The 257,627-nt window shown below is 41.9% G+C and overlaps 10 protein-coding genes across 15 annotated transcripts in view; 6 read left to right on the forward strand and 4 right to left on the reverse strand.

Annotated features, from left to right (window-relative positions):
• Window positions 1–8,185, forward strand: part of PPP1CC (protein phosphatase 1 catalytic subunit gamma) — a 20,696-nt gene extending 12,511 nt beyond the window's left edge. The window contains exons 4-8 of the mRNA XM_081288020.1: window positions 3,777–3,881; window positions 5,336–5,559; window positions 5,768–5,902; window positions 6,822–6,882; window positions 7,792–8,185. Of these exons, the coding sequence (XP_081144146.1) occupies window positions 3,777–3,881; window positions 5,336–5,559; window positions 5,768–5,902; window positions 6,822–6,882; window positions 7,792–7,862 (596 nt within the window). The 3' untranslated portion in view covers window positions 7,863–8,185. The remainder of the gene's footprint in view (window positions 1–3,776; window positions 3,882–5,335; window positions 5,560–5,767; window positions 5,903–6,821; window positions 6,883–7,791) is intronic.
• Window positions 8,186–38,224: 30,039 nt separating this feature from the next.
• Window positions 38,225–65,894, forward strand: HVCN1 (hydrogen voltage gated channel 1). The gene is made up of 8 exons (XM_081287916.1): window positions 38,225–38,361; window positions 38,702–38,780; window positions 42,779–42,818; window positions 56,377–56,655; window positions 60,760–60,864; window positions 63,495–63,726; window positions 65,330–65,442; window positions 65,758–65,894. The coding sequence occupies exons 3-8, from the start codon at window positions 42,798–42,800 to the stop codon at window positions 65,821–65,823; spliced, it is 816 nt and encodes a 271-aa protein (XP_081144042.1). The 5' UTR covers window positions 38,225–38,361; window positions 38,702–38,780; window positions 42,779–42,797; the 3' UTR covers window positions 65,824–65,894.
• A 201-nt stretch (window positions 65,895–66,095) lies between these two features.
• TCTN1 (tectonic family member 1) lies at window positions 66,096–94,203 on the reverse strand. Of its 3 annotated transcripts, none has more exons than XM_081287911.1 (15): window positions 93,869–94,203; window positions 89,892–90,012; window positions 85,508–85,638; window positions 83,873–84,024; window positions 81,846–81,945; window positions 80,095–80,204; window positions 78,354–78,374; window positions 74,132–74,266; window positions 73,511–73,636; window positions 73,075–73,160; window positions 72,343–72,483; window positions 70,697–70,859; window positions 67,784–67,909; window positions 66,970–67,114; window positions 66,096–66,179 (listed from the first exon to the last, which is right to left on the reverse strand). In XM_081287911.1, exons 1-14 carry the CDS (start codon window positions 94,128–94,130, stop codon window positions 66,971–66,973), a joined length of 1,818 nt encoding a protein of 605 aa, XP_081144037.1. In that variant the 5' UTR covers window positions 94,131–94,203; the 3' UTR covers window positions 66,096–66,179; window position 66,970. The 3 variants fall into 3 exon arrangements, with proteins under 3 accessions (XP_081144037.1, XP_081144036.1, XP_081144038.1); XM_081287910.1 differs by lacking the exon at window positions 66,096–66,179 and adding an exon at window positions 66,216–66,355; XM_081287912.1 differs by lacking the exons at window positions 66,096–66,179; window positions 85,508–85,638 and having other exon boundaries at window positions 66,969–67,114; window positions 93,869–94,001.
• Window positions 94,204–113,509: 19,306 nt separating this feature from the next.
• Window positions 113,510–158,563, forward strand: PPTC7 (protein phosphatase targeting COQ7). 3 transcript variants are annotated; one of them, XM_081283019.1, is made up of 7 exons: window positions 115,477–115,614; window positions 128,806–129,078; window positions 139,989–140,168; window positions 147,869–148,067; window positions 151,735–151,858; window positions 153,384–153,513; window positions 154,784–158,563. In XM_081283019.1, exons 2-7 carry the CDS (start codon window positions 129,012–129,014, stop codon window positions 154,840–154,842), a joined length of 759 nt encoding a protein of 252 aa, XP_081139145.1. In that variant the 5' UTR covers window positions 115,477–115,614; window positions 128,806–129,011; the 3' UTR covers window positions 154,843–158,563. The 3 variants fall into 3 exon arrangements, with proteins under 3 accessions (XP_081139144.1, XP_081139146.1, XP_081139145.1); XM_081283018.1 differs by lacking the exon at window positions 128,806–129,078 and having other exon boundaries at window positions 113,510–115,614; XM_081283020.1 differs by lacking the exons at window positions 128,806–129,078; window positions 139,989–140,168 and having other exon boundaries at window positions 113,527–115,614.
• On the reverse strand, window positions 141,555–142,727 carry LOC308645811 (high mobility group protein B1-like). Its single transcript, XM_081288213.1, has one exon. It carries the CDS (start codon window positions 142,589–142,591, stop codon window positions 141,953–141,955), a length of 639 nt encoding a protein of 212 aa, XP_081144339.1. The 5' UTR covers window positions 142,592–142,727; the 3' UTR covers window positions 141,555–141,952.
• Window positions 158,564–160,275: 1,712 nt separating the features above from the next.
• Window positions 160,276–190,939, reverse strand: RAD9B (RAD9 checkpoint clamp component B). The gene is made up of 11 exons (XM_081285406.1): window positions 190,788–190,939; window positions 187,336–187,406; window positions 185,520–185,669; window positions 185,194–185,308; window positions 179,027–179,126; window positions 175,570–175,676; window positions 168,722–168,828; window positions 168,567–168,631; window positions 167,824–167,946; window positions 165,794–166,037; window positions 160,276–160,486 (listed from the first exon to the last, which is right to left on the reverse strand). The coding sequence occupies exons 1-11, from the start codon at window positions 190,822–190,824 to the stop codon at window positions 160,349–160,351; spliced, it is 1,257 nt and encodes a 418-aa protein (XP_081141532.1). The 5' UTR covers window positions 190,825–190,939; the 3' UTR covers window positions 160,276–160,348.
• Window positions 190,940–193,377: 2,438 nt separating this feature from the next.
• Window positions 193,378–199,927, forward strand: VPS29 (VPS29 retromer complex component). The gene is given in 5 exon segments (XM_081285407.1): window positions 193,378–193,450; window positions 193,453–193,469; window positions 196,532–196,723; window positions 198,810–199,045; window positions 199,438–199,927. Coding segments are annotated over 5 exon segments (621 nt in total). The 5' UTR covers window positions 193,378–193,392; the 3' UTR covers window positions 199,556–199,927.
• Window positions 199,928–201,234: 1,307 nt separating this feature from the next.
• Window positions 201,235–214,295, reverse strand: FAM216A (family with sequence similarity 216 member A). 2 transcript variants are annotated; one of them, XM_081285887.1, is made up of 7 exons: window positions 214,166–214,295; window positions 212,759–212,790; window positions 206,276–206,397; window positions 204,135–204,264; window positions 203,880–204,057; window positions 203,235–203,317; window positions 201,235–201,620 (listed from the first exon to the last, which is right to left on the reverse strand). In XM_081285887.1, the coding sequence occupies exons 1-7, from the start codon at window positions 214,255–214,257 to the stop codon at window positions 201,502–201,504; spliced, it is 756 nt and encodes a 251-aa protein (XP_081142013.1). In that variant the 5' UTR covers window positions 214,258–214,295; the 3' UTR covers window positions 201,235–201,501. The 2 variants fall into 2 exon arrangements, with proteins under 2 accessions (XP_081142013.1, XP_081142012.1); XM_081285886.1 differs by having other exon boundaries at window positions 212,753–212,790.
• A 525-nt stretch (window positions 214,296–214,820) lies between these two features.
• GPN3 (GPN-loop GTPase 3) lies at window positions 214,821–226,602 on the forward strand. The gene is made up of 8 exons (XM_081285885.1): window positions 214,821–215,018; window positions 217,124–217,232; window positions 220,176–220,343; window positions 221,893–222,017; window positions 223,758–223,873; window positions 224,025–224,121; window positions 224,641–224,769; window positions 225,511–226,602. The coding sequence occupies exons 1-8, from the start codon at window positions 214,971–214,973 to the stop codon at window positions 225,571–225,573; spliced, it is 855 nt and encodes a 284-aa protein (XP_081142011.1). The 5' UTR covers window positions 214,821–214,970; the 3' UTR covers window positions 225,574–226,602.
• A 3,234-nt stretch (window positions 226,603–229,836) lies between these two features.
• On the forward strand, window positions 229,837–243,342 carry ARPC3 (actin related protein 2/3 complex subunit 3). Its single transcript, XM_081285888.1, has 7 exons — window positions 229,837–229,975; window positions 232,646–232,745; window positions 237,291–237,367; window positions 239,453–239,521; window positions 240,673–240,799; window positions 242,223–242,317; window positions 243,035–243,342. Exons 1-7 carry the CDS (start codon window positions 229,970–229,972, stop codon window positions 243,095–243,097), a joined length of 537 nt encoding a protein of 178 aa, XP_081142014.1. The 5' UTR covers window positions 229,837–229,969; the 3' UTR covers window positions 243,098–243,342.
• Window positions 243,343–257,627: the final 14,285 nt, after the last annotated feature.

Genomic DNA, 257,627 nt, shown 5'->3' on the forward strand with positions numbered 1-257,627 from the left:
ACTTGTTTTTATCATAGTTTTTTTCCTTTTTTAGGGTAGAAAAATGATGTTGCTAATGTAGTATAATTCTTTCAGACTGGATTCTTTTTTTTTTTTTTTTTTAAGAATTTTTTAATATTTATTTTTCAGTTTTTGACGGACACAACATCTTTGTATGTGGTGCTGAGGATTGAACCCGGGCCGCACGCATGCCAGGCGAGGGCACTACCGCTTGAGCCACATCCCCAGCCCATCTTTTATATTTTTATACTGAATTTTATGTTAGATTCTTTTATGAAGAGATGATCAGATTATGAATTTATGGTCACGGTAGCGGTTTCTTTAATATAATTGTTATAAGGGCTGGGAATGTAGCTCAGTGATAGGAGTACTTGCCTAGCATGTGTGAGGCCCTGGGTTTGATCCCTAATAGCAAAGGGGGGGGGATAATTTTTGTGAATATAGTAGTCTCCATACGATTCTGAGAACCTGTCTAAATAGATAGTTTCTGTAACAACCATATTGAAATATGATTTCATTCCATGAACTATATCTAGACAGATGTGTTTTGCCATTCTCTTCTTGAAGTGAGTTGACAGTTGTGCAGCTGTCACTGAAACTACTCGTTTCCTTTGTGTGTCTAGATTTGCCTTTTTCTAGAGAATATTTCGTGTAAGTGGAATCTTGCAGTATATAAATTAATTTGCAAAATTTGTGTTGTAGTTGTCTTTTTACTGGCACATCTATACTTAGGAAAGATGGCATTTGCTTTCCTTAAAAAAATACTAAAATAAGAAAGCAAAATACTTTAAAATGGTTTTTAAATTTTTTATAATATTTTACATGATCAGTTTTGTGATCTATTCTGGATGGTTTATTTGATGCACTTTGAGCTGATTATTGACAGAAATGAGATTCTTTTTTTCTTAATTTTTTTTGTAATTGTAGATGGACAGAACACTTTTATATTATTTGTTTATTTTTATGTGGTACTAAGGATTAAACCCAGTGCCTCACACATTGCTAGGCAAGTGCTCTGCCATTGAATTTCAGCCTCAGCCCCAGAAATGAGATTCTTAAAGCCTTGTAAATCATCAGTTGAGTAGAGGGGTTTTAAGCAAACAAAATGTCAAAAAGTTTGAATCATTGCCTCTACTGCCCTTTTTTGCTCATTTCTGCCAGGAGAGGGCTCAGGTTGATAGTGAGGGGTGATTAAGGAATCCCAACACTTGATAATGTAATCATGGGATCAGTGAAAGGTCATCATCCTGACCCTCCCGGCCCTGGCAGTCATGACCTGTAGTCTCAGAACATGTTTTCCCATCTCAGTCATAGGAGGGCTACTGAGCTGGCCCATTTGTTAGATGTGCTCCCATAGAGAGGGTACACTTGTAGGACTGGTGCTTCTATAGCCACCTTTTCACACTGGGGTGATTGCTTAGTCCATGATCCTTGAGATCCAGCTTGTAAGATGAGGTGGGAAGGATCATCAAATAGAAAAGTCTGTAGGTTCTTGACTGCCAGTAGTGAGGAAGATATTTGATGTTAACAGTGACTATTCCAAAGAATTACTAATAGAGCAGTTTACTCTGCTTAGGTAGTGAAGGTGAGAGACAAGGATTTTTATCACTGTTAACTCAGCAAGTACTTTGATAATTTTGTTGATAAAGTTTCGATCCAGATGGTTTCTTTGTAGTAAAATATGTCCTAATGTGATGATAGGCTGCATCGGTTTAGGTTTCTATTTGATGCAGTGGTCTTCAGAAACTGATTGAGAAAATCATGTTGGTAGATTTTGACTCCTGTTCCGTCTTCCAGACACATCTGTAGACCTTAGGCCCAAGCTCCCCTCTCCTGGCAGGCATATATTCACCATCCAGCCCACTTGTGGGCATAAAAGTGGCCTTGACACAAGTAATTTCTATTGGATAGCTTACAGATACTTTTTTTAAAAATTGATAATTTTAATAAAATGAAAAGTTTTATTCAAATGTAGGTTTTTTAGAAACCATTGCTTGAAATGATGATTTCACAGACATACTACTTTTTTTTTTCCTTTCATGATGCTGGGAAAGCTGAAGTATCTTTTGTTTGGTCAAACGGTAATGTTTATTGGTCTTTTTCTGATACCAGAGCTGTCTCCCTACAGTAACAGGAGACTATTACAGCTTTTGGCTCAGAACTTAGGATCTGGAGGCTTGAAGGTGTCTTAGCAATTACATGGGCTACATCTTCTTGGAGTCATATGGTCTTAGTGGTCTTAGGGTGGTCTCAGGGAGGAAGTGCAGAAAAGAGAAAGCAGTGATCCTGGAGCTGGAGATGCTTGAAGGTAATAAAGGAAGAAAACAGATTGTTTAAAATAGAGGAGCCGACAAAGACAGCAAAGAAATCGGCAAGAGAAGTTGGAGTGTGTTGAGCAAAGCTGTCTCTGAGACGGAAGAGGATTAGTCAGTGGTGGCAAATGCAGCATATAGGAAAGGGAAGAGCTCCAGGGAAGCTAGTGTGTAATTGTTCGGAGACAGGCTTCAGTGGAAAATGGAGATAGAACCACATGGCTTTATAAATCGGGGGTAAGACAGTCTGGCCTCTGTTTTTATTTTTTAGTTATCCTCGCTATCGGAAATTGGATTGACTATGCACAGATTCCCCTTCAGACTTTTGTAGGGAGAAATTTAAGCTTTCAGAACCCTCTAGTAAAGGAAGATACAAAACAGGCAATTAGTAGTCCCAAAGGGCAAACCTTGGTCAGAGTTCTCTCCAGTTATCAAGGAGCCAGGAATGGTTAAAAGAGATAGCCAGGGTTCCTCTGTGGAGGCAGAAGTGACTGATTTGTTGGGTTTGCATTGCATTTCAAGCCCTTGAAATGCTACTTGATTTGTAGTAGTTGAGGTTGAATGGTGTGGTTCAAGAAATCTCTTGCTTGGGCCGATTAGGATACACTAAACCTTTAGATGTCCCTCTGTTCCCCAGGATAGGGAAGGAAAAGAGACTTGAGGACAAACTGTTAGTTTAGGAGTAACTAAAATTGTTGTGTATGGTAGGGCACAGGAGGTAAAGGCACCCCAACATTGGTACATCTGAGGTCTGTGACTAAGTCTTGAACTCAACATTAATTTTCAAGTGCTTAACGGCATACTTCTGTCAGTCCCACTCTGAGTCCAGAATGTGTGGAATACCATGTTCTGATGAGGGATCACCACCATCCTGTAACCTCGATTCTCTGGGGAGCATTCTGAGTTTGGATAATGTTAGGAATAGGTGCTCTGAAGTACCTACATCTGTTTTCTCCTATAATCATTGTGTCTCCTGCTACAGTAGGGGTTGAGTTACCTGCTCTCCGTAGGTTTTCATGGGAAAGTCAGTGTTAGCTCTCAGGTTTCCTCCACGGGAGACACTGGTGATGCATAAAAAAGATGTCCATGAATGCCTATAGGAATAGGATCCACCTTGTAGGTTGAGATTGGGCAAAACAGACTAGATCTCAAACAGAATTGATACTACCAAATAATTGTTGGGATTTGATGGTAATCCTTAATCATTATTCTCTGGAATTCTGATTTCACATTAATATAAAATTTTAAAATATTTTATGAAAATGAGAATCATTGCTTACAGCTCAGAGATCTCCCTGTCATGGACCTGTATATTCAATCCTCCTAAGGCCCCTCCGGGAGATTTTTAATAAAAGCATAGTTTTGCTTGTTTAAAAGATAATCAAAACTTTTCTTTGAGGGAAACTATTCTGAGAGAATGAAACCAGAAAACGGCAATCTCTTCAACCATCTAAATTTTCACAGGTAAAAGAAGATACAACATTAAACTATGGAAAACTTTCACAGACTGTTTTAACTGTTTACCGATAGCAGCCATCGTGGATGAGAAAATATTCTGCTGTCATGGAGGTATGTGGGCTGGTTTTCATTCCAAATAGATTTTGATCCCTTCTAAAAGGTGAACTCTGATGTCACGGGTTGTCGTTGCATTGACTTCTTATGTTACATGCCTATTTTGTTGCAACCAGAATCATTAAAGCAATTGATTTTGTTACAAGGAATTCTAGACTTCAACAGTTGAATTTGAAAATAGTAGGTCAGAATGTATTTTTAAGCATAAAATGAATGACAGTTGATTTGTTGACCCATAGATCCTCTGTAATGCTGAAAATGTGAATAAATTTCTCTTGATCTGTTTTTGATCCTCCCTGAACCTTTTCTTGGTTACCTCCCCAAATCCCTGCACTTTGGGCATTGGGAATTGAATTCAGGGGAGCTTTGCCATTGAGCTAGAGACAGGTTCTCACTAAATTGCTGAGGCTGGCTTCAAACTTAAGACCCTCCTGCCTCTGCCTTCAGTGTAGTTGGGAATTCAGTTGTGTACCACCACACTCAGCTCTGGCTTGAATTCTAAAAGCCGTTTTGCTTTGCTTGGTGTTTATGCTATGTATGGTGTAATTCAAGTAGTAATTGCAAAGAGGATTTCTTTTTGTGTATGATCAGAAATTAAGCAGCCATCAAAGGGTCAACATAACACTTTAATTGAGGTATGATCTCTGCCCTCCCATACTTAAACAGAGGTGGGTCAAGTTGGACGTGAGATTTTGAACTCGGATGAGAACAGACTACATCTTAGCAGTCCTAATATATATTACTGTCTTTGGACAGCAGATATCCTAAAGCTGCCTTTCACCTGAATGCCTGCATCTTCTGTGCCCAGTCATTATTAGTGATTGTAACATCTAGTATACACATCACTCTGTATTTTCATCGCTTAACAGGGGAGGCACACAGAGCAATAGTTTTAAAAATCACTGAACTCTTTGGGGGGTTGAGGGGCATATCAGGGATCAAACTCAGGGGCACTTGACCACGGAGCCACATCCCAGTCCAATTTTTTTGTATTTTGTTTAGAGACAGGGTCTCACTGAGTTGCTTAGTGCCTTGCTATTGCCGAGGCTGGCTTTGAACTCGTGATCCTCCTGCCTCAGCCTCCTGAGCTGCTTGGATTACAGGTGTGTGCCACCATTCCTGGCAAAGTCATTGGGTTTTAATTTTTACAAGGTTGTTTATGTTGAGTTATACTGTGTACTGTTGAAATACAGTATGCCCTCCAGATTAGGGCATACAGTAAATTCCAGCACATATTCAGATTACTTTTTGGTGCTAGGGATCAAACCCAGGGCCTCATACAGGCTAGGCAAGCTAGAGTAATTGTCTTGATCAAATCTGAATAAATAGAACATAGCCGTAGATTTAGTTTAAACTTCAGTGTCAGAGTTATTGAGTGTATAGACCAATTGAACTGAAGTGGTAACATCAAAAACAGTTCTGCTATTTTTTTCTTCTTCCTCATTTAATAGGTTTATCACCAGATCTTCAATCTATGGAGCAGATTCGGCGAATTATGCGACCAACTGATGTACCAGATCAAGGTCTTCTTTGTGATCTTTTGTGGTCTGACCCCGATAAAGATGTCTTAGGCTGGGGTGAAAATGACAGAGGAGTGTCCTTCACATTTGGTGCAGAAGTGGTTGCAAAATTTCTCCATAAGCATGATTTGGATCTTATTTGTAGAGCCCATCAGGTATTGATTTTGAATTTTACATGTACACTTAAGCGCATGTGTGTGAGCACAGATTCTCCTTGTTGATTTTGGTGGGTAGGTATTGCTTATTTATACAAAGTGTTTCTGGAAACAACCTACAGAATATCAGGCTCAGTGGGAAACTGAAGAGTGGTTTTACTCACTTAAAATTTGCATCTACTTACACTGAAAAAATTTTCTCTCCAAGGTGGTTGAAGATGGATATGAATTTTTTGCAAAGAGGCAGTTGGTCACTCTGTTTTCTGCACCCAATTATTGTGGAGAGTTTGACAATGCAGGTGCCATGATGAGTGTGGATGAAACACTAATGTGTTCCTTTCAGGTAGAGTATGTTTTCAACATTATTCCCTTTATCTGTATGAATTATACTGACTTAAGAAAAAAATAATTGCTGCTTTCTTCCTATTGCTCATTCACTTTGAGGAGGCTAGATTTTTATTCTCCCATAACCAGGGTCTGTCCTAGTTGAGTAATATGTGGATCCCTTTTAAAGGGAAAAGAAGTGTCATGGAACTTTTCCCCTAGTTTTGGATTTAACTGTTTGTATTGTTCTTACCAATAGGTAGAAATAATTCAGTGTTAGCTCCTTACACCTTTTAAATGGATCTGAAACCATATCACCAGTGTAATGTTAGGCTAAAACTAAGTCTCCATTTGGTGTGAAAATAGGAGTAACTGCGGTGTGCCTGGGTAATTACTTAGTTCAACCCACTTTTCTCTCATCTAATTTCTACTGCACCTTTGTTGAAGTATTGTCCCATCATTTGGCCTTCACTCAGCACAAAAGCATTATTTACATGTGAGCGTCTGCCTCAGTCTTTTTCTCAATTGCTTATTATGATAAATATGGCCAACTTAAGTTGACACAGTCAGAAACATAGCCACCAAAATCTTGTGGCAGTAGCCTGTTAAATGAATTAAAACAATTCTTTTACCACTTTGCAGAGGGAACTTGGAGCTCCCAGAGATTGTGCAAGGATCTCAGGGGTTTGAGAATTTGTGTCGGTAGTGGTAGCTAGAGGCACTGCAGACTTAGAATTGTGTTTGTTCATCATGCGTTTGTAAGCCATCTTGGTTTGTGCTAATACATGAGTGAGGGTTTCCAAGTTGTTGGGCCAGGTTTAAACATCCAGAAACCTTTTTGAGCAAAAGATTTGAATGAGGTTTTTAAGCTTATGAAGATTTTATGTTGAGTATATTTCTTAAAATACATTGTATTTTTTTTTTTTAAATCTCTTTAGATTTTAAAGCCTGCAGAGAAAAAGAAGCCGAATGCCACAAGACCCGTAACACCTCCAAGGGGTATGATCACAAAGCAAGCAAAGAAATAGATGTCATTTTGACACTGCCTAGTTGGGACTTGTAACATAGAGTATATAACCTTCATTTTTAAAGCTGTAACGTGTACTGGTCAGCCTGCTCAGATAGATCTGTGTTTGTGGGGGCCCCTCTTTCCATTTTTGAGTTAATGAATGGCATTTGCTGGTTATAACAGCAAATGAAAGACACTCCACTCCCAAGAAAAGGTGTTTAGGTTTTTTTTTTTTTTAAATATTCCTTTTGCAAACAACTTTAATGATGGTGTTAAAGCTGTACACCCCAGGACAGTTATCCTGTCTAGGGGTAAGTGTACAATTGATCTTTTTAAAATTCAGTATAACCCATGAATAATGTAAATGCTCATTTTCCTTAGGATATAAAGAGAGCCCCAGGGTGCTCTGAATCTGTACATGTTATTGTCATAAAATGCATACTGTTGATACAAACCACTGTGAACATTTTTTTATTTTAAAATTTTGTTTCAAAGGGATTGCTTTTTCCTCTCATTGTCTTATCATGTACAAACTAGTTTTTATAGCTATCAACAGTAGGAGTAACTATCTCAACCTTGCCAGCATCACTGGTATGATGTATATTTAATTAAAGCACACTTCCCCTACCGTATACTTAAAATGATGATTAAAGCCATTCTTTTAAATGTTTGTGACTCTTTCCTAAAGCCAAAGTTTCTGTTCGAAAATGTATTGACACGCCCGTAAAAACAGGGTGGCATGGTTGTGCACGCCTGCTGCCTCCTCGGGGATTCAAAAACAGGTTTTTGATTTTGAATAGCAATTAGTAATATAGTGCTGTTTAAGCTATTAATGATTAAAGTTAATAACATTTTGTACAATTTCCATATAGTCTATTCATTAAGTAATCTTTTTACAGTTGGATCAGGCCTGAACCCGTCCATTCAGAAAGCTTCAAATTATAGAAACAATACTGTTCTATACGAGTGACCGATTATGCTTTCTTTGGCCTACATTCTTTATTCTGCGGTGAAGTTGAGGCTTATAAGTCAAAACAAAGGAACTAACTTGCTATCCACCAGTTTATACAGAACTCACAGTATCTATGACTTTTTTAAACTAAGATCTGTTAAAAAGAAATCTGTTTCAACAGATGACCGTGTACAATACCATGTGGTGAAAATGAATTCAGACTTATTAAATGATGAACTTGTTAAATCTTCTCAGTGTCTATTTATCAGCACAGTACACACAGAAAACTGTTGATGGCATATTGAATAGATTTTAATGAATAAATTGCTCTGGAAACCACACTTTTCATCTTGGATTGTCTTCCTTCACATAGTCTGTTTTCCAAAGGTGGGTTGCGATGTAGTTGCTGTGTGTTTTGAGTACTAATCTGGATAGAACTGCATTTCTGTAAGTAATGAGGCAGAGCTGTCCTGCACTACTGTTTGGGGAGGTGAGACTTAGTAGTTTTCTTATTGTTTGTGTTCACTTGAACATAACAGGTACACTTAAAAGCTGCTTTATTATTCTACACAGTTCCTTGGTCTCTTACCCTCTGTAACTCCTGTGGAACACAATATGGTGCCAAATGTTTTTGTTTGCAGTGCTGGGGATTGAACCAGGGTATGCTATCACTAAGCCACATCCCCAGTCCTTTTTATTTTGAGATACGGTCTCCCGATGCCCGGGCTGGCCTCAAATTTGGAATCCCTTGCCTAGCCTCCCAGGTTACTGGGATTACAGGTGTGCACCACGGTGCCTGACTACATTGTTTCTTTCTTGCATGTGTGTTGAATGTATATCAGTTTCTCACACAGACTCTGAAAGTAGGTAAAAGCAAGTCACCTGAAAAGAACTTTTTTTTAATATTTATTTTTTAGGACTTTTTAAAAATGTGGTGAAGGTTGATCCCAGGCCTTGTGCTGGTTAGATAAGCCCTCTATCACTGAGCTATATCCCTAGACCGGCCTAAAAAGCACTTCTGTGACAAACCATTTCACCTGTGAAATGGAGAGAAGACATCTGGCAAGGACCTGCTGGAGTGACAGTGGCACAAAGAGAGAGGAACACATGTGCACTGGGGTCTGGCCTTCCTGCTCCACATTCTGTGACAAATGCAAAATTGTATTATTGTGCCTCATGTAATAATCCCAGCCCTCTGACAGAAGAGTTTGTCAGACCAGGTCCACACATTTTTAAACTGTTTTGAACATTAAGAATTATTAACTGTAGGGTTTCAAAAGGCCATAGGTTGTAAAGTGGAGCCACCCTGCACCAACCCTGGAGTGGTGTCTAATTTAAAATTACTTCAAAGAATATAGGCATGTAGAATTGGTTAAGCAAAGGGTAAAACAGTCTTTTGTTTTTAAGACATAAGATCCGTAGGAGAGGCTGGCCTTGGTGGTGCATGCCTGTAATCCTAGCCAGCTTGGGAGGCCGAGGCAGGAGGATCATGAATTCAAAGCCAGGCTCATCAACTTAGCAAGGCTGTAAGTAACTCAGCAAGATCCTGTCTCTAAATAAAACAAAAAAAGACTGGGGACATGGCTCAGCAGTTAAGCACCCTGGGATTAATCCCTAGTACAAAAAAAAAAAAAAATCAGGAAAAGCTTAAATAATTTTGAATAACTATATGATGAGTTATCAGTGTCCACAAATCTTTCGTGTCCCCTTTATCTGCCTTTTTAACCTAGGGTTTAGACTTACCACCTCCTGAGTATGTTCTAGCTGAAGGAGTGACTTGAATACTGAGCCACAGCGTCCCTGGCTATAGGACAGGTAGCAGCAGCTGCCTCCTTTTGAGGCTCTTGAATGAAGCGGTGTGATGTGCTTAGAGGACTTGACTCAGGTTCCCAAGCCATGCTTTCTGAGAAACCTCAGTTCATGTGTTTGAATATCTCAGCTGAGTTCTGAGTGGCACCTGCCTTGCTTTTGAAGTGATACTGAGCCACGGGTAGCTAAGCATTTCTGAGCACTGCCTATATACAGAGCACCTTTGTAGGCTTCCAGCAGATAAAAATAACTGGGTACCATGAAGTTGTAGTTATTGATGTGACATTTTAACTTCTAGTTTTAAGTAGTTTTTTAAAGTATTCTGGGTCTCAAGATGATAACACTATTGTAGTACATACAAAAAGGTGACACTGTCCTGATGTAGCTAAATATTCCGAGTGATATAGTCCACAGACTAGTCCTACTCAGATATAGCTATAGTGAGCGGCACAGGTATTTTTCTCAAGCACCTTAAATAAGACTCGAGACTTGTCACAGAATGTACAGTAGTGGGATGTGAAATATAGGAACAGATTATTGAATGCTGAACCAGGAAAAAAGTACGGGCTTTATACTGACGGAAGTGAACCCCATGCTTCCCAGTGTGGGCTGGGTGGGGGTTTGAAAGGGAACTTGCTTGCTGGGAAGTGATAAGATCTACTTGCCATTAGGGCAAGGCAAACGTCAGGGTCCCCAAGACCGCCAAAGAACCACTGCAGGGACATGCTGCATGAGGAATGTTAGGATTGTTTGGGGGCAGTTTGCAGGGGAAGCATATCCCAGAGACAAGGGTGTCAATCCAGGTATATGGATTTAGTAGGAGAAATGTCTCGCTTGTGTTTGGGGTGTTCAAGACATTTTCTTGTCTCAAGTAGCAGCTTATTCAACCTTTAAGACTGGCTAACTTGAATCTCCAGGGATGGTTTTGAAGAAAAATATCATTTTATTTCTAAAAATCAGACGCAAGTGTTAAGTACACATCAGCCTAGACAATGCCCCAGGCTTTGGTCTCCTCACCTATAAAATAGGGACAACTAGAACACTTACCTGATAGGGCTGTGAGGATTAGCTCACAGGACATACAGCCTGGCCTGTTATACCTTCTAAGCATCCAGTGAACCTCAGCAAGTATGAGACTCCAGAAGATGAGAACCAATGGCAACCCAAAGGAACTGGAAGTTACATTAGGAAAACATCTTTGCTGACATGTGAGCCTCAGAGGAGTAAAAAGGAAGACAGACTGTGAAGGCCTTCAACCTCAGCCCAGTACGGAAATGAAAGCAACTGAAAAGTCCCAGCCTCCTTGATTTAGTGTTTGATTAGTGACTGATCACAGAGGCTACTGAGATCCACCTGATCAGCAAGACAGCTTTGGTAGCTCAAGTGTGGCATTTGGATTTATTACAGATATCAATAATTTCAAGTACAGGTGAGCATTTTAGGTGTTTTGTCAGTTAAATGAACTGTAAGTATGTTGCAGTCCAATAAAGCATTAGTTAATTTTGTAATCAAAAAGCTGAATCTAAAAGTTTTTATAATAAAATTGGGAAATAGAATATTAGCTAAACTCAGGAAAAACTTTATACTCTAGAGCTAAGAAAAATGCCTAAGAATTTAAGGATGCAAGGAATACAAAATACTGAAAATGAATCTGGCAACAATTTTTTAAAAATATTTTTTAGTTCTCAGTGGGCTTTTTTATTTTATTTTATTTATTTATATGTGGTGCTGAGAATCAAACTCGGCCTCACACATGCTAGGCAAGTGCTCTGCCACTGAGCCACAACTGCAGCCCATGTGGCAACAATTTTTAAGTGCTTCTGGAAACAGCTTCTTGAGGCACTGCACAAAACTTTCAAGTCTAGGGCTTGAAAACAAGTCATTTATCTTTGTTGATGGAACATTCAATTTGGTAGCACCAGTCAGAAAAACATGTTCTTCTGTCACCTTCAGGTAAAAACATCTATGTAGATTCAATGTGGAGATACCACAAGAGTTAGTGAATGAAGCCTCTGAGGATCAGGAAGTTATCATTTTCCTTTGGAAAATTCTAACCATTCTAATAGTTAAGTTGTAACCCAAATTTGGGGGCTAGAATTTTCAAATTCGTTCCTATATTCCAACCAACCAGTTGTCGGTGAAATTCAGCTGTGTCCAGATACTAATTTCAGCCCTCATTTAACCAAGATGTGTATGGTGTGCCATTTCAGAACACATTCCTTTGTCTTTTAGCTGCCTAATTAGCACAGTTGCAAGTACCGTGTCTCCCAGCAAGGACCCACCCACGTGCCAGTTGTTCAGGGCTGGCGAACAAGAGAACAGTGAACCAGTCATTATGTTCTTGGATAGACTGGCTGCTCGACCTTTCCAGCAACACTGGCAAGTTAGGTGGGTGTAGGAAAGAGCGCCAGGGGGACCAGAGACGTTCTTGCTGAGGTTGGCCTAAGTTAATTTGCCTCAGATGAGCTCATACCGCTTATCACTAGCTCCTCCACTGTCTCTGAGCCTTCAGGTTAATGAGTTGATGGAGATGGGAAACTCCCCCAGCCAGGAGGGATCACTGCTGTGTAAGTGGGAAGAAGCCCAGACAGAGCGCTGAGCAGGAGGCTGGCTTCAGCTCAGCTTGGCGTATGTGGGCTTCAGGCCATCTCTCACTGTTTGTCATATGGCCTTGAGGTATCTCTTCTCAATCCCAAAATTTGCTGCAGTGCAAATAGCTTGTTGGGTGCACATTTGGGTCACCGTGAGTGGTACATTTTAAAGTCCATAATCTCCCTCAAATCAGTATTACTTAATTCATAACCATCACCTCTGTTTTTGCATTTATAGAATGAAAGCATTGAGAACAGTTATCTGCCTTCTCTTCCCAACTCCACAAAGATGAGATTGCTCTAAATTCTGTTCACACTTTTTTCCAGGTGGAGTCCTTCAAACAGACCTGTATTCAGAGGCCCTGTGTATACAATGAATAAAGATCAGGCAGCTCTGTTTAGAAGCAGGGGCCGGGGGCTCATCCCCCAACAGCTTCCACCCCACTAGCTGAAACTTCTATTACTCCAAGAGGGATGGGGCTGCCACTCATTTGCCTGTGTTTGTACCAGAGCTGGTCAGATGTCAGTTCAGTTTTCTCACGGAGCCCTCCCACCTCGGGGATGCATTGCCCAAGACTGAAGGAGCTCAAGAACTCAGTCACCTTCAGAGCTGCTGAGCTGCTGTTCGTTTCTTGGCATCGTATTAGGTGACTCAGCTTAGGAAAGCCTTCTGCAAATTTGACAAGGCACCCTTCAGGAGGTCAGGGCTTTTCATGAAGGGGCTTCCAGTGTGCCCTACCTTTTGGCTGTGTGTAATTATATTTTAATATGTGTGTGTATATATATGATATTTTATGTGCTATATATTTTATGTACTGTATTTTTTGTGTCTTTTAAAAAGTACTTTATGCAAAAGAATAAAACACCCACATACCCACTACCTGGGTTATGAAATGGAATATTACTGGTATCTCAGGATGCACTCTTTATACCTCCCAAATTACATCCTTACCCTCTCCATTCAAAGCTCACCACTGCCTTGAATTTTATGTTATTTTCTTTATTTTGTGTGTTTATCCCCAAACAGTGTATTGTTAAATATTGTCAGGTTTTTGGCCTTATAGGAAGAGAACTACACTGTATTATTCTGTGAATGCTTTTCCTTCAACATTTATCTTTTAGAGACCCATGTTGCCTTGCTCAATTCCCATTTTATGGTTTTTTTTTTTTTTTTTTTTTTTTTTTATTTCTAAGCATGGTGGCACATCCCTGTAATCCCAGTGACTTGGGAGGTTGAGGCAGGAGGATTGGAAAGTCCAGCCTCAGCAACTTGCCAAGATTCTGTCCCAAAATAAAAAGGGGTGTTGGAGATGTAGCTCTGTGTTAAAATACCCCTTGGTTCAATTCCCAGTACAAAAAGAAAGGGTTTTTTTTGTTGTTGTTGTTTTTTAAGAAGCATTCAGAATGTCAACAAAACAACTGCAAGGTCTTTTTTCTTTTTATTTTTTTTCAGTTGAGTCACAGTTTTAACAGAAAGATTATTATATAGAAGCTGCATCAGAGATAACTTTAAATTCTCAGGCCGTTTATACCCCACACTGAGCTGGGCAAGTTTAAATGGCTATTGAAGTTATCACCAGAACAAGGCAATTGAAAGACTCATGTCTTAACATGTGCTAACTATACAAGAAAGACACTTTTCAAGACCAACCTTACACATCCTTGCATTGCAATATTTTTGTTGAAAAGGAGTGAACAGTGTACAGGAGCTTCATAGACGAGGGGGGGGGCTGCTCTGGAAGCAAACTGAACTTCTTGGCCACCTTCTGTGGTGGTCTTCCTCTCTTCTTCCAGCATCTGGCTCCCTGCAGCCCAGGTGTTGGGGTGGCCCCTCCATTCAGCAGCCTTGCCCTGGGCAGCAGCATCATCCACACCTTTCCTGGTTTCTCTGCAGCTCCAGTCCCAGCGAGAAAGCTGAGATATCTCCGTTAATTTTAGGGCGAAACTCAGAACAAAATGTGGAAAAGGCCATAGGAGGTCTCTGGGTGCACTGGGTCCTCATCTGTTTTCCCTGCAGGAGGGATCTAGGTTTTCATTCTCTGCCACAGGCCTGACCGCCTTTCGTGACTTCTCATTTTCCTTTCTCTTTAGCAGACGTGGTCTTCCTCCTCACCAAGCGCTTCCTAGAAGAAACTCTTGAGGGTTTGATAGAAGCCTGGGGTGCCTCCAGCCCTCCTGGCAGATGTGCCCAGGACACACTCATGACTCACCCTCGTGGGCAGTTTGCCCTCTGGGAGGCAGCGGGACCCGGCCCTCCTCTCCCTGCTGGCCCAGGCTCTCCATGCCATGGTTTTGAGGAGTGGGGAGAAGTCCCCCTTTCTTGCTTTTCTTTCCCCCTCCACTTCTCTCTAGTTTGAAGTTACATTCTTTACCATTTTCCTTTCTGTGGTCACCCAGCCATTTTAGAAGTCACCTTGGCTCTTCCCATTTGCTGTCCTTGTTCTTAACAGAGGTACATTAGACCTTGTTCTGTCTTCCATTTTGCTTTAACCGCTCATTGTCTTCTGTCTGTAGATCTTGATAATCTCTACCACTCTGTCTTCTGCTGAATTTTTTCTCTTCAGCTCTGCTTAATCTATCTAATCCATCTACTGAATTTTTATTTCAAGTTCTCTTTTTTTTTCTTTTGTAGAATCTCCTTGGCCATTTTTTTATTGTCTGTTTTTCCCTGTTGGTTTTTCCAAAACTTACATCTTATTTCTGTAAATATAATCATGGTTATGTTATATTTTGATTATTCCAGTATATAAAGTCTTTGTCATTTTTATCGTTTGTTGTTACTAATAATTATCAGTTTCTGTGTCTCTCCGCCCCTCCCCCACCCCCAACCAGGGATTGCCACATCCCCAGACCTTTTTATGTTTTATTTGAGACAGGTTCTTGATTGCTTAGGGCCTCACTAAATTGTTGAGGCTGACCTTGAACTTGTGATCCTGCCTAAGCCTTCCAAGCCACTGGGATTACAGGTGTTTTCCACCACACCCAGCCTGTGTGTTGATTTTTGACAGGGTAGACATTTTCTTCTCATCTGTGGAGAGTCTCTTGTCACTGGGTTGAAGTTGAAGCTGATCTTTCACCTTAAACAGTGGTGAAATCCGATGGAGAGCTCTCCAGGGTTCTGTGGAAGCTCAGGGGAAGGCTGTGCTCACCCACCTCCCAAGGCCTAAGTCCTGTTTCCACATGGGGAATCAGTCTGCTAACCTCTTAGGCAGCCTGTGGCTTATTTTTTTAGAACATGTTTTTTTATTTCACTCAGCATTTTAGTTGTTTAAACCAGGAGGGTCTCCTCAGGGTCTTTCTCCTTACTTTGTTGTTCCAGGTCTCTGAACTCATTTCTGTTTCTGTCATTTATCTAATTAAGTCCTTGGCATTGTAATTGTTGTTTTATGAATTCAAATAGACTTCCACTTAAGCCCAGAGACTTCAGGTGTCAGTCAGATGTCTCTTTGATAGTTCCATCCTTTGATCCAGAATCCCACTTCAAATGGGAATTATCTTTTACTTTATATTTAAATTGTTTCAAGTTGCCACCTGCAAATTTTTTTAAAGTCCAAGTTTGATGTAGAAAATAGTTTTCTGGGTAGCAATATTACAACTATCACTTTAAAGACCCCTGTTGATTAGCTGTCCTGTTTTCTCCTCCAGAAGTTCTTTATGCCACTTGATTCCACACAGGAAAGGCAGAGCTTCTGTAGTAGGACTGCTTGAGGCCAAGGAAACTGAGCTGCAGAACCCAGCAGTAGAGGCTCCTGATTTCACGGCCCAGCCCCTAGGCTTGTTGACTGGAGTCTGTGAGCTTGCTGAGATTCTAGTAGTCTATTGCCTGTGAGGACATGGTGACTCTCTCTTAGAAGAAGATTCATAACTTCATCATAATTCGAGGAGGTAATTGCATAATTAGAGGAGGTAAATAGTGGTTCAGATGAGTGAGAGAGACTGGATCCTATCTCAAATTTCATGGCCATTCTTGTCATTACTACTTTAATTCTAGAGAAGGTTTCTCAAATAGATAAATTCTCAGGCCTAGAATTTAATTATTTTTTAGTTTAATGGGTTTTTAAAATTTTTTTTTAGTTGTAGATGGACACAATATTTTATTTATTTATTTTTACATGGTGCTGAGCATCGAACCCAACTACCGAGCCACAACCCCAGCCCTAGTTTAGTGTTTTAAATGGTATTTATGCATGCTTGTAGTAATTATCGCGTGGTTTCTTTGCCTAGAGAAAGGAAGATCCCATTCATAATAACGGTAGTGTTTATACTGTACACATGTGTTCACTTGGATGAATAAAGGAACAGTGGAAGCATGTATCTTCAGCCATAAGGGACTTTGAGTTGTTACAGTTTCTAAACAGTATAAATGAGTGAGAGTCCGTTTAAGCTTTCTGTTCCTTTAGGAGCCATTTGTTGTAAAGAAGTAGGAAAACTACTTTCAAATTACAAGGTTTTCTGCATACTGCTCTGCTCAGGATAGCTCTAACAGAAGTAAGCAGAGTGCCCATTTCTGTAAGGAGTTCGTGGATATCGGTGGCCTTGAGCTACACCAGCCCCCAAGTCTGTAGAAGTCCCCATGGGCAGCATCTTGAAGCTGATCTCCCAAGAGGCCATTCAGGGCAGTGGCCAAGGCCTAGGCTTTGTAACCCACGGCCTAGATGCCCCTTCTGGTTGTGTGGCTGGAGACAAGTGATAAAACTTCCCTGTGCTCAGAGTTGCTGTTGGTTAGAACAAGGTGGGTACCACTGTATCACTGGTTGCTCTTAGATGAAACAAGTTAGCGGAAAGAACTGAGACCCAGATCCCAGATAGCTGTGCAGGAAATTCTAAGCTTTACTGTTAAGTATGTTTTTTTTTATCACTTAGTCCAAGAAGCATTGATAAGAGTTGAAGTAAAGGGCTGGGGATGTATCTCACTCTAGAGCACTTGCCTAGCAGGTGCAAGACTGTGTGTGATCTCAAACCCCAAGAGAAACAAAACAAAAACAAAAATCCATCCCCCTGTCTTCATGGAGTTAGAGAATCAGTTTGCAAGAAGCACTGTTGAGAAATTTTATTCTATAGAGATGCACAAACTTCCAGAAGTGTTAACCAGGAAACCAAAGGAAAAGTAATTTCACACAGAAGTTTCAACAAATCAGTTACAAAGCAATTGATTCTTTTTTCAATATTTTTTTTATCGTTTCAATCAATTTTTTGAATAGTGCAGTTCATGTGAACATCATGCTTGTGAGGCAGAGGGTGTGTGGGAAATCTCTCCTGCTCAGTTTTGCTGTAACCCGAAACTACTCTTGAAAAAAAGTCTTTTCAAAACAATCAAAACACTCAAAAATGTGAAAGTAAATCTCCCTTCACCCCTGACCTCCCAGCCACTCTCCCCAGGTGAGGCTGGCCCAGGTTTTCGAGGGCTGTGTTGCAGGGCCAACATGTATCTTCCTCCATCTTCCTTTTTTTTTTTTTTTTTTTTTTTTTTAAGCTGGTGGTAAGAAAGCATTAACAGTTTCACTGTTTGCTGTTATCTTGTAGACATCCCATATCAACACACTGTAGACTGCCTAAAACTCAGCCAGGAATCTAGTATTCCATAAACCTTGTTAAAAGAACATTCTACCCTCCTTTGTTGGAAAAGAGAAGTGTGAGACTAGGAGCACAATAGAAAAATAGCAGGTGGGAAAGCCCTGTGGCTGACAGTGTTTACTGCCTTAAATGGGCAGATCCCAGCCGGCCCAGCCTCCTGCCTCAACGCTCACAGGTGGAGACCAGCTGCCTGGGGCCAAGAAGGAGCCCCACAGCCCCCAGCCACCAGAAGGTACAGCCACCAGAATGTACAGCACAGGCCTGGGCCTGCAGGTGCTGCTGTTCACCCACAGTGACCGTTATTGGCTACTAACCCTGTGTCCAGGCACCCAAGAAGCTTGTTCTGGCTTTTTAATTGTTTTTCTACAGTAGATAATGTTCACACATGTGGTTACATATTTTTCACCTGAAGATTTAAGAGGACATGCAGTGAAAGACCCCATAAGCCCATTTTCCTCCCCAGAGATGGCAACTTGCGGGTTCTGTGTATTTATAAGGATAAATGTTGATCCCTTTTTCCTTACACATGAATTTTTTATAATTTCTATATTTGATTTAGTTAAGTATATTAACTTGTATTGAATAATAAATCTTGAAGATCATTCTGTATTACAGGTTCATACCGCTGCTGTATTTTTTTAAAGCCGGCACAGCATTCCTTTGGCTTTTTTTTTTTAATATTTTTTAGTTGTAGTTGACACAATATGTTTATTTTTTTTAATTATTTATATGTGGTGCTGAGGATCGAACCCAGGGCCTTGCACGTGCTAGGCGAGCACGCCACCGCTGAGCCACAACCCCAGCCCGCCTTTGGCTTTTTTTCGGCAGGGGGCTGGTGCTGGGGATGAGCCCTGAGGTACTTAAACTGAGCTACATCCCCAGCCCTTTTTATTTTTTATTTTAAGATAGGGCCTCACTAAGTTGCTGAGGCTGGGCTGGAACTTGCGACCCTCCTGCCTCAGCCTCCCGATCCCCTGGAATTCCAGGTTGCACCAGTGTGCCTGACTCACAGTATTCCTCTGTATGATTTTGTTACCAGACCCCAGTCTTGCTGCTCACCACACGATAGGCCAATTAAGCAACAGACAGTTGTTAAGGCCAGGAAGGTGCATAAAGCCAGCTGAAGAGGAAATGCAGGACTCCTGGCCAGAGTCTGTCTGTCGGAAACTAAATGGCTTATAGAGTTGGGCGAGGGCGTGTTCCCAGACTGGGTGCCCTCACACACTGGGCACCTTCTCACAGGTGGTGAAGGTGACCACAGACTGAGCACCCTCTCACAGCTGGTGACCGTGACCAGAGGTTTGTGGGCACCCTCTCACAGCCATTGTGCCTAAGGATGCATATCTGGGCCTAACCACCTAGTTGTGAGATACTTTTCAGTTTGCAAGTCTCAAGAACAAAGATAATTGTTCCGCAGCTCTCCTCGTTACCAAGGAGCCTGCACCTGTGCAGATCTCGACATTGCACAGTGGACAGGCTAGTGGAGGAGCTGCCCAGGCACTCATGCTGATGACCAAACTCAGAGTCATGAAAGAAAACATTTCACCTGATTATGGTGGAAGACAAGGGTCAGGTGAGTGTAAATGGGAGTCAGGCACGGGATCTGGTCTGTGGTCAGCTTTAGTTTTAAAATGCTGTAGTTGGTTTAACCAGCCTTCCGTGGATGGACTTGGATTGTTTGCCTTTGCTACTATAAATATGCCAGAATAAACCTCCTCACCCACACTTGGTGAATGTGTGTTCCGTTCAAGTGCTACTTCCTGGATATATTCCATGAAATTAAATTGCTGATCACAGTGGAAAGTCCACTTTTTAAAACTTTTCATTCTGGGGTGGGGGGGGGGAGACAAGAAGACAGAAGAGTCCTGAAGCCCTATAAACCTTCAGTTTACATCTCTTCAAGATGGTTTATTTTAAAACCATAAAGGGGAATAAAGGGAAGCGAGGGGGGATGGGAAAAGGAAAGACAGTAGAATGAATCGGATAGAACTTTCCTATGTTCATATATGAATACATGACCAGTGTAACTCCACATCATGCACAACCACAAGAAGGGGAAGTTGTACTCCATGTATGCGTAATATGTCAAAATACATTCTACTAGGTGACGGAGGGGAAAGGGGGGGACAAGGGGGTAGGAATGATGGTGGAATGAGACATCATTACCCTAAGTACATGTATAAGACATGAATGGTGTGAAAATACTTTGTGTACAATCAGTGTCCTGAAAAATTATGCTCTATATGTATAATATGAAATGAATTGCATTCTGCCATCATGTATAACAAATTAGAATAAATTAAAAAATAAAAATAAAAGCTTAAATCAAACATCTTAAAAATATTTGCATTGCAGGATAATTATTGTTTTTCATGTAATATATATGATTGTTTTGTTTATTCCTATAATTTAATTTAAAATAAGAAAATATAAAAGCATAAGATTAATTAGGAAGCAGTGATATTGGTTCTGTTGATATAAAGTAACTCTACATTTAATAGCAATGTCATGTTACATGTTAAAGAAAAAACCTCAGGGGCTGGGGTTGTGGCTCAGTGGTAGAACACTCGCCAAGCACATGCGGGGGCCTTGGGTTCGATCCTCAGCACCACATAAAAATAAATAAAAAGGATTGTGTCCAGCTACAACTAAAAAATTAATTAAAAATTTTTTAAACACCTCAGCTGGATTATATCATAAAACACCATTTAAAGTTATCATTGGCAGTTTATAGACACTTAATGCTTACATTTTTTTCTTTTTTTTAATTGTTGGTCGTTCAAAACATTACATAGTTCTTAATATATCATATTTCACAGTTTGATTCAAGTGGGTTATGAACTCCCATTTTTACCCCGTATACAGATTGCTGTATCACATCAGTTACACTTCCATTGATTTACATATTGCCATTCTAGTGTCTGATGTATTCTGCTGTCTATCCTATTCTCTACTATCCCCCCTCCCCTCCGCTCCCTTCCCCTCCCCATTTCTCTCTCTACCCCCTCTACTGTAAATCATTTCTTCCACTTGTATTATTCTTCTCTTACCCCTCATTTCCTCTTATATGTAATTTTGTAAAACCCTGAGGATCACCTTCCATTTCCATGCGATTTCCCTTCTCACTCCCTTTCCCTCCCACCTCTCATCCCTGTTTAATGTTAATCTTCTTCTCAAGCTCTTCATCCCTATCCTGTCCTTGGTTACTCCCCTTATATCAAAGCAGTCATTTGGCATTTGTTTTTTAAGGATTGGCTAGCTTCACTTAGCATAATCTGCTCTAATGCCATCCATTTCCCTCCAAATTCTATGATTTTGTCATTTTTTAATGCAGAGTAATACTCCATTGTGTATAAATGCCACATTTTTTTTTATCCATTCATCTATTGAAGGGCATCTAGGTTGGTTCCACAATCTTGCTATCGTGAATTGTGCTGCTATGAACATCGATGTAGCAGTGTCCCTGTAGCATGCTCTTATTAGGTCTTTAGGGAATAGACCAAGAAGGGGAATAGCTGGGTCAAATGGTGGTTCCATTCCCAGCTTTCCAAGAAATCTCCATACTGCTTTCCAAATTGGCTGCACCAATTTGCAGTCTCACCAACAATGAACAAGTGTACCCTTTTCCCCGCATCCTCTCCAGCACTTGTTGTTGGACTTCATAATGGCTGCCAATCTTACTGGAGTGAGATGGTATCTTAGGGTGGTTTTGATTTGAATTTCTCTGACTGCTAGCGATGGTGAGCATTTTTTCATGTACTTATTAATTGATTGTATGTCCTCCTTTGAGAAGTGTCTGTTCAGGTCCTTGGCCCATTTGTTGATTGGATTATTTGTTATCTTATTGTCTAATTTTTTGAGTTCTTTGTATACTCTGGATATTAGGGCTCTATCTGAAGTGTGTGGAGTAAAGATTTGTTCCCAGGATGTAGGGTCCCTGTTTACCTCTCTTATTGTTTCTTTTGCTGAGAAAAAACTTTTTAGTTTGAGTAAGTCCCATTTGTTGATTCTAGTTGTTAACTCTTGTGCTATGGGTGTCCTATTGAGGAATTTGGAGCCCGACCCCACAGTATGTAGATCATAGCCAACTTTTTCTTCTATCAGACGCCGTGTCTCTGATTTAATATCAAGCTCCTTGATCCATTTTGAGTTAACTTTTGTGCGTGGAGAGAAAGGGATTCAGTTTCATTTTGATGCAAATGGATTTCCAGTTTTCCCAGCACCATTTGTTGAAGATGCTATCCTTCCTCCATTGCATGCTTTTAGCCCCTTTATCAAATATAAGATAGTTGTAGTTTTGTGGATTGGTTACTGTGTCCTCTATTCTGTACCATTGGTCCACCCGCCTGTTTTGGTACCAGTACCATGCTGTTTTTGTTACTATTGCTCTGTAGTATAGTTTGAAGTCTGGTATCGCTATACCACCTGATTCACACTTCCTGCTTAGCATTGTTTTTGCTATTCTGGGTCTTTTATTATTCCATATGAATTTCATGATTGTTTTATCTATTTCTACAAGAAATGCTGTTGGGATTTTGATTGGCATTGCATTGAACTTATAGAGAACTTTTGGTAATATCGCCATTTTGATGATGTTAGTTCTGCCTATCCATGAACAGGGTATATTTTTCCATCTTCTAAGGTCTTCTTCTATATCTCTCTTTAGGGTTCTGTAGTTTTCATTATATAAGTCTTTAACCTCTTTTGTTAGGTTGATTCCCAAGTATTTTATTTTTGGGGGGGGATATTGTGAATGGAGTAGTTGTCCTCATTTCCGTTTCAGAGGATTTGTCGCTGATATACAGGAATGCATTTGATTTATGCGTGTTGATTTTATATCCTGCCACTTTGCTGAATTCATTTATTAGCTCTAATAGTTTCTTTGTAGACCCTTTTGGGTCTGCTAGGTATAGAATCATGTCATCTGCAAATAGTGATAATTTAAGCTCTTCTTTTCCTATTTTTATGCCTTTAATTTCTTTCGTCTGTCTAATTGCTCTGGCCAGTGTTTCGAGGACTATGTTGAACAGAAGTGGTGAGAGAGGGCATCCCTGTCTTGTACCAGATCTTAGAGGGAATGCCTTCAATTTTTCTCCATTCAGAATGATGCTGGCCTGTGGCTTATCATAGATTGCTTTTACAATGTTGAGGTATGATCCTGTTATCCCTAATTTTTCTAGAGTTTTGAACATAAAGGGATGCTGTACTTTGTCGAATGCTTTTTCTGCATCTATCGAGATGATCATATGGTTCTTATTTTTAAGTCTATTGATGTGGTGAATAACATTTATTGATTTCCGTATATTGAACCAGCCTTGCATCCCAGGGATGAATCCTACTTGATCATGGTGTATAATTTTTTTGATATGTTTTTGAATCCGATTCGCCAGAATTTTATTGAGGATTTTTGCATCTAGGTTCATTAGAGATATTGGTCTGTAGTTTTCTTTCTTTGAAGTGTCTTTGTCTGGTTTAGGCATCAGGGTGATGTTGGCCTCGTAGAATGTATTTGGAAGTTCTCCCTCTTTTTCTATTTCCTGAAATAGCTTGAAAAGTATTGGTGTTAGTTCCTCTTTAAAGGTTTTGTAAAACTCTGCTGTATACCCATCCGGTCCTGGGCTTTTCTTAGTTGGTAGCCTTTTGATGGTTTCTTCTATTTCCTCTATTGTTATTGGTCTGTTTAGGTTGTCTATATCCTCCTGACTCAATCTGGGCAGATCATATGACTTAAGAAATTTATCTATGCCTTCACTATCTTCTATTTTATTGGAGTATAAGGATTCAAAATAATTTCTGATTATCTTCTGTATTTCTGAAGTGTCTGTTGTGATATTGCCTTTTTCATCCCGTATGCTAGTAATTTGAATTCTCTCTCTTCTTCTCTTCGTTAGCATGGCTAAGGGTCTGTCGATTTTATTTATTTTTTCAAAGAACCAACTTTTAGTTTTGTCAATTTTTTCAATTGTTTCTTTTGTTTCAATTTCATTAATTTCAGCTCTGATTTTAATTATTTCTTGCCTTCTACTTCTTTTGCTGTTGTTTTGCTCTTCTTTTTCTAGGATTTTGAGATGAAGTATGAGATCATTTATTTGTTGGTTTTTTTCTTTTTTTAAGGAATGAACTCCAAGCAATGAATTTTCCTCTTAGAACTGCTTTCAATGTGTCCCATAGATTCCGATATGTTGTGTCTGTGTTTTCATTTAACTCTAAGAAGTTTTTAATTTCCTCCTTGATGTCTTCTAAAACCCATTGATCATTCAGTAACCTATTGTTCATTCTCCAAGTGATGCATGATTTTTCCTTCATTCTTTTTTTTTTTTTTAAGAGAGTGATAGTGGGAGAGAGAGAGAGAATTTTTTAATATTTATTTTTTTTTAGTTATCAGTGGACACAACATCGTTGTTTGTATGTGGTGCTGAGGATCGAGCCCGGGCTGCACGCATGCCAGGCGAGCGCGCTATCGCTCGAGCCACATCCCCAGCCCTTTTCCTTCATTCTTTTATCATTGATTTTCAGTTTCATTCCATTATGATCAGATAGGATGCATGGTATTATCTCTACTCCTTTATATTGTCTAAGAGTTGCCCTGTGACATAATATATGATCTATTTTGAGAAGGATCCATGTGCTGCTGAGAAAAAAGTGTAACTGCTTGATGTTGGGTGGTATATTCTATATATGTCAATTAAGTCTAGGTTGTTAATTGTGTTATTGAGTTCTATAGTTTCCTTATTTAACTTTTGTTTGGAAGATCTGTCCAGTGGTGAGAGAGGTGTGTTGAAGTCTCCCATGATTATTGTATGGTGGTCTATTAGACTCTTGAACTTGAGAAGAGTTTGCTTGACGAACATAGCTGCACCATTGTTTGGGGCATATATATTTATGATTGTTATGTCTTGTTGGTGTATGGTTCCCTTGAGCAGTATGCAGTGTCCCTCTTTATCCCTTTTGATTAACTTTGGCTTGAAATCTATTTTATTAGATATGAGTATGGACACTCCTGCTTGTTTCCACAGTCCATATGAGTGGTATGATTTTTCCCAACCTTTCACCTTCAGTCTATGTATATCTTTTCCTATCAAATGCGTCTCCTGTAGGCAGCATATTGTTGGGTCTTGTTTTGTGATCCATTCAACTAGCCTGTGTCTCTTAATTGGTGAGTTTAAGCCATTAACATTTAGGGTTATTATTGAGATATGGTTTGTTCTTCCAGCCATATTTGTTTATTAATGTTACTAAACCTGATTTGTTTTCCTCTTTGATTACTTTCCCCCCTTTATTGTCCTACCTCCCACTGTTGGTTTTCATTGTTATTTTCCATTTCCTCTTCCTGTAATGTTTTGCCAAGGATTTTTTGAAGAGATGGTTTTCTAGCTGTGAATTCTTTTAACTTTTGTTTATCGTGGAAGGTTTTAATTTCATCTTCCATCCTGAAGCTTAATTTCGCCGGATACATGATTCTTGGTTGGAACCCATTTTCTTTCAGTGTTTGAAATATGTGATTCCAGGATCTTCTAGCTTTCAGAGTCTGTGTTGAGAGATCAGCTGTTATCCTGATTGGTTTACCCCTAAATGTAATCTGCTTCCTTTCTCTTGTAGCTTTTAAAATTCTCTCCTTATTCTGTATGTTGGGCATCTTCATTATAATGTGTCTAGGTGTGGATCTCTTATGATTTTGCACATTCGGCATCCTGTAGGCTTCTAGGATTTGGGATTCTGTCTCATTCTTCAAGTCTGGGAAGTTTTCTCGTATTATTTCATTGAGTAGATTGTTTATTCCTTTGGTTTGGAGCTCTGTGCCTTCCTGTATCCCAATGACTCTTAAGTTTGGTCTTTTAATGTTATCCCATATTTCTTGGATGTTCTGCTCATGGTTTCTTAGCAGTCTTGCTGAGCTGTCTATGTTCTTTTCAAGTTGAAATACTTTGTCTTCATTGTCTGATGTTCTATCTTCTAAGTGATCTACTCTGCTGGTAGTATTCTCAATTGAGTTTTTAAGTTGGTTTATTGCTTCCTGCATTTCTAGGATTTCTATTTGTTTGTTTTTTATTACCTCTATCTCCCTGTGAAATTGGTCTTTTACTTCCTGGATTTGTTTATGTAGTTCCTTGTCAAAGTGATCTTTCTTTTTTTTTTTTTTAAGAGAGAGTGAGAGAGGAGAGAGAGAGAGAGAGAGAGAGAGAGAGAGAATTTTTAATATTTATTTTTTAGTTCTCGGCGGACACAACATCTTTGTTGGTATGTGGTGCTGAGGATCGAACCCGGGCCGCACGCATGCCAGGCGAGCGCGCTACCGCTTGAGCCACATCCCCAGCCCCGTCAAAGTGATCTTTCATTGTCTGATTTTGCTGTCTCATGTCTTCCTTGAGACTCTAGATCATCTGAAGCATGTATATCCTGAACTCTTTTTCTGACATTCCATCTGTTGCAGCTATTACGTCTTCTAAAGTTGAGTTGATCTGCATTGCTTGTGGTCCTTTCTTTCCTTGTCTTTTCATAGTGCTCGCGTTTCTTTCTGCTTGGTGAAACTGTTGTGTTTTTGAAATTTTCCCCCTATTTATTTATATTGCTCTTGTATAGTTGGAAAATCTCCCTTGCAGGGCGGGTAGTGGCTGTGCTCCTCCTCTAATTAGGGTGATCTGTCTACCACTCTGGTCGGTCGCAGGTCTGCCCACCCTGCGGGCGCGGGTGGCGGCTCTGCTCTGCCCGCACTCCAATTGGTGTGACGTGTCTACAACGCTGGCAGGCCTCTAGGCCTGTTCCACTGGTGGGTCGCAGGTCTGCCTACCTTGCGGGCTCGGGCGGCAGTTCTGCTCAGCCCCCACTCCCAATGGGGGTACCTGACTGCCTCTCCAACGGGTCGCTGGGCGCTGGGCCTTTTCCGGACATGGGCGGCGGCTCTGCTCCACCCCCCCGCTCCAACCAGTGTGACGTGACTGCCTCGGTGCTACGTGTCCACCACGCTGGCAGGCTACCGGGCCTGTCCTGCCAGTGGGACGCAGGTCTGCCTACCTTGCAGGCTCAGACAGCGGCTCTGCACAGCCCCTACTCCAAATGGGGTGACTTGGCTACCACGCCATCGGGTCGCTGGTCCTGTTCTTGGCGTGGGCGGCTACTCTCTTCGGCCCCAGCTGCAGTTGGGGTGTCGTGATACCATGCCGGCGGGTCACTTGGCCTGCTCTGGGAGCAGGCAGCAGCTCCACTCTGCCCCCCTGGCCCCCACAGCACCCAGCAGGACCCGGACCGAGAAGCAGTCACCGCAGGTTCCCCAACCCTGGGCCAAAGCAGCTTCGGGAGCCAGAACCCGGCCTCTCCGATCCCGGCTCATGCTCCGCTAGGAGCAGGCTCCAAGGAGCGACCCCCGCGGGTTCCCCTGCCCCAGGCCAAAGCAACTCCGGGAGCCAGAGCCCGGCCGCTCCAAGCTCTCCAAGCTTGGTGCACGCTCCGCTGGGAGCAGGCTCAAAGACGCAGTCTCTGTGGGCTCCCCAGCCCCGGGCCAAAACTGTTCCGGGAGTCAGAACCCAGCCGCCCCAAGCTCAGTGCACGCTCCACTTGGAGCTGGCCTCAACACGCAGTCTCCGCAGGTTCCCCAGCCCTGGGCCAAAGCAGCTGTGGGAACCAGAATCTGGCTGCTCAGAGCCTGGTGCACGCCTTGCCAGGAGCGAGCCCCCAGGAGTATTCTCCACTGGTTCTCCAGCCCCGAGTCTGAGCGATCTGTCTACGAGACGCAGGCAAATACCAGCCTGAAATCACCTGTTCCGTAGCTGAATGAGCTGAGATCAGTAGAAAACATGGATGATTACATCAGCTCTCCAAGATGGCAGCCGCTGTCCTCCTCCGTGGTCCGACCGGTGTGGAGAACCGAACTGGACCGCTTCTCTCCTCTGTCTCAAAGCCGGAACTCAGCACTAAGCACGGCCATTGCACCACTGGCAGGAGCCCCCAGAATCCGCATTGCTGCACCCCCCACTCCGGCACCTCGCCGCTTCCCAGCGCGCGCCGCAGACTCCAGCTGCGGGGCGCGACCCTCCGTGCGGAGAAATCGCCCCCGTCCGAGCCCCCACAGCCGAGCCTCGCGGGATGGAAATCCATCCACTAGATTCTGGAGCACCTCAATTTCACTGGAAATTACCAACAAGATAGCCTTCAGCTGTTTCACCTCGTCTTTCTCCCGCACAGTGACACGGCGCACTGGGGTGATGCACTCCCTTCGCCGCCATCTTCCGAGTCCTTACATTTTTTTTAAGAGAGAGAATTTTACTTTTTATTTTTCAGCAGACACAACATGTCCAGTTGTATGTGGTGCTAAGGATCGAACCCAGACTGCATGCACGCCAGGCGCACGCGCCACCGCTTGAGCCACATCCCCAGCCCCTAATGCTTACATTTGATGTACTATAAATACCTGGGTGCAAGATCACACATTTTATTTAATTGTTTTAGAATTTTCAATTATTTTTAATATATATTTTTAGTTGTAGTTGAACACAATAACTTTATTTCACTTATTTATTTTTATGTGGTGCTGAGGATGGAACCCAGTGCCTCACGCATGCCAGACCAGCGCGCTACCACTTGAGCCACATACCGAGCCCCAGAATTTTCAATTATTTAGAATCAAAATTCATGGTTAGGGCTGGGGATGTGGCTCAAGCGGTAGCGCGCTCGCCTGGCGTGCGTGTGGCCCGGGTTCGATCCTCAGCACCACATACAAACAAAGATGTTGTGTCCGCCGAGAACTAAGAAAAAATAAATAAATATTAAAATTCTCTCTATCTCTCTGTCCCCCTCTCTCTCACTCTCTCTTTAAAAAAAAAAAAAATTCATGGTTAATTCACCAGGAAAAAAAAATACATTCTACTGTCATGTATAACTAAAAAGAACAAATAATTTAAAAAACTAATACTCTCACATAATATCCACCCAGTGTTCAAATTTCCTAGGTGGTTTTATTTAAGTGCTTAAAAACAAAAAAAATTTGATCCAAAAGGATCCAAATAAAATCCATGCACTGCCTATGTCTGCACTCTGCAGATTCTCCTTCCTTTATGAGGAAACCTGATAATAGCGTTTGACACATTCTAGATGTTGCAGTCCCCTCTAAATGCTGTATTTTCTCTAAATCAGCAGTTAAATCTCTAGGTCTGATCAAAAAGGAGGGAAACAAAATCAACCCAAGGAAAATAGCAGGACCAATAGAACAGAGAAACAGAGTCCTGATCAGACCATACCTGTAGCTTACTTGCCACTAACCTAGTTAAGTAACAAAATTCCTTCATTACTTAGGTCAGTTTAAGTTGGGTTTTTTGATTCTGAGTTTGCAGCTGAAATGGGATGCTGGATTTTCTATCATCTTAGTTCAGCAAAAGGAAACAATGCAGCTTCTCAACAGAATGTCTTAAAACTGCTTCCAAATATCAACACCTGTGTCATCCAAGTACCGCATCTTGGTGTTCCTCCAGAAAAGCTTTCGAAAGTCACCTGTGTGCTCCGACCCAGCCCACAGTTGGCAGCAAACAGTGCCTGCGTATGAGAGGATCGTTCTAATGTGCATATTCCTCCCCCACCACCTTTTCCAGCAGCCAGAATTAAACCGCAGAGGAGAGACTCCTCTGTACCCTCCGCACAAGGATGGAAAGGGGCTCGGCACCTTCCAGGACACTGGCTCTGGTAATCCCTCCTGAGCACCATCGATGATAGCCTGCAGTGTGGCCAGTGCCCACTCAAGAACCCGGATGCCACTGACCAGGGCCCAAGGAAAACCCAGCAAGTGCTGACCAGGCCCACGTCCTATTGGTGCAAACCCTATTCCTTCCCTGATGCTGGCCCTCCTGACCCGCCTCCAGCCCCACTTACATATGTGCCAGGCACGTGCTGAGCCCTGTCCCAGCATTAGCTCCTCCAGGCTCCAGGCCCGAGGGGTACTCTCATCCCCATTTTACTGGTGAATGAGGAAACAGGCACAGATTGTGATTTCTCAAGCCAAGTGGTGCATTTTTAAAACAAAAATAAGCATGTTCGCTTGGCACATAGTACACACTAAGTGTTTCTCAAGTGAATGAATATTTTACTGGGGGTTGCAAAAAGCAGACACCTGGTCAGCGCCTTTCTTGATTCAGGGACTATTTTTTTTTAAATATTTATTTATTTATTAGTTATTGGCGGACACAACATCTTTGTTTGTATGTGGTGCTGGAGAATCGAACCCGGGCCGCACGCATGCCAGGCGAGCGAACTACCGCTTGAGCCACATCCCCAGCCCCAGGGACTATTTTTTTTTTTAATATTTATTTTTTAGTTGTAGTTGGACACAATATCTTTATTTAATTAATTCATTTATATGTGATGCTGAGGATCGAACCCAGGGCCTTGAACGTGCTAGGTGAGCGCTCTACTGCTGAGCCCCAGCCCCCCAGGGACTCTTTCTGTAGGAGCGACTCTGCACAGGCCTTGGAAGGCAAGGCAAGGGACTGAGCAGTCTAGTGAGGAGCCCAGCGGGCCTGAGGGGCGGCAAGGACAGGCCTCCACGCTGCTGTGGGAATTCCATCCCAGGAGCAAGGGGAAGCCACCGAAGGACGGTGAGATTTGGGGTTCAAGTAAAATTGTTTTATTCCTACCCTGGTGGGGAGGACAGAAAGGTCGTTATAACGCATAATTTTTTGAAGTCTGAGAAGCGTCTCAAAAAAGAGATGAGATTTATGAAAAACACCCTGAGCACTGTGAGGGGGAGAGGCCTGAGGAAGGAGGGAGTGGGAGCAGGGAGACCTTGCAAGGCAGACAGAGGAGGCAGGGATGGAACGACAACAGACTCCAGCATGGGGTGCTGGGGAGCCTGAGGAAGGCTAGAGACCCTTTGTCTAGTGTGAGTGACAGTCCACATGCCAGCAAGGTATGACACGGGGTGTCCTAGCAGGGGCCGAGGCATCGACAGAACTGGATTCCAACTCACCAGCAGTGTGGCCTCAGCTAAGGCAATGGCCGCCTAGCCTCCTGCTTTCTAGAAAGGGGAGACACTGGTGGAGAGGAAATGAAGGGCGTCTCCTCAGCATAGACACAGGCACCCCCACCACAAACACACACAAGGAAGAGCTCTGCGTGACTGCACTGAAAAGACCAAGTTGGTAGCAGGCTCTGGGTTGGATCCCAGGGCACATAGTTCCACTTTGATTCTCAAAGCGGGTGCCATGAGGATCCCCTGCATCAAAATGCAGAGTCCTGGTCCTGGCCACCAGAAGTTCTGACTTGGCCTTCGGGGCCCAGGGGTGTGGGTTTTCCTCAAGTTCACCATCAGAGTGCTGCAGCTGTGGGTGGTTGCAGGTATTGTTGCTCACACATGGGGAACACCACTCCCGGCCGGGCAGCTGTTATAAAACAGGGTACTCCCTGGCTGGCCTAGATGGTGACACAAACAGCCTCACAAACAGCCTGACATCTGTACAGTTGACAGAAACACCAGTCAATCAGCCAGAGCCAGGCTAGTCTGGGTGCAGTGGGATGTGGGGCCTGGGGAGCTCTTAAGGGTGTGGCCTCCGGTCTCCAGCTCTGCCCCTCTGTGTGGCCTGACTCCCAGGCCTTTGCCCACGGTGCTCCAGGGCCAGGCTGCTCCGCCTGTCTGGAGGCCATTCTGGAAACCCCCTGGCAGAGACGCTGACACGCATCTGCTGTCCTTTGTCTCTCTTCCTGGGACTGTTCCTGAAACACAGGTGCTGCCTCCAGGAGGAGGAAGGCCCCTGGGACTGGCCAAGCAGGGAGCTGGAGGGTATGAGGGTCCCCAGCATGTCCTGGACTTCATGCCTCCAACCTGTGACAGGAGAAATAACTGATGAAGCCACCGATGTTTTGTAAATTCTGCCTCCCATGAGAGGAGTGGCTGGTCCCTTCCTCCTGCCACCTCCCATTCGGGGCTGTTGTGCCCAGCTGGGCCTCTGAACTCCCGTGTGCTCACTAACGCAGGGACCTGGTCCCCTCTGCTCCCTCCCTCCCCTGGCTTGGGCACCTTGGCGCAGACAGCAGAGACCAGCTCAGGCTGGCTGCAGGATGGGGGCGGTGGGAAGGGAGTGAAGGCCACAGCAGGAGGGAAGGCGGGGACCCAGATGCCCCACCAGCCCAAGGCTGCTCCCCAAAGGAAGTGAGAAGTCCCGCTCCAAGCCCTGACTGGGAATGTCATCCTTTGACCCTGCTGGAGTCCAGTCCTGCTTGAGCAGAAGAGGTGACACATTGAGGAGCAGTTCCAGGAGACGGACCTAGAGGAGGTGAGCTGGTCTCCACGCAGAGTGAACTGGGCCCTGATCAGAGCCAACTCCAACAGCGTGCCCGTTTGGCTGGGGCCCACCCCTGACCCCAGGGAGGAGGAGCCGCATTCAAAACCTGAAGCCAGGAAGTGGCCACCAGACACTGTGAGCAGCTCCCAGGACCCAGGAGCCTCCACCTCAGCCCTGCTCTCCTTGGCAGAGGACACTTTCCAGAAGCCCAGCACCTGCCCTCAGGGCTCACTGGCCAAAGCAGAGGGTCACCAGTCCTCTCCTGAGACAGATGGTGGCCAGGGAGCAGGGGTGTCCCAGTTGGGTGTAGGCCTCACTCCTTGGGTGGAGAGAAGGTGGGCAGCCCCCAGGAGGCCAAGCCACACCCATAGAGAGCAGTTTCCACCGACGGCCAGCAGGTGGAACAAGGCACTGCTACTGATGCCCCCGGTGGCAGGTCCGTCCCTAAACCACGCCAGAGAACACTTCCAGAGCCCCTGCCCACCGCCAGGCCCTCAGAGACAGGAGGAGCCCAGGGAAGCAGAGAACTTGCCCCAAGGTGTTACCAGCGCTGCCCTGTACCTGCAGGATGGCTCCCCTCTAGCCCCAAACCCTCTTCTTCGCCTGTGGCTGAGTCCTGGGCTCCTATCTGTGCTCCAGAGCGGACCTCAGCCCAGCTTGGGTTTTCAAGAGCGGCTGTGCCCTGAGGATGCACATGAGATCAAACAGGACAGTCCCCAGCCAGCCCGCCAGGCCCCTCCGTTGCCATGGGTGACACCTCTGTGCAACCCGTGCCCTGCCTCTCCCAAGCCTCTCACCAGCCAGTGCACCCCCCACCCATCTGCTCTGCCTCCCAAAGCCATTGCTGTCCATGCCCCTCTTCCTTCCCTAGTCCCAAGACAAGGGCCAGTCATCAGCGTCAGCCACCGCCCTCCCATCCTGGCCATCCAAGTCCCACCTGGCCACCAGAGGTATCTTTTTAAGTCAGACTGTACCCGTGGGTGGAGGAGTAAGAAGATGGTTACCTGGGCAAAGGGATTCCATTCAGCCTCAAAGGGAAAGAAGCACAACCATGGGGCGACATGGACGGACCTCAGGGCTCAGGTCTCAGAGCTGAGCTTCTTCACAAAAGAAGCCAGATGCCAAGACCCCGTGTTGGGCAATGCCATGTCCAGAAGAGGCAAATCCACAGAGATAGAGAGAAGACTTGTGGGTGCTCCCGGCTGGAGAGAGGCAGGAATGAGGAGTAGCTGACTAATGGGCCCAGGGTTTCATTTTAAGATGAGAAAGTTTCAGACCTAGGTAGCAGTGAAGACTACCTAATGTTGTGAATGTACTAAATGCCACACATTGTCCACACTTCATTATGGTTAAAATGTTCATGTTATGTGTATTTTACTACACTTTAAAAAAAGCAGGCACAATCTGCATTTGGGGTAAAATTGGGGGTTCATAACACACTTGAATCTAATGTATGAAATATGATATGTCAAGAGCTTTGTAATGTTGTGAACAACCAATAAAAAAATTAAAAAAATAAAAAAAAATTTTAAAAAAGCAGGCACAATGGTGCACATCTGTAATCTCAGCAGCTCAGGAGGCTGAGACAACAGGGTTGAGAGTCCAAAGCCAACCTCAGCAGAAGTGAGGCACTAAGCAACTCAGTGAGACCCTGTTTCTAAATTTAAAAAATACAAAATAGGGCTCAGTGGTTGAGTGCCCCTGAATTCAACCCCCAGTACCCTATCCCTCTCCCCACAAAAATCAAATCTGTTTCTCTGCTGCTTAACTCTCCCCACCTGGCTTCTTGTACCCCCAATGGGCTCCAACCCCGCGGCCTCTGCCCTCCTCCAGGCCTCACTTCTCTCCTCTCTCCCTCAGTGCAGGATGTTCCTGAGGTTCTGGCCTCCTTTGGTCTCCTATTGGGTCTCTGTCCCACCTCAGGCCCTTTGCATGTGCTGTTCCCTCTGCTTAGAAGCTTGTCCTTCTTCATGGCCAGCTCTACTTCATCTTTCTTTTTTTTTTTTTTTAAAGAGAGAGTGAGAGAGGAGAGAGAGAGAGAGAGAGAGAGAGAGAGAGAATTTTTAATATTTATTTTTTAGTTCTCGGCGGACACAACATCTTTTGTTGGTATGTGGTGCTGAGGATCGAACCCGGGCCGCACGCATGCCAGGCGAGCACGCTACCGCTTGAGCCACATCCCCAGCCCCTCATCTTTCAATATCAGCTTAAATGTCACTTGCCTCCCCTGGCCTCCATGGCTCAAAGGGTCTGCATCTCTATCCCCACTTCTCTGCCAGCATCCCCTGGTCATTCCTTTATACTGTTCACTTTGTCACTGGGTCTTGGTACGCCTCCCTGTGGAGAGGGGTGGGGTGAGGCAGAGGGGACCTACCTGCCTGGTTCACCTCAGTGTTCTCTGAACCCAACTCCTAGCTGACTCTCAGAACCGATTTGCTACATTAGTGAGAAATCACTCACCAGCAAAGGAAGGGATGGAGGGAGGCAGGACTGAGATGTGGGCCTCTCTGATGCCAGTTGCTATGCTCTTTCTGAACAGTGAAGCCATTGGAACCGAGTTCCCCTTTTCTTTTTTTTTTTCCAGTTCTGGGGATCAAACCCGGGCTTCATGCATGCTAGGTAAGTGCTCTACCACTGAGCTACACCCCCAGCCCTAGCAACATACACTTTTAATAAAGCCACATTGTTGAAATAAGTCCCCAAGCCTCACATGGATGTCATCATGTGGCTGTCACTGCTGCAGATGAATCATATCTGCTGGGAGAGGAGCTTCTGGACCCAGACTACAGACGTAACTCTGGGAAACCCAAACAGAGCCCCTGCCCACCCCTGGCTGAAATCTCTTCTACTTCTCTCTCTTCCTTTCCGTTTTCTCATATTCTCCCAGAGCCAGGACCTGGCTTATGCCCTAGGAAGGGAAGTGGTCAACTGTGGAGGCTGAAAACTCTGCCCTGGAGTAACCAGAACCAGCAGAGGCAGCCCTCTCTCTTCCCCCTGCAGAATGTCGGAAGCAGACACTGCCTGGCCCAGCCCCAGCTGTTCTGGGAACACAAGCGTTACAGACCCCCCAGGAGTGGACTCAGATCTTCCCCGAAATGCTCCATGAACATCAAACGGTGGGACACCCAGAGAATCCTGAGTTGATGACTGACAAGCAAACTGGGCTCACTGCTAGGGGTGGGACAGGGACTCCCTTGTGCAGGGGGACTGGATGGCGTTGCCGAAAGCAGAATAGGTCCTTCTCTAAAGCAGTTCCTAATCTTTTTGTAACCTGGAGCCTTTGGCATCTGATGAAGCCTCTGAGCCTCTTCTCGAGTAATATTTTCCAATGTGGGGTAGTTAGCAAAGCAAAGTGACCTTGAAATGCAGTTTCAAATTAGTTTTAAAATTAGGATAAATACATGAAGTTCTTGGCTAATGCATTAGACTATTGAGATCAAGTAATATTTTGAGATACCTATAGTAACTATTATGATCTCAAAATCATCTGTTTGATACAAAGTATTGGTATTGCTAACACAACAGAGGTTTTGTTGCCGACATTCATAATTAAATAAAATGTCAAATTTCAATCACAGGTTAATGAAAATAAAGAGGTAATTTTTTTCCCACCCAAGTTCATGGGCTTTGGGACTCTTTCTATGGACCACAGGTTACTCTGCCCTAAGGATGGTTGGCCTCACTTCTCCAGCCAAAATGGTGCTCTGTGAGGATGGAGGCCATTCCTTCACCTGATATTAAGTATCCAGAAAGGCCCTGCTGCACAGTAGGCACAATAGTATGTAGGTCTCTTAGATTTTTCTGGAGATAAGTCTAGTGATTGTGAATGAGAGTTTCTTTTCAATCTTTGTACTTCTTTCTTGTCTTCTTGTGTTGGCTAGAATCTTCAGTACAGTGTTGAATTGTAGCAATAATTGTACATCTATCTTATGATGCTTAATACTCATTAATTTATGCAGTGGGAATGTAATGCAACTACTAAGTGCCAGATTCTGTGCTGAGAAAGATATAACACAGTTGAGATCTCTTCCTATCTCCTGAGAAGACAGGAAGATATCAGTGATAATAGCAATGTTAAGGACTAAATTCTTCAGAAATACTGAACTGCTCCATGGGACCCTATTTCCCCCCAAAATATGGAAATAGATGCCTACTGGAGGCCCCAGGGCATAGTTAAGTTTGGGAGCTGAAGGCCTTACCAGGAGCACCACAGTGTGGTACAGATGTGGGCACTGGGAAGGATACAAAAATGAGGCTTCCATGGGCAGGGGGTCGGCCAGAGGGTGGGGCCAGGGCCAGAGCTTGGCCTGTTGAGGCCACCACCTACTTGTGCTAAGCTTATAACTACCAACAGGACCCAAGAGGCCTGCACTTCGAGGAGGGATGGCTCCTCCCTCTCCCTCTTCCCTTCTCCACTGCAGGGAAGTTGGGGCAGAATATTCCCCACATCCTGTCCACTCTGTCCACGGGCCCTGGGGGGAAGGGCAGAGTTTTTGATTAAATATAAGAAGTTTAAAATGGACCAGACCCATGGCATGGGGACTGGAATGGGGCTGTCAGAATAACAAAGCATGAGAAGTCACCAGAAAAATGGTTTCAGGAAAGCCTGCTGCCCAGCGGCACTGGGGAGAGCAGAGGCAGTAAAGCCCCTGGAAACATCGCTAGGGAGGTGGACGAAGCCCCACAAAATACCCAGGTCCTACTCCCCAGGACCTGTGAGCATGTTGCCTTCCATGATTGAGGAGATCTTGCCCTTGTGAATAAGCTGAGAATCTTGAGATAGAAGATCCTGGATTGTGGCGGTGGGGCCAGTGAAAGGAAGGTGCTAGAGGTACCATCTCAAATACGGAAAAGGGAATGTTGGTAGTTCAAAGTCGAGTCACTTGAGAATCTGTGATTTGAAAAAGGGCCATTTGGCCCGCGTTTCCCTACATGCAGCAGCACATCATGAGATTCTTCTAGGAAGGATGTCCTTCACATGCCAAAGCAGGAAAAGAGACTTGGTCCTCAGAATCTGGTCATTAGAGCTACAACTGACCTGAATAAATAAGCTCTCTGAAGTAACCCCTATCTTCCAGAAGCTTCCACATCTCCTCTCCTCCCCATATCCCTGAGTGACGTCCCTAGAGTTTCATACCTAGTCCAGAGACTCACCTGATCTCTCTGTCACTCCTTCATTGTGACAGCATCATACTTTAGTCATTTCTTCTCACTTCACCCTCTTGGGAAGATCACCATGAATGTGTAAAACTAACATGACTCTCATGTTTTTCTCTTGTCACCCAGTTCTTGTATTAATTGGGTTCCCAGATCCAACCCAAAAGCCCACAAAGAACCAAGGAGGAAGTGGTGGTTCTCTCTCTCCCTACAGTAATCACAGGGTCCTTATGAGGGGGAGAAGGGACTCTGAGGTGGAAGCAGAGGTGGGGCTGAGTGGCCAGGAGACAAGGAACACAGGCACCTCTGAGCGGACCAAGGCAAGGAGCCGGCTGTCCCCAGAGCCTCCAGAGGGGACATGGCCTGCCAGCAAGTTGATTTTAGCCGTGTAAAGAGCCACTTCACAGTTCCAGCCTCGTGACTCTAAGAGAACACATTCTGGTGTTTTAGGCAGTGGATCTGTGGCTACATGTTACAGTAGCAACAGGAAACTCATACCAGCCCCAGGGGCTGCGCGGCACCCCCACAAGTAAACCAGAGCAGACAGAGGTGAGCAGATGGCCTCTGCGCCTGCGAGCCTGGGACCAGTGGCCTGTTGAAGACACGCTAACAGGACAAACCGAGGCACAGCCTCTGCGAGGGCCGCAAAGAGCCAGGCGGGCTCCTCTGACCCCCAGGCCTGGAGCAGGGCGCCCCTCCCCTCCTCCAGCCTCAGTCCCATCAGGGGAGCCCCCAGGGTTTCCAGGTTGGCCACCCCCTTAGGACACTCTGCCACCCTCCGCCCTCTGCCTGACAGACTGTGCTGGGGACGGCGGACGGGGCCACCCTAGGGAGTCGGGAGGCAGGGGTGGCGGGGAGGCTGCGGGGGGCCCGGCCTCGACCCTCCGAGGAGGAAGGAAGTGCGTCCCTCCCCCGCCCCTTCCCGGGCCGCGGATTCCCGTGATTCGCGACGGGCCGCCAGGCGGGACTTAGTCCGTCCGCAGGACGGGGGCGGGGCGGGCACGGGGACGCGCGCCGGCACCCGGCCAGAGCCCGGCGTCGGGACGGGGCGGGGCGGGGCGGGCCTGGAGGAAGGGGCGGCGGCGACGCGGGGCTGCCAGTCGCTGCGGTGGCCGCGGACGCGCGGTGAGTTCCCGGCCGGGGTCGCGCCCTCCTCCCCCATCCCGACCCCTCAGAGCAGCGGGGACCCTCGCACCCCGGGGCGCCCTCGCCGAGGGTACTCCGCCGGACCCGCCCCCAGCCGCGCCCGTGCTCGCTGCCCACGCGGGCGGAGGGACCCCGGGACCCCGCGTCGCCGGGTGCCAGGCTGCAGGGCAGCCCTCCCGCCGCGGCCTTGTCCCCCTGGGGTCCAGTGCCAAGAACTGTCCTTTCTCACCGCGCGCGACCCGGCCAGGTGCCATCACTTCATCACCCAGGGCTGCAACAGGTGGCGCAGCGCCCATCGCGGTCTCCCTCCCGCTTACAGGTGGAGACGCCGGGACTTAGAGAGGCCGCGCGGTACCTTGGGTCCTGAAGAAGGAGACAGAGCCTGAACTCACAGCCAGGTCTGTGTGGAGCCCCGTCCTTCCATCCCTCTGTCCTGCCCCAGCCCCTGCTGCCCAGGGGAACAGGGACAGGGAAGGCAGGCGGGGTGCCCCAGGAGGAGCCCAAAGTGAGCCCCCCAACCCGTCCCTGCAGAAGGAAGGCCCAGGGCAGCAGGTCCTTCACCTGGAAATTCCTTGGAACACCCACTCTTGGGTCAGGGGAGCTAAGGAACAATAATGGTGGGCTAGGGTTGGGGTGACCTCCAGGAGAGAGGGGGGGCTTTCCTCTCAGCCAGCCCCCTCCAGGAATGCTGGAGGTTCCTCTGCCAGGCCAGGGCAGGGGATCTTGCAGGCTTAGCCATGTGACTTTGTCGCTTTGTGTCTCAAGTTTCCTTATCTGCCCCCTGGGGTTCAGCCTGGCACCTACCTCACAGGATGCCGAGGAGATTAAGTGAGATGCCTGGTGTAAAGACTTAGCTCAGCTTCCTACCAAGCTGTGTCCCCTCCCTCCCATCCCACACCTCTAGAAGCGCTCCTCCTCCTGGGCCCCTCAAACCTCAGGCTGGTGGGACTCTAGATCTGCAGTATTTCCGGAGGTCCCCTACCAGGAACTTGAGTAAAACCAAGATCAGAGCCAGCAACTTCTCCCCTGCAAGTCCCCTGGGGGAAAGCTGATGAGGACAGGGTTTTGACAAGCTTTGGGCTAAGACTTGCATAATTCCAGGCTCCTCTGCGGCCTCCAGCCCTCCCCCACCACATTGCTGTCTAGCAAGGAGGAAGCCCAGAGAGCTCTTGCCACAGCCTAGCTGGCCCAGCTCGCCCTTGGTGCCTTGGTTCTCCATTCTCCACCCCACACCATCTCCCCCTAAGCATATCCAAGTCTGGCCTCTGTGTTCTCACTTTGATCCCCAAGTTCAGGCCAATGTCACTGTCACTGAGGGCCTCCCCTTGGCCTCCCTGCAGCATTCTTGATCCCAAACCCTCATCCACCTTCCATACTTGGGCCCCAAGTGATTATTCTTTTTCTTTCTTTTTTTTTTTTTTTTGAGGGGGGGAGGCATTGGGGATGAACCCAGGGCTGCTTAACCACTGAGCCACATCCCCAGCCCTTTTTATATTTAACTTTGAGACAGGGTGTCACTGAGTTGCTGAGGCTGGCTTTGAACTTGCATTCCTCCTGCTTCACTCTTGACTCATCTCCTGCCGCTGTCCTCCATCAGGAGTCTCCCCATTCTCCCAAGCTTCTTGCTCTCTCAAGGGGTGAGAGCGCAGGCTCTCCTTTCCCCAGGAACGCCTTACCCTGAAATCTCGAATGACTGGTCCCCTTGACATTCAGGAAACTGTAGATGTCACTTCCTCAGGAGTCTGACCACTCCACTTGCAGGAGCCTCCCTGGCACGCTGGCTGCTTTCTAGTGCGTGACCAGGTTTTTTCCTTCCCAGCACACAGCCGAGGGTGGCGGGGAGTGTGATCTCGCTTATGTATTTCTTTCCTTGGGTTTTTTTTTTTTTTTTTGTCTCCTGGGGCTGAAACATCAGCCTACCCTTGACCTGACCTCTTTTTCTTGCCTCTTCACCCAGCACAGTTCTTGGCATCTGGTAAAGGTTCAGATAATTTTGTACAATCGCCCGCAGAATGTAAAGCACCAGAGGCCTCCATTTCTCCCTTCTTGTTGCTCACCAGAGTTCTTTCTGCCTCTCTGCATAGACCTCAATATTGTCACTCTTCCCAGTAGCCCTCTGCCTTCCTCAGCTTTTCCCTGGGGGGGGGGGGCTGTTCTAGATTGTGCCCAGAATATCTAGTTTAGCTGTAAACATTGTTGTACATTTGTGTAAATATTGTCATTCCTGTCAGATGACTTCTTTGACATATAATTTCCAAAGTGAAGTGTTCAGGTCAGGGGTCTGATCACCTTGAAGGCAGCGGACCCTTGTTGCCAGATGCCCATTAGAGCAGTGATCCCCAGAAGTGTGCATAAGTTTCCCCACAGCCCTGTGAGCATCATGCTTTATCACTTTTATTTGTCTTGACTAGTTTAATGGGGGAGAGCCGGGGAGTTCTACATTTTTTGCTGCTTGAATGGGTGAAGCTGGGTGTTCGTGGGTGCCAGCTCTGCTTCCTGTCTTGTGAGGAAGGGACCCTCCAGAGCACCTTCGTCTTCCCTTCACCTTCATCTGTGTAAAGGAGCTGCTGGAGCCCATCTCATGCAGAAGGGGTGAGGGAGGCCCCGGGGTGCTGGGCCAGGGCTGTACTGAGCTAAACTCGCCGCCTGCAGACGCTGCTCTGTTAGCCAACCAGAAAGAAGCTCTCGACAGTCCTGTTGCACCCAGACTGTGGGAGAGGAGAGAAAGCTGGGGTTTGCTTTATTTTATTTTTTTTTTTGTATGTGAATTTTTTCCCCAAATGCTAATATTTTACTCTTTTAATTATAAAAATAACACAAAGCGTGTAGAATTACTTATTGGCACATTGAGGCAAGAAAAGACTGGGGAACAACCTAACTGTCCGTCACTCGTGGCCCACACAAGTCTCTGGAGGGGACTCCTATGTGGCCATTACAAGGAGTGCCCTTGACCCTCAGCGTGCTGGCGTGGGACCAGCCCCGAGGTGCTGTGCTAGTCTCCTTTTGCCATTGATCAAATGCCACAGACTTGGTGGCTTGACACAACCCACATTTGTACCTGTACAGTTCTGTGGGTCAGGAGTCTATGTTCAGTCTCAGTGAACCTGAGGGGGCGCTGCCGGGGCTGCCCTGCTTCCTCAGACTGGGGGCGGGGGACTCTGGTGGCCCATCCTACCAACTTCTAGAGGTGCCTGCAGCGGGCCCTTCCTCCGTCTTCAAAGCCAGCAGCTTAGGCACCTCCTGCTCTCTGTCTCCTCTGCTTCACATCCACCTCCACTTACAAAGACCCCCCCCCCCCGAGTTCAGTGGGTCCACTGGATAATCCCCCATCTCAGAATTCTTACAGTTCAGACTTTACAGAAGCAAAGAGGAGGACAGTCACTCAAGCCCAAGTCCAGGTTACTCCCTCTGCTCCCAAAGATGACCACTGTGAACACTCTCACTGCTTCCCTTACAGACTTAAAAAAAAAAAAGCTTTTAAAGCACGTTTGTGTTTTTTCTACGTAGATGGGGCCATCCTGACCCTGCCATGCTGTGACAGGATCTTCTTTCTCTTTTCTACATCTACACTTGCAGACTATGCACCCTCCCACTGCTCAGGTGCACAGCAGGCAACCACCCAGACCCCCTGTGGGCATGTGAGTCTTTTTCAGAGCCCTCCACTGCAAGGCAATGCCTGTCTTTGGAATTGGAATGAAATTTCCATAGCATTAAATGGACCAGGTTGAAGCTCCTAATTCAGTAGCATTGAGTGCATTTGCAATATCGTGCTGCCATCAAGCCATCCCATGGATCTAATTCCAGATCAGTCATCACCCTAAGAGGAGACCCTTTAAGCAGTCACTCCCTGCTCTTCCCTTCCCCTGGTCCCCAGCATCCACCAGTCTCCTTCCTGTCTCCATGGATCTGCCTATTCTGGCTGTTTCGTACAAGTGGGGATCACATGGTATGTGCATATTGTGTCCAGCCACCTTAGCATAGTGTTTTCAAGGTTCATCTGTGTCTTTGTAGGGATCAGTGCTTCATTTCTGTTTGTGGCTGCATAATATTCCATGGCATGGATATACCACATTCTGTTTATCCATACCCATCAATGGACATGGGTTGTTTCCACCTTTCAGAGATGGTGAATACTTCTACTACATATTGTTCACCATCTCCAAAATGTGGACCCAGTACTCCAACAGGTGTTTGTTGGAGTACTTGTTTTCAGTTCTTTTGGGGTGTGTATCCAGGGTACATGTCCTTCTACATACATTGTGAGCTTTATGCTATTTTCAAACTCTGTTGACACTAAGTTAACATAGACCTAATCTGTAAGGAGAGATTGCCAGGTGCATGCTGGGGCCACAGCAACAGAGTGACAGATCCAAACAAATATGTTTTTGTTTTCCAGATCCAGAGACCACAAGAAGATGGCCTCCAGTGACGTAAAGGTAAATTCCTGTTTTAACAACCCTGAGTCACAAAGCTTGGCCCTTCACCTCCTTATGCCTCAGTGTCCTCCTCTGGAAAATGACAGAAATATTAGTTCCCACCTTAGCCCCTGAAGGGCTATCAGGAGGATCAAGGAATCGGGGTCTGTAGACACCAGGGAGATGCTGAGTCTGTTGGGACTTTTCTTTAGCATCCCGTCATACAGGTCAGGATATTTGGGCACAGAGACCTAAAGCCACTTGCTCAGAATCACACAGCTGGGAAGTGGCAAATCGGGTTTCAACCCAGCCTGACTTCACAGCAAAGCTTGGCCTCCTGTCTGTGGCCATCCCAAGCAGGACTGAAAAATCCTGACCTTGACGTTGGGGTGTGGGTTGGTTGGGTTTGGGGTATATCAGTGGCAAAAGTTGCAAAGGGGGAAGGAAGTGTCGGCTTCCCCTTCCGGAGTTCCCCCCAAGGGCCTGGGGGCCGGCAGGGGCTGGCTGTGGAGGGGCGAGCTACAGGAGCCCAGGGTGGCAGGGGGCTGCCTGGGGCAGACCCAAGAAGCCACATGGGGGTCAGCAGGACACAGAGTGGTAGCAACCTGTGTGTCCTCACATGGGTGGCAGGTGGCCAAGTGGCTGTGAGAGTTAGGTGGTCCCCAAGTTCCAGGTAACAAAGTGTCGAAGAAAGGTGTGGAAACGGCGGTGACTTTTCTTTCGTTTGCAATTCTCCGTTAAGTTAAGTGAACCAAAAAGGTACAGGCAGCTGGGGCACCTGTGCTGGGGACTGGCTTAGCCCCCGCAGCTGTGCTGAGCAGAGGTGACAGTGTGTATCAAGATTGGTGAGGATGTTGGCGTTCAAGTGTGTCCATCCCATTAAGGGAAAGGAAACAATCCATCAAAAGGAAAAAGTCACTTGTGGCGCTATGTTCTTAGCGCGTCAGATGCCACTGACTGTACCTGCGCCGTTATTGCACATGCTGTGAAGGACAGGGGGTCCCCGGCAGGCCACGGGGGAGTGCCGGGGCCTGGCTTTGACCCCTAGCACCGCGGGGAAAATGCAAAACAGGCAAAGGCACATCCCGATCCCAGAGCTGTGAGAAAACATGGTCTTGGCGTTGCTGATAAAGGTGCTAAAAATGAGAAGCCGTCAGGATTCAGTAAGACCCTCTGACTCCTCAGGAAGTTTCTTGGCCATTGAAAAGGCCTGTCCCTGGTCTCCGGTCCTTGATTATAATTGTCAAAAATGCAAATCTGAGAGGAGGTGGTGGAGGAGATGGGGAGGTGACAAAGGTCTGGATTGTTGCTGTTCCCTTTTGTGGCCGTGCTTTTGCCCCAGCCCCACTAGACGGAGTGGAGTAGGGCAAAGTCTGTTCGCCAGGTAAAGCCGGGCAGGGGTCCCGAGGAGGCGGGCGTCTGAAGCTGGGCAGGTGCAGGGGTGGGGGCGCCTTGTCACAGGCCGTCACCAGGGCACGGCCCCTGCAGGGCAACGGGAGGCTGAACCAACAGGGGACACACCTTGGGGAGCTCCTGGGGGTCACCACACCAAGGCTGGCCCTGGACAACACGTCCAGGAGCTGGGAAGAGGGGTCAGGACCACCTGGGACAAACCCACCTCTTCCTGGCCAAAGATCAGGCTTGTGTTCGTGGTCCAGCTGGTCGGTCTCCTCGTGTTCTGAGAACCGGGGCTGAGAACTGGTTCTCCTGGTCTTTAAGAAGAAAACAGCCATTTTGTGGGAGAAAGCAGTGGGGTTTCCAGCCCCAGGCAGACCTGATTTGCAGTGGCTATGGACACTGTCCTCTTGTGGGGTCCCTCTCTGCCTCTCCCTGCCTCTCTGAGCCCCAGTTTTCCTCTTCTGTAAAGTGGGACAGTAGCTTGCAGAATTGTGGTGGAGGATTCATCAGCACTGGGGGTGGGGGCAGCTGGCTGCAGCATACAGGGCGTGGACATCGCAGGCTCCATGGTGAGTACAAGGGGCCCATCGGCCAGCCTGACTCCTCAGCGCAATGCAGGCAGTGGCATCCGCCCACCCCATCTGGGGAACCTGGGAATTAGGGTGCTCTGTCCCCGAGCTCTGTCCCCAACCCTTTGCATTTTTTGAGACAGTCCACCAAGTTGTCCCTACTTATAGAGGAGCAAACTGAGAACAGAGAGGCCAAGTGACTTGACCCACATCACACAGCCAGTGAGAGGCAGAGCTGAGGCTAACCTCAAACCTGTGATCCTCCTCCCTTAGCCTCCAAGTCACTGGGATTCCAGGAGTGTGCCACCCGGCTGCTGAGACGCCCTTGTAGCCCTTTAGCTCATTCTGGGTGCAGGCTGAGGGTGCAGCTGTGGGCTCTTTCCGGTGCAGGTTGTCTGCCTTGGCTGCACATTAGCAATCACCACACCAGGCCAAATAAAGCAGAACCTCTGAATCTGGAGGTTCATCAGGGCTTTTTAAAGTTTCTAGGTGATTCTAATGTGCATCTAAGGCCAAGAGCCACTGGTTGGGCAGGGCAGGGTCCCCTCTGTGGAATGTGGAGAAGGAAATGGGGGACCCTGAACTGCAGCCTCTGTCATTTCCATGGCTGAAGCAACTCTAAGACATTGTCCCTGGGGACTAAGCCATGCTGATGACAACTCTTATGTATTTATTTACGTACTGGAGGTTGAACCCTGGGGCACTATACTACTGAGCTACATCCCCAGCACCCCCTTAATGTATTTTTTTATTTTTAGACAGGGTCTTGATAAGTTGCTGAGGCTGGCCTCAAACTTGCAATCCTCCTGCCTCAGCCTCCTGAGTTGCTGGGATTCCAGGCCTGCACCACAGAGCCCAGCGCAACTCTTAATTTCTGGAAAATGTTTTTCCTCTGCATTTATGAAGCCAGCAGCACAACGTATGCCCTTATGGCTGTTGCTCCAGACGTTGGACCTTGGGACCCTCTCACTTCTCTGACTGTCATCTTCTCCCTCCTCCAGGGAAATAGGCAGGGCCTCTCCCCTCAGACTAGTGACCATCAAACTCATTGCTGGTCTTGAAATCCATTTAGTGGGCTGTCTTAGGGTATAGAACAGGATAAAGTGTGAAGTCTGGGTGTCCCACACGCAGTAACTGCAGAGTTGGCCGCAGACTGTGCGAGTCAGAGCGTGCCAGGAGGAAGGATATGAAGTCTGATGTCTTACTGAAGAGTACTGTCCCAAGCTCCCCACCCAACATGGGACTTCACCAGCTGGGAGCTGGCAGTGTTCACAAGGGTCACCCAAGAGGAAGGCATACGCTGGGCAGCCTGGGTTGGTGTCCTAGCTCTGCTTCTTATTGGCTGTGTGACCTGGGGCAAGTTGCTTACCTCTCTGTTCCCAGTTTGCTCATCTGTAAACAGAGACGATTTGGGACCCCCTCCCCCCACAGGGTTCCTGCCCTGTGCTATAAAGCACTCTGCACAGAGCTCCTACCACCGCAGGTGCTCTGGAGAGGGTTCCAGTGACCTGTGCCGTCCACTCCTGTAGCTATGGTCTCCCTGCGACCTTACAATCCTTGTGCCAGATTTGCTGCCAGGCCTGTTGGCTCGGGAAGGAAGCACAGGCTGGGGACCTGGGCCACCAGATGTGCTCCCAGTAGGGCCCCCTCCCACCTCACGGGCGTTGTTTTATGAACCTCGGACACACTTCCTCCCCACCCCAGAAAAGGAAAACCTTCTACGCTTATTTAAAGACTTCCCTGATCTTAAAAATAGGCATTCCTCAGAACAGAGCCTCCCAGGGGGCAGGTGAACTGCCCTCGAAGTCGCCATGCCTCCCCGCGTGAAAGATCTGCCCAGTGTTTCATCCCTCCATCCCGTGTGTGTCCCTGAGGCAGGAGCCCACCTGGCCTGGCAGTGATCAGTCAGGGACGGGGGTGACAGACTCAGTCACACAAATAGGTGGATGTGAACCTGCAGTTGGGGAGCCCTGGGCCAGTCCCATGAGCTGGGATGCTTGAGAGGGACCTGAAAGAGGGAAAGGAAGCGAGATGACAAGGCAAAGCAGGTTACATATTCCAGACAGCGGAACCTGCATGTGCAAAGGCCCTGCGACAGAGGTGGCAGAGGCAGGGCAGACCAAGAGTCAATTATTGCTGATATGCAGATCAGGGCCACAGTGACAGGCTCTGCCGGGCAGTTCCCTGGACTGCCTGGGAGTGGACCAGGAGGCAGCAGAACCAGGGACAAGTCCCATGGCCTGGGTGGCCACGTTGCAGGACCTCAGTGTCCCCATCTGCTAAGGACAGAAGACCACAGCTCGGGACCTTGATTCCTTCTCTTACAGTGACCATCATTCTTATTGCTTTTTTTTTTTTCTTTTCTAAATCCTTTTCTGCACATTTTCCCTCAGCAGAGTGTCTTGAAATAAAGCCAGTAGACTAGAGTTTATATGCTGGATTTATCATTTACTTATCATTTTTTGTTTTAAACAACTCTACACAAACAAGTTCTCAGCATAAGAAACTAAATCAATGAACATGCCTATATATAAACATATATTAGGTTGAACTTTATGAAATTTTCTTTCTTTTTTTAAACCACTGAGCTTCATCCTCAGCCCTTTTTATTTTTTATTTTGTAACAGGTCTCACTAAGTTACTTATGGCCTTGCTAAGTTGCTGAGCTGGCCTTGAACTTGTGACCCAGCCTCCTGAGTTGCTGGGGTTACAGGTGTGCCCCACCTCGTCCAGCTCACCATTTGATTCTTTAAAGGCTGGATCTTCCTCTCCAAATGACAATTCTTATGGTTAAAACTAACAGGAAAAAATACGGAAAGTTCCTCTTCACCCTGCATGCCAGCCCCACTTTCTTCCCCTCCCGGGAGAAACCATGTGATTTGGGAGGTTGATTTTTGTCAGTTCTCCCTTCAAGCACAGATTGGGGACTTTCAGCATGGCTCTGTCACTTGCCACCTTCTGCATGGCTGCACACACTGCTCTGCAGCACAGGTCTACCATGGTGTATTTAGCAACAGAGTTTTGGGTTGTTTCCAGTTTGGGGCTGACTTAGGGGGCTGTGGAGAGTGTCCATATGAAGGTGTGTCTGTTGTTAGGGTGAGTTTTGGTAGAAACCTGTCTGAGCCCAGTTCCCTCCTGCACTCCCATACCTGGCAGAGCAAAAGGGAAATTTTCTTTTTTCTTCCAATTGATTATATTCCCTGGTGCTTGGGAGGCTGAGGCAGGAGGATCACTTGAGCCCAGGAATTTGGAGCCAGACTGGTCCAGATTGCAAGACCGTGTGTCCTAGAAGAAGAGGAGAAGAAGGAAGAGGAGGAGGAGCAGAAGGAGGAAGATAAGGAAGACAAGGAGGAAGATGAGGAGGGGGAGGGGGAGGGGGAGGGAGAAAATGTCTGGTGGCCCTTCTACAAAGGGCCTACCTGTCAACGTGCCCCACAGGGGCTCCAGGAGTGCCCACTGCCCTGTCTTATCGCCAGCTGCTGGTGTGTGACACAGTGGGACTTGAGGCCAGCTTCTCTCCTCTCCGCGCCTGTTTTTCCTCCCATAGATGGAGAGGCTGTTCCCATCACTCCACCTGTTTCTACTGGTCATCAGAGGCGTCGAGTGAGAGCAGGGGGGTGGCCTGCAAGCTGGGCACAGAGGGAGCCCCTGCTGCCGCTACCAGCTGCAGAGATGCGCTGCATCTGCACAGCATTTTGGTGGCCTTTGGAGAAGCTTGATTCCTCCTTGGGGTCCAGGTGGGAGGTGGCCTGGGAGGATGAAAGGACAGAGCATGTGGTCCATAGACAGACTCTGTGATAGTGTCCTAGGATAGCTGTTCCCGCGTAGCACAGGCTCGCGACCGAGCACAACTCTGATTTGGTTCTAGAGGCCAGAAGTTCAGAATCGTGTTGGCAGGATCTCCTGTAGGCTCTGGGGGAGGATCTGTCCCAGGCCTCTCTCTAGCGTGGGTGGGGCCGACAGTCCTGGGTGTCACTGGCTCGTGGAGGCATCACCCCCGTCTCCTCCATCTTCACATCCTCGCCTCTCCTCCTAGGGACACGGGTCACTGGATTTAGATAGGCCCCTCCCTCACTCCAGGACGAGTGTATCAAGATCTTTAATTATACAGGTAAAGTCCCACATTCCAAATAAGGTCACATTCTGAGGGCACAGGAGTTTGGGGGACCACGGTTTAACCCGCCGCACCCTCTGAGCTGGGAGATCTGTGCTCTCTGGCTCCCGACTCCTGGGGCCCTGTGTCCCAGAACGTGGTCTCCAGGTCACAGCCCAGGGCAGGCACGGCTCTCCTGGTTTCTGGCAGTGTGTGATTTGGGTTGACTCACCTCTATCCATGAGACCCTAATGGTTTCCACCCATTGTTAGAGTTGAAACACAACAGCCAGGGGACAGGAGCAGCGCATGAGATAGAATAAACATCAGTGGCAGGGGCTCTGGCCGCTCTTGCCCTTGTTGGAGCCGGGGTGCAGGTGGTGGCCAGTTGGCAAATCAGGTTCCCAAGAACAGTTCTGGGCCGGAGCCGGGGAGATGGGGACCGAAAAGCTGTAGGCCCTGGGAATCGGGAGGTGACTGAATTTCTTAAAAAGTACCTTCTCTGTAGTCGTTGGAGGGCCCTGAAATAGGGACTTTCCCCTCCTGCAGACGGTGGCTTCAGGGCACTGGAGACCTTGCTCTGGCCCCTTCTGGGTCTTGCTCTTGCTTTCTCCCCTCAGGCCGTAGCTGTCCTGGAGCAGCACCTGTCCTGTGCCCTAGCCAACACGCTGGGCGGGGCAGCTCCTGTCACGGCCACGTGCTGAGAGTCCATGGATTAAATACCCATGGAGCCCTCCCAGTGATGGAGGGAGAAGGGTCCCTGCCCACCCCCTACCCCACCCCCAGCACCGTGGCCCAGCTCTCAGAGAGGTGATGGCCCCAGTGCAAGTAGATGGAGAAGGATCGCTGGAAGGCCTCCAGGGAGGCAGGACCTCTGCCCAAAACTCGAGGATGAGCTGGCAGAGGGCAGCGCAGACTATGGAGCAGGCTGGTGGGGTCCCAAGAACAGAGGGAGTAGGGGCACCTAGAACCTGAGGAGTCTGGAATAGCCGGGGTGTGGCAGCCGCAGAGAAGACAGGAAGATGAGGTCGGGAGGAGGCCCCACCTGGCAAGAGGCCACACTTGAAAAAAAAACCCACGCTTCATCCTGAGAGGGCCTTGCAGTGGGGGCAGCCTGACTGGGTTGCAGGAGGAGGCCTCTGGCCCTGCCAGGGAAGAGGCTGCTGTCGGGAGGGCGCCTGAGCTGGAGAGGAGGCAGGGGAGGCACGTGGCCTCCGGAGAGTGGAACCAAGGAGGCTCTAGTGAGGAAGGAGCCGAGGGACTCCTTCCTCATTGGAGGGACAGTGTGCAGATTTAGGGGAGAAATGAGTTCAGTTTGGGTCATGGCAAACAAAGGACCTCAGACAGCAGGTGGGTGAGCAGGCTCTGCAGACACTGGCAAAGGTGGAGAGGAGGGCGTTCCTTGTTAGGAGAGTCAGAGCCTGCACGCTAGGGGCTGCCCCTGCCAGGCACCGGGAAGGGCTCCTGTGTCTTGGTCCACCCCCTCCTATGGGTGCCCAGGGGCCAGCGTGGTGAAGCTGCAGGGGCCCACAGAAGCTCTGCGGTCAGCTCTGCCTTAGCCCTTTTCTGGAACTTTTCTGCTTCTGCCAGGACAGTCTTGACTTAAAACCAGAATTATTTTCTGCTCTGCTGGGCGCCACAAATATCTTCATCCCAAATTGCTAAAAGCTGCTTCTTTACTGGTCATGAGGTTTCCGAAAGAAAACTTTCCTGTGAAATAAAAATAATTGTGGTTTCTGTAGAGTACCCTGAGCGTCCACCATGCTGACAAGTGGCTGAGGCAGCCCTCGTCTGCCGGGTGGTGTGTTTCTGGAGGGAAATTATGACCTGGCAGGGGAGGCAGGGTATCCTTGGCTGACAGGTGTGCAGAGGTTTCTGCCATGAGTCAGATGTCACATGAGACTCAGGTGACACAGATCCCACCTTCATGGAGTTTAAATGCTAAGAGAGAAGAAATACATCAAGGGCGCACCAAACAATTTCCTGTCGGAAACCATGATAAGGGCTCTCAAGGAAAAGTCAAGTGTGTGCAGAGAGGTTATCAAACTGGGAGAGGATCTGTTTAGATCTCAGAGGTCAGGGAGGACCTCTCCGAAGAAGTGGTACTTCAGCCAAGGCGTTAAGCCTGAGTAAGAGTGAGCCAAGCTCGGAGTGGGGAGGAGAGCAGGCCAGGTTGAGTGAACAGCCTGTGTAAGGCTCAGTCGGGGGCAGCATGGAGCATTGGAGGGACAGATGGTGGCCAGTGTGGTTTGAGCACAGAGAGCAGGCTGTGGGGAAGGAGAAAGGCCAAGCCCTTGGGGCTGCGCATGTCACATGAGGCCTTGCGCTCTCATTGCAAGAGTAAAAGGCTATCACAGGGAGAAGCAGGTCAAGGGTGAGGATTCACAGAGCCCACTCAGGCTGATGGGCGGAGAGTGCCCTGGAGGAATCAGATCAGTCGGAGGCTGTGTGGCCTTCCTGGGCAATGGAGGTGAGAGCTCAGACTGGGTGGTGGCAGAGGAGGAAGTAAACTGTGGAGGTGAGGAGAGAGCTGTACACGGCCCCAGGATCGTGGCTGGGGAAAGAATCAGAAAGCGAGAGACTGCAGGAGCCCCTAGAAGTTCATTGGGGGCTCATCAGCATCCGGGGAAATCTCATGTCTGAGGTTCCCAAGGTGCCTGAAGAACGTCGGGGATGGGGCAGGGAGGCAGCCTGGAGCCCAGACTGGATTCCTGGGTGCAGAGTTTTGGAACAACCGCCGCTGCTCACCTCACCTACGGCCTCGCTGTCTTTTAGTGCCAGGACTTCCCCAGGGCACTTAACTAGAAACTGTAGGGTTCACAGGTTTGTGAAGGAAATGGCATTCTTTGACCAAAGTTAGAGCTTAGAAACGTATAAGGTCCCGTAGATCCTATGGTGGACCGGGGCCAGAGAGCTTGCCTCTCAGTCTCTCTCAAGTGTGATGCTGCCGATTAGCTGGCTATGAGCAAGCCCTGCTCCCCATCTCTGAAATGCCCCCATTTGTGAAAAACTGGGTGGGCCAGCCCAGGTCTTCTCTCTAAGCTGGTGAAACTTATCATGGAAAAATCCTTAAGTGTGCACCCAAGCTGGAGAGAGATTTTCATTTTACTTTGAAAAAAATATATTAAAAATACAAAAGAATGAAATATTGGCAAAGACTTATGTGGTCTTCAACCTTAATTGGAAGATGTTAATGTTTTGTCATATTTTAATCAAATCTCTGGATAATTCGAAAGGATATTTTCCAGGTAGAGTTCGATTACTTTTTGATTCTCACATTTTGACTGCTATAGCCTTTACCCTTCCCTGAGGAACCACGATAATGAATTTGGTGTCTCCTTCTAGTACATTCTTTTGTATGTTTTTCCTGCTTGCAGTTCATTGAGCTTCATTATATGTGTGTGTGTGTGTGTGTGTGTGTGTATGTATATATATATGTATTTTTTAAATCTAATCTGGACATTTAAAGCCATGATTTATTCAAAATTTTTTCTTCCTTAATCTCCCTACCATCTCCTTTCATTACAACAGACACCGACATGTTAGATCACTTGATAGTGTCCCTGAGTTTTTGTGGGGTTTTTTTGCTTTTAGCCATTTTTCTTTCCACTTAGTATTTTCTATTACCCTGTGCTTAAGTTTGCAGATCTTTTCTTCTGTAGTATCTTATCAGATGTTAGTCCATCTATTGATTCTTCATTTCATATATGTATTTTTTAGTTCCACAGTCACCATTTGAGTCTTTTTCATAGTTTCCTTTATTGAGATTCTTTGTTCCTTCATTAAACTTATGTTTTCCTTGAAATCTTTGAATATATTTGTCATGGTAGTCTTTGTTGGCCAGTTCCATTATATATATATATATCGATTTAAGTCTTTTATTAATTGATTTTTATACTGATTATGGACCACATTTTTCTGCTTCTTTATCTAATAGTTTTTTTGTTGTGTACTGGACAATATGTACTCTCTGTTGTCAAGTGCATGTTGTTGTCTTCCCTGACAGAGTATTGAGTTTTGTTCCACTAATTAGCTGGGGATCAGCTTAATCTTTTCAAAGCTTGTTTAAAGTTTTGTTGGGATGAGTGTAAGGTAGGTCTTACTGTAGACTTAAATTTGGCCTATTTCTATGGCCTGCTTTTCTGGAATTTCTACAAATGCTTAGGTGTTCAATAAAATCTACTTTGGGTATTGGAAACTCATACATCCCCCATCCAGCCCTGTGTTATCTATGGTAGTTGTTCAAGTTCACAACTCCCCAGAAGTTCCCTCCCCCCTGAAAGTAAGGTTTTTTCCTTGCTTCCTGGAGTCTGCTCCATACGTGTGAAGTTTAGGACTCAGCCGAAGTCCTTGGTGATCCTTCTCTGCCCAGCTTCCTTTCCTCTGGTACTCCCTGAAGGAGGGAGACTTAAGTCCTGAAATATAGTTTTTACTTCCACAGTCCAGAAGGTATCTCTACATATAAAGTCAGGGTGATGGGAGGGCTCAAATCATTTGATTCTCTACTCTCAGAGATAATGGTGATATTTTTTTTTTTTTGGTACTGGGATTGAACCCAGGGGTGCTCTACCACAGAACCACATCCCATCCCTTATTGTTTTTTTAAGACAGGGCCTCACTAAGTTTCTGAAGCTGGCCTCAAACTCTGGTCCTCCTGCCTCAGCCTCCCAAGTCTCTGGGATTACAGGTGTGCCCCACTGTGCCCAGCTAAATTTCATGTCTTATCTAGTTTTATATTTGTTTCTCTTACATGATTATGCTCATATTTTTACACATTCCAAAAGCAATATGTAGTCATAATATTTTCCATGAATTCCAAATTTTCACTTGAAAATTTCATATTATTCCACATCTTCATTCCACACTGGCCAGGGTTAAAGGTCTACCCACGTTCCTATATTCCTCCGTCCCTCAGATGAGTGTTTCTGGGTGTTAAGTGCAAAGCATTGTCCTTGGCACTGGGTGTGCAGTTGCACAAGAAAGAAAAAGTCCCTCTCTGTGGAGCCTGGAGTCTAGTGGGGGAGGCGGATAATGAGTGCACAGCAACATCCAACAGCAGAGTATAGGGAGGGGAAGTGAAGCAGAGGATGGAGATGGGTGGGACTGGGGAGTGACCGGGTCTCAGAAGAGGTGAGGTCTGAGCACATCTGCCCTCAGGAAGGGTGTGAGACAGGCAGATGTCCAGGAAGTGGGCCCAGTGCAGTGAAGGATCACCTGAGGGTGTTAGGTAGGGGCGGGACATGATCTCATTTAGGTCTTAGAAAGTTCTCTCTGGTTACTATAGAGAAGGGATGTTGAGAGGCTGCAGGAGGCCACTGCAGTAATGCAAGCAGCAGATTACAGGGAACATTTGGCTTGGGCCAGGGATGTCCTATTTGGAACACAGTTGAAAGGCAGAGCCAGCAGGACCCTATTGGGTGGGAGAAGAGTCAAGAACGATGCTCTGCGTTTTTGGCCTTAGGAAGTAGACAAATGAAATGTCATAAACTAAAATGGGGATAGTTTGGTGAAGAATGACTAACTCTGCTTTAGATGTGCTAACTGTGAAGCTGTCACGCAACTAAGGAAGATACTCTGCCTGCCGTTGGCTGGCGAGTCTGGAGTTCGGGTGGGAGATGGGACTGGAGGTGGAATTCAAGCATCATCCAGGTAGAGATGGTTTTTCAAGCCGTGGTGCCGGGTGAGACTTAAAAAGAGCTGTGGGCAGAGCCCAGGCCCCGGGAATTCCAGTACTTAAATATAAGGTCTTCCTTTAAAGGATCCTGCAAGAGAGACTGACACGAGGAGAACTAGGAGATTGTGGCACCCAGAGCCAGGGAAGGAGGGATCTACTGTTGAGGACGCTCAGTTCTTTCTTTTTGACTCCTCTATAGCATTCCATCACATGAATAATGAAGAGACATTTTTCTACCGCCCAGATTTATGGCAATGGATATTTGCAGTGAACGTTCTTGAACATGGTACCAACTTGAGCACATGTGGACAGGTTTCTCTTTGGACACTGGGAAGGGATGGAATCACTAGATGATTAAGATACAACTTAAGGGGCTGGGGCTGTAGCTCAGTGGTAAAATGCTTGCCTCACATGTGTGATCCTCAGAACCACATAAAAATAAATAAAGATACTATGTGTTCATCTACAACTAAATAAATATTTGAAAAAAAAAATTTTAAAGGTACAACTTAACTTGCCCAGACAATGCCAATTGCTTCCCCAAATGAAGCTACTGGTGTCCATTCCTAACTTTAGGGTTCAAGAGACCCTGCTGCTTCACACCATCCCCAGCACTGGATATTAGAGATTTTGAAGATTCTTGCTAATCTCAGGAGTGAAAATATGCGTAACTGTTGCTTCCTTTCACATTTTCCTAAGTACTAGTGAGGTTGAGCCTCACTGGGCCATTTGCATTTTCTCTTACCTGATCTGCCTGTTAATATCACTGCCCAGTCCTCTTCTTTTTGATTTATAAGATTTCTTCCTATATTCTGAACTCTAAATCTTTGAGTGTTAAGTATATTGCAAATATTTACTCTCGGTCTGTGGGAAGTCTTAATTTTGCAGGGATGTGTGTTTGTGTGTACACACGTGCATGTCATATGAAAGCTTTTGGTTTGGATGCAGTTGCATCTATTTTACATTTTGTGTGTTATGTATACAATCTTTTCCTATCCTGAGGCCATGAAGATACCTGCCTGTATTTGTCCTGATACCTTAAGTTTTGTTTTAACATATGCATGTTAATGTTAAGGCATCTGAAATTTATTCTGTGTGTGGCATGAGGTAGGGACTGGATTTTTTTCCCCCCCTAATGGTGAAGTCAGATGTCCTAACTTCTCTAATCTGTTCCTACTGGTATGGATTGCTAACACCTTACCTCCAAGTTCCCACAGGGACATGGGTCTCTTTGGACTCTCTTTCCCTGTTCTACTTGTCATATCACCTATTCTTGTACTCATACCTATGAGTGATATTACTTAGTAAAAATGTTGATCTCTGGTAGGATAAGATGGGTTAAGTAAAGGGATGGAATACCTGCTTTTCTTTGAAGTTCTCCCTCTTTAAACAACTGTCAGTGTAGTTAAAACAGCACTGGATGAAGTCCCTGTCCAGGACGGATCCGTGGCATGGAGGGCGAGTGTACCCCGACTTCTCTGTGAGACTCTGGGTATTTTACGGGTCGCCCTCATCTCCCCACACCCTGTGCTCACCTCCCGTGAGGTCTGAACTACAGGGCGGCTCTTCCGGGCCTGGGGCTGCTGTGGGTATTTTGTGACTGGGCCATAGTAGTAGTACCATTCTGCTGGTTCCTGCCGGCCTGACCGCAGGGACAGGTCTGGCGGGGTCTGGGGTTTCCTGTTGCCTCACCCTCACCGACACTGAGCCCCTGGATTCTAAAAATAAAAGCACCAGAAACCACTGAGACCTCGTGTAGCTGTGCTCAGGGTGCTCGGAGCGCTCGGGCCACCTGGGCCTGCTCCCCTCAGCCCTGCCTGAGCTCTGCCTTTGTCCCACCCTCCAGGTCGTCCCCCGCAGGGCCACACGCAGGACTCCTGCTGAGAGGATGAGCAAGTTCCTGAGGCATTTCACTGTGGTCGGGGACGACTACCACACCTGGAACATCAACTACAAGAAATGGGAGAACGAGGAGGAGGATGAGGAGGAGGAGCCGCCGCCCGTGCCAGCCTCAGGCGAGGAGGGTGGCACGGGGGATGCCGAGGCTGCGCCCAGGTCGGCGCCCAAGCCTGCCCGCGACTTCAGGAGCATATTGAGGAAGCTCTTCAGCTCCCACAGATTTCAGGTAGGAGGGGCAAAGGCCCAGAAGCCCCAGGCGGGGAAGGGCCTCCTGTGGAAGTCACCAGGCCTGCAGGGAGGGACCCACCTCTGCCACTCCACTGCTCCTTCACAGATGCCCACCACGTGCCAGGAGCCCCAGGCTCACTGGGGTGCCATGGGCCCATCCCATGTTGTCAGGGAGGAAATAATCCTCATCAGCAGCAGGTGAATGGATAAACAAAATGTGGTCTACCCTCTATCCGAACTACAGGCCGCAGTTGAGCTCTGGGCGGGAATGAGGCTCTAACTCATGACACAAGGACCATCCTTAAGGCCAGTGTTCCGGGCCACGAGGTGTACAAAGCCATTGATAGCAAGCATCCAGAACAGGCAGATCCAGGTAGACAGAAAGCAAGTTGGTAGTGCTCAGGTGAGGGGGCAGGAGAGGGGAGTGGCTGCTGGGTGACAGGGGCAATGGCGATATCAGGAGCTAGTGAGTGACCAGCTGCACCTTTGGGACATACCTAACTCTGCCAAGCTGCTCCAATTTAAAAATGACCACTATAGCAGTTTTTATACACACACACACACACACACACACTCAAACTCACACACAAACACACACACACACACACACACACACACACACACAGGAGTAAGACGGTAATCATTGGGGGCAGAAAAAAAATTCATCTGCGAATTCAGCAAACAGTCTGCCTGATCTTGAGCAAGGCCAAAAGGGGGCCCTGCCTCCTGGGGCTCGAGAACATCACCCTCAGCCTCTTCTTGTGAAGTGAGGCCAAGAGTGTCTGCCAGGCTTGAAACCATGGCTGCCCTCCCGATGGGACCATGTGGAGACAGGGAGGCCTGGGCCTCAAAGAAGAGCAGCGGGAACTGAGCTTTGTGGGGTCACAAGGACATTTTGATTTTGAAGGTCAAATGCAGGTTGAGTCTACTCAGCCCCAGAAACCCTACCCTCTGCTCTGAGGGGGGCAGGCTGGTGTCTGGAAGCACATTCTGAGTCCTGGGAGAATGTGGGGGTTCAGAGATGTCAAGGGAGTTCACAGCTCCTTGAAGGTCCAGGTCCCAAGGGAAGCATTTTAGGGATACTGTCGAAGACATCCTCCCTGGACCCTATCCCTCTGGAAGCAGAGAGGCAGGCAGCCCTGGCCTCTGCCATCACCCACCTGTTTTGGAGTAAAACAGAAACAAACGGCTTGGTCTTTATCTGATCCATTCTTGGGTGGCTCACAGAAGGGAAGCCACCCAGCGCCTGCTGCTCCTCAGCTCTGCTCTGTGGCTGTGACGGGAACAGAAACATGGTATTAACTTGTTGGGGTTGAAGTTCCAAACCCTCAATTTCAGGAGCTGAAGGAAGAAGCCAGCTTCCTTCCAGCTGCAAGGGGAGCCCTGGAGCCCTGGACCACCCCCTCAGGATGTTCCCTGCCTCCTGAATGGACCACTGGTCCACTCAGCCTGCTGGGGATCAGGACTAACACCCGGAGCCAGGACCTCCACAGACACTATTGGGGAAAAGCCAACTGATAACTGTCACAAAATAAGTCAAGATGTTTATTCAGTCATGTGACAGTTATTTAAAGAGCATCTACTGAATACAGCAGTGAACTTATCCCTGCCCTCACTGAAGAGGACCTGAGAGTCTGCAGATAGACAAGAATCACAGGGATAATAAGCCCAGGTAGAAGACCCCTGACAGGGGACAGAAGGGTCTCTGAGAAATCTTGGGAGGCCCAGGGCCTGATGGAGGACTGGAAATCAAAGGAGGTAACATGTCCCCCAACACTGGAGGGCTGAGCAGGAATGAGCCCTGTGGATGGAAGGGGGACGCATTCCAAGTACAGGGGCCGTTTTTGCCAAGGGCACAAGCAGGGAAAGAGCCAAGTGCCTTGGAGGGGTTGCCAGGAGGCCGTGACTCACGGTGGTGAGCAGCGACCCTGCAGCAGCAGAAGGGGCGTGGCAGGCAGAGGGTTCTCTACAGGGTTGGGGTGCAAACTCATCAGATGGGGAGAGGGGCTGTGGTGGGACAGGGTAGCCAGATGGAGTAGGGGACAGGAAATCAGGGGTGTTGCTCTCTGATGGTAGCATGCAAGAAGGTCCTGGAATCCCTTTCTTGGGTGGTTTGAGGTGGCCAAGGTGAGATGACAGCTACTGCTGTCCCTTCTCTCATGGGGTAGCTCACCTAGGAGAGAAGGTGGGTGGACCATGTCTCTGTGGAAGCCACCATGGGCGGTGCCCGGAGTGGGGAGCGTTGCTCTTACTCCTGCCTGTGGGCGGGAGAACTCTGCCCTGCACTCTCCTTTGTCCCACGCCACACTCCCCCGTCACCTGGGGGCAGAAGAGGTGGCCAACTCCACTTTCTCAGATTTGAAGCACCAGCTCATGGAGGCTCTACAGCACTGGAAGGTGCTGGTGTGGGGACCTGGGACAGCCACAGGCCTGGCCTGGCCCTGCAGGGGAGGGTTGGGGATTAAGGGCTTCTCCAGATTCTCTGCATTTTTCTCTGTGACGTGGCTTCTTCCAGACAGTGCTGCCTGGTGAGCGGCAGATTAAGGGTTCACAGGAGCCAGGATTGGGGTCCAGGCATTATGGTTTTTCTTGGTCTTGAATCTTTCTCTCACTTTTGTTTCTGCTTTTTATAAACTCAGGTGAGATTCATATGAAATCAATCATTTTGAAGTAATTCTGTGGTGTTTTTAGTATAGTCAGTGTTATGTAGCCCACCACTCTCTAGTTCCAGAATGTTCTTATCAACCCTCCAAAGAGACCCTGTTCTTATTGAACCATCACTTCCCAGTCTCCCCAAGGCCTATCTGCGCTGTCCCTCTGGACGAGCCTGTTTGGACACTGTGTGGAAGGAGGCATTCGATGCGTGGTCTCCCGTGTCTGGCCCCTTCACGTGGCATGATATAACATGCGGTCCTTCATTCCATTTTAGGGCTGAATACTGGATCTTAGGTCTAAATATCTGTGCCTGTTTTTTTTTTTTTTTTAAGACTATAAGAACTCTCAGATCCCGTTGGTTCTAAAATAAAACCAAAGATTAAAAAAAAAAAAAAGAAAGAAAAAAAAAAAAACCCGAGGCTTGAATCTTTACTAAGCTGCTGAATTTGGATGTGTGTGGAAACTTCCTTGCAGAGCCATTTGCCACATCATCAAGACATCATCAGACACTTTACTACAATAACCAACTACAGGTGGAAATGGCCAAAAAGTTAAACAGTCCCTTCTTCATAGGCCCCAACTTGTTGAATTTCAATGTGAAACTGCCAGTTTACAGCAGATTATGTTTTAGAGGTCAAAATCAACGGATCTAACAGCGTGAGAGGCAAGGCCTGAGTTCTGGAATTTCTGAGGAAAGAGGGGTATCACACGGGGTCCCTTGGGGCCCCCCCACTGCTGCCATTTCCACAGCCACCATGGACTGTCAGAACCCTGTCAATGTACTCCTGCCATTAGTGGCCTCACCAGCAGCATCCCCGCTGCCATCAATGAGACAACCCCTCACTCTGGCACCCACTGACCCTCTGTAGCAAGTCACAGAGCCCCACTCTGCCACTCAGCTCTTCCCAATTGTCCAGGAAACCCAGGCCTGCTCTCCGTCCCCGACAAGAAGGAGCTGGTTTCTGTGTACAGTGGCATCACTGTCACCTGAAGAGTCAGCAGCCCCTGGAGTCCCCCCTTCCAGATCCCAGAGCCCTGAGGCGGGATGTGTCAGATGACTTCTTCAGTATATGTTCTGTGCACCCTGTGGCGACAGCAATCCCCAGAAATAGAAAAATGTAACTTTTAAAAAACCTTTGCCATCTGGGAAGTGGAACTTGGTCTGAGCCAGCGCAGGGAAAAGGTGAAGGAGCAAGGAAGAGCCTGGTGTCGTTGAGGGGCAGGGAGTCAGCGGCAGAGAGAGGTTGGGGGGAGAGGTGGTGGGCAGGTGGCAGCTTGTGACCGTGGGGACCTGCCCCTGCAGGCTCCCTGCAGGAAGGTATTGGCAGTGGCTCTCCCTCCTCGGCACCTGTACCTGGTGGTCTCACTGATGTTTCCAGGCAGCTCCTAAGGGCGGGAGGAGGGCCCTGTTTCAGGCTCACACTTTCTGTCCCCCCACTGCCCGCAGGTCGTCATCATCTGCCTGGTCATTCTGGACGCTCTCCTGGTGCTCGCTGAGCTCATTCTGGACCTGAAGATCATCCAGCCTGACAAGAACAACTATGCGCCCCAGGTAGCTTGTCCCCGCTCTCTGGGGTGCTCCTGATGTGGGTCACTTCTGTTATCTGCACTGGGGGCAGAGGGGGCGGCTACCACCCCGCTTGGAGCCACAGGGCTTGCTGGGAAGTAGTTTGGGTGTTTTAGTCAATGGCTGGAGAAGAGGCCTGCCTTTCCGAATTTGAGAGAGAAGCATTTAGTACGAGGAGGAAGCTCATTTCACTGAAGCTCGCCAGAGCCAGTCACTGGTTGCAGGCCTATGTAATCAGGGACATGAGGCACATACGTTCCTCTCCCAGGGGCAGGAGTGTCGTTTTCGTCCTGTCTTCTGTTGGTGTTTTCCTGGTCCCTTCAGTGACATCCACTAAAGGCTGAGCCTGACCCAGATGTTCACCCAACAGGCAGTGAAAACACAGGAGGAAATCCAAGCCTCAGAGGCATCTCCCCATGTGCTTTGTGGGGAAAAAATGGAATCCCTATTAAGTGCCTATCTTTATAAATAGTAAAAGGGCAGAGGCAACCCCGTTCTGTTGTCACCTATGCCGGCCTGGTCTGCAAGGAAGGAGGAGTACCTTTTTTTTTTAATATTTATTTTTTGGTTTTAGGTGGAACAATATCTTTATTTAAAAAAAAATTTTAAATATTTATTTTTTAGTTTTAGGTGGATACAATATCTTCATTTTATTTTTATGTGGTGCTGAGGATCAAACCCAGTGCCTCACACGTGCTAAGCGAGCACTCTACCATTTGAGCCACAACCCTAGCCCCCACAATATCTTTTACTTTTATGTGGTGCTTAGGATCGAACCCAGTGCCTCACGCATGCCAGTCGAGCGCGCTACCACTGAGCCACATCCCCAGCCCGAGGAGTACCTTCTCTCACCCACTTTCTGGCTTTTGTTTTTGGGTTTTTTTGATTTTGTTTTTGTGCCAGGGATTGAAGTCAGGGGCATTGAACCACTGAGTCACATCCCAGCCTTTTAAAAAATATTTTATTTAGAGACAGAGTCTCTCTGAGTTGCCTAGCACCTCGCTTTTGCTGAGGCTGGCTTTGAACTGGAGATTCTCCTGCCTCAGCCTCCCAAGCTGATGGGATCACAAGCATGCATCACCTTGCCCAGTTCTCCCACTTTCTTAATAGAATCAATAACATATCTGCCATACTGTCTTTTCCCAAAACTTTTTAATTATGAAAAATGGCCAATACGCAATTTCCTTCATCAGTATACATCCACACGGGCACAGGTATTTCTGCCTGGCCATTTGAAAATAAGTCACAGATGTAGCGACACTTCCCCCTTGAACACTTTAGCAGTGTAGGAATAAGGTCTTTCACCTGCAGAACCGTCAGACCCGATTCAGTGGTCAGCAGATATATCATTACCACTTTGAATCTCCTCACTTGTCCCAAGATGTCCTCTGTAACACAGAGCCAGCACTCGGCCTTTTCCCCTCCTCATGATACCAAGTTTTTGAATTGTCCAGTCAGTTGTCCTGTAGGCTGTCAGAGGTTCTAGGTTAGTCTGGATAAATCTGGACAAAGAGACCCATTAGTTGGTTCCCAAGAAACAGAGGCTCCGTCAGCAAGTGTTCTCGTGGGACATGTTCTTTATATGGCGCCTTCAGGAGTGCCACATAAAGTTGGGTCTCCCACTCAGCGATACTCAGCTACATCTTTCAATTTAGGCAGCAAATGCTGTACCATACTACTGTCCAGGGACATGTGTCCCTTTGCAGTTATAAATAGCCTGCCTAGTGATACTTTGGTACGACACAAATGTCCCCTTCCCTAGAGGCATGATCCTTGCCTGAGCAGTGAACACTAAGGGGTACAGAATGTGATTTTCTGGTTCCTTCTCTACCCCACCCTTAGTAATGGCCACCCTTCCATAACCAGATGCTGTCTTTGAAGCCTGTGTGCCTGCCCCGCCGCGGACCTGAGATTTTTTTTTATTCGGTGTGTTAGTCAATCTCGGTCAGCCTTTCTGATGTTCAAATTGTCCCAAATTTGGCCACTGTGAGCCTCTTCAGGCTGACTACTATGTCCTTTTGACATGACGCCCTTAAGCCTGTGCATGTCCTTCCTGGCACACGGAGCCCAGCTCACTTACTATGTCCTCTGCTCCAGAGCCAGAGGTTGTTTCCCTAGTGAGGTGTTCATAACTGAGATCTGGGGACCCTCTTCACTTGCTCCCACCGTGGTGGTCTTTCCAGGTGGGCACATGTGGGTGGCTCTGCCCAGGCCCTAACAGTGGAGCAGGATGTCTATGGAGTGCCATGAGAACTTGCTGGGTGGTTCCAATGACGCTGACATTGTTCACAGACAAGGCAAAGATCGCAGCCACTGCTGTAAACACCCCATGACATGTCTTGGGCACACACAAGCTTTGCCCTGGGGTGTGTCCCTAGCGGTGGGGCTGCCAGGCTGCAGGGGCGGGGGAGGGGGGCGAGTGGACTCTGAATTCTGGCATTGCCCACCTGCCATGCCAGTGACCCTCAGCACAGCACCTGAGCTGGGAGTTCGGTATTTGTCAGCCCAGTGAATTCTCCCTCTGGTAACTAGCAGGGGTACTCAAGGTCAGTCTCAGTGACCTGCCCTGTGGCCAGTGGCACCATCTCCTGACTGTGGCTCTTCCTCCCCTCCAGGTGTTCCACTACATGAGCATCGCCATCTTGACCTTCTTTATGATGGAGATTTTCTTTAAAATCTTCGTCTTCCGCCTGGAATTCTTTCACCACAAGTTTGAGATCCTGGATGCTGTCGTGGTGGTGGTCTCCTTCATCCTCGACATAGTCCTCCTGTTCCGGGAGCATGAGTTTGAGGCTCTGGGCCTGTTGATCCTGCTCCGGCTATGGCGGGTGGCCCGGATCATCAATGGTAGGTACCCAGCACTCTTGGGTTGCAGAGGGCACAGGACAGAGGGTGCCAAGGCCAGCTGTTTAGTCACCCCAGGAGCCTGAGCTCACATACACATAGTCTCCATCACAGCCACTGCCTCCTCCCAGAAGTCCAGAAAAACATGGGGCAGGATGCGACTTGGCCACTGACTGCCACCTCAGAGGCCAGAGTGAGACCAGAACACCTGCTCTGGGAACCACCTCTCTCCTTCAGGCTGTTTTCATGATTATCAAAAGATATTGGGACTACAACTCAGTTGGCAGAGTGCTTGCCTCGCATGCACAAGGCCCTGGGTCCAATCCCCAGCACCACACACACAAAAAAGGTTCATGGATATCCATGGAACCGGGCATGATGGCACACACCTGTAATCCCAGCAGCTCAGGATGCTGAGGCAGGAGGAACATGAGTTCAAAGCCAGCCTCAGGAAAAGCGAGGTGTTAAGCAACTCAGTGAGACCCTGTCTCTAAATAAAATACAAACTAGGGCTGGGGATGTGGCTCAGTGGCCCCCAAGTTCAACGGTACCACCCCAAAAGATTGATTCATGGAAAGGGTTAGGCTAAGGCCCAGGGCATCTCGGTTCTAAACTGGGTGTCTCCTAAGAGGAGCCTACCCCAGCCAGGCCACCCAGGAGGCACCATCCAGCAGGGATGCAGGAATTGAGCTCTGAGGAGGTCACAGCATGTGGTAGCCTCTGAGTGGTGTTGATGACCCACCAGAGACCCAGAGACGGGCTCTGGGAGCTCAAGGAGCTGCTCTGTACCCATCTCGAGAAGAGCCCTCTCCCCGCACACCCCGTGCACAGGCGCTCCAGGCCAAGGGATTTTACGTGGAGAGTGACCACAGCTGGCCGGTTGCTTAATGGCCTGCCTGTGTACCTGCCACAGTGGTCACCTTCAGACCTTTTTAAAACAGTCTGCAGCAGAAGGCCTGATAAGCTTGGGTATAGGTCTACCTCGGAAGCCCTCCAGGTGTCCAGCCAGGGTTTGGAAATCCCTGAACGGATGGGCCGTGGTTCAGGGCGCTAAGGGAGGGACAGGCCCTCTGCGTGGAGCCGCTTCCCTTGGTGGCCTGGTGAGTCCTGTATGGCCACAGCCCCCCGAGCTCCAGCAGGACCTGCAGGGAAACTGGCTGCAGCAGATGTGGGCCGGGTGGGGGCGAATGGTCACCAGCAAGTGTAGATTTAGCGTTGAAAGCAAATCCCGGGAAGGACAGAGCCTGGATTCTGTTCAGGAGCAGAGTGGAGGCTCGGTCATCACTGCTTCTGCTGAGGGTTGACCATGAGTGTGGCCAGCCTAGGGCTCCTATGGCATGTCGGCACCCACTGCCATGGACCAGGGCCACTGTCCTGGACAGGTTCAAGGAGCTTCATGGTTATGGCTATTTTAAAAGAGCTCTCAGCCACATGAGCCAAGGAGACACCATACACCCAGAGGCTCCCAAGGGAACACCCGGCCCTCCTAGTTCGGAGGCCACTCTGTGATGACTGCCACTGTCATTCTTCCCAACTCTATACACGTAGAAATCACTTCCCCACCCCCCAGTGGTTAAACTAGAATCCTGTGACTCCCCATTTTCAGGGATAATCATCTCCGTCAAGACACGTTCAGAACGGCAGCTCTTAAGGTTAAAACAGATGAATATTCAGCTGGTCGCCAAAATCCAACACCTTGAATTTAGCTGCTCTGAGAAGGTAAGACCTGGGGACAACATCCACTTGCAGTTCCCACCTCGGCATGGTGCTTCTGCTCCTAGGGAGCCTGGGCCGGGGGCACCCTTCCCTCGCATGTTCCCATCCTTTCAGATTTGGCTCGGCCACCCCTGCCCTGAGCCACCCGCCTGCTGCTGCAGCTTGGGGACCCTCCTGACTCTGGCAGTCGCCTCAGTAGCCTGAATTCCACAAGGAGTGTAGCTTCCATTCGTATCTGTGTCCCTGGGCCTGGGGCTCACTGGCTCTTTCTGAGCCTCTGTAGGGATGTGACAAAGTCCCTGTCTGCTTTTGCAACAGGAACAAGAAATTGAAAGACTCAACAAGCTCCTGAGGCAGCACGGGCTTCTCGGCGAGGTGAATTAGACTCCCCCATCCCGGCCCCAGAGAGGACCCTGCCTCCCTGGGCTGGCCGTGCCCAAGAGTGACCACCTTGCCGGGTCACGTGGTGAGGGGGCTTGGGTCAGTGCCTCGCCCATGGGTCCCACCAGGGCTGTGTTGGACGCAACCACTGGAGGCCGTTCTTCCTTGGTATGATCCAAGAGCTGCCACCCTGCTGCGCACAGCAGCCGGATCAGACCGTTTCCTCATGTTGGACACTGCACTCTTGGCTTAAATATGACACACTGGATGATGACTAATTGTATATAAAATTTATTCCCATCTCATGTACAGTTTTCAAATTTCACGTGATTATACTGGGACTGGCACATCCTTTCACTCTGAAAGAAAAAGAAAAGCAGCCGCCTTAGCCTCCAGCCCATCCGAGAAAGGCCCTTTTATTCCCATGCCGTTCTAAAGTCTTCTGCTGTCACCACGGGGATGTCATTCCAGGTACCCAGGACCCTCCTCTGTGGTATCCAGCGTTCTGCCACCTGACAGCACCGTTCTCAATGACCTACAATTAACGTATAGAATAACCTCTCCCCTGAGCCGCCTCCCTGCCCTGCCCGCCCCAGGGCCTCCCACGCAGCCCACCAGCTGGAGAGCCAGCTCTGGCAGGGCCTGGTGCAGGGTGGCAATTAGACCCAAGGCTGCCCTGTAATTCACATGATCTCTTAAGAGTCCCTCGTGAGGCTCTGCACCCGACTTGCATGATTTTATACAGTATTTTGCTATTTTTGTACTTAGCTCAATAGGACTTGAAAGAAAACCTAAGCTAGAAACAATGAATATTTTAAAAATAACCCTCATTAAAGCAGGGCTGGATGAACTGGAGAGATCCCCAAGTGGGCTGCTGCAAGGGCTGTTTCTTCCACCGCCCCGGCCCCCAAGACCACTTCCATCTATGACCAACTCTAAATCCAAACCAAGCAGAATGAAACTTCCAGAAGGGGACAAGAAAGCTGGAGGCTGGCCCAGGGCAGCGAGTTGGTGCGGGGGCAACACCAAGGCGTGGGAGGCGTGAGGAAGTGGGATGCCTCTGAGGGACTTGCGGCCCCACGTGCACTTGTTCCAGAGGAGAAGACCTCAGACCGAGGTGGGGCTCGGTTTTCTCCAGGGACCACTTACGTCAAGCAAATGGGAAGAAGAAGTTAAAGGGCAGCCTGGCGTTGATGGCTGGCCGCGCTCTGAAGCCCGGCTCTGCAGGTGCAGACACAGCCGCAAAAGTAACCGCAGTGGAAATGAGAACCGTCCTTTCATTTCCGGCGCTGGTCTGTAATAAAGAGTCAGAAGCAAGACCCCCCTCCAGTGTGTGGCCAGGACAAAACGAGACCTCTTTCCTCCTCTTCCTCACGCCATGACTCCTGTCAGTTCATGAAGATGACAGGTTCACTGGGGTCCCTCGGCCACTGCCTCGGCTGACAGGCAGCATTTACCCCGGCTGTCCTCACCTGACACACCACCATCAACAATCCATTTTCATGAGGGTTTTAAAGATTAAATCTAGGGGCTGGGGTTGTGGCTCAAGTGGTAGCACACTCGCCTGGCATGCATGAGGCACTGGGTTCGATCCTCAGCACCACAGAAAAATATTGTGTTCACCTTAAAAATAATAATAATTATATATAAAATAGATTTAATCTTAACAAGACTGTTAATGTAAATAAAACCTTTGTCAGTGGGTTTCTCCCTCTAAGTAAATAACCACAGCAAAATTGTTTTAACAATCCAGATTGTTTAAAAGCTAATCTCTTTTTACCAACTAATAAATGTTACCTGTCATACTTGAGTTTTGTCTGGATTTGTCTTAAACTCTCTTCTGTTGTGTCCTGCTTTGCAGGGCTGGGCATCACAGCCAGGGCCTCCCGCAGGCTAGGCAAGGGCTCTACCACTGAGCTACACCCCAGACCCAACCTGCACCTTTAAACTCCATCAGGCCTACCTCAGGAAAGGAGGAGGAGATGAGATTTGCAGTTACGTTGACTATTCTGGCCTGTGGGTTCAGGAGGGACCCGTACTTAGTCCACTTCACCTCTATAACCAAAGCCACTGGAAGCTGGCAGGAATCCTGCAAAACATAGCTCCATTAATCAATCTGAATATTACACAACTCCAAGTCAAACTTAATCTGCAGTTCAGAGTTTTAATTACAAAATGTCCCACATATTACAAAATGTTCTGAACAAGAGAATGAATAGACTCTAGAACTTCAGATAAAAACAGCTTTGAAGAGCACATATTATTAAAGTACTCCATGCTCCAAAAATAGCGTAACACCTCGCATCACCTCTGCATCCCTGCTGGTTCTGGAGAGGCCAGCAGCGCTGGGAGTTGTGGCCATATTGCTCCTCAGTAGTGGGACATTCAGGGACTTAAGGGCATCTATATCTACCTCAGAATGTGGGAGAGAAACTAGCCAGAGGAGAGGAGGAAGGGGGAGACCATGAAGCTCCATTGCACAGCATGTTAAATGCACCTAGAGGCTACTTGGGAGACTATGGCAGGTGGATCAAGAGTTCAAGGCCAGCCTGGGCAACTTAGCGAAGGCCTGCCTCAAAATAAAAAGGGCTGGGAGAGCTAATAGGTACCAGGCCCTGGGGTTGACCCCAGAACAGGGGGTTGGGAAAGGAGAGGAAATGTGAGACTTATTCTTATTTACTTAACTCTATCATTAGCAATTAAGATGTGACATTGGGTACCCAGGCAGTGTGTGTTGTCAAAGATATTAGCAACACATGTTCTGCACTGAGAGCATGGGGGCCACAGTCCAGATGCCCTGGCTGCCTCTGCCCCAGGACCTTTGCTTGGTCAGCCCCAAGAGAAAAAGGGGCAAGTGGGCCTGCCAGACCTTTCTCCTGCCTTTAAAGTCTTTTCAGTTGGCAAATCTGATAACTATGGAAGCTGCCTGAGGGGTAGATGGGGATCCCACTGTTGTGCTATTTTCCTGTGTGTTGGAGATTTTTCCATGATAAAAACATATTTCTAACTGCATCTCTCAGGGCATGGAGAGCTACAAGCCTGCTGAATTTGGTACCTGCTGTAAGTCCTGAATGGAATTCCTTAGCTTGGAATTGTCTTTTAGAAACCCTGCCGTCCTCACTGACATTCTGCTCTGCGGAGATGCTGCAGCGGCCGCCACTGGTGTGAACCAAGCTTGGCAGGGACCCCAGCTCCTTCCACTTGTTTTCCTGCTTAGTTGGTACAAATGTGCCCCAGCCCAGCTGAAGGCTCAGGACCCACACAGCCCCAGGCAGGGCTGCTTCCCCACGCATGGCTGCCTCTGCTCCCAGCCAGGGTCTTCCCGCTGGAGGGGCAGTAATAACTGGGTGTCTAGACCCAGCACCAAGAAGCCAGGAGCGATTTGCAGGGTTCACTAGGCAGCTGAGCTTAGCCAAGGCTGAGCAGCTGAACAGCAGGCACGGAGTGATCCTGGGTCTCTGCTGAGGGAGGGCGGGGTCAGAGCTGTGAGTCTCCTCACCCCATTATGCCCATGCTATAAATATGCAAAGCGGATAATGAGAGGTCTGAAGAAAGCATGACAAGAAATAGCTGGGCAATTAGGGCAGAAGATGGGGAGCACGCCTCCATGACGCACGGCCCACACTTTGCTAAGACAAAAGAAAACAGTGGGTGGAAGAGTCACATGTGACCAGGAACCTATTTGTAGGATGTCAACTTCCATTAAACTCCTTGGGGAACTTTGGAATTGAAAGCACTCCTGTGGGCTGCCTCTATAAACCAGGGAACATGGATGGGACAGCTGTGAGGATGGAGGAAGGCTGAGACGGTCCCCATTCTGGGGAGGGCACGTGCAGTACCCACAATAATGGTACAGGTCAATCGTCCCTTATCTAAAATGCTTGGGACCCGAAGTGGGTTTTTTTGTTTTTTGTTTTTCAGATTTTGGTATATCTGCATGTGCCTGAGTGAGATTTCTTGGTGACAAGGCCCAAGCCCAAATGTGAACTTGTTTCATATACACATAGATAGACTGGAGCTGACTTCCCCCCCTCCCTCCTTCCCTACCTCCCTATCAGTACTTTGCTGGGTTGAACTCTACCCCTGGCCTACACCTCCTTTAAATTGCCTTTTACTTTAAGACAGGGACTCCATAAACTTCTGAGACTAGCCTAGAACTTGTTCTCCTCCTGTCTCCACCTCCCTAGTCACCGGGATCACAGGCATGTGTCACCATGTCTGGCAATTAGTGTGTAGGCTTTTGACTGTGACCATCACATGAGGCCAGGTGTGGAATTTGCCACTTGCATAGTAACGTTGGTATTCAAAATGTTTCAGATTTTGGAGCACTTAGAATTTCTGAGTTTGGGATCAGAGATGCTCCACCTGGAGTAATAAGATGGTGACTGTCAAGGTTTCAGTTTATATAGGGACACTAGGTACACTAGGTACCCTGCCAACGGCCTCATTTAACCCTCTCAACAACCCCATGAGGACTATACCATGATTCCCATCCCACAGAAGGGGAAATAGGCTCAAGCCCATGAAATTGCTGACTTATCATGACATTGCCAACAAGGGCCAAGCAGTATTCAAGATCCAGGCCAATCTGATAACAGAGCACCCCATCTTCTTCACAAGGATAGCCCCGGCTACCTGTCACCCCACCCAGAAGTAAAAGGGACTGCAAGGAGCTGGGGCTCAGTGGTAGAGTACTTTTCTAGCATGTGTGAGGCACTGGGTTCGATTCTCAGTACCACATACAAATAAATATATAAATATTTGTTTATATATTATATATATATATATATATATATATATATATATATATATATATATATTTTTTTTTTTTTATAAAAGGGACTACAAGCAGACAGACTTCAACTCCTCCCTTTACCTTCACGTTGGATGACAGGGTGGCGAAGTGGACGGGCACCCAGTCCAGCGCATCCTGGGCCTGGGAATTTCCAAATGGGGCCACATAATCTGGGAAGCCCTGGCCCTTCAGCAGGTCCTTGACCTTCCGTGCCACTAACCGACATGGGAGGGCGCTGGTCAGTCTTTGGGAAGGGAAGGAAAAAGAGGCAACAGTCATCCACCAATTTTTAAAAGCTTCACTTTTTTTTTCTTTATCACTTTTGTTTTCTGATTCAGGAGTTCCTCTTGTTTCTTTCTTTCTTTTTTTTTTTTTTTTTTTTTTTTTGTGTGTGTGTGTGGTGCTGGGGATTGAACCCAGGGCCTTGTGCATGCAAGGCAAGCGCTCTACCAACTGAGCTATATCCCCAGCCCCAAAAGCTTCAATGATACACATCCCTCTCCAGTTTATTTTCTCACTTCCCAGAGGGAGATAATTGGACAGAAGCCAAAGTGTCCCTAACTTTGCAGAATCCTGGCCATGGAGACACTCCAAAACCATGTTTCTCAAATTGTGTTACAATTCTCTGTATGGGAAGGGTGCTATGGCCAAAAGTTGAGGACACATTGCCTCCCTATGTTCCCCTGTCCCTTCTGAAGCACACTGGCATATGAAAGCCTCTGAGAAGTCCTATAGGAAAGAATCACAGTTTTAACTATATTATGGTATTTCCCAAACTTACTAAATCATAGACCTATGCCTTCGGACATCTTATAGAATAGTATTCCATGGACCCCCTTTGAGAAATCTAGTCTAAGGGGATCAGAACAATGTAAATGGTGAATGGGAGCCTATCCAGAATAATGACAAAATGACCCTGAGGAGATTCGGCAGGTGTGTGGGTGGTGGGGCAGGGGGCGAAGGGAAAAGAGCCAAGCCTCCTTCTTCCAGAGGGAGGATGCAATAAAAAAATTTAGAAAGCCCCCCCCCAAAAAAAATCAATAAATACATTATGTGCAGATTATTTAAAGATCTGGAGGTGGATTCCCAAAAACCCAGCTAGAAGGGTTGAACAGGATTGCATCTGGGATGGAGCAAATGAGGGTAGGAACTGCTGGTTTGGGGCTGGGGTTGCGGCTCAGTGGCCAAGTGCTTGCCTAGCACGTGTGAGGTACTGGGTTCGATTCTCAGCACCACATAGAAATAAACAAAATAAAGGTCTATTGACAACTAAAAAATATACATTAAAAAAAAGAACCGCTGGTTTTATAACAAGTTGTACAGAGCTGATTGACATTTCATATGATGTACATATATTTGATAATAAAAAGATAAATTAAAAAGAGATCACATTCAGCCTTCCTTTCACTGTTTTTCTTGTGCTGTACACACTAAAATTCAGAAACATGGGAAGGACTAACGAGAGAACATTTTTGCTCTGAACTCAGGTGCATCTGACCTTGAACATGAAACACACAAAACTTTGCAATTTTTAGTCTGCCATATTTGGTAAGAAAAATGGTTGTGATCATTTTGCTACTATTCATTAATAATGATAATAAACTATGGTGGCTTTCATATGCGCTCATCTGCTAAGGCAGAGGTATGCTTAAAATGGGGAAGAGTGGGAATGTTCTGTTTTCTGATCAACACAAACAAGTTCAAAGAGAAACAGGTCACTCTCTCACCGTAGCTTGCAGCCAGACTGCATGTTGTAGCCAAACAACACTGGGGTCCGGGTCCCTTCGACAGCTAAGCAGTCCTGCTCAGCCGAGCTGCGGAGGATCGTGAGTTGTCCATATCTATTTGTTGTCTGAATGATCCCGGACATTCACAGACAGTTAAGGGACAGTCGCCTGGTGCTAGAGCAGCCTGGTTTCCCGTCAGTCGGAAGATGGTGTCCCTGTGACAAGGGACATGAGAGAGTTTCCCAAACCCCCTTCTCTAAGCTGCGGGGATGTTGACAGTTATTTCCCAGGAAGGAGTGAAATAGTTATAACTGTGTTCCTCAGGAAAAATAAATCCTCAGAAACTGCCCTTCAAAATTAACTCCAAATTTTCAAAATCATTAAGCTTGTTTAGGAGCCTCTGTTTAAATGTAAAATTAAATGCATCCAAACATCAACTTTTCCATCTGAAGATTTCAGTTTCAAAACACCAGCACTTCTCCAAGCCCTGCTGTCTCCGCTCAGCCCCTCTGGCTGTACAGCCAGAAAGAGAGACAGAGAGTCAGACAGACTGACCGACCTACCGACCGAGAGACAGACAGACTGACAGACACACATGCACGCACACAGGGCTGTCCTGAGGAAGCTCTGGCCCTGCCAGGTCTCTCCTCCCACAGGACCTCAGCAGTAAAGAAGAGCATGGCCCAGGCATGTGGACAGGGACATCAACCCCCACAGGAGCAAAAAGGATATCCCTTCTGAGGCTGAAACCCAGCAGCTACCGGGAGCCCCACAACATAACCAGGGTTTCCACTGAGAGGAACCGGCTTTGTATCTTGCTGAAAGACAATGAAGAAATGCCCCCAGATGATCCTCATTTTAATAAGGAAACAACAGGGGGAAAATGAAATGCCTTTCATAATTGCCAACCAATTAAAGAATTTCTCCCCCTACTCAGAACTATAAATATATCTGCCGGGTGTGGGAGTGCACCAGGCTGCAAAAGAACAAGCTGAGGTATTCCTTACTGCAAGGACCCTGCTTGGCTGCATTACAAACCTCACAGGCCTCACACAGCCCTTCAGTGCAAACAGTCAGATGCAACAAGACTTCTAAATTGATTTTGTCTAAGCAGTTAGGATTTCTTAAGTTGGTACTTAAATACTTGAACAAAATTGGTCAAACTTACCTGAGTAAAGTGAATCTCAAACTTCTGCTGCAGGGGAATCACTGCACTGCTCACTGTCCCCAGAAGGAATGAGACAGCGGCTTTCATTATCTCACCTTTCTCTGTGTATGTGAGGCTGTACTTTACCTAAAACAGAAGGATACTCCAAATACACCTGTCTCCACTGCATCTCACTAACTATATCAATAACTCGCATATCCATAGGGAGAAAATCCTTTCCCATCTCTTGCAACTTTTCTGTTGTCCAACTGGATTACAGGAGGTGTTCCCTTGGTATCAGCCCCATGGATGGAGTCACCTGAGACTCTGCCTGACTTCTGTAAAAGATTCCAAGTCAGCTGGTCCAAGTAGATGGTACCAGATCACCTCTGCCGAGGAAACGCCACACCAAGGCAACAGCAGCAGCAGCGAAACTTTGATGATTCTTGCAAGTCGCTGGGTTTGTGTGACAAACACCCTCTGATACCAGCATAAAAGCAAACGGGAGGCCAAGCCAAGAAAAATACCAACACAGAGTGAGCGGCGCCCACTCTGGAGGAGTTCAGATGCCCTCTACCCAAGGCACTTGGCTGGAGCCTGCCACACACAAGCAGAGCTTGCCAGGCCACACTGGGCGCCTACCTCAAGAACAACGTGAATGCAGATCCTCTCCTGCCCAGAGCCCACGAGAGTCGGCCACAGCACGTCAGTGTGTTCCAGTTGGGTCAGTGTTTTATTTAGAGACTGGATGACAATGGATTGGATAGTGATAAAGACCTGCAAAGCAAAGAACTGGATTATCAGATATACTACACTCCATAACCAAGCGTTAAAATAACAACAACAAAATTGAAATGAACCTCTGAAGATCTAGACTGCCAAGTTGGAAGGCTTGCTACTGAATGATACGCACAGGATAATTCCTCACTTGCAAAAATACAGATATTCCCACATACAGACATGCATGTACACATTCATAAGGAAAACACTAGAGGAGGCTAGGATCCAAACTAGAAAAATTATTACCTCTGAAAACATGTTCACACAAAAACTCCTAAATCAATGTTCACAGCTGCCTGTTTATGACAGCTAAAAACTGAAAACAACCCAAATGAACTATCTAAGGAATATATAAATAAAATGTGGTCTTTCTGAGGAAATATTATTCATCCATAAAAATGGCATATACTATAATGATGATGAATACACGCTACAATACAGATAAATCTCAAAAACATGCTAAGAAGCCAGACAGCAAAGGCTACCCATATTATATGATTCCATTTATATGAAATGTCCAAACAGGCAAATCCATAAAGACAAAAAAGTAGAATGGTGGTTGCCAGGGCCAGGGGAGAGAATTGGGAAAGAAGGGAAGTGACTGCTAATGAGCACAGGGGGTTTCTTCTAGGGTGATGAATATATTCTAGAATTGGAAAATGGTAATGGTGGCATGACCTTGTGAATATCCTAAAAACCACTGAGCTGGGCTGGGGCTCAGTGGCAGAGCACTTACCTAGCATGTGTGAGGCACTGGGTTTGATCCTCAGCACCACATAAAAATAAATAAAGATACTGTGTCCATCTACAACCAAAAACAAATATTAAAAAAAAAACCACTGAACTGTACTTCAAAAATGGCAAGTTTGGGGTTTTAGTTCAGAGGTAGAGCATGTGGTGAGCAAGCACTGGGTCTGGGTTCGATCCCAGCATACACACAGACAGGTAAGTTTTATGGTATGTGAATGATGTCACATACACAATACATGACAACATCAGACACAAGTGCACACAAAGGCCTGCATCTCCCAAACCCAGCTCCTCCTGATGAATCCACACACGTGCACTTTCTACACACAGCCCCCAGATACACACCCATAAACCTCACAATTGCCCTGAACACACTCTTGACTCAAGTGATATACAGCTTTACACACACACACGGTGGTGATCTCTGGTAGATGGTGGGATCATGGATAAGGCAAAACAGACAAAAAAAAAAAAAAAACCTTTAAAACAACATCAAGAAGCCCTGGTGACTCTGATGCTATTAAAGAACACTTGTCATCTGTGGCCATCACTAGCAGAGTGACAAAGAGCAAGCAGTCCTCTAAAGACAGCTGGGGCTCTTTGCAAATCTGACACATGCTTTACATTTCAATTCTTGGAAACCACTATTTAGGAAAGAACCTGATATATCCAGTTGTTCAAATTGCTCTGAACTCTGCCCTCGATCATATGCCAACCTGTTCATAATTTTAAATTGGTAAGTACTTAAGCTGTCATTTTAGATAAACAAGCTCTCCTTATGTATCTGCTCCCATGACCAAGAAAACCTGCAACTGTCCTGGAGCAAAACCTCTCATATAAAAACATGCCACAGTTTACTCAAAAAAGTAAGCTGTTGTGTGACAAGAGTGGAAGAGAGACAAAACCAATCACCTCACAAGGACACTGCTGGGTTGAAGAGCCAGGTCAGGTGCCCTGGGTTAGGATTTACTAGCTCTTGTTTAAGTCATCAAAAAGACAACCCTAGATTCCTTCCTCTGAACATACAGGCTCCTGGCTCAGTGGAGACTGGACTCCAAGAAGCACGTGCCCAGCCACACACCAGCCTCTGATGGAGGGCCATTTGGGGCGAGCACCCAGCAGGCAACAAGTGAAGGCCCAGCTCAAAACTCAGGAGCTACACTCACCCATCAAAACCTCAGTGGAACAATCCCAAGGACAAACCAAAAGGCCTGGTCTAATCTCAGTGTCCCACTGGTCATATGCTATCCCCAGATTCCCCACAGCAAGGGCTGGGGCTCAGTGGCAGAGTGCTTGCCTAGCACATGGGTTCAATCCTCAGCCCCAGATAAAAATAAAATAAAGATACTGTGTCCACCTATAACTAAAAAATAAATATTAAAATAAATAAATAAATAAAATAAAGGCATTGCTAGGCATGGTGATACATGCTTGGCTTGTAATCCCAGCTGTTCAGGAGGCTGAGGCAGGAGGATCACAAGTTCAAAGCCAGCCTCAGCAACTTAGTGAGGTCCTAAGCAACTTAAGGAGACCCTGTCTCTAAATTAAAATATAAAAGGGACTGGGGATGTGGCTCAGTGGTTAAGCGCCCCTGAATTCAATCCCTGGTACAAAAAAAAAAAAAAAAAAAAGATTTTTAAAAAGGGTATTGTGTCCATCTACAACTTAAAAAAAAAAAAAAAAAAAAAAAAAACTGCACACACTAACATGAGAATTCAGGACCAAACTTCAGCCTTTCCTGGCTACGTCAGCAGATGGTGGCAAGAATTTGGGGAATAATAGCAGCTTCCCTTAAAGGGGAGACTGGCTCCAATATCTATGTTCCTGATCCACTGACACACCCCGAATGCTTTTTTTTTTCCCTTTAATGTAAATGAATCCTTACTATTGGTTTATATGACTGCCCTTCAGAGTACAAGTCTCGGTGTCACTCAGACCTGAGGCAGAAATTCTGATCTGTCTGCAGGACACTTAGGGAGTGTGTGGAGCTAGTGACGCAAAATCAGTGTCTCTGGCAAAGCGCAAGGTCTCTGGGACCAGGCAGCCTGGAATCCCATCCTAGCTCTCCCCCTTCCCAGCTCTGTGGCCTCAGCAAGCTAATTCTGTGACCCGTTTGCCACAAAGTGATAATAATAGGGCCTGCTTCCTGTGACAGCAGAGGCACCCAAGGACTTCAGACTTGTTCACACTCAGAATGCACTGGAACCCACTCGATGCTTCTCAGAAACACACTTTCCTCATGATGGCTCTCCCTGCAACTGAACCGCCCTCCCAGCCAGACAGTCATCACTTAGCCCAACCCACCAAGCATCCCGTACACATGGGCGCTGCCCTGAACTAAGGATTCAGCACACGAGAGGCAGAGACTGTTTGGAATGGCAGAATCAGAGCACTTTCCAGTGGCTGGAGCAATGGGCGAGCTCTCAACATGACTTTCAAACTAGGTTTTTTGGAAGATTCAAAGAGGAAGGGGGTTGGTTGAGCTTCTGGCGCCCACCATGCTCCCCCAGGAAGCCGCAGGGCTCCAGGTTCACTCGTGTTGCATATTTGGCAGGCCCGAGACTGCACCTGGAAAACAAGCTCCTCCAGGCCCACATACATAGTATGAAGTCCAAAGTCCAAGTCCAGAGCTATTTCCTTTCAAACGTGTCTGTGTCCAAAGACTTGACCAAATCAACTGCAGCCAGGACCAGCATCCTAGGTGCTACCTGTGTGCAGACGCTGCGCCCGCACCTTGCACACACAGGCCACTCAACACACAGTGCCAGGCTCCACCCTGATCGTCCACTTGACCCAGGAAGGCAGAGGTACATGGCAGACAAAAAAAAATAACCACCAAGGTGACTCTTGAACTGGCCACTTCCATAGGCTTTGGGAGGCTGTGACAAGCCACCATCTCAGGCCTCCTTGGGGACTGTGTTCACAGGTATGTCTGACCCAGGTGTATGCTAAACTGGGAGCCAGGTATTCCAGCTTCTACACTGGGAGCTGGCACCCTGAGCTCGCAGCTTCCCTGATGAGAGACCAAGACGACAGTAGGAGACCCTGAAAGGACGGAAGTCCACAGCACCCTGTCAGTCAAGTCCGCTCTGTTGTCTAAAGGGGAAAAAGTGAGAGGCTGGGTGAGCTCAGTGGTCGAGCACTTGCTAGCAGGTATGAGGCCTTGGGTTCCATCCTAGCACTGCAAAAACACAAACAGGGGCCGGGTTGTAGCTGAGTAGAAGAGCACTTGCCTCACATGCATGAGGTCCTGGGTTGGATCCTCAACCCACATAAAATAAATAAATAAAAGATATTGTGTCCATTTACAACTAAATAAATAAACAACTCTTACCTTTTTTCCTGAATTAGGCGCCTAGATAAAAAGAACACATAAAAATTTCATTAAGTACAACAAAGAGATGTAGTTTCATAGCTTTTTCAGACCTTGACTAAAGGCCATGTTCATCCTATTAAAGACTTTTACAGAGGACAACAGAATTTCTTGAATCAAGCTGTCCCATCTGCATGTCTGTATCTACACCACAGTGATCATACTTTCTGTGATCATCTCTGGCTGAAACATAACAGGCCAGCTCATGACTGCATCAGGGAGCCTCCAGGCCTCCGTATCATTCCTGCATCTTTCCATGTGGCCATAATACTGGGGAAGGCAGGCACAGCCCTGCCCTCCTGCTTACTCACTGCACAGGTTCTCACTGCAAGGAGACACGGCTCGCCCAGGAGATTTCCTCAGCCTCCCAGTCTTCCTGCAGCCCAGCCCCTGGTGTCAGCTCCTACCCTCAAGCATGGCTACAGCTCTCCTGCTGAAGGGCTCCACCTTCCTCCATTTCCTGTCACCCTCACTCCCAACCTCATCACCAGACAACCTTTTAGGCCACTGAGAGCTTTGGGGAGAGGGATGTTTGGGAGGCCTGTGCTGAGACAGACAGTACCTGGCCACTCAGGGACTACTGCCAACAACCCTGAGAAGTTAACTGGAAGAACTCAGGAACATGCAGGGATGGCTTACGAGAGAGAGGGAGAGAAAGAGGAGGGCAGAAGAAAGGTTAACCCTTTCACTGGCACACACCCATGATCCCAGAATCTCAGGAGGCTGAGGCAGGAGGATCACAAGTTCAAGGCCAGCCTTAGCAACTTAGTGAGGCTCTGTTCAAAACAAAAAATAAAAAGGACTGGGGATGTGGCTCAGTGGTAAAGTACTTCTGGGTTCAATCCCCAGTATCAAAAATATAAAATTAAATTTAAAAAGGGAAAGGAAGGGGTAAGCTTAACTTGAGTCTACAGCCCAGATGATTCCTGGGGCCATGGACCGCCCTCCCTCTGCTTTCCCCACAAAAAAAGGAAATTAGGAGGGGGCCCTTGGAAAAAAAATCATCTCAGTTTTTGTCACTGAAGAATGTCTCTCCTCTCACAAACCTCCCTCATCTGGCTCCCGTATTCAGTTCCAGTTCAGTCACTGCCACCAGAGAGAAGGGGGCCCTGGCCTTGTGACCGCTTCTCCCTGCTCCAACAATCCCACTTCCTGTCCTCTCCTGCCTATTTCATCTGCTATCCAGAAAGTGGATTCTCTCTTCTTTTTCCAGTCTGTTTATGAGAAAGAGAACGCTTTTGATGCTAATATGAGTATTTCTGTCACAGAAAAGATTTCGTTGGTTATCATCAAAATGAATGAAATCAAAATATGAGCTAACTATATATAAATAAAAAATTATTCAAAGGATTATTTCAATAATCATCTATGGGCTGGAGATGTGGCTCAAGTGGTAGCGCACTTGCCTGGCATGCATGCGGCCCGGGTTTCGATCCTCAGCACCACATACAAACAAAAATGTTGTGTCCGCCGAAAACTAAAAAAAAATAAAAATTCTCTCTCTCTCTCTCTCTCTCTCTCTCTCTCTCTCTCTCTCTCTCAAAAAAAAAAAAATCATCTATACCAGAGTACTGGAGAAGACAAATTTAAACTTCAGTGTGAATCATATATGGATATTATTCCGTACTTTTCATATTTTAAAAGGGTACAAAGAACAGAAAACATAACTAATAAGTTAGTTCCACTTCAAAATAATTCTTACCCTCAAAATTGTAGGGCTGCTATAACGAGCCATGCTAAGGGCTTCAATTTCTTCACACTGTTCTAAATCCATCCTTCTGGTGCATGTAACAGCCTGGTTCACCAGAAATGCTGGATGTCATAACATTCCCACGGGGAAAAAAAAGAGAAGAAAATTTCCAACTGAAGAAAACTATAATCTAGGTAAAACTGAAAAATAAGTTACAACACGGATATACACTATGTCTAAAATTGTGCTTAAAAATTAGTTTTCAACTAGGTAATGCATGCATGAAATTCAAAAGGCACAAAAAAAAAAAACTGAGTAGTCTTTCTCAAACTCCTGTCTTCCCACCATTCTTTTTCTCTAGAAGCAACCAGGATGAAGTTTCCGATATTTCTTCCTGGAAATGGTGTATGCAAACAAACAAACAAAAATATGTAGTTACAAACATTTTTAAAAATTATTTTTCCCCTTTTGGAAAAAAATAACACAATGGATATACCATCCTTCCCCTTGTTTTTTCCACTGGACGATGAATATATCTTGGAGGTCAGGCTGTCTCCGTACAGGAGGAGTTTCTTCCTCCTTTTATAATTAGCATCCTGTTACACAGGTGGCATAATTATTCCCTCAGCTCCCTACCACAGGACACTTTAAGCTGTCTCTGCTTTTGCCATCACCAACAACACTGCGATCTATTATTTTGCACGTGGTCCAGCATTTCTGCAGGATCAACTCCTGGGGGTTAACAGCTGGGTGAAGGACCAAACATTCCTTCATAATTTTAATATATAAGTTAAATTGACCTTCTCCGGGGGCAGTACCAGTTCATAGTGCCACCAGCTGTGTAGGTGAGTGCTAAGTTCCCCATGTCTTCAAATTTTTTGAGCCTTGTCAAACTGATAGGTGAAAATGGTGTCTGGTTTCAGTTGACACTGTTCTAGTGTGTCCTGTCTTCTCAACAGGATGCATTTCCCTGTCATCCTTTGCTTAGATGGCTCCACAGAGAGGCTGGCTGAAGCCTCAGAGCACCGTGGCTTCCACCCTCCACTACCTGGGGGCCAGTCAGCGGGTCTCTCGCGCTCCTGAAGGGAGAAGCAGGACTCACTGGGAAGCAAGCGGGCTCAGCTGCAGGCCAGCCTCTCTCCACCACCGCCTGAGAAGGCCCAAGCAAGTAACCCTCTGCCTCTCTGCTTCCTCGTCAAAAAATTGGACGTAATATAGAGATAGAATTATATTGTTACATCACATCATGTGCATGTATGAATATGTATCAAGGTCCATTATTATGAATAATTAGAATGCAATATAAAAAAAGGAGAAAGAATGGGGAAAAATAGAGAATGCTCTTTTTAAAAAATGAAAAAGAAAATTTAAAAATAAAAATTGGAGATATTAACCTGACCCCAAGGGATCGGTGAAGATTAAATGGGAAAACACATGCAATCGCTTAACACACAATGAGTGTTAATAAATGTTAGCTTTTGACAAGCTCTGGAACTTTCCAAAGCCTACCTGGAAGTGTCTGACAAGTGAGTGGGCTGCTTGCGGGTGGTGGGAGCTCATCTCATCAGACAAGGAACCAGGAGCAACCGTGCGGAGTAGAAAAGGCCTCCACGGCAGGAAATCAACTGCCCTTGCCGAGGTGCTCTCAGGCCTCTTCAGCCCACTCCGGTTGCAAGTATGAAGGCTGTTGTGTATGACTACCAGAAATGTAAACTAATAACTGTAAAGTCTCTGCAGAGAGAGAACAAGGGCCACCCTCTTACCTGCAGGGTTATCATCAGCGCACAGGGATGACATCAGTGGTGAAGGCAATCTCAAAAATGGAGCTGAAGAATCATTTGAAGTCCGCAGCTGAGCCCCATACTGTAAACACACAACCAAGATCACTCATGGCGCTCCTTCAGCACCCAGAGGGCACCTGCTAGGTGCCATTGGCATCGCAGGCGTCAGAGACACTGTGGCCAGCCCACAGGGAACTGACATCTAGCCGTCTCGCCCTCTTTTAAAGGATGTGTGCTTCTGGGCATGCGTGTCACTGTGCTTGGCTTCTGAATTTGGAATCCCTCTGGAAGGACCCAGGAGCTGATAGTGTTTGCCTCTGCAGGCAGAAGTTGGGCGGCTAGGCACAGGGGTGAGAATCATGTTCCACTACCATTAATTACTTAAACAGCAGTTGCAGTATATATTAAGTCATATAAAATTTTTTTCATAAACCAATTTTATGAAGAAATGCCTTATTTCCCTAAACCAAATACCCCATGAAATTCTTCCCCAACATTCAAAATTCAAATCTACAGCTACTGAGCATACAATTGTCTTAAATTTAAAATTTACCCAAATAAATTTAAAATTTACACAAATTACCTTGGTGCCAGGAACTATTGTAATCTTTTTGAATGATATACCTGTGCATCAATATTTAAAATTTCCATTTATTTTGACCTTAAGTCATTTATAGAAATATCTCCTAAGAATTTAATCAAACACACACATACACCCAGGAATGTTCATTGTGGACAATAATAGCAAAGATTGGAAACAAATGTCTGTTAAGAGTGGAATGGCTTGGGCTGCGGATGTGGCTCAGTGGTACAGCACTTGCCACTTGCCTAGCATGTGTGAGTCCAAGGGTTCAATCCCAATTCCACAAAAGAATGGAATAGCTCAAATATAGACACAGGAATCCTTTGTAAATGTTGCCCTAACACTAACTCACAATTACTTTCCTATGCCCAGGTTGTACACAGATAAATGAGACAATACCGCATTCCTCCCCGGCTGTTATGAGGTGATACCTAGAAAGCTCTGCACAGCCCAGCTGGTGGCGCACTACTGTAATCCCAGCAACTCTGAGGCAGGAGGATCCCGAGTTGAAGGCCAGTCTCAGCAACAGTGAGGCACTGAGCAACTCAGTGAGACCCTGACTCTAAATAAAATTCAAAAGAGGGCTGGGGATGTGAATCAGTGGCCGAGTGACCCTGGGTACCAAAAAAGTGACCCTAGTACCAAAAAAGACTTGTTACTTAAAAAAAGAATTTTCTAGAACAATGTAGGTAACTATAAATCTCACTTCTATATAATATTATGTATGTTTTTTAGATGGATTTAAAAATTAGGAAGAATACACACCAATGTTTTCACAGTGATTTTCAGCATGAATTGTTCTCCACTCCCAAGGCCTGACACATACTAAGCACATGCTATACCCCTGAGCTGTACCCCCCAATCCCAGCAGTGTGAATTTTAACAGAGACAAAGGGCATTTTGGTTTTTTACTTAGGTACCTCTATATTTCTAACTTTCAGAACCAGTACATATTAATTTTATACTTCCCTTTCAAAAAGATGCTTCTGAAAAAGTTTTTTCAATGTTAATAAATATCACATTTTAAAGGTTTACTATAAAATAGCACACAAACTCCTAAAGTCTACAAATTAAGTAAATACAATTTTGAGAATAGGGCCAGGCACCAACCAATCCACTCATGTCCCCAGCAGCAAGCCTCAAGCATTTTGCTGCCTCTTTTAAGGTTGAGAAAAACAAATTCTGCAGAGACAAAACACAAGCTTATCACAGAATCAACAACCTTAACTACCATATTCAGAATCTAAACATCCAATTTTAATTTTCATGATCTTTGACTTAGAGGCACAAACATTCATTTTTTTTCAGTCTATATTAATTCTTCTGTGTTCCAGAAAGTCAGTTTCGCTGGTGACATTAAAAATCAACTTACAAGGCCAGGGTATCTGAGACACAGTGAGCAGACTCAGTCAAGTTCTTGGCTCACCTCATATTTAGTAGAACTTGGAGCATCCAATTTGGTTGAAAAAGAAACATCTGATTCTGCATTCAATGTAAAACCAGTTGATGTTTTCATCAATCTGTCAAAATTGTTTTCATCAGGCACTTCTGGATTAATAAAGGATAATGCAGGTTTATCTGTTTAGAAAAAGTGTTTTAAATCAGCATAAATTATGTGTATATGACATCTTCAGTATTTTGGAAGTAGATTTTAGAAACATTAAGGCTGATGTGAAAAAGACACAGTGTCTTGTTACATATTCACTTCCTCCAGAATTCCCAGAGGCTTGTTAAAAAAGCAGGGTCCTGGGCTGGAGTTGTGGATCAGTGGTATTGTGCTCGCCTGGCATGTGTGAGGCCCTGAGTTTGATTCCCAGAACTACATATAAATAAATAAAGGTTCATTGACAAACTACTGTTTAAAAAAAAAAAAAGTAGTAGTAGTAGTAATGGTTTTGTATGCACACAGGTGAACAGCACAACCGAAGCCAAAAATATTCATCACTTTCTCCCCACTTTCAGCCCAGGGACTGCTGAGAGCCTGGGGGAAATATGCAGTGTACAGAACAAAAGGGAAAGAGGGGATGGCATATTTATTGGGCTCATGTTTTGGCAGAGAAAGTAACAGTCACTGGTCAGCAGTCAATTCAGATAACAAATTGCAGTACTTCCACCTATGTTTTCAGTCACAAGGGAACAAAACCAAAATATATACAAATACATTTCAAGAAGATGAAAAAGGATTTGGGGTGTAGCTCAGTGGTAGAGCACTTGCCTTGCACATGTGAGGCACTGGGTTCTATTCTCAGCACCACATAAAAATAAACCAATAAAAGAAAGGCATGCTGTCCATCTACAACTAAAAAAAAATTTTTTTCAGGAAAAAAGATGAGGAGGAGGTTTAACTGATAAAACCATAGATATGTCTCTGAACTGTGACTCTGATAACATTCACACTCACGTGTACTTTGGATAGAAACACTTACTTGAGCTAAATACTCAAATAAAAATAAAGATCCTGTTTTCATGCAAATGTACTTAACAAAAATAAGAAAGAGGAAATAGAAACCACAGGTAATGTTCAAAACTGAACCTGATTTTCAACCATTATGCCAGGAGGAAATATGCTGAAAAAGTCATGTGTGTATTATATAAATCTGGACTCCCACGCCTGTCTACATAACATAAACACCTTGAAATCAAGAGTGAGAATGGAAAAGACAGGTATATAAGCATGATCACTTTCTTTTTTTTTTTTTTAAAGAGAGAGAGAGAGAGAGAATTTCAATATTTATTTTTTGGTTTTTCAGTGGACACAACATCTTTGTTTGTATGTGGTGCTGAGGATCGAACCCGGGCCACACATATGCCAGGCGAGCGCGCTACCGCTTGAGCCATATCCCTAGCCCCAGCATGATCACTTTCAAAGAAAATGTTCAGGTCACAGGTCTATAAAATTACTTTCAGCTACTTGTAAAATGGCCTCAGAAAATATACTTTATACACATGGCCAAAACAGAATGATCACTTCAAATCTAACTGAATGAGATATTTTTCCATAAAATAACTTTAAAAGAAAAACTTTATAGTTTCACAAAATATATCAATGTCAAATACTTACAGTTTGTAATGTGAATGCAGAAAATAGATGGATTGATCTGGTCAATGAGTTTAAATACCCTTTCAGGTGGGTTTGCTTTAAAATTCAATGAATAGATGGCTGCTTTTTGAGTACAAAACTGGCTATCACCCCTGAAAATTAAAAAAATAATATATAAAATTTAAGGCATAAATATATGATCTTGGGAAGATGTTTTAAAGCCATCAGATGTTTGCTGGTTGGGGTGGCTCACACCTGTAATTCCAGCTACTCAGGAGGTTGAGGCAAGAGGACTTCAAGTTTAAGGTCAGCTTCAGTAATTTAGTGAGCTCCTGTCTCAAAATTTAAAAAAAGCTGGGACTGGGTAGGTGGCACATGCTTATAATCCCAGAGGCTCGGGAAGCTGAGGCAGGAGGATTGCAAGTTCATAATCAGCTTCAGCAATTTATCGAGGCCCTAAGCAACTTAGTGAGACCCTGTCTCAAAACATAAAAGGAGCTGGAGATGTGACTCAATGGTAGAGTGCAGTGCCCCTGGGTTCAATCTGCAGTACTATAACAAACAAACAATTTTCATTTTGGCAGAAAAAGTAACAGTCACTGGTCAGTAGTCAATTCAGATAACAAATTGCAGTACATCCACCTATATTTTCAGTCACAAGGGAACAAAACCAAAATATATACAAATACATTTCAAGAAGATGAAGAAGGGTTTGGGGTTCAGGAAGACATTTATAAAACCATGATGTTAGAATTGAATTTGAAACTTTCCTCTAGTGGAAAAATTAAGTCGGGTATAACAACCTTTAAGGAAATCTTGTCAAGTATGGATAACAGATCAGGGTATAATTTTAATGTTAACAAACCTTGCAAATTCTAAAAGCATAAATTATGTAAAATTTTGTAGAACTTCAAATTCTTTTTAAGTACCCAGATTGGATCCAAAATTACTTGTCTTCAGAGTAACGCTATCTTCAAAGGAATCATCTGAAAGGTTTAAGGCTTAGAAATTATGGTACAGTCAAGTCTTCTGTCAATCCCAACTTAGCAAGGCCCTAAGCAACTCAGCAAGACCCTGTCTCTAAATAAAACATACAAAAAGCTGGGGATGTGGCTCAGTGGTTGAGTGCCTCTGAGTTCAACCCCTAGTTGCCGCCCCCTCCAAAAAAAATTATAAACAATCCTCTACAGTTGGTTTAGGTTGTATCTAATTTTCCCCAATTACATATGAAGCTATAATGACATCCTTATACAAACATCTTCATAATGTTTCCAGTTATTTTCTTCGGCCATGTTCCTGGGAGTAGAACTGCCAAGTCAAAAGGAAGATTCATTATTCAAGGCTTCTGTGGCATTGCCAGGTTGCCCTCCAGAGAAGTAAAACATCCATCTTCATCAACACTGTCACAAGCATGCCTACTTTCCTGTGCCCCTGCCAACATTGAATATTATCATTCACTTTTTTTTTTTTTTGAAAGGTTTAAGGCTTAGAAATTATGGTACAGGGATTGAACTCAGGGGCACTCAACCACTAAGCCACTTCTCCAGTCCTATTTTGTATTTTCTTTAGCAACAGGTTCTTACCGAGTTGAACCTTGCTTTTGCTGAGGCTGGCTTTGAACTCGCAATCTTCCTTCTTCAGCCTCCAGAGCTCCTGGGATTACAGGCATGCGCCAACGCACCCAGCTATCATTTACTTTTTACAGGGCTTAAAGGACTGTTTTAGGAATCAGACCGGCAAAGGGAATGGGAAGCTAACTGAAGCACTACAGCATTCACCAAGTAGGGAACTGATGGTCTTTGGGAACCTGGTGTAGCATGGCTGGCTGGAGCAGAGGGTTGGAGATGCAGAATAGCCATAAACTGGACCTGGAAGAAGGTGGGGAAGAATGTGAGTCCAGGCTAAGTGGTCGATAGGTAACGAGAACGTCTGAAGTGTCTTTAGCAATGAATGAGGTGGGAGTTTCCCAAGGGGAAGTCAGTAGGAATGGGCAAACTACAACATCTTTGTAGAAAGCCCTCTCAGCCTAGTGTCTGAGCTGCCAGTCCTCTGAGTTCTCCCAGCATTCAGGAGCAGAAACTGCATGTACTCATTTGTCTCTCTCCCTCACTGGGATGTTCTCAGAGGCAGGATGAGGCTGAACTTATCTTTATATCCCTGGCGCTGGCACACAGGAGTGCTCCAGAAAGGCATGGTGAAGCCAAGAGAACTGGTGCACGCCTATAATCCCAGAGAGTCAGGAGGCTAAGGCAGGAGGATTCCATGTTCAAGGCAACTTAGCAAGGCCCTCAGCAATTTATCGAGACCCTGTCTCAAAAGAAAAAAATAAAAAAGGGCTGGGAGTGTAGGTCAGTGGTAAAGGGCCCCTGGGCTCAATCCCCAGTGATAAGGAATGAAAAGCTGCTTAGTGCACAGGGAAGTCCAGGCAGTGGCAGGGGTCCTCCAGGATACATTTAGGGGTGGCAGGGAGAAATCCATTCATCCAGTCCACCTTTTTTTTTTTTAATCAAACCTGGGCCTCGTGCATGCAGGCAAGTCAAGTATCAAGTATCCTACTAGTGAGTTGCACCCCAGCCCAGCCAACTCTTTTTCAATGAGGTCTGGTTATGTGGCAGAAGCAGGGCTGAGATTAAAAAAAAAAACAACAAAGATTTAAAAAAATATATATTCTTCTTGTGTTCATGAAACATTCATCCAATCAGCTTATGAATAAATTTACAAGTTATTAGATGACACATAGGATTTGTTGATAGTTTAGTAAATGTAAGTAAACTTTTTGAATTGAGACCTATATAACGAGAATGCTCAGTTAATTAGGAAGAGGACTTTTGATTTGGCTATTTATATTTAGGAGAAAATCACAAAACTTATAAAAAACGAGGTCCTTTCTCAAGGGTATTAGAGATTTAGTCTTGACTTCTATAATAGGGGTCTATAAAACACACCATTTTTTATCAATTTTACTAAGACATAGTCATGCCCATCCAATGACTTATCTTTGGCTGCTTTTGTGTAACAAAGGTAAAATATAGAAGATGTAACAGAGTCTTGGGAAGACTAAATTATTTATTATCTGGTCCTTTACAGAAAAAAAAATTGCTGACCCCTGTCCTAAATACTATAGTCTACATCTAAAATTGCCATATTAGCTAATAAAAAAATTTCATTTGAAAAAATGGTATCAACTTTCCTATACTTACAAAGCAGGAGAGCAGATGACTTTTTAAAATTTTTTTTAATTCTTTTTTTTTTTTGTAGATGGACACAATACCTTTATTTTATTTTGTTTTTATTTTTATGCTGGGGATCGAACCCAGTGCCTCACGCATGCTAGGTAAGTGTTCTACAATTGAGCCGCAACCCCAGCCTCCTTAGATGACTTTTAACAAGGACAACCAGGTATAGAGAAAAGTAATCAGACTACAACACCCATTCTCCAGTCTTTTTTTAAACAATATTAGAAATCTATTTGAGGGGCTGGGAATGTGGCTCAAGCGGTAGCGCGCTCGTCTGGCATGCGTGCGGCCCGGGTTCGATCCTCAGCACCACATACCAACAAAGATGTTGTGTCCGCCAAGAACTAAGAAATAAATATTAAAAATTCATTCTCTCTCTCTCTCTCTCTCTCTCCCCTCTCTCACTCTCTCTTTAAAAAAAAAAAAAAAGAAATCTATTTGATCTCCCACTGGATTGATAAAATGGTTTCTCATGGGAAAAAATCCATTGTATTTCCAAAAAGAATTCAAACTATCATGTATCAATTGTTACAAGTCACTATAAGGCTAAACTTAAATTAGCTCCCTCTAAATAGTAAATTGGTTCCATCTTGAATAAATATACCTTTTTGGAAATGCTATTTTTTTTTTCAAAAAGCTCTGAAATATGAGATTAAATCCTTTAGATGATTTCTTCACTTGTAATCTGCTGGGAATGTCATTTCCCATTGTTCTATACAATGTGAACTGTAGAATTCCTGGAAGATTTATATATCAGAAAAGTATAAACAAAGCACTTTTTGTTGCAAGTACTATGTCCACAACAAAAGAGGTAAAATTAAACTGCATCCTTCACGTAGGTATGCATGAGACATTCACTGTTAGGGAAATGGGACGTGATATCTGTTCACAACTGAAACTGAAATGTGACTCCATCTCTGAACACTGGGAGATTGCACTGTACTCTCCAGAAGCAACGTGAGCTCTCTTTGGCCTGCATTATCACCTGGCAGGATGCAAATGAGGGAAAGCTGCTGGTTTACATACTGCTTTGCACAGTCTCCCTTCTGTACAATGCAAAACACAGGAAATCAGGTTTGGGGTTTTTGGCCTGGGTGAGTTTTCACTTTCTTTCCCCACATTTTATTATCCTGCTCAAATTTTATCCAAACGAGGTGTCATCTACTTACATGACAACTGGAATTGAGCAGGCAGAAAAGACACTGAAATCCATGGAGCTGCAATCAGGATCACAACAGCAGTTGACATCACACTGTGCTGGGGACAAGTCACAGACACACAGAGCAGCAACTACAGAAAAAAAGGAGGGGTAGGATGCAGAGCATCACAATCAGCAGGCAGCGACTGCCCCCTGCCACCACAACGTGCCATAAATTAGTTACATACAAAAGTTCCATTTTGTTCTTCCTATTGCACTTCGGGGGGGCGGGGGGGGATTTGTGAAGTGGAAATTAGTCAGTTTGACGCCACATCAGAGATTTCCCCCAAATGGCTGATCTTTTGACTAGCTTGGAAAGTCTTGTTTGTGCTCTAGCTACAAGGACTCTGATTTGGCAAACTGAACATGAAACCCAGACACCTGCAGTTTTCAAAAATTTTCAAGTGATGTTGATAATTGACACAGGTTTAAGGACAGCACACCTAAGTTCTTTAACTGACCAAAAGGCCCACTGATTCAGTCAAAGATTCTCAAGCCCTTTCCTAGAGATGATGATTCAGAGAAAGGGCCTACTTAAGGCCTCTAGGAAAAGGAGGTGCAATCTTGTCTCTCTCCTCATATGTAACCTGCAGCTTTGAAGCTAAATGCATGTTTACAGGCTCTTGTCCAAAAGTTGGATGGGCTCAGGTGCTTAGACAAGTGTTAGGAATTGAGATAATAAATGGAGGAGGTTAGGAATCTCCCCATTCAGCAATTTTTAATTAATAATTCATGATTATCTGCATTTCTAATCACTACATTTTTAGATCCAATTTTAACAGATTATTTATGTGGATAAGAAAAAAAAAATCCAAACATCCTGAGAATTTGGGGCACTGAATCCTCAGTTATATTCTGTCTCAGTTTATCACAATTTAACTTCTCTACTAATTCATTCTCTTTTGAACTGGGAAAAATCCTCTTCAAGGAAATAGAGCATGAGAATAAAAACACGGAATTTTTGGTAGAGATTATTGCTGGGAAGGAAGAAATAAAAGGAATAAAATCGCTGGGTGCAATCACCATAATCCCAGTGGCTCAGAAGGCTGAGGCAGGAGGTTCATGAATTCAAAGCCAGCCTCAGTAATTTAACAAAACTCTGTCTCAGAATAAAATATAAGGGCTGGGGTTGTGGTTCAGTAGTAGAGTGCTTGCCTAGCACTCATGAGGCACTGAGTTCAATTCTCAGCACCACATAGAAAGAAAGAAAGAAAGAAAGAAAGAAAGAAAGAAAGAAAGAAAGAAAGAAAGAAAGGTATTGTCCATCAATGACTAAAAATATTTTAAAAATTAAAATATAAAAAGGGCTGTGGGGGCTGGGGATATGGCTCAAGTAGTAGCGCGTTCGCCTGGCATGCGTGAGGTACTGGGTTCGATCCTCAGCATCACATAAAGATACTGTGTCCACCTAAAGCTAAAAAATAAATATTAATTAAAAATAAGGACTGTGAATGTAACTCAGTGGTTAAGCACCCCTGGGTTCAATCCCCAGTACCACAAAAAAGAAGAATAACAACAGGACATATAATGTTTTGCTTCTTTTTCAGAAAAGGATCTCAACCCTAAAAATAATAAGCAAACAAAGGATATCAAGCAAATGTTGGTAGAGAGTCCATGCACCCTTCTTATTTGTATATATGAATTATTCTATGGTAAAAATGAGCTTTAGAAAAATGTAGCCCCAGAAAAGGTATACACTGGAAAAAAAGTATATAAGGGAAAGGTTTTGTCAGCAAATAAATACACAATGCTTACAAACGTTTTCTGCCTTAAGTTTATGTGTTCGTCTCTAGATAGGGACTCCTTTGTGTGCTGAGTAACATGATGATGTAACCGGTAATCACTAATGTAAAAAATAAAAAGAGTAGCTAGGCTCCCTGCCTTTGGTGTTTAAAATTACAATCTTGATTTGTTTTCAAAACGCAAAACCCTTGTAGGTAGCTATAAGACTGCGAAGGATAAAGCAATAGTGTTTAATGAAAAAAAAAAAAAAAAGGTCTTCATCTAAGATGCAAGTGCACTTAATCACCCAGCAAGTATCTGTTGAGCACTCACTAGACCTAAGTAGCACTCAGCTGCTCTTCCACGCCTCTTATCATCTGCATGCTTAGCTTAGAGAGTAGGGTACTAAGATGAACAGTATCATCTCCCACCAGCACTGGCCTGGTTATTCTGCAAATCTGTATCTAGTTCTAGAGCCAGCTCCCTGCTCTAACTTTAGCAGCTGTGCAACCCAAAATTAGGCAATTCACCTACCCACACATTGGGAGAGTAAATAAGATATATCACAGGTGAAATGCATAACATAGTTCCTACCACACAGGAAGCAGGTAGTTATTACTGTCATGGGCCTAAAGGGTCCTTTAGAAAGATCAAAACAAGTTCAAATTCATCACCCAGACTGGAAGAAAAACCTTGAATATATGTCCTAGTCATAATGATCCAAGCATTGTTTCATTTTGGGGAGAAAGTACATAACTGATGAGGTTCTTATGTGAATGAAAGTCTAGTCCACAAACTCTAGAGATTTTCAGAAACTGAATACCTGGCTATATTCTGTCCCAATTTGTCACCGATTTAACTTCCCTATCAATTTATTAGATCAACAGGTTAAATGTAAAGCAGAGCTTTGTTTATATATTGAAGTAAGGAATCTATCACTATTATTACCTTCTTACCTGGCTACCCCTTCCAGATTGAATCCCTGTTTACCCCCAGGAGTTTTGTTGGTGCTGGAGATTGAACCCGGGGCCTCATGCCTACTAAATACCTGCTCTACCATTGAGCCTGGGCCCTTGTCCTTTCTCTTACGGACTACTCCTAGTTTACAAAAGAGGCTCTTTCACGAAATAATGGTTCAGTAACTGAAATTAAGTTCTAGAGTTCAGCATGTCGGCCAATAAGAACTTTTTTATATACGCATACTCATCCTTAGTTAAAAGTCTCTCAAAAAGAGACAAAAGGGGGCTGGGTTGTGGCTCAGCAGTAGAGCGCTGGCCTAGCACGGGCGGGACCTGGGTTCCATCCTCAGCACATAAAAATAAAGGCATTCTGGTGTGTCCATCTACACCTAAAAAAATCAATAAATATTTAAAAATAAAAATATAAAGGTATTTTGTCCAACTACAATATTAAAAAGAGAGGAGACAAAAATACATATATACCTACTGGGCATACTCTCAATCCAGACAAAGGATTAAAAAAACAAAATATTTTTTTTGAGATGATGACCTCCTGTGAGAATCTTCGACTGCTATGAACACTCACCCCAGTAAAATGCATATTCCCAAAATTTTGCCCTCAATCTCAAGGGATCACAGACATCCCCTGAAGACATGAATCAAATTAGATTATAAAAATAATCTCTAAATTTGTAATTCCAGGATTTGAAGATCACTTTAAGAGATATGTTAGTTATCTCTAAATGTAAATCCTAAGAAGTAGGCATAAGCCTTCATCCCTTACCTTCCCACCTCCACTAAATGCAGGAGGAATCCTGAGATTTTCTAAATTGGAATCAACTGACAAAGGCCTTCACCTAGTCAATAAGCTAGAACGTTGGCGTCTGTTCTTAATACAAGTGAAAAGTTCAATGCAGCTTCAGCATTGATTTCCACCACTGTCTTAAAACTTTCTATTTAATTTCAACTTCAGCTGCAGGGACACATTCGTCATTGTCATTAGCATTCACGTTGTCCAGGGCCACTGCTCATACTTTCAAGGATTTGACACTGTCCCACTTACGCTCTCTGAGCTTTAGCTTCCCCATTTGTGCGACAGGAATAAGAATTACCTCTTAGGGTTATTGCTGGGGGATCCAAGCCTATGGAACGTTCGGCAATGTCAGCACACAGCAGCCTCAGCTATTACTATTATTACCTTCTCACCCGGCTACCCCTTCCAGATTGGATCCCTGTAGACCCCCAGGAGTTAGCACTTGGTACCCACCGTCCGTAACCGGGGTGGGCCTGGGGCCGGAGGCGGAGGACTCCGGGGTTCTGGGGACCTCCGGGGTTCTGAAGGCCTCCGGGGTTCTAGGGGCCCCCGGGGTCCTAGGCGACAGAGAGGGTCCAAGAATGGCTGGGGCTGGCTCGATGGAGCTGAGGTCCTCAGTAGTCACCGCCGGGGTGGCCCCGTCCTGGGCGCTCATCGAGGCCCAGCAACCCTGTAGGACCAGCAGGAGTGGCGCGAGGCCAGGCGGCGGCCCCATGGTGGTGCAGATCCCCGCGCCGCCAGCGCCAGTTGCCCAGCAACCGCGACAGCCAGGCGCGAGGGATCACGGGAAGAGGCCCGCTACGCCGCGCGAACCGGAGAGGAGAGGGCGGGGGGCCTGGGCTGGGCTGGGGGCGGGGCCTGGTGAGGGGCGGGGCTGAGTGAGGGCGGAGTTCAGGGGCGCGTAAATCCCGATTAAGGTTCTCGTTCGGTCTGCGGAGCTTGCTCAAGAAAATGCGGAGCCCCAGCTACGCTCTCACCGGATCCTAAGTCAATAAGCCAGGGTAGGGCCCAGGAATCAATATTTCTAACAAATGACCTGATGCAGCTTGTGGGTGACAAAAATTTAGGAACCGCTGTCCTAACGTGACTATGAGTCTTTCCCAAGAGCATGGGGCTCAATCGTCCTTGAATTCTCTCTATCCCAGACTCTGTGGCACCACTTTTCCCTTTTTTGTTTTAGATGCATCTCAGGGGATCACCAGCTAGCTTCTGTCTCCGTGTTGCAACTTTTTTACAGATGATAAACTTGGAAGGAAATAAAGTAGAATAATTTGTAAGTTTTAAAGGGAAAATCAAATGAAATGACCTGGAGACTCAAGATTAAGGAAAGCTGCTCCATTCTAAAATGACTTATTCAGGGCTGGGGATGTGGCTCAAGCGGTAGCGCGCTCGCCTGGCATACGTGCTACCAGGGTTCGATCCTCAGCACCACATTACCAACAAAGATGTTGTGTCCGCCGAGAACTAAAAAAAATAAAGAAAGAAATATTAAAATTCTCTCTCTCTCTCTCTCTCCCCCCCTCTCTCACTCTCTCTTTAAAATAAAATAAAATAAAATGACTTATTCAGGAGGTATCCAAACACGGGAATGTTAGCTATACTTTGCCACTTTACAATTAAGAAATAGATGTCAAAATGCTGATCATATCACGGTATTTATTCAAGAAACTCATTTACCCATTGAGAAGAATGCCAAACAGTACATATACCAAGTTTATTAAATTTATATGACAAAGTGAAATAATCAAAGTGACAAGTTCAACACCTTCCTATGGCTTCCAGAAACAAGTGTATAAATATATAATTGGATCACTCAAACGTATATTACAGATATTTCCAATTTTTTTCTGCAAAGGATTGCATTAGCATCTGAGTGAAATTCTGGACTGCTTTTAATAATTGATGAAATATATCTCTTTTTAAAAAACACTATATTTTCCAAAACTTTCATCTTATAACTTCTAAATCAAGGACTTGTTTGTTTTGTTTTTGAAACCTTCTCTTTACTTCCAGCCATCTACTTTCTTTTCAATTCTTTTTTTTTTAAGATAGAGAGAAAGAGAAGAGAGAGAGAATTTTTTAATATTTATTTTTCAGTTTTTGGTGGACACAACATCTTTATTTTGTTTTTATGTGGTGCTGAGGATCCAATCCAGTGCCCCACCCATGCAAGGGGAGCGCATTACCGCTTGAGCCACATCCCCAGCCCTCTTTTCAATTCTTTAATGTCTATGAATCACTTTGTCTTATATTCTTTTCTGAAATTTTAAGCCTAAAATTAAATTTGGCTTCATTTGGGCTGGATTAATGTTTCCATAAAGTGCCCTGCAGCCCGACCATTTTTTGTTCTTATGATTATGTGATTTTTAAAATTTTTTTTAAAGTTGTCAATGGACCTTTATTTTATTTATTGAAACATGGTGCTGAGAATCAAACCTGGTCCCTCACACATACTAGGCAAGCACTCTGCCACTGAGCCACAACCCCAGCTCTGATTATGTGATTTTTAAGGTCCTCTTCAAGTCTACCTCCCCACGATTCCAATCATGCTATGACAAGAGTTGGGAAATAATCCCACTACCCTCTTTTGTCCAACTTCAAACTCTCAGTAGATGGCCCAAAAGTCATTTTATGACAGTCATCTTCTTACAAAGTCAAATGAAAATTGTATAAACTCAGATACATTTTGCAAATCTTAGGAACATTGTAACTTTTCACGTAACAAATGACCCATTTCTGCCAGGCTCTTCTCATCTTTCAGATGAAAGCATTTTTTTCCTCCCCTCCTTTGCCCTGGCTTTTCTTAAGTTCCCTCCTTAGTATGGAAGGACATAAGGACTGGCTAAGACTTAGTTCCATTTTTTGCCCAAAGCCCCAACATTTGTATTGTGCACAAATGTTGTGATTTAAAATGTCCATCTGTTACTCTAGGATTTTTGGCATTCACAATTCCTTAAGTCTGTGCCAACATTGGGAGGAATCAAGACAATACAGCTCTTTGGAGTTCTACACTTAGAAACTGCCACATCAGAGAAGCTTGAAAAGTCAGACAGGAAGAGTAGCTAGACAGAAAAAAAGCTAAGACCGACTTCACGAGGCAGTGTCAACTACTATTTTGCTCTTTGGTGTGGCTTGAGGTGAAATGATTGTTGTTATTGTTGTTGTTATAGGCATGACTTTTTTTCTGGTACTGGATATTGAAACTAGGGCATTGAGCTACATCCCCAACCCTTTGCAACTTTGATTTTGAGATAGGTTCTCGCTAAATTGCCCAGGTTGGCCTCTAACTTGTAATCCTCCTGCCTCAGCCTCCTGAGTAGCTAGGATTACAGGTGTGCACCACTATATGTGGCCACCTTTCTTTATTTATCATACCCAAATAGGTTACAAATAGAAAGGCAGAATCATCAAGCTTTGTAAAGGGATTGTTTAGAGCTACAGGGATATCAAGACTGTGTGCTCTCAAAGGATTGGCCCTACCACTTGACTAAAGTATCTAATTGATTTCCTGGAACGCCCAGAAGAAAATAACTCTTGAGGGCTGGGGATGTGGCTCAAGCGGTAGCACGCTCGCCTGGCATGTGTGCGGCCCGGGTTCGATCCTCAGCACCACATACCAACAAAGATGTTGTGTCCGCCGAGAACTAAAATAAATAAATGAATAAATTCTCTCTAAAAAAAAAAAAAAAGAAAGAAAAGAACTCTTGAAAACTCTACCTCTCTCACTCCTTCACTCCTTGGGTGCCTCATTAACCAGGGACCATTCTTGTTCAAGTGTTTTCTGAAACATTATGGGGGCAGTAGGGCTATTTGCACAGAATTCACATTTTTGAAAGGTCTCAAATTTACATTTGACCTTTTCTCATGCGCACAGTTCGGGCATCCACTGACAGGATTGAAATAAGAATTCTTTGTTGTGCATATAATCTTACTTGCATCCTATTATTGGACTGAATTGCAGCTCAAATAAGATGGCTGGCTTTTTGTAAAAAACCATTTCTGTTTTTCATATTTTCAGATGGAAACATTCCAAACACAATGAAAGATGTAGAACACACTATACACGGATTATTCAGATCCTGACTTGGTGTCACTCTGGCCCTTGTTTCTTTTCAGTCAAGTTTATTGAGGGATAGTTTAAATTCAGTATAAAATTTTTGTGTATGGCTTTTCTTTTTATATATATGTATTTATTGTTTTAGGTGAACTCAATATTTTTATTTTGTTTTTATGTGGTGCTGAGAATCTAACCCAGTGCCTCATGCATGCTAGGTGAGCTCGCTACCACTTGAGCCACATCCCCAGCCCTATGGCTTTTCTTTTACATCAAGGTGTAGCTATTTTTATTATATAGTTTTTTGAGTTTTAACAAACACATGCAGTCATATAATCACAACTATGATCAAGATATAGAACAATTTTACCACTTCAAAATGTTCCTTCATGTCCCTTTACCATCAGCCTGTCCTGTAGCTGGGCACAATGGAATACATGAGTAGCCCCAACTATTCAGGAGTCTGATGCCTGAGGATCCCAAGGTGAAGGCCAGCTTCAGCAACTTAGAGACTCTGTTTCCAACGAACAAGCAAAAACATTTTTTCAAAAACCAACAAACTTGTTAGAATAACGAGTCTCTTCTGCTGTCCCAGGTCCTGATAACATTGATCCATTTTCTGTCTCTACAGTTTTCCATTTTCCAGGATGTCACATTCATGGTGTGTAGCTGTTGAGTTGAGCCTCACTTCTTTCACTTAGCCCTTGAGATTCATAGACGTCACATTTATCAACAGTACATTCCTTTTTACTATAATTGTGAAAAAACACAGCTATAAATTTACCATCTTCGCCATTGTTAAGTGTACAGTTCAGTAGTATTAAGTAGATTCACATTGTTGGGCAATATATGATTCTGACTATTTTAGATACTTCTGATAAGTGGAAGCAGCCAGTATTTATTCTTTTGTGACTGACTTATTTCATTAGCACAATGTCTGGTTTCCTTCTTTTTAAGGCTGTAGAACATTCCTCTGTGGGTGTAAAACAACCTTTTTTCTTTGTCCATTCATCTGTAAATGGACAGCTGGGCAGCTTCCACCATTGTAAATAATGCTTTGATGAACACAGGCCTCAAGACTCTGCTTTGAATTCTTTTGGGCATCTAACCAGATGTGGTATTGGTGGATCATATGGTAATTCTATCCTAAATTTTTTGAGGAAGCGCTATACTGTTTTCCATGATGGCTGCACTATTCCACATTCCCACCAATGGTGCACGGGGTCCCAACTTCTCCAAATCCTTGCCCACACTTACAATTTTCTGATCTCTTGATGGTGGCCATCCCGACAGGTATGAAGTGATTTCTCATTCTGGTTTTGATTTGCATTTCCCTAGTGATGGTGAGGTCACCATCACTTATTGTGCTTATTGGCCACTTGGATATCTTATTTGGAGATATGTCTATCCAAGCCCATTGCTCATTTCTAAACTGGGTTATCTGTTGTTGAATTGTGGAAGCTCCTTATATATTCTAGATATTATCTTCTTATCAAATATATGATTTGCTCATATATTTTCCTTTTCTATGGGTTGCTCTTCAGTGTGTTGTTTCCTTTGATACACAGAGTTTTTTAAGTTTGATGAAGTTTGTATCATTTGTTGCTTGTGCTTGTAATGTTGTATCCATTGCCAAACCCAATGTCCTGAAGGTTTCCCCAGGTTTTCTTCCAGGAGTTTAGTAGTTTTAGGTCTTACATTGAGGACCTTGATCTCTTTCCCTGCCTTTGTTACTGCTAGGGGTCAAACCCAGGGCCTTGTGCATGCTGGGCAATGATGTACCATAGGTTTTAAATCTATTTTGAGTTAATTTTTTCTCAGGCTCTAAGGTAAGAGTCCACTTTCATTTTTCTGCATGTTTTCCCGACATCATTTGTTGAAAAGACTGTCCCTTTTGTGTAGTCTCAGAACGCTTGTTGACAGTCATGTAGCCCTGTTTTGTTGTTTTCTCCCAGTCTGATCCTTTTTTATTGCTGACAAGTATTCCAAATATGGAGATTTGTTTATCCATTCTCCAGATGAGGAATTTTGGTTCTCCCAGTTTGGGGTGGTTACAGATAAAGCCATTACACAGATTTTGTATGAACGCACATTTTCAGTTCCCTCAGGTATATCCCCAAGAGCAAGATTTCTGGATGGTATGTCCATGTGTGTATGTTTAGATTTAAAAGAAACTGCCCAAGTCTTTTCCTGAATGACTTCTTTTTTTTTTTTTTTTTTTTGGCATTGGAGATTGAACCCAGGGGTGCTTAACCGCGGAGCCACACCCCCAGCCATTTTTATTTTTTATTTTGAGACGGGGTCTCGCTGAGTTACTCATGAGGACTTGGTGGGACCACTGCTCTGTCCTCCCCCACGTCAGTATCAGTTTCTGTGTTGTAAACTTGTTGTCCCCGTGTCCTCGGGGCCAGTTGTTGCCCTCTCGTCCTCCTTTTACTAGCAACCTGCTGGTGAATTCTTGCTGAGCCCTGAACCTGCCAGGATTGGCCCTGTCTTGGGGAAAGGCATTTCTGCCACACCTTGTTTTAAAGCCTAAATCTTTTTTTTTTTAATTTTTAATATTTATTTTTTAGTTCTCGGCGGACACAACATCTTTGTTGGTATATGGTGCTGAGGACCGAACCCGGGCGGCACGCATGCCAGGCGAGCGCGCTACCGCTTGAGCCACGTCCCCAGCCCCCCTAAATCTTTTTTGAATCCAAATTTGTTAAAAAGAAGGCAAAGAGTGAAAAAAGGCAAAAACAAGACAGGGTGTCCGTCTTTGGACATGGGTCAAAAACCTCAGCTTTTGAGGAAGCCTGTTTTCGAGACCCAAAAGTCAGGCCCCATGGTCGGATACATTTACTTATTTTTATATATTTCTTTTAATTTTTTTTAATGTTTATTTTTTAGCTTCAGGTGGACACAATATCTTCATCTCTATTTCTATGTGGTGCTGAGGATTGAACCCAGTGCTTCATGCATGCTAGGCAAGCACTCTACCACTGAGCCACAACCCCAGCCCTGGTCAGATATATTTATGAAGACAATAAGAAATTTGGAATTGCTGGGTATGGTGGCATACCCTTGGAATCCCATTGGCTCAGGAGACTGAGACAGGAGGATCTCTAGTTCAAAGCCAGCCTCAACAACTTAGTGAGGTGCTAAGTAACTCAGTGAGATCCTGTCTCTAAATAAAATACAAAATAAGGATGGGGATGTGGCTTAGGGGTTAAGTGACCCTGAGTTCAATCTCTGGTACAAAAAAAAAAAAAAGAAAGAAAAGAAAGGGGGGAAAAAAAAGAAATTTGAACTGTTGTGGCCACTTCAGAATTATTGTGATCATAGTTATGAGAAATCTGAATGGAACAAACCCTAATTCCAAACCTCCAAAGTCTCCAAGTCCCTACCTTATTGTCAACTTATGAGAGGATAAAAAGATGATCTGATGAGAGAAGAGGAAGCTTAGATAGGTCTGTTCAGACAAAGACTCAAATTGCTGCTTCTTTTATGTGGACGTCATTTGTAATCCCTCAAAGGGAATGAGGAGCACCTCTGCCACCGGATCCCAGCCACAGGTTCTACTGCAGAAGTCAGAAGCCCACTACAGAGGGACAAAGCATCTGCCACCTGTCCCCTCCAGGTGTGATCTACCCTAGAGAGTCCTCCTAAAATGATATCTACAACACACCATAAGCTGGTAATTGTAAGTTTCTGGGGAGGAAAAGGGCATCATTCTTTATTATGGGTGTATTACTTGCCAATTGAAAACTAGTTAATTTTAAAATTAAATAAGCACAGCAATAAAATGAAATTTAAGAACCATCTTCCCTCCCTTGTAGGGTAGCACTCCCAGTTACCGTTAAGGGCAACAGTTGAAAATAGGGCAACCCCTCACCCCCATCTTGTCCAACATCATCTGCTTAAAATTAGGTTAAAAGCAAAAACGTAGAACAAAAACTTGTGAATTATTTTCAAGTCTTTCTAAAAAAATTAGACTCAACTACTATAGTACTCTACAGCTGCTCAGTAAGACAGTGTTTGCTTTGAAGACAGTGAAAATATAGCTATTAAAGCTTTTTAAGCAGAAGGAACAGAAGGAGACCAGCTGGCTGCCCAGGTAACATCTCTTGGCTGAATGATTTTCTTTGCTGATCACCATGATTGGTCTGGCCCTCAGTTTTGAAGTTGCAGAAATAAAACCTTTCTAGGACAGCCCAAGATATTAGGTCATGGTAAGGAGACCTTCCAGAAACCAGAGGAGAGATGCCCATTTATTGCTGCTACTTGTTTTTCAAATCTCATCTCCTCCATCACCCACCAAGGAAGCAGAACTTCATCAGCTCTGAAATAAGACCATCTGGGTTAATCCTGTTCTATCCCTTATCAGCTGAGTGACCTTGAGCAAGCTACTTAACCTCTCTGAATCTCAATCCCTCCATCTGAAAAATAGAGAAAATGCCTACATGGAGAGTAGCTGGAAGAGTTAGATTCAGGTACACAAACACTTAGCTTAGGGCCTGGCAGCATGTATCTGCTTCATAAATAGTGGATTGAAAGTGTCCCTCCCATACACCACCTCTCACACTGACTTTGTCTTTGTATTCCCAACTTCAAATAAATGACCGACACCAAAAGGGCACTCAAAGCTGGAGTTATTACAACTTCTCTAAGCTTCACTTCTACATCCTGATTTCTTCTTGGGATGTTAGTGGGTGTGATTGATGATCATCGTCTATACCAATGATGTCCAATAGAAATATAATACAAAACTCAAATGAGAGGCACTTAAGTTTGTCTAGTGCTGCATTTTAAAAAATATTTTAAAATATTTATTTATTTATTTTTGCTAGTGCTGCATTTTAAAATGTAAAAAGAAACTACAGAAGTTAATTTTTTTTTTTTTGAGACAGGATCTTGCTATGTTGCTCAGGCTGGTCTCAAATTGTGAGTTCAACCAATCCTCCCAAGTAGCTGGGATTACAGGTGTGTACCACTGTGACCAGCTTTAATTTAAATAATGTATTTTATTTAACCCAATAAATGCAAAATGTTATCAGTTTGACATGAAATCAAAATTTTGAAATTATTATTTGCCAGGTTTCAGAATAATGAGTTAATTCCTTTGTATCCTCCAAAGATGATCAACAAGTTGAGTTTTTAAAGCATTATGAATATATTGATTTAAATGTATTTGATCTTGATCTTTATTGATGTTCATCTTGTCCCGTGTTTGGCTGTGGGAGCCTTTTCAGATTGAGACTTTATATGTGTATGGTTCTGGGGATTGAACCCAGGGACACTTCACCTCTGAGTCACATTCCATTCCAAGTCCCTTATTATTAATTTTTTTTTTTTTTTTAGTGCTGGGGATTGAACCTGGGACCTTGTGCATACTAGGCAAGAGTTCTACCACTAACTCATATCCTCAGCCCCCCAGTCCTTTATTTAAAATATATATATATATAGTTGTAAATGCACAGAATGCCTTTACTTGTTTATTTTTATGTGGCACTAAGGATTGAACCCAGTGCCTCACACATGCTAGGCAAGCTCTTTGATGCTGATCGAGAGCCCCAGCCCCAGTCCTTTATTTTTTATTTTGAGACAGAGTCTCACTATGATAACAAACTGGCCTAGAACTTCCCATCTTCTTGTCTTAGCCTCCTGAGTTGCTGAGATTACAGGCATGTGCCACCACGCCCAACTGCTTGAGATCTTTTAACATCACCCTAATAGGTTTTAAAATAGCATGTTTACTTTCTGGTATGAAAAAAAAATTCTGTGATATTCTTGTACTTTCAGACCTGGAATCAACCACTTCTCCGAGGAATCCTGCTTTCTTCTACTCAGAAATGATAGTTAGAGACCACAATTTGGGCACAACAGAAAATCTATGCTCCTAAATTGCAGAGTTTCCAGATGAAATACTGATGTCCAGCTAAAGCTGCATTTCAGATCAAAAATAAATATCCTCAGTGTAAACATGTCCTAAACACCACATAGGGCATACTTAAATACCTAAAAATCATGTTTAACTGGGTTCCTTTTTTTTTACTTGCTAAATCTGACAATTTTCATGTTATTTATAGGTTATTTCAGTGGATACAACTAATAAATACATATTCTTTCAAGATAAAATCCATCAGATTGATGTTTCTTTTCCTTTTTCCTGTTTTGGTGATGGAGATTGAACCCAGGGGCACTTTACCACTGAGCTACATCCCCAGCCTTTTTTATTTTTTGTTTTGAGATAGGGTCTTGCTAAGTTGCCCAGGCTGGCCTTGAACTTGGGTCCCTTCCATCTAAGCCACCCCAGTAGCTGGGATTACAGGTGTGCACACTGTGCCAGGCCCATCGTACCGATGTTTCTACCTAAAATCAACACTACAGGGGTTTTCCTTAACCAAGCGGATCTCAACCGTGTGTCTCTTCTTTGCCATGCCATAAAGCTAGGTTCTTAGCAAAGCCAACAAAATTTGTTATTTTATCCCAAAATACACATTTATCATAGTGCTATAGTACAATGTCAATAACAGAATGACAATATTAATACTACCACCAGTCATATGATGGTTAAAAACAGGTTAAGCCACATGCAGTGGTGCACACCTGTAATTCTACCTGCTCCGGAGGCTGAGGCTGGAGGATCTCAAGTTTAAAGCCAGCCTCAGCCAATTAGTGAGGCCCTCAGCAATTCAGTGAGACCCTGCCTCTTATTAAAAAAAAAATGGGGGCACTGGGGATGTGATTCAGTGGTTAAGCAACCCTGGGTTCAATCCCCAGATACCAAAAAACAAAAACAAAACAAAACGAAAAGGGTAAGATTATTATAGCTACACACTTTTTATTTGATCCCTGTTTTTAGGATGTTGCTCACCTCCACTCATGTCTCTTACGGATGTCTTTGGATCCAGGATTTACCTGGTTTAAGCTCTCCAGAGAATAGATACCTGTATTCTCAGTGATTTGGGAGAGGGAGTCACAAGGGGATGGGGGCCGGGGGTAAACTGAGGCCTAACAGTTTCCCAGATTTTATTTATGTTTCACTAAGTGCTATTTTTGGTTCCACCTGTCACCCCAGATACCTGGGATCTTCAATTCCTGAGCAATTCTGGGATTACAGGGGTGTCTGCTGCAGAATGTGTGTGTGAGCAAGAAAGACGTGACACTAGGTACTTAATAAGCCCTCAAAATAATTTAAAATGTTACTGGAGGAAGGGTGAAGAGCTCCATAACTTAGAAGGACAAGAAAAGGTGCATGAATCCATGTAAAGCTAAAAAAGAAAAATTCTGTGCTAATCTTGGCCTTGCGTTTGTTGGGGTTAGCAGTTCCGAATCTTGTAGTTCCACTTTATACCTGCAGGTGGCAGCCTTTGTCACCAAAACTTGGTTCCTCTCCCAGGACTGACCCTGAGAGAAAAACTCTTTGTTCACTGGCTGCATTTCACTCACCAAATATTTACTGAGCAACTATTATGTGCCAGGAACTTGGGAAACACCAGTCGTCAGCAGACACGCAGAACTTACCGTTGGCAACGGCTCTAGAATTTCAGAGAAGCTGTGGGCTTTCCCCCAAAAAAACCTTCCCCATAAGTGTGTTTTTATGAAGCAGAGCCCTGAGGTCTGACAGTTTCCCAGATTTTATTTATGTTCAATTAAGTGCTATTTTTGGTTCCACCTCTCAATGGAGTCCTCATTCACAGTGAGTTTGTAAAAACAATGCTGACATCACTTACTGCCAATTTTTTTTTAAGGCCTACTTGTGCTTAAAGAGAAGTTCATAAGCTTTTTCATAAGCTCCACCCTCAGAGAAAAGGTTTGGGATGGTGAGGGCCATTGAGACTGTCACCGATGCAGAAAGGGAGTGGGGGAGTGTGGGGGTGGGGGGAGGATTTAGGAATTATGGGCCAGAGATAACACTCTCAAAATGTTGCCAAATTTTTAAGCCAAACATCTCCTTTTTAGGAAGAATTATCCTAAATTTGGAAATAAAACCATGAGCAGGGCAGCATAGTTCTTTCAACATCATCTAGAACATCATTTTAAAAGCTCACCCCAAATTGTTTAATTCTGTAGCAGGAGTCTGCAAACTTTTTCTGTGAAAGTCTAGAGAATAAACATTTTAGGCTTTGCAGATAATATGCAGCTCACCTCTGCGATTCTAGAACTCAGTGACTGTAGAGCAAAGGCAGCTTTATATGGTCAACAAATGGAGATAGCTGTGTTCTAATAAAACTTTATTAAAAATACAAATGGCAGGGCTGAATTGGGCCCACCAGCCACATATCTGGACAAAGACATATACCTGTGTTTGCCTTGCTATTTTCTACTGATTAGCAGCTCAGATTCTTGTCCAGTAGCATCGTTTTTAAATTATCTCTCTTCAAAACAAAACAACAACAACAAAAGAATCCAATAGATATAGTTTTTATTACCAGTTCTGTATCTCATTAAGTTGCTAGTTTCCTCAGAATGCTTTCTGAATCAACTTCATTATCTTACTGTTTGTTCTTTGACAAGCTGAATAACTCTTTGACCTGCCTTCATTCTATATTTGGATGAATCATGTTTTAATTTCCAACATCCTGGGCTGTTACATTTTGTGGAAGCTTTATGTTATACTTTCGTTGTTATAGTTTATGATCCCTTTTGTTGTTCCCTAGTAATTCGAAGTAAAACTATTAACTAACAAAGAGCTCTGTGTTCTGGAAAGTGGAAAAGAAAGGGGGAATTAGGAACTGCTTCCCACTCTATTGTCACAATCAAAGGACAGAAATAGAGAAACCCTCCATAGTGGGGACAGAGTTTTTTTGTGCCTTGGCAGGGAATAAAAAGAAAACCCCATATGATTTCTCCCTACATTCCTTTCCTCTCCGCCCCAAATAAGGCATAATTCTTCATATCTCCAAAAATGGCCTATGGAAGGTGGCATTCTGTTTTATCCAATCTCAGATTTAATCTCTAGGATTTCACTTCGGCATCGAAGTCCTGAATTCTTGGCCTCTTGAAATCCAAAGCAAGTCCCACACAGAGCTCTAGGTTTTGGGCGCACTGAGCAAATACATGTTCGTGTCTTTGTTTATATGGAACAGACTTTTCTTTTTACTTTAATTATATCTTTCCTCTGATAAAGCACTCTAATGGCTTTCCATTGCCTTAGCATAAAACTCCAAACCTTCACCATCACCTCCAGGACCCTACGTGATCTGCTTTTGTATCTTCTTAACCTCAGCACCTACCTCCTCCTCCTTCCCTACCTGCTTGAGCCATACTGGTCTTTTTCTTGCTCCTTGACCAAGCCAAACTTATTCCTTCCCCAGGACATCTGCAGCAGCTATTGACTTCATCTGGAATGTTCTTCCTCCAGAACTTTGAATGTCTGGCTGTTCTCAAATTTTCATGTAAATCTCAGTTCAAAAGACACCTTTTCAGAGGGCTTCACCTCAACCCCACCGCCCTATCTAATTTAGCCTTCCCATTCTGTCATCTCCCTGATTACTAGTGAGACTGGCTTTCTTTTCATGTTTACAGGCTAGTACAGTTTTCTGTTCTGAATTGCCTCTGCTAGGCATTTAAAAATGTCTTTCTACTAAGTTGTTACTTTTTTTCTTTCTTCTTCTTCTTCTTTCTGGTATTGGTGATTGTAGTATGGCTAGACTGCATTTGCCCCATCCTTTTCCCTGTCAACGGATGTTCAGATCATATGCACTTTTTGGCTAGTGTGCACCATGCTGCTATTAGCATGGGTGTGCAGTTATCTGTTGGAGCCCCTGCTTTCAGTTCCTTGGGGTGCACACCCAGAAGTGGAATTACTGGGTCACACAATAATTCAGTGTTATTTTCATGGAAACACCATTCTGTTTTCCATGACAACGGTACCATTTTATATCCCACCAACAGAGCACAAGCCTCCCAACGTTTCTGAATCCTTATCAACACTTATTTTCTTTTTTTTGACAGCCATCTTCCTAATAGGAGTGAGGTGGGAGCTCATCGTGATTTTAATTTACAGTTCCCAGGTGACTAGTGATGCTGAGCATTGTTTGGAAAAATGTCTATTCAAGTTCTTTGCCTGCTTTTTAATTGGTGTTTCTTTCTTTTCTTTTTTTTTTTTTTTTTTTTTTTTGTACCAGAGGCTGAACTCAGGGGCACTTGACCACTGAACCACATCCCCAGCCCTATTTTGTATTTTATTTAGAGACAGGGTCTCACTGAGTTGCTTAGCATTCAGGATCCTCCTGCCTCAGCCTCCCCAGACACTGGGATTACAGGCATAAGCCACAGTGCCCAGCTGGTGTTTCTTTTTTCTTTCTTTTTTTTTTCTTTTTCTTTTTTTGCTGTGTTTGTTGATTTGTAGGAGTTCCTTATATATTCAGGATATCAACCCCTATCAGATACATAATCTGCAAACATCTCTCCAGTTCTGTGGGTTGCCTTTCTCACTCTATTCTATCCTTTGATGTGCAGAGAAGTGTTAAATTTTGATGTTATCCAATTTATCTACTTTTCCTTTTGTTACCTGTGCTTTTGGCATCACATCAAGAAATCATGGCCAAATGCAATGCCAACAAAGCTTCCCCCTGTTTTCTCCTAAGAGCTTCATAATTTTAGCTCTTACAAGAGGCCTTTGATCTTTTTTTGATAAACTTACATTTTAATGTTGTAAATTACTTTGGTCACAACTTCCCTTAGCAGTTTGTGCACTTTTTCAAAATTATTGAAGCCATTACTTCTCATCCCTATAGTCTCTATTTTTTTCTCAAAGTCTTAATAATTTGCTCTTCACTCCTCAAATTTACTCTTTCTTCTTTTTTGGGGGGGGATTTAACTTTTGTATATGGTATAAGTTAGGGATCTGATTTAATGTCCCCTCCCCTAGAGGGATCGCCAATCTTATCACACTGTTTGAAAATAATTAACTTTCCCACTAATTTATAATATCACTTCAGCTTCCTCTCAGGTTTCTATACGATCATGGATCTTTTCTTCCTTTTCATATCTACCTCACTGAGACTTCAAAAACTCATTTCCCTTTCCAATCTGTCTGGGCTATCTACCGAGATCACAGTTTTGTTTTGTTGGGTTTTTAAAAATATCTTTATTTTTCATTTATTTATTTTTATGTGGTGCTCAGGATCAAACCCAGTGCCTCACATGTATGAGGCAAGTGCTCTGCCCCTGAGCCACAACCCCAGCCCCAAGAGACCACTGTTTAAACTTTAAAAAAAAAAAAAATCTGCCTTCTTCCAGTTGACAGAGCCAATCTTCCTTTATTTGTCTTTCACTCTTCTTCAAGTTTTGTCCTGGTAATATGACAGAAGCATATTTTCAAAAGCAACCCAGGTCCTCTTTGATTTCCTGAGCAAACCTGTTTCCCCCAGATACAACCTCTTAAGCATAAGTCTCATGAACTGTCCTCTCAGCTGTCATTCATTTCCTCTACCTCCACCCACAAAGAAGCATATTTTTTACCTAAGGGCCCTGTTTTCTCTCCGTCCCCCCACTCATTAATAAAATATACTCCCATTCTATGGGTGAAGTCAGAGTCTAAATTTCTCAAACTCAAGGTGATCAGGTTGTTGCATAACCAATAAACAAATCAGACTCAACCTGCCCAGCCGAATGATTTACAAAGAGGTATCATGGGAAGCAAAAGCCTCCTACCCACCAGAGCCTAACCATTTGTCAGCTGAAGCTCTGCCCGCTTTAAGGTAAGCCTTCTCTGGGACAGAAAGGCTTTTTCCCCAGTGATCTAATCCCTGTTCCAGCTGCCTGCTGAGGTCAAAGCTATGCTTACAGCGGTTAGGTCAAGGCCAGCCCCTGAGGCCCTTGTACTCAGGCATTTGCCAGTTAAAATCCTGCTGAACAACTCTGGCTATCACAAACCACCCAGGTCAAGAATCCACTTGACTTACAATTACTTTTAAGCCCGGAGCCCCGTCTGCACCAGAAATTGGATCTCTACCTGTTATTTTAGCCCACCCAAATGTCAGCCCTTGAATCTGCCTCTCAAAATTTTCTGAGGAGAAAATTTAAATGAACATTTTGGAGTTTGGTGGGATGATCATTAATTATACTTGTCCGCTAAGAAGCAGATGCATGAATCCAGAAACCAGAGCTCCAAAGAATTAGCATTAGAGACCGTGGCTTAGTTATACACATATCTCCCTCTGGATCAAGTTCATTTACCCAGTCGCAGGCTGTGTTACTGCAAGCCTTTTCCATAGGGACAGGCTCCCATGGTGGAGGAGGAGATCTTGAGTGTCCAAGGGTCAGGCTCAAGCAAAAAGAAAAAGAAGAAAGGGAGAGACATCAGGCTGAGCATCTTCTCCCAAGCCCACCAGCCAGACAATCACTCCTCATTTTATGGAGAGACAAAAGAAAGAGGTCAGAAATTCCCTTCAGTGGTTTTTCTGTTGAAAAGTGAAAGTTCCTTCTCCTCTACGTAAATTAGAAGAGAATAAGCTCCCTTCTAATAGTTGCCTTTGGTTTGGGAACTTATTCTTGGTTCAATAATGGTAGCCATGGTACCTGGGTCACATGATGTGTTTGTCAGGATTCATAGCTTTGCAAGCCAAAACAGAAGAGGCTTAAGCACAATAGGGAACTCATATGATTCAGGGACTGATCTTTGCTCAGGCAAAGCTGGAATATAGGGGTTTGAACGGTGTCACCAGGCCTCTGTGTCCTACCATCTCTAGACTCTGCTGCTCTCCATATTGACTTTGTTTTCTGGTAGATTCTTCCCAAGAAATAGCAAAGACCACCAGCAGGGGTCCCAAGCTTGCATTCTACCAGTCTTAGGAACCCTGGTGAGAATTTCTGCTTCCTAATACTTTCAGCAAAATCTCATAGCCAGCAGTGGCACCCGCCTGTAATCCCAGAGACTTGGGAGGCTGAGGCCACTGGCTGAGGATCTACTTCAGAGATAGAGAAAAAAAAAAATCTCATACTTGGGTTTTATTGGTCTGTCTTGGGTCATGTGCTTTCTCTCTGGGCCAATCACTATGACCAGGAGAATCAGATGCAATTGACCAGGCCTGGGTCAGGGGTCCACTCTTGGTGCCTTAGCCCAGTTCCACCCAAACCTTGTGTTTTGGGGAAGGGTAGATTATGTCTTCAAGGAAAATCAAAATATTATAATCAGAGATTCAGGGGAATGAATTCTGGGTGGAGAAAATATGAACATCACACAAGATGAAAGAATCACCTACGTCTAGTTCTTCCAAAGGGTTTTGCAGGGTGCCATTACAAGGCTCAGGAACACCTGCAGTTGACCCAGCCCTGGCTTCCTATGGGATGCACTTCCGCCCCCTTGGCTGTAAATAAGTTGCTTGTTTGGTGTGATCACTAAGGTTCTTTTATCCAATAGCATTGCTTATTTAGCACCTGTTATATGCCAGGCACTGTTCTGGACAGTGAGAATTGCCATTTCTTCTTTTTGGAATAGTTACATTCCCTTTCAGAGATAAAGTAGTATAATGAATAAAACGGACAATAGTCCCTGATCTCATGAAACTTACATTTTAGTCAGCATCAGAGAAAATAAGAAAATGCTATGTTATGAAGAAAAATGCAGACAGGACTGTGGAGGTGATTTCAGTAGGTAATCAGAAAAGATCGCGTCGGCAAAGCACAGGGAAGCCCTCAGCCTGTGACACTACTGATCTCTCATTACCCTTATCATCACTGCTGTTATCTGGCATAATAAAAGCATTTGGTGACCCATTGGAGTCTCCAGCATTAAACACCCTCAGCTTGATGTATAAGATCCTCTACTGTGTCTTTTTAATTAAGATAGAATTCATATACCATTATATTTACCCTTTAAAAGTATACAGTTCTATGGTTACTGCTATATTGACAAGGTTATGCAACCATTACCACTATTTAATTCCAGAACATGTTCATCACTGCAAAAAGAAACCCTGTACCTGTTAGTGGTCACTCCCCATGGCCCCTGGCAAACACTAATCTGCTCTCCACCTGTTTGGATGTGCCTATTTTGGACATTTCATGAAATGCAACCATATGATATAGGCCTTTGGTGTTTGGCTTCTTTCACTTAGCATGGTGACTTTGAGGTTCGTCCATGTTATCACATGTATTAGTACTTCATCCCTTTTTAGGACTAAATAAATCCTAACCTCCTACTTCCATTTTCCATTATTCCTCTTTCTGATCCTAGGATGGAGCTGCACTGAACTGCCTGCCCTTCTCTGATCCCACTCTACATTTTTGAATTTACATTGTTTCCTTCTAGAATGCTTAGGCCCCTGTCTGAGACCTCTAGATGTCCATTAAAGTCTCTTGATGAAGTGCCCCCAGTGTTCTCTACCCACCATGGACCAAATTACTCCTTCCCAAATACCTCCTTTATTTCCACTGGTGGCACTTATTTTTTTCTCTACATTTACTTAATTTGAACCCTCCTACTATCCCAACTACACTATAGCTGCCACAGAGTCACCAATGGTTATTTTATCCTTAGCCAAATGCCTAAAACATAGCAAGAGATTCAGAAGTATTTTTCCACTTGCCTAGCATTGCCATAACATGATGGTTCTGAACCAGGGGCAACTTTGTCTCTCAGGAATCTGGCAACATCTGAAGACAGTTGTGGTTGTTCCAGGGGGGTGAGTATGGGAGAGGAGGGTGCTACTGGCATCTAGTGGGTACAGGGCAGGGATGCTGCTAAGCCCCCTCCAAGGGCACAGGATGCCTCCCCACAACAAAGACTTATTCTGCCCCAAATGTCAATAGTGTCAAAGTTGAGAAGCCTTTTCATAGACGAATCCTTTTGATTAGGTTAGCAAAAAACTCAGAAGAGATCAGTGTATTAATGTGGCAGAAAATTCATGATTTTTTTCCTTTTCTTTTTTAGGAACTGAGGTTGTGGTGACCCCAGTGCAAACCTCTTTCCTAATGCCATAGAGGTGCCCTGGGAGCAGAGATGGTATTTTTTGCACTTGCTCTCCTCTGAGAGTGGCAGCTGACCTCCCAGGAATCCTTGAAGTGCTAGGAATGTAACTCCGTTAAGGAAGAAAACTCAGGGCTTCTGAAGTCCAGCAAAATGTCAAACATGGATCGTGCTCCCAGGCGAGGGCAGAAGAGGTATTTTTTTTTAAAGTCCCCTCTCCTGCCGCCCCACCCTGTTGAAACTTCAGAGCTGACCCTGTAATCAATGATTCAGGGGAACCTGACGCCCTGTCTCCTCTCCTTTCCAAAAAAGAGCAAGGAAGCTTTCAGAGAGGATTCTGTTTGCCACGTGCTTCGGTGAGCAACCCATTAGCAAGAATCTCATTTGCCGGAAACTCAAGGCACTCAGATCACTTGACTGAAAACAGCAGCCCCATCAGAGCAGAGGTTACCGGTTTACAGTCACATCTTATGTTCCTACTCATCCAATCCGACCGGTTCTTGTGACTGACATGGAAACTGGGTAATATATGCCCTGAAAACTAAAGGTCTGGAGGAGTTTGACAAGGCAAGGAATAGGGGTTGACCCATTATTTAAAAAAAAATTGTCCTTGGGGTAGAATTACCTGACAGGCCTGCTGGGACTTTTTGGTGGTGTGCATGCTTCAAAGGACAACCTTTAGTGCAGCTGGCAGAGACAGAAATACCTCAGCAGAGAAATCCAAGAGGTGCCCGACCACCCCCCCTCAGCTGTTTTGGGCACTCTCCAATTCTTGTGCCATAAAAAATTGCAAGGTGTGATTACATTATTGGAATTGGTATGCCTTTTATCTGGTAAATTAACTTTTTTTTTTTTTTTTGGTCTATACGTTTGACAAAATCCCACTCACTGTGTGGAGTGATTTACTCAGTTCAATTTTTTGAGGACAAGAACATATAGAGTACTTGGCACCCTGTGAGCTGCAAAAGTGTTTAATGATGACAGTAATTAGGATAACAGAATAATGTGTGTTGAGTGGATGGTTGGCAGGACTGTAGGTATATTTAAAAAGTATAAAAAGGAATAATTTAAATAACTAGATGGGAATCCCTAAAGTAACTGCATTCCTGTCAAAAGCAACTGGAAAAGGACCAATGTTCCTGGGTGATATATATTTATATTTGAATTAAACTAAAAATTATTTCAAATTAGATAATTTGCCCCAAAGTTCAATTTTCTTTTATTCAATCATTCTGTTATTCAACAAACTTCCTTTTATCATATGGTTCCTATTCCTTATTCCTTCTTTTATTCAGTAAGCATTACAAATTTTCCCATTATGTGCCAGGCATTGCATTAGATTCTAATACTACAATGGCAAATGATCCTTGCCCTTGGGGGAACTTAGATTATAGTGAACTATTTATTCTTTTTTTTTTTTTTCATTTATTGAAGGAAGTATTTACTGTGTGCCCAGATGTTCTGGGAATACAGCAACGAAAAGCACAGGGCCCTCAGATAATGGAATTACTCCATAATGGGTAGAAGGAAGAGTAAAGGTAAAGATCTTCAAGCATGTGAGCATGGCTGGAGACCAGTTAGCTAAAAGGACTTGGCCTGAAATGTGGTGGTAAAGATATGCAGGGGCTGAATTACATTACTACCCCCGCAGGGCATGGTGCCTAACCTGGGTGCTAATACATTCATGTTCACTACAAATGGATTGTATCTTCCCGTTAGATTACAAACTTCCCTTTAGATTTAACTGTTACTCAACTAAATGACTTCAGAAGAGAGTCATTTACAATAGTCAATATCTGGGGGAGGCTACAAGATATCTTTGTTACAGGTGAGCTGAGAGCTTAAAAAGAAAGGAGAGTTGCCTTTCTTGGTAATGGCTGCCCTCTTATGAGAAGAGGTGGCAGCTGTGGCAGGAGAGAGGCAAGAGGGCCCATTTCTCCAGGCTTTGGCTCTCCCTCTTCTCCCTAGACCAGAGCTGGGAAAATACCTGCTTGGCCAGAGAGAATGTCAAGAAAATTAATATTTGGGGTAAAGAAATTTGGAGCCTGGAATTTTTACTCCCAGTTAGGCAGAACCATCTGCAAAGTTTGAAATGTTTACAGATGACATGTCCACAGTGGCAGTGCTTCTTTCTCTATCAGTGTCCTGGCTACCCTGATAGGGATATTTAACACACTGTTCTTCCTAAAGGGGGGTGGGAACCCACTATGCAAAAAAAAAGTCTCTTCTTTGAAAACAGACTGTCAGTCTAAACCTCTTAGAGCATATTAATTGTGGAAGCATCAGTAGGTCTGTATATCTCTTGTTTTTCATTATGTATTCTACAAGATAAAATGTGACTCCAATTCTGGTTTCCTTCAGGTTTTTGTTGAAAGGGATGCTGCTGTTATTTTTTAAATAGCCTTTAAAAGATACTGTTAAACGGGAGAAATACTGTTAGAAATACTGTTAAAACGGGAGAAAACGCCAAAGTAGCACACCTATAATTCTCAATAACTTAACCCAAGTCCCACATCTGGGGAATTGTCCTAGGTCCTGGACCCTATGCAGCCAAGTCCAAAGCAACTACAACTCCCAGGAGACATTGTGTCCACACCCTCTGCGCACGCTCGACCTGGGTGACTGCATAGGGCAGCGAACCCGAGGGGGCGGGGTTTGGACCTGGACCGCGAATCGGGGGCGTGGCTGGAGGCGGGGCCGTGGAGGGGGCGGAGCTGCCGGCGCGGCCCGGAACACGCTAGTGGAGCGGAAGATGGCGGCGGCAGCTGCGGCTGCAGCCGGGACCCCACTTGGGCTGAGGCGGAGAAGCTGCTGGCTCTGACCTCGCTCTGGCTCCGGTGCGCGCAGCGGAGCGTGTGCGAGGCCCTGCGCGGCGGGCAGGGGCAGCGGCGGCTACTGCGCGCCGCTCTGAGGAGCGCCCCGGCGGCGGTGCGACTGCAGCTGAGGAAAGAGCCGGCTCCGGGCCTCCGCGTCCTCCTGTTCCCCCGACCCCCCGCCTCCTCGGGGGGGCGGCGGCGGCGATGTTCTCGGTCCTCTCGTACGGGCGGCTGGTGGCCCGCGCCGTGCTCGGCGGCCTCTCGCAGACCGACCCCAGGGCCGGCGGCGGCGGCGGCGGCGACTACGGGTTGGTGACGGCGGGCTGCGGCTTCGGCAAGGACTTCCGTAAGGGCCTCCTCAAGAAGGGCGCGTGCTACGGGGACGACGCGTGCTTCGTGGCCCGGCACCGCTCCGCCGACGTGCTCGGTGAGTCCGGCGGGGGTCCTCGCCGCCCCGGCCCGGGATCCGCCTCCCGGGGACTCCCCTGCGCGGGGCTTCCTCAGTTCCTCCGGGCGGAGAAAGGAGCCAGCGGAGCTCGCGTGCAGGGAGCGCTTACTAGCAGCCAGGCGCCGTGCCAAGCGCTCCGAGGCGCGTTTTCCGTTTGAACACCCCACCCCCCATTTTAGAGATGAGGAAACTGAGGCGCAGAGCGGTCGAGTCAGGTGCTCAAGGTCACCGCCTGAGAATGTGACCAGTCTGTTCCAGTCCAGAGCCGCACTCTTAGTCACTTGGCTGTGTCTGCCCTGGGCGACCTCGTCCTCTCCCTGGGCGACACCTGCAGGCTCCTATCCTCGCTCTGGTTCCTTCCCTCTGCGTGCCCTGAGGATCCCTGCTTCGCGTGCTTCTAACACCATGGCCTGGCCACAAGCTGCGGGATCCAGAGCAGAGTGTCGGGAGTCCCCGACAGCCCAGCCGCATTCTTCCACCGTCTGGATCGTGCTGGACCAAATCTCCATCCAGTAGCGGGGCTGCTGGCCTGGTGGGAAAAAAAAATTCTCTTAGTGCATTCTCCCAAACTGATCTTGTCCACTTGAGGTCATTGGGGTGGCGGAGAGTCTCCTTGACCCAAAATAGATTAGTTGAACCTGCAGCCAAGAAGGCTTTGAGAATTGGTCACAGCCTTTTCAGGCCACAGGTGCTTCCTAAGGCCTGTTGCAGTTAGTTCCACCTTTGGGGAGTAGGAGTTTAGGGAAAGAGCTTGCAGAAAGGGCTAAGTAGAATTCATAAGCAATCAAAAACTACTGTAATGTCTGTCTTTGGAGATTTTGTGTATTTCACAGAATTGTGTGTCATTAAAGCTCTTTTAGAGAATAAAGTACTTCCTTTGAAATTGAAGGACATGCTGTCATTGGATTTAGGTTCAGATGTCACTTTCATTTTGCTTCTCAAGTGAGATTGAGTTTTTGGTTACTCTAAAGTATGTTCATATGTTAAGGCAAGGTTTGGCATTGGAACAAATGGTTCTGTGAGTTTTTTATGACAGCAGTCATTTTTAATCCAATCCCAGAATGACTGCCTAGTAACTTTTGTTCTAGTGTTTGTGAACAGGAGACTGGAAAGGTTTCCAGTTTAATTTATGAATTACCTGGGTTAAATAAAATCATTTAGCATTTAGGCAACACTATCAATGTTAACCTTTGAGAGGAAAACTCTTTAGGGTCAGGGTTCTCACAGATTGAAATTGTACAGATCCACTCTTGGAGGCAGCATGAGGAATTCAGTATATTTTTTTTTCAAAGACTATCAAAAACTGTCTTTCCCTATTACACTTAGAAGTGCTTTATGCAATGAATTTGTAACCTGTGCTGCTTTACTTATTTATTTATTTTCCCTTTTTTAGCTTGTTGCTGGGGATTGAACCCAGGACCTTGCACATGTAGGGAAGTACTCTACCACTGAGCCATATCCCTAGCCTACCTGTGCTGCTTTTCAAGTTGAAGCTGGATTGGGGGTATAGCTTAATAGTAGAGTGCTTGCCAAACAAGCATGAGACCCTCCATTGGATTTCCCCAGCACTGCAGAAAAGAAAAAAAAATGTGTAAAGTTGCAGTCAATAGTACAACAGGACATTGAGGAGATAATGAGACATTAAAGTTCACCTTATAAATTTACTTGTGAAATAGGCTTTTGCGAAAGGTATGTGGTTTCATTAATGATTTAAGGGTACAGTAGCCCCCCTTATGCATGGTTTCACTTTCTATGGTTTCAGTTAACTGAGGTCCAAAAATACCAAATGGAAAATTCCAGAAATAAACAGTTGGTAAGTTTACAAGCACATGCCATTCTGAGTAGCAGGATGAAATCTTGTACATTCTACCCAAGGATTTTCTCATTGATTGTATTCACAATGTATACACTACCCACCTGTTGGTCACTTAGTAACCATCTTGGTTATCAGATAACAGAGGGAGGGACCTAGTCACATAACTTTGATTACAGTATATTGTTTTAACTGTTCTATTTTATTATTAGGTATTGTTGATCCCTTACTATGCCTAGTTTATAAATTAAACTGTCATAGATAGGTATGTCTGAGGGAAAATATAGTATACACAGGGTTTGGTACATCTGTGGTTTCTTGACTCCACTGGATATCTTGAAATGTATTCCCCAAGAGAAAGAGAGACTACTGTATTTACTGTATTTAAGTGTATCAAATTCCTATGCCTAAGTTTGATTTAAAAATTTTAGAATGTAGCCTTTTTAGTGGAGAGGCATATTTATAAGGATATGGGAAATTTTGGTCAAACCCATTCTAAAACAGTATAAACTTAATTTCATGCTCTAGCATTCTGGCAGGAGCCAGGCCTAGTTTGAGGTTCAGCTTTGCCACTTAGTAACTCTGTGATTTGTGGTCTTGGGTGGAGCCTTTCTAGTCTCATTTTCCTTATCTAGACTAGAGGATGAAGGGAGTGGACTACCTGCCCCTGTAGAATAACAGCTTCTGACCAAAAGATCATATTTTCCTTTGTTTTGAAAAGATGGCACCCTTTATAATTTTGCAGCTCTAATAATATGTATTACTTCCTATCTCATTCACATGAACGCTCTTGGTGGATTTATTCCATTTTGTTTTTAGCAGTAAGTTGGTAGTTCTTAAATTTCCTTAATTTACAGCCTCAGAAGATCTTTGATCTTCCCTTCCCAGAAAATGTGCAGAGAGACAAAAGTCTGCATAGACTTTCAGCAACTTCAGTAAGTGCATGTAGTCTGTCCATGCATTGCCTACAGGTCCATGCATGGGTGTCAGATTGAGATCCCCAGCTCTGTACCTTTCCTGAATGGAATGTCACTAAGCACACCCAAATAGATGGTTATTTAATGTGATCAAGCAGTGGACATCACCCAGATTTGACAAAGATTGTGCATACACACAAGTGCAAATAGGGAGGGGAGGGGAACAAATAAGGGGCAGGTTCTCCAGGACTGTCCTGTTGTGTAGGAGCTCTTCTGAAAAGCTGTCTTGGGAGTCATCTGAAACAGCTTCTTAAGTTGACCTCATTTGATCCTTGACTGCCATGAACCAGTTCATATGATGGTGAATTCAATATTATTTAAGAAAAATTTTTTCTGTGGTACTAGGGATTAAACCTAGAACCTTGCACATGTTAGGCAAATGCTTTACCACTGAGCTACTCCCCCAGCCCTTTTTATTTTATTTCGAGAGAGAGTCTCACTAATTGCCCAGGCTAGCCTGGAACTTTGAATCTTCCTGCCTCAACCACCTGAGTGGTTGGGATTATGGGCATGTGTAGTCACCGACCACAGTGAGACTTTAATACTGCTATCTACTCTAGAAGTTGAAGTTATAAACAGAATGGTATTGAAGGCTATCTTGAATAATAATAGATTTATGTTGAACTTCAGTGCTTTTAAACCTTTCAAGTCCTATAGATAATTTATTTTCTCTGGACTGACACTAAGTATTTGCAACTCAAATTATTCATTGTGGTCATTTAGGACTCCTTTACTGTTGGAATGAAAGTTATTTCTGTGTGAGGAAGAAAATGCTGTTTTGTTTCTTTAATTTAAAATAGATTTGTCCTATTAGTCATGCAGTGACTAAAAGTATTGGTGCTTCACAACCATTTTTGTAGTCTCCACTGGATTTCTTTTAGGAAAAACTAACTATGGTGGGTGTGGTGAGACATAAGGACCACTCCTATCCCCTGGAAAACTGGCAAAGGTACTCTCTTTATTAGGTCCAACAGGAGTAAATCAGTACCAGCAGGAGCTGTGTACACTTTTCTTGTTCCTTCTTTCCTATGGGAAGTCCTAAGTTTTCTTATTCTATATGGCATGGCTTCCTAGGTACACAAAAATATGAGAGCTGCCTAGTGTAATCTCTGGGCTTCCCATAGCACTAAGCTACTTAACAATAGAATCTAAGACTGGAGAATCGCAAGATTTCGAAACCTTGGAATCCAGTTTTTTCATATTATGAATGAGAAAACAGGTCAAATTACTTTAAAGGTACTCTATCCACTAGTTATTGACAGAACCATGATAGCACCTTATTCTTCTCATCCCAGTTCTTGTTCTATTATGCCACTGGTCAAGTTTTCTTGATGAAATATGTGAATTCTGAACCAGTCTGTCTCTAAGTACTACTTTTCCTGCTTAAGTAAATGTGTGTGTGTGTGTGTGTGTGTGTGTGTGTGTGTGTAACTTCTTTATTCACTCTTGACTCATACCAGAATGCAACCAAAACTCCTCTGCGTGCTAAACCACAGTTTACAGAAACCACTTATTTTAAATGGCAGCATGGTCTGTGCCATGTAAAATCTGACCTCTGAATATTGAGTTATAAAGCAATTCTTACAAAACTGTGGGATGTTTGTTTAAGCTTGATTTAACTTGGAACTTAAACATGAAAATAAAACAATTTCATATTCCAGCCTTCCAGTCTGACTGTGGCCAGGATTTTGAAATGTTTTTTTGAATCTTGCCAGTCTTAAGAATAATCTTAAGGTATAAAGATTATGTGAGATTAAGCAGTAAACAGATCTAAATTACATTTAGGGTATGAAAGGATGAAGTAGAATTTGGTTTTATAGACAACTGTGATAATTTTAATATTCTTAATAGAACCTCTGTATCTGAAAGTAAGTTGTCTTTTTATAAAAGTAATCATTTTGGGAGAGTGTGTGCACACTAATTTGTCTTTGAAGATGGCTTTGGAATTCAGTGATACTTCAAATCATGTTAGGAAACCATTCTCATAGTCATATTTTTCTTAAAGTCTTAATTTCAGTTTGATCTACCTGTTTGAAGTTTAAAAAAAAATTAGGCTGTATAATTCACATGCCATAACATTTAGGCCTTTAAAGTATACATTTCAGTAGTTTTACACTCACTACAGTGTACAGCCACTATCACTATTCCAGAACTTTGTCATATCCCCAGAAGAAATCCACTACCCATTAGTAGTCATTCCCCAGTCCTCTGTCTCCCAATCCTTGGTAACACAAAGTAGATTCTGTCTCTGGATTTGCCTATGCTGGACATTTCATATAAATGGAATCACACAATATGTGACACTTTGTGACTGTTTTCTTTCACTTAGCATGATGTTTTCAAGGTTCATATTGGAGCATGTGTCAAAACTTTTTGTTTCCCCCCAAATGACTGAATAACATTGCATTAAGTGAATATACTTCAGTTTGTTGATCCATTCATTCATTGATAGCCCCTGGGTGGTTTTCATATTTTGGTTGTTGTAAATAGTGCTCTACACACATGTATAAGCTTTTGTGTGGACAAGTTTTTAACTTTCTCAAGTATATACCTAGTAGTGAAATTCTTGGGTCATATGGTAACTTTGCAAGACATATTGTTTTAATGTATAATATTTTTTTATATAAGGGAAATTTTTTAAAAATTGCAGTCATCAAATATTTAAGTTCTGAGATAAGTTGGTGCTTTTAATATTCCTGATTTTATAAGAATCTATGTGTTTTCAAGAGAAAATTGTGGAATGTTAAGAAGTATGAGAATTCTGGGTTTAATAAAAGAACCATGTAGTACTAAAAGAAGAACAGGGTCTAGGAAGCCACTGACTAGTTGTTTTCTGACTTCTGAATGTTCTTTTATTCTGTAATAAGATTATGGGATTGATGGATAGAGAAGTTTGCTGTTTGCTTTTCAAACTCCTGCTTCTTGGGCAAGGTATATAGCTCAGTGGTAGAGTGCTTGCCTAACATGCATGAGGTTCAATTCTCAGTACCAAAATAAATAAACTCCTGCTCCTTGATATTTGTCTCAATTTTGCTATATGGGTATATTGTATTTTTTTTAAATAAAATACTTATAAGGCACCTTTATTTTTAAATTTTCTTATTTGTTTTTTCTTATTTGTTTAGAGCTACTTCACAAATGTGCAATCTAGAGATTGTTTGCTTTAGTTAAAATTTTCTTAATTTTTACTGCTTCTCTCTTATCTTTGTTTAATCTGAATCCCCTAGAGGATTCTGGATGAATCTTCATTTTAGGGTTGGGGATACCAGGGATTGAACCAGGGGATGCTTAACTACTAAGTCACATCCCCAACTCTTTCTTATTTTTTTATTTTGAGAGGGTCTCGCTGAGCTGCTCAGGACCTCACCAAGTTACTGAGGCTAGTTTTGCATTTTTTTTTTTTTAGTTGTAGATAGATAGACACATACCTTTATTTTATTTACTTATTTTTATGTGATGCTGAGGATGGAACCCAGGGCCTCACACGTGCTAGCTGAGCACTCTACCACTGAGTCATAACTCCAGCCCTAACTTTGCACTTTTGATCCTCTTGCCTCAGCCTCCCCTGCTGGGATTACAAGTGTGCATCTCGTGCATCCAGCTGGATTAATCTTTTTGTAAAGCAAGTAATTGGATTTTAAAAGCATAACTGTTTATAATTTTTAGATGATACACTTTTGTAAAGAGATTTTAAATTGCTGGAGAAGGTAGAATACATATAGAAGCTGGTTGTGGAGGATTTGCGGGGGAGGAGTGTTGGGTGGTAGGAGGCAGTTCCCTGAACTTTAGCATGGCTTTGTGAAACCAGGCAGTCCATAGCCTGAATGGTTTTAACAGTGTCCAAGTGGAGTTTGTACTCCAGAAACACTACACCAGGTCAGCATATGACCTACAGTCATGTCCTTTGAGTAGATCAAAAACTTATGTCAAGTTCAAGCTAAATGTCAAATTCATTTTATATAGATCTCCATGCCTTTTAGAGAGACCTTACCTAGGGCTTGACATTCAGAATTTTCAGGAAACTGCTTTGGAAAAATAAGTTATCAGTATTTTATTTCTAATGAAATTTAACTTTAGTCAGTTGAAAATAGTGTGACTTGTGAGTTTGCCTTTCAAAATTAGCTGATACCTTTTGGTCTTTTTTTATGAAGAAAAAAGATCCTAATTTTTGTATTAGTAGTAAAATTTATGGATCTGTCTTTTATTTGAGTGTTTTCTCTTTCCCTGAAATCTAAAATTATTTGTTTCCTATTAGATGTTTCACAAAGTCACAACATAAATTCAGACTTTTTGCAAAAGCCCAACCTCCTGCAGAGGGTATTAGACTGATAATGAACATTTAAACTTGAGTTGGCATTTGGAACAGCTTTTTAAATTCAGTTTAAAAATTTCAAAAAGGTAAAAAAATGCTAAGTACTTTTGAATAAGATCTCAAACAGGATTGAGGAGAGGGGATAGGTACTTTAAAAGAGTGAAAGTATTTCATGCTGTTTCTTCTAAGCCAGCTATTAAATTTCTCAAAACACATGTCAACCACTACATTATGTAGTGCTTTATATTTTATGTTGTACATTTTAAAATCTTTTTTTTAAATTTTGTTTTTAGTTGTTTGATGGACCTTTATTTTATTTATTTATATGTGGTGCTGAGAATTGAACCCAGTGCCTCACACATGTGAGGTAAGCACTCAACCACTCAGCCAAGACCCCAGCTCTTAAGTCTTTATAACTCTTTGAAGTAGCTGCTCTTATCTTTAATCTGAATGTTTCTGCATCTATAAAGTTAACTGGTCAGTAAGACTGGTACATGTCCATAGTTTGGACTTGATCCTAGTTGATCCTCTTGCATGTCTAGTGCTTTCAAATGAACGGTTCTTTTTTGTGCTTATAAAAGTAACACCTGTTCAGAAAAGTACCATATAAAATACCTATAACTCATAACTCAGCTATAATCAGTGTGACTCCTTCCAGCTTTTGTGTGTGTAATTGTACGTCTGTACACTATTAAACAAGATTGGGTTAACATGTATTCTGCCCTGTCGTGCTTTTTGAAATATAAGTTGGCAGTATTTCTGTGCTGATAAACATATCTGGGTCATTTTTTCCTGCATGTATAGTCTATAATTTATTAAATCAATCCTCTATTTTTATTTTTAGTTGTTTAGATTGTTTCCAATTTTCTGTTATAAATAACATCTCTTTAAATCTGAATATTTCCTTAGAGTATATTCCTTGAAGAGGAGTTCTGGGTCAAAGGCAATGAGCATTTGTGAAGCCTTTGATGTAAATATTCCCCTCCAGCTTAGACTATTTTATGCTATTTATTAGATATTCAGTTGCTTTCTTTCATTAGTAAGCCTATTGTACATCTTGAGTTTGTCACATTTAACTTTTACAAAATTTCCAGGTTCTTAAACAGTTATTTTGAGGTGTGAATAGTTTATTTTTTTAAACAGTTCTAGAATTGACTGAATTGTTGGTATGAATCCCAAGGACTACTAAATGACTGCAAAAACTTTGCCAGGGACTACAAAAGTGACTTCCTACAAAGAGTGCTTTCTGTTGAAGGACCCAGTACTGTTTTTACTCAGGCCAATTCCTCCACATTTTTGCACTGATTTTTCTTTTACTCATTAACAGACTGAAAAGAAAGAGAATTTATCTCCTTATGAACTGCTGTGACTGTACATTTTGATCTTTAAAGAATACCGTTGTCTAGCAAGTTTTTGAATTGGTAGTTTTTTGACTTGTACTGTCATTTGAGGTTGATGCAAAAGGCTGCACTGAATGAAGTAAACAAAAATGCTTCAGTTTTAACTTCATTGTTTGAATAGCAGTGTTGGATAGGAAAACAGGTTTGAGCTATTTGCATAACAGCTGGAAGACTGTTCATGACCTTTAGATTGACCACTAGTTGGTAATAAAGTGCCTTTTTTTTTTTTTTTTAAAGAAAGATAATCTTTTTTTTTTGTTTTATTGTAGATGGACACAACACAATGCCTTTATTTTTATGTGGTGCTGAGAATCGAACCCAGGTCGCACCTGTGCTAGGCGAGCGCTCTACTGCTGAGCCACAATCCTAGCCCAAGTTTCCACTTTTTAAAAAATAACTTTATTTTATTTATTTGTCTATTTTCTTTTAATGTGGTGCTGAGGATTGAACCAGTGCCTCACACATGCTAGGCAAGTGCTCTACCACTCAGCCACAACCCCAGCCTTCATGCATTGTTTTTAAAACCATTTCTCTTGGTTCTTGAGCTGCCACTTTGATCTGATCATTGTTTTTCTCGTTAATGTATACTGAATTCACTGGACAATCAAAGGTCTTTGAATGATAGGGTGTGTTGTAAATACATTCTATACATATATATTAATTTATTTACAGATCTTTTGAATTCAGTGAAATCAATTAATACTTATCTGTAACCATCTTATTCTTTTATCAGGATTTTAAATTGAAAAATAGTTGACTTGACTCTTAGTGGCTTAAGGGAGATAAACTTTTTCAACACTTTAGTCAGGTTTTGTAACTGAAGTAAAAGAATAAGGAACAGTGTTTCTGCTTTATGAGTCATTATCAAAGTTTCTCAGAAAATATGTACATGTTGCAGTGTAATAAGGGCAAGGGATAAATTGGAAAGTCTGAAATGAAGCCTTTGCTTCAAACTAGCTCATGCAATAAATATAATTTTTTAAAATATTTATTTTTTAGTTGTAGTTGGACTCAATACCTTTATTTCACTTATTTATTTTTACGTGGTGCTGAGGATCAAACCCAGGGTCTGGCTTGTGCGAGGCGAGCGCTCTACTGCTGAGCCACAATCCCAGCTCAATAAATATAATTTTGTATGAAATATATAGTTGTATTTGTTAACCTTTATTTTATCAGGAGTTTCTAAAACAGGCTTCTTTTTCTCTCAGTGTGATTTGGAGTCCCAGAATCTAGACCTAGACAAAGAAATTCAAGAGAGAATTTGTTCTCTTGTCCCTCATTTCACAGAGGAGGAAACTAAAGCTTAAAGAATTTGGCTAATGCCCTGGGTTCATTCAGTAGCAAAGAAAGCAGAGAGTGGGGTTATCTCCAAACCTCTCTTCAGCATTCTGTTTGACAGCCTTCTCTTTTCACAGTTCATGTGCGAAGGATCTTGCACTGAACTCCACCCAGGACAAAATACCTTGTGTAATACCAGAATTTGAGGCTGGGTTCCTTTTCTTTGGAGTTTTTAGGTGACAGTTTGTATGCCATTGCATAGGTATTCACATAACAAAGTGTAGGTATTCTTTTTTTTTTAATATTTACTTTTCAGGTGTAGTTGGATACAATACCTTTATTTATTTATTTATTTTATGTGATGCTGAAAATTGAACCCAAGGTCTCGCACGTGCTAGGCAAGCGCTCTGCCGCTGAGCCACAACCCCAGCTCACAAGTGTAGGTATTATAACTTTTCTTTGCAATCAACTGAATTCATGGTTTATTGGTTTCTTCCTGTTAGACCTTGAACAGGTGCTGTGAAAAGACTAAGATGGAAAAAAAAGAAAAAGAAAAAGATTTCAACCCTTAAGTTTCCTAGTCTATAGGGGAAGGCAAATAGATGGACAGGACAGTATAAAAGAACATACATTAGGTGTGTGAAGCACAGAGTCAGGTCTAGAGAGATGGGCTTGTTTTGTAAGTTGAGGTAAATGAGAAGAATGGTGAGACTCTCCGGATTGTCTCGGATTGAGACTGAATGCTGAGCTCCAAACTACAGCTGTCTTGACTGCTGAAGCTGGAATGAAGAAGGCTATTGACAATTGCTGTTAGAAAATAGACTGAGACTTGGGATGGAGATGTGGCTCAAGCGGTAGCGCGCTCGCCTGGCATGCATGCGGCCTGGGTTCAATCCTCAGCACCACATACAAAGATGTTGTGTCCACCGAAAAATAAAAAATAAATATTAAAAAATTCTCTCTCTCTCTCTCTCAAAAAAAAAAAAAAAAATAGACTGAGACCAAATTGTTGAAGGCCATAATTGCTATGTTAAGGAATATTGTTTTTTTTTTTTTTTTTTTTGGTAGGAAGCTATAAAAGATATTTTTGCTTTTGTTGAATTGGGTTATTTTGTATTTATTTATTTATTTTTGTAGTTGTAGATGGGCAGAATGCCTTTGTTTTGTTTATTTTTATGTGGTGCTGAGGATCGAACCCAGTGCCTCATGCATGCTAGGCGAGCTCTCTGCCGCTGAGCCCCAGCCCCAGCCCTGGTTTGGTTATTTTTGAAGAAGCAGCACATTCAAATGATTCAGCATGGTTATCAAAATGGTACAAAGTCAAGTCTCCTCCTCACTCTTGTCTCCTAGCTACAAAGTCCCTCATCTAGGAGGTAACTAGTATTACTAGTTTCTTATGTTTCTGTTGAGGGGATGTTTTAAACACATACAAGCAAATAAGGATAGCATGTACATGCCAGGTGTTTAGAGGAGTAACATGGACATAGCCATGTTGCAAAAAGATATTGATATAAAAGGTGTAATGGGAGGGGCCGGGGTTGTGGCTCAGTGGTAAAGAGCTCGCCTAGCATGCATGCATGAGGCACTGGGTTCGATCCTCAGCACCACATAAATGTAAAATAATGATATTGTGTCCACCTGAAACTAAAAAATAAATAAATAAATAAATAAATAAATAAATATATATGTATATACATATATGTATTTTTTTTTTAAAGGTGTAATGGGAGAACAGAAGGAAAGACCAATTAGGGAGCTACTGAAATAATCTGAGCTAGAAAGGGTTTTAGTTGGCCAGTGGAAAGTCATTGGGCTCCAAACATATTGCAAACAATCAATAGGACTTGGTGGTAATAGGACATAAAGGATGAAAGGGAGATTGAAGTTGATTTGCACCTGGCAGATTCTTTAAGGCTTCTGTCCTGAAATATGGGTGGTTGCAATCCAGGAAATGCAAGAAAAGGTTGAAGTTTGAAAATAGAAGACAGGTTTGGTGCAAAAGGCATTTTAGAGGCAGAATCATCAGGCTTGTGGGGTGCTTGAATACAGCTAACCTGGATTGAGTTCTAAGTGCTGGGGCAGTGAGGCTTGTTAGAGTCACCTGTTCCCAAACACCTAGCCCACACTGAACTTACCCTATAAGGCTAAGCCTGGGCCTCCACACATCATCTCTAGGTGTGGCAAGGGTTGAGAACTGCTGGGGATGAAACAATCATTTGAGGCACTTGGATTATTGTAGTGACAAAAGAAAATAGTCCACTTTATGTTTAACTAGATTTTCTTTCTTTCTTTCTTTCTTTCTTTCTTTCTTTCTTTCTTTCTTTCTTTCTTTCTTTCTTTCTGTGGTACCAGGGATTAAACCCAGGGGTGCTTAACGACTGAGCCACATCCCCAGACCTTTTTATATTTTATTTACTGACAGGGTTTTGCTTAGAGCCTTGCTGAGTTGCTGAGGTTGGCTTTGAACTCTCAATCCTTCTGCCTCATCCTCCTGAACTGCTGGGATTACAGGTGTGCACCATTGCGCCCTATTCAGATTTATTTATTTCTCTTTTTTTTAATTAAATTTTCTTGTTGGCTTTTTTTATACCTTTATTTAATTTATTTTTATTTGGTGCTGAGGATGGAACCCAGTGCCTCCCATGTGTTAGGCAAGTGCTCCACCACTGAGCTATAATCCCTGCCTCTGTTCTTTATTTTTTTTATTTTTATTTTTTTGAATTTTTTAATATTTATTTTTTAGTTTTCGGTGGACACAACATCTTTGTTGGTATGTGGTGCTGAGGATCAAACCTGGGCCGCACGCATGCCAGGCAAGCGCGCTACCACTTGAGCCACATCCCCAGCCCTGTTCTTTATTTTTTATGTGGTGTTGGGGATTGAACCCAGGGCCTTATGCATGCTAGGCATGTGTTTTACCACTAAGCTATCTCCTCAGCCCCCTAAGATTTCCATTTTAAATGAGGACTTTCTAAGTTTGAATTCTGACACATAGTAGGTGGCATGCACTGAAGAGATGTTTGGTAATTGAGATTACTTCAGAGTCACTTCTAGGAGGAAAAATTCATCTGTGCAAAGTATAGATGAATCTTTTTTCCTTGCATTTTTTTTTTTTTTGAGATACATGTTTATTGTTTAGAACTTGAAAATGTTAATGGAATATTGCATAGTGGTATATGTGTAACTGGAAAAGCTGAATGTACCACTCATCTTTTATACATTTCTGTGAGTGGTCATTGTCTTTTGGTTGTGACCACAGACCAGTGTTTGTAGAGCTGGCGGCATACAGACATGGGTCAAAGACTCCTTTTTTCTGATTGCTACAGGCTAGCCTAATCTGTGTGCTGCTAGTTGGACTTCCTCACTGATAGGCATAACTCTCATTTACAGAATGTCTGCTGAGCTGAGCATTGTGGCAGACACTTGGAACACATTATGCTGTTCCTCACACCGGCCCTGTGAAGAATAAGATTCTCATTTGCAAGCGAAGATACTCAAGCTCAGAGAGCTGTCCAAGGACGCCCTAGTGTGCACCTCATCCTGGAGCTGGAGCTGGAGCTGGAGCTGGATGGAGCTCAGATCTGTCTCCAGAGCCTATGCCCTTGACCTGTGTACACACTACCTTTCAAGTCAGAAGCAATCTTCAGACTTTCTTTTACAAAGGTGTTTTTTGCTGAGTCTGAATACTATTTAGTTATGAGCTATACCTAAGCTAATAGTGGAGCAGAGACCCTTAATTAAGACAAATAGAAGCGTTGTTGACTTTTGTGGCCTCAGGCCTGCCTTTCCTTCCAAGGGACCTCCCAAATGCCCTAACTCATGCTGTGAATTGTTTAGCTGATTAATGGTGAGAGGTTTCTGGCATGGATTTAATAGGCATTTACCTGGAGGCCAGGTTTCTCTGCTTAGAGCAGAGCTCTCGCCTAACCTTTTTGACTTGTGCTTTATCCTTGGTTTAAATTATAGGGAAATACTCAAAATGCCTCCTCTTCAACGTCTTCCAGACTCATTTTCATCCTTCAAGGCTCATTTCAGACCCTTTGCTTCTTCATGAATCCTTTTCTAATTCCTTCAGCTAGATATGATATTCTCCTTGCTTTTGTTTTTATTGGTTCATATTTATTTTGTTTTATTATAGTCATGGATCTTAAATTTCTCTAAACCCCCACTACCACAATCATAATCCCTTGATTTTATGTTCCCATGAACAGAACTCTTAGCACATGTAAATCCCTTTATGTCTTTCACTACAGTGTCTCTCAACATGGTTGGATAACTTTAATATTGAATGTAAAGATAGAATGTAGATTTAATTAGTTCTTGTTATCCCTCCCATAAAAGTAACATATACTCATTGTGAAAAATTGGAAAGTATGAGACATAAAAAGTAAAAGATTACTCTTTGTCCTACCACTCAATGATTGTTACTTAATTGAAAATGTAGAGTAAAAATAGGATTAGTGTTCAGAAATTAAGAGATAGTCCTCCACTTGGCAGGTTTATCCAAAGAAATTATGTTCTTTTGGGGTGGGCAGAGAACATGTGCCAGGGCTACATGTGACTCTTAGAGTGTGGTATTTCATTCAAGGCCCTTATTTTTATACAGGGGTGAAGAAAAACAGGGTAAATAGTAGCCTCTTCGATGTTAGGTCGGGATGTACAATTTAGAGGTTGGATGTGGTTCTGCACACCTACAGTCCCAGTTACTCCAGAGGCTGAGACAGGAGGGTAGCTTGAGCCTAGGGGGTTTGGGTGACAGCAGAACCTCGTCTTTAAAAAGAAAAAGGTTATTCAGCTTAATTGTTACTAATATTAGGTTAATCTTAAGGACCAGAAAGATTAGATCTAGAAAGATCTAATTATAAAGAGAGAACTTTTCTCTCAGCTTAAAGAGCCAGTGTATATCTTGCCATTCATTGCTTTTTATTTCCTTAAATGTTAAATTATTTGGTTTTGTATAACATTCCCTAATGCCTAAAAACTAACAGAAGCCACAGCTTTAATGGAGGCCCTTAATTTGGTAACTCGTGTATTGTCATTTATTATAATAACTTTATAACTTAAAATGCAACATGAGGGCTGGGGATGTGGCTCAAGCGGTAGCGCGCTCACCTGGCATGCGTGCGGCCCGGGTTCGATCCTCAGCACCACATACAAACAAAGATGTTGTGTCCGCCAAAAACCAAAATAAATAAATATTTTAAAAAAAATGCAACATGACACCCTGCCCCCTTCCTAAATGGTTTGTTGCTTATTCCTATCCAGAAAGCATTGCTAACAGCATTTATCATGTGAGGAAGATACTGTTGCAGGCCAGATAGGAATGAAGTGACCTTTTCAGTGACTTAATCTTCAACTCTGCAGTTTATGGAGAGAAGGCCAGTGATAGTGTGCCAAGTCTATAAATTACAAGTTCCCTTGGGGCTGGGGATGTGGCTCAAGCGGTAGCGCGCTCGCCTGGCATGTGTGCGGCCCGGGTTCGATCCTCAGCACCACATACCAACAAAGATGTTGTGTCCACCGAGAACTAAAAAAAAAATAAATAAATATTAAAAATTCTCTCTCTCTCTCTCTCTCTCTCTCTCTCTCTCTCTCTCTCTCTCTCTCTCCTCTATCACTCTCTCTTTAAAATAAATAAATAAATAAATAAATAAATTGCAAGTTCCCCAAGCCACAGTAGATAATTTCACATTAAGGCTGTGGTATTTAAAGAGAAGAGGTAAAGTTAGAGGAAGAACTTTTTAAAATTGATTTTAAGTTTCTTTGCCCCTGTTTTCTAAGCCTTTTTCACTGCTGTTTAAGGCAAAGAAACTGCTCAGACAGTCCAGAAATTATTTTCTCAAATTAATGAGTGTTCTGGATAATAGAGAGGGGTGTGTCAGAGTGTGTGTGTGTACACTTTAATTTGATTAATTGTTAAGTAATTTCACATTTACTAACTAGTAAAGAATAGTCAGCTATTTTGTTTAGGATTCTAAAACATAAAATTGACCACTTGTTTCCACTCTAATATGTTATTTTTCATCAATTGTCCTGGGGAGTTCCATTTCTTAGGTTTCATTTTAACACATTTTATTATATGATTGAGCCTTTCTTCCTTTCCATCCTTTTAGATTCATTTGAGTTAATTGTTCTGCTTAGAGATTTAAAGGTCTTGACATAGGCTCAGTCTCTGGTGAATCAAAAGATGCAGGTTTCATAGTGATTAATGCAGTACGCTTGCTTTGGGGTAAACATGTCTTGCTTACTAAAGCAGGCAGAACAGAATAATCTATATAATTTAATCTCCACAAAACTGAAAGCACTGTTAGTCAAAGCACATTGTACTTCTAAATAACTTGACTGTTGAATAGACGTTTTTTAATATCCTGCTTTTTGTTCCCTGGGATAATCATTTGCAGATACATTTCACAGTCCTGAATCACAGAGGAGCATTCTTAAGTATCCCAATAGTTGAGGCTTAAAAAATATTAATATAAAGGCGATCTATTCCATTTGGTAGCAAATTGAATTTATCCTCAGGTGTCATTTTTCTCCAGTTTTTAATGCTTCATGTTGTGATCCCTTTAGACAATTAAGGCTCAGTCTGAGAATGCTAGATGGTAGTATTTGAAGAAGAGTCTTAGAACGTAACTAGTTTCTCATTAGAACCTTGCTGCAGAGTGACTCTGCTATTTTTTCTAAACTCTCGTGATCTAGCCAGATCCTCAGTCATTATCAGTTCATTAGGAGTTTCATCAGGAGTTTCGGTTCATTATCAAGTATTCATCCTAGCAGATAAGATGTGTTTTACTGACGGAAAACAATCCCTATAGAACCAGCTTGTTTCTTTGGAGTGTGAGGCTCCATGTAAAACACTTCAAGATGTAAGGAATAGAGAGATACTACCTCAGATGCTATGTGCTAAAAATGTTTTTATGTAATAAAATTGCTACTGGGCTGCAGACATAGAGGTAGTGTGCTTGCCTCTCATGCACATGGCCCTGGGTTCAATCCCTAGCACCACACACACAAAAAAACAAAAAACAGAAAACTAAGTTTTCTTCATTGATATTTATATTAAAATTGAATTTTTGTATTCTCTGAGCACCACTTTCTTTTAAAAAATGTTTTGTAAGTTATTGTATGTCCGTCTGGAGATGAGTGTAGTAGACAGGGCTCAGGAAGGATGGCAACATCATACTGACAGCTGTTAATGGAGGACAGTGCTTAGTTTAGAAGTCTTTCTCAAGGTGAGCCTTTTGCAGCTACACAGGTCAGTGGCCACATGTAACTGGGAAGATGGGATTTTAAAAATTCTATGATTTGAGTTTGCTTACCAAACCTTTTTTTCTTCAACCGATTTTCCTAGAACAAAGCTATTAAGTAAAATTATGAAACTAATAAAAAGCTAAGGATTTTTAAAGTACAGCAAAACTTTGATTGATTGGTTGTTAGTTTGGAGTACTAGGGAGCCAATCCAGTGGCGGTGCATGCTAGGCTTGCGCTCTATCACTGATCTACACCCCACCTCTAAAACTTTGTTTTCAGATGGTTATACCTAAGGCAAAAAAGAACATTGATAATTAGAAAAATAACAACTTGTTGTTACTTAGAATTTTCTTCTCAAAAAGATGACATTTAAATGATAGGAAACATACCAGCGTTAGTCTTTTCTCTGTCTTAACTCTTCACTTTTAGAAAGCAGTCTATGACAAAATCACATTCTCTCTAAAAAACTCGTAAATATCGTAAGTATTTGCTATTTGATCATTTCCTACTTCAAAAAAACTACGTTTCCACTTAAATGATAGAACTAAAGAAATTTTCTGTGCCTTAAGTCTCTTCTTAGCCTTTCACTCAGCTATTTTTTTTTTTAAAGAGAGAGGAGAGAGAGAGAGAGAGAGAGAGAGAGAATTTTTTTAATATTTATTTTTTAGTTCTCGGCGGACACAACATCTTTGTTGGTATGTGGTGCTGAGGATTGAACCCGGGCTGCACGCATGCCAGGCGAGCACGCTACCGCTTGAGCCACATCCCCAGCCCCTCACTCAGCTATTTTGGATATGTAACCATGATCTTAATCTAATAATAGTTGTAATTGGATTTTGGGTCAAAGGAAACACTTAAGCTAGATGTGTGCTCACAGAATGTTATTAATGGAGACATAAGATGATTACAGTGAATTAAAGGAAGTAGTTTTTTTTAATATTTATTCTTAAGTTTTAGGTGGTCACAATATCTTTATTTTACATTTATGTGGTGCTGAGGATGGAACCCATGCATCTAGGTGAGCACTTTACCACTGAGCCACAACCCCAGCCCAAAGGAAGTAGTTTCTACATTCATTGCAATCTCTTTATCTTGGCATTCAAGGCCTTTTTAGTTATTAATTAAGCCTGCTTTTTCAGCTTCTCTACCTCTGTAGAGATTATGACATTCTGACAAACTGGATACTTGGCTGTTCCTTTTTTTTTTTAAAGAGAGAGTGCGAGGGCTAGGGATGTGGCTCAAGTGGTAGCGCGCTCGCCTGGCATGCGTGCGGCCCGGGTTCGATCCTCAGCACCACATACAGACAAAGATGCTGTGTCCGCCAAATACTGAAAAATAAATATTAAAGTTCTCTCTCTCTCCCTCTTTAAAAAAAAAAAAAGAGAGAGAGAGTGCGAGAGAGGGAGAGAGAGAGAAAGAATTTTTTTTAATATTTATTTTTTGGTTATCGGCGGACACAACATCTTTGTATGTGGTGCTGAGGATCGAACCCGGGCCGCACGCATGCCAGGCAAGCGCGCTACCGCTTGAGCCACATCACAGCCCTTGGCTGTTCCTTAAAATTTATCAGTTTATCATATCTACAGTTATAATTTGATGCCTAGAGCAAGATAAAATTCACAAATGAGTTATTTGGCCAGGAATTCTCATTTCTAAGATAAAGTCAGTGCAAGCATACTTGGGCACCCAACCTTAATTACTCTCTATATCCTCCCTGAGCATTTCATCCACCAGTATGGTATCATTCTCAGATCCAGAGATGTTTGGCCCCGACTTGCTTTGCCAGCTGCAGACTCAAAAGTTTCTGACTTTATAAAGAACACTTCCACAAAAATATCCCGCTGGCACCTGCAACTCAGTCTTCTAAAGGTGTTTCCAAATCTAACCAATACTCATCCAGCTTCCCCAAATCCAGAAACCTATTGGTATAGGACATATTGAACAGATATCTTTTTAAATTTATTATTTTCTTTGTATTTCTAGTCATTTGTTTATTCTTTTATAAAAATATCATTATTTGTTTATTTTTATGGTGGTGCTGAGGTTCTAACCCAATGCCTCACATGAGCAAGGCAAGCTCTCTGCCACTAAGCCACAACCCCAGCCCAGTCATTTTCTATTTTGCTTTTTTGGTTACCTTCAACCCAAAAAATCTTATAGTTGATACCTGACTTTTGAACCTCTCTCTTCTCCCAGCCCATCCTTTAGACTTGCTACCAGGATTATTCTTCTGAAATATCAATTGGTTTATATCATTCTACCCAGAAACCTTGATGACTTTCTATTGTCCACAATAGGAATGTACCACAAATTACATAGGTCATCTTAAGTTTCTTAGAAGTTACATTTTAAAAGTAACATGAAACTGATGCAGTAAATTTTATTATATTTGTTTTATACTCAACATAGTAAGATATTGTCCAATTTTTTGTTGGTGGTACTAAGTTTTTGGAATCCAGAGTGCACTTTATACCTAACAGCAAGCATATCTCAGTCCACACCAGACATGCTTCACATTCAAATAGCTAGCAGCTCCCTGTTCAACAGTACAGGTCTATAGCATAAACTCTGAGGTTTTTGGACTGACATTCTAGGCTCTCTCCAACATCAGCCGCTGCCCTGCATTTTTCAGTGCCTACTGGCTTACTCATACCCCAGCCACACCTAGTTGCCTGCCATTCTTTGCTTCTCATTACCCTCCTGCCTGTGGAAATCTGACCAACCCTCCAGGGCCTGCTGAATGCCACTTCTCATGGTGTCCTGAGGGCCCTCACCACTTTGTGTGTGTGTGTGTGTGTGTGTGTGTGTGTGTGTGTGTGTGGTGCTGGAGATTAGAACCCAGGGCTTTGTGCATACAAGGCAGGCAGTCTACCAACTGAATTATACCCCCAGTTTTCACCACTTATTCTTGACACTCCGTGGCAGCATTTGTGGGAGCCATTAGTTTGGTTCCTGTGCAAGTAGTCAAGCACCCCACTAGGAGGGGAGCAGCTCAGGCAAGCTAGGTCTGTTTGCTCTTAGTGATATTCTTTTGCTGTTGGACAGGTGCTGTGCTGACATCTTTGGGATCTTAAGCAGTCTATCAATAGTTATTTATATTGTCTTTGAAGTGTATTGTGAATGAAATTTCCTTTACATCTGATCATTTCTACTATTTAAAAATGTTCTTGCTCTTTGTGGACTAGAACTTTTGCTTATGCAACAGAGGACATGTTAATTTCTGGATAGAACTAACTGCCAAATATGGATAAAACTAGATTTCAAATGTACATGTGCTGTAGGTTATTCTGGCTTTCACCAGATTCTGATCCTGAATAGGACTCTTTCCATTATATTACTTGTTCTTTTTACATAAATTGCAGATGTATACTAAGGCTTTTTTCCCCATATATACATATATATATATATATATTTTTAATTTTTAAGTTGTAGTTGGGCACAATCCCTTTATTTTATTTATTCATTTTTATGTGGTGCTGACGATTGAACCAGGGCTTTGCACATGCTAGACGAGTGCTCTACCACTGAACCACAACCTCAGCCCCTCTCCTGTATCTTTTTTGGAAAGTTTATATACTTTTTGAGTTTCTGTTCTCCTAAAGAGAGTTAACCAGTGACTTTTTGCCTGGGATCCTTTGCCTGTGTAAAAAGCAAACAGGTGCCTGAAAGGTTGTGCTCTATTCTGGGAGAAATCTGATTAGGGCTGTGTCAGGTCAGACTCAACCTGCTGACAGATTATTTAGCGAGTGCCAAGATTGACTCTAAATGCTATCTCAGATTTTAATGGTTTTCTTGTGAAGGGCATTTGTAGATGAAATCAAATTGTATTTAAAGTTAATTGTGACTGTTGGACTAGAGACTGCGTAAGAAGAAATTATTCCCTTGAGCAGGCAGTAGTCAGAAAAGAATGATTCATCAGATGATGTTACAAGGACTATAATTATATTCCTTATTTTAACATAAATTATTGTATTTTAAATTGTGGTGAAATCTTAACCCCAGTAAAGCAAAAATTCCTCAAAAGAACTTTCTAGTATACTACCTTAAGATCTTTTACTAGTTGGCCCAAATCTCCATACAAGTACTTGAAAAACAAAGTAAAATATGATATATTTTCCTGGTGATGTAGATTTCTAGACATCCCTGATGCTGTTCTTTCCCTTACTTCTAGTCCCTAGTCCACTATGTGTTTCTTGGATCCCAAATGTCTGCAAGCCTTTCTCTGTCCAGGAGTCAGGTGGAAACTGATTGCTTACGGTCCCTCTTAAGGCCCTCCTCCTTCTGTTCTTACTCCACACAGCACTCAGAAGGATTTTTCTTTTTTAAACTTTATTATCATTGTTATTATTTAAATTTCATATTGTGGAAAATTTTAAGTATATATCAAAGTAGAGAGATGAGTGTATCTCTCATCCAGCTCCAACAATGATCCATTCATGGCCAGGCTTGTCTCATCTACTCCTCCATCACCCACAGCCCTGTGGAGTTATTTGAAACAAATCCTAGGCTTCATGTCATTTAATCAGCTAGTTTGGAATTGCCCCAAAGTGAAATTTTGCTTACTGGTTGGCCACATAAGGTGGGGAAGGTTGGTAATAAGTTCTTTGCCACCCTATTTTTCATCTTCCAGTTCTGGTTCCTCTTTTTCAGGATGTGTTCCATTTTTTGTTTGATAATTGCTATCACCAGAAAAATTAGCTTTGTGTTTCATGTTAAGCAACTTTTTTTTTTTTAAAGAGAGAGAGAGAGAGAGAGAGAGAGAGAGAGAGAGAGAGAGAGAGAATTTATTTATTTTTCAGTTTTCGGTGGACACAACATCTCCACTTTTTATCTCTATGTGGTGCTGAGGATCGAACCCAGTGCCCCACCCATGCCAGGCGAGCGCGCCACCGCTTGAACCACATCCCCAGCCCTCATATTAAGCAATTTTTGTACCAAATGCACTCTTTAAAAATGTATGTGAAGCCAGGCACCATGGCGTACTCCTGTAATCCCAATGTCTCGGGAGGCTGAGGCAGGAGAATCTCGAGTTCAAAGCCAGCCTCAGCAACAATGAGGCGCTAAGCAACTCAGTAAGACCCTGTCTCTAAATAAAATACAAAAAGGCTGGGGATGTGGCTCAATGGTCAAGTACCCCTGAGTTCAATCCCAAGTACTCCCACTCCCATCAAAAAAAAAAAATAAATAAATAAGACGTATATGAAAGTTGCATGTACAAAAAATGTTTTTATGGTTAAGGAGTTTTGTGCTCACGAAGTCTTAAAAATGTTTTAAATTCCTGTGGAGAGGGGCCAGGGTTGTGGCTCAGTGATAGAGCGCTTGCTGAGCATGTGTGAGGCACTGGATTCGACCCTGGCATCACATTAAAAAATAATAATAATAAACAAAGGTATTGTGTCCATCTACAACTAAAAAGATATTTTAAAAATAAATAATAAATAAATAAATTCCTGTGGAGGGTGTAACATAGTAATAGAGCACAAGAAAATTCTAATTCTTTTTTAAGTTTTAAAAAAGAAAATCATAGGTGCTCATGGTAAAAATAAAATTCAAACAATACCAGATGCTATGAAATAAAGACAGATATTTTCCTTTTGTTCATTGATTGCGTTCACTTCCTTATTTCCAAAACAACTGTTATTAATATTTCTTACAGATCCTTCCAGAAAAAAAAAAAAAAAACACTTAAAGCCTTAATAATATGTATGTTTGACGTATTCTCTCAGTTCCCTTGAATTTAGTAGGCAAGAATTGATTTTAATGTCGAGAAGAATAACTAGCTTAGTGTTTTGCAAGGGGTTGAAGAGGAGATTATATGATAACAACTTTGATGTTTTATTGATGTCCTTGAATACTAGTTTCCTCTTGATTAAGGACTCTTAAGCAGACTCAGAATTCATCAACAGCTCTGTGGACCTGTGGAATTCTCTGCACTAGTGCTGTCCAGTAGAAACATAATAGCCACATATGTAACTTTAAATGGCTTTGTATTTACATTAAATAAAAATAGATGGAGTTTTAATAATATATTCTTTTTTTAAAATTTTATTTATTTATTGGTATATAGTGCTGAGAATTGAATCCAGTGCCTCACACATGCTAGGCAAGAGCTCTACCACTGAGCCACAATCCCAGCACTAATAATATATCTTTAGTGCTTTATATCCAAAATATTATTTTTTATAAAATTAATGAGAAATTTCACTCTTGTTTTTTTTTTTTTTTATTAGTTGCTCAAGACAATACAATGATCTTGACCATCCATACATTTGATTCCAATAGGGTATGAATTCTCATTTTTCCATGTGTACAGATTGCAGGATCACATTGGTTATACATCCATGTGTATACATACAGCAATCCTAGTGTCAGTTGTATTCTGCTGCCCTCCCTATCCTCCCCTCCCCTCTCCCCCTCACCTCTCTCTACCTATTCTACTGTGACACTTATCTCTCACTCTTTTTTTTTCTTCCCTTCCCCCTCACTCTTATTTTTTCATCCTAAGTTTTCAAAAGCACATTTTAGTGTGGACCAGATACATTTCAAGTGTTCCACAGGCACTTGAAATGGTAATGGCTGTTGTGTGGGACAGCATAGTTGTGTCTCTGAAGGAGGAAGAAAGGGTGTAGAATTCGGTTTCCCTCCCTCCCTCCCTCCCTCCCTCCCTTCCTTCCTTCCTTCCTTCCTTCCTTCCTTCCTTCCTTCCTTCCTTCCGGCGTTAGTGGTGTCTCTGAAAAAGGAAGAAAGGGTGTAAAATTTGGTTTTGTTTTCTTCTTTCTTTCTTTTTTTTTAAATTTCACAGTTATTGACCACTGTCTGGCATTAAAAGTCTCCTGCTTTTTGGGTGTGTATGTTTTTTTAAATTGTTGTTTGTGGTTTTTTGTCTTTGGTGCTAGAGATTAATTGAATGCTGTACCACTGAGCTGTACCCAAGCCCTGCTTTTGGTATTCTTAGTGATTGCTAGCTCTGATTCAATTGTATTATCACTAGTGTCAGCACTTTTAAAATATCAGTTTTTGTTCTTATAAAATCAACAGTACTTACAACTCAAGGTAATCCTGCTGAAATTGAATTCCTGCCAGGTAGGCATTGCAACCCTGTGGTAACTCAAAAGTTTATTCATCAATATATGAAAGACCAAATTTTAAACAGAGAATGTGATTTAGGAATATTAGTATATAAAAACGTTAAACTTGAGCACTTTATTCTGAATTTGGAGTAAGCATGTACTAGTGCATAGTAAAATTAATTGTTAGGAGAAGATGGAGTGATAGTTCCTGAGAAATTGGTGATGATATTCTTTAAATGTAATTTATTTTAGGGGTCGCAGATGGTGTAGGAGGATGGAGAGACTATGGAGTTGACCCATCTCAGTTCTCAGGGACTTTAATGCGAACATGTGAACGTTTGGTAAAAGAAGGAAGGTTTGTACCAAGTAATCCCATTGGAATTCTCACCACAAGCTACTGTGAGCTGCTGCAAAATAAAGTACCTTTGCTTGGTAAGTAGATACCCTTTGTGTTACCTCTTTAAAGAGTCATTATATGGTTAAAAGTAAAATCAAGAGAGTGATTTACCAGTCTAACTTCATTCTAAGGCTCTTCCTACTAGGCAGAGTTTGATAAAGAATCTTTGGATTAACCAAAATTCAGAATACTGCTTGAAGGGAGTGTAAAAAGGTTTAGCAACATTGGAAAACAATTTGGTATTGTCAAATAAAATTAATCATGAATGTACAGTATGCCCCAGCAATTCTTTTAGGTATTTATGATAGATGTGAGAAACTCCTGTGCAACTGTATTCCAAGAGCTAGATACAGGAATGTTCTAGTAGCATTGTTGTTAATAGCAGAAAATTGGAAACAGCCTAAAAATGCATCAGTAGTAGAAAGATGCATTGTGAAAAGGAACAACTTAAAGCTGCTTGCAGTACTCAGAAACACATTGTGAAGGTTAAAAGGACTTTGCAAATTACCACCTGGCAGTTCTATTCCATGTATTTCATGTACAGAAACACAAAAAGTTAGAACTGTATTGTTCATGGATTCTAAAATAAGGTAAAAGAAGAAAGAAAAGCAAGAGATTATAAAATTTAAAATATAATTCTGTCCTAGGGAGGAAGAAAGGGTCTAGGATCTGGCCTGCAGAGTTCAGGTGATTGCCTGTGGGGAGTGGAAGTTGTAGAACCTCCAGGCTACTAACACTTGATTAGTCCATGAAATAGTTTGGCACAAATTAGATCCCTGTTAACCTTATATTAGAAAACTTAAAAACAGACACCTCTCGTTTGTTTTTCTAGTATGCTAATGTAGCATCTTTTGGCCAGCTTTCTGTATTTGTTTGTTAAATGGTTTCCTGGGAACTTAGCCTTTGGAGCATGCTCTCAGAAAGGGTGTTATTAAGTTTCTGTTAATTGCCAGCACTTTGTGGTTATTAGAAGACCTCCCACCCAGTCACCATCCACACTTAAAATCAGGTTCTGTTCAGTGTTTCTGAAGATGGCCATGTTGTAGAATTTGCCTTCAGTTTAAATCCTTTTTAGGGAGGGTTCCTTTTAATCACTCTGCCATCTTCAGTGTTCTCCATGCTGTGCTTAAATAGCTTGTTTTCCTTCTAACTGAAGAGAAATCATGTCTTGCAGTTTCAATATATACTGCTTTTCTTAATATCTCTTGTTTTGAACATGCAATCTGGAAAATGCTTGGCACAGCAAAACATTGTAGATTTATTTCCAGTATTTCTTTGTCAATTTGCTATATGACTTTGGGCAAAGCATTTAACTGTGACCCATTGCCTTCAAAGTTTTTTTTTTTTTTTTAATAAAAAAATTGTATTTACTTAGAAGCATTCAGAATGTCAACAAAACATCTGCAACTTTTTTTTTTTTTTTTTTTTTTTTTGCAATTACAGAGTGGTATTCAGTTAACAGAACAACAATTATTTCGTATAAGCTGCATCAGAGACAACTGAAGATGAAAAACTACCGTCCCCATATATAACTAATTTGTGCTGTGCACCAACAAGAACCTGCTTTAAATTTCCATGCCAATTTACAACCCCCATACTGTACCAGGCAAGGTTAGTGGCTATTGAAAATACCACCAGGACAGGGCTATCTAAAGACACATTCGGTAGTGTGTTAACTATACAAAAAAAAGACACTGTACAGTTTAAAAACAAATCTTACACAGCCTTACATTTCATTTTTTTTCTTTAAAAGGAGTGAGTTGTGTACAGGGGGGTTAAATGCTTTATAGACAAGAAAAAAAACTGCGCTAGAATCAACTTATTCATCATCATCATCTTCTTCTTCATCTTCATCTTCCTCCTCCTCCTCATCCTCTTCATCTTCCTCATCTTCCTCCTCTTCCTTCTTTTTCTTGCTTTTTTCAGCCTTGACAACTCCCTTTTTTGCTGCATCAGGTTTTCCTTTAGCTTGGTAGGCAGCAATATCCTTTTCATATTTTTCCTTCAGCTTGGCAGCTTTCTTTTCATAAGGCTGCTTATCATCTGCAGCAGTGTTATTCCACATCTCTCCCAGTTTCTTTGCAACATCACCAATGGATAGGCCAGGATGTTCTCCCTTGATTTTGGGGCGATACTCAGAACAGAACAAGAAGAAGGCCGACGGAGGCCTCTTGGGTGCATTGGGATCCTTGAACTTCTTTTTTGTTTCCCCTTTAGGAGGGATATAGGTTTTCATTTCTCTTTCATAACGGGCCTTGTCCGCCTTTGCCATGTCGTCAAATTTTCCTTTCTCTTTAGCAGACATGGTCTTCCACCTCTCTGAGCACTTCTTAGAAAACTCTGAGAAGTTGACTGAAGCATCTGGGTGCTTCTTCTTGTGCTCCTCCCGGCAAGTTTGCACAAAGAATGCATATGATGACATTTTGCCTCTCGGCTTCTTAGGATCTCCTTTGTCCATGTTTAGTTATTTTTCCTCAGCGAGGCACAGAGTCGCCCAGTGCCCGTCTGTCTCTCACTTGCCCCGGCGCTGTCTCTATGGAGCTCAATGTACTGCAATGGCTGTGAGAGCTGGAGCCAGATGCAGCCTCCTCACTCTCTCCGCTCTGTCGCCTTCAAAGTTTAAATGGAGAGAGAGAGCCCGCCCAGACAGAAATTCCAGGGGGCTGCTGACTCCTGTGTTCCTATGAGTGCCTCTGCTGGCACCTTCCCACCCCACCCCCATCCTTCACTTTGATTCGTGACAGCCAACTACAAAATAGCTATCTTGTTTTGTTTTTTATTTTTTTGTTAAAAATTTTTTTAATATAGTTGTAGATGGACAGAATGCCTTTGTTTCTTTTTATTTGGTGCTAAGGATCAAACCCAGTGCCTCACACATGCTAGGCAAGTGCTCTGCCACTGAGCTATCTTGTTTGCCCAGCCCCTATCTTCTTTTTCTTTTTCTTTTCTTTTTTTTTTTTTTACTTTAAAAGCTTTGGGGCGGACTGGGGTTGTGACTCAAGACTGGGGTTGTGTTTCAGTGGTAGAGCACTTGCTTAGCATGTATGAGACACTGGGTTCAAGCCTCAGCACCGCATGTAAATAAATAAAAATAAAGGTCCATTAACAACTAAAAAAAAAAAAAAAACATGAAGCCCTGGGCACCTGCTCTTTTTTTAAAAAAAAAGAAGCAGCAGCAGCTTGAAGCTTTGGGGCACTGTGGCGTACGTCTGTAATCCCAGAGGCTGAGGTAGGAGAATCACGAGTTCAAAGCCAGCTTTAGCAACAGCAAGGCACTAAGCAACTCAATGAGACCCTGTCTCTAAATAAAATACAAAGAAGGGCTGGGGATGTGGCTCAGTGGTCAAGTACCCCTGAGGTCAATCCCTGATACCCACCCGCTCCCCCCCAAAAAAGCTTTTGAGATTTTGCAGGTCTTTTTTCCTACCTCTGCTTCCCTTCCTGTTTACCTTCATATAACATGGAGATAATAGTAAAATAAATTTTAAGGACATTTTTAAAGTAGTTTACCTACATTGAATATTGTGATTATTTTTTTCTCCTAAAAGATGCATTGAAATAGCCCTTTGTTGTCATTTTTGTCGTCCCCCCCCCCCCAATCTCTGGGCTATTTGTAACTAAACTCAAGCAAATTTTGGCAAAGACCAGCTGCTGAGCTTTGCTAAAACTCAGATGTACTTCTAAATAGTGACAATTACAAGATTAAGTAATTTTTTTTTAAATCCAGCAATTGCTTAAAAGCCTACAAAATAAACCCAACATAAAGAGCAAGGCAGTGGCTGAATCACTTATTTATCTGAATTTCTAGCTGCTTTGGGGCTGGGTTGGCATCACAGGCTATTGGTTTTACTTCCTCAGAAAACTTAAGTACATATGCAGAGATCTCAAGAAGCCAATGTATCTGAAGAATTTGAGGGGTCAGTCCTAATAAGGTTATCCCTTTCTCTGCTGCACAAAGGCTTAGTAGTAGATTACAAAATAAGGGCTGAGTGATAAAACATATTTCTATTTTAGCCTGAGGGATTTGCCTGAGTGCCTGTCTGTGGGTCAATTGTCTGAACATCCAGCACTCATTCTCAGCTCCTTCTTTTTTTGCATTTTTTTCCTGGCTTGTTTCTCTCCAAACACATAAGACGATAAGCTCTTCTCCCAATATTAGGCTGTTGAGGCCTGAGCACACATCACCAATTTGAAGAGGCAAAGGAGAAGTATACACTGCAAACCTGCAAGACTGAGTTTGGGTTTGTTGCTGTTGCTTCAAATACTATAAAGCTCCATTGCTCAGGAGGACTGATTTTAACCTCTAGGACTACTGCCATGGGGGTAGCAAAAAGCCTGTTTTTGTCAGTAATAGTGAGTCAACATCAGTCCTTCCTGCAGTAAAATTTCCAAGACTATGCTACTCATCCGTCATTTTTCATTCTTAGGATCTAATTCCATCAACCTTCGGAAGATCTTTTTTGTGGCATTCTATTACTGATAAATAGTTTTTGTTAATCAACCTTAGGAAGGAAAACAAATCGGTGATCTTGCTCTACTATAAGCTGCGGAGTAGGTTTTGACAATACTTTTAATTAGTTACAACACCCATTTTTTTTTCTTGACATTTAAGGGATAGGGACTTGTGGTCTAACAGTAATATCAGTTTAGTTCCAACACATGTACTATAAATAACAAGGAAATAGAATTTCTGAATATTAGGATGAGAAGCATGCTTATATTTAAGTTGTTTACATTGTTATATATTTTCATTTAAGACATTGTTAACAAAAATTAGATACCCATAATACCACTAAGAAAATTTAAGATTATAATGATTATGCTCAAATCTTTTTCTTCACATTTATGCAAAGAACAATGGTAAATGCAATTGAGTTTACTTTATGCTTACAAAGCCCCATGAGGTAGGTACAAAGGAACTTTGTTCCCCATTCGGTTAGGAAGAAACAAGCCTACAGAGAACAGGTGGCTTGCCCATGGGCACGAAGCTAGAAGATGATGGCATACTGGGATTTCACACAGCTGGTTCCACAGCCTGTTTGCTTTGTTTTGCTCTTTATCTGTGATTTTAGTAGTTTAGACTTTGCCTACTGCTGCATTTCGTTTTTAATTTACTTATAGTAAGTTTCACTCTTTGATGGAGTTCTTTATATTTCCCTTTTTTTAAAGGAAACTTTAATACTAGTTTATAATCTACTTATTTTACCTAACTTACCTAATCTTTCCTTTCCACATTTATATTTTAAAAATATTTTTAGTTGTAGATGGACACAATATCTTTATTTATTTTTATGTGGTGCTGAGGATCGAATCCAGTGTCTCATGCGTGCTAGGCAAGCACTCTACCATTGAGCTACAACCCAGCCCCTCCTTTCCATGTATATTTCTTTAACAATTTTAATGGTTATCAAATAGGTTTCTGTTTTTTTTTTTTTTTTAAGAAAGTGAGAGAGGAGAGAGAGAGAGAGAGAGAGAATTTTTAATATTTATTTTTTAGTTCTTGGCGGACACAACATCTTTGTTGGTATGTGGTGCTGAGGATCGAACCCGGGCCACACGCATGACAGGCGAGCGCGCTACCTCTTGAGCCACATCCCCAGCCCTAGGTTTCTGTTTTAAGTGTTGACATGACTTAACTAATTTTAATCCTTTGAGACAACTCTATAAGGTAGTTACTGTCATTCATATTTTTGTAAATGAGGATATTAAAGCATGGAAAGGTTAAGTAATTTGCTCCAGGTCACATAACTAGTAAGTGGCAGAGCTAGGATTCAGATGCAGGCCGGCTGAATCTAGAATCTATGTTCCTCTAAGTATTACATGATGGCATATAGCCTTGCATTATGTGAGTGTACTGTAACTTAAGCAGTCTCTTAATTTTAGATATTTAGGTTATTCCAGTTATTTCTTAGTCGTCGTCCCCCGCCTGCCTCCTCCCCCCATACAAGACAGGGTCTTGCTAAATTTTCTTTTTTTTTTTTTTCTTGCTAAATTTTCAAGAATGGCCTCAATTTTTTAGACTGATTCAACAGGATGGTGGTTAGGATGTTTCTAACCCAAGCCAGGACTTGTAAACATGAATTTTCTAAGGTGAAATAAAAACAAACAAAACTCTCAAAAAAAAAAAAAAAAAGAATGGCCTCAAATTTGAAATATTCCTGCCTCGGCCTCCTAAGTAGCTGGGATTACATGTGCCATGTGCTCCTCTAATTCTTTCTGATCCTAAACATTGTTTTTTGTACTTCAGTTTTACTTGCATCTCCTACTATTTTCTTGGGATAAATTCTCACAGATGAAATTGCTCAATCAAAGAACATATACTTTTTGTGTGTGTGTGATAGTGCTAGGGATCAAACCCAGGGCCTTGTGCATGCAAGGCAAGCACTCTACCAGTTGAGCTACATACATCCCCATCCCAGAACATGTACATTTTTTAAAAAATATTTTTTTTAGTTGTAGATGAACACAATATCTTTATTTATATGTGGTGCTGAGGATTGAATCAATGCCACACACGTGCAAGGCAGGTGCTCTACCACTGAGCTACAGTCCCAGCCCAAACATACATTTTTCAGGGCTATATTGCCCGCAGAAAGGTGGTTTAATTTTATTCTTTACCATCACAGAATAAGAGTGATCATGTTCCCTGCACTTGGGCCAGTACTATGCAATACCTTCTTTTAACTCTTATTAAGCTAATGTACTGATGAGCTGATCATTTTTTCAAATGTTACAGACCATTTACATTTATTTCTTGGTGAACTGCATGTTTTTCTGGTAGAGATAGGTCTAGGTTTAACTTGTAGTAATTGAAAGTGGTCCTTTCTAGTTGTACTGTCAGCCTTTTGGTCTGAGGAGGGATAAGCCTCTGTGTGCAACAGAGGTAAACAGAGCTCTGTGGGAACTGCTTGGAATGTGGCCTCTTCCCATCAAACGCTAGTCTCTGTAAAGTGAACAGGTTGATTCTACAAGCTTACCTCTGAAAATTGGTCTTGTTACTTCATAGTGTGTTATTAGTTTTCAATAAAAGTTCTTCATGACTGCAACAGATGGAAATCTGGTTTAAAATTGTTTTGTGCCCTGTCTTAAATGTTAGTGTATTTTGTGAAGAAGGCTTCCTGAGTGACTCATGAGAAGTGTTGGGAAAGTGTAACATTTTGATTCTGGCATTTGAATATTAAAACTTAATAACAACATCCATTTGAGCATTTGGCATAGATTATAGATAGCACTAGTGAAATGAAATAATGTGATTAAATACCAGTCATTTTTTTCTTTGCCGATCTCTGCGAAAGGAAGAATGAAGATCCTCAGTGACCCATCTACTGTGTATAATGGAATCTGTTCTTTTTTGTTGCGGTGGTTGTGGTGGTGTGGAACCCAGGGCCTGATGCATGCTAAGCAAGCACTCTGCCACTGAGCTAAACTCCCATCCTATAATCCATTCTTTTCCCACCACGTTGACCCTGATCAGATTATTAGTTGACATTTGTGGGGGTGGAGAGCATAACTAAAACAAATCCTGGGCTAGCGGCATAGCTCAGGAATAGAGCACTTGGCTATCATGTATGAGGCCCTAGATTTAGTTCCCCACACTACAGAAAGAAAGAAAAAGAAAATCCTATTTAGGCAAGACATTCAAATTATGACATGTTATTCTTTGGAGTTCTGTGATAAAAATGTGTATGTAGAGACCCTAGGGAAAGAAAATAAATGCTATCCATTTTGTTTCCAGGTAGCAGCACTGCCTGCATCGTGGTGCTGGACAGAACTAGCCACCGCTTACACACAGCGAACCTGGGTGACTCAGGCTTTCTGGTTGTCAGGGGCGGAGAAGTTGTGCACCGATCAGATGAGCAGCAGCATTACTTCAACACTCCGTTCCAGCTCTCAATTGCTCCCCCAGAAGCCGAGGGAGTCGTGTTAAGTGACAGGTAATCTCCCCTCACCCGTTATATTTGAATAGGATATTTCTCACCCATAGGTTCCCTCCCACACCTTGTATACAGTAGGAAACAGGCATTTTCCTATGAAAAAGAAGCCTCAGAATGCTTTCATAATGAGGACCTTCTAGTTGGACTTTGAAAGGTATTTTGTTTGAACTAATTACAATAGTCAACTTGAATTCCGATAGTCAATAATTTGACAAGACTATGAAGTATTTCAGGTATCAATTTTTAATACCAACATGCATTAGTACATGCAGTTTGTCTGTTAATTTGTGTTAGAAAAATGAGTCATTAGTCATTGTTCATGCATGCCACTGCCTGTACAAGGTTTTGCGTATATTGTTAGGGAAGCTTATAGACAGACATAATGTTGTATCTGTCAGAATAACTTCCTCATTCTCAGGCCTTCTTATATGCATCCAGTAGAACTGCAGGAAACAGTCAGAAGTGGTCTTGTTTTGCATGTTGTCTATGATAATGTCATTGAGGTGTTCTCTTTTTCTTTCTGACATCTTCCCTCTATTCATGTTTAAATTGTTAATACCTTCCTATACAGTTAGAATTTTTTTTTGAGTCAACTTTCACATCTTTTCGTAGGTTGAAGTAAGGTTAAGACAGTCTCAGGTTTCACTGTGTTAACAAACTTGTAGGATCTGGCACAAACACTGGCACTTCATAAATAGGTAATGAACCTTTTGTAAACATAGAACCATTCTACCAAGTGCCTTTTTGTTAGTTTTTTTTTTTTCTATTCACTAGCTCTTATTTAACCAGATCTTACGTCCAAATTAAGATAAAATGATTATTTCTGCCATCTTCAAATATGAAAAGAACACATTATATAATTAGGTATTTGATGTTGCCCATTTAAAATGTCTGTTGCAGACTTCTAGAGAATGGGAAGTACTTTTTACCTTCAGATTTCGGCAGATTACCATAATTAGGAGAATATTCTTCAATTGTCTGTAATACACAGTGATATTAGTTTTATTGGAGTGGGGAGACCTCAGAGCCTCCAGCGCCTCAGTAGATGCCAAGTTCAGCTAATAGTTTTTGGAGAATGGCACTTTAACTCTCCTTTATTTGCTGCTGCTTGTTCTGGCTTTTGAGTGCTGGAGCAGCCCTGCTGGATCACACATGCTATCCTTGGGACACCCTGGTTAGAGCCGCAATCTGCCAGCTTGCCAGCAAGGTGAAGGTGGCTTCCCCTGGAGCCCAGAGATAGCCTGCTAGCATGTGATTGCAGCTCATGTTTCAGTGCAGTCAAAAGTTCCCAGCGGCACAGTATGTTCAATCAAAATGGGCAGAACTGCAGCTGGCGGAACACCAAGCTCATGGGTGGGAGTATTAGCAGAGGACAGACTGTCCAATGGGAGCAAGTCTCTCACAGGCAGAATAGCAAAGGCCACTCCTGGGGAAAGAAAAACCTCAGCATAAAATAGAGCATCAGTGCCAACCTGGTCATTAATCTACACTTCTAGAACCTGATTGGTTTTCAAAGACTGAGCAGATGAGTGTCTTGCATAGGAATCAACCTGGTTTCCTATCTACTGCCTATATCTCTTTAGTTATTGGGCACTCTTTCCATAAAATAGTATTTTAGTCTTAGAGGTTTTCCTTTAGTGACTGTTTTTACAGAATATTTATTATATAAATGTGTAAGTTTTCCCTACAAAAGCACATTGCAGAACTTTAGATGTGCCACTTCTTTCCTCAGTCAAGCAAAGAATGGACCAAAAATGTTTTGAGTGCACTCTGTGTAAATCCCTAGGTGTGCACTGATTTTTATGTCTTTACATATTCTGTAACATCATTTATGTAAGTATAGGGGTTTTTCTGTTCAAGCTCAGGTGCCTTGGTTCTGGCACTCCCATCTGGATCAGGGCCTTTGAGTTTTTTTCCTGGTATCTATTCCCTAATTACAGGTTAAGGCAGATTATTAAACATCTCATCTTTCCCTCTCCTTGGAAGCCCTAAAGTGGAAAGGTGGAGAAGAGGGTGAGAATCAGCCTCAAAGGCCCACCTGGAGTTCTCTCCTTTTTTTTTTTTTTTTTGTACCAGAGATTGAACTTGGGCACTCATCCACTGAGCCACATCCCCACAATCACTGAGGTGCTTGGTACCTCGATATTGCTGAGGCTGGCTTTGAACCTGTCTCAGCCTCCTGAGTTGCTGGGATTATAGGTGTGCACCACTGTGACCAGCTTCTCTCCCATTCTTTTTTTTTTTTTTTTTTTTAAACTTTTATTGAAAATGCTTCTGTGAATGAGATGAAAAGGGCTGATTCACATTTCCCATTGGCTTCTTTTTTCTTTTTTGGTGGTGCTGGGGATTGAACCCAGGGCCTTACACATGCGAGGCAAGCACTCTACCAACTGAGCTATATTCCCAGCCCCCTTCTCTCCCATTCTTATGTCTGTTTTCATCACACATTGTGATAAGAAAGATCTCCTACGAGTGTGTGTGTGTGTGTGTGTGTGTGTGTGTGTGTGTGATTCCTTACTTTGTTTGGTACTATGGATTGACTGGGGCACTTTACCACTGAGCTACCTACCCAGCCCTTTTATTTTTTGAGACAGGACATCTCTTAAGTTGTTTAAGGCCTCAGCCTTCTGAGTCACTGGGATGACAAGCGTGCACCACTGTGTCTGGCTTCCCATCTGTTTTTTAAAAGCTGTGCACAAAAAATTTAGTGAACAACTTCCTTCTGTCTGTCCCCAGCCACACATTCTCTAGAAGCAGCCACTGTTTCTTTGACTGTCTTCACATTGTTTCTCTGTATTTCGGAGTGTCTACATCTTGGGTCTCCTCCCTTTTTTTTTCTTTTTGTTACAGAACCAGTTGCATATGCTACACACTGTCTATGCCATGCTTTCTTCCTTTAACAACATCTTGAAGAGTTTTTTTCCTCAATTTGACATACTTTGTTTCTCTAATCATTCGGTCATTTAACAGATGTTTCTTGAAGATGTGCATGCCAGTTGTACTCATAAATACCAGAGCACTTTGTGACCACTGGGAGACATACAGTCCTTACTGTGCCAGAACCACTGCAGGTGTCTGGAATTTTTAGAGATAGGCACGCTCTTCTCCCTGGGTGCCCAGCATCCCACCCTGACTAATGCAGCATCCTGAGAGTGTGTACAGGGGAACTGACAAGTGCAAGTGAGTAAGAGAGGATGGAATTTGGTACTGAAGAAGTAGGAAGTGAAGAGTCACTTCCCCAAGGTCATAGAGTGTGTTAGGTCTGACTCAGAAGAGAAGGCGTCCTCCTCTTAATCCACGTGCAACTAATCAGCAGACTGTTTTTCTGTTGGTTTCAGTTAACCCATTATGTCCCCAGTTTTTGGTTCTACAAACATAATTATTTCAAAGTTACCATAAATGGTATATTTGTTGCTCAACTAAGTTTTTTAGGTATACCACGTCTGGAACAATGGGACTAACTGGGTTAAACTTTGGAAACTTACATCAGAGTTTGTTTTCCCATTAATTTTTCTTATTAAAGTTAGGAATTTCAGAATGACTTTTTTTTTTAATTGACTCCATTTTAAAAGCCTCATTGCATTATAAATGATGCCTGTAGGATCCTTTGAATTATATCATCTCTAAAAGGCTTCCTTAACTTTACCCTACCCTGTCCTTGCTACAGCCCGGATGCTGCTGATAGCACATCTTTCGACGTCCAGTTAGGAGACATTATCCTGACGGCAACAGATGGACTCTTTGACAATATGCCTGATTATATGATCCTTCAAGAGCTAAAAAAGTTAAAGGTAATTAACTCAAAGGTTAGCCTCTGGAAAGTGGCCCTCTCTGGATAGCTGAGTTTTATTGAGTCATTTATGTTGTCTCAGTAGTTTTGGAAAGGACTATTTTGTGAACTTTAGGAAAATAATATTTCTAATATTCCAAGCAATTATAAAAATTATAAATGGAAATATTTACAAGAAAACTTAAGGGAATAAGAGGCTTCTTACCCAAGCATTTAATGGAGTGGTTAAAGTAGGAAAAGTCCAGATGAGGACATTTCCTGTTTGATTTTAATGGTGTTGACTACTGGTTGTTTTTTTCTCTTTTTATTCTTATAATACACCCTGCAGGTGTTAAGACTGGGAAAGTCAGGAAATAGCCATCCCAAACCAGCCAAGGAAAGCAGGCAGCTAGGAGCCTTGATGTGACCTGAGCTATCAGCAGTGGTGAACAATTCAGGCTTCTCCTATACAGAGGGCAGGAAGTGAAAACAGGCTGTCCCTATTCTCCTGGCTTTGTAAAAACTCTGGGAAAAATTAGTCTTTTCTAAGCTCTTACCTGTAACTATTGTGACTTTCAGTAGACTTCTTCAATTATTAAGCAATAGTTTCCTCACCTATAAAATGGGGAGTAATAAAGGTTACTGTCTACAGGGTTACTGGGACAATTAACCCAGACCAGGTGAAGGGAATCCTTAGCATCATACCATGTTTGTGTGTGCAGTAACTGTTAGGTGCTTACCTGTCATGGGCACTGTGCTCTGTGAACAGAAATCATGCTAAAGCTTAGGTTCTAGTAGGGGAGAGCAGATAATACGAAGAAGGGAATGTTGGTGGTAAATAGTAATGATGCACAACAGGATGAGGGAATGGAGGGGTCACTACTTCAGATAAATTGGTCAGGGAAATCCTCTTGGAGGAGGTGACATTAAAGCAGAGACCTATTATTTCTGTTAGACTGAAATGCTTTAGCCCTTTGAATGTTACAGATGAAATGGACCTTGTTTTCCCATCGCAATTTTGCAGATGAGGAAGTTGAAAACAGCAAAGACAAGGGTATGGCTTAAGGTTAAACAGCTAGGCAAGAGTCTTTCGTCATGATATAAAACCCTGAAGATATTTTCAGTAGTACAACTGGTGACTTATTTGGAGAGCAAACTATAGTTGGCCGGGATGCATTCCCAAGCAGGGAGACTTTTGAAATCATCATGAAAATGCTATCAGGATCCACTTTTCAGTCCATCCCATTTTAACAAGAATACCTTAAAATTTTCAAATGGGGAAGCAAAAATGGAAACCTAAACTTGAGGGCCAGAGACCATCCCAGCAAAGGACTTTGTGAGAGATGTGCAGGAAGTACCAATGGGCTCAGCATGTTAATCAGAGCATCACATTCACTGTCTTCTCTGACCAGAATAAAACTTACATGGTAGAAAATTAGATAAATGTTATTGTCTTTAAAAAGTGATATCTGCAAGAAGCATACTTGCATGCAGAAGTCATGTGAGGTGTTATGGTTAAAAATAACTCTCTTATCCTTTCATATCAGAACTCAAATTATGAGAGTATACAACAGACAGCAAGGAGCATTGCTGAGCAAGCTCACGAGCTGGCCTATGATCCAAATTATATGTCACCTTTCGCACAGTTTGCATGTGACAACGGATTGAATGTGAGAGGTAAGCATTCTTTGGGAATGTCATAAGGACTAACTGTGGGAGCTTTCTGGCTGTGGGTGAGACTGTGTCAGTGTCCTCTCCTAGCTTTGAGCCTGTGCCTTTGAGCACAAGCAAATGTACGTCCTGTGTCCTCCCACTGGGTGCCCTTCAGAGCTGAACTTTATCGGCTACAGCCGCCAATGGAACCTGAAGCCCTTTATTGACACCACTGCACTGCTTGGAACTGAGCCCTAGAGGCCTCTAAGCTCTGCCTGGAGAGCCTGTGCATTCCGAACAGTTTAACATTCTGCCCTTCACGTGTCTGACATTTCTCTTCTCCCTTCCTCTGGCTCTGTGGGACGCGTTGACAGTATTTGCCTGCCAAATTGCCAGAGCGGATTTTGAAAAGGGAAGCAATGTGAAACTGCCCTTGACTGAAGAGTCCTTCTATCTACTGCATGCTGTGACTTTGGGAGCAGGCCAGTTTTGGAGCTGGGATGACATGTTGGTGCTAGCATATCAGAGCTAGTGGAATTGGTCAGGCTCTTGCTGATGTAATATTATGACATGTAGAGCATTTCTTAGCCCTCCAGTAAATGTTAAAATAGGAGAAAACACACACACACACACACCACACACACACACACACACACACGCACACATGCCATAGCAGTTTGGCAGATTAGAGTACAAGGCTATTCCTAGTTTAAAAACATTGGGTATGTTTGTCCAAATTAGGGTTGTGGTAGAAGCATGTAACTTTCTTGTCAGGCTGAAGTTACTGTAACAGATTTTGTCTTTACTGTGATGATGTAAACAGAAGATGTGGTGGCCGTTTTCATAGAGCTCCTGTTGTAAAAGAGCAGGGGAGATTTTTTTTTTTAAGCTTCAATTAAATTATGTGAAATTTCTTGAGTGTTTTCTGTTTAACTGTTTCTCTTTATCAAATACTTTTTTCTTTTTTCTGTGAGGGCTTATTAATAAGCCAAACAGGCCTGATGTGCAAGCATTTGACTAGGGATTGAACCCAGGGGCCCTCGACCACTGAGCCACATTCCCAGCCCTTTTTTGTATTTTATTTGGAGATAGGGTTTTACTAAATTGAGTTGCTTAGGATCTCACTAAGTTGCTTAGGCTGGCTTTGATGATCCTTCTACCTCGGCCTCCGAAGCTCCTGGAATTATAAGTGTGCGCCACCACACCCAGCACTAGTACTTACTTAAGACCACAGTTTTGAGTGATTTTTTTTCCTTTTAAAATGTGTACTGATCAGTTTTCATTCTTGTTTTAGGTGGAAAGCCAGATGACATCACCGTCCTTCTTTCCATAGTGGCTGAGTATACAGACTAACTCACCGAGCTGTCGACTCCTGCCTTTCCTTTTTTGTCCCAATTTCCCTGCCATGTGTGCTGATCCTGCTGGCAGGACCACGTTTCTTTGCCACTGATCTCAATGGCCAGTGATGTAAGCCTTTTGCCTGTCTTTTTGAGACCCATTGAGATCTTTGTTGAGAACCACTACTGTCATTCACTAGCTCATGTCTGCTGGCAACAGTTGAAGAGAAGCAAGATTTGAAGATCAGCCTTCATTCTCGTGGAGGTTTTCAAAGGCTATTACTTTTCAAAAGCAGTTGAAGTATTGAGAATGGGTAATGTTGGTAAAGAGAATTCAAAATTACAGTGTGTTAAAGGGATTTTAAGTCTGACAAGTCATAAATTATGATACGTCTGCTAGAAAACATACATTATTCATCAAAAGAAATGTCACATGTTTTCCACTGGCACCATCTTGGTTATGGTGATCGGGTGTGGCTTTATGTTTTCATTATAAACTCCTATTTTCCAGGAGCTCATAAATATGCTCTGGGTTATAAGATCTTGATCCCAGAAGCTTTTTTGTTACACATTGGAAGAAAAAAGTAATTATTTTAGTTCTATGGATGCAAATATTTTGTGCTTTTAAAAGATGCTTAATTGTGTTCCCGTGATTAAAGTTTTGGCAGTTTATTGATTAGTCCAAATCACAGGCTGGTTGCCTGATATCCGGGGGAAGGGGGTATCCTTACCAAAATTTTTTAATGGAAATACTACTCAAGATTGCAAAAGTCCTTAAAGCCTAGAAACTTAGTGCTATGGCTGGAATTCCCCCCGCTGTCTGCAAGGTGCCCTGGGTGGGCTCTCTGGGCCCCAGGCTGACAGGTTGAGAATGGACAGCTGTAGCTGGGTTTTTGCTGGCTCACAGTCATGCTGTCCATGGAGCCCTAGGAGCCTTGCTTTTGCAGAGCATGCACCGAATCACTGCGTCCACCAGGCAAGAGCACGTGTGCAGTGGCAGCAGCACGGAGCCCACAGGGAAAACTCCTAGTGATGATCTGACTTTTGCAATTGCTCCAAACAGAAATGTAGGGGTTTCTGAATCAAGCTTAATGTTTACAGTTTCCGAATAGCCATTTTGCAGTGTATAGTTTCCTTATAAAAACTACCCTGAATTTGGTTTCCCATTACCTGCAGGCTCAAACTTATTTTTAAGGTTTATGTACAAGTTGACTGCTGTAAAGATATATATTTTTGAGTCAGTTTTTTCCTTCATTAACTTGGTGGTAGAAAAATATATATACTTAGAAATCCTTAAATTAAAGCCATGTTTTATATATACGTCAGGTAACATTGGTGTATAGATGAGAATGCAATTAAACCTGACGAGAATCTACTTGAGGAGAACACAGAAAGTTTTTTCTCGAGAGGAGATACTGACTCCCTGGTTTATTGCATTAAAACTTACGTTTGAGGTTACCTCAACTTGTTTTAAAAGATTTTGTTTTGTGAATTTGTACTGTATATTTGAGTAACTGTCAAGCTTTTGTTTTATTTAAAATTGTTTAACATGTACCATGTACATGTCATTACTATATTTCAATGCATCATGCTTGTAACAGGCATTTCATTTATAATAAGAATGAGTTATTCATTTGTAAGCCGTTCAATAATTTATCTACTATTCCTTAATTGGCATAATGTTAGATACCTATTTTGAATCACCTTTAATTAAGTGTCAGAATGCCTTAACTACCCTAACTTGACAAAACAGAATTCTTTGGTAGAGAAGATAGAGGGCGGGTGGGATGTGGAGGGAGACTGTTTAAATAAGGAGAAACTGTCATGCTCTGCTAGAATATGGACGCATATGTGGCGAGCGGGGTATTTATTTTGCACAAACTCTTTGCAGTCTCTGGGTATTTTTAAAAGTAAAGAAAGTTGCATCCTGAAGGGGTTGGTTAAAAGGAATACATTCATACTAGGATTGATGACTTCAACTTTTTTGTTTGGGTTTGTAATTACTTTTGGTCAGAAGTATGTAGCCTTATAATCTGGATATATTTTGCATCAATTTTCCAATGCCTCCATTTACTTCCTGGTAGGAGCAATAACGGTCAGGTTATTGGCTTTTCTCTGCTCTCATTTAACCCATCAAACAATCTTTGTAAAGCTAGATTGGTGGTGTTTTATACAACTCGTTTAATCAACTTACTTTTTTTGAGAAATGATTGTTAGAAATTGTCAATGTGGTTGTTCCAGTGACACTGAAAATAATGGGGCAAGAATTGAGTTTCATGGTGGAATTGACTTTGGACCTGGCTTGTAGTTTAGTACATAAAATACCCTGTTTTCTTCTTTCCCCTGTCCTTTTTGTGTTATGCACTGCATTTTATGACTGCTAGGGGTCAGGGTGAGTGCTGCTTAGCAAGTAACTCTCCTCCTCTCACTGGTCAGAGGCTTTGTGGGACCCAGAATAGAATTCTCCAAGTCTTACACCCAAGCTTCCAGGGGTGTGGCTGAGCTATACCACTTGTTGGGTCTAATTCTGAACCTGATGTGTGTGTGTGTGAACTGTATTTTAAATCAAGCAGTGTAAACACACACACACACAATTTGCCTCATGTAGTGGACTTTTATAACAAAAGAGAAAATTTGGATTTCTAATTTACAAATGGCAAATTATTTATCCCTCTCTGGATGCACCAAAGACCAGTAAAGTTTATAGCTTTTCCATCTATATTTATAAAGCAATACTGTATTATAAAAATCAATATTTTTATCACATGCTTGAAATTTTTATTTTGTTCTGTTTTAAAATGTGCACTCAACATATCAGAACCTTGTTTCTTCCTATGAACTTAAGCTGCCTGCGCACAAAAAACAAACTTTTTTTTAACCAAATGGAGATGAAGTAGATAAGAGTCCATAGGCTCTTAAAAACTGGAAGAAGAAATGAGGGGGGAAAAAAACAAGTTGTCCCAAATTATTATATTCACATGGTTGATGGGTACTAACTCCTAAAGAAATCCATTCCAGGTATGCATGTCCGGGGTTTGGGCTGTGTCTATAGAGTAGAAAAAACACAATTTTGAGCTTTGCAGATGGGAGTGTCCTCTCCTGTCAGCTGCGTTTATTCTGGATAGAGAGTAACCCGAAGATGAAAACCACCTTCAGTACCACCAACCTACTACATCATGTAACAAGGCAGGAATTGTGAGAATTTACTGAGTCAGTTTTGAGTGTTCTGGAGATGGTCAGTAAGATTGGTGAGAACTGTGAATGTTTGTACCTCTGGATAAGTTCTTGCATGGTTCCTTGTCACCTTAATACGAGCTATCTTTGATAGAAGCTACAAAATTCAGTTGGAAACTGAATCACATTTTTATATTTAACAAATTTTACAATACCAGAAAAAAACAAAATCTGCTTATAAAACAAAATACAAAGCAGAAAACACTTGGATTCTATTTATTTGTTAAAATTAAATTAAATTGAACTTCTCAACTAAAAATGTCCACGTCAGAATTTAACTGTTAGCAGGTAGTTTGTGGCAAAGATGGCTAAATAATGAAGCAAATTTGAATATGTGTATACTAATAAGCTGCTTTTTTTTCTGTTGAGACTATCATTCTTTGTCTTACCCAAGAGGCAATTACCTGAATTGGATGTCTGAAATATAACTTATGCAGGAATAGTTCTGTAAATACATTTAAATAAACTGTAAAGATATTTAATAAATATAGTATTTATACTAATCTGTGTACTTCTTTTGGTTTGAATGGTAACTAAACAAGGCACCAGCCCTTAACATTGTCCAAGCTCTCCGTTTCCAGGCCTCTTAGTCAGCCTTCAGTGAATCTGCACTTTGTGGCTGTGCATTTCTGTCCTTCACAATACTTTAATTGCCATAGCTCATTCTCATCCACTGCTTTACTACATCCGTTAGCTCCCTCTAAACTCATCAAAATGGACGCATAACTGAATGTGAATGCAGAGGGTTTTCTCTGCTGAGGCTTTGCACCTCCTAAATGGTACAGAGTGAAATTACCCCCCCCCCAAAAAAAAAAAAACCCTGGTGTGTGTATTCTTGGCACACTATCAAAATTTTAAAACCCAAAGTGTGTACAGTGGAGCAGCATAACTCTTCTGCAGGCCATGCTGCATCAAGGCTGCTGCTGAGATTGGTGTCTATTTTTTAAAAATACATGTATTTATTTTTTAGTTGTAGTTAGACACAGTACCTTTATTTAATTATATGTGGTGCTGAGGATCGAACCCAGGCCCTCACATGTGCTAGGCAAATTCTCTACCTCTGAGCCACAACCCCAGCCTGAGACTGATGCCTATTTCAATGAAGAAATCAGAAACTTCATCCTCAGCAAGGAGACCTACAGGGTTACTTTTGTGTGTAAAAGTTCTTTATAGAGATCTGCATTTGTTACGAATATGAATTCAGTGTTAATCATTGGTATAAGCATAAGAGACATAAATTCAGTCTACTTTGAAAATGTAGTTGAAAATATGTGGGCATTGCCACTTTCCACAAAAAGCTTGGTGAAAGCCCATTTTCATTCACTGAGAAACATCTTGGGATGAACTTGAGTTTTTATTAGGTTATTGTGGGTAGCTATGACTCATTACTAAGCTACAAGAGCCAAATTCATTCTGGTTTCATTTAGAACTCTGTTCACAGTTCTGAAGCATACTAATCCACTCAGACACCTTTTCAAATTCCTCACAAAATCTGAAGAACAATTGCTTGCCAGTTAACACTTCCTTATTGTTTGATGGTTTCCCAAAGACTTAGCAATAAGATGTTACAGAAGGCTGGTTCCTGGGGTTATAGAACTGCAAACAAGTCTGGGGGAGGGAGAGGCTCTCACCGTAAGGTATTACATAACAGTGTTTTTGTTCCAAATTTTTAGTCTTGTTTATGCAGGTAAGAAGCTAATTCTTAAAGGGGCAAAGAACAGACATTTGTATCCCACATTCCATTCCAAACCCAGGCTGTCTTGTGTGGAGGTTGCTACACTATTTTAGATAATACAGAAATGTTTGACATCAAGGGCTGGGGGTGTAGCCAGTTAATAGAGTGCCTGCCTTGCATGCACCAGGCCCTGGGTTCGATCCCCAGCAGCACCACCACCACCACAACAATAATAAAAAAAAGTTTGACATCATTTCCATTAAATTCTTTTCCTGTATCACATTGCAAATAAAAAATCATCCCTGAAAATCTGTTCTAATTGAAGGTTATGAAATCAAATCTTACAAAATACAAAAAGACTCCAAAGTGAGGGAATGATTATTTTTTTCTAAGGGCTACTTCAAAAATCAGAATTTTTTTTCCCAATGGACAAAAGTGATGTTATTTGAAAAACCTGCATAACTTTTTGCAGTTTCTGAGAGTCCCAAACTCCAAAATGTTCACAAATACAAAATACTGGACTACTTAGTCACAAAAATGTTTCAAGACGTCTTGATGCACTTCCATATCTGTTGTACACTAGGCATGAAGACTGGGGCTTAAGGCGAAGCTATCACTGAGCTTTAGATGTGGAAACAGTGCCATTAATCACATCCTCGTCACTGTCACTTGCTATTGCCAGACTGTCCAAAGGGCGATTGAAGTGTTCTTGCTGGTCAGAAGAAACAGCTCCAAAGAACATGCAAGAAAACTAGAGAGAAAAAAAAAAACTGCAGTTTATTCCAAAGTGAAAGTTTGCCCAATTAATGCTCAAGGTGACAGCCCTTGCAGAACACTGCCAGTGTGGTCCTCCTGTCTTGTTGGTGATGGCTCATGGATGTCATTATTGGCCCAACTAGTTCTAAAACAGACCCTTCCCTAACTTCAGAGGCCCAAGATGACCTTCAGCTGGGGCAGAGTTCTGCTGCTGACTTCCCCTGAAGCCATCAGAACTCCAGGCTGAACCAGACCCTATGCTGGCTATGTGAACTGAGCCATCTCTTCTCATTTTCCTGCTCTTTAGCCCTGTCTAAAAAGCTTCTGACCCCACCACTTCACAAGTTTCAGATGAGATCAATGAAAATGGCCACATCCTTAAAGTTGGAGGCTGTTTTTTGCCTTCATCCACTCAGGTCATCCCTCACACTGCCTTCCAGTGCAGTCCCTACCCTACCCCGGGGGCCACTCAGCAGGCTCACCCTCTTCTACCCAACCTTGAACCAGGGCTCACTTTCAAACTTAGCACAACTGGCATTTGGGACCTGATAACTGTTGTGGGCTGTCCTGTATTGGGAGATGCTGGGCAGTACTGCTAGCCTTTCCCCACTAGATGCCAGTAGCACCCCCTTCCCAACTTGTATCATCCAAATGGCCCCAGACTTTACCCCAGGTCCCCTGGGGGAGGAGGCCGCCCCTGGTTAAGAACCACCACCTTAAATATGGGCTGTCCTCTTGAAATTACCATCTGTGTGCCAGGGAGTCTCCAAGATTGAACTTCAGTCATCCTACTGCCTGCTTGGTGTCACCAGTTGCCATACTCAAGCCTTGAACCAGGTCCTCAAAACCTAAGTCACCCCGATCTCTCCCTTTTTCTTTACCCCTTCTAACCAACCCATGTCAAGAGTGTTACCTCCTAAGTTAGCTGTCTCACCTCGCCACTCCTTCCACCCCTCATTTAAGGAGTGACCAACTCAGAGGCTGTAACAGAGAACTTTCTTGCCTTACCACACCCCATTTTTCACATGGCTAAAGTTCTCTTGTAAACATTCAACACCATCAACTGTTAAATCCCTTCAAAGACTTCAAATACCAAGGTACTTTATAAGGCTGTTTACACACAGTCCACAGGACTCTCCCAGCATAAGCTGGCCCTCATGTAGCTTCCCCTTGAGCAATGCATTGCCTACCTCAGGCAATCTGCTCCCAGCTGCAGAACTCAGGCGTCAGTTTCTTAAAACCAGAATGCCCCTCCAACTGCAGGGCCTTTGCACCTGCCCCCCCAAACTCACTTCCTTATCCCTTCCAGCTCAGCTTAAGCACAAGTTTCAAACTGAAGACCCCCCTGGCCTCCTGGAGTAGGCTGTTTAGCACCTTAAATCTCAAAGTACCCTGAACTTTTCATTGAACTTATCACAGCTTTTAAAAACTTCCCTATTTTTAGTCGCACGACTTTTATATCTGAATTTAGTCCCTATGCCTTATACCCTCTTTAGTTCTAAAAGTTTGGGAACCTTATTTATTTTGCTGACCAGTTTCCCTCACGTGCTTTCCAGGACACCCGCCTGCAGGAAACACTGGTGGAAGTCCATGGGAGCAGCATGAATGAATGAATAAGCCCCATTCTTGGGTCATCTTCAATTTTGTATCAGAAGATGGGGATGCTCTGTAAGGTGGCAGTTCTGACAGCAGTGTGGGCTCCTCACTCCACATAGAAAACTCCAGCTTAATAAGGGTCAGTATGGACTGATGTCTGTGACAGAGGCCAGCCAGGAGCCAATTAATTAGGATCCTGTTTGTACTGCTGCAGCCTGATACTTTTCAGACTGTACTTACTATTAAAATATCAGCTAAGCCCACCTGCCCTATAAGCAAATGTACAATGTGTACAAATGGCTTATACTTTGAAATTCAATCACAAATACACCTTAATAATGAGTGATTACAATAAACAAAGGACACTTTGGATTAAAAAAAAAAAGCAGCTTGGCAGGGCTGGTGGCATGGTAGACCACACAGTGCCCCTGTGGACTAAGCCCACGAACCTGTAAAGGTGTTATGTCACATGGCCAAGGGGAACAAAGGTCACAGATGGAGCCAGGGTTGCGAACAGCTGGCTGAACCAGCTGGGGGCCCAAGGTGAGCACAAAGATCCTTAAGGGTGGAAAGGGGATGGAGAGGGTTCGAGTGAGCAATAGGAAAAGACGTAACGAGCCAGCGCTGGCCAGAAAGATGGAAGGGGACCATAAGAGAAGAGTACAGTGGCCTCTAGAAGCTGGAAAAGGTAAGAAGCAGACTCCTAATTCTCCTGAACGTCAGTTCTGCTGACACCTTGACCTTAGCCAGTGAGCCATTTCAGACTTGGACCTTCAGAACTGTAGGATGATACATTTGTGTTGTTTTCATGGCACAAAATTTGTGGAAATTCAGGGCTGGGGATACACCTCAGCTAGTAGAGTGCTTGTCTTGCATGCACAAGGCCCTGGGTTCAATAAATCTGTGGAAGGAGCACAGGAAACTAACACACTGACTTTCGCAATAACTGCAGACACAATCTCAGTTCCCTTTTATGGGTCTAGCCTTGACCAAGGACTGTTGAATATGTATCATCGTATGCACATATCCCTCAGGGACATTCATGGTGCCCCATGAGACCGGGAAGCTTAAGTGGACTTGCTGCCTGAATTTGCCATTGGCTTAGGGTAAGTGCTATTTTCTCTCTCTCTTCTCTTTGGCCTTTAAATCTCACATGGCTGGATAATGGAGACTTCCCCATGTCTTTCAGTAAGAAAACTTGACAGCATCCATGCAGCCAGACATAGCCTCAAATCCCATGTGAACTGGGCAAGAAATGAATTAAAAATATGTCTAAATGTTGTGTGTGTGTGTGTGTGTGTGTGTTCCCTATGTTACTGCCCCTGAGAACTGTATATAACTCCCTACATTAAAGAAGCCACTGATCATTATTTAGGATATAGAACTCTGTTATAGCTAATTTTGAAAATCCCCTTTTCCAAAGTAGCACACCTAGCATATATGTGTATGCATGTGCAGGCGCGCGCGCGCGCACACACACACACACACACACACACACACACACACACACACACACGGTGAGCCATCTGGAATTTTGTGAAACCACCAGAGGGGTTTTAAAAACTTTCTTAGGATATCCCAAACCAGGGTTGAAGGTGTCCACACTACTGGCAATGCACTAGAAAGAGAGAAATGAGTAGACTCAGGTCTGCCCTTGATGAACTCACAGTCTACCTAGCAGAGTAAATTAAGACATAAAAGAATACTAAAAAAAAAAAAAACAACAACAATACCCTTTTTTTATGGATCTGGTAAATTGATATCAAAGCTTAAATTAAAAACAAATTGAGAGGCTGGGGCTGGGGCTCAAGTGACAGAGTGCTTACCTAGCACATGTGAGGCACTGGGTTCGATCCTCAGCACCACATAAAAATAAAGATATTGTATCCACCTAAAACTAAAAAATAAGTATTAACAAAACAAAACAAAACTAAAAACAAATTGAAAACAGGAAAAAACTGACATTATCCACAAAGGGATACTAACCCATCAGCCATGAAAACACACCTGGAAGCTGTCATAATGCAGTGTTGCCCTGACACATGCAGAGGCCAAGATTAGCAGAACAAAAAGTCCAGAGATAGATTACAACCCCTGATGAACTTAATACAAAGCCAGGTATGGTGGCAGGAGCCAGCCCCAGCAACTTAGAGAAGCTCTGAGCAACTAAGACCCCGTCTATAAATAAAAAATAAAAAGGGGCTGGAGATGTGGCTCTGTGATTAAGCGCCCATAAATTCAATCCCCAGTTGGGGGGGGGGAGGAGGAGGAGGAGGGCATATAGAAATTCTTATGCTATTTTTGCAACTTTCCAAAAGTCTGAAATTACTTTAAAATAAAATGTTAAATAAGCCAAGTAGTAGGGTGGGCCACATAGTGATGGAAATATAGGCATCACATGGCTCTGGCCTTGTCAAGTTCACAAACCTGTTTTCAGTGTGCATGGCAGAGCCAAGCAGAGGTTAATCCTGAGGCCACTGTCCACACAGTTTGCTCAGCCAGACACCGGATTGCTAGAAAAGCAGCCTATCTGCTGCCCCGGAGCACACACATTCTCTGTTTGGGGCGGGGAGGAGAATGGGAAGCCAGGTGAAGACTGTGTACATTAAGTTCCCAGGGAAAGTCCCTGAATGCCATTCCAAGGAGTTCCACGGCAATGTGAGGGGGAAGTGGAATGACCAAGAGCCAAAAGCAGGAGAGTGCGAGAGAGTAGTAACGAACATTTGTGGAGCACTGACACGCCAGGTATGTCTGTGAGTGCGTTTTTTTCACGGATCCATTTAACGGATATAATTATCTCCATTTTTCTGACAAAGAAATTGAGGCAAATATCAGTAACTGCCCAAGTTGTATAGCTGATGAGTGGCAAGAGAAATTTGAATGCAGGAACTTGAACTCTAGAGCCAGGGCTCTGAACCCCTCATTGTCCACCTAAGGTTTGAAGCAAATGTCCCAGCACACAAAACCAGGGCAGAGGGGAAAGGGCCCCGGGCCGGCCAGGCCCTCAGCAGGCCAGGTGGAGCACAGCGGGGCCTCGTCCTTGCCATGTGGAGGCCAGCAATTCCCCTTAAAAGTAGAGAATTTAAGAGAGCTGAAATGGGTGTCACGGAGCTTGCAATTCTAAACATCACTGTCCCTACTGAGGAAACTGGCAATTTTGGTGAATTTTAGGGTCCTGAAGTCCCAGGAAAATGATTTTGTGTTGTTGCCTGTGAAAAAGTAAGCACAGTAAGTGTGACCAAAAAAATTACTTCTATGACTTTAGCATGTTGTTGGAATTAAAATAGAGCATACTATAGATGATCCTAATTTATTCTTGAAAACAAATGCCCACATCTCTACTTAGAATATGCTTTGTTAGAAATTACTGAGAAATGTAACTATTTGTATTGACAGTTTATAAATCAGATTTTTCTCATCGGAGACTAGCTTCACACCTCCTCTAACAAAAAATAATAAAACAACACAGGGATCGGGGGTAGCTCAAGGGTACAGAGCTTGCCTAGCATGCATGAGGCCTTGGGTTCAATCTCCAGTGCCACACACACACACACACAAAAAAAAAAGAAAAAAAAAGAAAAGAAAAAAGAAAGAAAAAATAAATAATTCACAAGAGGCTGAGGTGGGTTGGGGCACAGGGTGCTGAGAGAGACTGGTGCTGACACTTCTTGACTGAGTGTCAGTCCGTCCGCCTTTTTCCTCTTACCTTCCTGAGATATGGAGAGCCTGGCCCTTCCTCTGTGTCGCTCACAATGCTTTCAGGTACTTCAAAGATGTTGTCTCCACTTGCTTTCTTCCTTTGAGGGCTGCCACAGTTTTCCCCTGCAGAGTTTTTGGTGGCAGCTTCCCTAGGATAAAGCCTCTTGGGTGCTGATTTTCTTGAGATACACTCTGGAGTCTGGCTGGTTCCACTTTTATCAGCCTTCGAATTTGACCGTATCATATCTGACCTGAGATGTTAACAGGGATTAAATGAGCTGTTTCTTTAATATATATATATATATATATATATATATATATATATATATATATATATATGTATGTGTATATGTATGTATTTTTTTTTTTTTTGAGGAGTATCAGGGATACTTAACCAGGGGTATTTAAGTACCAGGAGTACTTAACCACTGAGCCACATCCCCAGCCCTTTTTATTTTTTATATTTAGAGACAGGGTCTTACTAAGTTGCTTAGGTCCTTGCTAAATTGCTGAGGCTGGCTTTGAATTTGCAATCCTCCTGTCTCAGCCTCCTCACTCACTGGGGAAATATATCTTTTATATAACTAATGGAGCAATGTGAATGACAATGATAGTGCTGATTTAGAGGATGTACTTAGATAATACAGAATTAATTGTTGAAACCTACCATTTATGTATATGATCATTTAGAAACTCCTTTGACTTCATATTATATGTTAACAGGATCAAGTGAGAAAAAAAGTTAAATAAATTATTAGAAATATGTAGAATGAAACATCATGAGGTCATGAAAACCTATGTTCTGGGCATGGGGTTGTGGCTCAGTGGTCAAGTGCTTGCCCAGCACAATGAGGCTATGGGTTCTATCCTCAGCACCACATAAAAATAAATAAAATAAAGGTATGTTGTCCATCTACAACTAAAAAAAAAAAAAAAAAAAAAAAAAGCTGTACATGTTCAGTGCAGATGCAAACTTAAAAATATAAATAAAACCTATATTTTCAAGTCATAATCAATGATGCTGGAACACACATATTCACAATATATTTTATGGAGAAAAACCAGAATACAAAACAACACATTACATGATCCCACTCCTTTTTTATTTTTTGTACCAGGGATTGAACCCAGGAGTGCTTTACCACTGAGCCACGTATGTGTCCAGCCCTTTTTAATTTTTAATTCTTTAAGTTGTTTAATCCTCATAAAGTTGTCAAAGCTGCTGAAACTTCTGATCCACCTGCCTTCATGTCCCTAGTTTCTGAGATTACAGGAACTCACTATGTGCCCAGCCCAATCTTGTTTTAAAATACAAGTATATGGGGGGGGGGGGAGTCTGAAAGAAAATTCAGTGAGCTAAAATGTTAATAGTAGCTATTTCTGAGTGGGGCAATTATGGGTGAATTCTATTTTATTTTTCTTTTTTTAATATTTATTTTTCAGTTGTAGTTGGACACAATACCTTTATTTTATCTATTTATTTATTTTTATGTGGTGCTGAGGTTCAAACCCAGGGCCTCGCACATCCCAGGTGAACGCTCCACCGCTGAGCCACAACCCCAGCCCCTATTTTCTTCTTTGTACTTTTATGTATTTTCCAAAATTTCTACTATAACTTTGTGTGACTTTACAACAAATTATGCCTCCCACCAAAATGTTATTAAGGAAAAGAAAAATAGAAAAAAGATAAATGGTTATCCCTGTATCTGAGAAAGAAGAGTTTTATGTAATGAATAACATACTTTCCTGCAAAACTTGACACTGAAAATTGAAAATGAGTTTTGAATGATAACAAAGATAAATCATATAGCCCTGTTAAGTTCTGATCAGAAGAGAAAAAAAACAAATATCTGATACAACATTGGTGAAGTTTCAACATTAGGATTTAGTGTTACTCTAGCTCTTCTAGATTGGGACAAAATTTCTGACCTAATGTTTTACTCCCCAGTTGTTTCCTAAGTGAATGCCACTGAATTATTTCAGAATAAGATGGCATGGCTTTCCCCAACCAATAACAAATTTAAAACATAGATTTACCTTTTTCGTGTCTGCGAGAGACATAGTGATTGTGGCGAAGATGCCCGACTTGGGTCATCAGCCAAGGTAGCCAAAATAAAGTTAGCTTCCAGTAGCATGTCATCAATACTCAAAGCCATTGGTCTAAAAGGGCAGAGTCAGAGCAAAAATAACATTTATTTTCTGGTGGTCATTAAGAATGCATTAAAGATGATAATTATGGAATAAAAAGAAATAGTACCTATCCTTTCATGTGGGAATCTTTAATAATCTCAAATAACCACAGTCCTAAGAGCTGAAAGATCCCTTAGAAATCATTAAATTCAATTTCATAAATACACCTCAACCCAATCCCATTTAAAATTTTAGTTTGAAGGGGTTGGGGATGTAGCTCAGTGGTCCAGCACTGGCCTAATGTGTGAGACCTTGGGTTCCAGTCCCAGCCCCACAAATTTTTGCTCTGAAATATATAAAGCCTCATAGTTTCATAGGGATTTTAACTTGCTTAAGCCATATAGGGTTTTCTAATTAGGCAATTTATTCAGCAGCATGTCAAATTTATAAATGTTTCACTCTGCAAAAACACGTATCTTTCTCCTCAAGTTCCAATTTAAAAATGCCATTTGGCATCTTTCAAAACTTTACTTTGATACATGAAGCTAGTAAAGTTAAGGAATTCCTGGGGTGTGAATTAATTTCACCATGATTCAAAGGGTTTTATTATCACAAAAGAGTGAAACACAGAAAAGTTCCCAAGGACCTACTTTCCAGGAAAATCAAAATGAATGGATATAGGAACATGGATAGCTTCTGAAAACGTCAGCATTCCCTGAGGAAGAAAATTTTAAAAAAACTTTAAATCTTTATGAAAAATACCAGTAAAAACCTGAATTTGAATTTGACACAAATATTTGTTTACCTTCAATTCTTTGAAGCAAAATGTTATTTCTGTATCCAACCCAATCTGAAAGAAGTCAAACTCATCTGGGCCAAAAGACATCTCACTGTACACAGAATTTGTCAAATCTGTTTAATGTCATAGAAAAAAATAAAGAATAAAATGAGTCCCAGAGGCATTTATTAAATTTTAATGTGAAAATAAAATATAAAGGCTAGGTTAAAAAACAGTCACAAATTCTTTGACATTCCTTGAGAAGTGGGTTCTATGTCTTCCTTCCCCTTGAATCAGGGTAGGATCCGGAGTGCTTTGACCAAAAGGATATGGCAAAGAGACCTGCACCGGTTTCTGTGTCCAGACCTTAAGAGACTGGCAGTCTCCTCTTCCTGTCTGTGCAATACTGACTCTTGTAACTCAGCTACCAGGCCATATGAAATCCAGGGTGCATGGTCACGGGCCCTGCTGAGCTCCCAGCATCCACCAGAAGCCATGTGAGTGCACCTTCTTCACATCTTCAGATGATTCCAGCCCCAGCCACCATCGGATAGCCCTCGTTCCCCATTCTCCTCCCAGCCACTGGCAACCATTAACCTATTATCTGTTCTCTGGATTTAGCTATTCTGGATATTTCCTATATGTGGACTCATTTAATATGTGGCCTTTGGTATCTGGTTTCTTTCACTCAGCACAATGTTCTCAAGATTCATCCACACTGTAGCCTCCACCCAGACTTCATTCCTTTTTATGGATAAATGATGTTCAATTGTATGGAGATATCACAGTTTCTTTATTCATTCATGAGTTGAAAACATTTGGCTTCCATTCTGTGGCTATTATGAGTAATGCTCCTATGAATATTCATGTGGACCATGAGGCAGAGCTCATAGTCCTAAAGATGGCAAAGGAACAATACAAAAAAAGCCTGGTGCCTTGATGAACATGGAATAATCATTATCAACCACTATTATTTTATTTTCTGCCACTCATTTAAAGATAATTCTAAATAACATACCCTACAATTTTTAAATTTTATGTTCCTTTAAACAGAAACAAACTTCACATCTTACTTTTTTTTTTTTTTTTTTGTACTGAGAACTGAAACCAAGGAGGGCTTTACCATTGAGCTAAGTCCACAGCCCTTTTCTGAATTGCTTAGGGCCTTGTTAAGCTGCTGAGGCTGGCCTCAAACTTGTGATCCTCTTGCCTCAACTTCCCAAGTTTCTGGGATTACAGGCATGTGCCATGGTGTCTGGCCATATCTTCTTCTTTTTTTTTTTTTTTTTTTGGTACAGGGGATTGAACCCAGAGGCGCTTAACCACTGAGCCACATCCTCAGTCCTTTCTGTATTTAGAGACAGGGTCTTGCCGAATTGCCTAGGGCCTTGCTGAGTTGCTGAAGCTGGCTTTGAAATCTCAATCCTCCTGCCTCAGCCTCCAATTCCATCAAGAAAGTAAAAAATAGGTTTACAGGAGTGCACCACTGAGCCCAGCTTCCAGACATATATCTTATGTCATCTATTCAAAAAAAGATGATTTGACTTAGTTCAACAATGTATTATCATAGCACACCCTGATGTTTGGAATTTACATGTACATTTCAAGATAATCAAGGATTTATGTATTATTCCCTCTATTACATATTCTTCTATGATTTAAAAATTGAATGATGGCTGAGCATGGTAGTACATGTCTGTAATCCCAGCAGCTCAGGAGGCTGAGGCAGGAGGATCACAAGTTCAAAGCTAGCCTCAACAACTACCAGGCACTAAGCAATTCAGTGAGACCCTGTCTCTAAATAAAATACAAAACAGGGCTGGGGATGTGGCTCAGTGGTTGAGTGCCCCTGGGTTCAATCCCTGGTAACCCACCCCCAAAATTGAATGATGTACCAAAAATCATGCAACGAAAGAAAATAGATGAGTTGGCTCCCTCAAAATTTAAGACTTTTGTGGGGCTGAATTTGTGGCTCAGAGGGAGAGTGCCCACCTCACATGTATGAGGCACTGGATTAGATCCTCAGTACCACATAAAGATAAAATAAAGATATTGTGCCCACCTATAACTAAAAAAATTTTTTAAAATTTATGACTTTTGGGCTAGGGTCGTGACTCAGTGGTAAAGCACTTGCCTCACCTGTGTGAGGCACTGGGTTCAATTCTTAGCACCACATATAAATAAATGAATAAATGAAGGTCCATCAACTACTAAAAAAAAAAAAATTTAAAGTGATAGAGGGGGGCTGCGGTTGTGGCTCAGTGACAGAGCACTTGCCTAGCATGCATGGATTCGATTCTCAGCACCACATACAAATAAATAAAATAAAGGTCCATCAACAACTTAAAAAAAATGATAGAGGGCTGGGCTGTGGCTCAGCAGTAGCACTCTTGTCTGGCATGTGTGAGGCACTGGGTTCGATCTTCAGCACCACATATAAACAAATTAATAAAATAAAGATCTATCAACAATTTAAAAAAGTGATAGATAATGTTTAAAAAAGTTTTAAGACTTTTGGGCTGGGGATATAGGTCAGTTGGTAGAGTGTTTGCCTTGCATGTACAAGGCCCTGGGTTCAATCCCCAGCACCACAAAAAAAAAAAAAAAAAAAATTAAGACTCTTGTGCTTCAAAATATTCCATCAAGAAAGTAAAAAACAGCCAGGAACAATGGTGCACACCTGTAATCCCAGCAACTTGGGAGGCTAAGACAGGAGGACTTCAAATTCAAAGCCAGCCTCAGCAATGGTGAGGCGCCAAGCAATTCAGTGAGACCCTATCTCTAAATAAAATACAAAACAGGGCTGGGGATGTGGTTCAGTGGCCAAGTGCCCAAGTTCAATCCTCGGTACAAAAAACAAAAAAGAAAGAAAGAAGGAAAGTAAAAAAACAACCTACAAAATTGGAGGAAATATTTGTAAATCTATATATAATGAGCTAGCATACAGAATAATCAAAAGACAATCCAAGTAAAAAAAAATGAACAAGGGATTTGAACAGACATTTTTCCAAAGAAGAAATGACCAATAAATACATGAAAAGATACTCGACATCACTGGTCATTAGAGAAATGCAAATCAAACCCGGAATGAGGCACTACCTCACACCCACTAGGCTGGCTGTAATCCAAAAGACAGACAATAACAAGTATTGTCAAGGATATGAGAAATTAGACCCATGTGGCTGGTGGGATGTACAATGGGCCAGGTTTTCAAAATATTAAATATGATATTACTGTAAGACTCAGCAATTTAACTCCTAACTATATACCCAGATAAATGAAAACACATAATCACAAAAAATCTTGTAGATTAATGTTCATGTTAGCTCTATTCCTAAGAGCCTTATTCATATGAAACAAACAAAATGTCTGTCATGGTTTAGCTATGAGGCGTCTCCCAAAAGCTCATGTGTGAGATAATACAAGAAAGTTCATAGGTGAGATGATTAAGTTATGAGAGTCTTGACCTAATCAGGGCATTGTCCACTGATATGGATTAACTGGGCAGTAACCATAGGCAGGTAGGGTGTGGCTGAAATAAGCAGGTCACTGGGGGTGCATCTTTGGGGTTTTTATTTTCCCTTAGTGAGTGGAGCTCTCCCTCTGCTTCCTTGTGGCCATGTTCTGAGCTGTTTTCCTCCTCTATGCCATGATGTTTTGCCTCATCTTGGGCCCAGAGCTCTGGGGTAGGTGATCTATGGACTGAGACCTCTGAAACCATGTGCCAAATAAACATTTCCTCCTCTACATTCTTGTCAGGTCTTTTCTTGTCAGCAAAGAATAAGCTGACTAAAACAATGCCCACCAAATGTTGAATGAATAAATCAAATGTGGCATAACCATAGAAAAGAATATTATTCAGCAATTTAAAACGAAGTACTGATAAACACTATAACATGGAACATCCTTGAAAACATTGTGCTAAATAAAAGAAGGCAGACTCAAAAGGCCACATGTTGTATGATTCCATATTTCATACAAAATGTCCCAGGATAGGCAATCCATAGATACAGAAAGTAGATTAGTTGTCACTTAGGGCTGGGGCTGGGAGGAAATGAGAACAAATCCACATAGAATAAAAAATGAATTTATTCTTTAAATGAATCACTCATATGGTATATAAGTTATATCTCAATAATATTATCTTTTTAAAAATTATTCATGATGAATTTGGGGGAACTACCTGTAATCTTAGCAACTTGACAGTCTGAGACAGGAGGATCAAGGATCAGAAGTTCAAGGAAAGCCTAACAACTTAGCAGGACCCCGTCTCAAAATAAAATAAAAAGGACTGAGCCAAGTGTGTTGGCACGTGCCTGCAATCCCAGCAGCTTGGGAGCAGCAGGAGGATGCATTCAAAGCCAGCCTCAGCAAGCCAACAAGGCCATAAGCAACTTAGTGAGACCTGTTTCTAAATTTAAAAAAATAAAATAAAAGGGCTGGATGTGATTAAACGCCCCTGGGTTAAATCCCCAGTGCCAAAAAATAAAAGTAAAAAAGGGCTGAGAATGTAGGTCAGTGGTAGAGCACATCTGGGCTCAATCCCTAGTACTGAAGGAAAAAAAGGAGGAGGAGGAGGGGAAGGAGGGGAAGGAGGAGAAGGAAGAGGAAGAAGAATGAATTTGGAGGGAAAAGGGATTTGTTTGTTTGTTTCTCAAATCCCATCCCATTTCCTCCCCCTCCCCCTCCCACTCCTGACAATATCTGTGTACTGTTTATAAGTACCTTTGTTCAAAAGAGAAATTCAGTATATTTTTATAATCCTCTTGCATTCCTGACTTCCACAATTTAGAGACTATTACAAGAACATTTCACATAAACTGCTTATGTAAAAATACCAGAGTTCTTACCTAAAGTGATCTGAGATGAATAAAATTCACACACACATAACATGACTCTAATAGTTTCTTAGTATATCAGTACCTTCATTCAATCTTCTGCTGTTCTAACTGAAATACAGAAGATACACCAAACTATCTCTGGATAGCAGGACTTCAGGTGACTTGTTTTATTTGTGCTTTTTTTTTTCTTCTTCAATGAACATGAATTATATACATAGTAAGAACAAAGGTTAATCATATGTATTTTTAAAAGGGTCTCTTAAATATGCATTCATCTCAATCAGGAAGGCTCCCACACACCCAGTGTTTCAGAATAGAGGAGGTTCCATAAGATTACACAATGAGATGTACCATAACTACTCATTAGAAAGCTGCTTAAGAGGGACAGCGCTCACTGGTTACTAAATGGCCATCTATTCAGAGATGGTACTAGCCCAGCAGGGTTTTCCACCTCATGTACTCCCAACTGCTAAAATCAGAATCTGGGGGACCTGAGGGAGGCGTTTGAGACAGTGGGGGAGAGCCTGCTCTCTGAAGCCTATCTGTTTGTGGACCACAGGCCACTACCACCGCATGCAGCACCAGGCCGGTCCCACAATTCCTCTGGGCTTCAACTTCAATAAGAGTACTGAGATAGAACAAGAAAGGCCTGAGTTGCCGATCATGTTTTTCACCTTTAACAATAAGCTGGTTTGCCCCAGTTATGCCACCTGCTTTCTTTAAAGCTTCCAGGGGCCCCTCCCTGACTGCCACCTGCGCAGATTGCCCGGCTCTGACAGCTTTGGCCTTCCTGGGGTGGCAGTCTTGAGCCCTTCACCGTCTCTGCAAACAGTCCTGGCACACGTGAGCAAGTAGCCAGGTCGAACCGCAGACCCGGCGCCGAGGGCAAAGCCCAGAGAAGTGGGCACAAACCCTGAACCCTGGGCCGCGCCGTGGGGCGCGGAAATCGCCGATGTCTCCCCCAAACGCCGCCGCGCACCCGACTAGCGCACGTCTCCCCGGCGCTGGGGCTCCAAAGCCTAGCCCACCTGGTGCCGGGTGCCTCTTGGTGATTTCCATTTCCAGGTGGGCTGATCGGCCACGGCGCCACATCAGAGTTGTTGGGAAGATCAAATGAATTCGCAGCGGCAGCTCTAGGACCCACCCTGGCACACACCGACCCCATGGAAGCCTGGTTCTGCTGGCTTTTCCCCTTAAAATGATACCGTTCCTCCCTTCACATCACCGAAAACAAAAGATCTAGAGTCAAAAAGTTCCCAAGACCCCGTGGGTCAAAACCCCATCGCAGGCGGGCGCCCCACTGTTGAAGACACGAGGCCGGAGCGCGGCTGCATCTCCAGGCAAGGCGCCCCACGCCGCCAGGAAACACTAGGAACAGCTGAATTGAGGAGTGGTAACACAGTTTTGCCCCGTGTATTTGCTAAATGGAGTAATTAACATTTCTAATTAAAAGTTACTGTCTCTTCTTGCTTAGTCAGGATCATCTCCAAGAGCGTGGGCGCGATGGCACATGCCTGTAATCCCCGCAGCTCGGGAGGCTGAGGCAAGAGGATCGCGAGTTCAAAGCCAGCTCCAGCAAAAGCGAGGCGCTAAGCAACTCAGTGAGACCCTATCTCTAAATTTAAAAAATACAAAATAGGTTTAGGAATGTAGCTTAGTGGTCGAGTGCCCCCGAATTCAATCCCCAGTAACAACAACAACAAATCATCTCTATAGATTGCTGACCTCTTTGCTTTTCTTTATGTTAAACACACAGGGTAATAGAAGATAAGAAATAGACCTTAAAATCTTAACTGAAAATATATTTCCCTCAGTAACCATTCTCTTCATTTTAAAATAACCTGAATTTCAAAACCAAATATTTTAATCAGTATTGTGTTAAATGTCCTGGATCTCTTAAAAAAATATGATCTTTCTACATCTTACTGCTTTTTAGATACATATATTATGCTATTAATATGCCCTGCAAGGCTAGCAATGAAGATAGCCAGGAAGGAGAATCCATCAAAGCAAGGCAACAGATATTATCCTTACCCATGGAATCCTCACTAGAACTCTTGAGGCAAAAATTCAGTGGAGTAACAGCAAGGGTGACCTCCTCTTGACTTGATGTAAAAAGAACAATCGCCTCAGCAAGCAGTCTATAAAATGTAATGAAATGTCTTAACATCACTTGGAAAACAAACAAAAAGACATCCTTGTTATGGGATTTGAATCTTTAATCTGGAAATTAATAATTGGCCCGCGCTTAAGAAAATTTACCCAAAAGGCCTGTTTTCTTTCTTATATGTCAACTGTTGTATGTCTAGTATATTTTTAAATTATAATTTCATTTGAAGTCCAAGAGAATAGCAAAATACATCTGACAGCTGCAGCATGAACAAAAACACCACATTACATATATTATGTGTGTGTGTATATACATATAGAAGTCCATTCATTTAGTTGATCTGAGATCAGACTAAAAAGGGAGACAGTCAAAAATGAAGCTGTTTAAATACAGCTGGGGTGAACCATGCTGGAGGCCCAGTTAAGGGGGTGGAGTTTGATAAGCAGCCTGCTGCCTGTATTTTCTTTTGCTTTGTTATTTTCCTGGACAACCTATTGTCTGTTGCTTTCAAGGCTCTCTGGATATCCCAAGTGCTCAATACAGCTTTCCTGAGCTATAACTCACAGATAACACAACACACAGATTTAAAGTCTGATTTGCATTTTCCTAATGACTTTTTATCTGTTTTACCTGTGTATTGGCCATTTGAATGTCCTCTTTGGGGAAATGTCTATTAAAATCCTTTGCCCATTTTTTAGTTGGGTTGTTTTTTCAAAGATTGTATTACAAGTTCTTCTCTCCTTTTGAAATTGAAGTGTTGTTAGATAAAAGTGAAATTCTTAGAATTTATGCAATCTTGGTGTCAACCTGATGTTAGACATTAGCTTAGCAGTGTTTACTGATGTCTAAATGTCAGGAACACCAACCAAGTTCATTTGAGAACTTTTTCATTGTTGAGGGAGAGGTGGTGAGGGGTGTTATACAACTCCTTCTTTTCCTCCTCTCCTTCCCCCTACCAGTTCTGGGAATGAACCAAGGGCCTTGTGCCTGTGCTAGGCAAAGTGCTCTACTACTGAGCTACACCCCTAGCCGCTAAGAAGCTAACTATCTTCATACAAGAACCAAATGCTAATAAATACATTTTTTAAATGCCCAAGCTCACTACTAATAAGGAATACACAACAATAAAGAATATCTAATAATTCCATTTTTTTTACCTATTAGATTTGCAGACATTTTAAAGATTTATTATATCCTCTACTTAGAAGAATTCTCCTATATTTTGGTAGGAATGAAGACTGACCCAAACTTCACATGGCAATTTAATAGTATCTATGCAAATTTAAAATTTGTATAAGCCTTTGACCCAGTAATTCCATTTCTAGGACTCTGGGTTAGGTAACCTATAACATGGCCCCAGTGATCGCCAGCTCCTGATGTTCACGCCCTTAACTTCTTTCCCTTAAATAACATGGGGTAGATTTCTTTTTTATTATTATTATTATTTTTTAGTTGTAGTTGGACACATAACTTTATTTTATTTATTTTTATGTGGTGCTTAGGATCGAATCCAGAGCCTCACATGTGCTAGATGAGCGCTCTACCGCTGAGTCACAACCCCAGCACCAACATTCATTTCTAACACAGAGAAAATGGAAGAAGTGATGAGATGGCAATTGTGAAATTACAGGATCAAAAGACCTTGGCCTCTGTCTTGCCAGTATTGTCTGTGTTCTCACTTGCTCAGAGCAGTTATCATTTGTGAAGACACTTAGGCAGCTATAGACAGGCACATATGGCAAGGATCCCAGGCCTACCAATAACCACATGTCTTCCCAACAGCCCTGGCAATGAGCTTGGAAGTGAATTCCCCAAACTGAGCCTTTAGATGAGACTGTAGCCCTTGCAATGTCTTGACTTCAGCCTCATGAGAGACCTTGAGCCTGTAACACCCTGCTAAGCCACACTTGTTACTATAGAATAAAAAATGTCTGACTTTGAAGGCACTAAGTTTTGGGGAAATGATGAATACACTACCTTGTGTCCTGCTAGCAGAATTATTTATGACAGCAGAAAGTTGGAACAACCTAAATTTTCATCAAGAGGTTAGAGTAAGCAAATCATGACTCAGATATATAATGAAAAATTATGTAATCGTTCAAAAGAACAAGATTGATTTAAGTGAACTGATATAGAAATATGCTCACAATTATATACTAAGATTTAAAAAGTAAGTTGTGGAAGAAAAAGAAAAAAAAGCAAGTCATGGACGGGGGATGTGGCTGAATGGTGGAATGCTTGCCTAGCATGCACAAGGCCACAGGTTCCATCTCTACCACTGTGGGTAGGGGAACAAGTGGCCAAACAATATAGAGAGTAGAACATTTTCTTAAAACAAACAAACAACTATATATGTGTAGTAGGTGATATTAAGGAAATAGAGATTTATAACAATAGGGAGAAATACAAAATTGTTAATAAAGGGGACCTGACTTCCAAGTGGGACAGGAGGTGGCAGAGAATACTTTCATTATTTACCTTTGCACATTTCTATATATTTGGATGTATTAAAAGGAATAGGTGTAACTTTTGTAATTTAAAAAATAAAGAACCTGTGTAACTCTATATCATGTACAATCAGACAAATGAGAAGTTACACTCTATTTATTTATGATGTGTCAAAATGCATTCTTCTGTAATGTATAACTAATCAGAAAAAAATTTTTAAAAAACCCAAAACAATAAGAAGTCAGGCTTAGTAGTGGATGCCTGCAATCCCAGCAATTTGGGAGGCTAAGGCAGGAGGATCACAGGTTTGAGGGCAGACTCAGCAACTTAGTGAGACCCTGTCTTAAAAAAATAAAAGGGATGGGGATATAACTCAGTTGTAGAGCACCCCTGAATTTAATCCTTAGTAACACATACACACGTGAGTGCATGCGCGAACACACACACATACACACACACACACACACACACACACACATGAATAAGGATGAAATAAACTTTGGCTCACAGCAAAAACTGGGTGTAATTTCACTGACAAAATACTTCACTCATTATCTAGAGAAAAAAAGCACTTAGGGATAAAATCAGTCTGCATTTAAAATGTTTAAAAAGTTTCCTGCTGCTGTATGTTCTAAGATTTAGAGAGGTACCATATAAATGTAAGTATTATGAGATAATATATTCTTCTCCTTTGATAGAACTTGATGTAAAAAATCATGATAGGATATTTTTAGAACTTTCTTGGCCACTAAATTATTGCTGCTATCATTAGGCAGTTATCATCTACTATATCAAATTTCCTTTTGACCCTGTAAAGTGATTTTTCTGTCAAGTTTTAGCTTTAAAAAAAAACTGTAAGTAGGGCATTATTTTTTCATCCTGTGGCCATACTATATTCAGAAAAAGAAAAGTAAACAACATAAAACTCATTACCTTGGCTGAATCATCAGTGTATTAGTACACATATTCTTCTCAAAAATAACTTGCAAAGGCTGGCTTTCTTGAAAACACACATTATGAGTTCTTTTAATACCTTAAAAATAACAAAGCAAACTCTTAATCATTTTAAGCACAAGAAAAACAGATTTTTTTGAATCTTTAATTTTGACAGCACAAATAAAGTAACATTTGCTATATGGCAGGTGCTCGAAGTTCGGAGCAGCACTGTTCCTCAATGAGATCTGTTACCGCTCCCTAGTGGACTCCAGGCAACATGACACCGAGGACCAGGGAGGCAGTGAAGAACCCCAAATCCTCTGAAAGACAGTTCCTTAATTTGTAAAACAGTCACCGGCCACTATAGACCATATCTCTTTCGGCTTCTCTTATCCAGATTGATTTTTCAGACAGGACTTTTGGCAGTTAGACCTCCACATCTGGTCTGTGAATTATTTTCCCTTTTGAGGAAAAAGAGAGGTAGCAACGTAAATTGAGTATCCCTTATTCCAAATGCTGAGACTCAAAGTGTTTCAGATTTGGGAGTTTTGGGGATTTTGAAATATTTGCATAGACTTTATAGGTTGAACAACCCTAATCTGAAAACTGGATTTCAGACCTCAGCACCCTTCAGATTTCAGATTTTTTGAGTTAGGGATGCTCCTCCAGAATGAGTCTGACCCTCAATTGAATATGCTAGGAAGCATACATTTCACATACATCCTCTGTGATCCTCGAAATATCCCTATAGTGTAGAGGCTTAATCTCAGAAGAGGAAACTGCATCTCAGTGAGTTACGTGACTTTTCAAGGTGATACAATTTTAACAATTACAATTAAAACTATGAATCTATTTGCATACAGAACCCATGCAATAAAATCCAGGGGGGCTATAATTTTATAGCATAATAATGTTACACTGAAGCTGGGTATAGTGGCACATGCCTGTAATACTAGTGACTTAGTAAGCTGAGGCCTCAGCAACTTAGGGAGACCCTGTCTCATAATAAAAAATAAAAAGGACAAGTATGTAGCTCAGTGGTGGAGCACCTCAGTACCAAATAATAATAATAAAATAATGTTGCAGTGAGAATCAAAGAGCTCACTAGAAACATTTCTCAACTTATATGTTTGGTGTTTTATTGTTCTTTGTTTTATTTTGCTGAATTAATAACAAAATAATATTTATTAACTTAATATTACTGAGTGTGTATCTGGCTGTATTAACCAGCTCGGACCACATGAGAAGAAATCACTCCAAAATTTAGTAGCTTAAAATAACCAGCACTTGTTACTTCCCACAATTTAGCTGAGGGCTTTTCTGGCCTAGGCTGGGCTTAGCTGTGGTTGGATCATGTAGGATGGCCTTGTTCCCTATCTGGGCCTCAGCAGGAACAAGTGGGAGAGTTGGGACAGCTGAGGCCTCTCCCCACCTAGCCAGGAGTGCTCCAGGAGGCCACACCACACTTGTTCTCATGCTGATGGAAAGGTTCTCAGTGGTGGAAGCTGACAGGCCTCTTGAAGTCCCGGCTTGGAACTCAAACAAAATCACTTCTAATTAATTCTTCTAGTATCAAAGCAAGTTTCCAGTCAGTCAAGATTCAAAGTGGGGAAACATGCCCCAGCTTTTGAAGAAGAGACTACAAATAATTTGGGATTTTTTTTTTGTAATATACCACATAGGGATGATTTTTAGAAGCTGGAAATATCAGAGAACAAATCAGACAAAAGTCTTTGTCCTCACAGTTTACATTCTAGTAAGGGAGACTGACAATAAGAACATAAATGTGTAAAATGATAGGCTATGGAGGAGGACATGCACCCCCAGAAAGAAGTACACCACGGCTTTTGAATCCTGGACAAACTTATGAGTCAATTCTAAGATCTTTGCTTTTGCCCTGAGCAAAATCGGGAGCTATTTGAGAATTTTGAGTTTGAATGATATAATCTGACCTATATTAAAGGGTGGCTTTTTTTAGGAAGGCACAAAGCTCAAAAACTGACATCTCTTACCTGTTTTTTAAAATATTTTCTTGTCACTTATGGCAAGATGATAATAGGTACATGTAGAATCAAAGTCAAAGATAACAAAGAACAGCAAGTGAAAAGGAAGTCGCCCTCCCCTGGTTCCTGACTTAGCCCTCACAGAAGCCACTTCCATCACCGTGTCTTAGGTAGTCTTGAGAAATAGCCCATCGTATCAAAGCACCTTCTTACCCACATAGCATTTGGATCAAGTGAACACTGGTGTTTCGGAGGGCTCAGGCTGAGGAGTGTCTTTTCCCGCTATCCCTGAGGCTCCCTTTTCCTCTACTTCCTTCCTTTCCCTTTTCCTTATGAAAGGCCCTGAATGCTCTCAACCTACCCCTTGGCTCACACTGCTTCCTCCTTCAGAATGACCTTCCACTGCCACCTGCTGGAAACTTGCCAATGGGACATCATTAGCCAGAAAATCTTTCCCCCTTGCCTCTCACCCAAAGAATATTCCACTATGTCCTTTTAGAAACAATTTGGCTTCACTGCACTAGTTCTTTTAGTCTAATACTAATTCTCTTTCATAGAATGCAAATGAGATAAAAATTTTAAAATTTGTTTTCTCTCTGGGTCACTTATTAACTTTAGTACACCACAAAGTACTGTACTATAATAAGGTGAGGAGTTTTCATCAGAATTTACTTCCTTCATCAAGAAAGTCTTACTATTAGGGGCTAAGGTTGTGGCTTAGTGATGGAGCACCTGCCTGGCACATGTGAGGCACTGGGTTCAATCCTCAGCACCACATTAAAGAAAAAGGGCTGGAGATGGGGCTTAGTGGTTAAGTGCCCCCGAGTTCAATCCAAAAAAAAAAAAAAAAAAAAGAAGAAGAAGAAAGTCTTAACTATTAAGCCAGGCAATGCCAGCTACTGGCAGGAGCTAGTGGAGGTTGTGGCAGGAGGATCTCAGTTCAAGTCAGCCTCGGAATATGGTGTGACCCTGTCTCAAAATAAAAAAACAAAAGGGATGGGAACATAGCTTAATAGTAGAGTACTTACCTAGCATGTGTGGTATTGATTCAATCCCCAATACGTCCCCCCCTCTCACACACACACAGACACACACACACACACACACACACACACATACACACACACCATCTTACTATTAAAAAAAAGCCAGGCACTGTGGCATGCACCTGTCTCTGTCTACTTGGAAGACTAAGGCAGGAGGATTGCTTAAGAACAGGAGTTTGAGCAACATTGTAAGTCCCCATCTCTTTAAAAACAACAATCAAACAAACAACAGCTAAAGAGAAGATTTAGTAATGTATTTGTCTTAAATTCTGACATAAGCTCATTATTAGGCCATGAACTCAGACAAGTTACAGATAATTTGGACCACTCTAAAGACCAGTGCTCCTGTCCATGGGTACTTGATCCTATGCTGGAGTTCTTGCTACTCCATAAGCTCAACTTAGAACTTCTCTCAATGGATCCAGAGAACTCTCTGAACCTGAAGCAGTACAGCTAAGGACCAACCGTTATGATAGAGATGTTATATTTGTGGAGTTTGGAATTTCAGAGGCAATCTGGTACACCTTCAAATCTAGTAAGTTATTCAAATGTTTTTTTTTTCTTTAAAATCATTTTGAGTCATTAGTACACTTGGAGAATACTCTTTGAGGAAAGCTTAAGACTTTTGAGTCCAGCCCTTTGTACTTCACTTCAGTAATATACATGCATGAATCAGATTTTATTTTCCCTCAAAAAAAAAAAAAGTACACTCTCTTTTGGAAGTCCCTCTCTACTGGAGATCTAGCTCCTAGAGCCAGGACAGAATTACCAGCAGGGTGTTTGTATACAGCATGTTCTTTAGGGACAACCTACTGACTTTTTCTTAGCAACTCTGGGGCCAGGGCAAAAGGAAATATGAAGGACTGGTGATAGAAGTCATCCTTTGATTTATTAGCAGATGCTAAACAATGTAGAAAATCACTGTTCTGAATGTTGTTTATGGTTAGATTCACCAGGTTATTGATGTAAAGCTGCAGGTTATTGATGTAAAGCTGCAAGCATAATTTGCTGAGCAATACAATTCTGGAGAGTACAACTACTTAATCCAGCTCTGTGCTTCACATAAGCAAGTTCACCTCCGCCTCAGTGCAACCTGTAATGTGAGGGTAGGCAAGATGATCGCCATTCTCCAGAGAAGAAAACAAAAGTTTGGAGAGTTCATGTGCTGCAAGAAGCTAAGATGAAATGGAATGAATTCATACCCACATCTTTGGGATGTTAAGACATGCTCTGTGTTGTAATCATACTCTTTGCATGATTCTGCTATCAGATGAACTAAAGTTCAGAGAAGGGAAAATAATATCAAACCATTGGTATTTCTAAGGAAAAAATAAGGATTATAAATGTACAATGAAATTTAAATATGTTATGATAAGCGTAAGATAAACTTAAGAAAAATGTAACAGTAAAGGGGCTAGGGTTATGGCTCAGCAGTTACTTAGCACGTTCGAGGCCCTGGCATCCTCAGCACCACATAAATATAAATAAATAAAATAAAGGTATTGTGTCCAACTACAATTAAAAAATAAATGTTAAAAAAAAGAAAAATGTAACAGTAAGATACCTTCCTTAAGGTCATTCTATTACAAAACAAGATTTGGACTAATATCACAAGTTGAGATGTGTGTGTGTGCAGTACTGGGGATTGAACCTGTGTGTTTTGTCTCTGAGCTACATCCCCAGCCCCTTTAAAAAAAAAAAAAAATTTCTTGTGGGGTGTTGGGGGCTGGGATTGTAGCTCAGCGATGGAATGCTTGCCTCGCACCCATGAGGCACTGGGTTTGATTCTCAGCACCACATAAAAATAAATAAATAAAATAAAGTGATTGTGTCCATCTATAACTAAAAATATAAATATTTTAAAGTTTTTAAAATTTGAGGCAGGGTTTCATTAAATTACCCAGGTTGGCCTTGAACTTGTTAGCTTTCTGCATTAACCAAGTACCTGGGATTACCTGTGTGCACCATCAGATATGTTTTTAAAACATAAAATTCTTCCTGTTAACTTAAAAGAAAATAGCAGTGATCCTAATAAATATAACCAACGCTATCCCTTACAGAATATACAGGCTCTCTTATAAATAAAAGAATGCTTTACTAAGCTTTGAATCCTTATAAAAATCATAGAAGGCTGATACTAACATATATTATGGCCCCATTTTACATACTGAGAAAAAGTGGCACAAAATATAAAATAATTTGCTGTAGGTCTTACCACAGAGGGGACAGAACCAGATTTCACCCTAGGCTTCGTGGCATTCAGAGTCCATATTCTGAATCAGTATGCCATACATGTTAAGAATGCAAAAGTCCTTGGCTGGGGCTGGGTTCAGTGATAGCACACTTGCCTGGCATGTGTGAGGCACTGGGTTCTATCCTCAGCACCACATATAAACAAATAAAATAAAGGTCTATCAACAACTAAAAAAAAAATTTAAAAAGAATGCAAAAGTCCTGTCAGTACAACATTTTAATATCTTGCTTATAAGCCTGAGGTCAGGAAATGTGAAAGCTTGGTGTAACAGAGAGAATAAATTCGAACTTTGGCTCCCAAAGTGGGCAGGATTCAAATCCAGGCTCTGTGACTTATTAGTTCTGTGACTTTGGGCCTCCCTCAGCCCCAGCTATGATAATATTCTACTCCTAGACACTTTCAATATCAGCAGGCATTTTTTTTTCTGTTCTTACGTAGGAGCATTTGTGACTAATACCATAGAGTAATCAGTCAATTTTAGAGTATCCAATTTAAATTCAAATAAGCATTTTAAAATAGCAGTTTGCATGTAGGTAAAGCTTGTGCCATTCACAAGTCATAAGAAGGAAATAATTAATACCAATCATCTTACAATACTCCTACAAGAGACAGTTAAGATAATACAACTGCCCTACCACATAACTACACAAATCCTAAGCAACAATGTTTATGTGACATCTTGAGAGTCTGAATACTCTAAACAAGAATCATATTAAGAAGCAAACATGGGCTGGGGATATAGCTCAGTTGGTAGAGTGCTTGCCTCACATGCACAAAGCTGTGGATTCAATCCCCAGCACCACACACACACACACACACAAAGAAGAAAACACAAAAATTTAAACCACTTTGAACACCTACCATGCCTGCAGAAGAACTGAATAACTATTTTGCATTCATCAGAGCTGGTGAATATTTTGCACTTTTCTACATTTCTTTCGAGAGAAGTCAGACATCTAAAGATGGGTAGAATTGACTGTAACACAAACATATTATACATATTAAGAACATACCTAATATGGTTGTTTTATCTGTTTCTTTAAAACTAACAAGGATGTATGTAATATTCATAAATAAGCAGAATTGTCCTGCATGCCATCTGAATTACCAAGTATAGAATATATGTTATATCCTATATAATAAATATTTTTCCAATGCAAGAGAAACCCAGGACTACTTATATTTACCTTCATTCCCAATTTGCAATTTAAATTCAATGCTCTGTCATTATCATTCATTTTCATTGAGGTTGACCATTGATAATGTTGAAAAAATACAGGAGAGAATAGGACACATCCATATGCCGATCGAGAAGAATTCATTGATCTTAGAGCAAGCTGGGAAAAATAAGAGAGCTATTTAGGAGAAAACCAACTTTCTTTAAGTGATAGTTGAATACTTAAATTCAATTATGTTTAATATCCTAGTTAAATAAGTTCAATTATAACACCATGAAATGTTAACTATGGACTACACCATTCAGTGTATATTGAATTTGCATATATACATACATATGTGTATGTATCTATATTAAATTGAAAATGAAAATGCCCACGGGGAATTGAAAATGCCCACAGGGGCTTTAACTTTAATGGATGAAGTGGCATAAGGTGATATAAAAAGGAGTTATAGTAAATTGGTGGTCTCATACCTCATCTAAGGGAGAAAAACCATTACTTGGTTCTGGTTAACTAATTCCATTTGTGACTATAAGCCCAAAATTGTCAGGTCTTTTAATTTTATTTATCTGTTTGCATTATAATCCCAGTCCTGGGTCTTTTACATTTTTAAGAGAAGCAGGAAATTCAGATTTTTATGTGGACTCTCACAATTTTTAAATGTTAGAAATTATTTCAATTTTTGAGGGAGTATGCTGGAATTGAACCCAGTGCCTTGTGCATGAAAAACATACATTCTACCACTGAACTACATCTCCAGCCCCTCCATGAAAAAACAAACAACAGTGTAGGTCTCACAGAATATTTCTACAGGCCACATGTAGTCTCTTGATCACCAGTGTATCACTCCTGACTTGAATAAATTATGTTTTTCTGGATGATTTCAAGTTTCCTGTGCTCTAAGTAAACTGAGATATATAAAATAAAGGTGAACAATGAAAGGGATAACTGTAATTTCTGAATTTCCTGGTTCCATTCAATCTGGACTAGGATCTTTAAACATTTCTGTCTTACTGCATGATCTATTACTTCATATTCTTATTTATTTTACCAGAGAAAAACCTAAATAAACCCTCCAGATTCTCTTGCTCTTAGTTGACTTTTAAAAAAATCACTGATTTTGGAGATCACAGAGATGGAAATAAATTATTAGCCTCCCCAAAGCTAATAAATAATTAGCCTCCATTAGCTTTGGGGTAGATATCATCTCTGACATGTGAGTTATGATGATAGGTTGTATAGGTTACTTTTCGGGGACTTGAAGGCCACTTTTGCTGAAAACATTGACTCTTCACTTGGGTGTGCTTATGTCCAATGGGTGACTGGAATAGGATGAAAAGACTCTGGCCTCTCTGCCTCCAAATTGTGTCTTTCTCCTTTGCTGCCTTAACCTTGGATCAGGTTTTCACTCAGCTCTGCATGTAGACATGTTGTTCACTTGAGAAATGTTTTGCCCAAAACTATGACGCAGGGTTAACTAGACTTGTTTAGCCTCTTTTCTCCCATTTCAAGGCTAAAGAAACCATCACCAGAAACACCAGACATAACTGAAGTAAAAAGAGGTGGCACCCCAAGTTCCTGGAAGATTTCTACCTGTTCCCAGAAAAGATATGAATTTTCTTCCTTTTATTAGCCTATCTCTCTCCCTCATTATTCCTGTCCTATATCCAAAACCTCTGAAGCCCCTGGAGTTGAGAAGTTGATGTGCCAACAGAGCACCCTCTTGCCCCGTTCTTGGACATTAAATAAAGCCTTTCTTTCTCCCCAACTCGTTTCTGGGACATTGGTTTGTATGTGGGATGAGCTTTACTTTGGTAACACTTACACCTTTTTCAGAGGGGTCTAGCCACAGCTCATCACTCACTCGGGATAAAGCCTGGATTGCTTTCCCAAACACTATGGAGAAAAAGAAAAGCACTGTTTACATTCCTTCTTTCTAGTAACAAAAACAAACCACAGGGCTACTTCATCAAGCAGAGGACTCAAGATAAATTCATAAAGATCAGTGGAATCTACTGAACAATTTGTTCCTGAAGGTCAAATTCTTTAACAGATTCTTCAGTTGAACAATTCTTCCCTGCCCTGTGGGTCTAATTCCTAGAGAGAGAAATAGAGGCTTTTGGTTTTGTAGATAATACGCATCAACCAACTATTGGTAATATGGAAATAGATGGCAAGGATTCTACCCACACTTTGTTGCCTATTTTGCAACACATAGTTCAGCCTGGTTCTACCATTCATTCTAATTCATGGACTGTATAGACGGTAATAACATTCAGCTTTTCCTTGGTTTCCAATAAACTCAAGTTAGCCATAATGATCTCAACTTCTGTTTCATGTCAAGTCCTATCAGAACAAATGAAAATCAAAGTGCAAGATCTCAAAAGGGGTTTATTGCAATATGTTGGATTCATCTTTGGCTGAATTTTTGTGGTATGATTGACCTGGAAATAATGCTTTTGAATTCCTTCTCCTGCATATATTGGAACAATTTCCTTAATCAAAATAGGATGTTTTGACTTTTGGTTTTTGCATGTTTTATACAAATATCTAGGGACAAATTCTTTAATTAAATATATCTGATAGACAAATTGTTCAACTGATCCATATAACATTTTCTAGACTAATGACACATTGCTTTAAGAAATACAGTATAATGCCTTTGGCAAAATGCCATCACATAGTAGGAGCTCAATAAATTTGCAGAATGAGTGTATAAAATTCAATGGCATTCTTTCTTCTATATGTCTGCAGTATTGTGTGGAGCTGTTGTGGCAAGGAAATTTCCAGGGGCTGGGGATGTGGCTCAAGCGGTAGCGCGCTCGCCTGGCATGCGTGCGGCCCAGGGTTCGATCCTCAGCACCACATACAAACAAAGATGTTGTGACCGCCAAAAAGTGAAAAATAAATATCAAAAGTTTCTCTCTCTCTCTCTCCTCTCTATTTTAAAAAAAAAAAAAGAAATTTCCATACTATTGCATTTTTTCAACTTAGTTTAAATAAATCTATTTGCAAAAAATATATGGAAAAAGGGCATGGAGAGGATGATTTTAAATGTTTTAATAACTCCACAGCTGGTCATGTCAAAAAGCATCACAAGAGGGGCTGGGGCTGTGGCTCAGCAGTAGAGTGCTCACCTAGTATATGCAAGGTGCTGGGTTTGATACTCAGGACCACATAAAAAATGAATAAATAAATAAAATAAAGGTATCGTGTCTAACTACAACTAATTTTTTTAAATGCATTACGAGAGAGAAATTAAGAGTATTCATCTCTGCTTGAGGTTAGCATGGGGAAATACCAGATTTTACCATAGAAGATGTCAGACTTTCCCATCAAACACACTTACATGTCCTGTTAGAGAGGCTAGGGCTGGATGAAATATTGATCTGGCTTGGGTTAATACCATTAATGTTCTTATAAATTATGAATAAGTAAAAACCATGCAAATAGAGGAAACTATGCTGTAATATAAATGAATGGACCTATCAATCTAATAACATAAAAAAGAAATAACAATCCCAGAATTCAGATTGCAATGCTAAAGAACCACAAGTGTGCAAACTAGGAAAGATGGGATGACCTAAATAAATAAATAATTTTAAAAGAGACATGTGTCTCTGGGCTGGGGATGTGGCTCAAGCGGTAGCGCGCTCGTCTGGCATGCGTGTGGCGCGGGTTCGATCCTCAGCACCACATACCAACAAAGATGTTGTGTCCGCCGAGAACTAAAAAATAAATATTAAAAAATTCTCTCTTTCTCTCTCTCTCTCTCTCTCCTCTCTCACTCTCTCTTTACAAAATAAATAAATAAATAAATATTAAAAATTCTCTCTCTCTCTCACTCTCTCTTAAAAAAAAAAAAAAAAGACATGTGTCTCTTCACATTTGCTTCCTGGATTGCCTGATGCAGACCTTTCATTCACCCAATGAATATGTATTGATCACCTACTAGACTCCAAATACAGCCCAAATGCACTGGGGTACAGTAATGAACAAGACAAGTATAGTTCCTGCCCTCATCACATTTACAGTCTAGGAAGGAAAGCAAAATTAAATAATCACAGAAAATTGGCTATTGATGGGGCTGGGGTTGTGGCTCAGTGGCAGAGCGCTTGCCTAGCATGCGTGAGGCACTGAGTTTGATTCTCAGCACCACATATAAATAAAGATTCCTGACAACTAAAAAATATTTTTAAAAATTGCCTATTGAAAAAGAAGGTGCACACTGCTAAAGACAATTTCCTAGTACTCTGGGAACAAGTAACAATGGGGGGACCTGTACTTCCTTTCCTGCTCATTATTATTTTCCTATATTTGTCTTCAACACAAATGAAGCCAGGCACAATACAAGATAGTTTTCAATGACCATTTTCAGGCTACAATTTATAGAAAGCCACTGCTTTTCTAAATGCTTTCTGTATTAACTTCCATTTTTAAAAGGCTATATACAATGAAGAGCAGTTCCATACATTCCCTTTTGTTTATATTAATTTCCATTTCATGCCTACAACAAACCCTATTCATGAAAGTGCTTTTCTACAGTGCTGCTAAGGTTCCCATTTTACAGATGAGGAAACTGAGACCCAAGGTGATTTAGTGGTTTTAAAATCGTACAATCTGCTGGGCGTGGTAATCCCAGCGATTTGGAAGGCTGAGGCAGGAGGATCACAAGTTCAAAACCAGCCTTAGCAACAGCGAGGTGCTAAGCAACTCAGTGAGATCCTGTCTCTAAAAAAAAAAAAATAAAAGGGATGGGGATGTGGCTCCGTGGTCCAGTGCTGGGTTCAATCCCCAGTACCAGGGGCTGGGGATATGGCTCAAGCAGTAGAGCGCTCGCCTGGCATGCGTGCAGCCTGGGTTGGATCCTCAGCACCACATACAAACAAAGATGTTGTGTCCGCGGAGAACTAATAAATAAATATTAAAAAATTCTCTCTCTCTTAAAAAAAAAATCCCCAATACCAAAAAAAGATTGAATCTGTGCAAAAAATCAGGCTTATTTTTTTTCTGGGCACTAAAATACTTTGTCCACACGTTATTTTTCTCCCCACTCCTCCCCACACGCTGCGCAGTACTGAACACTATGCCTCAACGGAGAGGGACCTTCATCCTGCCGTCAGAAGCCCCCAGGGCCCTCGTGGGGACAGGCAGTGGTCAGGACGCGACTTCAGCGCTGGCGCACAAAGGCAAAGGGAAAGAATGAGGCGACAGTTACGTCATTGGCTTTTCAGACTTTTCCTCTTCTACATAGGGAGGCAAAAAAGGCTGCTCCACCTTTCAGCTGACTGCCATTCATCCCGCACTTCAGCATGGCCGCGGTTGCTGAAAGGCAGGGTTGGAAGGCGCACGTTAGCTTGCTGGCCCCAAATGCCCGGATGTTGCCCGCGTTTTTCGAAGCTACGCAGCCTCAATTCCTCCCACTCTCACTCCGCCTCCAAAACACAGGTTCGCTTTCCGGCGGTAAAAGGACTGTGCGGGTCCCCGTAGGGCCGGCTCCAATCGACCTCGTTTTTCATTGGTTGAGGGGAAAGTGGGCGGGTCACCGAGGAACCTGAGGAAGAGGGCGGCTGCTGTTCTGGTGACTGAGCGGAGCCCGGTGACAGGATGGTGAGGACCGCCGCTGGCGACCGAGGCCTGGCTATCGGCGGGGTTACTGCATCGTTGGGAGCCGTGGGGGAGTTCAGGGCGAGGGCTTGGGCCATCCCGGAGGCCTTGGCGAGCGCGGCCGAGGCGCCGGCCTGGGGAAGGCCCAGGAAGAGGGCTGGGAAAGGAAGGGAGCGGCCACCTCTGGGTGCGGGCGGTGCTGGCCTCGCCCCTGGGCCCCAGGGGCCAGAGGATGTCCGCGGGTGGACAGGGCCTCAGCTGCCTGCCCTGTCACGAGTTCGGCACGCTGGAGTGGGGAGGGTCTTGGGGCCTGCACCTCCAGCGGCCCCCTGCGCTCCCAGGCGTGCCCTGCTCCTTTCCAGCTGGTTGGGGTGTCCTGGCCGCCACCCTGTGTGGCGAAAGCTGGCCTCTCGGTGCCTAACGGGAAGTCTCCGCAGAACTCACTGGCCGTTCAAGTTTGCCATCTAGGCAAAGGGAGCGAGAGCCGATCTCTCCGCCCCTGGAATGACACGCAGCTGCCCTTGCTCTCCGAAGGCAGCGCCTGGCGCGACTCTCTAGAGCAGGATTCCTTGATGGGTGTGTGAATTCCATGAAATTATTTGGAAAATTTTGTGGACATGTGCTTTTGGGGTGGGGGAGAGAGCCAGAGTTGGCGCCAAGCGGTATTTTAGGGAGCTTTACCGCATTCCTGCATCGTATTTCCCCATGATTTCCCAGCCAGCTTCAGGCTGTCCCCCATCACCCCCATGGTTGCTAACCTTAAAACCCAACTACAGGGGCTGGACTGTGGCTCAGCTGTGGCTCATTGGTAGAGCACTTTCCCACTTTAATTCCACTTTCCTAGCACGTGTGAGGCACTGGGTTCGATCCTCAGAACTACATTATAAAAAGATATCATGTCCATCTACAACGAAAAAACAAACAAAACACCAAACTACATAAAAACTGGGGAGCTGCTGCTGTAGAGGGTTCATAATTGTAATCAGATTTTCTAAGGTGTCTTTGGCCCTCTAAAATGTCAACTGTCGGCAGAGGAACTCTGATATTCTTGATGTTTGTGTTGGTGGAGTTTAACTGGAGGAACTTCTCTCTGGTCATTACATTTTTAATACTGTTACTATTCTATAACAAATAGTACCTTTCAAAAGATGGTTTATAAGGTGACAGTCTAAAATTTGAATTGTATAATTGTTTCTTTAAAGGCTTTAATCCTGGCCTGGTGTGGTGGTGCATGCCTGTAATCCCAGGGGTTTGATGGCAAATTTGAGGCAGCCTTGGCAATTTAGATAGACTCTGTCTCAATATAAAAAAATAAAAAGGGCTGGAGGTGTAGCTCACTTGTAGGGAGCTCTGGGTTCAACCTCCAGTACCAAAAATATGTAATAATATTATTGTTATTAACAAAGGCTTTAATCCCACTTTTGACTTCTTGCTTCTAAACAGACTCCAATTTACAGTACTGTTGAGACATTTATCCAAGGGAGAAGAAATACTTTCCAGCCATGATTCCAAATTCATGTTTCAGAAGTTGTTTAGAAAGGTGAACACTTTTGGGGGTAGATGGACTTTTCATATGAAAAAGAATTGAACAAAATTTATCATCAGCTAATTCTTTTATGAGTAAAAACATTTTATTTGGCAAAGAATTTTAGAGACATTTAACACTGTACAGTGCCCAGAGTCTGTGGGCAGCAAATTTAGATACCAGGAAGGTCCAATTTTAACTGGATTAATGTGTCTGTCTTTATTATCTTTGTTGACATTTTGTCACTTGATACATATTTATGGTATTGTATACATCCTCTATGAAAAAAAACAGCTACAGCATAGTTTTTCACTATTAGAACTTTGAACATAAGAGAATTAAAGCCAATATACCTGAAGGATAATTAGAGCCCAAGAATCCAGAAGAGATTAACCTTTAGGCTATTGCCAATGAATTTCCAAATTATTTTCTAAAAATTAAAAACTTTATTCTAAAATTTTAAACAGAAGAGAAACAAAAGAGATGGGAGTCAACGTGGAGAACAAGATCAAGTAGAAAAGTAAAAAAACTGATAAGGCAATTTTATTAAAAAGTGAGCATTCATGTCATGTTTTAAATTACAGCAAATGGTTCTTTGGTTATTATTTTGAGCACAGCTGATTTTTAACATTTTCTTTCTTAACAATTAGAAATCATTAACAATTTTTTTGCATATTCATTTGGTGTGGGATTTTTGTTGTTGTTCTTTTTTTGATTGTTTCCTTTTGTTGCTTTCTTTTAACATTAGTCATGTTTCATCCTTTCCCCCCCCCCCCCATCCCCCTGTCTGCAATCAACTTCTTCATTCCACTAAGGCTGGGCACAGAGTAAGTTTCTTTTCTTAGCTCCTACTAACAATAGTGGTTGGGTGGCTGTTACTGAGTTTCTCACCCTTTTAAGATCTATCAAATAGGAAGTAACCAAATTCCCATGCTTTGTTTGGGTTGTTTCTTTATATGAATTTAACAAGACTGCCATATCCAGGATCTTTTGCTGTCTTAAAAGACTCTATAATCTGTATCTAACCTAATTTGTCAAAGTGTGGAATATTGGCAAAGACACTCCTGAACATATACTATATGACACTCTTTCCCTTATAACTTTGTCACCAGCAGGAAACCAGAGGATTCTGCCCTAATAAGAATCCTTAATTAATTTCAAATAATTTCAGTGTGGTCTTCATACAGTTGTAGCTTTAGACTATTAATAGTCTTGGATATATGTGAGGATAATGCAGAGTGCTTTGAAGAATTTAGGTCATCGGTCATAAAGTATCATGACTAATTTTCTTTCTAGTGCATTCTGATTGAATGGTTCATTCATTATTAGTCCCAAACATGTTCAACCTCTAATAGACATATACACTGTTTTGAATTTGTTCTTTTTTAAATATAAAAATCTATTTTTTTTCTTTTTCTCATATGCCAGCTTCCACATTAACTATGTACTTCAATCCATATCTGAAAGGATTCCACTTTAGAATGAAGATTGTTCTAGGGGCTGGGGTTTGTGGCTCAGAGGTAGAGCACTTGCCTACCATGTGTGAGATACTAGGTTCGCTCCTCAGCACTACATAAAAATAAAAGATATTGTGTCCACCTATAACTAAAAAATAAATATTAAAAAACAGAATGAAGATTGGTCTGTATTAAGGTGTTTTTGATTACCAATGAGGGTGGAAACTTTGTAGAGTTTTTTAGTTCTACAGAGTTTATGTCCACTAAGCACTCCATTGAAACAGGTCATTGCACAAATATCTACTGAAACTATATTTATAAACTATAAAATGATATTTATAAGCTATAAAGAAGAAACTTATTTAACAGTTTCTCTTAAAATGTGCTAATTTTGTAATCTCATGTTACTTCAGTTACCTTGTGTCCTGATAACAGTTCCTTTCCTTTGCAGTTATTTTTATTTTTGTTGCCAGATGAATCAAACTTGCTTTAGAAATCATTTTAATTTACACATTTTGTTTTTTGATTAATTTCAGTTTATAAAGTCTGTGGGAGCAAAATTATTTTGTTTTATCACATTAGGTATTTAATATTTTCTTTGATAATATTGAGGAATAGTTATGCCTTAGTTAAGGATGTTGACCAAATTGTTATATCATGTGCAAACACATATGTAACAAAGAATCCCACTATTGCATATAATTATAATGCACCAATTTAAAAATATGGGGAAAGGGGGCTGAGGTTGTAGCTCAGTGTCGGAGCACTTGCCTAGTATGTGCAAGACACTGGGTTCGATCCTTAGCACCACATACAAATACAAAATAAAGGCAGTCTGTCCATCTACAACTACAAAAATTTTAAAAAATATATGGAGAAAAAAAGGCAGAGAAAAAGCATGTACCTTTATGGATAGGATGTCTATAAGGGAAAACATCCTGTATGAAATGAAGGTGCTTAAACTAAAAACATTAAAAAATTGATTATCTTGTCTTTTTGAGGGCAGATTTTTTTATTATATTATTATTATTACTTTTTTATTTAACTGGGGGTTTCTCTGAGGGGCACTCTACACTGAGCTACATCCCCAGCCTTTTTTAAAATTTTATTTTGAGACAGGGTCTCACTAAATTGCCAAAACTGGCCTCGAACTTGGATTCCTCTTGCCTCAACTCTCAACCTCTCAAATAGCTAGATTACAGACATGTGCCAACATGCCTGGCTGAGGACAGAAATTATTTTTAAATTATCGTTTTTAACAATATTCTGTTAAATGACAAAATTATATAATGTTATTTGTCAAATATTGAAATTTTACAGAAGTGGGGGTTTTTATTCTTTTGTATTTCAGAGCAAAATATGATTTTGTCCTCTGAGACTATGTTGCAACTCTAAACTACCTTCTGCTAAATTCATCACTTATTTAACTGACTTTTCTTTTTTGTTTTAATCCTCTAATGCACAATAAAGATTGTGAATTTTTTTTTAAGTTTGGGAATTATACTGACAGTACATAGGTAATTTAATCTAGGAAATAAAAACATGACAGAATTTCTAATGAAGGAAAGTGAAAATATCAAAAAAGGTTATAATTCATAAGCACATCTTTATTGTAACTCTGAATCATAGGCTGTTTTTGTACCTCTGTAATGCATAGCTAATAGTTGGAAGTAACAAAAATGGTAAATTTTGGCTTCTATTCTCCAAACTGACAACCTAGTATATGCATCAATTACAGAATTAACTTATCTCTTTAATAATGCTTCTGGAATTAAGATATAAATTTTACGTTACAACTACAGAAATATGAATTGCCCTATAAGCCTTCAAAATGCCCAGTTCTATAGGGTTCAGTATTATACGTTTCATTTTGTGGTTTTGTTTAATTCAGAATAATTTATAGATCTCTAAATAAGTCACTTTGGAATGCTTGATTTTATTCTTGATAGGTAGAATGATTATCTGTATTGTGTATACTTAATTGTTTATGACCAAAATAAAATGATTTAGGGGCTGGGAATATAGCTCAGTTGGTAGAGTGCTTGCCTCGAATGCATAAGGCCCTGGGTTCAATCCCTAGCAGCACACACACACACACAAAAAGATTGATTTAGAAAAGAGTGTATTATTATGTGTTTTGATTTGAATAGTCATGATAGGAACTATATGAACAACTTTTATCAGGTTCTGGAATTTCTGATAAATTTAATTTAAAAGGGGAGTTATGGAGAAATTTTTTAAAATTTTTTTTGTAGTTGTACGTGGACAGCATGCCTTTATTTTTGTTTATTTATTTATTTTTTTGTGGTGCTAAGGATCAAACCCAGTGACTCTCATGTGCTAGCAAGTGCTCTGCCACTGGCCCCAGCCCAAGAGTGTCTTTTTTTGACATCATGTTTAATATGCTTTATCTCATCTTGACACTTTTAAAGTTGGTGTTGGTATTAGGAGATCTGCACATCCCACATCGGTGCAACAGTTTACCTGCTAAATTCAAAAAACTCCTGGTACCAGGAAAGATTCAGCACATTCTCTGCACTGGAAACCTTTGCACCAAGGAGAGTTATGACTATCTCAAGACTCTGGCTGGTGATGTTCACATTGTAAGAGGAGACTTTGATGAGGTGATGTATTTGCCTTTCCTTCTCAGATATTTCCCCTTCTTAACTTTTACTTACATAAGCTTTTTCCTTTAGACTAGGGTATCTATATTGCTAAGGTCTTTTTCTCTTATCTCTCTTTTTAAAAATTTCCAACTATAAAAAAATTATCATTTATCTGAGATGCTTAGGACCAGAATTATTTTGGATTTCAGGTTTGTTTTGAATTTTGGAATATTTCTATACACTTACTTTGGGGATATGAACCAAGTCTAGAAATGAAATTCACTATGTTTCATTCATACACACTTTAAACACATAGCCTGAAGGTAATTTATACAATGTTTTCAGTGTGCCTGCATTTTCAGGAAAGCCTAACATGTGGCATGAGGTGTGGAATTTTCCATCTGTGTCATTGTGTGGGTCACTCAAAAAGATTCAGATTTTGGAGCATTTCAGATTTTGGATTTTCAGATTAGGGATGCTCAACCCATATTACACAGATGTAAACTACCCTACAAACACATTAAATAATTATTCCTACTAAATAAATTGATGCTGAGTAAAGTGGCCTTGTTACTATTTTTGTAGTGCCATCATTTAGTTTCTTTTTTGTTGTTGCTATGAACTTCTCACTACCACCATCACCACCTTTACTGACCTATCAAGCTAACACATCACTTTCCTGTGTTCCACTTTCTTCACTCTACCCTTCTTTCCTCCTGTTTATTCTCTAAGAAGCAACCAGAGTGATCCTTTTTAAGTAAAATAAGACCCCATCACTACTCTATTGACAGGGATTGGCTATAAAGCATAAGAGAATTAAAATGGAATGAGAGAAATATTCTATATTTTGAATGTGGCAGTACTTACACAGCTGTATGCATTTATCAAAACCCATTAAGTTGAAAAAAATTAAATTGTACACCAAAGAGGATTATTTTACTGTATGTAAATTATACCTTAATAAATCTAACTCTAACGTTCTAGAGTTTCAATTTTGCCCAATAGTTAATGAGATTTTTCACAAATTACTTCTCCTTTTTGACTTTTAGTAAATATGATTAGAATAGATAATTTTTAGGCCCTTACCAATGTAACTTAAAGACAAACCTGATTCTGGGATAAAAATTTTATTTTGCACTTCTGGGAATGTAAGCTTTTTCATAAATTATCTAACTTGGTTGGTACTCTCTAACAAGGTTCTTTTATACCAAACCAAATGGACATAGTATGGTCTATTTTTTTTTAACTTTTTTTTTTTTTTTTTAGTGGTTTTAGTTTGGATAAACTATAGGTGGTTATAAAAGTCAAAGACCAGAGTAATAACAAGGACAGGGGCAAACTTCTTATTCATAATTAGAATATAGATCTGGTTAATTAAATGGAGGGTTTCCATCTGTTATTTTAAAGAAGTCTAATTAGCAAGAATTCAATCTTTTTTTTTTTTCCTCTAATTTGCTAGATCCACAAACCCTGGAGCCGTGCTACTAGAATTTGGATCTTAGTCACTTACTAGCATGTAACCTTGGGCAAATTATTTTAGCCTATTTGTGCCTCAGTTTCCTCATCCTTAAAAGGTTGAATATTTATACAGTGATTTTTTAAAAAACATTTCTAAAATACATGTTTTTGCCAGGCATACACCTGTAATCCCAGTGACTCAGGAGGCTGAAGTAGGAAGATCACAAGTTCAAGGCCAGCCTCAGTAACTTAGCAAGACCCTGCCTAAATAGATAGATAGATAGAGAGAGAGAGAAAGAGAGAGAGAGAGAGAGAGAGAGAGAGAGAGAGAGAGAGAGAGAGGCTGGGCATGGTGGCACATGCCTGAATCCCAGAAGCTGGAGAGACTGAGCCAGAAGGATTTCAAGTTCAGAGCCAGCCTTAGCAACTGTGAGGTGCTAATCAACTCAGAGAGACCTTGTCTCTAAATAAAATACAAACTAGGGCTGTGGCTTAGTGGTCGAGTGCCCCTGAGTTCAATCCCCAGTAGCAAAAAATAAATATATAAAAAGACTGGGGATGTAGCTCAGTGGTAGAATACCCCTGGATTCTATCCCCAGTACCAAAAAATAAAATTCATGTTTTCTTTATCTCTTTCCTATATTAGAATCTGAATTATCCAGAACAGAAAGTTGTGACTGTGGGACAGTTCAAAATTGGTCTGATCCATGGACATCAAGTTATTCCGTGGGGAGATATGGCCAGCTTAGCCCTGTTGCAGAGACAGTTTGATGTGGACATTCTTATCTCAGGGCACACACACAAATTTGAAGCATTTGAGCATGAAAATAAATTCTACATTAACCCAGGTTCTGCCACTGGCGCTTATAATGCCTTAGAAACGTAAGTAGTATACAATTTAGAAATTTGGGGGCTTTAGTAAAGTTAATGATTGTGTGTTTAACATTTCATAAAAGACATGTAATCTTTTAAATAACTGTGTACTTTTTAGCAGTCTTCTTTTGGTAATTATTCTTTTGAGTATGTAAGTAATAATCAGATTTTTTAGTTCAAATTGTTTTCTTTTTTAATTTTTTTTTTTAGTTATTGATAGAACTTCTATTTTTATTTTGTTTATATGTGGTGCTGAGAATTGAACCCAATGTCTCACACTTGCTAGGCAAGTGCTCTACCACTGAGCCACCACCCCAGCTCCTCAAATTGTTATCTTAAAATGAGATTTATAGTGCTGTTTCTCTTTAGTACAGAATGCTAACTTTTTTTTTTTCTTTCAGAAATATTATTCCTTCATTTGTGTTGATGGATATCCAGGCATCTACAGTGGTCACTTACGTCTATCAGCTAATTGGAGATGATGTGAAAGTAGAACGAATTGAATACAAAAAATCTTAAAGCCATGCCTGTTCATGATTTTGTGGGTTTTTTTTTTTTTCATTCCTTTGTTTAAGTAATTAAATGCTTAAGAGCCACACAGTTGTATTAACTTCTGTAATATTTTGCAGTAAGAAATGTCTTCTTTGTTTATACATAAGTGCTCTGAGCTTCTTGTAAACTATAAGAATATATTTGCAGTATATAGTTTCTATGAAAAAAAAGTCCACGACACAGTAGATAGTCATGTGTTTAGAAAAATTTATCCTTGACAATATCTTCAAAGTTAGTATTTGGGCTTTATTGCAAAGGTAGTGCATGAAGAGAAAGAATTTAGACTTTCTGTATACATTTTTCTCTTCTCTAGTAATAAATGTTTACCTTTCATTTATACTTTTTTGATAATCTGTGTTTAATTTTTTAAAAAACATAAAAATGAAAGACCAAATGAAACCGCAAAATTTAAGTATTAAAGGGGTAGTTGAGATGACCTCTCAGAGCACTCTTCTCTTACAACATTCTGTCATAAAGTTGGCCTCACATTTTATTTTCTACATAATGTCTCATATTGATTGATTAAATCAGCAGTGATTCTTTTAAACTGTTGCTACTCCCATTTTTCAAGATTTAACAACATTTTTAAAGTATATTTTTTAATTGTATTTGGACACAGTACCCTTATTTTATTGATTGATTTTTTTAAGGTGTAATTTTTGAAATTTTTCTTTTTTCACAGTTTTCTTTTAAATATGATTTTTAGTTGTAGATGGACACAATACCTTATTTTGTTTATTTAATTTGTTTATGTGGTGCTGGGGATCGACCCTAGTGCCTCATTCATGCTAGGCAAGCACTCTACCATTGAGCCACAACCCCAGCCCTTATTGATTTATTTTTTGTGTGTGGTACTGAGGATTGAACGCAGGGCCTCACACGTGCTAGGCAAGTGCTCTATCACTGAGCCACAACCCCAGAATTTTTTTTAATTTTTTTTTTTTTTTTTTGGTAAGAACCACTCAAGTTTCTCTGGGAAGCTCACTAAAGTGCAAATGTAAAGAATCCTGTCAATAGTGCAACTATTGGGCTGGGGATGTGGCTCAAGCGGTAGCGCGCTCGCCTGGCATGCCTGCAGCCCGGGTTCGATCCTCAGCACCACGTACAAACAAAGATGTTGTGTCCGCCAAAAATTGAAAAATAAATACTGAAATTCATTCTCTCTCTCTCTCTCTCAAAAAAAAAAAAAAAAAAAAAAGTGCAACTATTCCCAGCTGAATCTAGTTTGAGAGCCTAATTTTTTATAAGGCAAATCTGTACATTTTTAACTTGTATCAAGTAGCAACTATTTATTGAGTACCTACTTTGCAAGTAATGATAGTCTTTTTTTTTCTTTTTTTTAAAGAGAATTTTTTAATATTTATTTATTTTTAGTTTTCGGCGGACACAACATCTTTATTTGTATGTGGTGCTGAGGATCAAACCCAGGCCGCACGCATGCCAGGCCAGCACACTACTGCTTGAGCCACGTCCCCAGCCCCAATGATAGTCTTTCAAATGCTATTATACATCTGAGTATTTTGGAGTTTTCCTTATTCCAAACTTGAAGTATATTAGAATATTATTTTAGAATTTAGCATAAGTAGAGAAAGGAATTACATTCATAATGCATTTGTCAGGTTTAAAGAAAAATAATTCATTTTTAAGTGACAAGAAAAATTTTAATTGTACCTAGCTAGAAATACAAGCATATATTACATGTCAATTTTATTACACTAATATCAATGGTACATAGAACTATATCAGACCAATCATATTGTTGTAAAGTTTGAACAAACTAAAATTCATGACTTAATGGTGAATAACACCATCCTAAACATAAAGGACACAATTCACAGTCCCTTGCCTTCCCCTTTGGGACACAACATCTTGATGTTAGGTGGTGTCTGAATTAAGTCCACAACACATGACTATCAAGTTAACATCAGATGTTCTCCCCTTTCTTCAATTGACATTGATTGCATACACTTATTTAGTAAATCTTCTTCCTTTTTTTCTTCATTCATGTATGATTCAGAATCATTTGAAGAAACTGAAGGAATAATAAGAATTTATAATGTCTGCTTTGAAACATTTTCAAAATGACCTAGCTCATTAATTAACTTTTAGCAGAGATAATCACCTTAGTCCTCTTACTCTTAAAAATAAGATACACAGTACTATATTCTAAACAAGTTACTGTATAACAAATTCTTTGTTACTAAGTATTCCCATTGGTTTTCTTTCTTTCTTCTCTCTCCTCTCCTCTACCTCTCCTCTCCCTCTCCTCTCCTCTCTTTATATGCAGTGTCAATAATTGAATCCAGTGCCTCACACATGCTAGGCAAGTACTCTACCATGGAGCTACAATCCAAGCCCTCTCCCATTGGTTTCAGAATCATTTGGTCAGGGAGAAAAAGCGGTCAGTTATATCTTCAGTGTCTTTCCATTTTCCTTTGGTTCTTTCTCTGGGGGGGGGGGCACAGTGCCTTTTCCCCTCCCCAGGGTTTCCCTAACTGTTCTTTTTGGAACCAGACTTACTTTTTCCCCTTTCTCTAATTTCTTGGGTAGGTATAGTATGGTTTTTACAGCAGAGCTGGGTTGATGCTGTTGTACAGCAATGGAATATCAATTCAGAAGGCTTTACTTCCCTACTTCCTAGCCAGTATGGCACTAACTAGAGAATTATTTCATTTCCACTTATAACTCCATTATAATTCTGAGAATTTCTGATCACTCAGTTTGTCTTCCAGTTTTTCCTTTTTAATTCTGCAGTGTTCTATACTCGTGGTAGAAGGATCCTTTATGCAGATCCTTTTAAAGTCTGGATTTGACTGAGTTGCATCTATAAAATGTTGATAATATCACCTGCTTGGCATGCTTTCACTGGTTTGTTGAATATCAGACAAGATAGTATGAGTGATATAGCCCTTTGTAAATTACTAAGTGCTATAGAAAATATGCTGTCCATGTAAAAATGGCACTATCTGGGCCAGGATTGTGACTCAGTGGTGGATTACTTGCCTAGCACGTGTGAGGCATTGGGTTTGATCCTTGGCACTACATGGAAATAAGTGGATAAAATGAGGGTATTGGGACAGTCTACAACTAAAAAACAAAAACGGCACTATCTTATTAAAGAAGTGTGATGGCTCAAAAAGATATTTGTGGATCAGGGTTCTGTCAAATTCATTCTCTGTTGAGTTTTGGACCTTGATATTGTAAATATATTGAGAATTAGAAATACTGTGTAGCCCAGCATGTGTGAGCCCTAGGTTTGATTCCCAGCATCCCCAAAAGAAGAAAAAGAAATAATTTGAATGTCATTCCCTTGAGCTGTGTATTCTTTTAATTGAGAGCATAAACTATTTCATGTTTAGGGCTTTTTAAAATATTTTTTTAGTTGAAGATGGACACAATACCTTTCTTTATTTATCTTTATGTGGTGCTCAGGATCAAACCTAGTGCCTCACACATGCTAGGTGAGCGCTCTACCAGAGTTACAGTCTCAACCCCCTCATGTTTAGTTTTTTATTTGGAACAATTAAGGCAGAGATCACATTCCAAAACTTGTAATGTCTTCATAATAAAAGTGAAACTACATTTAGTTTAATATTTTTAAACCTAAGATCTTAAAAAATGCATATTTTTTAAATTCCAAATTTACCTGGTTGCATGAATAGTCTGCCAGGTCTTCTAAAAATCTTCAGTGACTTACATCTTATTTTAGATGCATACCCAGTTTTTAACCTATAATAAAAGGAAGTATCTTAATTGGAGCCAACAAAGTGAACAGCTGCTTAATGCACATGGAAATCTACACAAATTATTTTTTTTAGCTACTGGAATTACCAGAGACCGCTTAAGTCCCTAAATACTCCTGTGATTTATTAATCCTGAAATGCAAAGTTAATTATAGAAGTGCAATTTGAATATTGGGGCTTTCTAATCTCTTTTTTCCTCCTTTTTTTTGTTTTTTGTTTTTTTTTGTTTTGTTTTGTTTTTTGTTTTGAAATACTCTCCAGTGCAGAAGCAACCATAACTCTCCTTTTGCAAGTATTTGCATTTTTTAAAATTTGAATGGAAATATATTGAAATGATCTGTCTGATCAAGTTTTTTACAATTCCATAAAACATGTTCTTAAAAAAGTGGCTATTTCAATCAGCTCAGTAAAGAGAAAGATCCTTTTGTGCTTTCTGTCCACCTAGTCTGAGTTTAGTAAAGTGAACATACTAGGGAACACAAACTAGTGAGCTACCCTTCAGATAAAATTGGGCACATGCTCTCCCACTTAAATCTCAAGAAACAGACCCTTCTTTGTTTCTCACTGGTCGCCAAAGGGAATGATGTATGATCATTTCAGGTGCAGATATGGCTGCAATGTTGGAAGACTCCTCCCTCTCCAGTTGGTGTCGCCATATAGTGCAGGAGTAATGCTGTTTCTGTGAGTAAGGAGAGCAGAGGCGGCTCTTATGATGAGTGAGGACACCTGTCATATAAATCACCACAGTTAGATGGCCCTCTCACTTCTTGAACTAGTGAGACACCAACTGGAGGTGTACCTGCCTGGCTTTTGTAAGCTGCGTTGAATCACATACATGTACTGCCTCTTCATCAAGGTCCTCAGGTAGTTTACATTATAGATCTTAGCAATGCTGCACAGATAACGCTTCTGGCCTATGGTGAGGTCTGGATGCTAAAAGAATAAAAGAATTTATGATCAGCATTATAGAACAGAAGTTGACAGTCTCCCTTATGTGAAAGAGTGGATGTTTAGGAGAGCTGTGCCATTTGTACATTTGACTTAAACAAATTAAACTATGTTAACATGGCCAAAAAAAAGAAAGAAAGAAAGAAATGGCCGTTTAAAGAGTGCAAGTGGGGGCTGGGGTCCTATCTCCGGGGTAGAGTACTTGCCTGGCATGTGTGAGGCTGGGTTTGATTCTCAGCACCACATATAAATAAGTAAAATAAAGGTCCATTGACAATTTTAAAAATTAAAAAAAAGTGCAAGTGAGCTGGGGATTAGCTCAGTTGGTAGAGTTCTTGCTGCCCTGGGTTCAATCCCCAGCAACACACACACAAATGAATAAAGAATGCAAGTAATTTTGACATTCCACTCAAGTAATCCAGATGTCCTTTGAGCTCTGAGTATCCCCTGCCCTAGAGGAATAAGGGAGTGAATCTGCTGTTCTGCCAGCAATTTTTACTTTGTATATTTTACCTTCTCGATATTTTTTTAAATATTCATTTTTTAGTTTTAGGTGGACACAACATCTTTATTTTACATTTATGTGGTGCTGAGGATCAAACCCAGTGCCTTGTGCATGCCAGGCGAGCACTCTACCACTGAACCACAATGCTAGCCCATCTCAATATGATTTTTGAAGTATAACATAGTACCTAAAATTAACCCAATGACTCTACTTATTTTTAACTAAAGTCTTTTTTCCAGTACCAGAATAACTATCAGTATTGGACATACTGAGGGTCAGTTAAAATCTCCAGTTAAGTAATTCTGAACGAGTATACTTCTGATTTTGAAGTACATGCTCGATTCAAGAGTCTACTATATGTGTGTGTGTGTGTATATATATATATATATATATATATATATATATATACACACACACACAGAATTTACTTTACAATCTCTCTTTTAATGGAGTCTAGCTATGTAGCCCAGGCTAACCTTGAACTCCTAAGTTCAAAAGATCAGCCTTCCAAGTAACTAGGAATACAGGTGCACCACCACACCCAGCTTTTAGAACTGGTCTTTAGTGAGCGTACAAGTAAATAATTGTAAAACCCGTAATGCCATTTCCTTTACCTGCTGCTTCTAATTTTGTAGTTCTTGAATTAAATCTTTATAAGGTTGGGTTTTCAACTTTTAACTCTAGAATGACTTTTTTGGGGGGCAGGGGGTAGTACTAGGGATTGAACCCAGAGGTGCTGTGTCACTGAGCTACATCCCCAGTCATTTGTATTTATTTTTTAAATTTTGAGACAGGGCTTCACTAAGTTGCTGAGGCTGGTCTCAAATTTGTGATCCTCCAGCCTCAGCCTCCTAAGACACTGGGATTATAGGCATGCAGCCAGTAGAATGGAACTTTCCTTGAGTATCTTTGTGTTTGAGCTTCCTAAGTAAAGATGCATTAAATCTTTTAAAATTTTTTGTTTTAATTAGTTATACATGATAATTTTTTTATTAATATTTATTTTTTTCTTTTAGGTGGACACAATATCTTTATTTTATTTTTATATGGTGCTAAAGATCAAACCCAGTGCCTCATGCATGCTGGTACCACTGAGCCACAACCCCAACCCACATTAGATCTTATGATAGGAAATCTATCATCCTTGCATTCATTCATGAGTTTACCCAAGAGATACTTATTGATTCCCAGACAATATGCTGGGTAAACTTTGTAATGTGCAATGCCTTAACCTCTTGGTAAGTAGTATTTTTGATAAAAGTTCAACTCTGGGGCTAGGCATGTAGCTAGTGGTAAAGTGCTTACCTAGTATGAGCAAATCTTGCATTCAGTCACCAGTAGTGAGGAAAGAAAAAGTTCAGCTCTGACTTCAAATAGTATTTTTCTGGGACTGAGTATAGCTCAGTGGTAGAGTGCTTGCCTAGCATGTGCAAAACCCTCTAGTTGATCCTCAGCACCACAATAAATAAATAAATTTCCCTCAAAGTTTACCTTTAAAAAAGATGCATCCTTCATTGATTTAGGGATGTGAATTGTTTGAATTTGAGGCGTTTTCCATAACTCTTGCAGCTTGGCTATGTGAGAGTTCACTCTATGTCCATCTTTGATTCTAACTGTAAACAAGGATATTATGAATTTCAGAAGCAAAAATCAATTCAACAGATTTAATAATATCTAGTTATTTACATGTATTATTATGGAGTAGTAATGTGAGTATTTTATATCAGGTAATTTTTAATACTATGATATGCGATTTGGTTTTAGAACACAAACATCTTGAATAGACATGTCTCCAAAAAAGAGACACTAATAGCCAATAAACACATTAAAATATACTCATTATCCCTAATCATTTGGGAAACACAAATCAAAAACAGTGAAATATGATTTCATACCCATTAGAATAACTATCATCAAAAAACATAACAAACCACAGGGAACAGTGGCACATACCTATGATCCCAGTGACTCAGGAGGTTGACAAAGGAGGGTCACAAGTTCAAGGCCATCCTCAGCAATTTATGGAGGCCCTAAGCAACTTAGTGAGACTCTGTCTCAAAAAATAAAACGAGCTGGGGATGTAGCTCAGTGGTTAAGCACTCCTGGTTTCAATCCTGGTGCGCGCGTGCGAGCACACACACACACACACACACACACACAAAGAACCAAATACAAAACAGAAAAACAGCAAGTGTTGATTAGGATAGGAAGAAATCAATAACCTTGTGCATCATTGGTGGGAATGTAAAATGGTGTAGAAACTGGAAAATAAATTGAATTGCCATGTGATTGAGCAATTCCACTTTTGATCTAGCAATTCCAAAAGAAAGCAAGGACATAAACATATTTGGATACACTCATGTTCATAGCAGCCAAGAGAGGGAAAAAACCTGAGTCCATCAATGGATTAACAGATAAACAAAATATAGTATATCCATCCAGTGAAATATTAGGCAGCCAAAACAAACTAATGTATCCACCTAAAACTAACGATACATAAATAAATAAATATTTTTTTTTAAAAAAAAAGGGAATTCTGACATATGCTACTGTATGGTACCCTGGGAACATTCAGTGAAATAAGCCAGTCATAAGATTAATACTATATGATTTCACATATATGAGATACCTAGAAAAGACAAATTCATAGCAATGATGGGCGTCTGGCTGGGGTCATGGCTCAGTGGAAGAGCACTCACCTAGCATGCACGAGGCACTGGGTTCAATCCTCAGCACCACATAAAAATAAAATAAAGGTATTGTGTCCACCTACAACTAAAAATTATTTTTTTAAAAAAAAAGAAATGAGGGCTGGGGATGTGGCTCAAGTGGTAGCGCGCTCGCCTGGCATGCGTGCAGCCCGGGTTCGATACTCAGCACCACATACAAACAAAGATGTTGTGTCTGCCAAAAAACTAATAAATAAATAAAATTCTCTCTCTCTCTCTCTCTAAAAAAAAAATAAACTTAAAAAAAAAAGAAATGATGGGTATCAGGGGCTGGAAAAAAGGAGAAATAGGGATTTACAATAATTTGATATGTGAAATTTTAATTTAGGAAGATGGCTGCACAACAATTTAATGCCAGTGAACTATACACCTAAAACAATTAAAATGTTAAGTTTATTTCCTGCGCAAATAAGTAAATAAATTGTTACCTAACCCAACAGTTTCTGAATACATTGCTTGGACTGTATGCCCTCAAACTAAAAGTACTCTAAGCAAATACTAATCTTTAATTACTAGGCTTCTTTTTTTGTAGAGGTGTATGTTGGGTGCAGAGCAGGCTGAACTGTGTTGTCTGCAGGGCAGGCTGAACAGATGTTGGCTGCAAGATAGCCCATACACTCAAACCCCCCTCTATCTGGTCCTTTATCACCTGTTTGTGTCAAGTCCCGCTCAAGGCTGAGCACTCAACCCCCCTTGGGCCAACAAGGCAGCTTGCAGACCCAGAGGCCCCATTAGATTTGGGCTATAAAAACTCCCTCCTGCCAGGCCCCTCTCTCTCTTGCTCTTTCTCTCTTGCTCTCTCTCTTGCTTTCTTTATCTTTCTTGCGCGTGCTCTCTGTCTCGCTCTTGCTCCTGCTCTCTCCCTGTTCATCTCTTCTCTTCTCTCTCTTTCCTTCCTTCTTTTCTCTTTGTTGCACTGCTTCAATAAAGATCTTTTGGTCACTCCGAGTGTTGTGGTCACTTTCCTTTCAGTGTAGATTAACAATTCTGAAGCTACTTCTTATGTATTTTAGGACTAATGAATAATTATATCATAGTTAATGGTAGCCAGGTTTCATACTGTTGGAGAAAAAGTTACCCATGAATAAGGAAAGAGGGGCTGGGGATGTGGCTCAAGTGGTAGCGCGCTCGCCTGGCATGCGTGCGGCCCGGGTTCGATCCTCAGCACCACATACCAAAAAATAAATATTAAAAAAAAATTCTCTCTCTCTCTCTCTCTCTCTCTCTCTCTCTCTCTCTCTCTCTCCTCTCTCACTCTCTCTTGAAAAAAAAAAAAGAATAAGGAAAGAGGAGGGCACAGAATGAACTATTAAGTAAAAATACAGAAATAGATGGGCTGGGGATGTGGCTCAAGCAGTAGCGCGCTCGCCTGGCATGCGTGCGGACTGGGTTCGCGGAGAACTAAAAAATAAAAAATATTAAAAATTCTCTCTCTCTCTCTCCTCTCTCACTCAATAAATAAATTCATAAATAAATGATTCAATAAATACATAAACAGTTGGTAGAGAAAGGCAAACTATTCCTTATAAGAGGAAATCAATTGAAAAAATGTAGAATGAGGGGCTGGGGATGTGGCTCAGGCGGTAGTGCGCTCGCCTGGCATGCGTGCGGCCCGGGTTTGATCCTCAGCACCACATACAAACAAAGATGTTGTGTCCGCCGAGAACTAAAAAATAAATATTAAAAAATTCTCTCTCTCTCTCTCAAAAAAAAAATGTAGAATGAGCAGTAGAATTAGAAACATCATCTGTTTCTAGCCATCATAATAATAATGAATTTAGTGCTGGGTGTGATGGCGCACACCTGTAATCCCAGTAGCTCAGGAGGCTGCGGTAGGAGGATCTGAGTTCAAAGCCAGCCTCAGCAAGGGCAAAGTGCTGGACAACTCAGTGCAACCCTGTTTTGAAATACAATACAAAAACAGGGCTGGGGATATGACTCAGTGGTTGAGTGTCCCTGAGTTCTATCCCTATAACAATAATAACAACAAAAAAAGATTAACCCACAGCAAGTGTCTCCTAATGTAATGAACCAAGGTGAACTCGGCATCATTCTGCTGTATTCCTGTGAGAAATGTGAAAAGCTAAATCTCCTCAGGAGGAAAGATCAAACAAACTCAAGTTGAGGGATAGTCTACAAAAGAAATGGCCTGTGTTCTTCACAAATGTGAATGTCAAGAAATACAACTCGGCTGGGCATTGTAATGCCTGTAATCCCAGCAGCTTGAGAGGCTGAGGCAGGAAGATCTTGAGTTCAAAGCCAACCTCAGCAACTTAGTGAGGCCATAAGTAACTCAGCAAGACCTTGTATATGATACTAGGCATGGTGATGCACACCTGTAATCCCAGTGGCTCAGCAGGCTCAGGCAGGACAATTTCGAGTTCAAAGTCAGCCTCAGCAAAAGTGAGGTGCTAAGCAACTCAGTGAGACCCTGTCTCTAAATAAAAAACAAAATGGGGCTGGGGATGTGGCTCAGTGGTCATGTGCCCCTAAATTCAATCCCTGGTACCAAAAAAAAAAAAAAAAAAGATCGAAGGCTGGGGTTGTGGCTCAGTTGTAGAGTGTTTGCCTAGCACATGTGAGGTACTGGGTTTGATCCTCAACACTACAAAAAAAAATTAATAAAATTGGGGCTGGGGTTATGGCTCAGCGGTAGAGCGCTTGCCTCTCATGTGCAAGGGCCTGGGTTCGATCCTCAGCACCATATAAAAATAAAAGTATTGTGTACAACTACAAAAAAATTAATTTAAAAAATTAATAAAATAAAGGTATTGTGTCCATCTACAACTAAAAATAAAAACAAACAAACAAACAAAAACTAGATAGAGTTAACTTTGGGGGAATATGAATGAAGATCCTAAACTTTCATGTATTATTCTCACTAATTTTCTGTAAGTCTCAAAGTCAAAATTTCAGAAATGTAATTTATTCCTAAGGTAAATAGTAAAGTGTTAGTAGTAAATAAATTGTTGAAAAAAATGGGCTTTAGGGCCTGGGTTGTGACTCAGTGGCATAAGCAGGGTTGAGATCCTCAGCATTACAACATAAAAAGAGAAAGAAAGATGGATTTTACTCATTGCTTTGAAGACTACCAAATTTTAGTTGTGGTAAATCAGATTAAAATAACATCTGTAGCAAGGCATGATGGCACACACCTGTAATCCCAGTGACTTGGGAGGCTGAATCAGGAGGATCACAAATTTGAGGCCAGCTTGGGAAATTAGTGTGACCCTGTCCCAAAATAAAAATGGCTGGGTATGTGGCTGAATTATAAAGAAACCTCTCTAGCCCTTTTTATTTTAAGACAGAGACTCACTAAATTGCTTAGGGTCTTGCTAAATTGCAGAGGCTAGCTTCTAACTTTCAATTCTCCTGCCATAGCCTCTAGAGCTGCTGGGGTCACAGGCTTGTGCCACCACACCCTGCCTTTTCAGAGTTTTCACTAGGCATATATTTGTTGTTTATTTGAACAGAAAAATCCTACACTATAAAAACCTTTCATTATTATTTTGATATTTGTTTAGAAATTTGCTTTTTTTTTTTTTTTTTTTGTACCAGGGATTGAATCCAGAGACACTCAACTACTGAGCTACATCTCCAGCCCATTTTAATTTTTTTTTTTTTTTTTATTGAGACCGGGTCTTCCTAAGTTTCCCAGTTGTCCTCAAACTTGCAATCCTCTTGCCTCAACCTCCTCAGTCATAACATCACATGCCACTGTACCTGGATGCTTTTAATTTCTTTTAAATTATTTTTTATGGTTTAATTTTTTTAAAATATGGAATGCTTTGTGAATTTGCATGTCATTCTTGCACAGGGGTCATGCTAATCTTCTCTGTATCATTCCGGTTCTAGTATGTGTATTACTGAAGAGGGTACCCAGCTGCTTTTTAAATATAGTCAATCTATCAAATATACCAATAATTAAATTTTTAAAAATTATTTCCCTCCACGTCTGGGTTGCTTTAATCTTATTACTTTTGTTTATTTTTTACATTTTACTATAATTCAGTAAGAATTTCGATAAGGCTAGGCACGGTGGCATATACTTGTAATCCCAGCTACTCTGGAGGTTGAAGTAGGAGGCTCACAAATTCAAGGCCTGCCTGGACAACTTAGTTAGACCTTGTCTCAAAACTAACTAACTAACTAAATAAATAAATAAATAAAGGGCTGAGGATGTAGCTCAGTGGTAGAGTGCCCCTGAATTCAATTTCCAGTTGGTGGAGGGAAACCCACAAAGTAAAATATATACACAACCATGTTATATATTTACATTATGTATATACATATACATATACATATATGGGTGTGAATTTTTTCCCTAGGTAGTTGTAAGGACTATACAGGGACTATGCCAAGGAAAAGCAAAGAGAATCCAGGTTTATGCATCATTGAATTTAAATCAAAAATTTAAAAACTGGGGCTGGGATTATAGCATAGCAGTAGAGTGCTTGTCTGGCATGTGTGAGGCACTGGGTTAGAGTCTCAGCACCACATAAAAACAAATAAATAAAAAGATATTGTATTGGGGCTGGAGTTGTGGCTCAATAGTAGAGCACTTGCCTAGCATGTGTAATGAGGCCCTGGGTTCAATTCTCAGCATGGCATTTAAATAAATGAATAAAATATCCCCAGACAAGAAATATTTTGTGGACTTTGAAGCTGTTCAGTTTAGAACTTCTTCTTCTTCTTTTTTTTTTTTTTAAAGAGAGAGTGATAGAGGGAGAGAGAGAGACAGAGAGAATTTTTCAATATTTATTTTTTAGTTATCGGCGGACACAACATCGTTGTTTGTATGTAGTGCTGAGGATCGAACTCGGGCCGCACGCATGCCAGACAAGTGCGCTACCGCTTGAGCCACATCCCCAGCCCCTAGAACTTCTTCTTTCCATCCATGTATAAAACCCAGGCTGTGCTCTGCAACCATCAGTTTTGAACACAGCCCTTTTAGAGTTTATGGTTAATTTTTAAAATATTTGATGTCAGATAGCTTTAAAAAATTTTTTTTTTCAAGAATGAAAGGAGTAGGATTTATTCAAGTGAGATGACTGAAACAGAACTCTTGAAGGGGTAAGAGGGAACCCCAGGTAAGGATTGCCTTGAAAATCTTAAAGACAGTTTACCAAAGATGCTAGTAAAGTCTTATTTAAAAAAATCCATTGCCTAAGTAGTTACAGGCAAACTGGTTTCTCTGAACCCTGTTATTTGTGTCATCTGCTCTGTATGCACTACTCACCAGTACCTTTGGAATTCTGATAATAAAGTCCAGCTGATCTGTTAAAAAAAAAAGGATATAAATAATATGAAATATTAGCTTTATAAGCACTAAAGAATGTATTTCAAATGAAAAGGATATTAACATATATGCTTTTTGCTTTTCATGTTTCCCTCAGACTATCTTGCAAAATTTTCTATTGAAAGTCTGCTTAAAACCTAATGGCTCCAAGCTTTTTCCAAAGTGAATTATCAGAAATTTCTACCGTACTTTAAAGGACTTATTTTAAGCTAGATTTGGTCTCTTATAGTTTCTTAATCTAATTCCTATAGTGAGCTCAATTAAGTAGTTTGGATTTTTCTGTTATTCATCCCATTTCCTTGCTCTTTAATAAGGTAATTTGGTTACTGAAAAGACTGTCCTTTGAAGAGTAAGGTGTGCTGGAACTGATAAATTAGTCTGTAATGTTTCCGATTTCGTAAGAATTCTTTTTGACTTTTTCTCAAATTAAGACAAAACCTGCTCCCTTCCTACTTCCTGCAATTTATTCAATGACCATGAGTTTACTGATCTAACATACTTAGGATTCAGCACTCAGCCAAGCACTGTGAAGAAGAGGAAAGCACACGACCTCATCCCACCTCTAAGAAGTCTTTAAATAGCACCAGATATTTAAATAATAATAATAATAATAATGCCAGTCACGGTGGTGCACACCTGTAATCCTAGCTACGCCAGCGGCAGAGGTAGGACTGCAAATTCCAGACCAGCACAAATTAGCGTGACTCTGTCTCGAAATAATAAAAAAGCTGTGGATATAGCTCAGAGTCAGAGCGATTACCCAGGAAGCACGAGGCCTGGGATTCCATTCCCAGCGCCGCGCGGGTGAGGAGGAGCAACCCTTGGCTAAGGGTGCAGCTGGAGCCTGGACCATGGGCTGAACTGTACTGTAAACCGCGAGCAGCTCTCGCTTTTAGGGAACAAAGGAAGAATGGGATAAGGATAGCCTCCAGCAGTGACTTCAGTATCTCAACTATCTTCATCATCATTGGCTATTACAAGCTCCCATCTAACAGAATGGTGCTTAACGTCAAGGAACTGGCTTATTGACTTGGAAGCCCTCCGGACGTTTACTGCCTACTCAGTTCCCCGCAATTTTCCCAGCAGGTTTTGCAGCGCCCTCTAGGGGCAGAAAGATGCACTCAGGCGACTGTCGCAGAGATCAGCGTTCAGTCACTGCACCAAGCCCCTCCCCTAAACAGCGAATCAGCCACCATTATTTTCCATCCTGGCCACTTTAACAAAGCTTCTCCCCTCCCCTCACTTCACTGCGCAGAGGACCAGTCCACGAGCAGAGCTGCCAGCCCCCACCCGTCCACTGCAGGGGCTGACGCTCGGAGCCGAACCCCCAACCCTCGGGGCCCGCAGCCTCACCCGCTGCCGCCACCCCCGGTCCCGGGCACAGCGGGCGGCTTTGCGGAATTGCTGCACTCGGTCCAGTCGGACCCGGGACCCCGGCCCGGCATCTCCGCGGTGCCGCGACCGCGAGCAAAGTGCGGGAGCAGCTTCCCTCTCTCCCCTCCCCCGTCGGCACGCGTGCGTCAGGCCCGGAGATATTGGGGTGAAAAAGAGGACCACGCCGAATTCTAGCCCTTCCGACGCCGTGCGGACGCGGCCCGAGTAGCGTCGGGAGAGATCGAGGAGGGCAGATCCACAACCCCGGAGTTCAACTGGGGGAGGGGTGGGAGTCCTTCAGTTGATCGAGCGTCTGCAAGTTAGCATCTTTTTATGGAAGGGACGCGTCACAGGGAGGAAACATAAGCGCTCCTTAAAACAAAAGGTGTCCTCCACGTCAGCGTTCCAGACCCTCAGCAAATTTGCAAATCTTGGGTGTCACCATGTAAGTAAAATCATGGACCACGGCACCAGGCGGAGGGATGCTAAGTGATATCCGTTATCCGTTATCCCCCAGGCAACCAGGGTTAGCAAGTTTCCCAACCGCCGATTTCTGCCCACTGCTTCTGCGCATGCGCAAGGCCCTTGCTGCGTTTCTTCAGGACGCGTTCCTCATGATATTTGGTCCGCGGAACTCTCCGTAGTCAGAAGTGTGGCCGAACAAAAGGCGTAAACGGACAGTTGATTGCTATTGGTTGGCGCTTCGTGTTCCCGGAACTCAGTGGGCTTCGCGCGAAGGCTGAAGGGAGTGTGGCGGAGGGTCCCGGGAAACCCGAGAGCCGGCATGCCTCGGTATGCGCAGCTGGTCATGGGCCCCGCAGGCAGCGGGAAGGTGAGGAGAGAGAAGTCGTCGTTCGTGGGTGGCCAGGGATTCGGGAAGCGATGGAGCGGTCGGCGGGTGTGCGTCCTAGGGACCCTGAGACCCTGGGCGCCCCGCTTCTCTGCTTCAGTGTCCCTTGGTTTTGTTTGGTTGGGAAGAGATGGTAGTTGTTAATCTTTACTGGATACTTTTGCACTAGCCACCTCGTTTATTTTCACGGAAACCCGGTGAGATAGATCCTATAACCCTCCCTACCCCCCGCCCACTTTACAGGTAAGGGAAAAGGAAAACGAAGACACAGAAAGGTTAAGTTCTTTGCCCAAGGTCGCACAGCTAGTAAGTTGTGGCCAGAATTTAAATCCAGTGCTGTCAAACTCCAGAATCTGGCCTTTTCTCAGAGCCACCGAGGTTAAAACAGGGTCTTTACTGTTCTTTACTGTCAGGACATGGATTTTTGGTATTATAGGTGATATCAGGTGGTGTGAGGATTGCATATTAGGGAGCGTCGGGTCATATACTGGGAAAGTTGTTCCCTTTTCAGTTCTTCCAGTTCGTCACTTTGTAGTGAGGTGAGTTTGTATTTGGCCCTAGTGTAGCTTCAACTCTCACTTAATCCCTTAGTCTTTTTTTTTTAAGTATATATTTTTTTTAGTTGTAGATGGTCCCACACCTTTATTTTATTGATTTATTTATATTTTTATGTGGTGCTGAGAATTGAACCCAGTGCCTTACACGTGCTAGGCAACCGATCTACAGCCCCTACCCCTAATCCCTCAGTCTTGGGGAAAGGGCAGATTTTAGATTCAGAGCTTTTACTAGGAAACAGTATTTGGCTAAGATTGTAAGCATTGAAAAGTTGTATGTAAATAGGCCGTGGGGGTACATGCTTGTAATCTCAGTTACTTGGGAGGCTGAGACATGGGGATGGCAAGCTCAAGGCCAGCCAGGGCAATTTGAGGACTCCTTGTGTCAAAATAAGAACCAGGTAGATAGATCCTATAACCCTCCCTACCCCCTTCCCCCCCCCCCCTCCTTTACAGGTAAGAGAAAACGAAGACACAGAAAGGTTAAGTTCTTTGCCCAAGAAAATCTCAGCTACTGAGGAGACAGGCAGGAGGATTACAGGTTTCAGGCCAACCTGTAGCAGTAAGAATCTGTCTCAATAAATAAAAAGGGATGGGGCTGTAGCCCAATGGTTGTTTGCCTAGCATATGCAAGGCTCTGGGGTCAATCCCTAGTACTGTGGAGGGCAGAAGAAAAGTTGTATGTAATTTTATACCTTCATCCTTATAATAAATATAATCATAATTGGTTTCCATTTATAATAATAGCACAATTTTTCCTTGTAAACAGATTTAAGCAATAATGTTAAGGGCACTAAAATATAGTAGACATGGTATCGATCAAATAACATAAGTGGGAAAAACACTAGAATCTTGGAGGTGTTGTGTGGCTTCAGGCTTTAATTAACATGTTCTGAGCCATTGAAATCTTGATGTTCCCTCCTCTTGGAATGTTCTCTTGGGTTGGCAGGCTCATTCCTCTGTGCTCAGATATCCCCTACTCAGAGACATCATCCTTGACCATCCTACCCTAAAGCTTCATTTGGACTGTACGAGTCCTAGAAGAGATACTATGTGTTAGGTGCTGCACCATGTAATCAGAAATCTTCCCTTAAATTCCACTTGTTGGGCTGGGGATATAGCTCAGTTGGTAGAATGCTTGCCTTGCATGCACAGGGCCATGGGTTCAATCCCCAGCACCACCACCACCAAAAAAAAATAAAATAAAATCTACTTGTTGCATGTTAGATCAGTAAGGAGTCTTAGTGATCATGGAAAACATCTTAAGAGATGAGAAAATTGAGGGGCAGAGTGAAGTGTTTCCCAGGGTTACCAGAGAATCAAGACCAGGTCTGGATCTGCAGCCCACACAGGTGTCCTGATTCCTAGTCCAGTGCCTTTTCTTTTGTTTCTAGCTATAATCAGGGTTGACGAAAGCATAGATTTGGCCTTAGTGGATCTTGCCCCAGAGAGTCTGGAGAAACCTTTTATGGGTGTGGAGGGTATCGCTGCATTGCCTGTTGCTCTAACCCATTGTATCCTGTGACACTGCAGAGCACTTACTGTGCCACCATGGTCCAACACTGTGAAGCCCTCAACCGGTCTGTCCAGGTGGTCAACCTAGATCCAGCAGCAGAACACTTCAACTACCCTGTGATGGCTGGTAAGTCCTAGCACAGCCTTCCCTTCCTTCAGGAACAGTAAAGGTACTGGCTGCTTAGCACAGAAACTGCTTTCGAGTGAACAACATGAGGCTGTCATTTGGCAACATGTGTTCATGGTGATGTGTGTGATGGTAGCCTTTTTTGGTCCTTAGTTAAGACTTAAAAGTAAGTGGACTTCTCTCTTACTTCTTCCCTTCTGTCCCCGCTTGGCTAGACCTGTTATGGTAAATCTACAGTAAAGCTTATTAGGTTGTGTAGCCAACAAAAGGAACTCAAGCTAGCTTAAATAAAGAGGTCAACCTTAAGTAAAAACTTCTCACTTAACAACAGCAGAGGAGGTAGAGAGGGAAGATGGGAGGGGAGGGGAGAGGAGGGGGGATAGTAGGAGATAGGAATGGTAGCAGAATACAACAGTCACTAATATGCCATTATGTAAAAATGTGAGTGTGTAACAGATGTGATTCTGCAATCTGTATTTGGGGTAAAAATGGGAGTTCAAAACCCAATTGAGTCAAATGTATGAAAGATGATATATCATGAGCTCTGTAATGTTTTGAACAATCAATTAAAAAAACAAAACTTCTCACTTATACTGGAGGTACAGATATTTGGGTAAACAGCATTTGGATTCATAAAGCCCAGGACTGGATGAGCTCATCTTGGGAGGGAGACAAGGATCCAACACTCAGCCTTGGCATTGTCTTTTCAGAGGTCCAATAGAGGCAGTTGATGTCAGTAAGGCAGGAGGGAAATAGGATTTTATAACAGCCAGGAGAGAATGTTTCAAGAGATGGTGGTTGGTAGTGTCAGGTACAGCTGAGAAGTTGTGTAAAGTGAGGACACAGCAATGGCTGTTATATTTGGGAACACAATTTTGGTGACTTCGATAAATTATTTCAGTGAAGTGGCAGGGATGAAAGCAGACTGGACTGGTCTCAAGTGAAATGCAGGTGACCTGTGCAGACTCTGAGAGGAGACAACTTATTGAGGAGGTTTTGCTGTGAAAAGGAGCTGAAATTAAAATTCTTTTTCATTCTTATTTCTCATAATGACATGTTTGATCCTTAAGAGTGGCTGTAGGTACTGTTGGGGAAGGCAGTTTGAAGAGAAAAGGGATGTGGGATAGTCCTCTTCCTTGAGAAAAAGGCATTGCATTACTTTGGGATCATTTGGTTAAGCTCTCAAGCTAGCTTAAGTAAAAAGATGTGTTAGGAGACTTAGGGGGCCACTCACAAAACCCAAGAATAAGATTTTATGACAAGTTAGAACCCAAAACTCAACCAAGGCCAGCTTTCTGGCTGTTTCTGATATATTTTCTCTTCCTTATGGACCAGCTTTCTCTGCGTCAGGATGCATGTTGCCCAAAGAGGTCCCCAAGTTCACATCACTCTCTGGTCCAAGTGTTTTACTGACTGACTAGTGTCTCCTTAGTTTATCTTCCTAGAAGATCAGTTTTATTGTCCAGTCTTGGGTTGGCTGTTTATTCCTGAAGTAGCGGTTAGGAAGGTGTTATCACTATAAATGTGCTTGTGAGCTGGGCTCAGTGGCACACACTTATATTCCCAGCAGATCAGGACACTGAGGCAGGAGGATTGCAAGTTCAAAGCCAGTATCAGCAATTTAGCGAGGTCCTAAGCAACTCATTGAGACTTTGTCTCTAGTAAAATACATAAAAGGGCTGAGGATCTGGCTCAGTGGTTAAGCAAGTGCCTCTGGGTTTAGCCCCAGTAACAACAACAACAAAAAAACTGTGCTTGTGGATGAAATATCTGTTCACAGAGAACTGTGAACAGAAATTATAGGTTTGATCACATAAATAAGTAAAAACCTAAGGTAGGAAATTATGGATATTGATTTCTGAAACTTAAGATAACATACATATACCAGAATTTTTAAGCCCTTCCTGTAGGTGATTTATTTCATATAATTCTCATCCTTCTATCCCAGGATGTGTGATTCCTATCTCTATTTCCCATTTCAGCAAAAGGAAAATGAGGCTCAGGGAGGTTGGATAGCTTGCCTAGGGTCATCGTGTTAAGAGACTGTTGGCTTTTTTTTGTTTTACTTTTTTTGAAGTAGGTAATTACATATTTACATGATTCAAAATACAAAAGGTACAAAAGAATAAGCGTACAAGAAAATATCTCCCTCCCAGCTCTGTCCCAGAAACCAAAACCCCCTCCCTGGAGAAAACCAATATTTTTAGTTTCGGTTGTACCCTTCCATAAATAGTCTATGTATGTATTTTTTTCCCCAGTATTAGGGATTGAAAAAAGGGCACTTTACCACTATAGCTACATTCCCCAGCCCTTTTTATTTTTTATTTTGAGACAGGGTCTCACTAAGTTGCAAAGGCTCTCCCCTTACTTGCGATTCTTCTTTCTCAGCCTCCTGAGTCACTGGTATGACAAGTACACATCCCCAGCTTGATGATATTCTTTTTTTTTGTTCGGAGTGGGGTGGGGTACTGGGGATTGAACTCAGTAGCACTCAAACACTGAGCCACATCCCCAGCCCTATTTTGCATTTATTTAGAGACAGGGTCTCACTGAGTTGCTTAGCACCTCGCTTTTGCTGAGGCTATCTTTAAAGTCACAGTCCTACCACCGCAGCCTCCCGAGTCTCTGGGATTACAGGCGTGTGCCACTGCGCCCAGCATTGATGATATTCTTGCACAGAGTTCTGTGCCTTGCATTTTTCACTTAATAACATACCTAAGAGATTATATTAGTACTTAAAGAGCTGCATAATATTTCACTGTGCCATGTCTAGCTATACCTTAATTTGTTTGCTCAATTCCCTATTGATGGACACTGCTGCAATATAAAACCATGTACATAAATAACTTCATATGTATGATTTTGAAAATTAATCATTATTATGGTGGTGGGCAATCATTTTTGAGTGGATGCTTAGATTTAGGGCTTGTCTGCCCTTTTTAGACATCCGGGAACTGATCGAGGTGGATGATGTGATGGAGGATGATTCTCTAAGGTTTGGTCCCAATGGAGGATTGGTATTTTGCATGGAGTACTTTGCCAATAATTTTGACTGGCTAGAGAACTGTCTGGGCCATGTAGAGGACGACTACATTCTTTTTGATTGCCCAGGTAAGTCAGCAATTTGAATGTGTTGTTTTCTTGAGGCTGTGATAATTGTGACCTCAGCAGAGGTATAGTATAGTATAGTATTTGTAGCTACAGACTGTACCCAAGCTCGGGCTAAGGCTGTAGCTCAGTGGTAGAGCACTTGCCTCCACAGGTGAGTTACTGGGTTCGATCCTCAGCACTACATTAAAATAAATAAATAAAGATATTGTGACCATCTACAACTAAAAAAAAGAAAGAAAGAAACTTTACCAATCTCTTACTTATTGTCTGTCATTATTCATCGAGTTCATCAAGTGCTTGCTTTGTATGCAGGGAATGTCATAGACAGCAAGGGAGCCATGGGCTCTGCTCTCATGGAGTCACAGTTCAGTGGAGTGTAAGACAGTGTAACCAGAATCACCCCACCTATTGTGAGTCAGCATCCACATATCAGAGAAAACATTTGGCCTTTGGTTTTTTGGGATTGGCTTGTTGCATTTAGCATAATAGTCTCCATTTCCATCCATTTACTAGCAAATGCCCTAATTTCATTATTTTTTAAATTTTTTTAGTTGTAGATGGACACAGTATCTTTGTTTATTTATATGTGGTGCTGAGGATTGAACCTAGGGCAATTTCATTATTCTTTATGGCTGAGTAATATTCCACTGTGTATATGTACCACATTTTCTTTATCCATTCATCTGTTGAAGGGCATCTAGGTTGGTTCCATGGCTCAGCTACTGTGAATTGAACTCACTTTTGATTGGCAAAAAAACTGAAGTGTGCCTGGGTGTGGTGGTGCATGCCTGTAATCCCAGCTACTCAGGAGTATTGAGACCAGCCTAGGCAATTTAATAAGACCCTATTTCAAAATAAGAAGGGCTGAGTTGGGCATTGTGGCCTGTAATCCCAGTGGCTGGGGAGGCTGCTGCAGGAGGATTTTGAATTTAAAGCTAGCTTCAGCAAAAGCGAGGTGCCAAGCATCTCAGTGAGATCCTGTCTTTAAATAAAATACAAAATAGAGTTGAGGATGTGGCTCAGTGGCTGAGTGCTCCTGAGTTGAGTCCCAGTTCCCCAAAAAAAAGGGCTAGGGGTGTAGTTTAGTGGTAGAGTGCCACTGGGTTCAATCTCTATCTAGTACCTACTTCATGCGTACTCACATACCAAAGTGTGAAGAATTTTATTTTCTACATAAAACTGGGTAGTCTGTTTGAAATTTGCTAAAATTCATCTTTTTTTTTTTTTTTAAGAGAGAGAGAGAGAATTTCTTTTTTTAATGTTTATTTTTTAGTTCTCAGCAGACACAACATCTTTGTTTGTATGTGGTGCTGAGGATCGAACCCCGGGCTGCACGCATGCCAGCCGAGCGCACTACCGCTTGAGCCACATCCCCAGCCCCTAAAATTCATCTTAAGTTTTGATGACTACTCTGAAAGACTATAAGACCTCTTAAAAATTGAATGTATTGTTACTCAGGACTGACTTCCCCATCTTTGGGGAAAATTTATGTTCTGTGATGAAATACCCTATTCCTGATTGTACTGTTCTCATGGTGTTCTTCCTGTAGGTCAGATTGAGCTGTACACTCACCTGCCTGTGATGAAACAGCTGGTCCAGCAACTGGAGCAGTGGGAATTCAGAGTGTGTGGAGTTTTTCTTGTTGATTCTCAGTTCATGGTGGAGTCATTCAAGGTCTGAGGATAAATCTGTTGAGAATTTTTCAATCACGAATGTAAACCGATGACTATCCCTTTTGATTATTGTATGATTCTGGATATTTCACAGACTATTTCAGAGTCACTTAATATTTGTTAAATTATTATGCTGATATATTTAAACTCAAAAATAGTAAATGATGATTCAGAGATTTTAGGGAACTGTCTTTTTTTTTTTTTTTTTAAAGAGAGTGAGAGAGAGGGGGGGACAGAGAGAGAGAGAGAGAATTTTAACATTTATTTATTTTTTTCTTAGTTCTCGGCGGACACAACATCTTCGTTTGTATGTGGTGCTGAGGATCGAACCCCGGCCGCACGCACGCTAGGCGAGCGCGCTACCGCTTGAGCCACATCCCCAGCCCTAGGGAACTGTTTATTAAAGAAAATTGAGACAGATAGGTTATTTTTTTAAATAATGTTTTTTTGTTGTTGTTTTTAAGAGAAACCAACAGCAACCTGCTTTTAATAACTGCAAGAATAGGGTAGAGTGCACCATTCCTGGATGTACTGTGTTGATGCCTGGAGTGGATGGAGAAAGCTCCTATTCCATCTCCCTGCTCCAAAAATCCATTTCATGTTTTATTTGATAGAGAATGTGTCAGATAGTAAACTGATTAAAAAAGAAAGCTACTACTAATTACACTTGATCTTAGCCAGAAGATCAAGAAGCAATGAAATAATGTACTTTTTTTTTAAAGAAAGAGTAAGAGAGGGAGAGAGAGAGAGAGAATTTTAATATTTATTTTATAGTTATCGGCGGACACAGCATCTTTGTTTTGTATGTGGTGCTGAGGATTGAACCCAGGCCACACGCATGCCAGGCGAGCGCGCTACCGCTTGAGCCACATCCCCAGCCCCATGTACTTTTTTTTAATACTTTATTTTTTAGTTGTTGATGAACCTTTATTTTATTCATTTATGTGGTGCTGAGAATTGAACCCAGTGCCTCATGAATGTTAGGCAAGTGCTCTACCAGTGAGCCACAACCACAGCCCGATAATGTATTTTTAAAAATAATGAAATAGGGGCTGAGGCTGTAACTCAGTGGCAGGGCGCTTGCCTAGCACTTGTGAGGCACTGGGTTCAATCCTCAGCACCACATAAAAATAAACAAATACAATAAAGGCATGATGTCTATTTACAACTACAAAAAATAATAAATAAGAAACAAAATAGCCTTTTAAAAATTTTCTGAGGATCTCTTGTTCAGTTTATGAACTAAATCAAGATTTATTTATCATTTTTTTTAAAGAGAGGAGAGAGAGAGAGAGAATTTTTAATGTTTATTTTTTATTTTTTTTTTAATATTTATTTATTTTTTAGTTCTCGGCCGACACAACATCTTTGTTGGTATGTGGTGCTGAGGATCGAACCCGGGCCGCACGCATGCCAGGCGAGCGCGCTACCGCTTGAGCCACATCCCCAGCCCCATTTATTTATCATTAATAGCTCTTGAGTATTAGATGAGTAAGGAGGTTGATAATACTGTCTAAATTGAGATATGTGATCACTGTAGATTAAAGCCACATCTTCCCTTAGTATCCTCACCTTTGGGAGCTGAGGTTCAATCATCTGATTGAGTGGTCTTTCTCTTTAATATTAGCACATCTTTTACTAGGGCCAGTTTTCTCCCTGGAAGGGAGGAGTAGAAGCCTGTCTATTTGGAGACTTGTTGGGAACAGTTGATTCACCTTCCCTTTTCTGTTTCCTCCTCCAGTTTATTTCTGGCATCTTGGCAGCCCTGAGTGCTATGATATCTCTAGAAATTCCACAAGTTAACATCATGACGAAAATGGATCTGCTGAGTAAGAAAGCTAAAAAGGAAATTGAGAAGTGAGTTCATTGTTCTTCTGTTACCATCAGATTTCAGTTGAAGAGACAGACCTTCTGTTTTATGGAAATGAGAGGTTCTGTCAGTCTGTACTTCTAGTTTCCTGATTTATTCTTCCTTTTATTCATCAGACTTCTTCCTCACCTTTTAAAGGTTTCTAGACCCAGACATGTACTCCTTCTTAAAAGATTCGACAAGTGATTTTAGAAGCAAAAAATTCAAAAAGTTGACGAAAGCAATTTGTGGACTGGTAAGCTTTTGAAGTGTAAGGCTTTGGGTTTCTTCCACCTTTCCATGTGTTTGCCCACATCTAGTCAGTGACCTCCCTTCTGGGAAGCACAGACCAACACTACTTCCTGCATAGAGAAGAAGGGTGGGAGGGAGTATGGGCAGGCCTGTCAGCAGTTTAATTTAGAAATAGTTACTATCAGTGGTCAATAAATTAATAAAATATGCCTACTATTTCAACCATTTGGCAGTTGAGAACTCTTTGTTCTCTTTTTGACATTTCAGCGGGTGTTGAATTCAGATAAATCCCCTGAAACAGTATGCAATGAAGTGATGAGCCAGTGTGTGTGCTCGCTGGTCAGAGCTCAGGAGAACCAGTAACAATTTGTTACTCTTGTCTCTGGCTGTCCCTCCTCTATATCTGAAATACAAATATTTTTAATCAGAAGTACAAATAGTTATAAAAACTCATATCTAAGTTGAAAGTTACATGTTTTGCCCAACTTCAGAATGAACCTTTTTTGAAATCTCCTATTTGTAGATTGATGACTACAGCATGGTTCGATTTCTACCTTACGATCAGTCAGATGAAGAAAGCATGAACATTGTATTACAGCATATTGATTTTGCCATTCAGTATGGAGAAGACTTAGAATTTAAAGAACCCAAGGTAATTTCTGATTTTTTTTTTTTTTTTTGTGTGTGTGTGTGTGTGTGTGTGTGTGTGTGTGAAAATATTTGCCAGCACTCATTGACCCCTTACATAACCCAGGCAATTCCTTAGGGTTTTGTCTTAGTGATAGCAGTTGCCTGAGCTTTTCTGGATAATCTCCAAAATTGACATCTGTGCTCAGCAAGTGATGTCAATTTTATTCTGCCTTTTATTTATTTCTTTAAACCTTTCTTTATTTTTATGTGGTGCTGAGGATTGAACCCAGTACCTCACACATGCTAGGCAGGCGCTTTACCACTGAGCCACAACCCCAGCCCTTATTCTGCCTTTTATTGAGGCATTGCTATTGAATTAAGTCTTTGAACTCAGAGCTTGGGGGTATGTACAAAGAGGAGATGAAATCCATTTGAACTTGGGCTGCTCTCACACATCAGTGAAGAGACTAATGATAGTCGTCAGCAGAACACTATCTCAGCAAATTAGCTGAGAATCATTGTGAATATAAATTTAAGTGAGAAATGCTTCTGATGAGATATAAGCACATCAGCTTACCACATATCTGGGAAAATTCTATCAATTATGCCTTTTCTTAACCATTGATGATTACCTATGAGCAACACCTGGAACTGGTCCTTCCTGGTTCTTAGTTCCATATCGAGCATTACCTGAATAATATGTAAACACATGTGAGAGGAAATAAATGAATGTATTTTCTGTTTTGTTTTTCCTTTGTGTCAGGAACATGAAGATGAGTCTTCCTCTTTGTTTGATGAATATTTTCAAGAACGCCAGAATGAATGAAGAATTTACTAAAAAGTAACTGTATGTGAAGAGCTTGTGGCCAAATCAGCAGAGAATGCAAATCTTCAAAGGATGCAGTAGTAGACAGCTGCTTTTTTTAATGAAGGAAAAAAAAAAAGAATACTTGGCCCTTTATCAGGAGCATGCCTGAGTCAAGTCCTGAGTTAAAAGTGGAATTTTGCCAGACACAGTGGTACACACCCTTTAATCCCAATAGCTGGGAAGGCTGAGACGGGAGGATGGAAAGTTCAAGGCCAGTCTTTTCAGGGCTGGAGTGAAGGTTAGTGGTAACATGAGCAAAGCCCTGAGTGTAAGCCCCATCACTGCAAAAAAAAAAAAAAAAAAAAAAAAAAAAGAATCTTTTAGTGGTATTCTAACAGCATCAGTTGAGTTTTTGTTGTTGTTTGGCGGTTTTTTTGTTTTTGTTGTTAATGGATATTAAACCCAGGGGCACTTGGCCACTGAGCTACATCTCCACCCCTTTTTATTTTGAGGGGGACAAGTTCTCACTAAGTTGCTGAGATTGGCCTTGTGGCTGGATTCAAACTTGCAATCTTCCTGTCATCGACTCATGAGTTGTTGGGATTACAGGCATGTGCCACCACGCCCAGCATCAGCTGAGATTTTAAATGTCAGAATTGTAAAGAGGGTTGGGGATGTAGCACGGTGGAGGAGTATTTGCCTAGCATGTACAAAGCCCTGGGTTCAAACCCCAGCACTCAAAAAAAAAAAAAAAAAAAAAGGAGTGGGGGAATGAATGCACATAGATTTGTACATAATATAAATTTGCACCTGGGATATATATAATTAAGGACATTCTAACTTTATTTTTTGCTTGGATTTTTGTTAACGGGGAGTTTCTTCAGGGGCATGAATTACTGTAACAAAATATACATATGTATATCCAAAGGAAAAATTCACAAGGGTATAGGGTATAGAAATGCCATTGATTATCTGTATGTTCTTATTTTCCTACATTGAATATGTGTTATTTGTATAATTAAAAATTAAATGTGGTATGTTCTTGGAGCTCTTTCACTTCACTGCTGTTAATATGTTGTTATGTTAGTAGATCATAATTTTTGATACATTTATTTCAAGCTGTTTTGATTTGAAAACAATTCTGCAATAAATATATTTCCTGTATCATATATACATGAGTTTCTCCAAGGGACAGCCATGAGAATAAACTTCATCATTGACTTCAACTTTATATAATGCCAAACAGCTTCTCAAAATATTGTACCATTTAGGGGCTCAGTGGTAGAGCGCTTGCCTGGCATGTGTGAGGCACTGGGTTTGATCCTCAGCACACATAAAAAATAAAAATAAAAATATTGTGTTCATCTATAACTAAAAAATATTTTTAAAAATATTGTACCATTTAGAATTTAATAGTGGGAATAATTTCTACATCTTCAACATTATCTTATGTTTTTGAACTTCTTAGTTTGGAGCTATCTACTGTTTGTTAAGTAGTATTTTATTGTACTCTTTAATTTTAAATTCCTGCTCACTGCTTAGTTTTACAGCTTTCCATGTGTATCACCAGTCATGTTTTCCTTAACTATGTGTTCATTCTTATGTTCAGAAACAACATATAATCTAAATGCTAATCTTTCACTAATCGTATATATTCCCAGTTTCAGCTTAATTAATTCTTGGATATATATTTCGTTTAATAAGATTTTTTCACTTAAAAGTATCTGTGTTTTGAGGCATATATGTGGATGTAGGAAAGAAACAGAAAGGTAGCACTAACCTTTCATTACATTCTTGTTTTCCAGGTGGAACTTGAAATTCACAGTCAAGCAAATTTTTAAATAAGTGAATTTTCCCAAGTGTCAATGCAGGCAGGGATTGTTTTTAGAAATTTAGTTTATAGTTTTTGAGCACTTCAAAGTTTATACATTCCTTGAGTAATAAGCATTCACCAAAGTGCAGACGACATAACTTCTTGGCACATTCATTTGTTTTCAGTTTTTTTTTTTTTTTTTTTTTGGTGGTGCTGGGGATTGAACCCAAGGCCTTAGTGCATGCAAGGCTAGCACTCTACCAACTGAGCTACATCCCCAGCCTTGTTTTCAGTATTTCTAAGTTAATTTGTATTAGGTGTGAGTGCAGGCTCTGGGAATGGCAAATCGGCCAATAGATATTTCTTTAGCACCTAGTATAGGCCAGGATCTCTCATTTCATCAACAACAGCCCCAGTGTTCCATTAGTCATTTGGCAACTGATCTGCCAGCTAATTCAAATTAAGACTTGCAACTCAGGTTATATTTTTATCATTCTTTGTTCTGGATAGCAAAAGTATACCTGCAGTGTCAAATTTGATCCATTTTAATTAAAGAACCAAAATGAGAAGACAGGTATCAGTGTTAGTTTGCTCTTGTCGGCCAGCTAGGGAGATAGGTGTCTGAACCATGGACTGACCATGTGAGTTATTTTCAAAAGATGAATTTGAGGACTGGGATGTATGTAGCTTAGTGGCAAAGCACTCACCTCACATGCAGAAAGCCTTGGGTTCGATCCCCAGTTTAAAAAAAAGACCAATTTGTGAAGAACATGATGAGTGGGCAACATGGAGTTTGCCAGTTGGCTTGGGGACTTTGCTGTAGCCCCTGGAGTGTGGAAAGGTGAAAACACTCTTATCTCTCAGGGCTACTAATTCTTAGAAATTTTGCCCCTTGGGAGGGGAAGAAAGAACCTTTTATTTGCCCTCTTCTTGCTATACCTCCCTGGTTTAGCTTCTGGAGATTCTAATATATCCATGGGGAAGAAAATGAGAGGCTAGATTCTGTTGCGTTCCTCTCTGAATATTGGGGTTGAAAGAATCTGACCTTCCAGGCCTCAGGGATTTTACTGTCTCAGGGGAGCATAATATGACTCTGCACAAATTTAATGAGGTTCTGTGGATGCCTGACACTGAATAAAAATGGCAATGCTGAGGGCAGACAAGGCCTAACTTGAATGGGTCTGCCGTGCTGGCCAGCAAGACTATACCTGAAAAAAGGAAAACTGCTAAGGGATGGGAGAGTGGAGAAAGTAACAAATGAGTGATTAATGGGACACTTCTAAAAAGTACTATTTGGCTAGAGACCCAAATGAGAAATCAGATGTGGGAATAAGAGAGAATATTTCAATCTTAGGGGCTGGTAGAAAAAATGGTTCCCAGACAGCAATGAATTTTGCTTTTCACAAGAGGTGCTTTCTAATAATGAGTTTTCACTATCCTCCAGGCATGTAAATTCTAAGCATTTTTCAGATTATTTCATTCTCACAAAACAATGAGAAATACTGTCTCCATTTTCAAGTTAATTCACAGAGAGGTGAATTAACTTGCCCAGAATTAGCTAGTACATGTTGGAACTGGGACTTTAAAACCAGTGTCCACTTCTCAATCATTACACAAAGAATGGCAGAAACTATACATAAATCCCTTCCTCGCTATGCTCTTCAATTTCCCCATTTTAAAAATGTTTTTATTAAGCCAGGCACGATGGTGCACACCCGTAATCCCAGTGGCTTGGGAGGCTGAAGCAAGAGGATCCTGAGTTCAAAGCCAGCCTCAGCAATCTAGCGAGGCCCTAAGCAACTTATCTGTCTCTAAATAAAATATGAAAACGGGATGGGGATGTGGCTCAGGGATTAAGCGCTCCTGGGTTCAATCCTTGGTACCAAAAAAAAAAAAAAAAAGTTTTTATTAGTGCATTATACTTAACACACAATAGTGGGGGTTTGTTCTGATATAATTTAGTTTGCTTCATTTCAGTCGCCAAGCTCTTCCTCTTTCCCTCCCCAACTTCCCTTTTTTGAAGGCAGTCGGTGGAGTTCATTCACTCAACAAATATTCACCGATGCTTACAATGTACAGTGACTGTCACCGGCGCGGGGGATACCAGAGAACAAAGCAGACAAGAGCCCTGCCTTTTTAACATTCACAAGGGTGGGGCAACAGACGACATCAAAAGGAAAAGCAGAATCATAAAACTGAGGGGAAAAGGTTTTCTCACTTAAAGCAGGGGGTTGGAGTGGGGTTGAATTTAAAGGTGTGAATAGGGAATTAATTTTCACTGAAAAGGTGAGTTTTAAGGAAAAACAAAGGTGATTAGTCACTGGGATACCTTAAGCCTCAAACACCTCCCTGGTCCGCACGCGCTTTACACATGCGCGGTACTCAGAGCCCCTGCCCAGAGCTCAGACGCCCCCTGACGCACCTTCTGATCCGTGCAGCCGCAGCAGTCGGCGGCGAGAGGGCAAGGCCGGAAACGTCGCGTCCTCCTCTTGCCCTCCCCTTTCGGCTCACTTCCGCCTACTCCGCCCTGGTCCCCAGACCGGAAGCGCCGTGCTTTAACTGGATCTTGCTCCTCTGAGTCCAAACCCCAGCGCCGCCAAGATGCCGGTAAGGGTTCGAGCCCGAGTTGTGGGAACACAGTGGGTGTTGGGGAAAGCGGCGGGAAGTCGTGCGCGTGCTGAGAAAAGCGGGGGCCTGAGAAGGGGAGAGGCGAGGAACGGGACCAGTCTCTTTAGTGTTGGGGAGGCCGGGGGGTGTCGGCGTGGGGGGGCGTGGGGCGCGGCAGTGTGGCCCGGCGGCCGGGCGAGGGAGGAGGACGCCAGAGCCCTTCCCGGCCCCTTCTCTCCAGTCCCGGTCCCTTCCCTCGCCCCTCTGCTCCCCCTGAGGCCAGCTGGGACCGGAAGACTCACTGCGGCCGCGAATAAAAAGACTACGCTTTTTATTCTTCTTTTTTTTTTTTTTTTTTTTTTTTTTTTTGGTGGTGGTGCTGGAGATTGAACCCAGGGCCTTATGCATATTAGGCAAGCAACTGAGCTATGTCCCCAGCCCCTATTCTTCATTTTTCAAGCCCAGAGTCCAGCTTCTTTTTCCTGCCAGCGCCAGTTCCTCCTCCCTCCGCCTTAGGGGGCGGGTCCCTCCTGCTGCTTGTCTTCTGTCAGACCCCACTTCCCGGACTGACCTATCGCCTCCGCGTGGCGGCCACCTCCGATCCAGCTGGGTTGAGAAATCCTTCGCCTCGGGGTCGTCTTGGGTTTCCAGGTGTTTCTTTTTTCGTGTGCATGGGGATAGGAGTGAAAATTGATGATGGCCCGGTTGTCCTGCGGGTCTGAGGGATTTGTAGTCATTGTGGTTTCAGTTTTGCAGATTAGGAAAAAGGTGATTCATTGACATGTATTACATTCAACAAACATTACTGAGCATCTGCTGCAGGCTGAACACTTCTACAGCAGCGAGTGAGGCCAACAAATCTCCACTTTTAAGGAGTTGACAGTCTAATAGGGAGACAGACAATTTAAAAAAATGTAAACAAATAGCGGAGTTTCAGATAGTGACAGATGCAGTGGAAAAAATAGGTGGATAACAAGACAGTTACTGGTGAATGGGACGACAGGGCCTGCTTTATGTAAAGCATACCTGTGATGAAAAGGAGCAGGCCATACTTACAGCTATGTATTTCACAAATTCCATAATTATCATTTGACTCCCAGACCAGAGCTACACACTTCATAAAGTATTCTGTTTGCTTTATTATTATTATTATTATTATTATTATTATTATTTAGTGGTTATATATAGTAATTGGGTTTCTATTTAATTCTTAATTAAACACGATGGAGTTTTATTTAGTCATAAAGAAGAACAAAGTTGGGGCTGGGGTTGTGGCTCAGTGGTAGAGCACTTACCTAGCACGTGCAAGGTACTGGATTCCATCCTCAGCACCACATAAAAATAAATGAATAAAATAAAGGTATTGTGACCAACTACAACTAAAAATAAATATTTTTTTAAAAATAAGGACAAAAGTTATATAATTTGCAGGAAAATGGATGGAACTTGAGAGCATTATATTAAGCAAAATAAGCCAGACTCAAAGTTAAGGGGAAGGGAGGAGAGAAGGGGAAAGAGGAAATACTGGGGAATGAAATAGGCTAAATTATGTTATGTGCCTGTATGAATATGTCATAATGACTCCCTTCTATTATGTGTAATTATAATGCACCAATACAAATTTTTAAATAATAAATCTCAAAGTGACCTTATGAAGTAGATACCATTATTGTTTATTTTGCAGAAGAGGAGACTGAGGTCCACAGAAATTAAATAACTTTCACAAGAGTGGTAAAGCAAGATTTTAAGCCAGAACTGTAAAGCTCTGGGCTCATTCCAGTTATGCATAAAGCATCCTGGATTTCTCTGTGTTATTTATTTTGCATCTGCTTTCTCCATTAGCCTGAAAGTTCTTTAAGAACGAGTACCACACTGGTCTTATATCAACTGTATCACTGTCCCTTGCACATATAAGATGCTTGGTAATCATTAGGTGAATTAATGAATCTATGAATGGGTATGTTGTCTTCTAAAAAGCCAGACTTCTTTAAAAAGCAAAAGTAGGAGTCAGCATTAAAATTGCTCTCACAGGTACTCTTTTTCCCTCTCCTTTAACTCACACCTCCCACTAAAGGTGGTGCATATCACTCATCATACACATTTTACAAATTTGGAAACAGGCTAAGGGAAGAAAAGTGATGTTTTTTGTTGAAATCATAAAGCCAGGAAGTAGCAAAACTGAAAAGGTAGTACTTGGGTCCTGGTTTAACTGGAGGGTGGGTACCCTGATATATTCTATTTGCCTCTTTCTCTAATGAAAATATTTCCAGCAGTTATCACTGTGATGTCACTGAATACAAAATTGGAAGACATACCCAGTAGCATCCTATCATACAGTATTTCTACTACAAAGATAGAAAAGGCCTAAAAAACCCTGAGAACATAGACAATAGTAAAATGTAATTTTTTAAAATTGGGAAGTGGTTGAATACTTATTGTGTTTGTTTTTAAAATATAATTAATTATAAATTTACAAATTTAATTTTTGACTGTGTTTAATAACTACTTGCATAATTCCTCAGAATTTAACAATTGGTTTTCAGTAAGAGCCAGCTCCAGCACTTTGCTGCTGCCATCCCTTCTTCTTTTCCTTTGGAAGAATGTATTTGTCACCCCAGTGACATTTGCTATCATTCTGTTTCTGTTTTCTTACCTTGCTTGCCACTACAGGCTTACCACTCTTCCCTCATGGACCCCGACACCAAACTCATTGGAAACATGGCCCTGTTGCCTATCAGAAGTCAGTTCAAAGGACCTGCCCCTAGAGAGAGTAAGTCTAAACCATTATTTTCAAATTTTGCTATGAAATGCCTAAACTTCTGACATTAAATCTGGGAAATTCAGAACCTAGTCCTACCTCAGATTGTTCTCTTCCTTCTGTTTGCTTAGTGGGTGTTGTATTTTTCAAGACTGAGGTTATATGTTGCATTTAATAGGAAACTATGTTATTCTAATTTCTCTGGAATATTTTGTTGAGAGAAAATGTGCTTAATTTTGGAAACTGTTTCTGCAATCACTGTCAGTCTTTTTATTTGGGGAAGGAGGTGGGGGTAACTGGGGATTGAATTCAAGAACACTCAACCACTGAGCCACATCCCCAACCCTATTTTGTATTTTATTTAGAGACGGGGTCTCTGAATTGCTAAGTGCCTCACTATTGCTGAGGCTGGCTTTGAACTCACTATCCTCCTGCCTCAGCCTTTCAAGCCTCTGGGATTACAGCCGTGTGCCACTGCACCTGGCTCACTATCAGCCTTTTAAACTAATCTAATGCTGCTATCTGTGTTAAATGCCATGTCCCCATCCTTTCTCTGTCATCACAGTGGGAAAAACAAACAACAAAAAGTATTTTAACCTCTTCCCTATCTAAATATTTTTCCTTTGTTCATTCTTCGGGATCTTCATTTTTAACACTACCTCATTCTTATATCTGTTTTTTACTTTTTTTTCAATTGGTGCATTGTAATTATACATAGTAGTGAAATTCATTATGCCATATTTGTACATGCACATAAGTGATCAATCACATTCTCCAATACATTCCCTTTCCTTCTTCTTCTCCTCCCTCCCCTGATCTGCTTGCTACTCTAAAATCTTTTTTTTTTTTTTTAATATTTATTTTTTAGTTTTCGGTGCTGAGGATCGAACCTGGGCCGCACGCATGCCAGGAGAGCGCCCTACCGCTTGAGCCACATCCCCAGCCTGCTACTCTAAAATCTTAAATATGCTCCATAACATTACTGTGTCTACTCTTTTTTATTTAGTTATTTATTTTAGTTGTAGTTGGACACAATATCTTTATTTATTTTTATGTGGTGCTGAGGACTGCACCTAGCACCTCACACATTCTAGGCAAGTGCTCAACCACTGAGCCACAGCCCCAGCCCCTACTCTCTTTTATTTTTTTTAAGTGTATTTTTTTAGTTGTATGCGGACACAATATCTTTATTTTATTTTTATGTGGTGCTGAAGATTGATCCCAGTGCCTCATGCGTGCCAGGCGAGCGCTTTACCACTGAGCCACAGCCCATTGTATCTACTCTTTTTTGTTTGTTTTAATATTGTTTTTAGTTGTGTGTGGACTTAGTGTCTGTATTTGTTTTTATGTTGTTCTAGGATGGAACCCAGTACCTCACACTTGCAAGGCAAATGCTTTTCCACTGAGCCACAAGCCCTCATTGTGTCTACTCTTGCTTTTTTTTTTTTTTTTTTAATTTTCTTTCTTTGGTAGCTGTTTGGTTTTTTAATTTGTTTTGGGGTACTGGGAATTGAACCCAGTGCTTTGTGAATGCTAAGCATAAACTCACTCCCTGAACTACATTCCCCATCCCACATCACTCTGCTTTTTGAAACATTTCTGCTGTTCAGAAAGCCTCATTCTGGGGCTGGGGGTTATAGCTCAGTGTGGAGCACTTGACTAGCACATGTGAGGCACTGGATTCAATCCTTAGCACACACAAATAAATAAATAAAGGTATTGTGCTCATCTACAATTAAAAAAAAAAATTAAAAAAAAAAAAGCCTTATTCTGTTTTCAGACACAGATTCTTCTGACACATTCTGAGATGTTCTGCCAACACTATAATTTGAATTATGTTAGACATGGTTTCCCTACACCCAGCAAGGGTCTGGATTGAGTTCCACTCATGGTTTCCAAGACCATAGTTATAACTACAAGTTTTGTACTGATCCCATCTCCATTCTTCTGCCAGACTATTTGACTTGACCGCCTCTTAATTTAATTCTGTTTTCAACACCAGTTGAAAGCTAAGTAAACTTAATAAATTTGGTGAGTCACCATGGTTTTTATTTGATTCTGAGAAAAAAAAGAACAGATGGAAAAAGACACAAGAAGAAGACTAATAATATAAAAAAAATTACACTGCAAAGAAAGCATAAGAATCAATGTTGGCCCAGATGTCTTGAGAAGAACACTTTCTACATGGTTACAAATACCATATAGTATATCAGAAGGTACAGTAGAACAAGGACGGAATAAATCTACCACCTTTGCAATTCTTGGGCCCTCAAGGGAGATTGAGACCCTAAGAAACCAGATAAATTGAGGGGTGACCCTGTTTCTCTTCCTAAAAGGACTAGATTAATACTAAATTAGAGTGAAAGCCTGTGTTGTGAGCTAAGTAATTTAACATTAATTAATTGTGAGGCTGGGGTCCTATCCCAGTGTTAGAGCATGTATTTAGCAAGGCCCTGGATTCAATCCCTAGCATCCCACATACACACAGATTCCTTTATATTCAGCAGATAGCTTTGGAGTGCCTTTTATATGCCAAGCACTCTTCTAGATTCTGAATCATTTTCACTTCCACCACCTCCTATCATTGTGTTTAGAAGAACTAGCTGATTGCATTCTCTGAGGAAAATTCCTTTTCCTAAGAAAATAGATTGCAGGGAATATAAGTCTAGAGTTAGAATTCCATTGAAATTCTTCAACAGAGGAATAAACGGGGATAAAGACAGCTGAACTGCAGAGAATTAAAGCTTTGAGATTACTTTGCATTTCTGTTTGTGAGGGATAACAATCATGGACAAGAAGTATAAATAAGTGTCTTGGCATTAATGAAACCAGCTTCCAGATACCAAGACCCTGGTATTTTGACCTTTTTAAAATAAAAAAAAAAAAAATGGAGAACCAAAACTGCCAGAGAAATTGTGTAATGACATCTGTCTCTGTCACAGCAGTATTTCTGTCTTTTTTCAGTCTGTAGCCTTGTCCAACAGCTTTTTCTCCGCCCCAGGGCTAGTGATTGAACCCAGGGCCTTGTGCATGCCAGGCAAGACCTCTACCACTGAAAACTCCTAGCCCCCAAGTACATTTAAGTCATCATTTTGGGGTTTTGGGTTTTTTTTTTTTTTTCCTTCCTGGGGATTAAACCCAGGGGCTTTACCACTGAGCTACATCCCCAGACCTTTTTAAATTTTATTTCTTTTTTTTTTTTTTTTTTTAAAGAGAGAGTGAGAGAGGAGAGAGAGAGAGAGAGAATTTTTAATATTTATTTTTTAGTTCTCGGCGGACACAACATCTTTGTTGGTATGTGGTGCTGAGGATCGAACCCAGGCCGCACGCATGCCAGGCGAGCGCGCTACCGCTTGAGCCACATCCCCAGCCCAAATTTTATTTCTTAATTTGGGACTGGGTATCCCTAAATTGCTGAGGGTGGGCCTTGAACACAATTGTGATCCTTCTGCCTTAGCTTCCTGAGAAGTTGGGATTACAGGCATGCATATTTTTATTTTTTTATTTTATTTTATTTTTTTTTTTTTTTTTTGAGAGAGAGAATTTTTTTTTAATATTTATTTTTTAGTTTTCGGTGGACACAACATCTTTGTTTATATGTGGTGCTGAGGATCGAACCCGGGCCGCACGCATGCCAGGCGAGCGCGCTACCGCTTGAGCCACATCCCCAGCCCCAATTCGTAGTTTTTATAAAAAGAAAGATATATGTCTGAATCCCAACAAATTTGAAATAATTGAGTGTTTTTTCCTCTGAAACTACACTATGTAAAAATTATATTGAATACCTTTTATTTTTTTAAAAAAAACACTTTGTTAAAGTTAACCTATACAGTCTTTTTCTATAAATGCATTGAGAGAGGCTTTGAATGATGTTCACTCTATGTTAATAGTAGTTGTTTCTATGTAGCAGGGATTTGGGGTGATAATTAAAAATATATTTTGGGGGGCTGGAGATGTGGCTCAAGCGGTAGCGCGCTCGCCTGGCATGCGTGCGGCCCGGGTTCGATCCTCAGCACCACATACCAACAAAGATGTTGTGTCCGCCGAGAACTAAAAAATAAACATTAAAAATTCTCTCTCTCTCTCTCTCTCTCTCTCTCTCTCTCTCTCCCTCTCCCTCTCTCCTCTCTCTCTCACTCTCTCTTTTAAAAAAAAATTTAAAAAAATATATATATTTTTGTATTAATTGAATTATTTTTTAAATACTTGTTTAATTGTAATTGGACATCATTATTTATATGTGGTATTGAGGATTGAACCCAGGGCCCCACATTTGTTAGGCAAGTGGTCTACCGCTGAGCCACAGTCCCAGCCCCTTAATTGAATTCTTTTTCTAATGAGTGTACATAAGTTTTACAAAAATGACCCCCAAAAAAGTTACGTACTTGTTTTTCTAGAACAAGTTTTTTAAGACAATTTCAGTAACCTCATTTTATTTTGTTCAACTTCAGGACACTTGGGACTTAAGTTTGGTGGGGGTTTCTTTATAGCTTTTTATAGGTGTTATGGTTTGCACTTGGCTGCTGATATTCTCTACCTTCCTCCCTTCCTGATTAGCAAAAGATACAGATATTGTGGATGAAGCCATCTATTACTTCAAGGCCAATGTCTTCTTCAAGAACTATGAAATTAAGGTAAATTATAGTGCTTGTAGTTTAACTTACTTTTTTGATGTGGATAATATCTACCTTGCAGTTAGGGTTGCTGTGAGGACTAAATAAAATAAAATGAGATTGTGATTTTAAAATTACAGAATAGTACCTAATGGTAGACTCTGTATAAATATTAGTTCATTTTTTTCCCCAAAGTGTGTATCAGGTGTTTGCAAACCATAACCTTAGGGCCAAATGTGACACAAAACTTCTTTTGGTAAATAAAATTTAATTGGACACAGCAGCGTACATTTGTATGCATATAGTCTGTGGTTATTTTCCTATTATAATAGCAGTTGAGTAGTTATGACAAAATCTGCATAGGCCAAAATGCAAAAAATGTTTACTATCTGACCTTTTCAGAAAAGACTTGCCAACCCCTGGTCTGGACTTATCTTTTTTATTCATCATTAATTAAGGATCTGTTATGTACCAGCCCTATATTTGTGTAGGACCCATCCACAATCAAAAGGCCTTAAATGCTTTTTTTTTTTTTTTTTTTGGGTACTGGGGATTGAACACAGGGATGCTTTGCCATTGAGCTACATCCCCAGCTCCATTTTAAAATTTTTTTTTTTATTTTGAGACAGGGTCTTATTAAGTTGCTTAGGGCCTCACTAAGTTTCTGGCCTCCCTAGTCACTTGAGATTACAAGCGTGTGCCACTAGACACAGCCTATTATTTTTTTATATACAGGTTGAGCATTTCAGATTTGGGGTTTTTAGATTAGGAATGCTCAACTGGTAAAGTCTGCAAATACTACAAAATTCCAAACACTCCAGAATATGAAATGCTTTTCTGGGCCCAAACATTTTTGATAAAGGACGCTTAACTTGGGTTTTTGTGTCATAGACTTGATATTGAGAAGTAAAGAAACTTGAATAACCCTCGCCTGCTTTCCTGACCCCTCTTCTCTCCTTTTCTGCTCTCAGTTCCCATGAAGAGGATGGTCAAGGAAAAGGTAGAGAGGAGTAGAAGAAAAGGAGAGGGGAAATTTTTAAAAATTTTATAGCTGGGCTTGATGGTACATGGTAATCCCAGACACTCAGGTGACTGAGGCAGGAGGATTACAGATTTGAGGCCAGCCTGGGGAACTTGGAGAGACCCTGTCTCAAAAATGAAATAGAAAAGGCTAGGATGTAGCTCAGTGGTAGGGGACCCTGGGTTTAATCCCCAATACAGGGGCAAGAGTCAGAGGCAGGGACAGTTCCTGAGCAAGTTACAAAAAATGGTGAGGAATTTTCCTGGTAGTGTCCTAAAATATGTAACTTTAACCTCTTGCCAAACTTTTACTTTTGGAATCAAACAGGATATGGAATCTTTTATGGGCTCTTGATCTACATACAAATTGTCTGAACATCCTGTGATATTGACGATGTATTTTCAATATCTAATGCACGTCTAAGTATTGTATTTTTACGAGGTGTGAATAAATATTGTAATTCTGCCACATTTCGCATATTTCATCATCAAATATACGGTCTTAAAAAAAAGGGAAATATATAGCTTTAGTTTTGTTGTTGTTTTAATAAATCTTTGTGAAGTTGGGCCTACGGTACATGCCACATTTGATCAATAGCTGTTGTCTTCACATTTTCTTCTCATTTAGGTCAAGATGTTAGGCTTCTGGAGTTCTTCAAGAACATGTCAGATGTGAAATAATTGCTTCCTTCTTTTGAGTAATGAGTGTTTCTGTCCTCGGCAGAAATCCTCAAGTGAAAGGCTTTTAAACAATTAGCCAACCATATGGTGTGCCTCAGGTTTTCCAGGCAGCTTTGTTAATCCTCCTTCCTACGCAGAGTGAGGGGCTGTTGGCACAGCTCCTCGGAACCTAGCTGTAGCAGCTGAGAAAAACAAGGGTAGCCCCACAGCTCAGGATGGAAGCCAGTGGCTCCTGCCCAAGGGAGCTTGAAAGACCATGCATGTATTTGGAAAATGACACTTTTTGATGCTATAGTAACTATATTGTCGGGATTTTCAGTAGATAATCAAAAGGCAAAGGCTGTATATACATGGTTGTTATGGTTTTTTTGTTGTTTTAATGAAGATTTTGTTTTCCCCCCATAGAATGAAGCTGATAGGACCTTGATATATATCACCCTCTACATTTCTGAGTGTCTAAAGAAACTCCAAAAGGTAATTAAACTTGGATAATCATATTTCCTCTGACTTAGAGCATTTATTTAAGAGGAAAATCTGAATGTAGTTCTTCGAATTCATAATGTGGTTGACTATCATACCCCCCCCCAAAAAAAAAGATAGTGGTGATTTCAAAAGGCTTTGCACATGAAAGACAAAAATCTTGACAAAGAATTTCGCTTGGCTCAGGAGTTCTTGACCCTGGAGTCCAAGGATAGAATCCAAAGGTCTGTGAGGTTAAGTGGCAAAAATTTCATTTTTCTTTCCTATAACTAAAATTTAGCATTTATTTTAGTTATTAACATAGGCTGTCCACAGTAGTATTAGCAATGCCTATGACTTTTTCTTCTATAGAAATCATGATATTTTCATATTATATTGGTGTTGAAGATATTTCAAAGTTTATCTCACTCATCTTAGCTATTAGTTCTTACTGTTTTGTGCACTTTTTAAAAATGTGTAATTTTAGCCAGGCACAGTGGCGCACATCTATAATCCCAGCGTCTGGGGAGGCTGAGACGGGAGAATTTTGAGTTCAAAGCCAGCCTCAGCAATGGCAAGGCGCTAAGCAACCCAGTAAGAACCTGTCTCTAAATGAAACACTAAATAGGGATGGGGATGTGGCTCAGTGGTTGAGTACCCCTGAGTTCAGTCTCTGGTACCAAAAATATATAGAAAAAAAAAGTGATTTTTAGATATTTTATTGTGTTTCATTATAATTGTTTTCTCTTGAAGCTGGCATAGTGGCACAAGCCTGTAATTCTAGCAGCTGGGGAGGCTGAGGCAGGAGGATCACAAGTTCAAGGCCAGCCTCAGCAGTTTAGTGAGGCACTAAGCAACTTAGACTCTGTCTCAAAAAATAAAAAGGGCTGGAGATGTGATTCAGTGGTTAAATGCCTCTGGGTTCCATCTTTGGTACCAAATTAATAATAATAATAATAATTGGTTTCTCTTATGTTAGTTATGTTACTTTGTTTTGTTCATTTGAAACATTTCTCTGAGAAGGGGCCCACAGGATTTACCAGACTACAAAAGACACAAAAAACATTATGCCCCTCCCTTAGCTGCTTAAACTAAAAAAATTATAGTTTGGACATTATTATCCTATTCCTTCTTAAATGTGTGTGTGATTTTGTTATTGTTTTTAGTGCAATTCCAAAAGCCAAGGTGAGAAAGAAATGTATACCCTGGGAATCACTAATTTTCCCATTCCTGGAGAGCCTGGTTTTCCACTTAATGCAATTTATGCCAAACCTGCGAACAAACAGGAAGACGGTAAGAACAGGATCTCTGTCCTATCTATGTGAAGGTTTTCTCTGACATTCTTCCTTCCTCCTTCTCTTGCCTTTATCAGTATACAGATTAAGAGTGGGCTCATTGGGACTTACATTATCTTTTATTTTACTTGCAGATGGACACACTACCTTTATTTTATTTATTTTTATGTGGTGTCGAGGATCGAACCCAGTGCCTCACATGTGCTAGGCAAGTGCTGTACCACTAAACTACAACCCCAGGCCATCTTTTTTTTTTTTTTTAAGATTCTGGCAAAATCGGCTGGGGATGTGGCTCAAGTGGTAGCATGCCTACCTGGTATGTGTGAGGCACTGGGTTCGATCCTCAACACCCATAAAATAAAATAAAGATATTGTGTCCACCTAAAACTAAAAAAATAAATATAAAAAAAAAAAATAAGATACTGGCAATTGAACTCAACCACTGAGCCACATCCCTGGCCCTATTTTGTGTTTTATTTAGAGACAGGGTCTCACTAAGTTACTTAACAACCTTACTTTTACTAAGGCTGGCTTTGATCCTCTTGCCTCAGCCTCCCAAGCTACTGGGATTACAGGCGTGTGCCACCAAGCCTGGCTCCTAGCCCATCTTTTATTTATTTCTTCACTTAATTTTTTACAGTACTAAAAGTGAACCCAGCAGTGCTTTATCACTGAGCTACACCCCCAGCCTTTTCTCCTTTTTATTTTGATACAGGGTCTTGCTAAGTTGCCTAGGCTGTCCTCAGACTTGCAATCCTTCTGCCTCAGCTTCCTAAGTAGTGGGGTTACAGGCATGTGCCACTGAACTCAGCATAAGTACATTATCTTATAAGTAACTTTCACAAAAAATTCTTGCTAACAAATATGACATACAGAGAATCTTTTGAGCCAAAATTAATATAGTTACAAAGCCATTTGAACTGTCATTTATTTTTCTTATCTCATATTGAATATATAGAAATATATTGCTGCTGGGCGCGGTGGCACACACCTGTAGTCCCAGCATCTTGGGACTCTGAGGCAGGAGGATTGTGAGTTCAAAGCCAGCCTCAGTAACTTGGTGAGGCCCTAAGCAACTCAGTGAGACCCTGTCTCTAAATAAGATATAAAAAAGGGCTGGGGATGTGGTTCAGTGGTAAACCATCTCTGGGTTCAGTCCCTGGTAACAGAAAGAAAGGAAGGAGGGAAGGGGGAGGGAGAAAGGAGAAAAAAGGGAAGGAAAAGAATATATTGCCAGAGTTGATATCTAGACCAGTGGCCAATACATTTGGGCATATTTTCAAATACTTTTTTAAATTCTGAGGGCTGGGACTGAAGCTTAGTGGTGGAGCATTTGCCTAGCATGTACATGGCTGTGGATTCAATCCCCAGCAGCACACACACACACACAAATTACAGCCCAGTTTTAAATTCTTTTTTAGAAATCATGCGAGCCTACCTACAGCAGCTAAGACAAGAGACTGGACTGAGACTTTGTGAGAAAGTTTTTGACCCTCAGAATGATAAACCCAGCAAGGTAGGACCCTATTTTTTGCCTGTTTCATTGGTAAATCACCTTTTACCTCTGCTGAACACACTAAAGTCTTCCATTGCAAGAACACTTAATTTTTGTGTTGCTGAAGTATGTACTTGGTACATAATAGTTGACTGGATCACAACAATGAATTGCATCTAATAAGGAAGTTTTAGTTGTGTGTTCTTACATTGGGGCATTGTAAACCCACAGAACAGGTTTGATTTGTCTGATATCTTGGATATATAGTCACCTCTCAGTACCTTCAGGGACCACAATCTGTGCCTGTTCAGGTCCCTTATGTATACAATAGCATAATTGCATATTATCTATGCACTCCTCCAGTATGCTTTAAATCATCTCTGGGTTATTTATAATCCCTAATAAAATATAAATGTTATATAAGTAGCTGATATACTCTGTTGCTTAGGGAAAGTGACAAAGGAAAAAGTCTAATGTGTTCAGTATAGGTATAGTTTTTTTCCCCTAATATTTTCTATCCATGGTTGGTTGAATCCTTGGATGCAGAATCCACGATATCAAATTGATATACTTCATCATATTTTGAGTGACCAGAAAAGTTTACATGTGCCTTTAAGGAATTTATAATGTAAGAGATACTGGACCAATATTAAATTTTATTATTTAATTAATTTGAATTCTGACTTACCTTGAAATTGCACTGTCATGTGTCCATTCTGTCTTGTCTTGCCTTGTTAGTGGTGGACTTGCTTTGTGAAGAGACAGTTCATGAACAAGAGTCTTTCAGGACCTGGGCAATGAAGGGCGCCTGGGCAGCCAGTCTCCAGCACCTTGGGCAGCATTTCACAGCAAGATGTATTCGACCCTTTGCCTTTATCTCTTAAAGTTTTATACAGAAGCAAGAAGAGAGCATGACTCTACTTGAAAAGCTCTTGATCAAGAATTTGGGGGTTGGGGGTGAGTTGTTGAAGGATAACTTGAAGTTTTATGCAGTATTAAGCTGGTGCTTAATAAGAATGAATAATAAAGAACTTTCTAACGTTTCATGTCAGAAAAACTTTATTGCTTATCTTTGACATTCAATTAAAAATTTTGAGATAAAATTCATGTTCCATACTCTTGACCCTTTTAATGTATATACAATTTAGAGGCTTTTAAAGTTTTGCACCCATTGCCACTAACTCCAGATCATTTCATCACCCCAAAAAGATGTACCTGTACTTTTTATCCATCACCCTCCCTCATTTCTGCCCAACCACTCTTCCTACCCTCCACCAGAAGTAATCTACTTAGTCTCTAGATTTGCTTATTCTGAATGCTTCATATAAATGGAGTCATACAATATGTGGCCTTTTTTTTTTTTTTTAAAGAGAGAGAGAGAGAATTTTAATATTTATTGTTTAGTTTTCGGTGGACACAACATCTTTATTTGTATATGGTGCTGAGGATTGAACCCGGGCCGCACGCATGCCAGGCGAGCACGCTAACGCTTGAGCCACATCCCCAGCCCAATATGTGGCCTTTTTAATTTTTTTTTTAGTTATAGTTGGACACGATGCCTTTATTTTATTTATTTATTTTTATGTGGTGCTAAGGATTGAACCCAGTGCCTCACACATGCTAGGTGAGTGCTTTACCACTCAGCCCCAGTCCCAGCCCCAATATATGACCTTTTGTGTCTGGTTTCTTTCACAGCATGTTTTCAAAGTTAACCTGTGCTATAACATGTATCAATACTTCTTTTTGCTTCATTTTTTTTTTCCTTTCTGTGTGTGTGTATGAGAGAGATGTACATAACATAGTAGGTATAGAGTCACTACTTACATCTACAGTGTTGTACAACTAGCACAGGATATTTTCAAAACTTTCATTGCATAAAATGGAAACTATAACTATTAGGCCTCTCATGACCTCTAATTTACTTTTGGTCTCTGAATTTACCTGTTGAGGGTAACACTCATGTAAGAGGAATCAAACATTTACCCTTTTGTATCTGCCTGCCTTAACTTAGCATAATGTCTTCAAAGTTTACCCATGTTGAGAATATAATAGGATTCCATTCCTTTCTATGGCTCAGTAATATTCCATCGTGAGGATAGAACACATTGTGTTTATCCATCAGTGCCTGAACAGTTGCTTTGTATCCATTTTTTGGCTATTTATAACTGCTGCCAAAACATTCATGTACAAATTTTTATATGGACATGTTAATTTCTCTTTGATTATGGCCGTAGGAGTGGAATTGCTGAGTCATAACTATGTTTGACTTTCTTAAGAACTGCCCGACCGTTTTTCCATAGCAGCTGCGCTATTTTGCATTTCCCACATCCTCACTGACACTTGTTCCTTCCTACTCCAGTGGATGTGAAATAAAATCTCATTTTTTTTTAATATGTCTTTAGATATTGTTAGACCTTTATTTTATTCATTTATTTATACGTGGTGCTGAGAATCGAACCCAATGCCTCACACATGCTAGGCAAGTGCTCTACCACTGAGCCACAACCCCAGTCCCTCATTGTGGTTTTTATTTATTTATTTGTTTTTTAGTTGTAGTTGGACTCAATGCCTTTATTTTACTTATTTTTATGTGGTGCTGGGGATTGAACCCAGGGCCTCACGCATGGTAGGCAAGCACTCCACCGCTGAGCCACAACCCCAATCCCTTCATTGTGGTTTTGATTTGTATTTAATGATTAATAATGAAAATTTTTTCATGTGAATACTGGTCACTTGCATCTTCTCTGAAAAAATTTTTATTCAAATCCTTTATCCATTTCACTTGACTTGCCTTTTGTTGTATAATTTAGGAGTTCTTTATATATTCAAAACAGTAGACCTTTATCAGATATGTAATTTGTAAAAAAATTTTTCAGAATTTATGTGGATGTTTTTTACCTTTTTGGAGGGTAGAGGGGATACCGGTGATTGAACTCAGGGGCACTCAACTACTGTGCCACATCCCCAGCCCTATTGTGTATTTTATTTAGAGACAGAGTCTCACTGAGTTGCTTAATGGCTTGCTTTTGCTGAGGCTGGCTTTGAACTCGAGATCCTCCTGCCTCAGCCTCCCAGACCACCGCTCCTGGCTTTTTTTTTTTTTTTTTTTTTTTTTTTTTTTGAGACAGCATCTCCTCGAGGTGCTGAGGCTGGCCTCAAACTTGAAATCCTCCTGCCTCAGCACTGAGGTCTTTTTTTTTTTTTTTTCCTTGATGTGTCCTTTAAAGCACATAAATTTTGGTTGGGCACAGTAGAGCCGCTGTAATCCCAGCAGCTCGGGAGGCTGAGACAGGAGGATCACTAGTTCAAAGCCAGCCTCAGCAAGGCGAGGCACTAAGCAACTTGGTGAGACCCTGTCTCTAAATAAAAATGGACTTGGGATGTGACTCAATGGTCAAGTGCCCCTGAGTTCAATCCCTGGTACAAAAAATAATAATAATTTTGGTAAAGTCCCATTTGTCTATTTTTTTCTTTAGCTGATCGTGTCAAATTATGTTTTTTTAGCCTTACGTTTTCTCCTAAGCATTTTATACTTTCAACTCTTACAGTGAGGTCTTTTATCCATTTTGAGAAGTAAGATAGGATCTATATTCATCTTTTTGTAGGAGGTTATCCAATTGACCCAGCACCATTTGTCAAAAAGACTATTATTTCCCTATTGAATTATCTTGGCTTCCACGTCAAAAATCAGTTACCAAGGTGGGCATGATGGTGCATGCCCAACTTTGGAACCTGAGGCAAGAGGATCTCAAGTTCAAAGCCAGCCTCAGCAACTAATGAGATCCTAAACAACTTAGCAAGACCCTCTCTTCAAAATGTGGGCTGGGAATATGGTTCAGTCATTAAGCACCCTGAGTTTAATCCCCAGTGCCAAAAAAAAAAGAAGAAGAAATTACTAAAATAGGCACAATGGTGCGTACCCATAATCCCAGCTACTTGAGAGGCTGAGGCTGGAGTGCAGGAGACCAATCTGAGCAATTTAGCAAGACCCCATGAAAAAAATAAAAAAGGGCTGGGGATGTATAGTTCAGTGGTACAGCACTCATGGGTTCAATCCCCACTACTCAAATAATAATAATCAGTTATCATAAATACATGGGTTTGGGCTGGGGATGTGGCTCAAGCGGTAGCGCGCTCGCCTGGCATGTGTGCGGCCCGGTTCGATCCTCAGCACCACATGCAAATGAAGATGTTGTGTCCGCCGAGAACTAAGAAAAAATAAATAAATATTGAAATTCTCTCTCTGTCCCCCTCTCTCTCTCACTCTCTCTTTAAAAAAAATAAAAATAAATAAATACATGGGTTTATTTCTGGAGTCTAGATTGTCTATCCTTTAGTGACATTCACTTCTATATTTGGCCAGTTTTATTCATTTAAAAGATTTTCCATTTTTCACAGGAGTAGTTAAATTTGAGTTTTTCCAAAAATTCATGGGACCAATATTTCCTGGTATATGAAGGTGTTTTGTGTGTGTGCATGTGTGCCGAGGATCTACCCCAGGGCCTCATGCATGGAAGACAAGCACTCTACCACATCCCTAGCCCAAGGTTTTAAATTAGATAGTTCAGGAAGTGTGTTGAGTCTTTTGGGCATAAAGTTATTGCACTGCCACCCACGTTATACCTTTGAGTATTTGGCTCAAGTGGCAGTTGTTTTAGTATCTATGTTGGAATTATATTTGCCCACAAGTACAGAAAATCCAGGTGGCCATGCCTTGGGGTTTTTTTCTCTCTTTTGAATCTGGAAGTAGTCCCTGAAAGCAAATGAAGGAGAATACAAAAAGAATAAGAAAGGGAGATCTCAATGTGTCAGTGATGCAAGTATCAGAGGGGCACAATAAGGGTCTGAGTTTACAGAGTTTAGCAGGTCCAGGTCATGGGAGGAGTTGGTCAGTTACTTTTGGTGGGCTTACTTTCGGGGGCAGGGGGATTTTGACAGATAAGTAAGATTGTAATAGGTCAGATTCCTGAGCTCCCTTATTCTCTGAGGATTTTGCAAATCTCCGTTTCCTTTAGTCCCAGAATGGAGCCACTTGAAGACGTCAGTGGACCCCAGCTCCTCATATTTTCCTGCTCCACTTTGCTTTACATATGGCTCTTATCCTTAGTTTCCAGGTGGCTCTTGTAACTCCAGTCTTTGCAGGATGCAGGGAACAGAGCCAGAGGGGCACCCCAGCAGAGGATTGCCTTTCCCCCTTCCCAGAAAGCCTGCCTGGAAACTTGGACGTGTGTCTCCTTGGCTTCTAACAGCAAGGGAGTATGGGAAGGGGAAAAGAAAACTAGGCAACTTGCTTTAATTATTTGTGTTGTGCTGTTAGGAACAAACTATATATGTACAAAACTAAGTTTAAATTTTGTTAAAACCAGAACTTTAACCGAGCTGGCACACATTTGTGTCCCCAGCTACTCAGGAGCCTGAGGCAGAAGGAGCACAAGTTTTGAGTCCAGCTGCAACAACTTAAGACCCTGTAAAAGGGGCGAGGATGTGGATCAGAGGTAGTGCCCCAGGGTTCAATCCAGTACGCAGAACAAGAACAAAACGAAGCTTTGTGTTGTTACTTGAGAAACTAGACTATTTCCATTTTGGTTTTATGGATAAATATGTCATTTTATTATGCAAGTTCAATGCTCTTGAATCTGTTCACTGAAGACCTGAATTATAGACTTAGTTAAGTACCACATTCCACATACCTTGAAAGTACAGAGACATAAAACTTACACCAGGGGTTGGGGGTGGTGAAACTTAAGCCCCCAGCATGCATGAATCCCCAGTACCAAAAAAGAAGGAGCAACAGAACTCTTACTGGGCAGATCCATGAAAGGTCAGTCTTAAATCCAAAGAGTGTTGTTCTTGGGTTGTTATTAGTTGTTTTTGTTTTGTTTCCTCCCAAATAAAATTCTTACTAAAATTCAGATTCTTTTTTTTTAAATGTTTATTTTTTAGTTGTAGTTGGACACAATATCTTTATTTATTTATTTTTATGTGGTGCTGAGGATGGAGCCCAGGGCCCTGCATGTGCTAGGCGAGCGCTCTACCTCTGAGCCACAACCCCTGCCCCCAAAATTCAGATTCTTGATGTTTGCGTCAAAACTTCTGCTACAGACTCAGAGACATGTTAAAAAGAAAGAAGGAAAGAAAGGCTCAGTGATTCATTTCAAGAATAAAAGTTTGGAGGCCAGGGTTTTGGCTTAGTAGTAAAGCGCTTTTGTAGCATGTGTGAGGCGCTGGGTTCGATTCTCAGCACCACATATAAATAAATGAATAAAATAAAGGTACATCAACATCTAAGATTTTTTTTATAAAAGCAATTGGCAGGGGCTGGGGATGTGGCTCAAGCGGTAGCATGCTCGCCTGGCATGCGTGCGGCCCGGGTTCGATCCTCAGCACCACATACCAACAAAGATGTTGTGTCCGCCGAGAACTAAAAAATAAATATTAAAAATTCTCTCTCTCTCTCTCTCTCTCTCTCTCTCTCTCTCTCTCCTCTCTCACTCTCTCTTTAAAAAAAAAAAATTCTCTCTCTCTCTCTCTCTCCTCTCTCGCTCTCTCTTAAAAAAAGCAATTGGCATACAAAAATAAAATTTTGTTTTTTACAAATTTTTTTTTTGGAGTGTGATAGAAAAACCACTTATTGCGATCCTGTTCTGTGAGTGCCAGCAGGGGGCGCACAGGCAACAGAAGCTGGATCCTTGCAACCCCTTTGGGGCTGAATTGAGTGTTGTTTTTTTAATATGGGTTTGCAAAGGATTAGGAATAGATTTTACATGAAGTATAATAAGATGGGTTTAGAAATACAGCTTTAATCAAAATGTAATGCTGACATTAAAATAAGATTATTACAAGGTGTAGTTTTTTATTTAATTGTAGATGGACACAATATTTTTATTTATTTATTTTTATATGTTGCTGAGGATCGAACCCAGGGCCTCATATGTGAGAGGCAAGCGCTCTACCACTGAGCTACAACCCCAGCCCAAGGTGTAGTTTTTTTAGGGAAAGCAATTTAGAAATAGCTATCAAATTTTTTTAAATTTTATATGTGCTGGGATTTAACCCAGGTCTACCACTGAACTACACTCTAGTCTCTATCAGATTTTTAAATATTCACTCTCTTCGATGCAGCAACTAATTTAATCTCTATTCAGTGCTGAGAAAACATACGCACACCTGGAAATAATCCACTCATCTCTCAATAGGAAATTGAATAAATTTTGGTACCTCCATAAATTTTAATATGATAATATAATGCAGCCACTAAAAATAATAATGGCTTTTTTCTGTCTTGTCATGGAAAATTGTCTTAGGAAACACTGAGTAAAAGAAAGTTGAGGGGCTGGGGTTGTGGCTCAGTGGTAGAGCGCTCGCCTAGCACGTGTGAGGCACTGGGTTGGATACTCAGCACCACATAAAAATAAAATAAAGGTGTTGTGTCCACCTACAACTAAAATATATATGAATGTATAAAAAAAGAAAGAAAATTGAGGCCAATGTTAAAGTATGATCTCATTCTTGTTTATTTAATTGTACTCCAGGAAAAACTGGGAGCACATACCCCAAACTTTCAACAGTGATTATCTTGGAGGAGGAGAGATTAACAAGACTTGTATATTCTGAGTTGTACATGTCTATAATTCAATAAGATTCAATAATTTTCTTGATAGTAGGGGAAGCGGCTGCTTTTGGTAGGGTGGATTGGGGGTATAGCTTAGTAGTAAGGGCACTTGCTTAGCTTGCTAGAGGCCCTGGGTTCAATTCTCTCCATCCAAAACAAAACAAAGAACTACTTTTTTAAATGAGATTGAGCCGGGCACGGTGGCACACGCCTGTAATCTCAGCGGCTTGAGAGGCTGAGGCAGGAGGATAGAGAGTTCAAAGCCAGCCTCAGCAAAAGCAAGGCACTAAGCAACTCAGTAAAACCCTGTATCAAAATAAAACACAAAATAGGGCTGGGGATGTGGCTCAGTGTTTGAGTGCCCCTGAATGGAATCCCTGGTTCCCATAAATAAATAAATAAATAAATAAATAAATAAATAAATAAATAAATAAATAAATAAAATGAGATTGGTAGAAAATAATTTTATAAAAAAATAAAATTAGGGCTGGGAATGTGGCTCAGGCGGTAGCGCGCTCGTCTGGCATGCGTGCGGCCCGGGTTCGATCCTCAGCACCACATACCAACAAAGATGTTGTGTCCGCCAAATAGTAAAAAAATAAATATTAAAAACTCTCTCTCTCTCTCTCCTCTCTCACTCTCTCTTTAAAAATAAAATAAAATAAAATTAGCCAAACAGTCCAGTAAAGTCAGTCACCTTATTCTCTTTTCTCAAGCATCCTGCATTCATCATTTTAATATACCACTAATTACTGTCATCACATGGGTAGAAAGATTACAGTATATGAAATATTTGAACAAGATTTTTTTTAAAATATTTTTTTATTTTTTAGTTCTCGGCGGACACAACATCTTTGTTGGTATGTGGTGCTGAGGATCGAACCCGGGCCACACGCATGCCAGGCGAGCGCGCTACCGCTTGAGCCACATCCCCAGCCCTTGAACAAGATTTATGTGAGCAGTCTTACTCTGAATTTTACTTGTTCCTAAAATTATTAGTGCTAAAGACCTTAATAAAAAAGAAAGTTGAGGCCAGTGTTAAAGACTTTAATAAAAAAAATGGAAACTATGTCCAAAAAGGGATGTAACACCATTAAACCAAAAGCCATTTGGTTTGTTTCTCCCTTCCTTTTTGTTTATAGATGTTTGGAAGACCATTCCATTAGGAGAGTATAATTTTAGGACTGCATCTGCTCTGTGTTAATGTTGAGAGGAACCATCCTTCATGACTTCCACTTTGCTTTAACTCTACAGCTCAGTTTACAGGTGATCTGTGCAAAACACGTGACTTCTCATTCTGCAGTGCTGGGATTGAACCCAGGGCCTCATGCATGCTAAACAAGCAGTCTACCACTGAGCTCTACCTTCAATCCTAACACTACGTTTTAAAATCCTATTTAACCTTGTGTGGCAGAGACAGCACCCACCCCCCCCCCCAAAAAAAAAAAAAAAAAAAACCTCAAGCTCAAGGCCAGTCATGGTGGCACAGGGCTGTATTCCCAATAACTCGGGAAGCTGAAGCAGAAACATCACAAATTTGAGGCCAACCTTGGCAACTTAGTGAGGCCCGAAGCAACTTAGTCAGACACTATCTCAAAATGAAAAGTTAATAACAAAAATGGACTAGAGATGTAGCTCAGTGGTAAAGTATCCCTGAGTTCACTCCCTAGTTTAAATTTTTTTTTCATATAATTAAGTTGGAATTAGTTATATTGATAATATTATGCGGGCTGGGGCTGGGGCTGAGGGGTAGAATGCTTGCCTTGCACGTGTGAGGCACTGGGTTTGATCCTCATAAAAATAAACAAAATAAAGGTATTAATATATATATATATATATATATGTATGTATTTATATATATATATTATGCAACCATCATTATTTTCAGAAGTTTTCTTTACCCCAAACAGAAACTGTATTGATACAAAAATGACTCCCCAGCCCCTCTAAACCCTCTGGTCTCTGTAAATTCTAATCTACATTCTCTCTATGGATTTGCCTATTCTAGATGTTTCATGTAAGTGTTATCATATAATATTTGCCCTTTGTGTCTGGCTTCTTTCACTTTACATGTTTTTGAGGTTCACCCATGTTGAAACATGCAGTGGAACATCATTCAGTTTTATTGCTGAATAATATCCCATCATTTGAATAGACCACATTACCTGGGTGTTTTGTCCATTCTTCTGTTGATGGTCACTTGGGTTGTTCCTACCTTTTGGCCATTCTGAACAGTGCTGCAATGAACGTGGCCATACAAGTAACTGTTCCAATTTCTGCCTTCATGGTGCTTTTGAAAAACCATTCCCTTTGTTGGGTGTGATAGCACAGCCTGTAATCCCAGCAATTTAGAAGGCAGAAGCAGGAGGATTGCAAATTTGAGGCCAGCTTCAGCAACTTTGTGAGATCTTTTCTCCACATAAATTGTTTTTTAAATTTAAAAAAGGGGGTTGGAGATATAATGCAGTGGTAAAGTGCCCTGGGGGGTTTAATCTCACATCCCTCCACCCCCCCAAAAAAAACACCTATTGTCATTTCATTACATGTACCCTTGAAATGTGCCCTGAGCAATTACCTGGGTGTTTTGTGTTGCTGGTTAAGATTTGTACATAGAGAGCTGGGGATGCAGCTCTCATGGTAAAGTGCTTACATGGTAGTGTGTTTTGATCATGGTAGCCCCAGTGGTTGGACAGTGAGGTGTATACAGTAGGCACTCATAGATATTGAATGGATGGAGTTTTTCAAGATCTAGGAAAGAGTACTTCTTACATAGTAACTACAGTATCTAGCAAATGTTCACTGAGTTATTACATTTATATTTTCAAGCAGGGGGCAACAGGCTAAAAATCAAGATTTTCATATAATGGAGGTGCATCAAGTGTACCTGACAGGTTGGAGGTTAGAGAGGTAGGAGTCAGAGGTGTCAGGGAGAAATGAGCTTCATTAGTGATCCAGGTGTAAGGATCTAGTTGATGTTATTTAAAAATGTAAAAATAAGGGGGAGATTTGAGAGACAATCTAAAAGATTCTACTGCATTGGATTTAACAGGGGAAGGCTGGGTTGAGGTTCTGAGTCAAGCTAACTTGGAAAATGACAGTGCCTGGGAATAGGTGGAGTGATCATGTAATCTGTCACACAAACTCTTTTTTTGGGGGGGAGGTGCTGGGGATCAAACTCAGGGTCTTTCCCATTCACCCAAACTCTTGAATGTGAGTGTTCTATGATTAATTATGCATTAGTTCTGTTGGGACAGCAGGAATACCTTGAGATTGTTCAAGAAATTTCTAGAAATAAGTGCTTGGGCTTGGAGTCCCAGCTGTTAAATCTAGTACTGGGGATTGAACCCAGGGCCTGGTACATGCTTAGGCAAGTGCTGAACCACTGAGCTATTGCCCCAGCCCAGGCTTGAAGTCCAGTGAGAGAGGAGGGGAGAAGAGTTTAGTGCTAATGACATTGAGTTTGAGAGGGCAACTGATGGCCTACATGGTATCCACAAGCAAGCAGAAATCTGTGTGAAGGCTGGGGATGCAGCTCTCATGGTAGAGTGCTTGCCTATTATGTGTGAGGTCCCAAGTTCAATAGTCTGGACTGGAGAGACAGGAAGTCCTAGGACTTAGGAGATTGAATGTGATCCCTGAGACAAATCAGCAGTTACAAATCAGGAAGACAGAAGAAATCAGCATAGTCTGAGAAATAAGAACTTGATTAGTCAAACATGTGAGTCACAGAGGAGTTTCTAAAGATTGAGATATCTAATATAAATATATGTATGGGTATGCATGTACATCATATATATACATGTGTATGTATGTATGTATATGGGGAGGCATTGAACCCAGGGACCAGGCATTGAACCCAGGGGTGCTTAACCACTGAAGCACATCCCCAGTCCATTTTAGTTTTTATTTTAAGACAAGGTCTCACTAAGTTGTTCAGGGCCTCGCTAAATTGCTGTGACTAACCTCAAACTTTCAATTCTCTGGGCTCAGCCTCCCATGTCACCAGAATTACAGATGTGTGCCACCACTGTATTTTGTGGCAGTTGAACTCTGGCTGGGGCAAGCACTTTTGCATTTGTGCCTGAGACTTCGTGCGAGCCTTACTAGTCTATCATTTGCAAGAGGCCAATCAGGACATTTTAGAACCTCCTGACATCTTAGAACCTTACCGGCCCATTTACTCCAAAGAGGCGAAATTGATTGGAAAGATGATAGAATTTATTCCCAGTTGTTCAGGCAAATTCCTTGTCCTGGAGTTACTTTTCCCCTATGGAAGCCTGTCACTGCCAGGAGACACTTAAGGGATGTTAATAATGCTTCCCTTAGAGCAATTTACAAGCGGTTGTGTTTTTCCCCTTGTACAAAAGACAGATCTAAGAAAAAATATCTAATGCGTCTGGGAAAGCTTTTCATTCTCAGGAGGCTGTTGGACATTTAGAGATGAACCAAAGTGGAGCAGAACATTCACATTTATAAATAGTTCCTCTAATAGTTCAACACTCCATGGGATCCATGTCATTATGCATGTGTGACTTAGCTTACCTAAAAGCTCGGGGTCAGTGACCATCCTGGGGCCTCAGTTTCTTCACGATAAAAGAGTAAAAATGAAGTGCCCCTTAAAATCTTCACTTGGCTCTGAAAGTATCTTTTTAGAAGATATCTCATGAGGAAGAGGAGACTTTGTCTCTTTGGATATTTTTCTTGGATTTCTGAGTCAATTTAATGCCATCTGTGCCCTTCAAATAACACTAAAATCAGTGTCTCTGACTTGCTTTAGCTTAGTGGGACTCAACCATAGACATTATCCTCCTTTTGGTTAATTGATTTTCTTTATTCTTTTTCTTTTTTCTTTTCTTTTCTTTTTTTTCTTTGTTCATTCCTCTGTTTTTTTCCTTTAATTTTTATTGTTGGTTGTTCAAAACATTACATAGTTCTTGACATATCATATTTCACACTTTGATTCAAGTGGGTTATGAACTCCCATTTTTACCCCGTATACAGATTGCAGCATCACTTCTTTTCTTTTCTTTCTTTCTTTCTTTCTTTTTTTTTTTTTTAGTACTGGGGATTGAACTCAGGGGCACTGGACCACTGAGCCACATCCCAGCCCTATTTTGTATTTTATTTAGGGACAGGGTCTCACTGAGTTGCTTAGTGCCTTTTGCATTTTTGCTGAACTGAACTCTCCATCCTCCTGTCTCAGCCTCCTGAGCCACTGGGATTATAGGTGTGAGCCACCACACTTGGCTGGTTAATTGATTTTCAAGGTGAATATAAAAAAAAAATGTCTAGAGGAGGTGAATCCTTCCTTGCTGCTATATATCTTTTCTGATAATTTTCCTTCATACATTCTTTATGGGGGTCTGTCAATCCCATATGTTTTACACTGTCTGTATAAGAATGATCAACTTTTCTCCTACCATTAGCCAGTGATATTGCTTTCTTTCATTCCCATCTGCACATAAACATATTATTTTCCCCATCTTTAAAAATAATCCTATTTCTCCTACCTGCTAGCACCCATCCATTGCCTCCTTCCTTTTGCAAAGGAACTTCTCAACCTTGACACTTTGGCATTTTGGATTTGACATTTAAGTTCATAAATTTGAATTCCTGCCCAGTGTTGTGGTGGAAGGGTGGCTTCTCTGTGCATTATGGGATGTTTAGCAGCATTCTTTGTTGCTACCTCTGGATGCAGGTAGCAACCTCCCCACTCCCCACATTCTGTGGATTGTTAAATGAATTTATGGTGAGCCATTGTTTGGGACCGAAATCCTGCACGAGGTCTAAAAGATAAGATCAAATCAGAATAGAATCACTCATGCTAGGTGCCATGTAATCAGACTGAACTTTGAAAGGGTCCAGTTTAAAAAAAAAAAAAACACAAAACAGAAGACTCACAGCAATGAACCAGAAGGGACCCAATTTACCTAAGCTAGTATGTTAAGGAAAGAAACTTTGAACTGACCTATATACTTTCTCTCTCTCTGTCTCTTTCTCTCTCTCTCTCTCTCTCTCTCTCTCTCTCTCTCTCTCTTTTTTTTTTTTTTTTTTTTTTTGGTACAGAGTAGGACTTCATGAATGGTACGCAAGTACTGTACCATGTAGCTACACTCACAGCTCTCAATCCACATTTTGTTCCTTATTTCTATTTCTCCATCCGTATTCTGCTGATAAATCCACACTCCGCTGCTCAGCTCAGCAGAGCACCTTTCCAAATCTTTAGAAGAGAGGCTGCTCAATTCATGAATTACTAATAAAAACCAACTGGATCTTTTTATGTATTTGTTTATTGCAGGGGATTGAACCCAGGGGTGCTCTACCATTAAGCTACACCCCAACTCTTTTTTAAAAATTTGAGACAGAATCTTGCTAAGTTGCCGAGGCTAGAGGGCTGGGGATGTAGCTCAGTGATAGAGAGCCTCCTGAGTTCAATTCCCAGTATCACCAAAAAGTGTGTGTGGGGGGAGTGATCTGTATTTATTGAAAAAAAATTTTTTTTTTGGTTTAGTCTATTTTATTGCTGGGTCTGGGTATATTTACAACTAGTACAACAAAAGGTGTAGACATAGAATCTTTTGAGGGAAAATACCCCTTTTTGGTATCTGGTCATGTTGACATCTGTGTATAAGAATATTAGAAGGAGATAGTTATTTATAGTAAGGGTTGTTAATCATTGAAGAAAATTCACCATCGAGAAAATCCATTGGTAAGATGTGATTTTTAGGGGACTGTGTGTCTTTTAAATCCATTCTCCATCATTCTTTCTCTTTTCCTCCAGAAATTTGAAGATGACATCACCTATTGGTTAAATAGAGATCGAAATGGACATGACTACTATGACGATTACTACCAATGTCACTATGATGAAGACTGTGCCATTGGACCCCGGAGCCCCCATAGCTTTAGGCATGGAGCCAGTGTCAGTTATGATGACTACTGACCACCATTTCCACACATGTACAAGAAACCCAAGGTGCTTTCCTTAGGAATCTCACAGTCCCTTACACGATGCAGTTTCTGTTGTGCTGTATTTCTTTTCTTTTTTTTTTAAACATTTATTCCTTAGTTGTAGGTGGACACAATACCTTTATTTAATTTTTATGTGGTGCTAGGAATCGAACTCAGTGCCTCATGCATGCTAGGCAAGCACTTTTCCTCTGAGCCACAACCCCAGCCCCCCCTGTTGTGCTTTATTTCAATGGATCTTTTTAACCCAGTTTTTGTGACTTAGCGCCTTTTGATATTTCATGCAAGTTTCTAACAATATATCATTTAAAAATGGAAACAAAAGCATTTTGACAAAAATAGAAGTCTCAGATTTTTTTTTGGATGAAAATTAAGCTGGGGCCATTTCTTGTTCCTCTGATGTTTTGAAGTTGAAGCATCCTTTGAGAGCCATTATGATCACAGCAATTTTTACCACATCCCAGGTCTTTTAAACCGGCCTCCCTCTCCCCAGGTCACACTTTGCTCATCCGTCGCCCTCCCACTCTGGAGGGGGCCTGCTGGTCGGGCCATCTCTTCGCCTCAGAAGTCCGGGTCCCAGGCTGAGGCCACCACATCCTGAACAGGACCCTTCTCTGCCTCCTGGACCCTGCGAGTCCGGACCCGCCAGCCGGGACTTGCAGCCCCGACGCCAGGGCGCTACCCCCACAGCATAGGTGGGCTCTGGGCTCCTCCACCTCGGACCTCAGCGCAACTCTATTGAAATTTTGT

The sequence above is a fragment of the Spermophilus citellus genome, assembly GCF_964194105.1.
Source record: "Spermophilus citellus genome assembly, chromosome: 3".
NCBI lineage: Eukaryota > Metazoa > Chordata > Mammalia > Rodentia > Sciuridae > Spermophilus > Spermophilus citellus.

Bases quoted from the DNA above. Each gene is read 5' to 3' on its own strand.
- GPN3 (XM_081285885.1), top strand. From the start codon at position 214,971: ATGCCTCGGTATGCGCAGCTGGTCATGGGCCCCGCAGGCAGCGGGAAG. The intron at 215,019-217,123 runs GTGAGGAGAGAG...GTGACACTGCAG, and splicing joins GCCCCGCAGGCAGCGGGAAG to AGCACTTACTGTGCCACCAT. The intron at 217,233-220,175 runs GTAAGTCCTAGC...TGCCCTTTTTAG, and splicing joins CAACTACCCTGTGATGGCTG to ACATCCGGGAACTGATCGAG.
- ARPC3 (XM_081285888.1), top strand. The intron at 237,368-239,452 runs GTAAATTATAGT...TTCCCCCCATAG, and splicing joins TCAAGAACTATGAAATTAAG to AATGAAGCTGATAGGACCTT. The intron at 239,522-240,672 runs GTAATTAAACTT...TATTGTTTTTAG, and splicing joins GTCTAAAGAAACTCCAAAAG to TGCAATTCCAAAAGCCAAGG.
- RAD9B (XM_081285406.1), bottom strand. From the start codon at position 190,824: ATGCTGAAGTGCGGGATGAATGGCAGTCAGCTGAAAG. The intron at 179,127-185,193 runs GTAGGTGTTCAA...GTTATTTTTAAG, and splicing joins TCAGTTCTTCTGCAGGCATG to GTATTAAAAGAACTCATAAT. The intron at 167,947-168,566 runs GTAGGTCCTTGG...CTGCCCTTTTAG, and splicing joins CATTTTGATTTTCCTGGAAA to ACCAATGGCTTTGAGTATTG.
- HVCN1 (XM_081287916.1), top strand. From the start codon at position 42,798: ATGGCCTCCAGTGACGTAAAG. The intron at 56,656-60,759 runs GTAGGAGGGGCA...CACTGCCCGCAG, and splicing joins TCAGCTCCCACAGATTTCAG to GTCGTCATCATCTGCCTGGT. The intron at 63,727-65,329 runs GTAGGTACCCAG...CCCCATTTTCAG, and splicing joins GGTGGCCCGGATCATCAATG to GGATAATCATCTCCGTCAAG.
- FAM216A (XM_081285886.1), bottom strand. From the start codon at position 214,257: ATGCCGGGCCGGGGTCCCGGGTCCGACTGGACCGAGTGCAGCAATTCC. The intron at 206,398-212,752 runs GTGAGTAGTGCA...CCTTGTTTACAG, and splicing joins TCAGAATTCCAAAGGTACTG to TTAGAATCAAAGATGGACAT. The intron at 204,265-206,275 runs GTAAACTTTGAG...TTATTCTTTTAG, and splicing joins AGGATGCATCTTTTTTAAAG to CATCCAGACCTCACCATAGG.
- LOC308645811 (XM_081288213.1), bottom strand. From the start codon at position 142,591: ATGGACAAAGGAGATCCTAAGAAGCCGAGAGGCAAAATGTCATCATAT.
- TCTN1 (XM_081287911.1), bottom strand. From the start codon at position 94,130: ATGGGGCCGCCGCCTGGCCTCGCGCCACTCCTGCTGGTCCTACAGGGT. The intron at 85,639-89,891 runs GTAAGTAGATGA...TTTAATTTTCAG, and splicing joins TGCTCAATTCCAGTTGTCAT to GGGTGATAGCCAGTTTTGTA. The intron at 74,267-78,353 runs GTAAGAGTTGTT...TTTGCTTTGCAG, and splicing joins CGCCTAATTCAGGAAAAAAG to GTCTTTATCACTATCCAATC.
- PPTC7 (XM_081283018.1), top strand. From the start codon at position 115,392: ATGTTCTCGGTCCTCTCGTACGGGCGGCTGGTGGCCCGCGCCGTGCTC. The intron at 148,068-151,734 runs GTAATCTCCCCT...TCCTTGCTACAG, and splicing joins GGAGTCGTGTTAAGTGACAG to CCCGGATGCTGCTGATAGCA. The intron at 151,859-153,383 runs GTAATTAACTCA...CTTTCATATCAG, and splicing joins AAGAGCTAAAAAAGTTAAAG to AACTCAAATTATGAGAGTAT.